The 286,876-nt window shown below is 44.2% G+C and overlaps 1 protein-coding gene across 5 annotated transcripts; it reads right to left on the reverse strand.

Moving 5' to 3' along the window:
* Positions 1-101,700: 101,700 nt before the first annotated feature.
* On the reverse strand, positions 101,701-230,217 carry LOC141153860 (NACHT, LRR and PYD domains-containing protein 3-like). 5 transcript variants are annotated; one of them, XM_073639096.1, is made up of 7 exons: positions 214,334-214,480; positions 199,434-199,702; positions 190,463-192,158; positions 186,395-186,481; positions 131,181-131,264; positions 118,385-118,468; positions 101,701-104,609 (listed from the first exon to the last, which is right to left on the reverse strand). In XM_073639096.1, the coding sequence occupies exons 1-7, from the start codon at positions 214,384-214,386 to the stop codon at positions 104,252-104,254; spliced, it is 2,631 nt and encodes an 876-aa protein (XP_073495197.1). In that variant the 5' UTR covers positions 214,387-214,480; the 3' UTR covers positions 101,701-104,251. The 5 variants fall into 5 exon arrangements, with proteins under 5 accessions (XP_073495197.1, XP_073495204.1, XP_073495213.1 ...); XM_073639103.1 differs by lacking the exon at positions 214,334-214,480 and adding an exon at positions 206,292-206,397; XM_073639087.1 differs by lacking the exon at positions 214,334-214,480 and adding an exon at positions 229,768-230,217 and having other exon boundaries at positions 101,702-104,609.
* Positions 230,218-286,876: the final 56,659 nt, after the last annotated feature.

Consider the following 286,876-nt stretch of genomic DNA (forward strand, 5'->3'; position numbering starts at 1 on the left):
TACGCCAAGTTGCCAAGAGCAGTAGTCATGACCGAATTGCTGTCTGGTTATGCTCTGGCACTTTACAGGAAAACAGTGACCCAGTCCTGGAGTGCTGTCAGGTGTGGGGTGCATCACACTCACTTGTAGGCCACAGGCCTCTGTTGTTTCCAGGCCTCCATCTTCTGGAGCCACTGCGCACAACTCAGTGGACACCAAGTTCATTGCAGCAAGCAAACGTTCACTGATCAGTTCAAGTAAGTATACTGTAACATGTGGGAGAGAGCACAACACTTTGTATTCCTTACTTCCTTAGCACAACACATCTTCAGTCCTACCATTGGTTCCTCCTGGACTTTCTCTAAGCCCACTGACTTTGTCAACCCAAGATATTTGCTGTCCAGTTCCACAGTGCTCCCTGGATCAGCCACCTGCCCTTCACACGGTTCTGCATCCATCTTCTCCGTGCACCAGAGGACACGATATGCCCATCAGCTCCCACACTGAGCTTTGGGCTCCGGACGTTGCCAGAATGTTGGCAAGGGATATCAGTATGGCCACTCACAGCCTATGACTGGTACACACTGCCCCCAGCAGACCACTGCACTTGAACTTGACCTTGTCCTGTACTTCCGTATTTGAGTCACTACCAGAAAGTGTCTGCTTTTCACTAGCATTGTGGGCTCGTCCCAAACATTAACTGTATCTTATACCTGTAACTTGAGCAAACTGCACATTCTGCACTATACACTACTCACAATGTATGTTAACTCTTCACATTTCTTAAACACTGCACATTACCATAACACAATACATGGCAATTCACATGGCACAATACATGTATGAAAACATTACACAATTGCTGTCTTCCGGGGCATGAACAGGGCAATACAGTCCACACCCTTACACTTCATCCAGGGCACTTTTCAATGTTTTATTATAATGTGACATGAAAGTCTGAACAGGAGAGGGAGGAGATTGGTGCTAAAGATGACTGTAGATTGTTAATAAGCAGCTGGATATTGATAGCATATAGATTTCAGTATGTGTGTTAAGTGGTGCGGCACTGAGCAGGACTATAGTTCTTGATAGAGAAGGAAAGAATATTGTCATCAGACAGTAGGTAAGGAGAGTTTGTAAAGTCATGGCAGTGGTGTCTGACTGCTGGATCCCAGTTTCAGTGAGCGCCAGAATGTTAAAAGAATTGGAAAGGAAGAAGTCATGGATGTAAGGGAGTTTGTTACACACTGACCTTAAATTTAAGAGAGTAAAACTGACACAGAGACAGCAGGAGGTATTCATCGAATGTTAATAAGATTAGCAACATTTCTTTGTGCAGCAGGAAGAGAGTTACGTATATTTACTAGTGGAATGAGGGCCAGGATTAGAGGAGATGTCGCCAGTGAACGAGAGAGGGATTGATGTGGAGAGAGTGCACATAATGTGTAAAAGGGCGGTAGATGTGAAAGAAAGCAACACCTAAAACATAGGTGAAGCAAAGAGCTATAGAAAATACATTACGCAGTACAATTGAATAAGAAGCATGTTTGTTTGAATATCTTGCATAGCTTACCTGTCTCCTGCCCAACTGCCTATTTAACGCCATACATTTCAACGATATTGCACTTAGAAAGATATTGCGCATGTGCTTTCCCTAAGACAGATCTCAATATATAGGAAAGTAAGATCTACGCCCAATTTACCTTGCTAAACAATTAATCAACTAGAGACCAGAGCAGGCAATACTATATAATATAAACAAACATTCATGCTGGACATCAAGTGAATGAGAAAACTTTGAACATTTAGAAACAAACAGAAGAACAATTAGCATATATCAAAAAATGAAATGTTACAATACCAAAGGGAGATGTTCACACTTGACAAGAGTTAGACAGCAGAATCAGTGAGTATATACCTGTATAAAGAGAAGAGAGATGAGATGAGTGTTAGCTTCCAGCCATGTTGAACTGCATACACTTTGTTGATATTGCAAGATATTGCACACGATTACTATCGATTACCATCCATTCCATTTCTACGGTGAGGTCACTTTGACATTACTAAGGCTGTTTTATATAGAGTTGAAAGGGAGTGGATACAGCATTAGGAGACATCAGAGTGTCACACATGTATTTTCAGGGCAATTAGAAGCTTTGCAATGTGGTCTTCATGATGCATTGATTTGCTGCGATTCAAATCTTTTTGAATAGTTTGCTGAATCTGTTAAATTCTAATTTCAAAAAATTTGATCACCTCTAGTATGAAACTTTCCCCATTTGAGGATATAAATAAAGCACATATATGTACTATGCTGTTCCCCAATATATAGCTTTCTTGAATGGTCCCAAAGATCCTACATAGGACGTAAGAGTAAGGCGCAGATGTCCTAATTTCCCTTTATTATAGAAATGAAATAGCAGCGAAGTGAAAACAGTGTAATGGAAATGTTCAATTATATTCAGCCATTATATGCTGCTATCCTAAAGAGAATTCAATAGTACTTTATAATAAGAAAGGTTTTAATGCAAAAATAAGAAAATCATAATTCTTTCACTGATGAAGAATTGAAAATCTTCAAAATGATAACAAGGATCTATAAATACAAAACACCTTTAAAGAAATGATCAGCTAGATAAGAAGAAGCTGTGGAATCACTGTATCTATATTGACAGAAACAACATATATATATATACTTGTACTAACCAAATCCCTACTCTCTATTTTCAAGCACTGAGTGTTAACATAATGGCTAACAGATTGCATATGGCTGACAATGTGTTAGTTGGTTTTAGCAACATATGGTATGAGAAAGAGGGGCCAACAAAATACTGCATGCTTCTCTACCCTTAAACAAATATATCAATCACATAACTTAAGGACATATGTATTGTGGGATCCACTAAAAAAGTTTTTTTTTTGTAAAAATCATAAGAAATCGATTATTTAGCCTGAGGGAGGCTTATTTAGGGTGCAGAATAGACTTTGTGGGGATTCTACAATGACAATAGGGGAACTGAAAAACCTGTAATTTTGTAATAAAATGTATCTGAATTGCTTACTGCAGTTATCTAAACCCAATTCAAATATGTTTTTTATCACCATTTGGTATCATGATATTTAACATATACAGCACAGACCAAAAGTTTGAACACACCTTCTCATTTAAAGATTTTTCTGTATTTTCATGACTATGAAAATTGTACATTCACACTGAAGGCATCAAAACTATGAATTAACACATGTGGAATTATATACTTAACAAAAAAGTGTGAAACAACTGAAAATATGTCTTATATTCTAGGTTCTTCAAAGTAGCCACCTTTTGCTTTGATGACTGCTTTGCACACTCTTGGCATTCTCTTGATGAGCTTCAAGAGGTAGTCACCGGAAATGGTTTTCACTTCACAGGTGTGCCCTGTCAGGTTTAATAAGTGGGATTTCTTGCTTTATAAATGGGGTTGGGACCATCAGTTGTGTTGTGCAGAAGTCTGGTGGATACACAGCTGATAGTCCTACTGAATAGACTGCTAGAATTTGTATTATGGCAAGAAAAAAGCAGCTAAGTAAAGAAAAACGAGTGGCCATCAGTACTTTAAGAAATGAAGGTCAGTCAGTGCGAAAAATTGGGAAAACTTTGAAAGTGTCCCCAAGTGCAGTTGCAAAAACCATCAAGCGCTACAAAGAAACTGGCTCACATGAGGACCACCCCAGGAAAGTAAGACCAAGAGTCACCTCTGCTTCTGAGGATAAGTTTATCCGAGTCACCAGCCTCAGAAATCGCAGGTTAACAGCAGATCAGATTAGAGACCAGGTCAATGCCACACAGAGTTCTAGCAGCAGACACATCTCTACAACAACTGTTAAGAAGAGACTTTGTGCAGCAGGCCTTCATGGTACAATAGCTGCTAGGAAACCACTGCTAAGGACAGGCAACAAGCAGAAGTGACTTGTTTGGGCTAAAGAACCCAAGGAATGGACATTAGACCAGTGGAAATCTGTGCTTTGGTCTGATGAGTCCAAATTTGAGATCTTTGGTTCCAACCACCATGTCTTTGTGCGACGCAGAAAAGGTGGACTCTACATGCCTGGTTCCCACCGTGAAGCATGGAGGAGGTGGTGTCATGGTGTAGGGGTGCTTTGCTAGTGACACTGTTGGGGATTTATTCAAAATTAAAGGCATACTGAACCAGCATGGCTACCACAGCATCTTACAGTGGCATGCTATTCCATCCGGTTTGCGTTTAGTTGGACCATCATTTATTTTTCGATAGGACAATGACCCCAAACACACCTCCAGGCTGTGTAAGGGCTATTTGACATAGAAGGAGAGTGATGGGGTGCTACGCCAGATGACCTGGCCTCCACAGTCACCAGACCTGAACCCAATCAAGATGGTTTGGGGTGAGCTGGACCGCAGAGTGAAGGCAAAACGGTCAACAAGTGCTAAGCAACTGTGGGAACTCCTTCAAGATTGTTGGAAGACCATTTCCGATGACTACCTCTTGAAGCTCATCAAGAGAATGCCAAGAGTGTGCAAAGCAGTCATCAAAGCAAAAGGTGGCTAGTTTGAAGAACCTAGAATATAAGACATATTTTCAGTTGTTTCACACTTTTTTGTTAAGTATATAATTCCACATGTGTTAATTCATAGTTTTCATGCCTTCAGTGTGAATGTACAATTTTCATAGTCATGAAAATACAGAAAAATCTTTAAATGAGAAGGTGTGTCCAAACTTTTGGTCTGTACTGTATGTCATGAAAAAAAACATAATTAGAGATGACTGAATCTTTTGAAATTCAAATTCAGCAGCTTTTTATTATGTACTCAAAAAAAAATGATTCCCCGCAAATCTTAACTGTTGAAATGTGTTATGCTCTTCAAAGAGGGACCCAAAAAGACTGGCACCAAACCAGCAAATGCGCAGTCACAGACGCACTTGGCACAAGTTGCCCAGCTAGGCGAGCCCTTGAGGGCCGGGAATACTCTACACCCAGCTCCCATTAAATGAAAGGGGGACTTGGGCAGAGCCGTTCCCAGGCCCACTGTCTCTGGACAGCTGGTCGTCTGGTGACACAGCTGGTGCCCAGTCTAGGACCAAGTCAGTACCTCTGCAGGAACCCCAGAAAGCGTAACCAAAAGAGAAAATGAGAAAACCCTGCTGTAATAGCAAAACCTAATGTTAACACCACAAACCGCCAAGCACATGGGAAACTGCAATAAACAGCAAAGGACTGAGCAGGGAGCAGGATTATATAGCCCGCCTAAAGATCAGGTGTTGACTACCTCTTAATTATTCCCAGACATCCACTCATGGCTCAAGTAGAAAATTGGTGCACAAGTAGTGTCCCAAACCATATAATATGTAGAAGAAAACTTGGCACTCAAAGATATTGCAATTTCTTGATCAATTTAATGATGATAAGTATGTACAGAGAAACAAACATTTTGGTCCAAAAAGACCTTCATCAGTGTACCTGCAGATATAGGCTGTATGGAGATAAATATCTCAGTGAAGTAATCAGTCCATCAAGAGGGAGTTTAGAAATAAGAAGATGTCAGCAAAAAGAATGTGGTGTCCACCACTGGTTCAGAGGGGGAGCGCCTACTTCACTGACATATTTATCTCCATACAACCTATATCTGTAGGTACACTGATGAAGGTCCTTTTGGACTGAAATGTTTGTTTCTCTGTACATTTTTATCATCATTAAATTGATCAAGAAATTGCAATATCTTTTATTGCTAAGTTTTCTTGTACTGGGTGGGTCATTTATATGGATACACCTAAATTAAAAGGGAATGGTTGGTGATATCAACTTCCTATTTGTGGCACATTAGTATGTGGGAGGGGGAAAACTTTTCCAAATGGGTGGTGACTAGTGTTGAGCGAGCATGCTCAACACTGATCGGCACTCGCCCGAGCATCTCGATACTCGATGTTCGGCGAGCACCGAGCATTTCCGAGTTACTCGGGCGGGAGCTCGGGTCTCCGCCCTGCATGTTTGGCGCTCTTTACAGAGCCAATGAACAAGCAGGGATTGCCAGCCAGTCACTGTAATGCCGCAGCCATGTTGTTTGTGGGCATTAAAGTGATTGGCTGGCCGCACAGCGTCACCTCGAGTATTTAAAACTGGGCGCCGCCATCTTGGACACAGTCGCCCGGGATCAGACAGTATAGGGTCAGTGCTGCTGAGTTAAGGAGAGATATATAGTGCGAAATAGGTAGTGTAGGGTCTCTAATGCCTGCCAAATCAAGCAAACAGTCCTTCTCAGGACTAATATCCATAGCAGATATCAGGCAGGCTGCATAGGAGATGCAGTGGTTATACCAACAAACAGTGCAGTACAGTCCTCTGTGCTCCTGCTGGTCAAATTGCTAGACTTATCCCCTGGTCTCAGGGGCCAGGAAAAATCCTTTTTTTTTCATCTAAATCCTGTATTTTTTTTTTCCTCAGTCAGACTGTACAAATACGCGACTTATTAACCTTTTCGTATTCCCCCCCCAAAAAAAAAATTGAGTGTGTCTGTGACTGTTCAGACACCAATATATATATATGTGGTTTTGCAGTTCCACGGTTCAAATCTCTGTATTATCCAGCTTTTGGCCTTTTTTCCATAAAAAAAAAAAGTAGTAGCGTCTCCCTGACTGTTCAGACACAAATATATCTGTTTAAAAGATTCTGGTTTAGGCCACATAACTAACTGTGGTATTGCAGTTCCACGGTTCAAATCTCAGTATTATCCAGCTTTTGGCCTTTTTCCGAAAAAAAACAAACAGTAATAGTGTCTCCCTGACTGTTCAGACACAAATTTATCTGTTTAACCGCTTCGCGACGTTCCACTGTAGATAAACGTCGGCGCTTGATGGGCTCTGTGCAGCGCCGACGTTTAAAAATGGTGGGTGGTCTCGCAGCGCTCAGGACCCCCAGGGTCCTGCAAGCGCTGCGATTCCGGTGCAGAGTGTTAGCTCTGACAGGGAACATCATCGGGACCTGATTGGATCAGGTCCCAGTGATGTTAACCCTTTGCTGTCTTCTATATGCCACGATCTATAGTGATCGCGGCATATAGAAGACAGCAGGAGGAGAGGGGGTCGTCCACTTACCTCTCCGACGGCCCCCTCATACCTTCCAGGACCTTGCGTTGCTATGGCAGCTGGAGGTCACATGACCGCCTCCAGATCTGCCATATATGGTGTCCTGCCTGGCTCAGCCTGCAGCTGAAGCCTGACAGGACACACTGACTGTGAAAGTCAGCAAAGATCTCATGTAATGTAATACATGTCTATTACATTACATGAGATCAGTGATCAGAAAAATAAAAATTAATGTCCCATACAGGGACTAAGTAAAAATGTAAAAAAAAAGTAAAAAAAATGTTTTTAAACTGTTAAAAAAAAATCATAAAATAAATAAAAATAAATAAATAAAATATTAAACCAATAAATCCGTATATTTATGCAAAACAAAAAAAAGTACACATATTTGGTATCGCCGCGTCCGAAACAACTCGATCTATAAAACTGTCACACTAATTAACTCCTTCTGTGCACACCGTAATAAAAATAAATAAAAAACGGAGCAAAAAAAGATGCTTTTTCATCATATTGCCAAACAAAAAGTGGAAAAAAATGCGATCAAAAAGCAAATTGGAAATAAAAATGGTACCGCTGAAAACGTCATCTTGTTCCGCAAAAAAAAAGCTGCCATACAGCTTCATCAGCCGAAAAATAAAAAAGTTATAGCGCTCAGAATAAAGCAATGCAAAAAAAATATTTTTCTATAAAATTGTTTTATTGTGTAAAAGCGCCAATACATAAAAAAAATATACAGTAAGTGTAGTATCGCTGTAAACGTACTGACCCGAAGAATAACGCTGCCTGATCACTTTTACCACACGCAGAACGGCATAAAAAAAACCTCAAAAAACAATTCCTGAATTGTTGGTTTTTGTTAATTTTACCTCCCAAAAAACGGAATAGAAAGCGATCAAAAAATTTCACGTACCCAAAAATGGTACCAATAAAAATGTCAACTCGTCCCGCAAAAAACAAGCTGTCACAAGACTCTGTCTGCCGAAATATGGAAAAATTATAGATCTCAAAATATGGCGATGCAAAAACTAGATTTTGCAAAAAAAAGCGTCTCTTAGTGTGTGACAGCTGTCAGTCATAAAAACCTGATATAAATCTGGTATCTCTGTAATTGCACCGACCCGAAGAATAAAGTAATCTCATCACTTATACCGCACGGGGAACGGCGTAAAAAATAAATAAAACCAATTCTTCACCTGCTACTGATTTGTTTATTATGTCTCCCAAAGATCGCAGTAAGGCTCTGCCCACATTTATCCTGCGCTCTGCGCTGAGCACTTACACCAGAGTTTCCGTGTAAATCTCTGAAATACGTGATTCAAACGGAACCCATGACGGAAGATTCCCTGTAATGAGGCAGATATAGGCCACTGTGGATGCCGTCTGGCCTGTGATCCCACGTGTCATTTGTTTTAGGCGTGCATAGAAGTGCGGTTGGCCACAGTTTTGTGCACTTCAGAAAAAAAGGACACCGCTAAACAGAGGCCAGACGGAGTCCAGAGTAACTCTGCTGCCTCATTACAGTGAATGGATCCCGCAGGGGTTTCATCTGAATTACATCACTTGGAAATTTAGATGGAAACCCCGATGTAAGTGCTCAGCCTAGAGCGCTGGATAAATGTTACGTAAAATGTTCCCAATAAAAGCTTCAACTCAGTCCTCAAAAAAAGCTAGTCCCCACTCAGGTCCGTCATCTGTTAAAAATATAAGGGACTTCCAAGTTACTGGTAGCAGAAAGGCTCTGGAAAAGCGAAATGGCCCTTGCCCCCAAAAAGAAATTCAGAAAATTTTGTGCTCCCAAATCCAAATGCCTATTATACAATAATTTGTTCTCCAATTGTCAAATAGCACTCCACCCCCCCCAGATCTCGCCGTACGGCTGAGCGGTACGATACAGCCACATATGGGGTATTGCCACTTTTAGAAGAAATTGTGTGACACATTTCGGCACCATTTTTACCCATTGCCCTGTGTGAAAATGTAAAATCTGAGGGTAAAACATTTTTTTGTGGTAAAAATATAATTATGCCTTTTTCACTGCCCAATGGTATAAATTAAAAAATTAAAAAATACTCACTACTTCCCTAGATGAATTCTTTGAAAGGTGTAGTTTACAAAATGGGGTCACTTGTGGGGGTTTCTGCTGTTTCAGCGACTCTTCAAATGTGACATGGTGTCTGCAACCTATCCCAGCCAACATAGCGCTCCTTTCTCTTCCGAACCCTGCCGTACACCAAAGCAGTGGTTTTACCCCACATATGGGGTATCGGCATACTCAGGAGAAATTGCAAACAAATTTCATGGTGCAATTTATCCTATTACCCTTATGATAATGCAAAATTAGGGAATGAAAAACATTTTTTGTGGGAAAAATTTGAAAATGTTATTTTTATGGCTCAATATTATAAACTTCTGTGAAGCAGCTGGGGTGCAAGGTGCTCACCACACATCTAGATAAGTTCCCTAAGAGGTCTAGTTTCCAAAATGGTGGCACTTGTGGGGGGTTTCCACTGTTTAGGCACATTAGGGGCTCCCCAAATGCGACAGGGCATCTGCTAATTATTCAAACAAATTTTACATTCAAAAAGTCAAATGGCGCTCCTTCCCTTTCAAACCCTGCCATGCGCCCAAACAGTGGTTTTTCTCCACATATGGGGTATCGGCGTGTTCAGGAGAAATTGCACAACAAATTTCATGGTGCAATTTATCCTATTACCCTTATGATAATGCAAAATTAAGGGATGAAAAATGTTTTTGTGGGAAAAATGTGAACATTTTATTTTTACAGCTCAATATTATAAACTTCTGTGAAGCACCTTGGGGTTCAAGGTGCTCATCACACATCTAGATAAGTTCCCTAAGGGGTCTACTTTCCAAAATGGTGTCACTTGTGGGGGGTTTCCACTGTTTAGGCACATCAGGGGCTCTCCAAACGCAACATGGCGTCTGCTAATTATTCAAACAAATTTTACATTCAAAAAGTCTAATGGCGCTCCTTCCCTTCCGAACCCTGCAGTGCGCCCAAACAGTGGTTTTCCCTCACATATGGGTTATCAGCGCGCTCAAGAGAAATTGCACAAAAAATGTGGGGGTCCATTTTTTCCTGTTACCCCTGTGAAAATAAAAAAATTGGGTCTAAAGTAACATTTTTGTGAAAAAAGTTAAATGTTAATTTTTTTCTTCCACATTCCAAAAATTCCTGTGAAGCACCTGAAGGGTTAACAAAGTTCTTGAATGTGGTTTTGAGCACCTTGAGGGGTGCAGTTTTTAGAATGGTGTCACTTTTTGGTATTTTCTGTCAAAAAGACCCCTCAACGTGACTTCAAATATGATGTGGTCACTAAAAAAATGTTTTTGTAAATTTTGTTGGAAAAATGAGAAATCACTGGTCAACTTTTAACCCTTATAGCTCCCTAACAAAAAAAAAATTTGGTTCCAAAATTGTGCTGATGTAAAGTAGACATGTGGGAAATGTAATTTATTAACTATTTAGTGTGACATATCTCTCTTATTTAAGGGCATGAAAATTTTCAAAATTTTCGCCAAATTTCCGATTTTTTCACAAATAAACGCAAGTGATATCGAAGAAATTTTACCACTATCATGAAGTACAATATGTCACAAAAAAACAATCTCAGAATCAGTGGGATCCGTTGAAGCGTTCCAGAGTAATTACTTCATATAGTGACAGTGGTCAGAATTGAAAAAATTGGCCCGGTCACGAAGGCAAAAACAGGCTCTGGTGCGAAGTGGTTAAAAGATTCTGGTGTAGGCCACATAACTATAACTGTGGTTTTGCAGTTCCACGGTTCAAATCTCTGTATTATCCAGCTTTTGGCCTTTTTTCTGTAAAAAAAAACAGTAATGTGTCTCGCTGACTGTTCAGACACAAATATATCTGTTTAAAAAATTCTGGTGTAGGCCACATAACTATAACTGTGGTTTTGCAGTTCCACAGTTCAAATTTCAGTATTATCCAGCTTTTGGCCTTTTTTCCATAAAAAAAACAGTAATGTGTCTCGCTGACTGTTCAGACACAAGTATATCTGTTTAAAAGATTCTGGTGTAGGCCACATAACTATAACTGTGGTTTTGCAGTTCCATGGTTCAAATCTCTGTATTATCCAGCTTTTGGCCTTTTTTCCATAAAAAAAACAGAAATAGTGTCTCGCTGACTGTTCAGACACAAATATATCTGTTTAAAAGATTCTGGTGTAGGCCACATAACTATAACTGTGGTTTTGCAGTTTCACGGTTCATATCTCTGTATTATCCAGCTTTCTGCCTTTTTGCCGTAAAAAAAAACAGTAATAGTGTTTCGCTGACTGTTCAGACAGAAATATATCTGTTTAAAAGATTCTGGTGTAGGCCACATAACTATAACTGTGGTTTTGCAGTTCTACGGTTCAAATCTCTGTATTATCCACCTTTTTGCCTTTTTTACATAAAAAAAAAAAGTTTGAGTGTCTCGCTCAGTGTTCAGACACAAATATATCTGTTTAAAAGATTCTGGTGTAGGCCAGAGAAATAGAACTGTGGTTTTCCTCTTCCACAGTTCTAATCTCCTTTTTATTTCCCTTTTTCCATTGATAGTGCGAGTGTAAGCTATTTTACTTCATTTACAATGGGCAAGGCGCATGGCAAGGGACGTGGAACTGGACGTTCTGGTGATGGTGCGTGTAGAGGATGGGGCCGTGGCCAAGGTGAAAATGTGCCACAACCAACAGCCACATCTTCTCGCTCCCACTTCTTGACCGAATTACTAGGGAAGCACACTACAACACCAGTATTGCGTACTGATCAGTGTGAACAGGTTATTAATTGGATAGCAGATAATACTTCCAGTTACCTGGGCACCACCACCTCCGGTCTGTCTTCCACACGGTCAAGTTTTAGTAGCCGTGAGTCTCGACCGCATACTCCTCCTCACCCTGATGCTCCTTCCTCCCACCATGCCGAGTGTCGTCAGACAGCAACTGATCCCACAGTTGTACACTCTGAAGAGCTGTTCACTGGTCATTTCCATATTTGTGCCCCTCGCCTGCTCCGCTTGAAGTGGTGGAAAAGGAGATCCCATGTAGCAATGCCCAAATATTTGAACAGCCACGGCCACAGGAAGTTGACGCTGGCAATTTGTCACAAGAGGTGGACGATGATGAGACACAATTGCCACGAAGTGAGGAGGAGCATCGTGGTGCGCAAGTGGAAGAGGAGGAGGTGGTGGATGATCTAGTAACTGACCCAACGTGGCAGAAAGACACGCATAGCGAGGCCAGTAGCACACAGGGGGAGGGAGGCAGAGTAGCCCAACAGGCAAAAAGAAGCAGTTTGGTGGCCGCACACAGAAGGCGGGCAACTGTTCCCCGTAACACCAACACGAGGGACGTTGCCAGTACAACTGGTAGGTCTTCCAGAGTCTGGAATTTTTTTAAAGACTCTGCTGATAACCCCAAAAAGGCCATTTGCACCACCTGCCATGCCAGCATCAGCAGGGGTGACAAAACTACCAGCCTGACCACCACCAGCATGATCAGGCACATGGCAGCAAAGCACCCAACTTTGTGGGGCGAACCCCAGGGTCCACGACCAGTGTCAGCGGGTGTCACCACTGCTTCTTCCGCTGTTGTGCATGTAAGAGAACCCCTGTTGTGCATGCCAGGCAATCCCCTGTCCATACTGCATGCAAAGATGCCCCCTCCTCTCAGTCTTCACTTGTTATGGCAGTTTCTCAAGAAACAGCATCAACGTCAACGTCCACGTCCCACCACAGTGTTCAATTGTCCATATCTCAGACGTTTGAACGACAGCGCAAGTTCGCAGCCAACGCCCCACAGGCCACAGTCCTAAATTCGCACATTTCACGACTGCTTGCGTTGAAAATGCTGCCTTTTAGGTTGGAGGAGAGGGAATCCTTCCACAACCTTATGGCGGTGGCCGTCCCTCGGTACTCGGTCCCCAGCCAACACTATTTTGCCCGGTGTGCCATCCCCGCACTACACAAGCATGTGTCCCAAAACATCTGCCGTGTCCTCAACAATGCAGTTACTGGGAGAGTCCACCTGACAACGGACACGTGGACAAGTGCTTGTGGCCAGGGATGGTACATCTCCCTGACGGCACACTGGGTAAACATAGTGGAAGCCGGGACCCAGTCGGATCTTGGGACGGAACACATCCTCCCCACACCGAGGATTGCGGGCCCTATGTCAGTCAGAGATGCCCCCACAGTGTACAGCTCCTGCGCATCATCCTCCTCCTCCTCCTCATGTTCAGCCTCCATCTCAGATATCACCACATCAGTTACAAGCCGGAAGCACTGCAGTACTGCCTCAGCCAAGCGGTAACAGGCTGTGCTGAAACTGATAAGCTTAGGTGATAAACCTCACACTGCTTGTGAATTGTGGACAGCTGTGAAAGAGCAGGCAGATCTGTGGCTGAGACCGCTGAACCTACATCCAGGCATGGTCATGTGTGACAATGGCCGTAACCTGGTGGCGGCTCTGAGGTGAGGCGAGATCACACACGTACCAAGCCTGGCTCATGTGCTTAACCTCATGGTTCAGCGGTTTCTTAAATCGTACCCCGAGTTGCCAGATCTGCTCGTCAAAGTACGCCGCCTGTCAGCTCATTTTCGGAAGTCGGCTACAGCTTCCGCCGCCCTTGCTGTGTTGCAGCAACGTTTGCAGCTTCCGGCACACCGACTGGTGTGTGATGTCCCCACACGTTGGAACTCTACCCTCCACATGTTGCAAAGGATTTGTGAGCAGAAGAGAGCAGTTGTGGAGTATCAGCTGCAACAAGGCCGTCGATATTCAGGTCAGACTCCACACATAAGACCTCAGGAGTGGACCTGGATGTCTGACATATGTACCATTCTGACAAACTTTCAGGAGTCCACCAAGATGGTGAGTGACGATGACGCCATCATTAGCGTCAGCATCCCACTTGTTTGTCTTTTGCAACGCTCTCTGCAGAGAACTAAAGACGAGGCAGTGAAGCCAGAGTATGATGAGATGGATCAAGAAGCTGTAACAGGCAATTACACACAGCCCAGCCTCATCTCATCCCAACGTGCATTGGGGGACAATGTGGGAGAGGAGGAGGAGGAGGAGGAGGAAGAACAAAAGTTGGTATCATGCGCTGTAGTCGGTAGTACCTGTACAACTGTCATAGCTTCGGTTCAGCGTGGGTGGCCTGAGGACAGGGGGGAGGAGGAGGAGGAGGAGAGCATGGTCAGTCGTCATCTTGGTGAGGACACGGAAGTCTTGCCCGTTACCAGTTTGGCACGAATGTCTGACTTTATGTTACGCTGCCTTAACCGTGACCCTCGCGTAGTCAAAATGTTGGGTGACAGTCATTACTGGTTGGTGACACTTTTAGACCCCCGCTACAAGGAGAACTTTCACTCTCTTACTCCTGAGGTGGAGAGGTCTACAAAAATGGGGCAGTACCAGAGGGCCCTTGCTGCATAACTGTTAAAAAAATTCCCATCTGAACACTCTAGCGGCAGAGGTCACAGTTCGTTGCCCAACCAAGGCATACAGGCGAGAGAGACGCAACTCCAATCCAGCAGAGGCAGGGAACACTGTCAACATTCTGGGACAGTTTTCTGATACCCGCCCAGCTTACAGGCCCTGAGGCACGGGGTACTCTCACAAGGAGTGGAAAGTTTCAAAAGATGGTGAGGGAGTACCTTGCCGACCGTACCAGCGTCCTCCATGATTCCTCTGTGCCTTTTAATTATTGGGTATCCAAGCTGGACACTTGGAATGAATTCGCTCTGTACGCCTTGGAGGTCCTGGCCTGTCCTGCCGCTAGCGTGTTATCGGAGTGTGTTTTTAGTGCCGCTGGGGGAATTATAACTGATAAGCGCACTCGCCTGTCAACTGACAATGCTGACAAGCTGACCCTTATCAAAATGAACAAGGGCTGGATTGGGCCAGACTTCTCATCACCACCAAATGACAGCAGAGTAACAAAGTCAAATCCACTGTGTTATTTCGGGAGGTGTATTCCCATGCACCGCTTCACACCCACACATGGGTATACGCTTCCTCATTTCGGCAGTATTTTGCTCTTCTCCTTATCCTCAGCCTCCACCACCACTATACCACCAGGGTTACCATGGTCTGTGTTGCCAGCATTGCAAGTTCCTCCTTCCTAATTTTTGGCAGCTTTTGCTTGGAAGGCATAGGCAAAGATTATGGGAGACCCACTCCCCAATAACGGGAATAATGTTTTTAATATGCTGTACTGCATGGCTCTTGTTTGCCAGCATAGCAAGTTCCTCCGTCCTAATTTTTGGCAACTTTTGCTTGGAAGGCATAGGCAAAGACTATGGGAGACCCACTCCCCAATAATGGGAATGATGTTTTTAATATGCCGTACTGCATGGCTCTTGTAAGGGGCATTGCAAGTTACTCCGTCCTAATTTTTGGCAGCTTTTGCTTGGAAGGCATAGGCAAAGACTATGGGAGACCCACTCCCCAATAATGGGAATGATGTTTTTAATATGCTGTACTGCATGGCTCTTGCAAGGGGCATTGCAAGTTCCTCTATCCTAATTTTTGGCAGCTTTTGCTTGGAAGGCATAGGCAAAGATTATGGGAGTCCCACTCCCCAATAATGGGAATAATGTTTTTAATATGCTGTACTGCATGGCTCTTGTAAGGGGCATGAAAACCATCTTGTTAAACCACTATGAACTCCACGTCTCTTCTAAGGGGAATTAAAACCGTCTTGTTAAACCACTCTGAACTCCACAACTCTTCCAAGGGGCATGAAAACCATCTTGTTAAGCTACTGTGACCTCCACGTCTCTTCCACGGGGCATTAAAACCATCTTGTTAAGCTATTGTGACCTCCACCACTCTTCCAAGGGGCATTGATATTGTCTTTTTATTCCACTGCGACCTCCACCACTCTTTCAAGGGGCATTAAAACCATCTTGTTAAGCTACTGTGACCTCCACGTCTCTTCCAAGGGGCATTAAAACGGTCTTGTTAAACCACTCTGAACTCCACAGCTCTTCCAAAGGGCATGAAAGCCGTCTTGTTAAACCACTCTGAACTCCACAGCTCTTCCAAGGGGCATTAAAACTGTCTTGTTAAGCTACAGTGACCTCCACCACTCTTCCAAGGGGCATTGATATTGTCTTTTTATTCCACTGCGACCTCCACCACTCTTCCAAGGGGCATTAAAACCGTCTTGTTAAACCACTCTGAACTCCACAGCTTTTCCAAGGGGCATTAAAACCGTCTTGTTAAGCTACTGTGACCTCCACGTCTCTTCCAAGGGGCATTAAAACCGTCTTTTTAAACCACTCTTAACTCCACAGCTCTTCCAAGGGGCATGAAAACCGTCTTGTTAAACCACTCTGAACTCCACAGCGCTTCCAAGGGGCATTAAAACCGTCTTTTTAAGCTACTGTGACCTCCACCAATCTTCCAAGGGGCATTAATATTGTCTTTTATTCCACTGCGACCTCCACCACTCTTTCAAGGGGCATTAAAACTGTCTTGTTACGCTACTGTGACCTCCACGTCTCTTCCAAGGGGCATTAAAACCGTCTTGTTAAACCACTCTGAACTCCACAGCTCTTCCAAGGGGCATGAAAACCGTCTTGTTAAACCACTCTGAACTCCACAGCTCTTACAAGGGGCATGAAAACCGTCTTGTTAAACCACTCTGAACTCCACAGCTCTTACAAGGGGCATTAAAACCGTCTTGTTAAGCTACTGTGACCTCCCCACTCTTCCAAGGGGCATTGATATTGTCTTTTTATTCCACTGCGACCTCCACCACTCTTTCAAGGGGCATTAAAACCATCTTGTTAAGCTACTGTGACCTCCACGTCTCTTCCAAGGGGCATTAAAACCTTCTTGTTAAACCACTCTGAACTCCACAGCTCTTCCAAAGGGGCATTGAAATGTTGTTTTTAATTACCTCTAACCTCCGCGACTCTTCCAACGGGCATTGCATTTCCTCCTAATTTTAGTCAGCTTTTGCTTTTCAATGCTTAGGCGAAAACTAAGGGAGACCCACTCCCCAATAATGGGTAGAAGGTTTTTAGTACGCTGTAATCCACGTCTGTTTCAAGGGGCATTGCAGTTCCTCATAATTTTTGGAAAGCCTTCCATTCACTGCTTAGGCCAAGAGTGTACAGGAGACCCACTTGCTATAAATGGAAAAAATGGTTTAGTTAAGGCCCTCTGACCTCTATGTCACTTCCAAGGGGCATTGGAGTGCCTCAAAATTTTTGGTAGGCATTGCACTCACCGTATGCCCTATAACTGTGTAGTCGAACCGCTCCTTTTGGTACAGAAACATATCCTACAAGACATGTGTGGTTGACTGGCCTGATATTGATTTAAATGGTCCCTGTTCCTCCTGCTCTTTCTCCTTTGCCACCACCTCATCCATCATTCATCACCTGAAGCTTTGTTTTAAAGGGAGTCATAGAACTGGGATAGTAGCAGGAAAACATCCAGCAATCCTCGGAGGAGGTAGGATATGCGCCAATACGCTGACCACCTCAGGCCTAGCCGCTACTACATACATGCGCTTGCATTCCAAGGAACAGAAAGCTAAGGAGATGGATGGCCTCATGATCATGAATAATTTACTCGTTGTGTAGGAGGCCGACCACTGCTGCTGTCTACCTTCTGAACTTTGTGTTGAAGCCTGATTGACCCAGGACCCGCAATCCTCTATGTCTGGAGGACGTGTTGCATCCCAGTGTCCAACTCTGTCCCGGCTTCCACAATATTAACCCAGTGTGAAGGTGTCAGTGAGATGGACCATCCCTGGCCACATTCACTTGTCCACGTGTTTGTGGTTAGGCTGTCCTTCAAATAGGGGCGGCTGGGGACCATTTATGGACACCCGGCCGCCCCAAGGCGACTGGGGACCTTGTGTGGGCACCTGGCCGAGGGGCGGCTGGGGACCGAGTATGGACACCCGGCCGCCGATGCAGTGATGACGTGGTGGCCAGATTCCGCCTCCACATGCCTAAAAGGCCCAATTTCAAGTGCAAGCAATCTAGTAGTATGTTATTGCAGCCTGGGGGTGGGTGGGTGGCAGGCTGCATACTTGCGCTTGCATTGCAAGGAATGGGGGAGGTACAATTGAACACTGCCCTGGGACAAGGACTTGCACGGGGATAGTTGCAAGTCTGCATCTTCTGATGCGGCAAGGATTACTTCTGATGGGCACACTTTTAGGCAGTGACCTGGGTGTCAGAGATGCTTCCAGGGGTCTTCCCTATGCTGTTCCCATGTCTTTTCAGCACTGTATTCATGTGTCACACAGCACATGGCCAAATAAGGTTGTAAAATGTTAAAATGACATGTCCCGGTGAATGCATTTGTCACAGTTGAAATACAAAAGTGCAAAAATGCATAAAAATGCTACTTGTGAACATAGCCCAAGGTGTGGAGGAGTATTTTTGTTTTTGGTTATTTATTTTACCTTATTTCACAGGAAAGCAGTTTCAGTTTCGTTTTTGAACGTTTTTTTGTGAGCCCGTAAAAGTGGCTTAATACCTCTGACCACGTTGTGGATAGCAGTGACTTGGGGGTCAGAAATGCTTCCTGGGGCGATCCCCATGCTGTCCCTTTGTCATTTGAACACTGTCACTATCGTTTTGGGCACTTTTTAGGCTTTCTACAGACTGCCGGGGGTGCCGCCGCAAAAATGCTTGAGTCTCCCATAGACTAACATTGGGCTCATTGCTCGGGTCGAGCACCTGAGTATCACGGTGAGCTCGGCCCTAGCTTCGAGCACCCGAGCATTTTAGTGCTCGCTCAACACTAGTGGTGACCATGGCGGCCATTTTGAAGTCGGCGATTTTGGATCCAACTTTATTTTTTTCAATGGGAAGAGGGTCATATGACACATCAAACTTATTGAGAATTTCATAAGAAAAACAATGGTGTGCTTGGTTTTAACGTAAATTTATTCTTTCATGAGTTTTTTACAAGTTTATGACCACTTATAAAATGTGTTCAAAGTGCTGCCCATTGTGTTGGATTGTCAATGCAACCCTCTTCTCCCACTCTTGACACACTGATAGCAACACCGCAGAATAAATGCTAGCACAGGCTTCCAGTATCCGTTGTTGCAGATGCTGCACATCTCTTATCTTGATGGTATGTTGTGGTATATGGGGTACCAAATAGTGGGGCCATTCTTCATCAATGGAAACCTCAATGCCACTGGATATCTGAAATTGCTACATGATGATGTGTTGCCCTCTTTATGCACTGAAGAAGGCACGTTCCCTGAGTTTTTCCAACAAGATGGTGCACCACCACATTATGGGTGTCAGGTCCGAGCATCCCTTCATGAACAGTTTCCTGGAAAGTGGATTGGTCGTAGTGGGCCAGTTGAATGGCCACCAACGTCTCCCGATCTGACCCCCTTAGACTTTTATCTTTGGGGTCGTCTGAAGGCAATTGTCTATGCTGATACGAGATGTGCAGTCCAACACAATGGACAGCACTTTGAACACATTTTATAAGTGGTAAACTTGATTCCCATTTAATTTAGGTGTGTCCATATAAATGGCCCACCCTGTATATATACACAGCCACTCCCTGCTATCATCTCCTCAGTCAGGACCGAACCCATTCCAATGAATCAAATACTGAATGGATTTCAAAGCTGTATGAGAGTCCACAATACTTCCTATCTCATATTCTTCAATATTATCAACCAGAATAGGAGGAGGAGGATACTGGGTCACAAGTGGAGTAACCACCTACTTTAATAATGTCTTGTAATAAACATTAGGGACACGCATAGAGGAAGGTAGTCCTACCCGAAAAGCCACTTTCAATCCAAATTACCAAAACATATCTGGCTGTGGGTAAACAGTTGTTAACCGTTGGTAATCAAAAGCTTATTTAATAACACACTGTACACACAGACTTTTCATGATTTGTAATGTTAAAAAACTGTTCAAAAATTATTCTTCTTCAAGTTTTGTGATCATACACACCATTCTGTCGTTGAATGTCAATTAAACAAAAATACCAAAATTTTTTGCATGAGGGCCAATTCAGAATTCTCCTGCCAAGGACTATAAATCTGATTGATTATGCATTTTATAAATAATGCATTTAGGGTCATGGATTTGATGCTGGCCAGTCAGTCTTTTGGCATCATTATGGTGTTAACTTGTCCTGTCAAGTTTGCATGTTACTTTCCATTGGTAACACAGTGCTCAGACCGCAGGAGAATCAGGGTTCTATTCCTTGAAGACCCTCTTGATTCAATTGAATTAGTGCAAACCAATTACACTGCTGAATGAAGAACCTGTATTGGAGAATTGTGATGATGTAAATGAAAAATTGACAATAGATATTTCATCTCCTGAAGAATTAGCCATTACTAATATAAATGATTCTGTTGAACCTGAATTGAACCTGAAATCCTTGATGAAGTAATGTATTTTCAAGATAACTGTTTAACATCTCTTGAAGATGTACCTGACAGAATTGAGCAGGATCCTTCTGTCCTTGAAGTTACCTGATACGTGTTTCATAGTGAATAAATGGAGTATAGTCAGGGCCAGCAATAGGGGAGGGCAGACTAGGCATCTACCTAGGGCCCCCACTCCCTTGGGGGCCCCCAGTGGCTTCAGCAGGAGCTTCACTGATAATAGCATTAACAGTGAAGCTTCCGATGTAGAGACTGGTTGAGGACCTGTAGTGACATCACGATCATGTGACCATGAAGTCACTACAGGCCTTGCAGTCTGAAGAGCTTCAAGACCTTTGGTGAAGCTGTTGCATGCATTGAAAGATGAGCTTGCAGTGAAGGACAGGAGCACCGGCCACTGAACCTCCCCCATTGAAGGGATAGAAGTGCTAATTGGCCAGTGCTCCTGTACTCCTTCACAGAGCCTGAGGGGTAAGGAGAGCCAGAGAGCCAGCACCTACTGAGCTGAGCTGCCAGATAAGTTCTCCTGTGTCCAGCTGTGTGCTGTGCTGCTCCTGTCAGCCTCCTCCTGCTCCTGTCAGCCTCCTCCTTCTCCTGTCAGCCTCCTCCTGCTCCTGTCAGCCACCTCCTGCTCCTGTCAGCCACCTCCTGCTCCTGTTAGCCTCCTCCTGCTCCTGTCAGCCACTTCCTGCTCCTGTCAGCCACCTCCTGCTCCTGTCAGCCACCTCCTGCTCCTGTTAGCCTGTTCCTGTCAGCCTCCTCCTTCTCCTGTCAGCCTCTTCCTTCTCCTGTCAGCCCCCTCCTTCTCATGTCAGCCTCCTCCTTTTCCTGTCAGGCTCCTCCTTTTACTGTCAGGCTCCTCCTCCTGTCAGCAGTCCCAGCAGATGAGAGGGCAGGGAGGTGTCTGCTGTGACAGTGCTGCTGTGAGCAGGAGATGCTGCAGCTCATATTGTGGAAGAGCTTCATTATAATAATAATAATAATTTTTATTTTTATAGCGCCAACATATTCCGCAGCACTTTACAATTTTAGGGGGGACTTATACAGACAATACAGAATAAGCATATCTCATATCGAAAGGAGTGAGGGCCCTGCTCGCAAGCTTACAGTCTATGAGGAAATGGGGGAGACACAAAAGGTAAAATGTACTTATATTGTATAATGCAGCCTTGATATACTAAATAGGATAAATAATAATACATGGACTGGTCGCCAGCCAGTATGTGTACAGTCCTGACCGAGGCTATTAAGTGCATGGATGGTATGAACCTGAAATTGAAGAAGATTTTAATATGGGGGGAAACTGGGATGGACAGATAGTGTGTTGAGGCGATACGTCAGTCTAAAGAAATGGGGTTTTAGGGTCAGCTTGAAACTGTGGGTATTGGGAATTAATCGAACTGTCTTAGGTAGTGCATTCCAAAGAATTGGCGCAGCATGCAAGAAATCTTGGAGACAGGAGTGGGAAGTTCGGATTATGGAGGATTTTAGTTTTAAGTCACTGGCAGAACAGAGGGCACGTGTAGGGTGGTAGTCTGAGACAAGGAAGGAGATGTAGGGGGTACTGAAGCATGGAGCGCTTTGTGGGTAAGCGTGATAAGTTTAAATTGAACTCTATATTGGATGGGCAACCAATGCAATGATTGGCACAAGGAAGAGGCATCGGTGTAGCGGTTGGCCAGGAATATGATCCTGGCTGCTGTGTTAAGGACGGATTGGAGAGGGGAGAGTTTAGCAAGAGGGAGACCTATTAGTAGAGAGTTGCAATAGTCGAGAGGAGAATGAATAAGAGCTACAGTAAGAGTTTTTGCCGAGTCAAAGGTGAGAAAAGTCCTGATTCTTGAGATGTTTTTGAGGTGTAGATGACATGAACGAGCGAGTGATTTGATGTGAGGAGTGAAGGAAAGATCTGAATCAAAAATGACCCCAAGACAGCGGGCTTGTTGCTGGGGAGAAATGGTTGAGCCACAAACAGAAATGGCAATATCGGGCACAGGTAGGTTAGTGGAGGGAGGAAATGCGAGTAGTTCAGATTTTGACAGATTCAGAATCTGCTGTTTGTCCAATAGGAGCGGTATATAAGGAGAAAAGAAGGGGGCCTAGGACTGATCCTTGAGGAACCCCGACAGTAAGGGGAAGGAGAGAGGAGGAGGAGCCAGCAAAAGACACAGAGAAATAGCGGTCAGAGAGATAGGAGGAGAACCAGGAGAGAACAGTGTCCTTGAGGCCAATATTGCGGAACATAGTGAGGAGGAGCTGGTGATCCACAGTGTGAAATGCTGCAGAGAGATCCAGGAGAATCAGCAGGGAGTAGTGACCATTAGATTTAGCTTTAAGTACATCCATTAGAGACTTTAGTGAGGGCAGTTTCAGTAGAATGTAAAGAGCGGAAACCAGATTGTAGAGGGTCAAGAAGAGAGTTGTCTGAGAGATAGCGGATTAGATGGGAATGGACCAGATGTTCCAGGAGTTTAGAGATAATTGGAAGATTGGAAACAGGTCTGTAGTTGGCCGTGCAGTTCTGGTCAAGGCATGGTTTTTTAAGTAATGGATGTATGCTGGCGTGTTTAAAAGAAGAGGGAAAGATACCAGATGAAAGGGAGAGGTTGAAAATTTTAGTCAGGTGAGTGGTGACAGCTGGAGAAAGGAACTGAAGGAGATGTGAGGGAATAGGGTCACTGGTGCAGGTAGTAGGACGAGAAGATGCAAGGAGCCTGATCACTTCATCTTCCGTGACTGGTTCGAAATCAGAAAGTGAGCAAGATACAATGTGGCGGGGGAGAGCATGCATAACGTTTGAGAATTGGGAGAAAATTTCCTGTCTGATATGGTCAATTTTTTCTTTGAAATAATTGGCCAGATCATAAGCACTGAGGTCGGTGGTCGGGGCCTGTGCTGTTTGATTGAGGAGTGAATGAATCGTGTCAAAGAGGCTTGTAGGATTATGGGAAAGTGAGATGATGAGGTTGTTAAAGTAGGTTTGTTTGGAGAGGTGAAGGGCAGAGTTATATGTTTTCAGCATAAATTTATAATGGAGGAAATTTTCAGGAGATTAGATTTTCTCCACAGCCATTCAGCGCACCTGGAGCACCACTGGAGAAGACGTGTTTGAGGCATGTGCCAGGGTTGTCGCCATCTATGCCGAATTGTTCTTTGTGTAGGAGGTGCGGTTTCATCCAGGGCGCATAGCAAAATATTTCATTATAATGTTTCAATGCAGAGTCAGGACATGAGAGGGAGGAGATTGGAGCCAATGATGATTGCAACTTTTTCATAAATTTCTGGGTGTTAATGGAGCGTATTTTTCTATAAGTGTGGAAAGTGGGGGTGTCTTGAGTAGAGTCACAGTTCTTGACAGAGAATGAAAGAAGATTATGGTCAGAGAGTGGAAGGGGAGAGTTAGTAAAGTCATGTACTGAGCAATGCCGGGAGAAGATCAGGTTCAATGTGTTCCCGTCTTCATGTGTAGGAGAATTAGCTAGCTGTGAAAGGCCGAAGTAGGAGGTTAGTGATAAAAGATGAGCGGCAGATGGGGAAAGAGAATCGCCAATTGGGATATTAAAATCTCCCATAATTAGAGTGGGGATATCGCAGGATAGAAAATTTGGAAGCCAGGCAGAAAAGTGATCCAAGAACTGATGGGAGGGGCCTGGAGGGCAATAGACAACCGCCACTCGCAGGGAGAAGGGCCTGTAGAGTCTGACTGTGTGGGCCTCAAAAGAAGGGAAGATAAGGGAGGGTACTGGGGGGATAACCTGAAAAGTACATTTTGTTGAAAGAAGTAGACCAACATCTCCACCTGATCTGTTGTCAGGTCTCGGGGTTTGAGAGAAGTGTAGGCCAGTATAGGAGAGAGCAGCAGCGGCGGTGGTGTCCGACTGCTGGATCCAGGTTTCGGTGAGAGCCAGAAGGTTGAGGGAATTAGAGAGGAAGAAGTCATGGATGTAAGAGAGTTTATTACATGCTGACCGCGCATTCCAAAGGGCACAGTTGAATGAGACAGAAGATATGCGGAGAATATTAATGAGATTAGCAGGGTTTCTGAATGTAACAGGGAAAGAGTTAGTGTTATTAGTACTGGAGGGTCCTTGATTAGGAGCAATATCACCTGCAACTACGAGAAGGAAGATACAGAGAGCGAGCAAATGGTTGAGTGATTTGTGAGAGCGTTTCCTGTGTTGTATGGTGGGAATGAATGGATCTGTGTGGTATAACATTGTGAAGAGAGCATGACAGCTGTACATAGGAGAAGAGAGGAGAGAGGGGTTAATATGGATGAAGTGTGCAGGATTTGTGGGAGAACGGTGAATGTGGATGATTGTAGAAACCAGAACGTAAATGGCACAAATGCAAATGGTGAATACTGTTTGCAAAACTGATGACCTGGAAGCAAGTTTGTTTAATTGTCTTGCATGTCTTACCTGTCTCCTGCCCTGTCCAACTGCCATATCTAACTGTCGTGGCACTTTGATGAACTATGGCACTTCGATAAAGTATGCATAAATGATATATGCATAAATGCCCCCGCATAAATGCTGCCCCTTGACTATGTCTCAATATATAGGGACATATCTGCTTAGATCTACACAGATTTGACTCATTAGCAATCAATCAACTAGCCAAGACAACAGGAGACAATAAAACTGCAGAAAAAAAACAGACTGGCAACTCAACATGGATCATAAACTGTTAAAGTAAGTGTGATGACCTTAAAGTATCATGGATTAAACAACGTAGATGACTGAGATATATAGACCAGTAATTAGCTGCAGAGCATTGCAAGTAACATGGAGATACAATGCAGATTTCAGAAGAGATAACACCTAGCAAAGGAGTGAGATATATATACCAGTGATTAGCTGCAGAGCATTGCAAGTAACATGGAGATACAATGCAGATTTCAGAAGAGATAACACGTAACAAAGGAGTATATATATATATACCTGTAAGAAGAGAAGAAAGATGGATATTAGAACTGCCATATCTAACTGTCGTGGCACTTTGATAAACTATGGCACTTCGATAAAGTATGCATAAATGCTATATGCATAAAAGCAGTGTGTAAATGTGAGGTGTGTGCAGTGTGTGTATGTGAGGTGTGTGTAGTGTGTGCTGGTTGTGAGAGATTTGTATGCGTTTATATGAATGTTTGTTGACCTGCTTACATGTGCTGTGTGTAGTGTGTGAATCTTCTGAGAATTTGTTATGCAGCATGTGTGTGCCGTGTATGTGTGTGTGCCGTGTACGTGTGTGTGCCGTGTACGTGTGTGTGCCATGTACGTCTGTGTACAAGTGTGTGCCGTGTACATATGTGTGATGTGTACATATTTGTACAAGTGTGTACAAGTGTGTGCTATGTGTATAAGCATGTGCATTGTACATGTGTGTGTATATTGTGTGCCATGTACATGTGTGTATAAGTGTGTATGTTTATATATTTTATTGCATTATTCTAACTTGTATATATGTTAATAGTATATGTAGATGGCCGGGTATACACACACAGTGGCAGTATGTGACACACAGTGTGCGTTTGTGTGTGTGTTTGAGATCCACATTTATAAATCCCGGGAGTGCAGACGAGAGTTCATAGGTGTAAACATGTTGGCAATCGTCCAACGAACAAACCAACTGCTGTCTGTTCATCGGGCGATTGGATTATTTATGGCAGAACAAAATCATTGTTCTCAGTAGCAAATCGACTGATGAAAACTGCAGATGTGCTGCTGATAACAGGATACTGTATGGGGACAGACTGAACTAACAGTGATCGTTTTGCCCCCATCATTCTTCCTCAACCAGTGTAAAGAGACCAGGAAACAAGCTTCAAACTACTTCAATATTGTCGATCAGGCTCATTGAATGGCCTGAACTCAGTGCATGTAAATACAACCGAAATGTTTGAGTGTGATGGTACAATATGTGAGAATTTAGGGCCACATATTAAACTTTTACCTAGGACCCCACTTTGCCTAAAACCGGCCCTGAGTGTAGTTAACTAAACCTTTCCATAGCCTTTCATTTTCAAAGCCAAAGGCAGGGACCCAATCCTGCTCAAGGCTCTACTGTGGAACTTAACCCAACTTCACAAAACATTATTTATACAAAATTGAGAATTCTGCAGTCATGGAATGCCAAGAATATTTGTTTGCTAAATTGCAACAATTTTTTACTTTGTGCCCTGCCCTTCACAGGGTCCCCAACATGAGTAGGGTTCTCCCTGCAAAAGAAAGCTCAGATGCTGCCCCCCAAAAAATAAATTTCACTAAAAATTAGACGGTAGTCCCAACAATTTTAGTTAAGGAAGCAAAAGAATTTTGCTTGAAAAATAATGTTTGCATTTTGTACCCTGACCACAACAAGGGACCAATCCTGCCCCAGGTCATTCCTAGGGAATTCACCTCAGGTTCAGTCCCTCAAAAATCCATCACATTAACATCTGATGTTGCTCATACAGATGCTGTATGCAGTGGTGAATTCCATCACATTGCAATTTGTCACAAGTCGGGCATTCTTTGCATGTAAGAACAGTTGACTTGCCCACAAAGTCTTCTGGCACTGAGCGGGGTTTATTAAAGAAAAAGAGAAGTTAAACGATGAAATTGAGGGTGTGTGCTGCGCATCAAGCTTGTGGTAATTTGATTGATTGCGTAGTAGCCACGATGTTCTGGTATTGTTGCTTACTATGTTGTCGGTTGCAGTTGACTAGGAGTCATCATGTGTCACATTTGATAAAACATTATGTAAAAAAGCTGGTGGGGATGGGAAGATGTCCATTGAGGAGGATGTAGAAAAAGTGCATAAGCAGAGCCTGATATGAAGGTATCACCAGTAAACAACGAACTAGCTTTTGTTCTTGTGTCACCGCAATACTAAACATTGATTCACATTGATTCAATGGAGAATAAAGTTCATGTAAACTACCTGGCCATAACTGCTACTGTCAATGTTAGAGTGCAACTTGTAGCACAACATCATTTCCGAGGACCATGCTGCCACATGAAAGTATAAAACAGAAATAGCTTTATTCAATAAATAATGGTGACTATGTATCTTCCATTGAAGCTTTAGGCTTCTATTGAATATTATTTTGTAAAGGGCAATACAATTCAGATAGTTTTGCATAGATTGTTGTGAACTTGAACAGTAGAATTCAGTTTCTACACAAACAGTTAAATGAATGTATGCTTCTTGAGGATGCAAAAGGCTAAATGATGCAATGGAGACAGAGGAGAAAGAGTACAGAAAGCAGTAAATAAGGGTAATGATGGGGCTGGTGACAATGACAAGGTACTATTTGCAGCTACGGAAGGGTTACCAGAAAGACAGCCATGAGAAAAAGGAACACAGCATGTGTTTTACACATCTCATTGGTTAGTTTGCTTTCCCCTCTTGAGCCGGTGATGCAGTTTCATTTTTTGATTGAGAGACATACAGTTGAAAGCTGAAGATTACACACACTGTGTAAAAAGACACATATGCATGTTTTTCTCAATATCTGACATGAAATCAGATTAAACCTTTCCCGTTTTAGATCAATTAAGATTACCATAACAATTTTTAATATTTGCCAAATAATGAGAGAGAGAGAATGTTTTAAGGCATTTTTATTACTTACTGCAAAGTCAAAACTTTACATACATTTCATTACTATTTGGTACCATTACCCTTAAACTGAATGACTTGGGTCAAACATTTGGGATATCCTTCCACAAGCTTCTCACAAAAGTTGGTGAGAATTTTGGCCCATTCCTCCTGACAAAACTGGTGTAGCTGATCCAGGTTTGTAGGTCGCTTTGCTCGCACCTACATTTTCAGGTTTGCCCATAAATTTTCAATAGGATTGAGATCAGGGATTTGCGATGACCACTCCAAAACATTGACTTTGTTATCATTAAGCCACTTTATTACCATTTTGGCAGTATGCTTCTGGTCATTGTCCATTTGGAAGACCCATTTCTGCCCAAGCTAACTTCTTAAGGCGGTGAAGGTAGAGATATACGTCCGCGCCGCTGAAAGATCCTCAAATCAGGAACATATAATAAAATCCTTCTTTATTGGTAAATGCCTACGCGTTTCTGGGTGTTCCACACCCCTTCATCAGGGCACCAACAGATATATCCTTCTATCAATATTCCATTGTAAAAGAAAAAAAAAAAAGGAATAAAAACTTATCAGGTGAAGACTTCAATGCAGCTCTCAAATAAGGACGAAAACCGTCAGCACAGGGTGCAGACCGCAAAACCACTCCTCAGTGCAGCTAGATAAAATACAAAGAGAGAGAGAGCGCAAAGCCCAATAGGGTTACACCTGTAGACATAGGGAATAATAGTAAAATGGTGGTTCTCACCTGGTTGGGTTGTGTGAGGACACAACTAGCATAACATATAAAAGGCAGCTGCAGCGGATCTCCAATAGGTGTCCCACAGGACCAGAATAAATCCAAAGGCGGTGAAGGTAGAGATGTACGTCCGCGCCGCTGAAAGATCCTCAAATCAGGAACATATAATAAAATCCTTCTTTATTGGTAAATGCCTACGTGTTTCTGGGTGTTCCACACCCCTTCATCAGGGCACCAACAGATTTACTATTATTCCCTATGTCTACAGGTGTAACCCTATTGGGCTTTGTGCTCTCTCTCTCTTTGTATTTTATCAAGCTAACTTCTTGGCTGATGTCTTGAGGTGTTGCTTCAGTATTGCCACATAATCTTCTTTTCTCATGATGTCATCTATTTTGTGAAGTGCACCAGTCCCTCCTGCAGCAAAACAACCCCACAACATCATGCTGCCACTCCCGTGTTTCACAGTTGGGATGGTGTTTTTAGGTTTCCAATCTTCTTTGCCCTCCAAATGTAACAATGGTCATTATGCCCAAAAAGTAAGATTTTAGATTCATCAGACCACAGGACATGTCTCCAAAAATTGAGGTATTTGTTCCTGTGTGCAATTGCAAACATTAATCTGGCTTTTTTATGTTTCTTTTGGAGTAATGGCTTCTTCCTGGCAGAGTGGCCTTTCAGCCCATGTTGATACAGTACTCATTTCACTGTGATTATTGACACAATCGTACCAGCTTCTGCCATCATCTTCACAAGGTCTTTTGCTTTTGTCCTTGGGTTGATATGCACATGTCAGACCAAAGCACGTTCATCTCAATGTGGAAAAGAATTCTCATGCCTTAAATGCCCACACAAAAGAATTGCTTCCACCATGACCACCGCAAGAGCTTTCAGGCACCGTTGAGCCTCTTACACCAATATGAGTCACAATATCATCCACTTTGTAAAAGAGTAATGTACCAATTCAATAAGACTGGTGCTGTGCACACCAGTTTTAATGAATGGGACCACTGGAGTAACATGCACCTAATTCATTAAGAGGCATATAAAGTACATTTCTGGCATCAGTTTTGTGGTGTAACTTTTCATGAATGTTATGGGTGGGCTTAGTTACGCTCCATTCCACCCTTATTCCTCCTATATTGGCATAGCTGGCCAGGACAGTTTTGGAAACTACAAAAGTTGCAAAACTTTGGCCCAAGTTGTGTGAAACATTTGCGTTATTTGAAGGTGTTTTACACCAGGAAACACTTTCATAAATCAGGGCCTTCATGTTTTGGTGGGGTAGAAGGAAATATTATCATGCTGTGACTGACATGAGTGATGTGCTACACATTCGACTTTTTCTTCCGCTTGTTCCCCATTAATTTGGTTTCACAAGCAAAGGCCAATTGTGATATATGTTTGTGTTATGATGCTGGTTGAACATGGCTGGAATCAAATGGCCGGAGACACTTGAGTAAAGAACAGCAAACAGTGATAGAAGTCATTGGACGCAGTAGTAGGGGTTGTAGCAACAATCCGGAGAGGAGTGCAAATAGTCTGGGTAAGACAGTTCTCAAAATAAGGAGCTGGAGACTGAACTAGACAAACAGCTAGATACAATACTCAAGCAATGAATGAATATTCTATGTGGCTAAATAAGACCTAAACAGAAACAAGAAGGCTTCCACAGGTTTAACATTGGCTATTTTACTAAAGGGTGATTGCAGAACACAATAACAGCATCCAGTGGTAAGGAGTGGAATTACAGCACAATTTAGCAAAGTGAATAATAGAAGTCACTAGTGTTCAATCCACAGAAGGACAACAGAATCCAAACAGTTTGGTATTTCTATTGCCAAGTCGGCTGGTGCAAGTAGTGTCAGTAGTGCTGCTGTGGCTCCCACAGTTTTGCAGTGTTATGTTTTTTTCTTGTACACTACAACGTCTGACATTTTTAGATTACCATAAATGTTGAACGCAACGTTTAGATAATTTTTTTTCCACACTTATCCAACCTTGGAAAAAAAATTGAATTGACCAGAAATGATAGTTAGGGTACACATGACTGCCAAAAATGTTAATGCAACAAAAGCATGCCTACATAATTAGTGTGGCAAATGTGCCAAAACAAAATTGCTTAGTTAAATGTCTCAATTTAGTATAATTTATTTTTACATTTTATGCTAAGCAAATTAAATCCCCTTGCCCAAAAATTTTAATGTAATAACACATATTTATTTTTTCTTTTTAAATTTATTATTTAAAATCGCTTCCCTTTGTCAAAAATTATGTAACATTAAAAACTTGTACTGCTAGGTACGTACACGAATGGAAAGAAATATGAAGCAAAAGTCAGTGTTATTCTTGTGGTGCGTACAATTGCTAAATTGAACAGGTATGTTTTTTTAAAAGAATAAAAAAATAAGTAAATAATCCTCAACCCCCCCCCCCCTGCCCTCCTCCATCCTCAGACCTTTGCAAAAAAATGAGCAAGAAAAGCAAAAATTTATATTGCCTATAGTTTATCTGTCTCACTATCTAGGAAGCACACTTTCTTTGACGGCAACTTTAGTTTGAGAATTTTTCTACAAAAATTAGGGAGGAGGGGGAATTAAATGCCCTCTTTTTTATAGTGCCTCAAGAATGAAAAAAAATATGGCGTTCATTTTTTGGCTGTAAAGGCATGGTGCTTTTTCATTTTTTAAAAAGTAAAAAAAAAATCAACATTCCAAAAATGTAAATTGTTTACCTTGCGAAGTATGCATGTTTTAAAAAATGTTAAATGCTTCCTGTATACTTGTACTAGTTTAATACTACATTCGTACATGCCACCCGAATACAGAGATCTGTTGTAGGTGCTTGCTTTTCTTGCTTTCTTATAGTTTAATACGCTATATCATCTTTTTTTCTGTGGCATAATGAATAGGAGCCAGATGGAGACCAAAAGGACACTCTTTTTATGTCTGTCTTATCAACGCACGCTTATGAACACGTTTGTCACTTACAGTACTTTACAAAAGCTTAAAGCAAATGTGCAAAAGTAAGAATGTCTTAAAAAATAAAAGTTTATTTTTATGAATGAATAAAATGCAGAGTGAATGAACAAAAGAGAAATCTAAATCAAATCAAAACAGAATCAATTCTTTTAGGTACACTGTGCACAATGTCTGGGATTTTGTAGGATTTTAATAAAATAAACAATAACATAATACTCAATTATACAAAGCAATGATAATGATCATTTTCGTATGTAGGTTGAAACACAATCATCAACTAAAACAGAAACACCTGTGTGGAAGGCTTAAAATTTGGTGAAGAATAGACAAATTCTCTGAGTTCAACTCATTGGCAAGCGTGGGAAACTACTCACTGCGCATGTGCTGACTAGAGATGAGCGGTGTTCGACTAGAACTGTTCGCCAATCTCAAATTCGAGCTGTTTTGGGCGGTGTTCGAGTTGTTCGACGAACCCGAACGATTTGCAAAAAATTCGGCTGTTCGAGGTTATGTTCGATAACTGTTCGTGCACCAAAAGCGTGTCCTGCATGTCTGGCGCTATTTAGAGCACCAATCATGCAGGGATTGTCTGCCACTCACTGTAATGCCACAGCCATGGTGGTTGTGGCATTACAGTGATTGCCCAAATCGATGGGAACAGTGCCAACAGTGAAACATGAAAAGCCGGCAATTCAGCAGCGGCATACACCTGTACCCGACAATTTAGAACCGAAAGAATAGAGCTTCACACATAGATTAGATAGATATAAACATGTCAGCCACATATATACGAAGTACAGTGAAAGTGCTGCTTACTGTACTTGTCATTTAGCGTAAAGGATTTATCAAAAAAAATAATAGTGTTTTCATGCACCGTCTCTTTAAAAAAGCCGGCCGGCAATTCAGCAGCGGTACCCAACAATTTATAACAGACAGAATAGAGCTTCACACATAGATTAGATAGATAGAAACATGTCAGCCACATATATGAAGTACAGTGACAGTGTTGCTTACTGTACTTGTCATTTAGCGTAAAGGATTTATCAAAAAAAATAATAGTGTTTTCATGCACCGTCTCTTTAAAAAAGCCGGCCGGCAATTCAGCAGCGGTACCCGACAATTTATAACAGACAGAATAGAGCTTCACACATAGATTAGATAGATAGAAACATGTCAGTCACATATATATGAAGTACAGTGATAGTGTTGGTTACTGTACTTGTCATTTAGTATTAAAATAAAGGATTTATTATTAAAAAAATTGGCGTGGGGTTCCCCTTAATTTTAGGCTCTAGCGGAGGTTAAGCAGATGGCTGGGGCAGATGTTTGAAGCCTGGGAAGGGGGTAATACCCACGGAGCTTCCCAGGCTACTAATATCAGCCCCCAGCTGAATACATAGCCTTTACTAGCTATTAAAATGGGGGACCCCCCAAAAAAAATGACGTGGGGTCCCCCCTAATTTAATAGCTAGCAAAGGCTAGGCAGACAGCTGGGGGCTGATATTAATAGCCCAGGAAGGGAGCCATGAATATTGGCCCCCTCCCAGGCTAGAAACACCAGCCGTCAGCCGCCCCAGAAATGGCGCATTCATAGGATGCGCCAATTCTGGCACTTAGCCTCGCTCTTCCACGCTGCCCTGGTGCGGTGGCAGGGGGTAATAGGGTTGGGGTTGATGTCAGCTTATAATGCCAGCTGACATCAAGCCCAGGTTAGTAATGGAGAGGCGTCTATAAGACACCCCCATTACTAACCCCATAGTCAAAGTTAAAAAAAACACAAACACCCAGAATAAAGTCCTTTAATTGAAATAAAGACACAATCCTTTATTGTTCTAAATTAAACCATACTTACCGTCACGCCCATTCCAGCTGAAGCCAACGATCTCCTGCAATAAAAGAAAAATAATAAAGCAACCTCATCCTTACCTTTCCATGGTTCCCACGACAGCTTAAGCTCTGCTACATCGAGATGACAGGCTGGACCGCAGCAGAACGCTGCCATCCAGCCTCTCATCCCGCAGACACTGAGAAGCGCAGGCTTGCTTGCGCTGCTCAGCGTCTCTCTGTGACGACATCCAGATGAGCCGAGTTCATGTCCAATGAACTCGGCTCACCTCATGCACGTCACTGACAGCGTGGGAAAATTCTCACGCTGAAGCGGTGAGTGCAGGAGAATTCTCCCACGCTGTCAGTGACGTGCATAAGGTGAGCTCATGTCCAATGAACTCAGCTCACCTCCTGCACGTCACTGACAGCGTGGGAGAATTCTCCTGCACTCAGCGCTTCAGCGTGAGAATTCTCCCACGCTGAAGCGCTGAGTGCAGGAGAATTTTCCCACGCTGTCAGTGACGTGCATAAGGTGAGCTCATGTCCAATGAACTCAGCTCACCTCCTGCACGTCACTGACAGCGTGGGAGAATTCTCCTGCACTCAGCGCTTCAGTGTGAGAATTCTCCCACGCTGAAGCGCTGAGTGCAGGAGAATTTTCCCACGCTGTCAGTGACGTGCATGAGGTGAGCCGAGTTCATTGGACATTAACTCGGCTCATCTGGATGCCCTCACAGAGAGACACTGTGGAGCGCAAGCAAGCCTGCGCTTCTCAGTGTCTGCGGGATGACAGGCTGGATGGCAGCGTTCTGCTGCGGTCCAGCCTGTCATCTCGATGTAGCAGAGCTGAAGCTGTCATGGGAACCATGGAAAGGTAAGGATGATGTTGCTTTATTATTTTTCTTTTATTTCAGGAGATCGTTGGCTTCAGCTGGAATGGGCGTGATGGTAAGTATGGTTTAATTTAGAACAATAAAGAATTGTGTGTTTATTTCAATTAAAGGACTTTTTTCTGGGTGTTGTGTTTTTTTTAAATACTTTACTAGAAATTCATGGTGGTCATGTCTAATATTGGCGTGACCCCATGAATTTCGGGCTTAGGGCCAGCTGATAATGCCAAGCTGGCCCTAACCCCTTTATTACCCAGTGAGCCACCGCATCAGGGCCCTGGATGAGTTGGGTACAGCGCCAGAAGATGGCGCTTCTATGAACGCGCCATTTTCCGGGGTGGCTGCGGACTGCAATTTGCAGCGGGGGTGGCCCAGAAAGCTTGGGCCTCCCTGCGCTGCGGATTCCAGCCCCCAGCTGCCTAGTTGTACCTGGCTGGACACAAAAACAGGGCGAAGCCCCACGTCAATTTTCTTTAAATTATTTCATGAAATAATTAAGAAAAAAAGGGCTTCCCTATATTGTTGTGTCCGGCCAGGTACAAATAGGCAGCTGGTGGTTGGGGGCAGCCCGTTCCTGCCTGCTGTACCTGGCTGGATACAAATATAGTGCGAAGCCCCACGTCAATTTTTTTTAAATTATTTCATGAATTTCCTGAAATAATTTAAAAAAATTGAAGTGGGGCTTCGCACTATATTTGTGTCCAGCCAGGTACAGCAGGCAGGAACGGGCTGCCCCCATCCACCAGCTGCCTATTTGTACCTGGCCGGACACAACAATATAGGGAAGCCCTTTTTTTCTTAATTATTTCATGAATTTCATGAAATAATTAAAAAAAATTGAAGTGGGGCTTCGCACTATATTTGTGTCCAGCCAGGTACAGCAGGCAGGAACGGGCTGCCCCCAACCACCAGCTGCCTATTTGTACCTGGCCGGACACAACAATATAGGGAAGGCCTTTTTTTCTTAATTATTTCATGAATTTCATGAAATAATTAAAAAAAAAGTACGTGGGGCTTCGCCCTATTTTTGTGTCCAGCCAGGTACAACTAGGCAGCTGGGGGCTGGAATCTGCAGCGCAGGGAGGCCCAAGCTTTCTGGGCCCCCCCCCCGCTACAAATTGCAGTCCGCAGCCACCCCGGAAAATGGCGCGTTCATAGAAGCGCCATCTTCTGGCGCTGTACCCAACTCATCCAGGGCCCTGGTGCGGTGGCTCACTGGGTAATAAAGGGGTTAGGGCCAGCTTGGTATTATCAGCTGGCCCCAAGCCCAAAATTCATGGGGTCACGCCAGTATTAGACATGACCGCCATGAATTTCTAGTAAAGTATTTAAAAAAAACACAACACCCAGAATAAAGTCCTTTAATTGAAATAAAGACACAATTCTTTATTGTTCTAAATTAAACCATACTTACCATCACACCCATTCCAGCTGAAGCCAACGATCTCCTGCAATAAAAGAAAAATAATAAACCAACCTCATCCTTACCTTTCCATGGTTCCCACGACAGCTTCAGCTCTGCTACATCGAGATGACTGGCTGGACCGCAGCAGAACGCTGCCATCCAGTCTGTCATCCCGCAGACACTGAGAAGCGCAGGCATGCTTGCGCTCCTCACTGTCTCGCTGTGACGGCATCCAGATGAGCCGAGGTCATGTCCAATGAACTCGGCTCACCTCATGCACGTCACTGACAGCGTGGGAAAATTCTCACGCTGAAGTGCTGAGTGCAGGAGAATTCTCCCACGCTGTCAGTGATGTGCATGAGGTGAGCTCATGTCCAATGAACTCAGCTCACCTCCTGCACGTCACTGACAGCGTGGGAAAATTCTCCTGCAATCAGCGCTTCAGCGTGAGAATTTTCCCACGCTGTCAGTGACGTGCATGAGGTGAGCCGAGTTCATTGGACATGAACTCGGCTCATCTGGATGTCGTCACAGAGAGACGCTGAGCAGCGCAAGCAAGCCTGCGCTTCTCAGTGTCTGCGGGATGACAGGCTGGATGGCAGCGTTCTGCTGCGGTCCAGCCTGTCATCTCGATGTAGCAGAGCTGAAGCTGTCGTGGGAACCATGGAAAGGTAAGGATGAGGTTGCTTTATTATTTTTCTTTTATTGCAGGAGATCGTTGGCTTCAGCTGGAATGGGCGTGATGGTAAGTATGGTTTAATTTAGAACAATAAAGGATTGTGTCTTTATTTCAATTAAAGGACTTTATTCTGGGTGTTTGTGTTTTTTTTAACTTTGACTATGGGGTTAGTAATGGGGGTGTCTTATAGACGCCTCTCCATTACTAACCTGGGCTTGATGTCAGCTGGCATTATAAGCTGACATCAACCCCAACCATATTACCCCCTGCCACCGCACCAGGGCAGCGTGGAAGAGCGAGGCTAAGTGCCAGAATTGGCGCATCCTATGAATGCGCCATTTCTGGGGCGGCTGACGGCTGGTGTTTCTAGCCTGGGAGGGGGCCAATATTCATGGCTCCCTTCCTGGGCTATTAATATCAGCCCCCAGCTGTCTGCCTAGCCTTTGCTAGCTATTAAATTAGGGGGGACCCCACGTCATTTTTTTGGGGGGGTCCCCCATTTTAATAGCTAGTAAAGGCTATGTATTCAGCTGGGGGCTGATATTAGTAGCCTGGGAAGCTCCGTGGGTATTACCCCCTTCCCAGGCTTCAAACATCTGCCCCAGCCGTCTGCTTAACCTCCGCTAGAGCCTAAAATTAAGGGGAACCCCACGCCAATTTTTTTAATAATAAATCCTTTATTTTAATACTAAATGACAAGTACAGTAACCAACACTATCACTGTACTTCATATATATGTGACTGACATGTTTCTATCTATCTAATCTATGTGTGATGCTCTATCTTTCTGTTCTAAATTGTCGGGTACCGCTGCTGAATTGCCGGCCGGCTTTTTTAAAGAGACAGTGCATGAAAACACTATTATTTTTTTAAATAAATCCTTTACACTAAATGACAAGTACAGTAAGCAACACTATCACTGTACTTATTATATATGTGACTGACATGTTTCTATCTATCTAATCTATGTGTGAAGCTCTATTCTTTCTGTTCTAAATTGTCGGGTACAGATGCTGAATTGCCGGCCGGCTTTTTTAAAGAGACGGTGCATGAAAACACTAATATTTTTTTTAATAAATCCTTTACACTAAATGACAAGTGCAGTAACCAACACTGTCACTGTGCTTCTTATATGTGTGACTGACATGTTTCTATCTATCTAATCTATGTGTGATGCTCTATTCCTTCTTGTCTAAATTGTCGGGTACCGGTGTATGCCGCTGATGAATTTGCCGGCCGGCTTTTTTAAAGAGAGTGTCTTCTGAGCAGTTTGTGAGCTTTTGGACACCTTTGCAGGTGTTTTCTATGTGTTTCTATGTGTTTTTGTTTGCCTGCCATTGGTTTTAACGGTGTTCGACGGTGTTCTAAGGTGTTCGACGAACAGTTCGACGAACAGTTCCTCGAACATCCCGGTGTTCGACGAACCGAACCGAACCCGAACACTACGGGGGTGGCTCAACACTAGTGCTGACCTCATTTGCCGGCAAAATACTGAGTCAGTGTATTGCCAGCTGCTGAACAGAGTGGTCACATTTTACAATGTGGCCGCTCTGTTCATGGGATCTTCGTGGGACCCTCACTATTTGGACTGCGGCAGAAAGGTAAGGATGAGGTTGGTTTATTATATTATTTTTATTACAGGTGATCATTGGCTTCAGCTGGAATGGGCGATACAGTAAGTATGGTTTAATTTAGAATATTAAAGTATGTCTGCTTTATTTCAAATAAAATATTTTATTCTGGGTGTGGGTGTTTTTATTTTACATTTACCTTACACTATGGGGTTAGTAATGGGAGTGTCTTATAGACGCCTCTCCATTACTAACCTGGGCTTGATGTCAGCTGGCATTATAAGCTGACATGAACTCCAACCCTATAACCCCACTGCCACCGCTAGAGGGCAGTGGGCAGAGCGAGGCTAAGTGCCAGAATTGGCGCATCCTATGGATGCGCCATTTCTGGGGCAGCTGAAGGCTCCTGTTTCTAGCCTCGGAGGGGGCCAATATTCATGGCCCCTTCCTAGGCTATTAATATCAGCCCCCAGCTATCAGCATAGCCTTTGCTAGCTGTTAAAATAGGGGGACCCCACGTCATTTTCTTTTGGGGTCCCAATTTTAAAAGCCAGTAAAAGCTAAGTATACAGCTGGGGGTTGATATTAGTAGCCTGGGAAGCTACATGGGTATTATCCCCTTCCCAGGCTAAAAACATCCACCCCAGCTGTCCGCTTTTCCTCTGCTGGTTGATAAAATTACGGGGGGCCCCACGCCATTTTTTTTTCCAGAAATGTACTCATTTATTAATAAATTACATGAACAGTAAGGTACACACGCTAAGCATGAATTATATACATCGCATATTTCAAGCTATCTGTATATCTATCTATTATCTATATATCTAGCTATCCATATATTTATATATCTATCGATCTATTATCTATTTATCTATCTTTCCATATATCAATCTAAGAAAGATAATAGATCTATGGATAGATAGAGAGATGGATAGATAGATACATAATTTTTTATATTTTATATAAAGTGACAAGTGACTGAATTGATAATAAATAGCATCAGGTGTGAATCCTAAATATGGGGATACGACTCACCTATCAACAATCATGCATCATATATATTATGTTACTATCACGCTGTTCTCGGCGTCCTGTATCTCACATTGTGCATGTCTCCCGCAATCCACCTTGAATTCCATCAGGTGACCGGAACACCAATGACCCGCCCATATTGTGATGTCATTGGGCATGCGCTTTGCACTCGTGACGCTGCAGTCGCCATCTTTGAAGTGTCCGCTCCCACAGACCAAGACACCAGCTATCCGCCCATATCTTGACGTCATTAGGCATGCGCTTTATACTTGTGACTCTGCGGTCACCATCTTTAAAGTGTCCATTCACACAATAGGATTCCCATTCAAACGTGAAGTCATCTGGGCATACATATTACAAATGTGACCCGGCAGTCATCTTTATTCATATAACAAATCATGTTACTATGTTCTGTTCTATGCCACTGACGTCTTGGATATCATTTTAACTCAGGGAATCGCCCCTATTCATATGCTATGCATTAGACTGGTATCCATAGTTATGTCCCATCAATTCAAATCAATGAACATTTTGAGAGGCATTTTTCATATATTCCTGACCCAATCACCCTTCCAGGATTTTCCTATTACTAGGTCCATCCATAGAGAAAGATTAAAGGTCAGAAGTGAGATCTTCTTCAGATCCCAACCTCTTTCCCAATCTTAAGGTGATATAAAGGGTCTATTATCGTTAGCTCCTCTCTACATATAGAGACATTATTCTACCAAATGAAGAAATAATTTTATCCTTATTTAGTGAGCAGTTTGATCACTTCTACTGTTTTAATTCTCAATAAAATAATTATTACAATTAATTTCCAGGGGAAATCATACCCCAAATACATGAGTCACCTCCTTCATATTCCATTATATTATAAGTGATTTGCAAGAAGACAAAAATTAAAATTTAAATTACAAATATTAGAACCTATATTTCTAACATATTTATATAAAATACTCCATATTTCATACGCTGCTAAATTATCGGAACATGACCCTCAAGTTATCCCCGCTACATTGAATTCCACATTTAGTCCATTAGGTCTTGGTGTATATAATTTATGAATCCATTCAAGTTCCTTTTTTATGGGGACAGTGTCTATAATTCTAAATTTTAATTGATTGACCATGTGGCCCGTTTCCACAAAGTGCTTTGATACAGGTAGGTCCATCCTTGTTTTTCTGATTGAATGCCTATGGTTATTTATGCCGGTTTTAAAACCCATATAGTTTCACCAATATACCAAAGCCGACATGGACATTCTAGCAAATATACAACATGATCAGAATCACACGTTAAATGATGTCTAATATAATATTTTTTCTGAGATCTTGGATGAACAAATTGATCTCCTTTCAACGTAAGTGAGCAGTTAACACACGAGAGGCATGGATAACATCCCTTCCTTTCTCTTCCCATTATATATGTTTGAGTCATAGTTTTGAGGAACCAATATCCAAATGTTTTAGTATATCTCTAACATTTTTATTTCTTTTATACGAAAATAGAGGAGGATTTTTAAACTCCGGTACATTCGTTAAGCATCTCCCTAACATTTTCCAATAGTTTCTAATTATATCTGCCACTTGATCACTTTCTTCTCCAAACATTGACCCCATAGGTATTCTTTCTTCATTATTCTTCCTACTAATTACATTTAATAGGGTATCTCTTCTTAATTCACAGACTCTTTTTTCCAAAATTTATGGGGATAACCTCTTTTCTCAAACTTCTTTGTCAATTCTCCCAAAGCATCACATAAGCCCTCCTCATTACTTTCTATTCTTTTAACGCTCAAATATTGGCTGTATGGTAATGATTTTATCGTTCTTTTATGGATGATGACTATTATATCTTAGAATATCATTCCAATCTGTCGGTTTAATAAAGAGGGAAATCATTTGTTTTTTATTTTCCTGAGTGACAAGGACATCCAAAAATTGGATTGTTTTACAAGAACTAACTAGTGTAAACTTAATCGTCCTATCCATCTGGCTCAGATATAAATGAAATTCCTGCTAGACAGCCCAGGAATTTACAGGAACTGGAGGCTTTTTGCCAAGAAGAATGGGCAGCTTTACCCTCTGAGAAATTAAAGAACCTCATCCACAACTACCACAAAAGGCTTCAAGTAGTCATTGATGTTAGAGGGGGCAATACACAGTATTAAGAAATGGGGTATGTGAACTTTTGATCAGGGTCATTTGGATGTTTTTGGTTGTCATTAAGATTTAAAATGAGAAAACAGTAGTTTGACAATAAATGGCTTCACCCAACCAATATCCATTTGTGTTATCATTCATATTCTCTGTAACAAGGCAAAGAAAGTAAAAATTCTGCCTTGGTATGTAAAATTTTGAGCACAACTGTATATGGATAGATAAATAGATTTATAGATAGATAGATAAATAGATTTATAGATAAATAGATACGTTTATAGATAGATAGATAGATATATACATATATAGATAGATATATGGATAGATATATGGCTAAATAGATTTATAGATAGATAATAGATATACTGATATATTGATAGATATATGGATAGATATATGGCTAAATAGATTTATAGATAAATAATAGATATACTGATAGATCGATAGATATATGGATAGATAATAGATAGATAAATAGATAATAGATAGATATATGGATCGATAAATAGATTTATAGATAGATAAATAGTTATATGGATATATAGATATATTGATAGATAAGAGATATATGGATAGATAGAAAGATAGATAGATATATGGGACCCATAAAACAAATGACGTGGGGTCCCCCTATTTTAACAGCTAGCCAAGGCTATGCAGACTGCTGGGGGCTGATATTAATAGCCTAGGAAGGGGCCATAAATATTGGCCCCCTCCGAGGCTAGAAACAGGAGCCCTCAGCCGTCCCAGAAATTACGCATCCATAAGATGCGCCAATTCTGGCACTTACCCTCACTCTGCCCATTGCCCTGTAGCGGTGGCAGTGGGGTTATAGTGTTGGGGTTGATGTTAGCTTATAATGCCAGCTGACATCAAGCCCAGATTAGTAATGGAGAGGCGTCTATAAGACGCCCCATTACTAACCCCATAGTGTAAGGCAAATGTAAAATAAAAACACCCACACCCAGAATAAAATATTTTATTTGAAATAAAACAGACATCTTTTAATATCCTAAATTAAACCATACTTACCGTCACGCCCATTCCAGCTGAAGCCAATGTCCCCTGTAATAAAAATAAAATAATAAACAAACCTCATCCTTACCTTTCCGCCTCAGTCCAAATAGCGAGGGGTCCCACGAAGATCCCATGAATAGAGCGGCCACATTGTAAAATGTGACCACTCTGTTCAGCAGCTGGCAATACACTGACGCTCAGTGTATTGCCGGCAAATGACGTCAGCACATGGGCAGTGAGTATTTTCCTACGCTTACCACTGAGTTGAACTGATGAAGTTGCTTTATTATTTAACTTTTATTACAGGTGATCATAGGTTTCGGGAATTAGATGTAAGGTGAGTATACGTTTTTGTTTTTTTTGTTTTTTTTGCAGGTGCAGAGAACATTGGGGACAAGGTGTTAGAACCTTGCTGTTAGGTTTTTTTTCCTTTGCTGGTCACATGACCTTGTTGGCCTATTTAATCCTGCTCCGCCCTTCTGGCTTTGCTGGACTTCATTGTATATCTATTTTCTAGCTAGCCTGTGCTCTGTATCTAACTCTGTTAGTTTGCTTGGTCTACGGACCTCTAGGTTCTATCTATTTTGTTTGTTCGTCTGTCTGCTGCTATTTCTGTTAGGAGGTGTCCCATATTCCTCCCAGTCCTTAGTACTTGTAGGGATTCCCTCCCCAAATCTATAGGTCTCCGTACAGACTAGATTAGGACTTTAGCAGGTCTGATCGCAGGATCAGGTTCCCTGTTACATCGTAGGGATTCAGCTGAGTCTTATAGTAGGGACAGATCTCCTCTCTTTCCTTAGCTTTGGTAGCAGAACATAACAGTAAGTCCAGCCTGTAAATTCTCTAAGGAAAGATTTTTTTTTGTTCCATCATGGTGTCGGTTCAGGATTTGGCTAAACACCTGCAGGGACTCTCTCTGGAAGTGGCCGAGCTCCGTCAGCACGTGAGTAACTGTCCTGGAGCATATTTCTTGGAGCCTAAGGTATGTTTGCCGGATTTATTTTTTGGTGAACATCGAGAATTTTTTTCATTTAAAAATGCTTGCTTATTGTATTTTCGTTTGAGACCCAAGTCCTCTGGGGATGAATCCCAGCGCGTAGGGTTCATAATGTCACTTTTGCGCAAAGAGCCTCAGGAGTGGGCCTTTTCTTTGCAACCTAGTGATACATGCTTCAGATCAGTGGATAGTTTTTTTTCTGCTTTAGGACTATTATATGATGATCCTGACCGTGTGGCATCAGCTGAGACTGAGTTGAGACGTTTAAAACAAGGATCAGGTAATATGGAAAAATATTGTACACATTTTCGTCGTTGGTCCACTCAAACAGGGTGGAACGATTCTGCTCTGAAAAGTCTATTTCTTGCTGGGCTCAGTGAAAAGGTTAAAGACCTGCTAATTGCTTATCCTACACCTGAGGATTTGCAACAGGCTATGCAATTAGCTATACGGGTGGACAGAAGACTGCGTGCTAGGGTTAATGAGAGCAAATCCTCTGCTATGTCAGTTTCTGGTTATGATAATGTGTGTACTAACAGTGGTGAACCGATGGAGATTGGATCGGTGGCACCTCGCTCTCAAGAAAAACACCGTCGTTTTTCAGAAGGCTTGTGTTTCTATTGTGGAAAATCTGGTCATTTGATTAAAGGCTGTGAGCTTCGTATGAAGAAAGAAAAAAAAATGGTCAGTCACGCCCGTATTGCCTGTTTAAATTCCAAGGGTATATTTTTAGCTGCTTCCACGATTGCTCAGGAAAAATTAATGGAATTTCGGGTGTTTGTTGATTGCGGGTCTACACTGAATGTTATTGATGGGGGATTCGTGGAAAAACTCAATTTAAAACCTGAACCTTTATCATCCCCCATTGCTGTGGTTTCTGTGGATGGCTCCCCTTTGAAGAATATTACTCTCAAGGTCAGTGAATTTCCTCTCACTATTAATGGTGTTCACCATGAGAAATTGGATTTGGTAGTGTTGAATAACTTGCCTTCTCCAGTAATATTGGGTTTGCCCTGGTTAAAATTTCACAATCCTGTACTGGATTGGTCTACCAGTGAAATTAAATCCTGGAGCCATAAATGTTATGACAAGTGTTGTAACGGGCATATTGCAGCTTTGGATAGGGGAGAATTGCCTGTTCCTATTCAGGATTTTTGGAGAGTTTTTTCTGAGAAAGAATCGCAGGTTTTGCCTCCCCATAGAGACTATGATTGTTCTATTGAATTTGTCCCTGGAGCGACTCTTCCTAAAAGTCGTTTATTTAACCTTACTATTCCTGAGAGGAAGGCTTTGGAGGAATACATACAGACAAGTTTGGCCGCCGGTCACATTAGGCCCTCTAAGTCTCCTGTGGCGGTTGGATTTTTTTTTGTAAAAAAAAAGGACGGCGGTTTACGTCCTTGTCTGGATTTTCGTGAGATTAACAAAATTACGGTACGCAATCCTTACCCACTGCCATTGATTCCTGATCTGTTTAACCAGTTATTGGGGGCCAAGTGGTTCTCTAAAATTGACCTTAAGGGGGCATACAATCTGTTGCGCATGAAGGAGGGTGATGAATGGAAGACTGCTTTTAACACTCCTGTGGGTCATTTTGAGAATCTGGTTATGCCTTTTGGTCTTACTAATGCTCCTGCATTTTTTCAGAATCTGATTAATGACATCCTTAGACCTTTGATCGGTAAAAATGTGGTTGTGTATTTGGATGACATTTTGATTTATTCGCCAGATCTGGAGTCTCATTGGCGGAGCGTGCGTGAGGTATTACAGTTATTAATGGACAATTCGCTTTTTGCTAAGCTGGAGAAATGTGAGTTCGCTGTACAGAGAATTAGTTTTTTGGGCTACATTATCTCCAGCAAAGGTTTTGAGATGGATCCGGTTAAGGTTCAGGCTGTGCAGGAATGGCCTAGGCCTATTGGTTTGAAATCAATACAGAGGTTTTTGGGTTTCGCCAATTACTATAGAAAATTCATAAAAAATTTTTCTAGTATTGTCAAACCTCTGACTGATCTCACCAGGAAAGGTGCTGATGCGGTTCAGTGGTCTTCTGAGGCCATTGAAGCTTTTGTGTATCTCAAGGAGAGGTTCACCTCTGCTCCCATCCTTATGCAGCCTGATGTTACTAGGCCGTTTTTGGTTGAGGTTGATGCTTCCTCTGTGGGGGTTGGCGCAGTATTGTCTCAGGATAACGGGGATGGATTACATCCCTGTGCATTTTTTTCAAAAAAATTTTCGGAGACTGAATTGAATTACGATATTGGTAATCGGGAATTATTGGCTATTAAACTCGCATTTGAACACTGGCGCCACTTCTTGGAAGGTGCGGAATTTCCCGTTCAGGTTCTTACGGATCATAAAAATCTGATATATCTTGACGCTGCCAAGCGCCTGAATGCCCGTCAGGCTAGGTGGGCACTGTTTTTCTCGCGGTTTAATTTCTCCGTTACTTACATCCCTGGTACTAAGAATGTTAAGGCGGATGCCTTGTCTCGCAGTTTTTCTCCCATAGTCTGTGCTGAGAAAGAGGAAAACATTTTACAAGAAGGTGTTGTGATAGCTGCTTTAGACTCCGTTTTGGAAGATGAGATTCTTAAAGCTCAGGAGAATGCCCCATCTAACACTCCTCATGGGAGGTTGTTTGTGCCTGGGACCTTTAGGAGAGATTTGTTTGTTGAGTGTCACGAATCTCGGTTGGCAGGTCATCCCGGAATCTCTGAGACCAAGAGACTGGTGGGTCGCAGTTTTTGGTGGCCTGGATGGCAGAAGGAAGTCATTAAGTGGGTGCGCCAATGTACTATATGTGCTAGATCTAAGTCCTCACATACTCCTGCTGCGGGGTTGCTTTGTCCTTTGGAGGTCCCCAGTGCTCCTTGGACACATTTGGCTATGGACTTTATAACTGACCTTCCCCCCTCTGAGGGTTTTACTGTCATCTGGGTGGTCGTGGACCGTTTTAGCAAGATGTGTCACTTGGTTCCCTTCGTCAAACTGCCCTGCGCTAAAACTCTCGCTAAGGCCTTTGTCAAGGAAATTGTCAGACTTCATGGCGTTCCTACTGACATTGTTTCTGATAGGGGTCCTCAGTTCGTGGCTCGTTTTTGGCGTGCCTTTTGTGACAGGTTGGGAATTCATTTGTCGTTTTCGTCCGGATATCATCCTGAATCTAATGGCCAGACAGAAAGGAAAAACCAGGATGTTGAGCAGTTCTTGCGTTGTTTTGTGGCAGACAATCAAGAGGGGTGGTCTGAGTTTCTGCCACTTGCCGAATTTGCTCTGAACAATCATACATCTTCTTCTGCTGGTTGTTCGCCTTTTTTTTGTTGTTCTGGGAGACATCCGTCGTTTGGGTCGTTCTCCAAGTTGGGATCTGCCGTGCCTGAGGAGGAGAATTTTTCCGGTGATTTGGAAAGAGTTTGGACGGATGTGCGTGGTAATCTTCAGGAGGCCAACAGAAAATCTAAAGACTACTTTGATAGGAAACGACAGGAGGTTTTGTTCGCTGTTGGTGACATGGTTTGGTTGTCCTCTAGGAATCTGCGGTTGAGGATTCCTTCTAAGAAATTGGGTCCCAAGTTTGTAGGGCCCTTTAAGGTGCTTCAGGTTGTCAACCAATCTGCTGTTAGGTTGGAGGTTCCTACCTCCTGGAGAATTAATCCGGTCTTTCATGTCTCTCTGTTAAAAAAAGCTGTTGTGTCGGATGGTGACGCCTCTGCCTCTGTTCCTCCGGTGGTGGAGGACGGGGAATATGAAATTTCTCGCATCCTTGACTCTAGACGGTATAGAGGTAGTTTGCAGTATCTTGTGGCCTGGAAAGGTTTCGGACCCGAGGATAACTCTTGGGTGAGGTCAGATGATGTTTCCGCGTCCAGACTTATCAGAGCGTTTCACAGGAGATTTCCTGATAAGCCTGGTCCTAGGGGATCCGGAGGATCCTCTTAGAAGGGGGGGTACTGTTAGAACCTTGCTGTTAGGTTTTTTTTCCTTTGCTGGTCACATGACCTTGTTGGCCTATTTAATCCTGCTCCGCCCTTCTGGCTTTGCTGGACTTCATTGTATATCTATTTTCTAGCTAGCCTGTGCTCTGTATCTAACTCTGTTAGTTTGCTTGGTCTACGGACCTCTAGGTTCTATCTATTTTGTTTGTTCGTCTGTCTGCTGCTATTTCTGTTAGGAGGTGTCCCATATTCCTCCCAGTCCTTAGTACTTGTAGGGATTCCCTCCCCAAATCTATAGGTCTCCGTACAGACTAGATTAGGACTTTAGCAGGTCTGATCGCAGGATCAGGTTCCCTGTTACATCGTAGGGATTCAGCTGAGTCTTATAGTAGGGACAGATCTCCTCTCTTTCCTTAGCTTTGGTAGCAGAACATAACACAAGGTGTAGGTGAGTATAATATGTTTTATTTTTATTTGAACATTTTTTTATTAATTTGAACATTTATTTTTTACTTTCAGCAGAGCACAGGCGCCGGCGGATGGGAGACTACTGCTACCATCCAGTGGTGCCTGCGCTCGCTGATTCCTATAGCAGGAGGAGCCGGCTGATGGTGGTAGAAGTAACATCAGCCAGCACCTATGACCCACGGTAAGCTTTTTACTGCGGGTCATTGCCATAGCGCTCTGACCACGGTAACAATATTACCGCTGATCAGAGCATGTTTCCTGCGCTGTCACGCAAGTGGCAGCACGGGAAACCAGGAGTATTCGGCTCCCCCATTCACATGGGTACTGTTCTGGTACCCAAACCCAAACTTTTAAAAAAACTGTTCGACGTTGGGCTCAATTAGCCGAACCCAAACAGTCACGGGTTCGCCCATCACTAGAAATGTTCACTAAAAGGCCTGAAGTTAAAGATGACACATTTCCTATTTTAGGCAAAAAAATATATATTTCATCTTTTACATTTTAAAAATTACAAAAAGGAAAATGCACCAATGCAAAAGTTTGGGCACCCTGCATAGCTATTACCTTGTAGAACCCCCTTTTGAAAGTATCACAGCTTGTAAACGCTTTGAGTAGCCAGCCAAAGTCTTTCAATTCTTGTTTGAGGGATTTTCATCAATTCTTCCTTGAAAAATTCTTCTAGTTCTGCGAGATTCCTGGGTCGGTCATCTTGCATACACTGCTATTTTGAGGTCTAGCCACAGACATTGAATGATGTTCAGATCAGGGGACTGTGAGGACCATTATAAAACCTTCGGCTTGCACTTTTTGTGGTAGTCTATTGTAGATTTTGACGTGTGTTTCGGAACATTATCCATTTGTAGAAGCCATCTTCTTTTCAACTTCAGCTTTTTTACAGATGGTGTTATGTTTACATTAAGAATTTGTTGAAATTTCATTGAATCCATTGTTCCCTCTACCCGTGAAATGTTCCCCGTGCCATTTTCTGCAACCCCAAAGCATGATTGATCCACCCCCATGCTTAATGGTTGGCAAGATGTTATTTTCCTGAAATTCTGTGCCCTTTTTTCTCCACACACCTTTGATCATTGTGGCCAAAGAATTTTATTTTAACCTCATTGGTCCACAGGACCTGTTTCCAAAATACATTAGGCTTGAATAGATGTTATTTTGCATATTTCTGACTGGTTTTCTTCTGATGACTCTTCCATGAAGGCCATATTTGTGCAGGTGTCTCTGAACAGTAGAACAATGTAGCACAACTCCAGAGTCTGCTAAATCTTTCTGAAGGTCTTTTGCAGTCAAGCGGGGGGTTCTGATTTGCCTCTCTAGCAATCTTATGAGCAGCTCTCACTGAAATTTTGCTTGGTATTCCAGACCATATCTTGACCTCCACTGTTCCTGTTAAATGCCAGCTCTTAATTACATTTCAAACTGAGTAAAAGGCAACTTAAAAACACTTTGCTATCTTCTTATAACTTTCTCCTGCTTTGTGGGCCTCCATCTTTTTTATTTTGAGAGTGCTAGGAAGCTACTTAGAAGAACTCCTGGCTGCTATTTGTTGGCACAAGGTTAGAGGAGGCTGGGTTTTTATAAAGTAGGGAATTTTGCATCTCGTGGCCACTCCGAACGATGATAGTGAACAAGCCATAACCCTAACAGGCTTATTAAGGTCTGAAACCTTTGTCAAAGTTATATTATCACAAGAATCTTCAAGGGTGCCCAAACTTTTGCATCAACCCATTTTCCTTTTTGTAATTTTTAAAGTGTAAAGGACTTAAGTATTGTGCACTCCTGGAAATCTCCAAACCAATGTTACTGGAGCTTATAATTTCTAATTGACTTGTAGAGCACATTTGCAACATAATTCGGTGTTCTCTTATGTTTACTTATTTAGTTTTTACTATTTAAAAAACTAGTTTCTGAAACATATTATTTCTAATCTGTTTTAATTTTTTTGTAGATTTATTTTATGATTTTATAAGCAGCTATCTTACCTGAGTTACTGCTCTTTATAGAATATGCAGAACAGGATGTGTCAGCCTAATATGAAGTTCAGTGGCCAGAGTAATCAGAATTATTTTCAACATGGATTGTGACAAGGAAAATAACTGAAAACACCACCAATTTTTAAACTACTTTTAAACAATATTATAGGCAATTCCCATTAAGTCAAAGAAGCTAAACTTCAGAGTCCCTTCTCTGTAGTGGTGCATTTTGAGAAGAAGAAGCTCATTATCTCACAGAATGGTATTCAGAGGATATGCACCATTTTACTCCCCTTCGTGATAGCAACGCTGGTGTAGTGAGCTGGCAGGCTCTGGCTATTCTGTGATAATTGAGATAGAGCCTGTGACAGAAATGATTACGCAGGATGGTGTTGCCACCTTGTGGCCAGAGGTTGCACCTGCGCAGGGTGTGATGACAGAGAAAAAGACTGAGTCTCCTGTGTCCCGCCCTAGAGAGTCACGTGACCAGAGTGAGAAAAAGGAAAAAGCGTGCGGAGAGTCTGAGAGAGTCTGTGAAAGGAACCAGGACGGTGTGCAGGTCCTCGTGTGTGCCTTAGAGGATACTCTCAACGTGGCTGCTGTTATCTGACATCTTTTCCTCAGAGCTTTCCCCAGCTTCCGCACTGCTGAAGGATTCAGCTGTTACACTCCCCGCAACTGGAGTGTGGACTACACAAGGGAATCTACAAGAGCTGCTATCCGGATCAGAGAGACTGTAAGCGGGACCTCTGGCGAGAGGCCGAAGTATTCCTTCCTTTCAGCGAAATTTGTTGTTCCTGTTTTTTTTCTTCTTCGGCTGGGACGCCTTCCTGCAAAGACAGACCGGCCTGCGACGGGGGACACATCCTTCTGGAGTAAAGGACTGGTAACGTGTGAGTAGGGACAGTGAGGGTCAGCTTATAAGTACACGTTATTGCTGTGAACATTTACGGTTGTAATTTATTGTGTTCTGCTATGTTAAAAATGTATACAAGTAAAGATACGGTTATCAAGATAGAGTCTGTGTGTGGGGATCTTGCTGGGCCAGATCATAGATACCAACGCGCGGCCTTGCCCGCGGTCACTTCATCTGGCGTAGTCGGCAGGATCTGTGACCAACAAGATTCCCACCCAGACCACGTGTACAGTCAGAAAGCCCCGCCGGTGTCTATTGTGAATCAGGTCAGGAAATTAGGCGGACGAAACTACCCTGTACCAGAGTGGGCGGAACAAGTCCGGATACTGGGGGAAATGTATAATATTGACCCTAAGACCTTGGCAGAAATGGCGGTACTGACGCTAGAGGGGGAGGCATGGACGACAGTCAGACTGGAGACGGTCAGGGGCCAGCGTACAGTGGATGATTTGGTGCGGGTGCTGGAGAACACCTATGGGCCAACCACATACCAGGGAACACTGCGACACATGTTCTTTAGACGGACGCAGCTTGAATGGGAGGATATTCCCCAATATGCGAACGCCCTTCAGGTACTCCTTGAACAAGCCTGTGGAAAAGGGGAACAACTAGCTGGTATGGCTCCTCGTGACCTGGTACTGAGAGACCAATTTGTAATAGGACTGAGAGACCAGTATCTTAACCGCACGGTACAGGACTTGATCCGGATGATGCCGACTCTTACTTTTGCTGAAGTCAAACAGGAAGCCATAGAACGTTCAAGGGGACCCGTCATGGATGTGGGGATTCCAGGTGCTGCGTGCAGATCCATATCTGACATTAAAAATCCGAACAGTGACACGGAAGACCTGAAACAGATGGTAGCAGACTTACAGAAACAGGTATTACAGTTAACATTAGACCGACAGGGAGACCAGCGAAGACAGCCTAGTCGTCCCGTGGGACAGTGTTGGTCATGCGGTGATCCTCGCCATAGGGCAAATCGTTGTCCTCAACACTTCCCTCCGCAAAAACTTCCGTCGCACCAACAAACAAACCCTCAGTCACCCCAGTGAAGGGAATTTCGATCAGACCAGCGAATGGAACCCCAGCCATATCCACAAGCAGAGCTACCACGCCGGGCCTCACCACAATGGCCGCCGTTAAACTAGACACCCCTGCAGCTGAGGCTCGCGCAGCAGGGGAGGCCAAAGAGAGGGGTGTGGAAAAACAGAGCCGACGACGGAGTGCTCTTGCCTCGAATAGCCCGACACTTGAAGTTGTCCAGGAAGGAATTTCCGTACAGGGACTAATGGACACCGGGTCACAAGTGACCACGATCTCTGAACAGTTTTACGAAAATTACCTCAAACCAAGAACTGCTGTGGGCCTATAATAATCAAGTCCATTCCGTCACCGGATACACCCTATACACCCTTCTCTTTGGCCGTCCAGGCAAAGACATCCATGAGTTGCAACTGTCTAGCTCCGAAGAAGATACCTGTGGTACCTATCCTTCCTGGCTACAAACACACCGCCAGAGAATGGAGACTGTCTACCGGCTAGTAGGCCGACAAATCCAGGATCAAGTGCACGCTGACCCACTTCCGGTACAAGAGGACTCACTGAATGTAGGTCAACTGGTCCTAGTCCGTATAAAGAAACCGCAAGGGAAACTCCAGCCCAAGTGGGAGACCAAAGTCTATCGAGTAATTGGACAGCCGTACCCCGGTGGCCCCGTCTATCGAGTGCAGGGTGAAGACAGCGGCAGCATCCGAACTTTGCACCGTGATATGTTGCGCCCCTGCCGTTCCCAGCCTGACTCCCCTACTGTGATACCTAGAGAGATGGATATCACTAATACTGTCGGAGACACTGACCCCAGGGATGTAGAGATTGAATGCATGCCTACCCCTGTCCGTCCAACTGACGCACTTGAACCGATTACCTCCTCTACTGACATGTTGACTGGGAAAGAGAGTGGGGTGACTGATCGGAGAGAGGGGATCCAACCTGTTAGGCGGACAACGAGGACCACTGCAGGGGTACCTCCAGGACAGTCCTACAGAGACCAATATTTGTGGCCCTCTTCCCAGCCGCCCCCTGTCACATCCACAGCCATCGCCGCCCTGGAGCCGGTCGTTGACAGGGACTGCCAACCTTTGAGTGGGGGGGCGTGTAGTGAGCTGGCAGGCTCTGGCTATTCTGTGATAATTGAGATAGAGCCTGTGACAGAAATGATTACGCAGGATGGTGTTGCCACCTTGTGGCCAGAGGTTGCACCTGCGCAGGGTGTGATGACAGAGAGAAAGACTGAGTCTCCTGTGTCCCGCCCTAGAGAGTCACGTGACCAGAGTGAGAAGCAGGAAAATGCGTGCGGAGAGTCTGAGAGAGTCTGTGAAAAGAACCAGGACGGTGTGCAGGTCCTCGTGTGTGCCTTAGAGGATACTCTCAACGTGGCTGCTGTTATCTGACTTCTTTTCCTCAGAGCTTTCCCCAGCTTCCGCACTGCTGAAGGATTCAGCTGTTACACTCCCCGCTACTAGAGTGTGGACTACACAAGGGAATCCACAAGAGCTGCTATCCGGATCAGAGAGACTTAAGCGGGACCTCTGGCGAGAGGCCGAAGTATTCCTTCCTTTCAGCGAAATTTGTTGTTCCTGTTTTTTTTTTCTTCGGCTGGGACGCCTTCCTGCAAAGACAGAGAGGCCTGCGACGGGGGACACATCCTTCTGGAGTAAAGGACTGGTAACGTGTGAGTAGGGACAGTGAGGGTCAGCTTATAAGTACACGTTATTGCTGTGAACATTTACGGTTGTCATTTATTGTGTTCTGCTATGTTAAAAATGTATACAAGTAAAGATAAGGTTATCAAGATAGAGTCTGTGTGTGGGGATCTTGCTGGGCCAGATCATAGATACCAACGCGCGGCCTTGCCCGCGGTCACTTCACTGGTAAAGAGGATTATGTGGTACTTGTTTGCAGCCACCTGATACCTAAGACTTTCACCCCTGCATTAGTCAGTTGCATTTTTTAGACTGAATATCAGGCTGGTTTAACACATGTTGTTTACAAACTGTTCAGCTATTTGCCTCATGTATTTCTATGTTACCTGTATTCGTGTACTGATATCTTGTTATTTCATTGCTCCTAGTTTCACCAAATGTATTTAATAATCTTATATAAATAAAAATGTAAATGTTCATTTGTTCAAAATGTTAAATCTCCAAAAGTTCTTCACCGATTGCTTTGAAATTTTGACACAACGCTGCATTCGAATACACGCATGTTTTTATATACCTACTATGATTTTATATACCAGCTGTTGGACGTAAAAGCAACAGCGAGAGGGGGGGTTTACGAGCTTAGTCCCATGCTGACTCTCTCTAGCCGCCTAGCATTCTCCACCCCTTAGTGACATCCCATTCATAAATGCTTCTCCCTCTCCTTCATTCACCCCAGCCGCTGCCTGTGCGCTGCTCCTGTCAAGTCCTCCGTTGGGGTTGAAGGGAAGGGGAATGACATGACCGTCTGTTCGAGGCCGAAAGATGTTGCTGCTCATCACCATGACCGCCTGAGAGGCGGCCGCCTCTGCTTTTCAGCACCGCTGCTGCTGTGGCTTCTTCTTCTCCGGCAGTTGAGTTTTATTTCCGATTGTGCAACAACAAGTGGGTGAGGGAGGGAAGGGGAGAGGCAGGCTGCACAGAAAGGCACAGGCCGCGGCTTCCTCTCTGGGCGCTGAGCTAGGCCCGAGCCTCGCAGCAGTGGGCGGATAGCGTCAAGTGCAAATCCCACTGCGCCACCAGCTTGAGCCATGCTGTGATCTGCCCGGTACCACCTCAGGACATGTCAAGAGGATCACCCCCTCCTCCTCTGCCACCACCTGCCTTCATCTCTGCTCCCCCTCCTGTCACATTCCCTCTGTACTAGGGAATTGCATAACTAACAATCCCTCACATGATCGGCTCCATTGTGACACCTGATAGTAAGTACCGACCTCTTTGATATCCTCGAGCATTAGTATCCCACCCAGTTACAGGAAACGATGGATATCCTTTATACAGAAGATGATCAACAGAAGGTGCCGGTGAATTAGTAACCATACAAATGCGAAACGGTGAGATCAAAGTAGATAACCGGTGGGTTGTTCCATATTCGCCTTTGCAATCAAAAACATACAAAGCGCACATTAAAGTGGAATACTGTAACTCCATTAAATCGATCAAATACATTTGTAAGTACGTGAATAAAGGCAGCGACATGGCAGTTTTTGGTGTGCAACCAGAAAGAAGTGATAGGAATGCGGTCATACATATCGATGAAATTGCACAGTATCAGGCTGGAAGATACATAAGCAGCAATGAAGCTGTATGAAGAATTCTTTCATTTCCCATACATGAACGAAGTCCAGCTGTTGTTCACTTAGCAGTACATCTAGAAAAGGACGAGTGTATTTCACAGCTGCAAATGTGCAACAAATAGCCCTGAATCCACCGACTACAATGTTAACTGCTTTCTTCACGTTAAGTCAAACTGACACGTTTGCGAAAAAACTACTGTATTCGGAAGTGCCTACATTTTACACATGGAATCAGAGTACAAACTCATTTTAATGACGCAAACTAGGAGAGTGAGTCGACAGACAACCCAATCAAGATGAATGCTTCTTTCTTCGCATGCTATTGGTAAATGTGGCCGGTCCAATGTCTTTCCAGCAATTGAGGATTATCAATGGCATTACACATGAAACTTTCCACAGTGCATGTCAACCTCTGAATTTATTGGAGAACATCCAACACTGGGATGTATGCATTAATGAGTCATTAATAGTGATGAGCGAGAATGTTTTGTTAACCTTTTCACCGAGTATGCTTGGGCGAGCACCGAGTAGTTACAACTGCTCGGTGTTATGTTTGAATCACCCCCGTGTGCATGATTTGCGACTGTTTGACAGCTTTAATATATGTGAGGAATGTCTATTTCTTACACATTCCTCACATGTATTAAAGCTGTCAAACAGTTGCAAATCATGCACACAGGAGTGATTCAAACATAACACCGAGTAGCTGTAACTACTCGGAGCTCGCCCGAGCATACTCAGCGAAAGGGTTAACAAAACATACTCGCTCATCACTAGTCATTAATAATAAATAAATTAATAATGACGCGTGCAACACATCACATTTAGTGATGAGTGAGCATGTTCGCCACTGCTCGGTGCTCGCCCGAGCATCTCACTGCTTGATATACTCGGCGCTCACCGAGTATTTCTGGGGTTGCTCGGCGGGAGCTCGGGTCTCCTCCCTGCATGTTTGGCGCTCTTTAGCGTGCCAATGTACAAGCAGGGATTACCTGCCACTCACTAATGCCGTAGCCATGTTGGTTGTGGCATTACAGTGATTGGCTGGCCGCACAGCGTCATCAGGTCTATATCAGACCTGGCGCTGCCATGCTTGCCACAGTCACTCTGGAATCAAACAGTGTAGGGAGAGGTGCTGCTGAGCTAGGGAGAGATTTGCTTGTTTCTAGTTAGTGTAGGTGTACCAAACTATATTAGAGACACATATCCATCTCAACAAACAGTCCTTCTGAGGACTAATCCATCTGCAGAGATATGAGGCAGGCAGTGTATATAGGCAGGCAGGGTATATAGCAGACTGCAGTGTATATAGCACAAGAGGCTCCAATCCAGTTCTGTCTGCTGCTGCTGTTAGATATTTCTAGAAATAGGCCCAGGTCTCAGGGGCCAGGAATAATTTTTTTGGGATCTTAATTAGTGTTGAGCCACCCCCGTAGTGTTCGAGTTCGGTTTGGTTCGTCGAACACCCTTGTGTTCGCCGAACTGCTCGTCAAACTGTTCGTCGAACACCTTCGAACACCGTTAAAACCAATGGCAGGCAAACAAAAACACATAGAAACACATAGAAAACACCTTCAAAGGTGTCCAAAAGCTGACAAACTGCTCAGAAGACATAACTAACACATGGAAAAGTGACAAGTACATATAGTCATGCGAAAAGAAAAGAGGTGGAGGAGTAAAAGGAGGGGGAGACACAGATATAGGCATGTCATGCCTTTCTAAAATCCAAAAAGTGAGAAGCCGACACTGCCAGTCCGTTCCTGCCCGTGCCACCTCCGTGTCGCCGGGTTTGTGCCAGAGCCGCGGTGGACCCTGACGGCCAGCCCCCCTCTCCCAATACTGGTGCCTGCCCGCTGGTGGGTCGAGTTCCCCCGCGGTGGGGGGGGGGAGTAACATCTGCAGAAGAAAGGCCATCTTCCAGCCAAACTAACATGTCGACTTCTTTTCGTTGACAATGTGATACGATCACTTTGTTACGGACACGCCCATCGCTACAAATTCCAGATGAGGCACAAAAACAGCAGGTGCTTCAGTGGATATCAAGTGCTCCTTCCAGTGGGCTCTCCTCCACCTCAATTTCAACATTACAAATACTCCAGTCCTCAGAGGTGTCACCCCAATCGCACTTGCTTCCTCACAGCTCCCAAGTCTCCAGCTGCCCGTCTGAGTATGGGGTAACACAGATGGTTGAGTCTGCAGAGCTGTTTACTCATACTATAGCCTGGGAAACCGAGGTCTGCTCCAGAGCTTCTGTTAATCCAGATGAGGAAATGATCTGCACTGATGCCCAGAATCTTCATAAGTCGGATCCAGGACCAGATGAAGAAGGTTCTGAGCATAATGTAGACCCTCGTTCCCAAACTGTAACTCCTGTTGGTGGAGACAATGATGAAGACGATGATGAGACTCAAATACCTGATTGGAGCGACAACTTGACTTTTCGGTCAGGGCAGGAAGAGGTTGACTTTGAGGACGACGGGTGTGATAACACACAGGGTGATGATGACAAGGTTGGAGATCCCACTTACTGTCAACCCACAGTCAGCCAGTCGATGAGGTCACCCGGGCCTTTGCCTGGCCATGGGGATGTCGCGGTGGTCGGCTCCCTGGCCCGTACCCTGGGGTCACTCTTTAAAAGGGTAGATAATTGTTAATTTTATAAGAGTTCGTGACGCCACCTGTGGTATCCGGTGAGAAGCACCAGCGCTGCAGCAGTCCACTGAGGCCCGTGATAAGGCAGCTCGATGGTATAGCTCCCCACAGGTGGAGCTAGGTCTCAGGGCAGCGTATGCAGGGGGAATGCAGGACAGGCGAGACCCAGCTGGGTCAGAGCAAGAACGGGAACGGACACGGTAGTCACTTCAGTACCTTTTACTGGAGGAAATTCAGGCACATCCCGGAGCACTGTAGGGTGAAGGGTGCATATCAGGATCCTCCCCAAAGAGCGGGTGTAGGGCCTCCTGTTTCTTGCCTCTGCATAGTAAGTTTATGACCTGCCTGGAGCTAGGCCTAACTTTGTCTCTGTCCTGCGCTGGCTGACCTTGTGGTAGGGCCTTCTCTTGGAGTTCACGCTCCCAGTATGCGGGGCCTAAGCGTATCCTTGCTCTGTTACGTATCAGCACCTTAGCGATCCTGGGACTTGTAGTTCTCCAGGGATTCCGGTTATGCCTTACTGGGTCATAGAGATCCCGGTAAGCACGGATTCAGTGTCCGGTAAATGCTTCGGGGTGAGCTGGTTAAGCTCCTCTGCCCCTTATGTACTAACTCGCCACTCGCCTTTGGCCTACTCGGGCCCTCACTAGGCTATACACACTAACGGCAGCTTGCCGCGCTTCACCGATCTTATGGCGCCGGCACACCTTAAGCTCTATCTGGGCTCCCTGAATCTAGCTAGCAGGAGCCTCGTGCTCCACTGCTGAACTATTAACTGAGTTCTCTAGACTAGACTGAGCTCCACTGCAGACTGACCTCTCTTAGGCTTCTCTACTGCAGGAACTCTTCAGAGGAACTGAACTGCCTAGCTCCACCTTCCCTATTTATATCCCTAACAGGCTCCCTCTGCTGGTCTGAGGTGGAAGGTGGAGATGTGTGAATGTTTATGGGGGCCTCTTGTGGAGGATTCCATCAATACACTCTTCTAGGATCTGTGATACCAAGCGCAGCGGGGCATCACAGATGCTATTGACGACGAGGTTAGGTTGCGCCTTCCTGGACAGAGACGGAGTACTGGAAGCACGTCAACAACTGCATCCTCAACCACAACTCTGCCTCTGACCACAAGTCATAGTGGCTCTTCAGGTCGCATGAGCTCTAAGCCTTGCATAGCCTGGGCATTTATTCAGATCGATAAGGATGACCCAACTCGTGTTATCTGCAATATTTGTCACCATAAGCTAAGTAGAGGCCAAAAAATCCATAGTTTGAGTACTTCATGCATGTACCGTCACATGGATATGAAGCATAAGTTGCAGTGGGAAGCTCACTGTGCTACAATGCGGCCTAGCAGGCTGGGCCAACCACAGTCTGCCCCATCTTGTGCATCCGCGGCCTCTTCATCCTCTGTGACTGGGGGGACAGCAGTCACACATGTTTTTGGACGCAGACCTGCCACCTCTTTACCTGCAACAGCCAGTGTGATTGGCAGGTCGTCAGTTCATTGGGAAGTGGAAACACCTGCTGGTGTTGAGCGCTCTCTGACATCGAGAGCACCACCTTTGGATCAAGGCAACCTAACATGTCCACCTGCATCTTCCTCACAGACCGGCAGTTTGCCGGGGACACCCTACTCAACCCCGTCAAAGCACAACAGCCAGCCCTCGGTCCCTCAGATGTGGAAAAGTAAAAGACCATTTCCTCCTAGCCATGAGAAAGCTAAGAGGTTGAATTTCACCATCTGCAAGCTGTTGGCTACAGAAATGCTGCCTTTCCGCCTGGAGGATACAGTGGATTTTCGAGATCTTATGTCCGTCACAGTGCCCCAGTACCAGATGCCCAGTCGGCACTACTTCTCAAAGAAAGGTGTGCCTGCGCTCCACCAGCATGTCGCACACAACATCACCACTTCTTTGAGAAACTCTGTGTGTGACAGGGTGCATTTCACCACAGACACTTGGACGAGTAGGCATGGACAGGGGTGTTACATGTCGCTGACTGGGCACTGGGTAACTTTGGTGACAGCAGGACAAGGGGCTGCTGTCCAAGTCTTACCGTCCCCACGAGTTTTGCGTCAATCCTCTTTATCTCGAAGTTCCTCCACTGCTTCTGCCTCCTCAACCTCCTCTCGGTCCTCCACCTGCACCCAAAGCCTGTCTGGTAATGCCACCTGCTTTCTAACTGCGCAGAAGGAATCCTGCACACCTCCTTACTATGCTGGCAGCAGGGCTCAACGGCATCAGTGTTTACTTTGAAATGTCTGGGAAATGTGAGTCACACAGCTGAGGACTTGTGGTCAGCTCTGGAGACCCAGTTTCATGAATGGTTGTCTCCACTGGACCTGCAACCAGGGAAGGCCGTGTGCGACAATGCTCCAAACCTGGGTGCGGCCCTTCGCCGGGGCAATGTCACACACGTGCCTTGTATGGCTCACGTGTTGAACCTGGTTGTCCATAAATTTTTAGCCCACTATCCCGGACTAGATGGCCTTCTGCAGAGGGCACGGTCGCTGTGTGCTCACTTCCGCCGTTCGCATCCCGCAGCTCAACGACTTACATCTCTACAGAAGTCGTTGGGCCTGCCAGTTCACCGGCTGAAATGCGATGTGCCGACACGGTGGAATTCAACTCTGCACATGTTGCAGCGACTGTGGCAGCACCGACAAGCAATGGTGCAATACAACATATAGCCTCGGCCAATGAGATCCAGAGGTGGGGCAAATCACGCTGCAGGAGTGGTCTCAGATCAGGGACCTATGAAGTTGACGCGGCCCCTGGGCCGTGGGGTACCCTGAGCCGGGCCGGTAGACGCTGGGGGTTGTAGTCACTGTGGCAGTGAACCGGTCCGTGACCCAGGGCGGTCAATCCAACGGTAATTTGTATATATGAATTTTATAATGTCCGACTACGCCACCTGTGGAGTGAGGCCAAAGGGGCCGCCGCTGCGGAACAGTCCTCTGAAGCTGGTGGTTTTGCAGCAATGGTATTATTACTCACCACAGGAAGAGTGTAGCTTCAGGGCATTGTGGGTGGATGATGGTGGTTGTAGTGTAGGGAGTCAGTAATGAACACAGAGTCCGTGTGATGCAGGCCCAAGATCTTTACTCACAGTTGTTGCAGTCCAGATTACAGGTACCAGAGCAATCTCACCCGTCGTGCTGTGCGTACTCAGTGAGGGGCTCAGTCCACCCCCAGATAGCTCCGGAGTACTTAGCAGGACCCCCTTCTGTATGTCCTTTCTCTGGCCTTCTCCCTGCACCTCACACCCAGTGACACTTCTATCTGGTATCCTCGGGCCTTGGCGGGCGACTTGTGTTCCGTCCCCTGGGTCCTATGTGGCTACCTTCTTAGTGAGACTGGTGTGGACTTTTGCCTGCAGTACATGAAATGCTGCAGCCTCCGGTTTCTAGTTGAGCCTTGCTGTTTCTCCTCTAGTTGAGGGACCGGTTCCCCTTATCTGGCCTGACCCCTCTACCTCCTGGTAGCAGCGGGAGTACGGGTGGCCTTCTGCACGGCCCGTAGCCCTAGGGTCCCTTCGGTTCCTGGAGCCTTCCTGCTCCCACTCCTCTCTTCTCTCCTTCAGTCCTGGGCCTCCCAGGCTAGGCCCGCCTCCGGAGCAGAGCTCATGCCGAGCCTCTGCTCCAATGACTTCTCCTCCTCTGACTGGCTTGCTCTTTCTAAGATGGCTTCCTATTTATACTCTCCCTGTCATGTGCTCCCCTAAGCTGCTCCCCTAAGCACCCACTACATAGGACCCTCCCACCAGCTAGGGACCTGGGACTGTGCTCTCCCTTAGGAGCAATCTCGCCCTACCCCCACTGCGGGTATGTGTTGGATGCAGGTGTTAGGGTCCCGAGCCATACGCCTTCCTTACCTGAGGGTGAGATACCACACCTCTGGTTGAGATGCAGTAACTCTGTGGCGACTGAACCCTCAGGGGCGCCACACACCCTTCTGCACAGTTTTGAAATGGCGACGAAGATGTTTAGTGCTGACGACGATGCCATTATCAGCATGACTATTCCGGTGATTTACATGCTGGAGCACACATTAAACAGAATTCAGAGTCAGGTGGTGGGACAAGAGGAGGTGGAGGAAGTAGAGGAGGAGTCATATGCGGAAGGGATAACATCTCCAAGGTCCAGACGGTTGGCAGCACCAAGGCGGCAGGCATGGGAGGGTGGGGGAGAGGGATTAACCAGGGCGCATGGTAGCAGCCAAACTGTTGAGGAAGGTGCAGGAGCCGAGGAAGAAGTGGAGGATGAACTGGCGATGGGCATGGAAGACTCATCAGATGAGGAAGACCTTGATCACATTTCTGTTGTGCGAGGTTGGGAGGAGAGGGCAGAGGAAGGAAGCATGATTCTTACCTCGCTACCAACACAACAAGGACTTGGTCCTCCTGGATGCGCAAGACACATGAGTGCCTTCTTGCTGCACTACCTGCAACATGACCCTCAGATTGCAGAATTCGAAGTAATCCCAACTACTGGGTTGCCACACTCTTAGATCCCCGGTACAAAAGTAAATTTGCCGAAATAATTCCTGCCATAAAAAGGGATTGACGCATGCAGGAGTATCTGCAGACGCTGTTGCAGAATCTTACATGTGCTTTTCCACAAAACACCAGTGGTGCACGAAGTGAATCTCACAGTTCTAACTTGCCAACCATGGGACTGTCGAGTCTTCATCACTCAAACCATAACAGTAACACAGTATCTGCTAGTAACAGCAATTTTGTGGAATCGTTTCACCACTTTTTTAGACCATTCTTTGCAAGGCCACAGGAGACAAGAAGTCTGACATATAGTTAATGCCTAGAGAGGATGGTGCAGGAGTATCTCCAAGTGAACATCGAAGCCATGACTGTGTCACTGGACCCTTGCTCATTTTGGTATTCCAATCTGGAAAAATGGCCGGAGCTCGCCACTCACGCCTTGGAGATCTTGTCATGCCCTGCAGCCAGTGTTCTCTCCAAACGTGTGTTCAGCGCTGCTGATGGTGTGCTGACAGATAAGCGCACGCGGCTGTCCACTGAGAATGTAGACAGACTCACGTTCATAAAGATGAACAAATCATGGATTCGCAAGGACTTTTCCAACCCTGTGTTATCCTTGGGAGACTAAAAGCTTGAGGATTTTGTAATATCACCTCACCAACCGTTTTAAGCAACTGTGGGGCAATTGATGCCACTTAACCCTAGAACGCATGATCATAAAAATCTACACTTTCATATACCTGGGGCCTTTTAGGCCCGTGTGCAAATAACATGGAATAACTCAAACTCAAATGACAAACATCTATGTACAGTGCTGGCCAAAAGTATTGGCACCCCTGCAATTCTGTCAGATAATACTCAGTTTCTTCCTGAAAATGATTGCAATCACAAATTCTTTGGTATTATTCTCTTCATTTAATTTGTCTGCAATGAAAAAAACACAAAAAGAAATGTCCTAAAGCCAAATTGGATATAATTCCACACCAGACCTAAAAAAGGGGGTGGACAAAAGTATTGGCACCCTTTGAAAAATCATGTGATGCTTCTCTAATTCGTGTAATTAACACCACCTGAAACTTACCTGTGGCACCTAACATGTGTTGGCAATAACTAATGATGTTTTGGGGTTGCTTTGCTGCCTTTGGCACTGGACTGCTTGACCGTGTGCATGGCATTATGATGTCTGGAGACTACCAACAAATTTTGCAGCATAATGTAGGGCCCAGTGTGAGAAAGCTGGGACTCTCTCAGAGGTCATGGGTCTTCCAGCAGGACAATGACCCAAAACACACTTCCAAAAGCACTTTAAAATGGTTTTAGAGAAAGCACTGGAGACTTCTAAGGTGGCCAGCAATGAGTCCAGACCTAAATCCCATAGAACACCTGTGGAGAGATCTCAAAATGGCAGTATGGAGAAGGCACCCTTCGAATATCAGGGACCTGGAGCAGTTTGCCAAAGAAGAATGGTCTACAATTCCAGCAGAGCATTGTAAGAAACTCATTGATGGTTACCGGAAGCAGTTGTTCGCAGTTATTTTGGCTAAAGGTTGTGCAACCAAGTATTAGGCTGAGTGTGCCAATACTTTTGTCCGGCCCTTTTTTGGAGTTTTGTGTGAAATGATCAATGATTTGATTTTTGCTTCATTCTCTTTTGTGTTTTTTCCTTGCAAGAAAATTAAATGAAGAGAAAAATACCAAAGAATTTGTGATTGCAATCATTTTCAGGAAGAAACTGAGTATTATCTGACAGAATTGCAGGGGTGCCAATACTTTTGGCAAGCACTGTACATGAAGAATACCTAGAGTTTCAAAATTCTAACTAAAGTAATCTTGCAGAAAATAGAAAACAATTAACAGGGCGGGACTGCGAGGCCCCAGGTATGCGTTCTAGGGTTAAGTGGTGTCTGTGCCACAATTTTGGGAAAAAATGGAAACTCTTTTTGGAGTCCCCTTGCTGCATCTTACGTGACGTTGGCATCGTCAATTCCAGGTGGGTTGGGTCGCTCCCCCCCCCTTTTAACTGTAAGAAACTACATACACTATGGCTTGGGGTAACACAGATGGTTGAGTCTGAAGAGCTGTTTACTCAGAGGTCTGCTCCAATTCTTCAGTGTCTGCTAGTCAGCGTAGAATTTTTAACTGCATCTAGCCTAGGCAATACTTTGGGCGTAGTAGCCCAGCTGCGAAGCAAGCTGCACCGCCTGTGTATCTAATAAGAATTTTTAAATGCATCTAGCCTAGGCAGACTGTGGGGACCCCCAACCAAACCCAGACGCTCAGCCCCCCTACCGCCCCCCTTTCCTTGACAATACAATAATGTAACTCTTACAACTAGTGTTGAGCCACCCCCGTAGTGTTCGAGTTCGGTTCGGTTCGTCGAACACCCGTGTGTTCGCCGAACTGTTCGTCAAACTGTTCGTCGAACACCTTCGAACACCGTTAAAACCAATGGCAGGCAAACAAAAACACATAGAAACACATAGAAAACACCTTCAAAGGTGTCCAAAAGCTGACAAACTGCTCAGAAGACACAACTAACACATGGAAAAGTGACAAGTACATATAGTCATGCGAAAAGAAAAGAGGTGGAGGAGTAAAAGGAGGGGGAGACACAGATATAGGCATGTCATGCCCTTCTAAAATCCAAAAAGTGAGAAGCCGAGACGGCCAGTCCGCTCCTGCCCGTGCCACCTCCGTGTCGCCGGGTTTGTGCCAGAGCCGCGGTGAACCCTGACGGCCAGCCCCCCTCTCCCAATACTGGTGCCTGTCCGCTGGTGGGTCGAGAGAGCCCCCCTGTGGTGGAGGCAGCTCTAAGCTTTTTAATTTAAATTGTCCCTCTAATTTGAATGAATACACTTTAAATCCATTTACAAGGATCTATTGGAGGGCAAGTCTCATGCCAGCAGCCGCGTAATTCCAGCTCCAGTAGCGTCCACTAAAGCTGCTGCAGTTAAAAAGCTTTTATAAGGATCGAGCTCGGCTGTCCACCGCAAGGCATCCTAGTGCCAGTCCCAGCCCCTATGCCTTGGGGTGCCTCCTGATGCTCTTCACTAAGTATCCCGTGGTCCCGAAGCATTTCCTTTGAAAAAATTAAGTGTCCAAACTACAGGTGGTGTAGCTTGCTTAACAGCCGGGATAATCCGCTGACTAGCAGACACTGCTACTAGGCACAAAGTATTTCCTGGGCTAGATGCAGTTAAAAATTTGTAAGTAGATACTCTCGTTGGATGCTGAGAAAGCATTCCATAGAGTCTCCTGGCACGCCATATATGATTCTCTTAAAAAGCTTGGGGTAGGGGTCTAGGGGACCCTTTTATAGCCAAAATCACAGCCCTGTATCACAATACGTCACCTAGGCTGAAGATAAATGGAACTGTAGCACCGAGGGCTCGGTTGCTACAGACGTATTGCACCTCACCCAGAGGTGTGATATCTCACTCTCAGATAAGGATGGAGTGTGGATCAGGACCCGACACCTGCATGCATTACACCACATTGCCGTGGGGCAGGGCGACCAATATGCCCCTGAGATGGGCACGACAGTCCCTGTCCCTGGCTGGAGTGGGGGGAGGGAACACTGAGGAAGGGGAACCCTGCAGTGCAGGAGCAGGGAGGAAGCAGTTCCTGGGTGCATTGAGAAGGGAGTATAAAAGGTGGGCACCATCTTAGTTCAGTGCAGAGAAGTCTGAGCAGAAGTGGCAGGGAGCAGGGGCTCTGCATGAGCTCTGCTCCGGAGGCGGGCCTAGTAACAGAGGCCCAGGCCTGCAAGAGGGAGAAGGAAGGAAGAGGAGCGGAGAAGGCTCCAGGAACGAGGAATGAAGGGATCCCAGGGGTGCGGACGGGCGAGTCGCCACCGCACGCCCGAATCCACCTGCGTGGAGGGGTCAGGCCAAAGGGGGAGACCGGTCCCCGAACTAGTGGAGGCAGGAAACGACCCTCAGCTAGAAACCGGAGGCTCTGACATTTTATGTGGCGCAGCCCCTTGCTCCACCCGCTAGGAAGGCACCACATAGGGTCAGGGAAACTGGCGCCAAGTTTACCAAGAGGAGGCCCGAGGCAGCCGGACAGAAGTGTTGGTAAGAAAGGCCAGACAAAGGACACACAAAGGGGGTCCTGTGAAGCGCTCCAAAGTTATCTGGGAGTTGTCTGAGCCCCTCACCTGGTGAGCACAGTACGACGTGGGCAGCCGTTACCTGCAGACGTGGTCTGGATAATAAGAACTGTGAGTAAAGGCCCTGAACTGCATCACTGACTCCGTGTCGTTACTGCTGCTGCCCTGCACCATCACCCCCATCCTCCACATACACTGCCCTGAGGCTATACTCCTCCCGTGGGGAGTTATGCTACGCTCTGCTGCACCCACAACACCAGCCTTAGCGGTCTGCCCTGTAGCGGCGGTTCACTCTGACCGCAATCCACGGGTGGCGTAGTCGGACATTTAAACATCAAAACCACATAAATAGTTCCGCCACTGGTTTGACCGCCCTGAGCCACGGAACCGGATCGCCGCCACGAAGACTACAACCACCAGCATCCACCAAAAAGGGTCCGGCTCCGGGTGTCCCAAGGCCCAGGGGGTGCGTCAGAACATTTTCATCACCTTTCACAATCACCAATGGGACAAGGCAGGGATGTCCTCTGTCCCCTCTCTTATACATCCTAGTGACGGAGCACCTGCTCTCATCAATTCGCCATAACCCCAATATTAGGTGGATTGAGGTGGGAGGCACCGAGTACAAGTGCTCTCTATTTGCTGATGATGTCCTAGTATATATCACTCAATCACATATATCCATCCCTGCTGTTATGGCTGAAATAGATCACTTTGTTACATGGTAAAATTTTAAAATCAATGCAGCGAAGTCTGAGGCCCTCGATGTCTCCCTCCCTAAATCCATATAGGATTCCATCCAGTCCAACTTTCCCTTTGCCTGGCCCTCACAGGGTATCAAATACTTAGGAATTCCTATTCATAGAGACCTCTCCCATCTATGTTATCTTAATTTTGGGCCCTTTATTGAACAATTCCATACAGACCACGGTTGGCAAGTTAGAACTGTAATATTCACTACGTGAACCACTGGTGTTTTGTGGAAAAGCACGTGTACACCGCGTTCCAAATTATTATGCAAAAAGTGTTTAGGAGTGATAAGGGAAGAATTTGTTTGTTTGTCAGTTAAACTCATTGATGGTGATGTGTGTCAAGGCTCTTTATATCACTGTAAGCAATTGCAGACACCTGTGCTAATTAGTTTGGCAGGTGTGTCCAATGAAAGGCAAGACTACTTAAGAAGGCTCTCTCACATTATTAAGCAGCCTACATTTTCTGCCAAAATGGGAAAGAAAAAGGATGTGTCGGCTGCTGAGAAGCAACAAATTGTGGAGTGTTTAGGTCAAGGCATGACTACAATCAACATTGTGCGATGATCAGGATGAAGTGTCTTGGCAATCAAGAAGTATGTAGCTGATTCACAGTACACACGTGTGCGTGCTGATAAGGGCAAATTGAGGACTCTTTCCCACAGGCAATTACGTCAGGTTGAAAGAGCAGCGGCAAAAAAGCCTTGTCATAGCAGCAGACAAGTTTTTGAAGCTGCTTGTGCCTCCAACGTCCCCCGAACAACAAGATGCAGGGTCCTTCAGAGGTTTGCAGCTGTGCATACGCCATCCTGTCGACCTCCTCTATCCACTTCACACAAGCAGAAACGGCTCCAGTGGGCCAAACATTACATGAAGACTGATTTCAAAACTGTTTTGTTCACGGATGAGTGCCGTGCAGCGCTCGATGGTCCAGATGAATGGAGTGGAGGATGGCTGGTTGATGGACACCCCACGCAAACACGGCTACAGCGCCAACAAGGAGGAGGTGGAGTAATGTTTTGGGCTGGAATCATGGGGAGAGAGATTGTCGGCCCCTTTAGGATCCCTGAAGGCGCTAAAGATGAACTCCATAATGTATGTGGATTTTCTCAAACAGCACTTCCTGCCATGGTTCAAGAAGAAGAACCGTGTATTTCACAGCAAGATCATTTTTCTGCATGATAATGCACCATCTCATGCTGCACATAAAACATCTGCATCTCTGGCTGATATGGGCATAAAAGGGGACAAACTTATGGTGTGACCCCCATGCTCCCCTGACCTCTACCCCATTCAGAACCTTTGGAGCATCATTAAAAGGAGTGTCTATGATGGCGGGAGGCAGTTCACATCTAAGCAACAGCTCTGGGAGGGTATTCTGTCCTCATGCAAAACAATTGAAGCAGAAACCATCCAAAACCTGACAAATTCAATGGACGAGAGAGTTCAGAAGCTCCTTTCGAACAAGGGGTCCTATGTGAAAATGTAACATCACCTAGAATAAAGTTTTGAGTTGAAAACTGTTTGATTTCAGTTTCTAACAACCTGCTAATGCTTATAATTTCAAAAATGACCATTTTTTTGGTCTTTATTAAAATGAAAAGGTTGATCGAAAAGTTTGGGGGATCTAAGAGTGTGGCAACCCAATAGTCATGATTACTTCGAATTCTGACAATATGAGGGTCATGCTGCAGGTAGTGCAGCAAGAAGGCACTTATGTGTCTTGCGCATCTCGGAGCCCCAAAATTATTTTCCGGGCTAGATGCAGCTAAAAATTATTTTTAATTTTAAATCTGGTGAAGCTTATTATAGATGGCCTAATAGGATCAGTGCTGCACACTGCTACAAAGCCCAAATTATTTTCCAGTCAAGATACAGATAAACATGATTAGTAATTTGAAAGCTTAAAACGGTTGGTAGGGTGATTTTAACCAATCATCAAGCTTTTACTCTCCCCAGGATGACACAGGGGTAGAAAAGTCGTTTCGGATCCATGATTTGTTCATCTTTATGAACGTGAGTCTGTCTACATTATCAGTGGAGAGCCGCGTGCGCTTATCTGTCAGCACACCACCAGCAGCGCTGAACACACGTTCAGACAGAACGCTGGCTGCGGGGCATGACAAGATCTCCAAGGCGTAAGTGGCTAGCTCCGGCCATTTATCCAGATTGGAAGCCCAAAAAGAGCAAGGGTCCAGTGACACAGTCGTGGCTTCAATGTTTACTTGGAGATACTCCTGTACCATCGTCTCTAGGCGTTGACTATGTGTCAGACTTCTTGTCTCCTGTGGCCTTGCAAAGGATGGGCTAAAAAAGTGGTGAAATGATTCCGCAAAATTGATGTTACCAGCAGATACTGTGGTTCTGTTACGGTTTGAGTGCTGAACACTTGACGGTCCCATGGTTGGCAAGTTGGAACTGTGAGATTCACTACGTGCACCACTGGTATTTTGTGGAAAAGCACATGTAAGATTCTGCAACAGTCTCTGCTGATACTCCTGCATGCGTGCATCCCTTTCTATGGCAGGAATAATTTCTGCAAATTTACTTTTGTACCGGGGATCTAACAGTGTGGTAACCCAGTAGTCAGGATTATTTCTAATTCTTACAATTCGAGGGTCATGTTGCAGATAGTGCAGCAAGAAGGCACTCATGTGTGTTGCGCATCCAGGAGCACCAAGTCCCTGTTGTGTTGGTGGCGAGGTAACAATCATGCTTCCTTCCTCTGTCCTCTCCCCCCAACCTCGCACAACAGAAATGTGATCAAGGTCTCCCTCATCTGATGAGTCTTCCATCAGTTCGTCCTCCACTTCTTCCTGGGCTCCTGCACCTTCCTCACTAGTTTGGCTGCTACCATGCGCCCTGGTAAAATCATCTCCCCCACCCTCACATGCCTGCCGCCCTGGTGCTGCCGACCGTCTGGACCTTACAGATGTTAGCCCTTCCGCATACAACTCCTCCTCCTCTACTTCCTCCACCTCCTCTTGTGCCACCACCTGACTCCGAATTCTGTTTAACATGTGCTCCAGCATGTAAATCACCGGAATAGTCATGCTGATAATGGCATCGTCAGCACTAAACATCTTCGTCGCCATTTAAAAACTGTGCAGAAGGGTGCATAGGTCCCTGATCTGAGACCACTCCTCCAGCGTGATTTGCCCCACCTCTGAATCTCGTTGGCCCAGGCTATACGTCAGAACGTATTGCACCAGGGCTTGTCGGTGCTGCCACAGTCGCTGCAACATGTGCAGAGTTGAATTCCACCGGGTAGGCACATCGCATTTTAGCCGGTGAAGTGGCAGGCCCAACGACTTCTGTAGAGATGTAAGTCGCTGAGCTGCGGGATGCGAACGGCGGAAGTGAGCACACAGCGACCGTGCCCTCTGCAGAAGGCCATCTAGTCTGGGATAGTGGGCTAAAAATTGCTGGACAACCAGGTTCAACACGTGAGCCATACAAGGCACGTGTGTGGCATTGCCCCGGCGAAGGGCCGCACCCAGGTTTGCAGCATTGTCGCACACGGCCTTCCCTGGTTTCAGGTCCAGTGGAGACAACCATTCATGAAATTGGTTCTCCAGAGCTGACCACAACTCCTCAGCTGTGTGACTCACATTTCCCAGACATTTCAAAGTAAAAACCGCCTGATGACGTTGAGCCCTACTGCCAGCATAGTAAGGAGGTGTGCAGGATCCCTTCTGCGCAGTTAGAAAGCTTGTGGCATGACCAGACAGGCTTTGGGTGCAGGTGGAAGACCGAGAGGAGGTTGAGGAGGCAGAAGCAGTGGAGGAAAAATGACATAAAGAGGATTGACGCACAACTCGTGGGGACGGCAAGACTTGGACAGCAGCCCCTTGTCCTGCTGTCACCATAGTTACCCAGTGCCCAGTCAGCGACATGTAACGCCCCTGTCCATGCCTACTCGTCCAAGTGTCTGTGGTGAAATGCACCCTGTCACACACAGAGTTTCTCAAAGAAGCGGTGATGTTGTGTGCGACATGCTGGTGGAGCGCAGGCACACCTTTCTTTGAGAAGTAGTGCCGACTGGGCATCTGGTACTGGGGCACTGCGACGGACATAAGGTCTCGAAAATCCTCTGTGTCCACCAGGCGGAAAGGCAGCATTTCTGTAGCCAAGAGCTTGCAGATGGTGAAATTCAACCTCTTAGCTTTCTCATGGCTAGGAGGAAATGGTCTTTTACTTGTCCACATCTGAGGGACCGAGGGCTGGCTATTGTGCTTAGACGGGGTTGATAAGGGTGTCCCCGGCAAACTGCCGGTCTGTGAGGAAGATGCAGGCGGACATGTTAGGTTGCCTTGATCCAAAGGTGGTGCTATCGATGTCGGACAGCGCTCAAGACCAGCTGGTGTTACCACCTCCAAAGAAAATGATGACCTGCCAATCACGCTGGCTGTTGCGGGTAAAGAGGTGGCAGGTCTGCGCCCCAAAACAGGTGTGACTGCTGTCCCCCCAGTCACAGAGGATGAAGAGGCCGCGGATGCACAAGATATGGCAGACGGTGGTTGGCCCGGCCGGCTAGACCGCATTGTAGCACACTGAGCTTCCCACTGCAACTTATGCTTCATGTCCATGTGCCGGTTCATGCATGAAGTACTCAAACGATGTATTTTTTGGCCTCTACTTAGCTTTTGCTGACAAATGTTACAGATAACACGAGTTGGGTCATCTTTATCGATCTGAAAAAATGCCCAGGCTATGCAAGGCTTAGCACCCATGCGACCTGAAGAGCCACCACGACTTGTGGTGAGAGGCAGAGTTGTGTTTGAGGATGCAGTTGTTGACGTGCTTCCAGTACTACGTCTCTGTCCAGGAAGGCGCAACCTGACCTCGTCGTCACTAGCATCTTCCTCCACCTCCTCTGCTGACCTCATCTCTTGGCTGACTGTGGGTTGACAGTAAGTGGGATCTCCGACCTCATCATCATCACCCTGTGCGTTATCACACCCGTCGTCCTCAGAGCCAACCTGTTCCTGCCCTGACAAAAAACTAAAGTTGTCGCTCCAATCAGGTATTTGAGTCTTATCATCGTCTTCCTCATTGTCTCCACCAACAGGAGTTACAGTTTGGGAATGAGGGTCTACATTATGGTCAGAACCTTCTGCGTCTGGTCCTGGATCCGACTCATAAAGATTCTGGGCATCAGTGCAGATCATTTCCTCGTCTGGATTCACAGAAGCGCTGGAGTCGACCTCTGATTCCCAGGCTATAGTATGAGTAAACAGCTCTGCAGACTCAACCATCTGTTCTACCTCATACTCAGACGGGCAGCTGGAGATTTGGGAGCTGTGAGGAAGCAAGTGCGATTTGGGTGACACCTTTGAGGACTGGAGTATTTGTGATGTTGAAGTTGATGTGGAGGAGAGCCCACTTAAAGGAGCACTTGATATCCGTTGAAGCACCTGCTGTTTTTGTGCCTCATCTGGAATTTGTAGCGATTGGCGTGGTCGTAAGAAAGGGATCTTATCACATTGTCCGCTAAAAGAAGTAGACATTTTAGTTTGGCTGGAAGATGGTCTTTCTTCTGCACCTACCCCACGGACACAACCTTTTTTCCCCTTCCCAACACGCCTATTCCCCTTTCCACCAGCAGCAGGCCTTTTTCCACTCATTTTGGTGGTTAACTAATTCACAACTCTGGAGTTGTTTGCACAAAAAAACAATGGATGGTAACCGAGCAGAGCTGAGTGGCCAAACTGTGGTATTAGGCCAAAACTATTGGCTGGGTTAGATGCAGAAAAAAATTATTTTTAATTTGCAACCTGATGGAGGTCAGTATAGATGGACTAATAGACCAAGTCCCACACACCGCTAGAAGCCCAAATATTTTTTCAGAGCTAGATGCAGAAAATTTTTTTATTCAATTTGCAACCTGATGGAGGTCAGTATAGATGGACTAATAGACCAAGTCCCACACACTGCTAGAAGCCCAAATATTTTTTCAGAGCTAGATGCAGAAAAAAATTATTTTTAATTTGCAACCTGATGGAGGTCAGTATAGATGGACTAATAGACCAAGTCCCACACACCGCTAGAAGCCCAAATATTTTTTCAGAGCTAGATGCAGAAAAAAATTATTTTTAATTTGCAACCTGATGGAGGTCAGTATAGATGGACTAATAGACCAAGTCCCACACACCGCTAGAAGCCCAAATATTTTTTCAGAGCTAGATGCAGAAAAAAATTATATTCAATTTGCAACCTGCTGGAGGTCAGTATAGAAGGACTAATAGAACAAGTCCCACACACTGCTAGAAGCCCAAATATTTTTTCAGAGCTAAATGAAGAAAAAAATTATTTTTAATTTGCAACCTGATGGAGGTCAGTATAGATGGACTAATAGACCAAGTCCCACACACTGCTAGAAGCCCAAATATTTTTTCAGAGCTAGATGCAGAAAAAAATTATTTTTAATTTGCAACCTGATGGAGGTCAGTATAGATGGACTAATAGAACAAGTCCCACACGCTGCTAGAAGCCCAAATATTTTTTCAGAGATAAATGAAGAAAAAAATTATTTTTAATTTGCAACCTGATGGAGGTCAGTATAGATGGACTAATAGACCAAGTCCCACACACTGCTAGAAGCCCAAATATTTTTTCAGAGCTAGATGCAGAAAAAAATTATTTTTAATTTGCAACCTGATGGAGGTCAGTATAGATGGACTAATAGAACAAGTCCCACACGCTGCTAGAAGCCCAAATATTTTTTCAGAGATAAATGAAGAAAAAAATTATTTTTAATTTGCAACCTGATGGAGGTCAGTATAGATGGACTAATAGACCAAGTCCCACACACTGCTAGAAGCCCAAATATTTTTTCAGAGCTAGATGCAGAAAAAAATTATTTTTAATTTGCAACCTGATGGAGGTCAGTATAGATGGACTAATAGACCAAGTCCCACACACCGCTAGAAGCCCAAATATTTTTTCAGAGCTAGATGCAGAAAATTTTTTTATTCAATTTGCAACCTGATGGAGGTCAGTATAGATGGACTAATAGACCAAGTCCCACACACTGCTAGAAGCCCAAATATTTTTTCAGAGCTAGATGCAGAAAAAAATTATTTTTAATTTGCAACCTGATGGAGGTCAGTATAGATGGACTAATAGACCAAGTCCCACACACCGCTAGAAGCCCAAATATTTTTTCAGAGCTAGATGCAGAAAAAAATTATTTTTAATTTGCAACCTGATGGAGGTCAGTATAGATGGACTAATAGACCAAGTCCCACACACCGCTAGAAGCCCAAATATTTTTTCAGAGCTAGATGCAGAAAAAAATTATATTCAATTTGCAACCTGCTGGAGGTCAGTATAGAAGGACTAATAGAACAAGTCCCACACACTGCTAGAAGCCCAAATATTTTTTCAGAGCTAAATGAAGAAAAAAATTATTTTTAATTTGCAACCTGATGGAGGTCAGTATAGATGGACTAATAGACCAAGTCCCACACACTGCTAGAAGCCCAAATATTTTTTCAGAGCTAGATGCAGAAAAAAATTATTTTTAATTTGCAACCTGATGGAGGTCAGTATAGATGGACTAATAGACCAAGTCCCACACACTGCTAGAAGCCCAAATATTTTTTCAGAGCTAGATGCAGAAAAAAATTATTTTTAATTTGCAACCTGATGGAGGTCAGTATAGATGGACTAATAGAACAAGTCCCACACGCTGCTAGAAGCCCAAATATTTTTTCAGAGATAAATGAAGAAAAAAATTATTTTTAATTTGCAACCTGATGGAGGTCAGTATAGATGGACTAATAGACCAAGTCCCACACACTGCTAGAAGCCCAAATATTTTTTCAGAGCTAGATGCAGAAAAAAATTATTTTTAATTTGCAACCTGATGGAGGTCAGTATAGATGGACTAATAGAACAAGTCCCACACGCTGCTAGAAGCCCAAATATTTTTTCAGAGATAAATGAAGAAAAAAATTATTTTTAATTTGCAACCTGATGGAGGTCAGTATAGATGGACTAATAGACCAAGTCCCACACACTGCTAGAAGCCCAAATATTTTTTCAGAGCTAGATGCAGAAAAAAATTATTTTTAATTTGCAACCTGATGGAGGTCAGTATAGATGGACTAATAGACCAAGTCCCACACACCGCTAGAAGCCCAAATATTTTTTCAGAGCTAGATGCAGAAAAAAATTATATTCAATTTGCAACCTGCTGGAGGTCAGTATAGAAGGACTAATAGAACAAGTCCCACACACTGCTAGAAGCCCAAATATTTTTTCAGAGCTAAATGAAGAAAAAAATTATTTTTAATTTGCAACCTGATGGAGGTCAGTATAGATGGACTAATAGACCAAGTCCCACACACTGCTAGAAGCCCAAATATTTTTTCAGAGCTAGATGCAGAAAAAAATTATATTCAGTTTGCAACCTGATGGAGGTCAGTATAGATGGACTAATAGAATGATGCTATGCCCAAAAGATTTTACTTCACTAGGTGCAGTAAAAAAATTGGTATTCTATACACAGGTGGTATATCTTGCAACACAGATAGGCTACTCCACTGACTAACACACTCTGCAATAGGCCAAAAAGGATTAGCTTTGCTAGATTCAGCCAAATGCTGTGAAAAAAACTTGCACAGCACTGGCACAGACCTGCCTGGCAAAAACTGATAGGAACTGATGTAACCTAGTCCTGAAAAGGACTCCAATTACAATTAGTCTTTACTCCCAGAATCTATCTATTTAAGAGCACAGACCTGCCTGATAAAAGTCGTAGGAAATGCTGTAACCTAGTCCTTAAAAGGACTGCAATCACAACTATTCCCTACTCCCAAGCTATCTGTATATTTGTGCGAAAATTGGCTTGAAATTAACAAGGTATAGCGCACACAGCAACAGCGGTGCCGTCTAACACGCAGCTGCAGCAGTGAGAAAATGGTGGCGACGGGGAAAATGGCTTGGTCTTATAGGGCAAGGACATGTGACATACACTGCCAATCACACATGCCCTTGCTTGTGTGAAAAAAAGCACTTCGCTCCGTGTGTGCGCTGCTGATAGGCTGACAGATTGCACCTCCCCACTGCAAATGCGGGAAAGAGAAAAAAAAATGGAGATCTTCATTGTTCCTGCAGAGATCCATCCCCTGCCCCTCCCCCCACCCCGCTGTACACTCAAACTGCGTATTAACATTAATTTTCATCATTACTGAGAAAAAATCCAGTTATGATTTTGGTGCACGAACAGTTATCGAACATAACCTCGAACAGCCGAATTTTTCTCAAATTGTTCGTGTTCGCCGACCGGCTCGAACACCGCCCAAAACAGCTCGAATTTGAGATTGGCGAACAGTTCGAGTAGAACAACGCTCATCTCTAATCATTATCTAGACAGTCCAACCTGAGCTTGTAAACCTAGGACTTGTTTTGCTATTATTTAGAAGTGGTATTCAACCTTTATAATTTATGGGTATTTTTGTTAATTATCATAATATACAGTATGTATTTTTTTTTTCCGACATGGCAGTATAAAGTCTTTGTGTAAGTACACAGAGAAATCACTTTTTAAAGTTCAAAAACATCTATAATTTATTTCTTCCTTTCATATAGCACAAATAATTTAAACCATTATAAAGTGCTGTGGAGAACTTACTAAATATCACAATAACAAATGTAAACTAAGAGAGCCATCAAAGTGAACATAGGCCCAAATTCATCAAAACTTTTACACCAGAATTCTACTGTAAAAAGCATTGAAAAGTTGTAAAACTTTTTGTGCAAAGCGGAGGTGCGCAATAATTTTGTGGCTTTTGGCATTTTCATCCCTGTTTCGCCAACTTCACCAAAATGAGTGGGGTCACCCCACAGCATGTCTAATTCATGATGAGCTGTGGTGTTCCTTACAGAAATCTTACTCCAGTTAATGACTGGAGTAATATTTGTGACGAGGCACACAGAGACCCAAGCCAATATTCAGATGCTACTGATTTATTAAGAGGTGTGTGTTTATTAATGAATCAGAAGCATGTTACTCCAGCACGTGGCTCATCAAGAACGTCTGAAACAATGCTGGTCTTGTTTAATTGGGGCCATACAATTTTAACAAATATATATAATTATCCCATTATCTATGTAGGAGACAGTCCCAAATATATTTTCTATGTAGAGCGCAGGTTAATAGTCATCAATTAGTGCCAATTAGCTGTTTCCTGAATCGAAACCTGATCTAAACCCAATGTGTCGGTTACAAGCTGGTTCCCGTCTGTTAAAAGGGAGACCCTTCACTGCCGCTGGAACTTACCCCTGAGGCAGATGTAAATATACTGTATGTATGAATGTCTCCTACAAAGATAATGTGGTAACTACCGTATTTTTCGGACTATAAGACGCCCCGGACCATAAGACACACCTTGGTTTTAGAGGAGGAAAATAGAAAAAAAAATTTAGGCAAAAAATGTGTTCATGATGAACTGTAATGGGGAGGGGATCTGCTGCTGACACTGGTATTGGGGTAATGTCCCCCAATTCTGTTAATATCCTCCATCCTGGTATGTATGGCCCTCATCCCCATCCTGGTATGCATGGCACCCCAATCCCCCATCCTGGTATGCATGGCACCCCTTGATCCCCCATCCTGGCATGCATGGCACCCCTTGATCCCCCATCCTGGCATGCATGGCACCCCTTGATCCCCCATCCTAGTATGCATGCCACCCCTTGATACCCCATCCTGGTATGCATGGCACCCCTTGATCCTGGTATGCATGGCACCCCTTGATCCTGGTATGCTTGCCACCCCTTGATCCTGGTATGCATGGCACCCCTTGATCCTGGTATGCATGGCACCCTTTGATCCTGGCATGCATGGCACCCCTTGATCCGCCATCCTGGTATGCATGACACCCCTTGATTCCCCCATACTGGTATGCATGGCACCCCTTGATTCCCCCATCCTGGTTTGCATGGCACCCCTTGATCCCCCATCCTGGTATGCATGGCACCCTCTGATCCCCATCACGCTGCCCACAAAAAATATAAAAAGTCATACCTCCTCTCTCCTCCAGCACTGCGTCCCGCTCTGCTGCTGACACTCTTACTGTGGGAGCTGCGGATGGCGTATCTGCCATGCGCTCTCACACAGTGAAGTGCTTTGCCGGAATAGTCACTGCTCCCCATGCTGGGACCGTGTGTGTGGGGAGCAGTGGCCATTCACTCTCTTCAATAGCGTGCACACTGTAGCCGCAGCGCGGCTCCTGCTGCGGCCGGCGGTCAGTGTGCCCGCTATTAAAGACCATGAATATTCACTACAACCCATGGCCTATTAAGGAAAATTAATATTTATTGTTCTCCATGCCCATGGGCGTGGGGAGCAGTGAATTTTCATTTTCTTTAGTAGCGAGCACAGCGTAGGCTGCAGCAGGCTCCCTTCCAGCCCCCCCCCCCCACCACCCACAGCCACAGTACATATGTTCGGACTAAAAGACGCAACCCCCAATTTCCTCCAATATTCTGGAGGAAAAAAGGGGGTCTTATAGTCCAAAAAATAAAGGTATGTGTATTAAAACTGTATGTTCACATTCATGGCTCTCATGGTTTACTTTCATTATGGAGATCAGTGGTGTACCGCCAATGGCGGCAGGCTACGCAGCCACTATGGGGCCTGTGAGTTGGGGGAGCCTGATGTCCGCGTCGACACCTGACCCCCCCATTCCTCATTGCACATTCAACTGTATCGCCATCGCCATCCTTGTTGCTGATACAGTTGAAAGCAACAATTAAAGATTTCAACTGCATTATTATGGGACTGCATTATACTATATAAATGACTATGGGGAGTTCATTACACTTTATGGAGGACTATAGGAATGCATTCAACTATATGGATAACTACAGTACAGAGCAAAAGTTTGGACACACCTTCTCATTTAAAGATTTTTCTGTATTTTCACGACTATGAAAATTGTACATTCACACTGAAGGCATCAAAACTGTGAATTAACACATGTGGAATTATATACTTAACAAAAAAGTGTGAAACAACTGAAAATATGTCTTATATTCTAGGTTCTTCAAAGTAGCCACCTTTTGCTTTGATGACTGATTTGCACACTCTTGGCATTCTCTTGATGAGCTTCAAGAGGTAGTCACCGGAAATGGTCTTCCAACAATCTTGAAGGAGTTCCCAGAGATGCTTAGCACTTGTTGGCCCTTTTGCCTTCACTCTGCGGTCCAGCTCATTCCAAACCATCTCGATTGGGTTCAGGTCTGGTGACTGTGGTGGCCAGGTCATCTGGCATAGCACCCCATCACTCTCCTTCTTGGTCAAATAGCCCTTACACAGCTTGGAGGTGTGTTTGGGGTCATTGTCCTGTTGAAAAATAAATGATGGTCCAACTAAACGCAAACCGGATGGAATAGCATGCCGCTGCAAGATGCTGTGGTAGCCATGCTGGTTCAGTATGCCTTCAATTTTGAATAAATCCCCAACAGTGTCACCAGCAAAGCACCCCCACACCATCACACCTCCTCCTCCATGCTTCACGGTGGGAACCAGGCATGTAGAGTCCATTCGTTCACCTTTTCTGCGTCGCACAAAGACACAGTGGTTGGAACCAAAGATCTCAAATTTCAACTCATCAGACCAAAGCACAGATTTCCACTGGTCTAATGTCCATTCCTTGTGTTCTTTAGCCCAAGTCTCTTCTGCTTGTTGCCTGTCCTTAGCAGTGGTTTCCTAGTAGCTATTTTACCATGAAGGCCTGCTGCACAAAGTCTCCTCTTAACAGTTGTTGAAGAGATGTGTCTGCTGCTAGAACTCTGTGTGGCATTGACCTGGTCTCTAATCTGAGCTGCTGATAACCTGTGATTTCTGAGGCTGGTGACTCGGATAAACTTATCCTCAGAAGCAGAGGTGAGCCAGTTTCTTGGTAGCGCTTGATGGTTTTTGCAACTGCACTTGGGGACACTTTCAAAGTTTTCCCAATTTTTCGTACTGACTGACGTTCATTTCTTAAAGTAATGATGGTCACTCATTTTTCTTTACTTAGCTGCTTTTTTCTTGCCATAATACAAATTCTAAGAGTCTATTCAGTAGGACTATCAGCTGTGTATCCACCAGACTTCTGCACAGCTCCACTGATGGTCCCAACCCCATTTATAAGGCAAGAAATCACACTTATTGAACCTGACAGGGCACACCTGTGAAGTGAAAACCATTTCCAGTGACTACCTCTTGAAGCTCATCAAGAGAATGCCAAGAGTGTGCAAAGCAGTTATCAAAGCAAAAGGTGGCTACTTTGAAGAACCTAGAATATAAGACATATTTTCAGTTGTTTCACACTTTTTTGTTAAGTATATAATTCCACATGTGTTAATTCATAGTTTTGATGCCTTCAGTGTGAATGTACAATTTTCATAGTCATGAAAATACAGAAAAATCTAAAAATGAGAAGGTGTGTCCAAACTTTTGGTCTGTACTGTATATACAGGGCTATGTGTGGCCCACTATACCATATGGAAGGCTATTTAGAGGCTATTATAATATTTGGAGGGCTATGTGTTTGCTTGTTCTTATAACTGATGCGGTACTCCACACTCGTAGTCAGTAGCTCCGTGCTTCAGGCAGCATCCCGGCCGTTGGTGCGCATCTGAGGTCATGTCAGGTGGGGATCTACGTCCGGATTCTGGGATGATTCCCGGATGCTTGGTGAACTCCCGCAGCCTTGTGTGTGATGTCACAGTGATGATAATAAGAACTAGTGATGAGCGAGCACTAAAATGCTCGGGTACTCGTTGCTCTGGTCGAGTAAATTGGAATACTCGGGTGCTCGACCCGAGCAACGAGCCCAATGGAAGTCTATGGGAAATTCGAACATTTTTCAGGCGGCTCCACCCGGCGGTCTGCAGAGGGCCTAAAAACTACCCAAATTGACGGGAACAGTGCTCAAATGACATGGGAACAGCATGGGGAAGACCCCTGGAAGCATTTCTGACTCCCAGGTCACTGCTCTCAAGAACGTGGTCAGAGTATTACGCCACTTTTACGGACTCACAATAAAAAATACAAAAACGAAACCAAAATGGATTTTCCTGGGAAATATGTTAAGGAACATCCTTTCCAGGGTAATGACTTGTATACAAGGCAAAATAAATAACTAAAAACAAAAATACTCCTCCACACCTGCGTTTTTGCACTTTTGCATTGCTTTCAACCAAGACAAATGCATTCACTTGGAAATGTAATTTTAACATTTTACAACCTTATCTGGCCATGTGGTGTGTGACACATCATCAGACACATGCATACAGTGCTGAAAAGACATGGGAGCAGAGAGGGGAAGACCTCTGGAAACATCTCTGACTCCCAGGTCACTGCCTAAAATTGTGCAACAATCATCGTCCACGTCCTTGTCCCAGTGCAGCCTTCAGTTGTTACTACCCCATTCCTTGAAATGCAAGCGCAAGTATGCAGCCAGCCACCAACCCACAGGGTGCAATGCTATACTGCCAAATTTTTGACAGCTGCTTGCACTTGAAATGTGGCCTTTTAGGCTCGTGGAGGCGGAAACTGTCTTATGGCAGCGGCGACCGGGTATCCATACTCGGTCCACAGCCACCACTATTTGTCCCGGTGTCGTCTCCGCCTTCCACAAGCACGGGTCCCACAACATTACCCGTGCCCTCCCCAGTGCACTTACTGGGAAGGACCGCCTAACCACAAACACGTGGACGGGTGAATGTGGCCAGGGACGGTACGGAGCCAGTCCACAGATTTTTTTGCTGAGTTGTATTTCACCACAGCCATATTCTTTAGCTTGGTGAAAGGACTTTGGAAACCATACCTACCCAGTTGTCATTTCTCCCAGGAAGTCCTCTAAAGTTGCTTTCACTTGAAATGTGGCCTTTTAGGCTCGTGGAGGCGGAAGCTTTTCATAACCTCATGCCGGCGGCGGCCGGGTGTCCATACTTGGTCCCCAGCCGCCACTATTTCTCCTGTTATCGTCTCCGCCTTCCACAAGCAAGGGTCCCACAACATTACCCATGCCCTCCCCAGTGTACTTACTGGGAAGGGCCACCTAACCACAAACACGTGGACAGGGACGGTACGGAGCCAGTCCACAGCTATTTTTGCTGAGTTGTATTTCACCACAGCTATATTCTTTAGCTTGGTGAAAGGACTTGGGAAACCATATCTACCCAGCTGTCATTTCTCCCCGGAAGTCCTCTAAAGCTGCTTTCATTTGAAATTTAGGCTCATGGAGGTGGAAACTTTTCATAACCTTATGCCGGCGGTGGCCGGGTGTCCATACTCGGTCCCCTGCCGCCACTATTTCTCCTGGTATTTTCTCCGCCTTCCACAAGCACGGGTCCCACAACATTATCCGTGCCCTCCCCAGTGCACTTACTGGGAAGGACCACCTAACCACCTAACCACAAACACGTGGACAGGTGAATGTGGCCAGTCCACAGCTCTTTTTGCTGAGAGTTGCATTTCACCACAGCCATATTCTTTATGTTATTTATATTCTATTCTATTCGGTGAAAGGACTAGCATAGAGGGAAACCGTATCTACTCTGGGTGTCATTTCTCCCAGCAAGTCCTCTAATGCAGCTTGTTGCAGAAGCAATAGCAGCCCGTCCAACATCAACTCGCACTTGTCGGTGGTGCTTTGACACACAAACATCTTTCTTTGCGCATTTAATTTCATGACTACAGAGTTTGGCAATGGCCTGATCTGCAATGCGGTTTGAGAAATAACATGCATAAGCACGTCTGATTCACATTAAAAAAGCAGCCATAGAGTGTCCGGGAACCTTTCCCAACACTTTTCTTAGCCAGGGCTGCTTCTCGGCAGGGATGGAAGGACTCACAAGAAAATCGGAGACTCCTCCGGTAGGCCCTGGCTTCTCCTTCAGGAGAATTCGTAGTGCCGAGGTGAGGCCATGATGATGATAGAGACCACCATCTGCTTACTTTTCTGTTACTTGGAATGCAAGCGCAAGTATGCAGCCAGCCAGCCACCCACCCACCAACAGGCCGCAATACTAAACTGCCAGATTTCTGGGGAGCTGCTTGCACTTGAAATGTGGCCTTTTAGGCTTGTGGAGGCGGAAGCTTTTCACAAAATCATGCCTCATGCCTCGTGTTCATACTCGGTCCCCAGCCGTCACTATTTCCCCCGATGTTGTCTCCGCCTTCTACAAGCGTGGGTCCCTGATGTTTACTGCTGGTACTTTTCTGTGGGAATTTGCTTGCCTCCTACCAGCCTGGAATATTTCCAGTAAACTATGGTACGACGCCATGGTATTTGCACTGCCCCCAGGACCAGCAGTGAAGCCATCCCCAATTTCCTTCTCAGGAATTTTATTTGGTAGACTGAGTGGCTGCCCAAATACATTAGTTTCTCACAAAGGAGTTGAAGATAGCGTGGCAGTAGGAGCAAGTTTCTCCAGCCTGTTAGATATTAGAGGGTGAACGGCAGCACATTGGTTCAGTGGTTAGCACTGAAGCCTTGCAGCTCTGGGATCCTGGGTTCAAATCCCAGCAAGGACAACATCTACAAGAACTTTGTATGTTCTCCCCATGTTTGCGTGTGTTTCCCCCTCAGTAAAAAAGCAGCCATAGAGTGTCTGTGAACATTCCCACACACTTTTCTTAGCCAGGACTGCTTCTCGGCAGGGTTGGACAGTCCCACCAGAGAATCCTCTTGTGTACCCTGGCTTCTACCTCAGGAGAGTTCATGATAGCGCTAACTTTGCAGCTGCTATGGGGCTCTTGAGCGGGGGAGAAAGGTGAGCCCTCAGAATCAAATCCTCTGGTGGGCACAATGTTTTTCAATCTGAAACAGCTTCTCAGTGGTAGTTGTATTTCACCACAGCCATATTCTTTAGCTCGGTGAAAGGACTGTCAAAGAGGGCAACTGTATCTACTCGGGCTGTCATTTCTCCGTCACCAGGTTCCGCCCATTGTCACACACGACCATGCCTGGCTGTATGTTCAGCGGGGAGACCCACAGATCAGGCTGCTGTGTTACAGTTTCAACAATTCTGCAGTGTTGGGCGGTTTGTCACCTAAGCATTAAACATGCTATCTTCAGCACAGCCTGTTGCCGCTTGGCCAAGGCAGTGCTGCAGTGCTTTCAGCTTGTGCCTGATGTGGTCATTTCGGAGATGGAGGAGGAGGTGCAGGAGCTGAACAATGGGATTACATTAAGGTTACATTGGTGACTCTGTTTTTTATACTAAAGAAAGATCCTATTGTTTTGGGGGTTTTTTTATGTTATTTTTTTAAGACAAATGTATTCACTTGGAAATGTCGTTTTAACATTTTACAACCTTATCTGGCAATGTGGTGTGTGACACATTATCAGACACATCCTGTTTCTTTTATGATGGAGGGACTCTGAAAGTCACAAAGAGTATTTTTATAGGGCCATCAGGCGGCCCTTACTATTCTTAAAAGACCAGTAGTTGGCCCTCGCTATTGTTAGAGAGCCATCAGCCGGATATGCTTTGTTGTTCCCATTATTAACAAGTGGGTCTCCTATACTGTTATTGCGCAGTGACTGCAGGGGCTGCCAAAAATTTGGACGCAACCCAATATCCCTTTGAAGAGACATAGAGGAGGGTCTCAGTAAAAAAAATGTTCCTATTATAAAAGAGCGGGTCTCCTATAGTGGTAATGCCCATGCTGTGACTGCAAGGGCTGCCAAAATTTGGGAAAAACACCACTAAGAATTTAAAGACACATAGAGCAGGGCCACAGTAACGAGTACGACATGTTCCTATTAGAAAGGAGAGGGTCTCCTATTCAGTTATAGAGTATACAGTGAGTCCAACGGCTGACCAATTTTAGGAAAAACCTCACTCAGAATTTAAAGACACATAGAGCAGGGCCACAGTAACAAGCACGATATGTTCCCATTAGAAAGGAGAGGGTCTGCTATATAGTTATTGGGTATGCAGTGAGTCCAACGGCTGACCAATTTTAGGAAAAACACCACTAAGAATTTAAAGACACATAGAGCAGGGCCACAGTAACAAGTACGACATGTTCCCATTAGAAAGGAGAGGGTCTGCTTACAGTTATAGGGTATGCATTGAGTCCAACGGCTCACCAAATTTAGGAAAAACCCCACTAAGAATTTAAAGACACGTAGAGCAGGGCAACAGTAACGACAAATTCCCATTAGAAAGGAGAGGGTCTCCCATAGTGTTGGCCTATGCAGTGAATGCAAGGGCTGCCAAAAATTGGGAGGCACTCCAATGCCCCTTGGAAGAGACTTAGAGGGCCTCATAAAAAAATGTTCCCATTAGAAAGGAGCGGGTCTCCTATACTTGTAATGCCCATGCACTAAGTGTACGGGCTGACAAACATGTACCCCTGGGGGGTATACATTAACATACTGTATATATTTTTTTTTTTAAAGGCATCATAAACACCCTTTAAAAAAATTACGTTGGTGTTGCATCACGGACCAGAGTCATCCTGGTGATATGATGGTGGAGGATGAAGATGAGGAGAAGGAGGAGGACAAGAGCAAATAGCCAAAATTAGGAAGAGTATACCCATGTGTGGATGTGAAGAGGTGCATGGGAATACACCTCCCAAAAAAAGACACTGGATTTGAGTTTATGTTACGCTGCTATCATTCGGTGGTGTTGAGAAGTCTGGCCCAATCCAGCCCTTGTTCATTTTTATAAGAGTCAGCCTGTCAGCATTTTCAGTTGATAGACGGATGCGCTTATTAGTTATAAATCCACCAGCGGCACTAAAAACCCGCTCTGATTAAACGCTAGCGGCAGGGCAGCCCAGGACCTCCAAGGCATAAAGAGCACAGAGGAATCACGGAGGACGTTGGTACGGTCGGCAAGGTACTCTCTCATAATCTTCCCAAACTTTGCACTCCTTGTGAGAGTACCCCTCACCTCAGGGCTTGTGCGATGGGAGGGTCTGAGAAAACAGTCCCAGAACTTTGACAGTGTTCCCCTGCCTCTGCTGGATTGCATTTGTGTCTCTCTCACCTCTACTTCTTGGTTGTCCAACGAACTGTGACCTCTGCCACCAGCGTTTTCAGATGGGAATTTTTTTAATAGTTCCGCAACAAGGGCCTTCTGGTACTGCCCCAATTTTGTAGACCTGTCCGCCTCAGGAATAAGAGATAAAAATTTCTCCTTGTAGCGTTGGTCTAGAAGTGTCACCAACCAGTAATGACTGTCACCCAAAATTTTGAGAACTCGAGGGTCATGGGAAAGGCAGCGTAACATAAACTCAGCCATGCGTGCCAGACTGCTAACAGGCAAGACTTCCGTGTCCTCACCAAGAGGATGACTGACCATGCTCTCCTCCTCCTCCTCCTCTCTGTCCTCTGGCCATCCACGCTGAACAGACGATATGACAGTTGTGCAGGTAGTACCATCTATAGCGCATGAAACTAGCTCCTGTTCTTACTCCTCCTTCTCCTCTTCCTCAATGTCACCTAATCCACGTTGGGATGAGATGAGACTGGGCTGTGTGTAATCACCCTGTATGGTTCCTTGCTCCATCTCATCATGTTCTGCCTGCAATGCATCCTCTTTGATTGTGAGCAGAGAGCGTTTCAGAAGACAGAGAAGCGGGATGGTGATGTTAATTATGGCATCATCGCCGCTCACCATCTTGGTGGAGTCCTCAAAGTTTTGGAGGATGGTACATATGTCTGACATCCATGTCCACTCCTGAGGTCTTATGTGTGGAGTCTGAACTGAATACCGACGACCTTGTTGATGCTGGTAATCACAAACTGCCCTCTTCTGCTCACAAATCCTTTCCAACATCTGCAGTGTAGAGTTCCAACGCGTGGGGACATCACATACCAGTCCGTGAGCCGGAAGCTGCAAATGCTGCTGAAACGCGGCAAGGGCGGCGGAAGCTGTAGGTGACTTTCTAAAATGGGCACACAGGCGGCGTACTTTAACAAGCAGATCCGGCAGCTCCGGGTAGGATTTGAGAAATACGCTGAACCACAAGGTTAAGCACATGGGCCAGGCATGGTACGTGTGTGAGCTCGCCTCGCATCAGAGCCACCACCAAGTTCCGGCCATTGTCACACACGAACATGCCTGGCTGTAGGTTCAGCGGTGTGAGCCACAGATCTGCCTGCTCTTTCAGAGCTGTCCACAACTCCTCAGCATTGTGTGGTTTTTCACCTAAGCATATTAGCTTCAGCACAGCCTATTGCTGCTTGGCTGAGGCAGTGCTGCAGCGCTTCCAGCTTGTGACTGATGTGATCATTTCGGAGATGGAGGCTAAAGAGTAGGGGGAGGCTGAGGAGGATGAGGTGCAGGAGCTGTAGACTGTGGGGGCAACCCTGATTGACCTAAGGTCCACAATCCTTGGCATCAGGAGGACGTGTTCCGTCCCAAGGTCCGACTGGGTCCCGGCTTCCACTATGTTAACCCAGTGCGCCGTCAGCAAGATGTACCGTCCCTGCCCACAAGCACTTGTCCACATGTCCGTGGTTAGGTGAACTTTCCCAGTAACTGCATTGTTGAGGGCACGGCTAATGTTTTGGGACATGTGCTTGTGTAATGTGGGGACGGCACACTGGGAGAAATAGTGGCGACTGGGGACCAAGTACCGATGGATGGCCGCCGCCATCAGGTTTCGAAATATTTCTGTCTCCACGAGCCTAAAAGGCAACATTTCGAGCACAAGCAGTCGTGAAATGTGGGAATTTAGTAGTGTGGCCTGTGGGGCGTTGGCTGCGTATTTGCACTTGTGTTTCAAGGACTGGGGTATGGACAACTGAATGCTGTGCTGGGACAAGGAAGTGAACGTGCTTCCTGATGCTGCCACTTGAAAGTGTGCAACAACAGGTGCAGGGCAGGAGGCATCTTTGCATGCACCATGGACAGTGGATTGGCTTGCATGCACAACAGCAGAAAAAGCAATGGTGCCACCCGCAGACACTGTTCCTGGATCCTGAGGTTCGGCCCACAAAGTCGGGTGGTTTGCTGCCATGTGCCTGATCATGCTGGTGGTGGTCAGGCTGGTCGTTTTGCCACCCCTGCTGATGCTGGCCTGGCAGGTGGTGCAAATGGTCTTTTTGGGGTTATCGGCAGAGTCTTTAAAAAACAATCAGACTTGGGAAGACCTAACAGTTGTACTGGCAACTTCCTTCATGTTGGTGTTACGGGACATGGTTGCCTGCCTTCTTTCTGCGGCCACCACACTGCTTCTTCCTGCCTGTTGGGGTGCTCTGCCTCCCTCCCCCTGTGTGCTGCTCTCCTCACTCTGCATGTCCACCTGTCAGGTTGGGTCAGTTACTATATCATCCACCAACTCGTCTTCCACTTCCGCACTCTGGTCCTCCTCCTGACTTTCCGGAAATTGTGTCTCATCATCGTCCACCTCTTGTGACACTTTCCCACCGTCGCCTTCATGTGACCGTGGCTGCTCAAATATTTGGGCATTTCTACATGCGATCTCCTCTTGCCACCCTTCAAGTTGATCGGGCGAGAGGCCCGAATCTATAAATGGAAAAGTGAAAAGCTCTTCAGAGTGTCCAAGTGTGGGATCAGTTGTCTCTGGGCACTCGGCATGGTGGGAGGAAGGAGGTTCAGGGTGAGGAATATGCGGTCCAGACTCACAGCTACTGAGACTTGACCGTGTGGAAGACAAGGTGGTGGTGGTGGCAAAGTGACTGGAAGCATTATCTGCTATCAAACCAATAACTTTTTCGCACTGCTCTGTGTTCAATAGTGGTGTTCTGCGGTCCCCTATTAATTGGGACAGGAATGTCGAGCGAGAAGATGTTGATGTTTATTGTGTCACAATTTCAGCTTGCCCACGGCCTCGGCCTCTGCATGCACCATCATCACCATCACGTCCAGTTCCCCGTCCCTTGCCATGTGCCTTGCCCATTTTAAATGGAGGACAATATCTTCCACGCTCACAACAAATGACTGAATTTGGAGCGAACTTATATGTGATCGGTGTGACAGACAAACCACAGTTTTAAATACCTGGCCTGTAGGTAACTATTTTGAACAGCAAACTGGTGTCAATTGCTTCACTGCCACACTGAAACAAATTTTTAATGGAGGTCAGAAATGGCAGTATTTTCTGAAAACGTATATGTGATCCGTGTGGCGGAGAAAACACAGTTTTAAATACCTGGACTGTAGGTAACTATTTTGAACAGCAATCCGGTGTAAAAAACTTTGCTGACACACTGAAAAAAAAATTTAATGGAGGCCAGAAATGGCAGTATTATTTGAAAACGTATATGTGATCCGTGTGATGAAGAAAACACAGTTTTAAATACCTTTCCGGTAGGTAACTGTTTTGAACAGCAAACTTGTGACAATTGCTTAACTTAAACACTGAAAAAAAATTTAATGGAGGCCAGAAATGGCAGCATTTTCAGCGCAATTATATGTGATTCGTGTGACGAACAAACCACAGTTTTAAATAGCTGCATTTTTTGCGCTGTAATATGGAAAGGACCTGGCTGTATTCTGCAGCACCAACAAGCAAATGGCGCAGAAAAATTGTGTTTTCTGGATTGCTTTTTAAGCAAATAATGAGGATTAAGATAAAAAAAAAATATTCCTGGCCCCTGAGACCTGGGCCTATTTCTAGAAATATCTAACAGTAGTAGCAGACAGAACTGGAAAGGAGCCTCTTGTCCTATATGTACTGCAGTCTGCTATATACCCTGCCTGCCTATATACACTGCCTGATATCTCTGCAGATGGATTAGTCCTCAGAAGGACTGTTTGTTGAGATGCATATGTGTCTGTAATATAGTTTGGTACACCTACACTAACTAGAAACAAGAAAATCTCTCCCTAGCTCAGCAGCACCTCTCCCTACACTGTCTGATTCCGAAGTGACTGTGACGAGCATGGCGGCGCCAGGTCTGATATAGACCTGATGACGCTGTGCGGCCAGCCAATCACTGTAATGCCACAACCAACATGGCTACGGCATTACAGTGAGAGGCAGGCAATCCCTGCATGTTCATTGGCGCTTTAATGAGCACCAAACATGCAGGGAGGAGACCCGAGCTCCCGCCGTGTAACCCTGGAAACACTCGGCGAGCGCCGAGCATCTCGAGCAGTGAGATGCTTGGGCGAGCACCGAGCAGTAGCGAACATGCTCGCTCATCACTAGTAAGAACTAGCAAGAACTATAGGACCAATTCTGATGCGTTTCAAAAGCAGAAATGGCTTTCTTTCTCAGGATCCCCACCTGACCTGACCTCAGATGCATACCACCGGCCAGTGCAAACACCTAGTGGAAGAAAGAATAATTGAATTCTCGCCATCCCCACCACAGGTCAGTTATTATACTCACCTAGTCAGAGTGAGCCATCATTTCAATTAACTGCAAGGTCCACGTTGTACGGGAATCAGGAAGAGGAGACTGGAGACACACTCCTCTCAGCGTACTGACTTATACGCAAAGTGCCGACATATTAAGAAAGGAAATTTTTGTACTAATAGGCGCATTTAGTATCGGGATACACTATTAATGACTCTTTTACTTATATTTGCACCATTTATTCTTGAATAACGGTTGGACTATACCACTGTCCTTTTGTATAGGAATATTAGTATCCCAGTAAAATAAGACAGTAATGCGGGGACATATTGTACTTCTCTTTCTTATGTATTACTCTCTGCCAATGCCACCTGGTCATTAAGTTTGCTAATGAAACCTTTTACCATCAGCATCATGTGAAAGGTTCTAATCCATTAAATATATAAAAGTGATTCCTGCAAAAGAGTTCCGGTATCCTAGCTAAGTGAGATAGCAATACAGGGCTATATCGTACTCCTATTTTTTTTAACCCTTATGTGCCATTAAGCTCCAGCGCTATTTGGCTACATCAAAATTCTTCCATAATACATATTCTGCTAAAAAACCATACCAACAGTGAAGTTTGGAGGTGGGAATACTATGGTGAGCACTAATAAACTTCATATAATTGAAGGAAAGGGAGAGCTTAGATTAAAGCAGGCATATAGGCAGTAGTGATAAGTGAGTATGTTTTGTTAACCCTTTCGCCGAGTATACTCGCGCGAGCACCGAGTATTTACAGTGTGCTCGGTGATATGTTTGAATCACTCCCGTGTGCATGATTTGCGACTGTTTGACAGCTTTAATACATGTGAGGAATGTCTGCTTCTTACACATCCCTCACATGTATTAAAGCTGTCAAACCATCGCAAATCATGCACACGGGAGTGATTCAAACATAACACCAAGCACGCTGTAAATACTCAGTGCTCGCCCGAGTATACTCGGCGAAAGGGTTAACAGAACATGCTCGCTCTTCACTAATAGGCAGTCATAAATTGCTATTGCAGTACCTGTATACTGCTGCTGCACTATTAAAACAAAAGTCCTTTTCAGGGCTACATACTGTCTTTTCTCTAGTAAAACCACTGTTACTTGCAATCAGTGTAGGGATAGCTGGTGGAGGAGGGATAGTTTTTGATTAGAGGCATATAGGGATGTTGCCTTACAGACCTAGGTATACTGCAGCTGCTATCTAAAAACAAAATCCTTTTCAGGGCTAAATATTTTCTTTTCCCTATTAATATCAAAAAGTTTGCAGGCATATATTATATACTTAAACGTGCAAGGCATGCGGTAAGTGACGGGGAAGTGAACGTGTTGCTGATTGTGCGCACAGAGGCCAAGGCTGTGGGCCAGGGGAAACTGTGCCTGCTGTGGGAGCACAACAAACACTTTCATCCACGAGACCTAGCTTCCTGACCCACTTTACAGGGGGAAGAGGGACACCACTCTTGAAGCTGGAACAATGCAAACAGGTGGTCAGTTGGATGGCAGCTTATGATTCCAGTGTGTTTTCCAGCACCACTGTGTCTTCCACATGGTCTAGTCTCACTAGCCAAGAGCAAGTCCTAGGAGACAAGTGATCCCACACTCGGATGCTCCAAGGTGCTCTTTCCATTTACATTTATTGATTCTGGCCTCTCTTCCTGCACGTTTCAAGAGGGACATGAGGAGATCGTGTGTAGTGATGCCCAAATATTTGAGCAGCTACAGCCAGAAAAACGATAGTGGGGAATGGCATTTAGTGACTCAAGCAGTAGATGATGATGAGACACAGTGTATGAGGCCCTCCTTTATGTCTATGTAATGCAGGTGCCAGAATGCAACGCACAGAGACAAAAGGCGAGAACAGTCAGAGATGATTGTAAACAGTTTTATACATGTATATTGAAACAAGGGATTAGCAACAAGGGTAATGAACAGTGGTTTGAAATATCAGAAAAATACGAAATTTCTCAAAGTAAGGCGCGGTCTCTCAAAGTAAGGCGCAGTCTCTCAAAGTAAGGCGCAGTCTCTCAAAGTAAGGTGATGCCCTCAATCATGGGAGACACCACGCAAGTTCTTTAACTGTGCATTTGGCCCTAGCGGGGGTCACCGGTTATTCCCGCTAGGCCGTGAGTCTCTTCTGGATAAATTCAATTAAATCACGTTGTGCTACTTTAGCCCCAACCGTTCCCCTCCCAACCTGAGTACCTAAACCCAATTGTCCCCGATACCGTGGGTGAACAGTGGAAGTGACGGCCCTGCTCACGTATGCAGCTCCTCTGCCTCCGCTGGCGTGACTTTCCTGGGGCAACCGTCTCTCAACTCCACTCTGCTTGGCTGTTGGAGGCAGTCTCTAGAGCCTTGGATAGGGGGGTCCAGGCCTCGTCTGTCAGCGGGCGACGTCGGGTTCCGCGAACTCACTCAGCACCGCGATCAGGTTCCTAGTCTCCTCAGCAGGCACAGCACTCGGGTCACAACTGTGAGGGATCCGGAGCTCTTTTACCGATGCCCGGCTGGAGCACCTCTCAGGCCTCTGGATTTGGCCTGTCACACGGGGTTTCTCAGGACGCAGGGAGCACGTCTGCTCCTTTCTGCTGCTTGGCGCCAAAGACCCCTCAGGTTTAGCGCGCTGGCCTCTTATCTCCCGGAAATCCTTCCTGGAAGTCACCTGATCGGGTCCAGCGTCTGAACCTGCTCTCCCTGCAACTTCCCTTGCATATTTTGGTTCTGCTTGACTGTATCTGGCCAGTAGATGGCAGTCTCGCTCCATCCTTGAAACGTCATGTTGAAGTTCTTTTACAAGCTTTCTTGCCTGTTCTACATTCCTCCCTCCTTTTTGCTCGCCAGTGCTCGGGCAAGTGGACTTCTCGCAGAATTGATGTCAACTTCCAGGCAGTGCAAGCTCAGACAGGAGTTGGGCACACTCCTGCGTTTTCTGTTGGATTCGAGACCAGATGAACTCTTCCTGAGCATACCGGTTAGGAGGAATTCCGGCATTAGCCGGTCAGTTCTGCGGGGCTCTTCTTGCGGAGGAGACTCCGGGAGATCCGAGGAATCAACTACTGGGGATTGCAAATCATTTCCCGACTCATTCTGAGTTCCACTCGGGAGTGGCACCAACGGTTCTGACGGGCCCAACTGCATTGTGGCCTATCCTTCTTCATCCCCCAAGGTTCCTGTATGTGGCACTTCAGCCAACACATCTGAGGGCCCAACCCCATTACAGACTTCTGCTTCAGAGGAGCAAGGTCGCAACATATTACGGTGCAACACCCTGGATGTCGCGGCGTCATCCCCTTCGGGCCTAACCTCATAGACGGGGTTGTCTGGGTGAACCTTCTTCACCACCCAATATGGTATTGCCTCCCAACGATGGTCCAGCTTACTCCCAAATCGTTTAGCCCTCACCAGCACTCGGTCTCCTGGCTGAAGCGATCCACCTGTGTTCGCGGGCCGAACTGCATGCTCTACTTCCTGAAACTTCTGAGCAACCAGTCTTCTCACGGTATGGAGTCAACGCTGGTGTTCTCGAATCCAGGTACTTGGGCTACTGCCCGGGCCGGGGTCTTCTGAGTCTAGCTCCAGTTCGGTGATTTCTCGGCCACTTCTTCCAAACAGCAACATGTAGGGGGTGTAGCCGGTGGTTGCATGAACTCGATTATTATACACCCACACCAGCTCGGACACAAATTTGGGCCACTTCATCTTTTTGTCCGCTTCCAGTGTTCGCAACATTTGCAACAGGGTTCGGTTAAAGCGCTCGCATGCACCGTTCCCTTGCGGTTGGTAGGGCGTTGTCCGGGAATGGTCAATCCCATAGATGCGGTATAGCTCATCCATCACTCGTCCTTGGAAGCAGGCTCTCTGGTCAGAATGTATTCGCTTCGGGCACCCATAAATCCGGATGAAATCTTGACAGATGGCCTTGGCTGCGGCTTCTGCCGTCTGATCTTTAGTGGGCGTCACTACTGCGAACTTGGTGAAGTGATCAGTCATGACTAAACAGTGTCCATAACCGTTGTATGAAGTTCCTACCATCAGGTAGTCAATCATCAAGACTTCCAAGGGGGCAGAAGTTCGGATGGTCTGAATGGGAGCTCTTTGCTCCGGGGGCTTGTTCAACTCACACTGGCGACATGTTTGGCAGACCCCCTCGACTTCTTGCCGCAGTTGAGGCCAATACACCAGCCGTTGCAACCACCGGAAGGTCTTTTCTACTCTTCTATGAGCTTCTTGGGCTAGCTGTGTTACTAGTGCTCCTGGAACTACCACTTGCCAGGTAAGATCAAACTCTCGAGGCAGCTGGATTCTTCGGCATAGCAAGACGTCCTTCAGGAGGAGCCTCTCCCACTGGCCTAGGATTTGTAGGGTAGTTGGAAGTGAAGCGGCTCTGGTTTCCAGGTCGGGTCTCTGATTAAGGGCGACCCATTCTCTCAACTTTGCTAGATCCGGGTCGGATTGCTGCAGATGTATCCATTCGTCTCTTGAACGGCCCAGAATCTGAGTGGGCCTCGGCTCCTCTCTGGTCTCTTGGGCGTCGACCACAGCAGCGGCGAACTGGCTGAAATCCGGGATCTCGTCGCCTTCGAGCTCCTCATCTCTGTCCTTCTTCGGCTCCGCCTGAGTGACCCGGGACAGGGCATCTGCATGTGTGTTCAGGGCCTTGAACCGATAGGCGATTTTATACTGGAATTTGGACATCCTTGCGACCCACCGCTGTTCTATCGCGCCCAGTTTGGCGTTCTCCAAGTGGGCCAAAGGGTTGTTATCTGTCCGCACTTGCACTTCTGACCCTGACAAGTACTCAGCAAATTTCTCGGTCATGGCCCACACCAGTGCCAGTAGCTCCAGCTTAAACGAACTGTAGTTGTCTGGATTCTTCTCCGTATCTCGGAGTGACCTGCTGGCATACGCGATCACTCGCTCTTTCCCTCCTTGTACTTGAGCCAGCACTGCTCCCAGCCCATGCAAGCTTCCATCAGTGTACAACATGAAAGGCTGCGAAAAGTCAGCATAGGCCAGAATTGGGGCATCTGTTAGCGCCATTTTCAATACTCGGAATGCCTCTTCTTGTAGTGGGCCCCACTGAATGGGCTGCCGCTTGGCTCCCCCCGCCGTTCCTCTCAGCAATTCATTGAGCGGGATCACAATCTTAGCGAAGTCTTTAATGAATCTGCGGTAGTATCCAGCAAGCCCCAGGAACGCCCTTAGTTCCCTTAGATTGGCAGGCGTGGGCAACTTCTGCACGGCAGCTACTTTCTCAGCAGTGGGGTGCACCCCTGCACTGGACACAGTGTGCCCCAGATATTCAATTTCTCGTTTGAAGAGACGACACTTACGAGGCTAAATTTTCAGGTCGTGCCTTTGTAGCCGTTCTAACACTTGTTCCAATCGGCGGAGATGATCCTCAAACGTAGCGGAATAGATAATTATATCGTCCAGATATATTAAAGTGTCTTCAAAGTTGAGGTCCCCCAAGCATCTCTCCATCAGCCGTTGGAAGGTTCGTGGCGCATTTGTTAGTCCGAATGGCATTCAATGGAACTCAAACAGGCCCATAGGGAGAACAAAAGCTGTCTTTGGACGATCCTTCTCAGCTACTGGGACCTGCCAATAGCCACTGGCCAGGTCAAGGGAGGAGAAGAATTTGGCACTCCCTAGTGCAGATAGAGACTCTTCGATTTGGGGGAGTGGATAGGAGTCCCGTACTGTACAGGCATTCAGCTTTCGATAGTCTACGCAGAATCTCAGGGTACCATCCTTCTTTCGGACCAGCACGATCGGTGCCGCCCAGGGGCTCTGGCTTTCACGGATCACACCGTTCCGCAACATGTGAGCCAACAGCTCTTTCACCTCCTGGTACATTTGAGGCGGGATCTGCCGATATCTCTCTCGGATGGGAGCAGTATTTCCGAAGGGTATTTCTTGCTGAATGTCCCGAGTGCACCCGAAGTCATCTTCATGCTGTGCAAACACTCCCTGATATCGCTGCAGAAGTTGTTCGATCTGCCTTACTTGTCCGGCAGAAAACTCAGTCAGGTTAGCCTCCATTTCTTCCAGGAGGTGGCGTCCAGCCAACGGTTCTCTTCCACTTTCCTGGCTATTGAGGGACACCTCTAGGGTCCATGGCTTTCCTTCCACAGGTGCCAGCCCTATAGCGTCAGCTCTAGTAAGGGCCTCTGGCATTATGCACACTCGCGCCACCTCTTGTCGGGGCAACAACTGTAAACTGGTGCCACTTAAATTGATGCAGCGCACGGGTACTCGACCGTGCCGCATGGTGGCCAGAGTTCGAGCAATCAGGAGTCCAGAGGGCGCTTCTTCTCCCTCCATTGGTTCAATTTGAATGTCCACGCCCTCTAAGGACACATGTGCCAGCACCGGCAAAGTGAGTACAGTCTGTCCCACCGGCAGTGTTATTGTGGCTTCGGGCGGTATCGATACCTTACCAAGGTACTGATAGGTAGTGGGCAACTTTTGAATCTGACTGACCCGCACGAGGTGCTGGAACACTCTCTTGTTAGCTGGGTCTCGAGTGGCGCGGGTCCAGTTGTTTTTGCTACAGCCCTCAGCCAGGAACTGTCCGACTTCTTTCAGCACATTCATGCCCAGGGTTACAATGGGCCCATCGCCTCCGGGCCCTGTGGTCAGTACGATCCCTTTTCGACCGAGGTCCTTTCCACATGCCCGCATGGACATCCATACTACTCCCGCTACTGGGATAGGTAGTTGATTAGCCGCCACCAGTTTGACAGTGGATTCCCGGCAGGAACAACTTTGGAAGTACGTCTCAGGCATAGTGGTCACTTGGGACCCGGTGTCCATCAAACAGCGGATCCGCTGCCCATTGAATTCAGGCAAGATAATGGGCCTCTCGGAGACAATGTCTTCAGAGCTCCCTCTTCTACTCTCCGAAGCTCGAGACCCCACGGTATGCTCCACAACCGTGGGGCATTTTAGTTTAACGACTGTCCCCTCCTCCTCCTTTCTCGGTTGGCACAGTCTTTGGAGATATGCCCCCTACCTCCGCAGGTCCAGCTCTCCGGTCCTCATTCTGCCGATTGGTCGGGTACATGTCGTGCTGGGGCCGGATAGGAACGTCTTTCTCGTTCTGGTCTCCATCCGCGTTGAGCAGTACGGTCTGTCGGCAAGGGGGCAGTAGGAGTCTTCCTAATAGCATTCAGCTCACCCCGAATGTCTCGAATTTCCTGACATATTTCCTGTACCCAATCAGGCTCTTGGTTGGTGAATCCAGGAGCAATTGCCTCATGACTTCTAACTGTGGCTTTGAGAACAGGAACTTCTCTCTCCAGGACTCTAGCTTCAGCCCCTACCTCCAGGAAGCCCATATCAGGGCTCAATTGCAGCCGCTCCTTCAGGATCTGCCTCAGGGAAGGGTCTTTCAAGCCAGCAATCAGTTGGTCATGCAACACCTCATCCAATGGTCCCAGTCCTCAGTTCCCATCTCGAGTTTTCTTAGTGATATGGGCCGTCATTTCCTGTAATGCATTAACATACTGATTTACTGTCTCATTTTCCCCTTGGACCCACTGAAACAACCGTAAGCGCAAGGGTCCCAAATCTGTAGTGTCACCGTGCATGTCCTCTAGAATTCTTATCACTTTATCCTTGGTGTCACGGTCCCCAGGTGGGCGGTACATCACAGTCTGTCGGGCCTCTCCATCAAGGGTTAGGAGGGCCAGCTCCGCCTGGGCTAGAGGGTCAAGGGGATACATATGTAGCATACTTCTCAGTCTTTCTGCCCAGTCCCACAGTGACATGCCATCCCCTGTAAACTTGGGAAGATGGCTGAGCATAGCCCCCAGGGGTATATGGCTCCGGCCGGACCCAGCCACAGACTGATCTCCCATCTCTGCATCTGAATGTTGCATCCTGCCGACTACGCCAAATGTAATGCAGGTGCCGGAATGCAACGCACAGAGACACAAGGCGAGAACAGTCAGAGATGATTGCAAACAGTTTTATACAACAGGTATACTGAAACAAGGGATTAGCAACAAGGGTAATGAACAGTGGTTTGAAATATCAGAAAAATACGAAATTTCTCAAAGTAAGGTGCGGTCTCTCAAAGTAAGGCGCAGTCTCTCAAAGTAAGGCGTAGTCTCTCAAAGTAAGGTGATGCCCTCAATCATGAGAGACACCACGCAAGTTCTTTAACTGTGCATTTGGCCCTAGCAGGGGTCACCGGTTATTCCCGCTAGGCCGTGAGTCTCTTCCGGATAAATTCAATTAAATCACGTTGTGCTACTTTAGCCCCAACCGTTCCCCTCCCAACCTGAGTACCTAAACCCAATTGTCCTGGGTACCGTGGGTGAACAGTGGAAGTGACGGCCCTGCTCACGTATGCAGCTCCTCTGCCTCCGCTGGCGTGACTTTCCTGGGGCAACCGTCTCTCAACTCCTCTCTGCTTGGCCGTTGGAGGCAGTCTCTCGAGCCTTGGATAGGGGGGTCCAGGCCTCGTCTGTCGGCGGGCGACGTCGGGTTCCGCGAACTCACTCAGCACCGCGATCAGGTTCCTAGTCTCCTCAGCAGGCACAGCACTCGGGTCACAACTGTGAGGGATCCGGAGCTCTTTTACCGGTGCCCGGCTGGAGCACCTCTCAGGCCTCTGGATTTGGCCTGTCACACGGGGTTTCTCAGGACACAGGGAGCACGTCTGCTCCTTTCTGCTGCTTGGCGCCAAAGACCCCTCAGGTTTGAGGCGCTGGCCTCTTATCTCCCAGAACTCCTTCCTGGAAGTCACCTGATCGGGTCCAGCATCTGAACCTGCTCTCCCTGCAACTTCCCTTGCATATTTTGGTTCCGCTTGACTGTATCTGGCCAGTAGATGGCAGTCTTGCTCCATCATTGAAACGTCATGTTGAAGTTCTTTTACAAGCTTTCTTTCCTTATTCTACATCTAATACAGGGCTCCTTCTAATTTTGGCAGCCCTTGCACTTAGGCTTGATAAGTCTAGGAGTCACACTACCTAAGACTTTTAACAGAATGTGTATGAGGCCCTCCTTTATGTCTAATACATGGTGTATCGGAGTCCCTCTTCGTTCTAACTTTTGGCGGTTCTTGCATTGTCCACATAGGCTTTGTGGGTTTCAGAGTCCCTTCTTCATAAATTAAGCAGGAGGTGTCTGACCATGTCACACACACCACATGCCCAGATAAGGTAGTAAAATATTAAAATTACATTTAACGGTGACTACCAGTGAGTGTAATTTTTATTTCTCCCCTACTATGTCATCTACTGTAGTCACAGGCGCCGGGGAACTACGGTGAGAGAAGGAGGCGAGGTTTATTTTTAATCTCTTCTTAATTTTGCCTTATATACAAGTCATTATACAGGAAAGATTGTTTTGTAATATTTTTCCTGTAAAATCCATTTTATCTTCGGCTTTGTATGTTTTATTGTCATTCCATAAAAGTGGAGTAATACTCTTACAACATTGTTCCCAACAGTGACCTGAGAGTCAGAGATGCATCCATGCGTCTTCCCTACCCTGTTACCATTCCATTTGACTGCTGCTTCCATTTATTTCAGAGAATTTCCTGCCACCCCCCCCCCCTCCAGTTAGGGTCCTCTGGAAAAATGCTCAAGTTTCCCATTGACTTCCATTATACTTGGTACTTGAGTCGAACCAGTCCGAGCGTCCAACCTGCTCGATTCGAGTACCGAACACTCAAGCATTTTAGTGCTCAATCATCTGATGAGAATTTCATGTCAAGAGTACCTTTAGAAATATATTTACATCGAAAATTGGTTTAATCTATATTTCACCCAATGTATTTCCAGCGGTTCCATTGAGAATAAAAGAAGCAGTAGTGCACGTGATGTTCATTTCACACGGGGAACTCCAGGTCTCTGCCTCGGTGGGGGTCCCAGCAGTCGGAAACCCAAAGATTGAGACATTATCAGGTATCTCATGCTGTCTTGAGAGTACCCCTTTAAGAAGTGCTCATGGATATATATACATGCTATAAACACTTATTATAAGACCTATAAAAGTAAGGCAATACTACAGCAACCATTTAACACCAATGAAAAGATGCATATAGGTGTGGGTAACAATAAAAGTGTCAATCTTTATTAATTTATCCAATATACATATATTGGAAACATATATCAAACATAAACCACAAAAGCTAAACTTGAATCGGTGCAGTGGGAAGCAGAGGTAAAAACTTAAAGTAAACCTAAAGTGCACAGGGAAATATTCCCATTAGTAAAATGCAGCAATGTAAGTCAATGATACTAAACCAGATACTGCAGCATAATGGAGGACATTATCTGAAGAACTAAACTAAATTACTAAATCATGCAGTATCCCAGGAAAGTAAAGGGATAGGATAGTCAGTTCAGCTAAAATGCTGTAAAATACTTTAGGAGCACTTCTTCACTTGAAGCGCATTTCTCTAGAGTGCTTCATTGGGTGATGGAGCTATCCCCTTGTGTATTAGTATTGATCTGATCTGTAATACTTTCTGATCTGAAAGGGATTGTCTGAAATTCCTATTTGGTTAAAATTGAAAAGGGCTTGGAAAAACAAACAATTTTACAATTTGCTTGTTATTAGAAATACTCTCTCTTTTCAAAAACAAAGATTTTTAATATTATAATGTACGACTTGTAGTTAGCGGCCACCTTGCAGTATAGGTAAGGTTCTCTCAGCCTGGGAGAGTGTCTTTTCGGACCGAGCAAAACTGATAATCTTCAGGAGTGCACAGCCCCCTGTACAGTGTCCATTTTAGGACATGATCAGATATCAAAATGAAACATCAGAATGATGTCAGTTTGAGCCTAAATACCCTGTCTGACAAGTGATTCTGACAAGTGATCCTGACAAGTGATCCTGACAAGTGATTCTGACATGTGATTTTGACAAGTGACTTTTAAAACTGTAATAACAATAAAAAAAAGTGACTGTTCGCTGATGGGACTTGAACCCAAGATTCTATGTCCAGAAGCCAGTGCACTAACCACTGAGCTATAAACTCAGCTGTGAAAACCTGACAGTTCTATTTGGGTATATGATTTTCATGGTTGATCTCATGAGACAAGTAAAGCTCCCAGTTAGTATCACTTGACTGGATAGCTCAATGGTAAGCCATCAACTTTAGAAACTACAGTGTCAGAGTTTGAATCCTAATAGGCATTAGAATTTATTTATTTTTTTAATTATGCCTATTTAGCACACAAACTACAGGGGTGTTTTACTTTTAATATCTGCCATTCTGATTGTCATCCTGATGTGTTAAGAGTTTCAGACACGCCATTTATTTGCATGGTAAATTACATAGCCAAAGTAAATTGGGAGGCACTAATTTACTACATATCTATTTCCAAGTGACTTTATATTTGCAAAATTTCTTAAATGGGTCTAATGATAAAATTTCTTTATTGTAAATTTTTTTCTTTCCATCCACCCAAGTACTGGCTGCAAACTTCCAATTTACTTTGGCTATGTAATTTACCATGCAAATAGACAGCGTGTCTGAAACTCTTAACACATCAGGATGACAATCAGAGTGTCAGATATTAAAAGTAAAACACCCCTGCAGTTTGTGTGCTAAATAGGCATAATTAAAAAATTCTAACTACTATCAGGATTTGAACTTTCACACAGTAGTTTCAGAGGCTGATGCATTACCATTGTGCTAGCCATTCAACTGATAGCAACTAGCAGCTTTTCTTGTCTTATGAGATCAACCATGAAAATACTCGGAGACTAAAAGTCATTGTGATTCTGATTCTGATGTTTGAAGAAAGTCACACATCAGACTCACATCAAAATCAAACATCATTTGAATTTGGCTTGCTTGCAGTCTGTGCATAAGTCCCAATGAGTTTCAATCAGGTTTGCACTGAAAATCATATAACCAAATAGAACTGTCAGGTGGTTAGTTCACTGGCTTTGGGGCACAAAATTTTGGGTTCAAGTCCCATAAACAAACAGTTACTTTTTTTTTATTATTATTACAGTTGTAAAAGTCACTTGTCAAGTCACTTGTCAGAATCAGCTCTCAGACAGGGTATTTAGGCTCAAACTGACTTCATTCTGATGTTTGATTTTGATATCTGATCATGTAGCACTGTAGCTAACTTCTTTGCTCTTCCAATTGGTCGAGCCCCTTGCCTGGTGGACGCAGCACGGCTTGGGCAGTCACCGCCGGTACCGAGGTGACTAGGACCAGTAAAGAACTGTGAGTAAAGCATTGGAAACTGCAACCACACGTCTCTGTGTTTCATCGCCGCATCAGCACCATTAGTACTGGGACGCTCACACCATCACTACCATCATCTGCTCCAGCTGCCCTGAGGCAATACTTCTCCCGTGGGGAGTTATCCCATTCTTGGCTGCGCATATAACATCAGCCTCAGCGGTCTGCAGCGCAGCGGCGGTCCCCACTGACCGCAATCCACGGGTGGCGTAGTCGAACACTTATTCCAACCCAAATAGACTGCCACTGGTTTGACCACCCTGGGCACGGACCGGGTCAGCGCCACGGAGACTACAACCCCCAGCGATCCGGCTCCGGGTATCCCCCTGCACAGCACAGGCCCAGGAGGCGCGTCACATGCACCACACACACCCCATTTCCGAGGGGCAGCTCAACGGTGCTCCCACTAGACAGAAGTGCAGGCATGACAGCATCTGTCCCTGGCTGGAGTGGGGAGGGGGAGGAAAACCCAGTGGTGTAGGAACAGATAGGGGTGGGTCTCTGGGCAAAGGTAGGAGCCCATTGGTTGCTAGTCACCTGGGCTCACACATAAAGGGAGGTATATAAGGTGGGCACCATCTTAGAACCGTGTTCAGTCCGGGGAGTCTGTTCAGAGAGGAGTTCAGCCAGAGAGGGCTGACAGGGAGCTGTGGCTCAGTCTGGGCCCAGCTCCACGAGGCAGGCCTGGAGTGGAGGCCAGAAACAGCAGAGGGAACAGGAACAGAAGAGAAAGGAAACAAGGAACAGCACATTAAGAGAGGCCCAGAGACACGAGAGAAGACGGAACCCCATAGGCCCAGTAGATTGCGGGTGACGGGTTGGCAGAGCAGGGTACCGGATCCCAAATTGGTGGAGGCGACTAATCCTCAGCCAAAGACCGGCGGTCGTGACTATATCTCGGTGCGACCCCTCACTACACCTACCAGGAAGGCACACCACATAGGGTCAGGGACGCAGAGATCAGCGTACCAAGAGAAGGCCCGAGGCAGCCGGACAAACGTAGAGTCACTGGTGGGGCACGGCCAGAGAAGGGAAGAGAAGGGAGCCCTGTGCCACGCTCTGGAATTGCCTGGGAGTTGGTCGAGCCCCTTGCCTGGTGGACACAGCATGGCTTGGGCAGTCGCCGCCGGTACCGAGGTGACTAGGACCAGTAAAGAACTGTGAGTAAAGCATTGGAAACCGCAACCACACGTCTCTGTGCTTCTTCGCCGCACCAGCACTACCAGTGCTGGGACGCTCGTGCACCATCACTCCCATCATCCACACTAACTGCCCTGAGGCTATACTTCTCCCGTGGGGAGTCATCCCATTCTTAGCTGCACACATAACACCGGCCTCAGCGGTCTGCTTTGCAGCGGCGGCCCCCCACTGACCGCAATCCACGGGTGGCGTAGTCGGACTATTATCTCACTAATAAGACTGCCACTGAATTGACCACCCTGGGCACGGACCGGGTCAGCGCCACGGAGACTACAACCCCCAGCGATCCGGCTCCGGGTATTCCCTGCACAACACAGGCCCAGGGGGCGCGTCAGAGACACTTCCTCAAATTGAGATCATATAAAATACATTCAATCCAATTGCTGACACAGATGTAACGATCATGAGAATAATACCACTTTAGTGATTTTCTGATTGTTGATGAAACATGTGTCTCAGAGCCTCCATCTTTTTAGCGATGTTCTTAATGGAGCACTGTTGTATTCGTTCCTGCAGGAACTCATCCATCTGCATATACCAGTCCTTCATCCACTCAGTGTTCTTCCCATCGCAAAGTCCTAGTCCTCTGTACACCTTTGTTAAGAAAGACACAATCTTCTCATCATTGCATATTTTGCATCGTTGAAATATCCAGTCCCACCAGCCTTGCCAAAAATCTTTGCCATATTTTTCATCAATGTGGGCAACAATGATGCTTTTGTGCGATTTGGCTTTGAGCGCTGTAATATTTTCAGGGTGTAGATTATTTCCCAGTAAGCTGCAATTAAAGTATATAATGATTATTAGACATACCCATAAAAAGGCTGCGTTCACACGTTGCAGTCACATTGCGTTTTTATGGCACAATCGCGGCAAAAGCACATAAAGAAAGGTTGTGGTTCTACAATGATCATGGCAAAAATGTAACATGTGAAGACTGTAGTACATAAACGATGAATTAACATATGGCTCTGCAAATCCAAAATTGGCTTGACATAAAATAAAAATGTAGTGACAATATGCAACTTCCTGCTGCAGGATGTTGTGATGTTTTATTCATTAAATGAATTGAAAAAGGGCCTGGACGCCATTCTAATCAGAAATAATATTAGAAAATATTTTACTGGAGATTGCTAGTCCTATACATAATATTTTTTAGCTTGCTATACTGTGTATTTGAAATAAACCTGTCACTCAAATCATACTGCCTTTTCTATGGACAGCATTAGCTACTGATGATGCCATTTACCCCAGGCTCTGGTATATTTTGATTTTGCAGACAGTATATCCTATTTTATAGCCCTATTTTAAAACACTAGTATGGGTTTTAGATTTATATAAAGGGTTGATTCTACCTTCCATTAACCTGCTCCCTGGTATTGACAGATCTCTACGTTTTAGAATTTTGTACAATGTTCATCATTCATGTGACCACTGCAGCTAATCACTAGCTTCAGCAGTCATGTGCCGTATATGCAAATATCACTTGATTGTGATTGGCTGCAGCTGTAATGTGAATGATACAATCATGGCCGAAAGTGTTGGCGCCCTTGAAATTGTTTTAGAATTGTTTTAATTGTATTGGAACAACACAACACAAAAAAACTGAGAAAAAAAGGCAACTTGGACACAATTTCACACAGGACCTCAAATATGGGTTGGACAAAATTGTTGGCACCTTTTCTAAAATTGTGGGTAAACAACTTTGTTTCAATCATGTGGTGCTTGCTTAAACTCATCTGTGGCAAGTAACAAGTGTGGGCAATATGAAAATCACACCTGAAACCAGATAAAAAGGGCAGGAGTTGATTCAATCTTTTAATTGTGTGTCCGTGTGTGCCACACTAAGCATGGAGAGCAAAGAAGAGAACTGGTGGAGGTACAAAAATGTTTTGGGTTAATTTTGCTGTCTCTGGCACTGGGTGCCTTGACTGTGTGCAAAGCATCATTAAATCTGAAGATTATGAAATGATTTTGGGTCGCAATGTAGTGCCCAGTGTCAGAAAGCTGGTTTACGTCCTAGGTCATGGGTCTTCCAGCAGGACAATGACCCCAAAGATAATTCAAGAAGCCCCCAGAAATGGATGAAAACAAAGCACTGGAGAGTTTTGAAGTGGCGAGCAATGAGTCCAGAGTAGTGTTGAGCCACCCCCTAGTGTTCGAGTTCGGTTCGGTTCGTCGAACACCCGTGTGTTCGTCGAACTGTTCGTCGAACACCTTCGAACACCATTAAAACCAATGGCAGGCAAACAAAAACACATAGAAACACATAGAAAACACCTTCAAAGGTGTCCAAAAGCTGACAAACTGCTCAGAAGACATAACTAACACATGGAAAAGTGACAAGTACATATAGTCATGCGAAAATAAAAGAGGTGGAGGAGTAAAAGGAGGGGGAGACACAGATATAGGCATGTCATGCCCTTCTAAAATCCAAAAAGTGAGAAGCCGACACGGCCAGTCCGCTCCTGCCCGTGCCACCTCCGTGTCGCCGGGTTTGTGCCAGAGCCGCGGTGAACCCTGACGGCCAGCCCCCCTCTCCCAATACTGGTGCCTGTCCGCTGGTGGGTCGAGCGAGCCCCCCTGTGGTGGAGGCAGCTCTAAGCTTTTTAATTTAAATTGTCTCTCTAATTTGAATGAATACACTTTAAATCCATTTACAAGGATCTATTGGAGGGCAAGTCTCATGCCAGCAGCCGCGGTAATTCCAGCTCCAGTAGCGTCCACTAAAGCTGCTGCAGTTAAAAAGCTTTTATAAGGATCGAGCTCGGCTGTCCACCGCAAGGCATCCTACTGCCAGTCCCAGCCCCTATGCCTTGGGGTGCCTCCTGATGCTCTTCACTAAGTATCCCATGGTCCCGAAGCATTTCCTTTGAAAAAATTAAGTGTCTAAACTACAGGTGGTGTAGCTTGCTTAACAGCCGAGATAATCCGCTGACTAGCAGACACTGCTACTAGGCACAAAGTATTTCCTGGGCTAGATGCAGTTAAAAATTTGTAATTAGATACTCTCGTTGGATGCTGAGAAAGCATTCCATAGAGTCTCCTGGCACGCCATATATGATTCTCTTAAAAAGCTTGGGGTAGGGGTCTAGGGGACCCTTTTATAGCCAAAATCAGGGCCCTGTATCGCAATACGTCACCTAGGCTGAAGATAAATGGAACTGTAGCACCCTGAGGGCTCGGTTGCTACAGACGTATTGCACCTCACCCAGAGGTGTGATATCTCACTCTCAGGTAAGGATGGAGAGTGGATCAGGACCCGACACCTGCATGCATTACACCACATTGCCGTGGGGCAGGGCGACCAATATGCCCCTGAGATGGGCACGACAGTCCCTGTCCCTGGCTGGAGTGGGGGGAGGGAACACTGAGGAAGGGGAACCCTGTAGTGCAGGAGCAGGGAGGAAGCAGTTCCTGGGTGCATTGAGAAGGGAGTATAAAAGGTGGGCACCATCTTAGTTCAGTGCAGAGAAGTCTGAGCAGAAGTGGCAGGGAGCAGGGGCTCTGCATGAGCTCTGCTCCGGAGGCGGGCCTAGTAACAGAGGCCCAGGCCTGGAAGAGGGAGAAGGAAGGAAGAGGAGCGGAGAAGGCTCCAGGAACGAGGAATGAAGGGATCCCAGGGGTGCGGACGGGCGAGTCGCCACCGCACGCCCGAATCCACCTGCGTGGAGGGGTGAGGCCAAAGGGGGAGACCGGTCCCCGAACTAGTGGAGGCAGGAAACGACCCTCAGCTAGAAACCGGAGGCTCTGACATTTTATGTGGCGCAGCCCCTCGCTACACCCGCTAGGAAGGCACCACATAGGGTCAGGGAAACTGGCGCCAAGTTTACCAAGAGGAGGCCCGAGGCAGCCGGACAGAAGTGTTGGTAAGAAAGGCCAGACAAAGGACACACAAAGGGGGTCCTGTGAAGTGCTCCAAAGTTATCTGGGAGTTGTCTGAGCCCCTCACCTGGTGAGCACAGTACGACGTGGGCAGCCATTACCTGCAGACGTGGTCTGGATAATAAGAACTGTGAGTAAAGGCCCTGGACTGCATCACTGACTCCGTGTCGTTACTGCTGCTGCCCTGCACCATCACCCCCATCCTCCGCATACACTGCCCTGAGGCTATACTCCTCCCGTGGGGAGTTATGCTACGCTCTGCTGCACCCACAACACCAGCCTCAGCGGTCTGCCCTGTAGCGGCGGTTCACTCTGACCGCAATCCACGGGTGGCGTAGTCGGACATTTAAACATCAAAACTACATAAATAGTTCCGCCACTGGTTTGACCGCCCTGAGCCACGGAACCGGGTCGCCGCCACGAAGACTACAACCACCAGCATCCACCAAAAAGGGTCCGGCTCCGGGTGTCCCAAGGCCCAGGGGGTGCATCAGAACATTTTCATCACCTTTCACAATCACCAATGGGACAAGGCAGGGATGTCCTCTGTCCCCTCTCTTATACATCCTAGTGACGGAGCACCTGCTCTCATCAATTCGCCATAACCCCAATATTAGGTGGATTGAGGTGGGAGGCACCGAGTACAAGTGCTCTCTATTTGCTGATGATGTCCTAGTATATATCACTCAATCACATATATCCATCCCTGCTGTTATGGCTGAAATAGATCACTTTGTTACATGGTAAAATTTTAAAATCAATGCAGCGAAGTCTGAGGCCCTCGATGTCTCCCTCCCCAAATCCATATAGGATTCCATCCAGTCCAACTTTCCCTTTGCCTGGCCCTCACAGGGTATCAAATACTTAGGAATTCCTATTCATAGAGACCTCTCCCATCTATGTTATCTTAATTTTGGGCCCTTTATTGAACAATTCCATACAGACCACGGTTGGCAAGTTAGAACTGTAAGATTCACTACGTGAACCAGAGGTTTGCAGCTGTGCATACGCCATCCTGTCGACCTCCTCTATCCACTTCACAAAAGCAGAAACGGCTCCAGTGGGCCAAACATTACATGAAGACTGATTTCAAAACTGTTTTGTTCACGGATGAGTGCCGTGCAGCGCTCGATGGTCCAGATGGATGGAGTGGAGGATGGCTGGTTGATGGACACCCCACGCAAACACGGCTACAGCGCCAACAAGGAGGAGGTGGAGTAATGTTTTGGGCTGGAATCATGGGGAGAGAGATTGTCGGCCCCTTTAGGATCCCTGAAGGCGCTAAAGATGAACTCCATAATGTATGTGGATTTTCTCAAACAGCACTTCCTGCCATGGTTCAAGAAGAAGAACCGTGTATTTCACAGCAAGATCATTTTTCTGCATGATAATGCACCATCTCATGCTGCACATAAAACATCTGCATCTCTGGCTGATATGGGCATAAAAGGGGACAAACTTATGGTGTGACCCCCATGCTCCCCTGACCTCTTCCCCATTCAGAACCTTTGGAGCATCATTAAAAGGAGTGTCTATGATGGCGGGAGGCAGTTCACATCTAAGCAACAGCTCTGGGAGGGTATTCTGTCCTCATGCAAAACAATTGAAGCAGAAACCATCCAAAACCTGACAAATTCAATGGACGAGAGAGTTCAGAAGCTCCTTTCGAACAAGGGGTCCTATGTGAAAATGTAACATCACCTAGAATAAAGTTTTGAGTTGAAAACTGTTTGATTTCAGTTTCTAACAACCTGCTAATGCTTATAATTTCAAAAATGACCATTTTTTTGGTCTTTATTAAAATGAAAAGGTTGATCGAAAAGTTTGGGGGATCTAAGAGTGTGGCAACCCAGTAGTCATGATTACTTCGAATTCTGACAATATGAGGGTGATGCTGCAGGTAGTGCAGCAAGAAGGCACTTATGTGTCTTGCGCATCTCGGAGCCCCAAAATTATTTTCCGGGCTAGATGCAGCTAAAAATTATTTTTAATTTTAAATCTGGTGGAGCTTATTATAGATGGCCTAATAGGATCAGTGCTGCACACTGCTACAAAGCCCAAATTATTTTCCAGTCAAGATACAGATAAACATGATTAGTAATTTGAAAGCTTAAAACGGTTGGTAGGGTGATTTTAACCAATCATCAAGCTTTTACTCTCCCCAGGATGACACAGGGGTAGAAAAGTCGTTTCGGATCCATGATTTGTTCATCTTTATGAACGTGAGTCTGTCTACATTATCAGTGGAGAGCCGCGTGCGCTTATCTGTCAGCACACCACCAGCAGCGCTGAACACACGTTCAGACAGAACGCTGGCTGCGGGGCATGACAAGATCTCCAAGGCGTAAGTGGCTAGCTCCGGCCATTTATCCAGATTGGAAGCCCAAAAAGAGCAAGGGTCCAGTGACACAGTCGTGGCTTCAATGTTTACTTGGAGATACTCCTGTACCATCGTCTCTAGGCGTTGACTATGTGTCAGACTTCTTGTCTCCTGTGGCCTTGCAAAGGATGGGCTAAAAAAGTGGTGAAATGATTCCGAAAAATTGATGTTACCAGCAGATACTGTGGTTCTGTTACGGTTTGAGTGCTGAACACTTGACGGTCCCACGGTTGGCAAGTTGGAACTGTGAGATTCACTACGTGCACCACTGGTGTTTTGTGGAAAAGCACATGTAAGATTCTGCAACAGTCTCTGCTGATACTCCTGCATGCGTGCATCCCTTTCTATGGCAGGAATAATTTCGGCAAATTTACTTTTGTACCGGGGATCTAACAGTGTGGCAACCCAGTAGTCAGGATTATTTCTAATTCTCACAATTCGAGGGTCATGTTGCAGGTAGTGCAGCAAGAAGGCACTCATGTGTGTTGCGCATCCAGGAGCACCAAGTTCCTGTTGTGTTGGTGGCGAGGTAACAATCATGCTTCCTTCCTCTGTCCTCTCCCCCCAACCTCGCACAACAGAAATGTGATCAAGGTCTCCCTCATCTGATGAGTCTTCCATCAGTTCGTCCTCCACTTCTTCCTGGGCTCCTGCACCTTCCTCACTAGTTTGGCTGCTACCATGCGCCCTGGTAAAACCATCTCCCCCACCCTCACATGCCTGCCGCCTTGGTGCTGCCGACCGTCTGGACCTTGCAGATGTTAGCCCTTCCGCATACAACTCCTCCTCCTCTACTTCCTCCACCTCCTCTTGTGCCACCACCTGACTCCGAATTCTGTTTAACATGTGCTCCAGCATGTAAATCACCGGAATAGTCATGCTGATAATGGCATCATCAGCACTAAACATGTTCGTCGCCATTTCAAAACTGTGCAGAAGGGTGCATAGGTCCCTGATCTGAGACCACTCCTCCAGCGTGATTTGCCCCACCTCTGGATCTCGTTGGCCCAGGCTATACGTCAGAACGTATTGCACCAGGGCTTGTCGGTGCAGCCACAGTCGCTGCAACATGTGCAGAGTTGAATTCCACTGGGTAGGCACATCGCATTTTAGCCGGTGAAGTGGCAGGCCCAACGACTTCTGTAGAGATGTAAGTCGCTGAGCTGCGGGATGCGAACGGCGGAAGTGAGCACACAGCGACCGTGCCCTCTGCAGAAGGCCATCTTGTCTGGGATAGTGGGCTAAAAATTGCTGGACAACCAGGTTCAACACGTGAGCCATACAAGGCACGTGTGTGACATTGCCCCGGCGAAGGGCCGCACCCAGGTTTGCAGCATTGTCGCACACGGCCTTCCCTGGTTTCAGGTCCAGTGGAGACAGCCATTCATGAAATTGGTTCTCCAGAGCTGACCACAACTCCTCAGCTGTGTGACTCACATTTCCCAGACATTTCAAAGTAAAAACCGCCTGATGACGTTGAGCCCTACTGCCAGCATAGTAAGGAGGTGTGCAGGATCCCTTCTGCGCAGTTAGAAAGCTTGTGGCATGACCAGACAGGCTTTGGGTGCAGGTGGAAGACCGAGAGGAGGTTGAGGAGGCAGAAGCAGTGGAGGAACTTTGACATAAAGAGGATTGACGCACAACTCGTGGGGACGGCAAGACTTGGACAGCAGCCCCTTGTCCTGCTGTCACCATAGTTACCCAGTGCCCAGTCAGCGACATGTAACGCCCCTGTCCATGCCTACTCGTCCAAGTGTCTGTGGTGAAATGCACCCTGTCACACACAGAGTTTCTCAAAGAAGCGGTGATGTTGTGTGCGACATGCTGGTGGAGCGCAGGCACACCTTTCTTTGAGAAGTAGTGCCGACTGGGCATCTGGTACTGGGGCACTGCGATGGACATAAGGTCTCGAAAATCCTCTGTGTCCACCAGGCGGAAAGGCAGCATTTCTGTAGCCAAGAGCTTGCAGATGGTGAAATTCAACCTCTTAGCTTTCTCATGGCTAGGAGGAAATGGTCTTTTACTTGTCCACATCTGAGGGACCGAGGGTTGGCTATTGTGCTTAGACGGGGTTGATAAGGGTGTCCCCGGCAAACTGCCGGTCTGTGAGGAAGATGCAGGCGGACATGTTAGGTTGCCTTGATCCAAAGGTGGTGCTATCGATGTCGGACAGCGCTCAACACCAGCTGGTGTTACCACCTCCAAAGAAAATGATGACCTGCCAATCACGCTGGCTGTTGCGGGTAAAGAGGTGGCAGGTCTGCGCCCCAAAACAGGTGTGACTGCTGTCCCCCCAGTCACAGAGGATGAAGAGGCCGCGGATGCACAAGATATGGCAGACGGTGGTTGGCCCGGCCGGCTAGGCCGCATTGTAGCACACTGAGCTTCCCACTGCAACTTATGCTTCATGTCCATGTGCCGGTTCATGCATGAAGTACTCAAACTATGTATTTTTTGGCCTCTACTTAGCTTTTGCTGACAAATGTTACAGATAACACGAGTTGGGTCATCTTTATCGATCTGAAAAAATGCCCAGGCTATGCAAGGCTTAGCACCCATGCGACCTGAAGAGCCACCACGACTTGTGGTGAGAGGCAGAGTTGTGTTTGAGGATGCAGTTGTTGACGTGCTTCCAGTACTACGTCTCTGTCCAGGAAGGCGCAACCTGACCTCGTCAGCACTAGCATCTTCCTCCACCTCCTCTGCTGACCTCATCTCTTGGCTGACTGTGGGTTGACAGTAAGTGGGATCTCCAACCTCATCATCATCACCCTGTGTGTTATCACACCCGTCGTCCTCAGAGCCAACCTGTTCCTGCCCTGACAAAAAACTAAAGTTGTCGCTCCACTCAGGTATTTGAGTCTTATCATCGTCTTCCTCATTGTCTCCACCAACAGGAGTTACAGTTTGGGAATGAGGGTCTACATTATGGTCAGAACCTTCTGCGTCTGGTCCTGGATCCGACTCATAAAGATTCTGGGCATCAGTGCAGATCATTTCCTTGTCTGGATTCACAGAAGCGCTGGAGTCGACCTCTGATTCCCAGGCTATAGTATGAGTAAACAGCTCTGCAGACTCAACCATCTGTTCTACCTCATACTCAGACGGGCAGCTGGAGATTTGGGAGCTGTGAGGAAGCAAGTGCGATTTGGGTGACACCTTTGAGGACTGGAGTATTTGTGATGTTGAAGTTGATGTGGAGGAGAGCCCACTTAAAGGAGCACTTGATATCCGTTGAAGCACCTGCTGTTTTTGTGCCTCATCTGGAATTTGTAGCGATTGGCGTGGCCGTAAGAAAGGGATCTTATCACATTGTCCGCTAAAAGAAGTAGACATTTTAGTTTGGCTGGAAGATGGTCTTTCTTCTGCAGATGTTACTGTTGCTTTAACACCTACCCCACGGACACAACCTTTTTTCCCCTTCCCAACACGCCTATTCCCCTTTCCACCAGCAGCAGGCCTTTTTCCACTCATTTTCGTGGTTAACTAATTCACAACTCTGGAGTTGTTTGCACAAAAAAACAATGGATGGTAACCGAGCAGAGCTGAGTGGCCAAACTGTGGTATTAGGCCAAAACTATTGGCTGGGTTAGATGGAGAAAAAAATTATATTCAATTTGCAACCTGATGGAGGTCAGTATAGATGGACTAATACAACAAGTCCCACACACAGCTAGAAGCCCAATATTTTTTCAGAGGTAGATGCAGAAAAAAATATATTCAGTTTGCAACCTGATGGAGGTCAGTATAGATGGACGAATACAACAAGTCCCACACACAGCTAGAAGCCCAATATTTTTTCAGAGGTAGATGCAGAAAAAAATATATTCAGTTTGCAACCTGATGGAGGTCTGTATAGATGGATTAATAGAACAAGTCCCACACACAGCTAGAAGCCCAATATTTTTTCAGAGGTAGATGCAGAAAAAAATATATTCAGTTTGCAACCTGATGGAGGTCAGTATAGATGGACTAATACAACAAGTCCCACACACAGCTAGAAGCCCAAATATTTTTTCAGAGGTACTGTAGATGCGGATAAAAATTATTTTTAATTTGCAACCTGATGGAGGTCAGTATAGATGGACTAATAGAGAAAGTCCGACACACTGCTAAAAGGCCAAATATTTTTTCAGAGCTAGATGCAGAAAAAAATTAGATTCAGTTTGCAACCTGATGGAGGTCAGTATAGATGGACTAACAGAGAAAGTCCCACACACTGCTAGAAGGCCAAATATTTTTTCAGAGCTAGATGCATACAAAAAATTATTTTGAATTTGCAACCTGATGGAGGTCAGTATAGGTGGACTAATAGAACAAGTCCCACACACTGCTAGAAGGCCAAATATTTTTTCAGAGCTAGATGCAGAAAAAAATTATATTCAGTTTGCAACCTGATGGAGGTCTGTATAGATGGATTAATAGAACAAGACCCACACACAGCTAGAAGCCCAATATTTTTTCAGAGGTAGATGCAGAAAAAAATATATTCAGTTTGCAACCTGATGGAGGTCAGTATAGATGGACTAATACAACAAGTCCCACACACAGCTAGAAGCCCAATATTTTTTCAGAGGTAGATGCAGAAAAAAATATATTCAGTTTGCAACCTGATGGAGGTCAGTATAGATGGACTAATACAACAAGTCCCACACACAGCTAGAAGCCCAAATATTTTTTCAGAGGTACTGTAGATGCAGATAAAAATTATTTTTAATTTGCAACCTGATGGAGGTCAGTACAGATGGACTAATAGAGAAAGTCCGACACACTACTAGAAGGAAAAATATTTTTTCAGAGGTAGATGCAGAAAAAAATATATTCAGTTTGCAACCTGATTGAGGTCAGTATAGATGGACTAACAGAGAAAGTCCCACACACTACTAGAAGGCCAAATATTTTTTCAGAGCTAGATGCAGAAAAAAATTATATTCAGTTTGCAACCTGATGGAGGTCAGTATAGATGGACTAATACAACAAGTCCCACACACAGCTAGAAGCCCAAATATTTTTTCAGAGGTACTGTAGATGCAGATAAAAATTATTTTTAATTTGCAACCTGATGGAGGTCAGTATAGATGGACTAATAGAGAAAGTCCGACACACTACTAGAAGGCCAAATATTTTTTCAGAGCTAGATGCAGAAAAAAATTATATTCAGTTTGCAACCTGATGGAGGTCAGTATAGATGGATTAATAGAACAAGACCCACACACAGCTAGAAGCCCAATATTTTTTCAGAGGTAGATGCAGAAAAAAATATATTCAGTTTGCAACCTGATGGAGGTCAGTATAGATGGACTAACAGAGAAAGTCCCACACACTACTAGAAGGCCAAATATTTTTTCAGAGCTAGATGCAGAAAATAATTATATTCAGTTTGCAACCTGATAGAGGTCTGTATAGATGGATTAATAGAACAAGACCCACACACAGCTAGAAGCCCAATATTTTTTCAGAGGTAGATGCAGAAAAAAATATATTCAGTTTGCAACCTGATGGAGGTCAGTATAGATGGACTAATACAACAAGTCCCACACACAGCTAGAAGCCCAATATTTTTTCAGAGGTAGATGCAGAAAAAAATATATTCAGTTTGCAACCTGATGGAGGTCAGTATAGGTGGACTAATAGAACAAATCCCACACACTGCTAGAAGGCCAAATATTTTTTCAGAGCTAGATGCAGAAAAAAATTAGATTCAGTTTGCAACCTGATGGAGGTCAGTATAGATGGACTAATAGAATGATGCTATGCCCAAAAGATTTTACTTCACTAGGTGCAGTAAAAAATTGGTATTCTATACACAGGTGGTATATCTTGCAACACAGATAGGCTACTCCACTGACTAACACACTCTGCAATAGGCCAAAAAGGATTAGCTTTGCTAGATTCAGCCAAATGCTGTGAAAAAAACTTGCACAGCACTGGCACAGACCTGCCTGGCAAAAACTGATAGGAACTGATGTAACCTAGTCCTGAAAAGGACTCCAATTACAATTAGTCTTTACTCCCACAACCTATCTATTTAAGAGCACAGACCTGCCTGATAAAAGTCGTAGGAAATGCTGTAACCTAGTCCTTAAAAGGACTGCAATCACAACTATTCCCTACTCCCAAGCTATCTGTATATTTGTGCGAAAATTGGCTTGAAATTAACAAGGTATAGCGCACACAGCAACAGCGGTGCCGTCTAACACTCAGCTGCAGCAGTGAGAAAATGGTGGCGACGGGGAAAATGGCTTGGTCTTATAGGGCAAGGACATGTGACATACACTGCCAATGACACATGCCCTTGCTTGTGTGAAAAAAAGCACTTCGCTCCGTGTGTGCGCTGCTGATAGGCTGACAGATTGCACCTCCCCACTGTAAATGCGGGAAAGAGAAAAAAAAATGGAGATCTTCATTGTTCCTGCAGAGATCCATCCCCTGCCCCTCCCCCCACCCCGCTGTACACTCAAACTGCGTATTAACATTAATTTTCATCATTACTGAGAAAAAATCCAGTTATGATTTTGGTGCACGAACAGTTATCGAACATAACCTCGAACAGCCGAATTTTTCTCAAATTGTTCGTGTTCGCCGAACGGCTCGAACACCGCCCAAAACAGCTCGAATTTGAGATTGGCGAACAGTTCGAGTAGAACAACGCTCATCTCTAGTCCAGAGCAGCTTACAAAAGAAGAATGTCCAAAACACCAGTTGAGAGGTGTAAGAAGCTTGTTGTTGGTTATAGGAAGCAATTGGTTGCAATTATTTATTCCAAAGGGTGTGCAATCAAATATTAAGTTGAGGTTGGCAACAATTTTTTCTGGTCCATTTTTGGTGTTTTGTGTGAAATTGTGTCCAATTTTGCCTTACTTCTCTTTTTTTGTGCTGTTCCAATACACACAAAGGAAATAATCATGTGTATAACAAAACATGTGCAATTGTAATAATTTTCTGGGAGAAATATTTCATTTTCTGGAACAATTTCACGGGTGCCATCACTTCCGGCCTTGGCTTGTGATTATTGGAAGGACAGTGGGGACCACTGAAAAGGCAGTGCCGAGGAACTCGTTAGCCAAGTAATGGTTATTCCTTTATTTTACAGCACCTCCTACTTTTGCTCAAGTTTCTTAAAACTTGGGAATGTGGATAACTGATTAAATTCTGTATGAATGGTGCTCACACATAATCAAGGGTCCTACAGATATCCTGAGACCTCAGCCACAGAGAAACTGAGTACTCTCTTATAATTCTGCAGCAGATGGAAATATTTTAGAAAATATTTTAGACATAAATATTATTTAAAGAAGTTCAGAAAAAGCTTTTATATAGCAGTACTTAGTACTTAAAGATAAAGTCATGTAAAAAACTGATTTAAGCCTGTGCTTGCAGCCTCCATCTCAGACCAGGACAAAGATGTCAAAATAAGACAGCATGATGTGTTATTTTGGCCAATAAAATTATTAAATTCATGATGGAAACCAGACAGTCACGATAATGGGCAATGTGGTTCACATATCAATGATCTAGGTCTCCGGGTTATTAGTAAAAACTAATTAACTAGGCAGTGCAGAGTTGAGCTGTGTGTGTTGCCTGCTGCTGTCAGATCAGTGTTGTCAAACTGTAAATACTGCTCTGTTAATGATGCATATGGCAGAGGATTATCTTCTGCTACATGCATCAACAAAACAGCATTTCAAGTTTCACATCACTGCAGCAGAGAACACAAACAGCAGCTCAAATCTGCACTACCTACAAGCTCTATTGTGGAGGAAATTTGAGTTCTGCTAGAAATCAGCTAACAATGATGAAAAACACACAGATAGCTATATTGATGTAGATGGCAGAGTTCTGTACAGGAGGAGACATTACTTTTTTTTCACTAAATCTGTGTATACTGTATTTGTATGTAGTATACTGTCAGTGTGTCAATATACTCACCGGTATCCAGCACTATTCCAGTCCTCTTGACATCACTGCTCTTCAGACACCTCCGGGTCACACTGCGTTCTATGTGACCCAGAAGCTGCTTTTACAATGTAAGCCTCTGGAGTATTAGACTGAGGCTCCATAGACTTACAGTTTAAAAGAAACTTCCAGCTCACACATAGAGCATAGAGTGAGCCAGATAGTCTGAAGTGGGGTAAAGTCATTCAGAAGAGGAGTGGAACTGCGCTGGATACCGGAGAACAGAGATGGCGGCGATAGATGAGTGTGTGAAATGAGCCCTAGGAGAAAGAAATCCTGCCAAAAATATATTGATGCTGTCATAAGGAGACTGACAATGACATCATACTTACACCACATGACGTAAGGTTGAATTGAATGAAGATATGTCAGAGAACTGTTCAATGGCAGTGTAATTGATGTTGTTTCCTTCAATCCTGAAAAATAATTGATATTTTTAGATGCACCAAGCTGACATTATTATTGTTACCATTTTGCAATACATACAACATTGTGACCACTTTTTGCTGAATTCTTTGTGCAAGTACAACAACCAAAAACAGTAATTCTGGTCTTTCAACGGTTTCTTGGGCATTTTTATGTACAGTTTCAATAATTTTATAGATTAGAGTTTTAGAAACAAAGCAAATATGTTTTTTTTGCTTCGTTTTTAATTTTTGAACAGGATTTTTAAAATATATACAGGAGGGAAAATGTATCTACGATAAAAAATACAGACCGCTCCATTCTTTGAAGGTGGGAAAACTTGCAAAATTGGTAGTGTATCAAATACTTATTTTCTCCACTGTATATATTTTTTCCCCTATAGGGACTGAGATCATGCATAATATATTGTGTAATACAAAAGTTTTGTAGCATATAATAGAAATTACATTTTCTTATGAAATCCAGCCTAAAACGGGCTTCACAGGAGAGCTATGATGGCAGCCATGGAGGCCTTCAGCAGGTCCTTGGCTGCCATGATAATTCATCAGCTCTTAGCTCCATGTCGTAAACAAGCGATTTAAAGCCATTTCGATTGTTTCACAAACGTGTCATTTGAATGCTGTTGCCAGTGATTGAGAGTGGCAATCAGATGTAGCACTATTAGAGGAAGATGCTGGCTGTGTAACGCAGACAGCATCCGCCTGGTGTAGAAAGGGCTATGATCTTGAGCCCACTGTCTACACGCACTGTGATAAAAAATATGCACAATCACAGGTCGTTAACGGATTAAAGCATGCTTGTAATATGAAGTAACTTTTCAGAATATGTTGTTATGTTTGTATACATGAAAAATAATTCTATTTCTGGCCACTATATGACTTGTATCCTGCATTTTTCACCAGATTTCCCCCTTCAGTTTCTATCTTTAACTTTCAGTTACCTCTGAGCTACTGGGTGGAGACTTGCTGCTATTATGTTTCCCATATACTGTACACATAGACAGAGATTTAGTAGCAACAGCTTAAAAAAAACATTATACAACAGTACTGAGCTGAGTTACTGTGAATCTAGTGGTTAAATGAGGTAAAGGAGATGATAAAAATCTGCAGCACAATCTTCCGGCTCTCACTGTGATGAGTGCTCTTTACTTCCCCTCCCATCTCCCCTCTCTATAGAGAATAGTTTGTGTATCCAAACACCTCATCATGAATCAGGAACGTCTGACTTAAGCACGCCCCCTCATCAAGAGCGGCATGAATAACGCGGATCTTGATGAATCGGGTCTGTTGCTTTTGATACCTATGTCTGTTCTATTTTCTGTGGACTATTTCATAAAGCCAAAAATTAATTTTAATGGATTGTGGGAGCTGGATGTTTTTCTTTTCTTCATTACTACACATAGAGCATGTTGTCCGCACACTTTGTGGTCAGTTAACTGGACTTTCTTTGCTTATTTGTCATGTGCAATAGTTTCCAAAACACAGTAAGCCACCTATAATAATGTGACTCATGTAGAATAAAAGAATTAATTATAATTTGATAAAATTGTCTAGTGTGAGACAATGAGTTAAGAAGCTCATGTTTTACGTAAATTAATTGTCTCTGGCAGGCTAGACAATGTGAAAAAACCTACATTGTGAGCTAAATTAAAAGCTCCCAGTAGAAGTCTTCATGTTCTCAATTAAGGATTTTCTGAAATTGGCACAACCCAATTATATTTTTAAAGGTTTCTTCTGAAAATAAAACAGTCATTTAAGTGTGTGGCATCATTTGTTTAGCAATGTTCTACTGTCAGAAATGCAGCAATTGTCCTATTGTATATTCTGACTTTCCTTCTTCTCAACACATTTCTTCTGCTTTCTGAATACAGATGCAAGAAATAATATCAATTCTGCTAGTATTTCAGACATATGAGGCAGAGCTGAATCTTTATAGCAGTCACAGTGCCACACTGGTAGTTTCACAGTGATCTGATCATTTATAATAAATGCTTTATTTCAGTACTTAATTTCTCAGGGCTGGACACCTCTTCATTAACTCTTCCATTGTTCTTATTATTGTGATCCCACTCCATACCTTGTGTTTGTGTGTATATTGTATGTATATATACACGGCTCAAAAAAATAAAGGGAACACTTAAACAACAGAATATAACTCCAAGTACATCAAGCTTCTGTAAAATCAAACTGTCCACTTAGGAAGCAACACTGATTGACAATTTCACATGCTGTTGTGCAAATGGAATAGACAATAGATGGACATTATTGCCAATTATCAAGACACATTCAATAAAGAAGTGGTTCTGCAGGTGGGGACCACAGACCACATCTCAGTACCAATGCTTTCTGGCTGATGTTTTGGTCACTTTTGAATGTTGGTTGTGCTTTCACACTCATGGTAGCATGAGATGGACTCTACAACCCACAGAAGTTGATCAGGTAGTGCAGCTCATCCAGGATGGCACATCAATGCGAGCTGTGGCAAGAAGGTTTGCTGTGTCTGTCAGCATAGTGTCCAGAAGCTGGAGGCTCTACCGGGAGACAGGCCAGTACACCAGGAAACGTGGAGGGGGCCGTAGGAGGGCAACAACGCAGCAGCAGGACAGCTACCTCTGCCTTTGTGCAAGGAGGAACAGGAGGAGCACTGCCAGAGCCCTGCAAAATGACCTCCAGCAGGCCACAAATGTGCATGTGTCTACACAAACGGTTAGAAACCGACTCCATGAGGGTGGTATGAGGGTCCGACATCCACAGATGGGGGTTGTGCTCACAGCCCAACACCGTGCAGGACGCTTGGCATTTGCCACAGAATACCAGGATTGGCAAAGTCGCCACTGGCGCCCTGTGCTCTTCACAGATGAAAGCAGGTTTACACTGAGCACATGTGACAGATGTGACAGAGTCTGAAGATGCCGTGGAGAGAGATCTGCTGCCTGCAACATCCTTCAGCATGACCGGTTTGGCAGTGGGTCAGTAATGGTGTGGGGTGGCTTTTTTTTGGAGGGGCGCACAGCCCTCCATGTGCTCGCCAGAGGTAGCCTGACTGCCATTAGGTACTGAGATGAGATCCTCAGACCCCTTGTGACTCCCAGGTCACTGCCTAAAATTGTGCAACAATTACCGTCCACGTCCTTGTCCCATCATAAGTGATCCTTGGCGCATGCGAAGATGCCTTCCGCCATGAACCTGTCGTTGCAGACTTGCAACAATCACCGTCCACGTCCTTGTCCCACTGCAGCATTCAGTTGTCCCTACCCTATTCCTTGGAATGCAAGCGCAAGTATGCAGGCAGCCAGCCACCCACCCACCCACAGGCTGCAATACTATACTGCCAAATTTTTGACTGCTACTTGCACTTGAAATGTGGCCTTTTAGGCTCGTGGAGGTAGAAGCTTTTCACAACCTCATGCCAGCGGCAGCCGGGTGTCCATACTCGGTCCCCAGCCGCCACTATATTTCCCGGTATCGCCTCCGCCTTCCACAAGCACGGGTCCCACAACATTACCCGTGCCCTCCCCAGTGCACTTACTGGGAAGGACCGCCTAACCACAAACACGTGGACAGGTGAATGTGGCCAGGGAAGGTACGGAGCCAGTCCACAACTTTTTTTGCTGACAGTTGTATTCAGCTCGGTGAAAGGACTGGCATAGAGGGAAACCCTATCTACCCTGCATATCATTTCTCACAGGAAGTAAGAAGGTGTGTCCAAACTTTTGGTCTGTACTGTATATGTAATCCGTGTGATGGAGAAAACACAGTTTTAAATACCTGGCCAGTAGGTAACAGTTTTGAACAGCAAACCAGTGTCAAAAAGTTTGCTGACACACTGAAAATTTTTTTTAATGGAGGCCAGAAATGGCAGTATTTTCTGAAAATGTATATGTAATTCGTGTGACGGAGAAAACACAGTTTTAAATAGATGGATTTTTAGTGCTGTTATATGGAAAGGACCTGGCTGTATTCTGCAGTGCCAACAAGCAAATGGCGCAGAAAAACGGTGTTATCTGGATTGCTTTTTAAGCAAATAATGAGGATTTAGATGCAAAAAAATTTTTTCCTGGCCCCTGAGACTTGGGCCTATTTCCAGAAATATCTAACAGCAGCAGCCGACAGAACTGTAATGGAGCCTCTTGTGCTATGTGCACTGTAGTCTGCTATATACACTGCCTGCCTGCCTATATACGTACACTGCCTGCCTGATATCTCTGCAGATGGATTAGTTAGTCCTCAAAAGGACTGTTTGTTAAGATGGATATGTGTAATGTACGGTTTTTCTTCCTACACTACCTAATACACAAGCAAATCTCTCCCTGACACAGCAGCACCTCTCCCTACACTGTCTGATCCGGAGTGACTGTGACGAGCATGGTGGCGCCAGGTCTGATATACACCTGATGACGCTGTGCGGCCAGCCAATCACTATAATGCCCACAACCAACATGGCTACAGCATTACAGTGCATGGCAGGCAATCTCTGCATGTTCATTGGCTCTCTAAAGAGCACCAAACATGCAGGGAGGGGACCTCAGTTCCCGCCAAAGCAACCCGGAAATACTCGCCGAGCTTGTCGAGCACCATGATGCTCGGGCGAGTACCGAGTAGTGGCGAGCACGTTCGCTCATCACTTGTCATTGTCTTATTGGAAGGTGAACTTTCTGCCAAGTCTGAGGACCAGAGCACTCAGGAATAGGTTTTCATCCAGGATATCTCTGTACTTGGCCGCATTCATGTTTCCTTCAATTGCAACCAGTCGTCCTGTCCCTGCAGCTGAAAAACACCCCCATAGCATGATGCTGCCACCACCATGTTTCACTGTTGGGATTGTATTGGTCAGGTGATGAGCAGTGCCTGGTTTTCTCCACACATACCACTTACAATTATCACCAAAAAGTTCTATCTTTGTCTCATCAGACCAGAGAATCTTAGTTCTCATAGTCTGGGAGTCCTTCATGTGTTTTTGAGCAAGCTCTATGCGGTCTTTCATATGTCTTGCACTGAGGAGAGGCTTCCGTTGGGCCACTCTGCCATACAGGCCCGACTGGTGGAGGGCTGCAGTGATAGTTGACTTTGTGGAACTTTCTCCCATCTCCCTACTGCATCTCTGGAGCTCAGCCACCATGATCTTGGGGTTCTTTTTTACCTCTCTCATGAAGGCTTTTCTCCCATGATTGCTCAGTTTGGCTGGACGGCCAGGTCTAGGACTTCTGGTGGTCCAAAACTTCTTCCATTTAAGGATTATGGAGGCCATTGTGCTATTTGGAACCTTAAGTAATGCAGAAATTCTTTTGTAACCTTGGCCAGATCTGTGCCTTATCACAATTCTGTCTCTGAGCTCCTTGAGCAGTTCCTTTGAGCTCATGATTCTCATTTGGTCTGACATGCACTGTGAGCTGTGAGGTCTTATATAGACAGGTGTGTGCCTTTCCAAATCAAGTCCTATCAGCTTAATTAAACACAGCTGGACTCCAATGAAGGAGTAGAACCATCTCAAGGAGGATCACAAGGAAATGGTCAGGATGTGACTTAAATATGAGTGTCTGAGCAAAGTGTCTGAATACTTATGACCATGTGATATTTGAGTTTTTCTTTTTCAATAAATTTGCAAAAATGTCTACATTTCTGTTTTTTTTCAGCCAAAATGGGGTGCAGAGTGCACTTTAATGAGAAAAATGAGTGAAAAATTTAAAGGGATCTGAATACTTTCCATACCCACTGTATCTATATATACATTATATATATATATATATATATATATATATATATATATATATATATATATATATACAGTATATAGATATACACATTATGTATATACATATATATACATTCATGGCCGAAATTGTTCTAGAAAATGTTTTGTTATACATGTTTATTTCCTTTGTGTGTATTGGAGCAACACAAAAAAACAGGAGTAAAAAAGGCAAATTGGTCATATTTCACACAAAACCCCAAAAATGGGCCAGACAAAAATATTGGCAACTCTGGAAAATTATGGGTAAACAACTTTGTTTCAAGCATGTGATGCACTCACCTGTGACAAGTAACAGGTGTGTGCAATATGAAAATTACACCTGCAACCAGATAAAAAGGGGACTAGTTGACTCAATCTTTGCATTGCGTGTCTGTGCGTGCCACACTAAGCATGGAGAACAGAGAAAGAAGAGAAATGTCTGAGGACTTGAGAACTTAAATTGTTGAAAAATATCAACAATCTCAAGGTTATAAGTCCATCTCTAGAGAGCTTGATGTTCCATTGTCCACGGTGTGCAACATAATCAAGAAAATTACAACCCATGGCACTGTAGCTAATCTCCCTGGATGTGGACGGCAGAGAAAAATTGATGAAAGGTTGCAACGCAGGATTGTCTGGATGATTGATAAGCATACTCAATCAAGTTCCAAAGAAATTCAAGCTGTCCTGCAGGCTCAGTGTGCATCAGTGTCTGCGCAAACTATCTGTCAATATTTGAATGAAATGAAACGCTATGGTAGGAGACCCAGGAGGACCACACTGCTGACACAGAGACATAAAAAAAGCTAGACTGTAGTTTGCCAAAATGTATGTGAGTAAGCCAAAGTCCTTCAGTGAAAGTGTCTTATGGACAGATGAGACCAAGATATAGCTTTTTGGTAGAGCACATCATTCTACTGTTTACCGAAAATGGAATTAGGCCTACAATGAAAAGAAAACATTACCTACAGTCAAATATAGTGGAGGTCCATAGATGTCATGGGATTGTTTTGCTGCCTCTGGCACTGAGTGCCTTCACAATGTACAATGCATCATGAAATCTGAAGATTACCAAAGTATTTTGGGTCACAGCGTCAGAAAGCAGGGATGGTGTCCTAGGTCATGATGATCCAGCAGGACAATGACGCCAAACATACTTCAAGAAACCCCCAGAAATCGATGGAAACAAAGCACTGGAGAGTTCTGAAGTGGCCAGAAATGGGTCCGGATCTAAATCTCATTGAACACCTGTGGAGAGATCTTAAAATTGCTGTTGGGAGAAGGCACCCTTCAAATATGAGACACCAGGAGCAGTTTGCAAAAGAGTGGTTCAAAATTCCAGTTGAGAGGTGAAAGAAGCTTGTTGATGGTTATAGGAAGCGATTGATTTTAGTTATTTATTCCAAAGGGTGTGCAACCAAATATTAAGCTGAGGGTGCCAACAATTTTGTCCGGCCCTATTGTGGGGATTTGTGTGAAATTATGTCCAATTCTCCTTTTTAACTCTATGTTTTTGTGTTGGTACAATACACATAAAGGAAATAAACAATTGCATAACAAAACATGAGTAGATGAAAATTTTCTGGTGGAAATACTTCATTTTCTAGAACAATTTCAAGCGTGCCAACACTTTCGGCCATGACTGTATATCCGACATGGAGCACTAAGTTACAGTTGCTCTTGACAGATATATCTGTCATATGCTGTGATAGGGTGAAGGGGCTAACGAGACCGCATAGATATAGAGAACCATTTAGCCCCATGCACACACACAAATACAAGGATTTAGTATCATATCCAATGAAAAATTAAGTTTATATTGCAAATCCTTATTGACAGATGGAGGCTAAGACCTGTGCTAACACATATTGCTCCCAACAGAGGAAGAATTACATATGCAGGAGACAAATACTGCTCTGCTCTAAAACAAAAACAAAGTCTGCAGCTTGGACAGACCAAGTGGACCAATTGATCTTTATCTCTATCAATATTCTAGGTTTCCTCTTAGAAGTAATAATTTATGAGGTGATAAAAAATTCACAGCTGCCCAACCATTTGCGAAGGACATTAACATTCATTATTCTGACCATTCCATGGCATCTATTGGTATATTGACTAGCATGTGAAAAATAAAATGTACTACTATGTCTATGAATGATCGTAATTGCACATTACCACCTTTGAAATATAAGTACAATAACTAAAACTCTATGTTTCCTCACACTAAACTCTATTTTATGATTTTCCCTTGAGAAATTGCATGTTTGATTAATTTACCTGACAGGTGCTATCTAAAGAATTTACTATATTCTTTCAATTATCATTATTTTTTAACAGTGTTATTACAATAAATGTTTAATATAATACACTATATGTTATTCTGTACGTATTGCTGTGTGTTTCTTCTTTTTAGAAAAACAAATAAAGATTTATACATTTAATAAAAAAAGCATTCAAATAAGGTATTCAAAGCGGCACTCCACCAAATCTTAAGGCTTTATAGTGCAGCATTGCTTGTATATAAAGAATAACATAAAGACTTTTAAATATGCTTTGTGTACACCTGTTTAAGGTGATCTGCCATTTATGGATTGTCTGCCATATTTTCTAATTTCTCATTCTGATATAGTTCCTCTAATGCAAACTAAATTTCCCTCTGGCTTTGTAAAGGTAGTGGGGTGTTCTTTCTCCTCTATGAGTTCTATCTATTGGCAGAAAGCGATAGATTAGTGATTCAAAACCGCTGTCCTACTGCCGAGTCTCGGTGTATTCAATATATTTGTTTCACTTGCATATATAGCGCTGTTGATTTCCACAGAACTTTACAGACATCATTATCACTGTCCCCAGTATGTATCTGGATGTCTGGGAGGAAACCAAAGAACACCCATGCAAATACAGGGAGAACATACAAACTCCTTGCAGATGTTCTTCGTTGGGTTTGAGCCCAGGACCTCAGCAAGGCCACTGTGCTGCCCTGTACATTTGGACACTAAGTTACAAGTGTCCCACATAGATAAATCTGTCATACAGCATGAAGGGTATCCTATGTGATGAAGTTGCAGGATTTCCCCTCTGCCTCCTGCTTGTGATAAGTTTCTATTTTTAGCAATCAAGGGTATGGTCCTAATCAGTGATTAATCACTATCTCTGAATGCTTACTTATGCAGGAAATGTTATAAGTCACTTATGAGGACCACCCCGTGACTGCTAAACTGACAAAAGGCATTGCAATAGATAAAGTTAAGTTGTGTATATACAGTGCATTGTGAAAGTATTGGCCCCCTTGAACTTTTCTACCTTTCGCCACATTTCTGGCTTCAAACATAAAGATATAAAATTCTAATTTTTGGAGGAAGAATCAACAACAAGTGGGACACAATCGTGAAGTGGAACGAAATTTATTGGATATTTTAAACTTTTTTAACAAATTAAAAACTGAAAAGTGGGGCGTGCAATATTATTCTGCCCCCTTGAGTTAATACTTTGTAGCTCCACCTTTTGCTGCGATTACAGCTGCAAGTCGCTTGGGGTATGTATCGATCATTTTTGCACATCGAGAGGCTGAAATTCTTGCCCATTCTTCCTTGCAAAACAGCTCGAGCTCATTGAGGTTGGATGGAGGGTGTTTGTGAACAGCAGTTTTCAGCTCTTTCCACAGATTCTCGATTGGATTCAGGTCTGGACTTTGACTTGGCCATTCCAACACCTGGATACGTTTATTTTTGAACCATTCCATTGTAGATTTTGCTTTATGTTTGAGATCATTGTCTTGTTGGAAGATAAATCTCCGTCCCAGTCTCACGTCTTTTGCAGACTCCAACAGGTTTTCTTCCAGAATGGTCCTGTATTTGGCTCCGTCCATCTTCCCATTAATTTTAACCATCTTCCCTGTCCCTGCTGAAGAAAAGCAGGCCCAAACCATGATGCTGCCACCACCATGTTTGACAGTGAGGATGGTGTTTTGAGGGTGATGAGCTGTGTTGCTTTTACGCCAAACATATCGTTTTGCATTGTGGGCAAAAAGTTTGATTTTGTTTTCATCTGACCCGAGCACCTTATTCCACATGTTTGGTGTGTCTCCCAGGTGGCTTGTGGCAAACTTCAACCGAGACTTTTTATGGATATCTTTGAGAAATGGTTTTCTTCTTGCCACTCTTCCATAAAGGCCAGATTTGTGCAGTGTACGACTGATTGTTGTCCTATGGACAGACTTTCCCACCTCAGCTGTAGATCTCTGCAGTTCATCCAAAGTGATAATGGGCCTTTTGACTGCATCTCTGATCAGTCTTCTCCTTGTTCGAGATGAAAGTTTAGAGGGACGGCCGGGTCTTGGTAGATTTGCAGTGGTCTGATACTCCTTCCATTTCAATATGATCGCTTGCACAGTGCTCCTTGAGATGTTTAAAACTTGGGAAATCTTTTTGTATCCAAATCCGGCTTTAAACTTCGCCACAACAGTATCTGGGACCTGCCTGGTGTGTTCCTTGGTCTTCATGATGCTCTCTGCACTTGAAACAGAACCCTGAGACTATCACAGAGCAGGTGCATTAATACGAAGACTTGATTGCACACAGGTAGATTCTATTTATCATTACCAGTCATTTAGGACAACATTGGATCATTCAGATATCCTCACTGAACTTCTGGAGTGAGTTTGCTGCACTGAAAGTAAAGGGGCCGAATAATATTGCACACCCCACTTTTTAGTTTTTAATTTGTTAAAAAAGTTTAAAATATCCAATAAATTTTGTTCCACTTCACGATTGTGTCCCACTTGTTGTTGATTCTTCCCCAAAAAATTAGAATTTTATATCTTTATGTTTGAATCCAGAAATGTAGCAAAAGGTAGAAAAGTTCAAGGGGGCCAAATACTTTCACAATGCACTGTATCTACAGGGTTGGCCATTTACATGGATACACCTAAATGAAATTGGAATGGTTGGTGATATCAACTTCCTGTTTGTGGCACATTATTATATGGGAGATGGAAAACTTTTCTAGATGGGTGGTGACCATGGTGGCCATTTTGAAGTCAGCCATTTTGGATCCAACTTTATTTTTTCAATGGAAAGAGGGTCATGTGACACATTAAACTTATTGAGAATGTGACACACTGATAGCAACACTGAAGAAGAAATGCTAGCACAGGCTTCCAGTATCCGTTGTTTCAGATGCTGCCCATCTTGTATCTTTATGGTATGGTGTGGTGTATGGGGTACAAAGATAGTGGGGCCATTCTTCATCAATGGAAACCTCAATGCCACATGATGATGTGTTGCCCTCTTTATGCACTGAAGATGGTACGTTCCCTGAGTTTTTCCAACAAGATGGTGCACCACCACATTATGGGTGTCAGGTTCGAGCATTCCTACATGAACAGTTTCCTGGAAAGTGGACTGGTCATCGTGCGCCAGTTGAATGGCCACCAAGGTCTCCCGATCTGACTCCCTTAGACTTTTATCTTTGGGGTCATCTGAAGGCAATTGCCTATGCTGTGAAGATACGAGATGTGCAGCATCTGAAACAAAGAAGCCTGTTCTAGCATTTCTTCTGCGGTGTTGCTATCAGTGTGTCAAGAGTGGGAGAAGAGGGTTGCATTGACAATCCAACAGAATGGGCAGCACTTTGAACACATTTTATAAGTGGTCATAAACTTGTAAAAAACTCATGAAAGAATAAAGTTACATTAAAACCAAGCACACCATTGTTTTTCTTATGAAATTCTCAATAAGTTTGATGTGTCACATGACCCTCTTCCCATTGAAAAAATAAAGTTGGATCCAAGATGGCCGACTTCAAAATGGCCGCCATGGTCACCACCCATCTGGAAAAGTTTTCCCCCTCCCATATACTAATGTGCCACAAACAGGAAGTTGATATCACTAACTATTCCCATTTAATTTAGGTGTATCCATATAAATGGCCCACCCTGTATATTGCACACACATTATAGGTTAATTGTCTTCCTGTACAATTTTCTAACAGTATGTTTTTAGAAAAAGCCAAAGATCCAAAGGAAACCAGCCCAAACACCGACAAAGCTGTCTGTACTGTGTATCTGCTGTCTGGTACCTTAGAATCCCGGCTGGGTGTCCCTTTCTGACTCTTATTGCTCTGTCAGTTCCTAATAACACTTAATTTAGAATTTATTAATTCATAAATTCATGTTCTTTCTAGAAGACACCATTGCACAAGGGTTGCCTACAGGCAGAGGAATACTGTGCCTGTATGTACATCAAGCTTTGTGTTCGGTGTCACATGAAGCCACTAGAGATCTGTATTACAGAGCTCCAGGCACACTAGATGGTCATGTATTGATGCTTCTTGCTCACTTCTTTGGGTCCTGTATTTGTATTTGGTCTACATAGAACTCGGAGTTTGTACGGGTCCATTATATTATTGTGAGTATGAGACCTAAAACTATGAAAGTGTTATGCAACTTAGGTTGATCTATAATATAAAAAAAGTCATGTTTGTAGCTGGATTCATAAATCAGCATCCATATCTGTATCTTCTATTTGAGAAAACACATTATAATTTTTCCGAAAACATAGTGTAAAATCCAGTGACTGGTTTACAACAGGGTCTCCATACAAAGCAGACAGGCTAATAAATCTTATTATTCAGGAAGCACTCTGCAGAATGGATTTTTATAAAGGAGGATGTTGCAAGTGTCTTTCATCAATAATGTATGTATACGTTTCACAGCAATATCTCTATTGTACTGCATGAATGATCTGCATAAAGTCCGCATAAGGTGTGAAAGGAAAGGGGGAACTTTCTGAAACGGCCTGTTTGACATGCAGAACCACGTTATAAACACAGGCTTGCGTTATACAGAATACAGGATGTTTTATTCATCATACATCTTCAAAGGTGGCCAGGATCTTATTTAATACTTCAGACAACAGCTAGTGGCTTGCGTGGAAATTTTCCAGGTAATCTCAGTAAAAGACCATGTTCTCTTACCATAATCCTGTCAGAGAGCGATTGTGTGGAAGGCATTTGTAAAGTTCAAGAAATTCTTTATCTTCTAATTGTGTCCAGCCAAGACTAAAAAAATACAAAAAAAGGTTCCTGGTTATTAGTCACTCTAATATGCTAATATTGGGTCTGATGAAGGACTATATTCCTTTACATTCCTCAACAATGAAATGGAAACACCAAGAAGGAAAAGTTGTGTAAAAGTTATAGAACTCAGAAGATCGAAAGAAATGTTAATGATCTGCAAATGATGAAAAAATGGAAACAAATTTTTCAAAAATATCTCGGTTCATTCAGTTTCAAGAAGGAGTGCCACATGCACATACATAGATGCCTTGGTATGCTATGAATGAGATTCTTAATGTTTTTCTGAAGAATGTTCTTCCACGCTGAATACACAAATCATCAAGATCTGTTGCTGGCAGCTCCTTTTGTAATTGCCAACTAATGATGTTCAAGATGGGCTCTTTGGGAGACAAGTCTGGAGAAGCTGCAGGTCATGGTAGCACGTCTGGGTCATGCAGGATGCTTACAGTAGCACAAGCAACATGCAGTCAGAGGTAATATGGAAAAATGGCTGTACCACTGGTTCTGGTCTCATAACCAAATACAGTTATATGAAAAAGTTTGGGCACCCCTATTAATCTTAAGCTTAATGTTTTATAAAAATTGGTGTTTTTGCAACATCTATTTCAGTTTGATATATGTAATATATGTTGGACACAGTAATGTTTCTGCCTTGAAATGAGGTTTATTGTACTAACAGAAAATGTGCAATCTGCATTCAAACAAAATTTGACAGGTGCAAAAGTATGGGCACCCTTATCATTTTCTTGTTTTAAATACTCCTACCTACTTTTTACTGACTTACTAAAGCACTTTATTTGGTTTTGTAACCTCATTGAGCTTTGAACTTCATAGCCAGGTGTATGCAATCATGAGAAAAGCTACTTAAAGTGGCCACTTGCAAGTTGTTCTCCTGTTTGAATCTCCTCTGAAGAGTTGCATCATGGGCTCCTCAAAACAACTGTCAAATGATCTGAAAACAAAGATTATTCAACATAGTTGTTCAGGGGAAGGATACAAAAAGCTGTCTCAGAGATTTAACCTGTCAGTTTCCACTGTGAGGAACATAGTAAGGAACTGGAAGAACACAGGGACAGTTCTTGTTAAGGCCAGAAGTGGCAGGCCAAGAAAAACATCAGAAAGGAAGAGAAGAAGAATGGTGAGATCAGTCAAGGACAATCCTCAGACCACTTCCAGAGAGCTGCAGCATCAACTTGCTGCAGATGGTGTCACTGTGCATCGGTCAACTATACAACGCACTTTGCACAAGGAGAAGCTGTATGGGAGAGTGATGCGAAAGAAGCCGTTTCTGCAAGCACGCCACAAACAGAGTCGGCTGAGGTATGCAAAAGCACATTTGGAGAAGCCAATTTCTTTTTGGAAGAAGGTCCTGTGGACTGATGAAACCAAGATTGAGTTGTTTGGTCATACAAAAAGGCGTTATGCATGGCGGCAAAAAAACACAGCATTCCAAGAAAAACACTTGCTATCCACAGTAAAATTTGGTGGAGGTTCCATCATGCTTTGGGGCTGTGTGGCCAATGCCGGCACCGGGAATCTTGTTAAAGTTGAGGGACGCATGGATTCCACTCAGTATCAGCAGATTCTTGACAATAATGTTCAAGAATCAGTGACAAAGTTGAAGTTACGCAGGGGATGGATCTTTCAGCAAGACAATGATCCAAAACACCGCTCCAAACCTACTCAGGCATTCATGCAGAGGAACAATTACAATGTTTTGGAATGGCCATCCCAGTCCCCAGACCTGAATATCATTGAACATCTGTGGGATCATTTGAAGAGGGCTGTCCATGCTCGGCGACCATCAAACTTAACTGAACTGGAATTGTTTTGTAAAGAGGAATGGTCAAAAATACCTTCATCCAGGATCCAGGAAATCATTAAAAGCTACAGGAAGCGACTAGAGGCTGTTATTTTTGCAAAAGGAGGATCTACTAAATATTAATGTCACTTTTCTGGTGAGGTGCCCATACTTATGCACCTGTCAAATTTTGTTTGAATGCAGATTGCACATTTTCTGTTAGTACAATAAACCTCATTTCAAGGCAGAAACATTACTGTGTCCAACAGTTATTACATATATCAAACTGAAATAGCTGTTGCAAAAACACCAATTTTTATAAAACATTAAGCTTAAGATTAATAGGGGTGCCCAAACTTTTTCATATAACTGTAAATATAAAGCCGAGCTGTTAGTGTACCTGGAAAGAAGATTATAGGGGACAAGTTACCATACATTATGCCACCCCACATCATAATCCTGGGTGTAGAACCAGTGTGAGGTTCCCTTGTAAAAGTCTCTTCATGGCATTGCTGACATGGTCTCCAGATGCACACCAGAGGCTGGAATGGAGCAATTGAGGCAAAAATTGAGGTTTATCCTCTTCATCCATGACTCCCACAATTGTCTTGGATGCAATGATATCAGTAGCTTAGTCTGGTGACCTCATGGGCAATGCTGTGAAGAGGCCTTCATAAAGGAATGTCACACGAATCCTACTCCCAAGATTATAGAGTGGGGTGGCATAATATACAGTAGCCAGACTTCTCTAAAATTCATTTCAGGTACGCTAACAGCTTGACGTTACATTAATTTGGAATGAAGACTAGAAGGTCAACAGCTACCATACATCATGCCACTCTAAGACATAATTCTAGGAGTAGAACTGGTGTGATATTCCCTCATGAAGGACTTTTCCCATTCAGACCACTCTTCAGTTATCATTGTGTCCAAGACAACAGCGGGACTCATCGCTGAAGAGGATGGGAGGTTCCTTTGTGAATGGCCTCTTCATGGCGTTGCTCATATGACTATTATCCTTATGCCATGATAAAGCCTGAAATGGAAGACTATCCTCTCCTGCAACGAGTCTTGCTTTTGTCATAATTATAGCTGGAGATTGGTCTGCAAACCATGTGGACAACAACATGAAGAGGCCTTGATGAGGGAAGCACCTGTCAAGGAACTGTAATTTATTCATGATTTGAGGAAGCTTTGTAAATGTTCAGTGTAAATATTTTTAAGGCTGTGTTCACACGATGCGTATTTCATGCGTTTCCGCGGCGTTTTTGCAGTTGCGTAAACGCCGCGGAAACGCATGAAAAACGCATGGCAGAAGGGAAGCAATGTTCCCCAATGGAAATCCGCATGTGCTGTGCCCATGATGCGCAGCATGTCAATTAATTTTGCGGAAACGCGGCGATTTCGCCGCCATTGACTTGCATTAGAACGCGCCAATTCCGCAAGACAGCATTTGTACTTGCGTAATTGGTGCTTTCTAATGTGCGGATGGTACCCGGGTGTGGAGGAGAGGAGAGTCTCATCCACACCCAGGTACCATTAAAAAAGCTGTAAAAGAAGAATAAAATAAAAAATAAATGTATTCTTACCATCTGTCGGCCCGCACAGCGCTCCCGCTTGGTTCCCGGCACTTGCAGTGAGTTGTAGGACCTGCGGTGACGTCAGAGTCATGTGACGGGTCACGTGACGCTGACGTCGGCAGGTCTTTCAATTCAAAGTTGCCGGCGAGGGAGAACAGATTGAGCAGGACAGCGCGGGCCATCGGAGGTAAGTATATACACTCTCTCGGTTCACACTGTATAAATCCATGCTGTTTGCATGGATTTATATAGTGTGACCTAGTTATCAAGCACTTTCCAGGTGATGCTAACATCGCCTGGAAAGCGCTTGTCAATCTGCATGCGGAAACGCATGTGAATCTGCATGTGGATCCGCATGTATTCTGCAGGAAAAACGCATGCACAATCTGCATGCGTTTTTTCTGCCAGGGAGATGCAGAAATGATGCAGAAATTTTCTGCTTCATTTCTGCATCGTGTGCACATACCCTTAGTGTAGAATTTTGCGTTAGTAAAGGGATTGTTTTGCAACATGGGTCAGATAATCCACAGAAGAAAATTATAAATGTCTAATTGCTGGTGGTCAGGACCGAGTTTCTAGTAATCAGTAAGGGTCTCATTCATGAAAACAATATATTTAATTTCAGAATATACCGTTAAATAGATTTTTAAGTTTATTCAGATAAGTATTAACTGGTTTCTTAAAAGGGTTTTGGCAACGTTTTTTTCTACTAATATTTTTACATAAAGAAAAAACGTTGGGTCACTATTCAGTAAACGCAATCCCACAATGTATGGCACATTAATCATGTGTCGTCCATTGGGGAAAATCAAACAACCCCCACACACCTTCATGTTGGCAGAATATTCAACTTTGATTTGTCTTTCATAGACTTTAGTTGTTTTGACCATACATGTGGTAGTTGCTATATATAACTGTAGGTTGAGGTTACTGGATACTTTTCTATGGTGATGGATGTTTTAAATATTGAGACTATTGGAGCATCTGACTTTTCAACAAAATTCTGAAGCACTATTTTAGGATAACTGTTTAGATGCAGCTTCAATGAAGAGGTCCTACAATGAGCAAAGAAGTGGGAAGGAGATATCATGGGAAATGTAGCTTACAGTGTATCACTTACATTCTTGGGTTCTTGCCTGGCCCTTTCCCTATGACTCAGCTGGTGTGATGACAGCATTGGGACAGGTGTGCCATTTAGCATGTATGCGCTGTCCACAAGAGGATGAAAGCAGAGCTGCAGGAGATCCCCAGGAGAGGTAGGAAATTATTTTTACTTTTGTAATGTGAATGAATTGGGGGTGGGGCGTGAGGAGAGGACATTACATTATAATGTATTGGGAGGACATGTAATTATAATGAATTGCGATAGGACATGTACTCATAATGAATTGGGAGTGCATGTAATTTAAAATGAATTGGGGACGTAAATATAATAAATTGGTGGCATGTAATTATAATGAATTGGGATAGGACATGAAATTATAATAAATTGGGGAGGGCATGTAATTATAATGAATGGAGGAGGCCATATAATTTTAATGAACTGAGGGACAGAACATGTAATTATAATGAACTGGGGGATGTACAATGTAAATATAATGAATTGGGGGAGGACATGTAATTATAAGGAATTGGAGGGAAGGACATGTTACTATAGTGAAATGGGGGAAAGACCTGTAATTATAATGAACTGGTGCAGCAAACTCCTTAGTGACTGAGTGACGGCATCAAGACGTCAAAATGAACATTGACAAGATGGAGAAGGAGAAGGAAAATGGCTATAATCATATGAGACATCCATGGCAAGTTACTCGATGTAAATATTTATTCTATATCTACACTATAGAAGGGTCTGTTTACATGGACCAACCAGTGGCACTAAACGACTGCTGATCGGTAAACCATTATCTAACATTGGTTAGTTAGTTATCGTTAGTTGTTTAGTAGCCTGTTAACACTAACAGACCACAGTAAATGATGTGCACTAAAATACAGTATTTGATCGCTCAGTCCGCATATGTTACCATGGTTTTCAGCAGTGCGAATACTGTTTACACAGGACAATGCACTGTCAAGAACAATGATCTTTCGCACACGCAAAATACCATTTAAATCTGATGAAGAAGTGTTTTTACTCATTCATCAGCTGATCGGCCCTCTAGCACATCCGGCCCTTTAGCTGTTCCAGTCCAGCCTGAGGGCTGAGACATTCAAAGGGCTAAAACAGTGGCCCATGGGCCGCAACATGCCCTCACCACAGTCCGTTCACCGCCACCCGCTGTCACCGCTATTCAGACCCTTGGGATGTAGACAGCGAGGAATTGGGTTTTTTTTTCATGTGTGTATGGGATGTTTGCATGTATATAGGAAACTATGTGGGGGCTCATACTGTATTTAGGAGGCTATATGGGGGCTCATTCTGTGTTTAGGAGGCTATGTGAGGGCTCATACTGGATACAGAAGGCTATGTGGGGGCTCAGACTGTATATAGGAGGCTGTGTGGGGGCTTCATACTGTGTATAGGAGGCTATGTGGGGGCTCATACTGTATTTAGGGAGCTATTTGAAGGCTCATATTGTATATAGAAGGGTTATGTGGGGGCTCACACTGTATATAGAGGGCTACGTGAGGGCTCATACTGTATAGAGGGGGCTATGCGATCGCTCATACTATATATAGAGAGGCTATATGAGGCTCATACTGTATATAGGAGGCTATGTGGAGGCCTATACTGTAATTAGAGAGGCTATGTGGGGCCTTATACTGTATACATGGGGCTATGGAGGACTCATATTGGATATAGAGATGCTATGTGGAGGCTCATACTGCAAACAGGGGGCTATGTAGGGCCTCATACTGCATATAGAGGGGTTATGTGGGGGCTCATACTGTAAGAAGGGGGCTGTGTGTGGGATCTTACAGCATACAGGGGCTGTGTGGGCTCATACGACACATAGGGTACTGTGTGGGGGCTCATATGGTATATAGAGGGGAGTCAGCATACTTAATTCTGCTCCATATTAAGTGATACAATTAATATAAAACAATTATAAATAATATATTACTATTGAGAAGAATCAATTTTAGCCAATTGATTCATCCCTCCACAACAGTCACAGTCTCTCATGTGGCCACTTGGAAAAATTAATTGCCCAAACCTGCTTTAGTACAATAACATTTTAAAAGGCACAACTGCTTTAATTTTTCCCTCACAGGGATCATCAAAGACACAGCACTGTACCTAGAGAGGGTAATAGGTCTGTTTGTTATTTCAGTGCAATAACATTTTAAACGGGACAATCCCCTTAATTATTTTTCCACACCCATTTGGATCCTTTTACCTTTTTGCATTTTCATAGCAAAAAAAACAATCATTTATAAACTAATTTATGAACACAAGGAGAAACGTTACCCCTTAGACCTCAGTCCAGAACCTCTCACCTAGCCAAATCAATTCTCATACTTTGTACTGACGAGGGGCAATACCCCGAAACACTGTTTGCAAATTGAGATTCTGATTTGGCTTTTATCCTAAGTCATACTGCAAGGCTCGTTAAAGGGTCGATAGTGACTTGTAGGATTGCTGCTTCCAATTTTTCTCTGAAGAAACAATTTGCATATGAACTAATTTATGAACTAATAATTTATGAACTAATTTAAGAACTAATCATTTACCCAGTCAACATGCCACACCAGTAGGAAAAGCCCTTTAAATTAGTTATCCCAGTGCACAGATAAGCCAGTTATATTACAAATCTAGCCCTGCTACTACAGAAGAAAAACATAAGTCACAGTCCCTTTAGGTTACAATAGAACAGAAATGCACTGATCATCTCAGCGTTGGTTGCAGAACACAAGTCCTTCTGTAGTCTGTGTGATATGCGCCTGAGGGTTTACACTTGGTACCATAGCAATGCACCTGAGGTGACGACCAACGGAAGCTCATTGCTATTAATGAATTCCTGCACAAAGCAAGAACTGGATCCCGGCCATGATGGATATTTACATACGAGTCAGGGAATGAGCGCATACTTATGTCTGTCTAATAAATAATATATCATATATGATGATTTCCGTTGTTTATTTTTAGACGTGAGAAAAATAATATGTGAGATTAAAACATGAGGGAAATTGTTTGCTGAGACATTTGTACAGAGGCAATGTCACCATAGAAACACAGTGGCTGAAAAGTAGGATAAAAATGCACATAAAATATATTTATTGTATGTCTTGCACAGATGTACACATGCTGTATGCAAAACATACCGGTATACTGTAACTGTAATTTTAAAATTATGCAGCATAATTAGCATATCCATTTTCTTTTAAAGCCCTTGTTCTCTAGGGTTGATACTAATCATTTACTGTATGTAGAAAACTATTCTACCGTATCATTTTCTTCAGCTCACATATCAACTCACCTAAATTTGATAAAAATGGCTTCTTAGGGCAGGAGCAGAGGATAAAATCAGATCAATTATGTTAGTCAGTATCTGATCAGACTCTCACCAGAGTGTTCTCTCCATCTTCTCCATTCCGTCAGTCCATGGAAATCGGACTGCACTCAGATGTCATCCGAGTTCAGTCCATTGGTTTCCATAAACTCATTGACTTGTATAGCCAAGTACGATCCAAATATTAGGTCAAACTATGCAGCAATGCAGCAATTTTTTTCCTTTCACTGACTGTACGAGGAAAAATTGGACATGTTCATAGCCCCATAGCATAACATTGTTCCAAGTACAATCCGATGTTATGTCGGATCGCACTCGAAACCAATAATACAGTCATCTGCACGAGCCCTTAGGAAAATTCATAGAGGCTCCACCCCATTTCAACTCGTTAATGAGTTGAATTAAAGTCTATGTTATGGTACTGATTAGGTCCGTCTCACATGAGCATGATATAGGTGCATTTTTGTTCCCAAATTACTTTTGAGTGTCCAGACCTAACTGCTAGCCTAGCCTTGCTTTACACTAATGAGGGGCAAGAACTGTGAAACAGCTGTCAGAAGATGGGTAGCACTTGCAAGGTAGTTTCCTTCTCTTCGAAAAAGATAATTTGCATACTGTCACAAATTAACAGCATTCAAGATCCCTATTATGCTGTCAATTTGGGTCACTGAGCCAAAACCAGGAGAGGATCATAAACAAAGAAAAAGTAAGGTTGAACTTGATGGACCTAGGTCTTTATTCAACTTATGTTACTATGTACAGTAGATTAATATCTCTGCCATGTTTTTGACTAACTCCTGCCTTTGGATTCCAAATTCTCATGCAAAATACTGACCAAAATATTGTTATGTGGCCTAAGGATTTACCTGTCTGTAAATGAGTTTATTGGCAAGAGCTTCAATAATGGGCTTTTACCAATCACATAAGTTGTTGGCAGTGGATGTGAGGTGACATGTAATGCAAAATTTAGCAACACAACCATTCCATCAATATCATTAATACAACAAATATATAAGTCCCCTGTCAATTTAGATTTTCAATTAGTCAAGGGGCACAAAAAATGTTTCTGTGTTTGTACCTTTTGGCTGGAACCGTAATATTTGCCCTTACATAGGCAGACAGACCTAATTAAAGTACATGGGGTAAATAATTCCCACGTAGTAGAGTTACTGTAGTGTTTAAAGTGATTGATTCAAAAATATACAGTAATATGGATTTATAAGAGGAAATGTGGCAGCAGAATGTGGTTATCAATATCTACGGGTAGCATGAAATAGTGACAGGCCACCTCATTACCAAGAACTATGTTTTATGCTGAAATTCTGCAGTGAGAAGTGACCGCTGGGCGAAGCCCCGGGGGGGCTCCACTTTGGCCTGGCATAATTCACAGGTTTTTTTACCTAATCAGCGGTTTAAAGTAGAACATAGCTCATTGTAATGTGGGATCCTGTCGCTAGATTTCATGATGCCCATGATTAGGGTGCGGGCATCTGCTGACAGCGTGCCTTTAAAAGTCATAGCAGCTAGTACGCATTTTGGATAATTTTCTAAAGTGCACTAAAATGACAAATTCATACCCATTGCTATGTAAAACAGCTTGTTTTTTTCCCTCCTCAGTGGATTGGTAAAGTATTTATTCACATACAGCACAAGCACAAAAGGTGTCACCTCACCAGCAAGTACAGTATATGGACAAAAGTATTGGGACAGACCTCTCCGTGAATTCAGGATTTTCATTCATTCCATTCGCCACAGTGTATAAAATCAAGCACTGAGAAAAAGCAGTCTCCCTTAAAGGGGTTGTCCACCACTAGGACAACCCCTTCTTCAACTAATTGTTTAGCCCCGATAAAATAAAGAAACCTATACTCACCTTCAGTGTCGGTGCCGTTCCAGTGGTGTCAGCACTCGCCGTCCCAGGGTGCTGGTGCGGTGGAATGACACGTGGTGCCAAGCGCCCAATCACCACTGGCATCACTGTCTCCACTTTCGGACAAATCGAACATGAAGAGTAAGTCCGGACTGCAGCTGATCCCGGACTTCCTCTTCATGTTTAATTCGACAGGAGGCGGGGACAGTGACGCCAGCGCTGATTGGGGGCCGGGCACCACGTGTCATTCCACTGCACCAGAACCCCGGGACTGCTAGTGATGACACCACTGGAATGGCACCAGCGGGCACCACGTGTCATTCCACCAAGCATCAGTGGCCACATGACAGTTTGTGAGTGTGCACGCTATGCGCGCCTGTCTTCCCGCTCACCACGCTGACACTCAGCTTCTCCGGAGCAGGCGCACATAGTATATGAAGCTGGGATGTACACCCAGATTCAGTGCGCATGCCCGGAAATCTGAGAGTCATTGCGCAAGCACGGGAAATCCTGGGAGATTGCGGTGACGTAAGGACCAATGACTGGGAGGAATGCTAATACAATGGGCGGGGAGAATTTCAAAACACATTTGATTGACCATGACTGAAAAATTAGAGCTGCCCACCATTGTGACTGAATCTGAAGGTACTCATCAAAGTGTAAAAAGTGATTTGTGAGCTAAATACTGGGACATTCTGCTTGAGACAAAAATGTTAGTGATGCATTGTGCATCACTAACAGGACACTGGGGGCAGTTTAACAGCCATAAAGATGTTACAGGTTCCCTTTAAGATTCTGTCTCTCGCAGTTAAAGCATATCTACTGTACTATAAAAATTACAGACTTCTCCATTCTTTCTAGGTGGGAAAACTTGCAAAACCGTCAGTGTATCAAATACTTATTTTCCCCCACTGTATATACACAGTCATGGCGGAAAGTGTTGGCCCCCTTAAAATTCTTCCAGAAAATGTATTTTTCCCAGAAAATTAGTGCAATTACACGTTTAGTTATACACATGTTTATTTCTTTTGTGTGTATTGGAACAACACAAAACAGAGAAAAAAAGGCAAATTGGACATAGTTTCACACAAAATCCCAAAAATGGGCCATGCAAAACTGTTGGCACCCTCAATTCAATATTTGGCTGTACATCCTTTGAAATAAATAACTGCAATAAATCGCTTCCTATAACCATCAACAAGCTTCTTATACCCTCAACTGCAATTTTGGACCACTCTTCTTTTGCAAACTGCTCCAGGTCTCTCATGCTTGAAGGGTGCCTTCTCCCAACAACAGTTTTAAGAACTCTCCACAGGTGTTGAACGAGATTTAGATCCGGTCTCATTGCTGTCCACTTCAAAACTCTCCAGAGCTTTATTTCCATCCATTACTGGGTGCTTTTTGAAGTATATTTGGAGTCATTTTCCTGCTGGAAAACCTAGAACCTAGGATGCAACCCAGCTTTCTGACATTGGGTACTACACTGCGACCCAAAAACCTTTGGTAATCTTCAGTTTTCATGATGCCTTGTACATAGTCAAGGCACCCAATGCCAGAGGCAGCAAAACAGTCCCAAAACATCTTTGAACCTCCACCATGTTTTACTGTAGGTATTGTGTTTTTTTCTTTGTAGACCTCATTTTATTTCAAAAAGCTCTATCTTGGACTCATCTGTCCACAAGACTCTTTCTCAGAAGAATTTTGTCTTACTCACATACATTTTGGCAAACTGCAGCCTAGCTTTTTTTATACCTCTGTGTCAGCAAAGACCCTCCTGGGTCTCGTACCATCAAATGTCGATGGATAGTTCGCACTAACACTCATGCAATCTGAGCCTGCAGGACAGCTTGAATTTCTTTGGAATTTGATTAGGGCTGCTTAAGCTTTTCCACCATTCAGACTATCCTGCGTTGCAAACTTTCATCAACAAGTACCAAGGAAAGATAGGGGAAAGCTGTCCCTACAGTATGACTAAACTGAATCCCTACGATGTAGCGGGCTGACTGTTCCTAGCAAACAGACCCTCCTTAGTCCTCGGCTAGTCTGAACACAGACCTATAGCATAAGGGGAGGGGTCCCTAAAGAACTAAGGACTGGGACAAAAAATGGGACACCTCCTAAACAGAGAAGTTGTTGCAGAACACAAAAAGACAAACTAACAAAAAGGTACTAGAGGTCCCAAAATGACCAAGCGAACTGACAGAGAAAGGCACCGAAGCACTTGGCTAGAGAAACAGTCAAACATTGAAGTCCAGCACAGCCAGAAGGGCGGAGCTGGAATATAAAGGCAGATGGTCACGTGACCGCAAAACACAAGATAGCAAAAACAAACAGGAGGGTTCTAACAAGCAAAAATATGGTGTTCTCTGGATTGCTTTTTAAGCAAATTATCAGGATTAAGCTAAAAAAAATAATTGTCCTTGGCCCCTGATACCTGGGGCTATTTCTAGAAATATCTGTACCAGGAGGAGCAGACAAAACTGGAAAAAACAAACAGGAGGGTTCTAACAGTACCCACTCTTTTATGAGGATCCTCCGGATCCTCCAGGCCCAGGCCTATCCGGAAACCTCTTGTGGAAAGCTTTAACAAGCCTAGGAGCAGAGATATCATCCATCCTTACCCAGGAGTTGTCTTCGAGGCTGAAACCCTTCCAGGAGACAAGATACTGTAATCTCCCTCTAAGCCATCTAGAATTTAAGATACGAGAAATTTCATATTCGCCGTCTTCCACCACAGGAGGTACTGTGACAGTGGCATCCCTATCTGATACATCAGCCTTTTTCAGCAAGGAAACATGAAACACAGGATTAATCTTCCAGGAAGTAGGGACATCCAACCTAACAGCAGATGGGTTAACAACCTGAAGCACTTTAAATGGACCCACAAACTTAGGACTCAGTTTTTTAGAGGGAATCCTCAACCGCAGATTCTATGAGGACAACCAAACCATGTCACCCACAGTAAACAAAACCTCCTTACGTTTCCTGTCAAAATACTTCTTGGACTTCTTGTTAGCCTCTTGAAGGTTTCAACGTACACTAGTCCAAACTCTCTCCAAATCACCGGAAAAATTCTCCTCCTCCGGCACAGCCGACCCCAATTTGGAGAAAGAACCAAAAGACGGATGTCTCCCAGTACAACAAAAAAAGGAGAACACCCCGTAGGAGGATGTATGATTGTTAAGAGCAAATTTTGCGAGAGGCAGAAACTCAGACCACACCTCTTGATTGTCCGCCACAAAACAACACAAAAACTGTTCAACATCCTGGTTCTTTCTTTCAGTCTGTCCATTAGACTCAGGATGATAACCAGATGAAAATGACAAATGGACTCCCAACCTGTCACAAAAAGCACGCCAGAAGCGAGCCACAAACTGAGGTCCTCTATCAGAAACAATATCTGTGGGAACGCCATGAAGCTTGACAATCTCCTTAACAAACTCCTTAGCGAGTGTCTTGGCGCAGGGCAACTTAATGAATGGAACCAAATGACACATCTTACTAAAATGGTCCACGACCACCCAGATGACAGTAAAACCCTCGGACACAGGAAGATCAGTAATAAAATCCATTGTGAGATGCGTCCAAGGCGCACTAGGAACCTCCAGAGGGCAAAGCAACCCCGTAGCAGGAGTATGTGAAGCCTTTGACCTAGCACACACAGTACATTGATGCACCCACTTGATGACTTTCTTCTGCCATCCAGGCCACCAAACACTGTGACTGATAAGTCTTTAAGTCTCCGAAATTCCTGGATGACCTGCCAACCGAGACTGATGACGCTCCACAAACAAATGTCTCCTAAAGCTCTAGGCACGAACAACCTCCCATGGGGAGTGTTAGATGGAGCATAATCTTGAGCTTTCAGAATCCCATTCTCCAAAACGGAGTCCAATGCCACCACCACAACTCCTTTCTGTAAAATGCTCTCCTCCTCCTCGGCACCGACCGTAGAAGAGAAGCTGCGAGATAAAGCATTGGCTTTAACATTCTTAGTACCAGGGATATAGGTAACAGAAAAATTAAACCGAGAAAAAAAAAGTGCCCACCTAGCTTGACGGGCATTCAAGCGCTTGGCAGCATCCAGATAGATCAAATTCTTATGATCTGTGAAAACCTGAATAGGAAATCTAGCGCCCTCCAAAAAATGACGCCAATGTTCAAACGCGAGTTTAATAGCCAGCAACTCCTGATTTACAACATCATAATTCAGTTCAGTTTCCGAAAAAATTTTCGAAAAGAAAGCACAAGGATGTACTCCATCCTTGTTCTCCTGAGACAAAACTGCTCCGACCTCCACCGATGAAGCATCGACCTCGACCAAAAAAGGCTTGTTCTCATCAGGCTGCATAAGGATAGGGGCAGAACTTAACCTCTCTTTGAGATACTCAAACGCTTCAATGGCCTCAGTAGTCCACTGGACCGTATTCGCACCTTTCCTGGTTAGATCGGTCAGAGGTTTAACAATTACAGGAAATTCTTAATGAAATTCCTGTAATAATTGGCAAAACCCAAAAATCTCTGTATAGATTTCAAACCAATAGGCCTAGGCCATTCCTGCACAGCCTGAACGTTCTCCGGGTCCATCTCAAAGCCCTCGCTGGAGACAATGTAGCCCAAAAAACGAATTTTCTGCACAGCGAATTCACATTTCTCCAGCTTAGCAAAGAGTGAATTATCACTCAATAACTGCAAAACTTCACGTACACTCTGCCAACGGGACTCTAAATCTGGTGAATAAATCAAAATGTCATCCAAATAAACAACCACATTCTTACCAATCAAAGGTCTCAGGATGTCATTAATATGGTTCTGAAAAAATGCAGGTGCATTGGTAAGACCAAAAGGCATCACCAGATTCTCAAAATTACCTACCGGAGTGTTTAAAGCAGTTTTCCATTCATCACCCTCCTTCACTCGTAATAAATTGTATGCCCCCCGGAGATCAATTTTAGAGAACCACTTGGCCTTCACCAACTGGTTAAACAAGTCAGGAATTAACGGCAATGGGTAGGAATTGCATACGGTAATCTTATTAATTTCACGAAAATCTAGACATGGACGTAAACCCCCGTCCTTTTTTAACAAAGAAAAATCAAACTGCCACAGGCGACTTAGAAGGTCTAATGTGACCGGCAGCCAGGCTAGTCTGTATGTACTCCTCCAAGGCCTTTCTTTCAGGAATAGTCAGATTAAACAAGCGACTCTTGGGAGGAGTAGCTCCAGGAACAAACTCAATGGCGCAATCATAATCCCTATGAGGAGGTAAAACTTGCAACTCCTCCTCTGAAAAAAACCCTCCAAAAATCTTGAATAGGTACAGGTAATTCCCCTTTTTCCACAGCCGCAATGCGACTATTACAACATTTATCATAGCAATTCGGACTCCAAGACTTAATCACATTAGTAGACCAGTCCAGCAAAGGATTGTGCAGTTTTAACCAAGGCAAACCTAAAACGACCGAAGAGGGTAAATTATCTAATACAACCAAGTCCAAAATTTCTTGGTGAACTCCATTGATAGTGAGGGGAAATGCAGCAACCTGTTATCAATTGCAATCACAGAAATAGGTGATGACAAAGGTTTGGATTTCAATTTAAGGTTTTCCAAAAACCCTTTATCAATCACATTAAGTGTTGAACCACAATCCACAAATACCTGAAATTCAATCAAATTTTCCTGCAAAGTAGTACTCCCAGAAAGAAATACTCCTGCAGAGCATAAACAAGCTATACGGGCGTAACTGACTTTTTTTTTTCTTTACTTAAACGAATCTCACAATACTTAATCAAATGGTCAGCTTTACCACAATAAAGACACAATCCCTCGGCGAACCTCCGGTCTCTTTCCTGAGAGAGGAGTGACATCGCCCCGACCTCCATCGGTTCTCCGCCGTCAGAGCAGATTTTCTGGGGACTAGGACCTGACATTACAGGAGTCTTTACCTCATTCACCCTGGACCTCAGTCTCCTGTCCACACGAACAGCTAATTGCATGGCATCCTGCAGAGTCTCAGGTGCGGGGAATGCAATTAGCAGATCCTTAACCCTTTCACTCAGAATAGCAAGAAATAAACATTTCAGCGCAGGATCATTCCATTTAACTTCTGAAGCCCATCTCCTGAAGTGTGTGCTATAATTTTCAACATCACCTGACTCTTGATTCAAACGCCTGAGTTTTACCTCAGCAGATGAGATTCTATCAGGATCATCATATAATAGCCCCATAGCAGAAAAAAATTCTTCTACATACCTTACACACGGATCATTAGGTTGGAGAGAAAAAGCCCACCCCTGTGGTTCATTGCGCAAAAGTGACATAATAAAACCAATGCGCTGTGATTCATTCCCAGGGGACCTTGGTCGCAAAGGAAAATATAACAAACAAGCATTTTTAAAGAAAAAAAAATCTTGCTGTTTACCATAAAAAACATCAGACAGTCTTACCTTGGATTCCACAAAATGCGCTCCAAAACAGCTACTCACGTGTTGCTGTAGCTCGGCGACCTCCAGAAACAATCCCTGCAAGCATTTAGCCAAATCCTGGATGGAAACCATACTGATCCCCGAATTTCTTTCCTTTTAGTTTTTTGGGCTGGACTTACTGTTATGATCTGCAACAAGTATTAAGGAAAGAAAGGGGAAAGCTGTCCCTACAGTAAGACTAAGCTGAATCCCTACGATGTAGCGGGCTGACTATTCCTAGCAAACAGACCCGCCTTAGTCCTCGGCAAGTCTGAACGAAGACCTATAGCATAAGGGGAGGGGTCCCTAAAAGAACTAAGGACTGGGACAAAAAATGGGACACCTCCTAAACAGAGAAGTTGTTGCAGAACACAAAAAGACAAACTGACAAAAAGGTACTAGAGGTCCCAGAAGTACCAAGCGAACTGACAGAGAAAGGCACCGAAGCACCTGGCTAGAGAAACAGTCAAGCACTGAAGTCCAGCACAGCCAAAAGGGCGGAGCTGGAATATAAAGGCAGATGGTCACATGACAGCAAAACACAAGATGGAAAAAACAAACAGGAGGGTTCTAACACGTATTGATTATGTTGCTCACTGTAGACATAGGAATATCAAAATCTATGGAGATGGACTTGTAACTTTGAGATTGTTTCTATTTTTCAATAATTTTGGTTCTCAGACAGTTCTCTTCTCTTTCTGTTCTCCATGCTTAGTATGCCACACACAGAAATACAATGCAAAGATTGAGTCAACTTTTTCATTTTTATCTGATTTCAGGTGTACTTTTCATATTACCCACACCTGTTACTTGCCACAATTTTGGAAAGGTGCCAACAATTTTTTCTGGCCCATTTTGGGGGTTTTGTGTGAAATAAACGTGTATACAGTGGCATGTACTGTAAAAGTTTGGTCACTGCTGGTCAAAATTACTGTTATTGTGAACAGTTAATCAAGTAGGACATGCTTTTCAGTCCGCTCGCCATTCTGGTAGCTCTTCTCTGAACTTGCTCCAGTTTTTTTATATCTTTTTTAAAATGTGGTGCCCAGAACTGGACACAGTATTCCAGATGAGATATGACCAAGGAGGAGTAGAGGGGGATAATTACCTCGCGTGATCTAGACTTTATGCTTCTCTTAAGACATCTCAGAACTGTGTTTGTCTTTTTTTGCTGCTGCATCACACTGTTGACTCATCTGCAGTCTGTGATCTATTAGTATGCCCAAGTCTTTTTCTCACGTGCTTTGCTTAGATCAATTCCTCCCATTCTGTAGATGTCATTTTCATTTTTCTTGCCCAGAAGTAAAATGTTGCGTTTCTCCCTGTTAAATATCATTCTATTAGTCGCTGCCCATTTTTCAACCATATATAGATTCTTCTATCTCGTGGTACCCCACTTGAAACACTCTTACAATTGGATGTGCAACCATTTATTACCACTCATTGAGTATGATCACTGAGCCAGTTAAGAATCCACCTAACCATAGCCTTGTCAATTCCATACTTGGTCATTTTTTCAATAAGAATAATATGAGATACTTTATCAAATGCTTTGCTGCTGAAGTCGAGATACAGTATATCTATCGCATTTCCCTGATCCACAAAGTCAGTGATTCCATCATAGAAGGAAATTAGATTAGCCTGGGATGACTTGTTTGCTACAAACCCATGTTGGCTCTGGTTAATTACTGTATTCTTATCCAAGTACTTAGATACATGCTGTTTAATAATTTGTTCAAAGATTTTTCCTGCTATAGAAATAAGGCTCACTGACCTGTAATATCCTGGCTCCATCTTCTTTCCTTTTTTGAAGATAGGGACAAGATTTGCCCTTCTCCAATCTTCTGGGACTTCTCCTGTTCTCCCAGAATTTTCAAAGATTCTGGCTAATGGTTCTGCAATTTCCTCTGCTATCTCTTTTAGTACTCTAAGATGTAATTCATCTGGGCCAGGAGATTTAAATTCATTTAAATTAGCTAAGTGTTACCTCACGCTGCCTCCTAACTTCCCAGCCACCTTTCCTTCCTCAACCATTTACTCCTTTTTGGTAAGAATTAGGTCTAAGATGGCAGATCCTTTTGTTCTCTATTCTATCTTTTGAAAAATAAAGTTATCAGCAAGATAAGATAAGAATTTTCTGGACCCCTTACTTTTGACTGAGAGAGATTCTCAACAATTATCTGGATAGTTAAAATATCCCATGATCACTATGTTGTACTTTTTTGAGAACAAAACATCTGATGTAAAAATAGTTTATCCATATCTTCAATCTGTCCAGGTGGCCTATAGTAAACACCTACAATAGTGTCCTTTCTGTTCTTATTTCCTTGTATTCTTACCCAAACCTTTTCTACAGAGCTACCATTATCTGAAGCTTGGATCTCTATGGAAATATACACTTTCCCAACATACAATGCAACACTCCCTCCCACCCTTGTTAAGCCTTTTTTTATAAATAAGTTGTAGTCTTCAAGGTTTGTATTACAATAATGTGTATATTTCCTCCAAGTTTCAGTGATACCTATGATATCATATCTCTCTTCCTGTATTAGCAGCTCAAATTCTACTTGTTTGTTTCCAATGCTCCCATGCTCTGTGCATTTGTATAGACACAGTTTACTTTTGAAGTCAATTTCTCTTGCTCCTCTATTTTCATTCAGAATTTGTTTTCTTTGTTCTTTCCACTTCTAATAGCAGGGTTCTCAAAAGAATTAATCAGCTGCAATTTTTTTTCCTGACCATATATTTCCCATGTTTAGCAAGGAGACCATCATACAAGTAATCCCCTCCATGGTCAAGAAACTCGAAACATTGCTGACGACACCATCGACGTAACCAGGTGTTCACCTGTAGAATCCTGTTCAATCTCCTTGTTCCATGTCCATTCTCTGGGAGGATGGAAGAGAAGACAACCTGCGCTCCCAGTTACTTCATTTTCCGGCCTCGGTCTTCAAGGTCTCTGCATATAGTTTTCAGATTCTTTTTTACCGTGTCATTTTTTCCTATATGTATTAGTCGATGTGGGTAGTCGTCTGTAGGACTGAAGAGTCTTGATACCCTATCAGACACGTCTTTGATTTGGGCACCTGGAAGACAGCAAACTTCTTATGAGGTGATGTCCGGTTGGCAGATAGCAGCTACTGTTCCTCTCAGTGGAGAATCCCCCATGACCATCACTTGCCTTTTATTTTTCACCACTGCGCTTCTTTTACTCCCTTAAAGAGGCTTCTGATTGCTTATTGGAATGTTCTTTGTGAGCAAAGCACTTTTTTGATGTACATCGTCATAGTTGTCTCCACTGCAGTAATTTTCTGGGAGAAATAATTCATTTTCTGGAGCAATTTCAAGGGTGCCAACACTTTTGGCCATGATGATTGTATATACATATAAACATACTATATATATATATATATATATATATATATATATATACATGTATATATATATATATATATATATATATATATATAGTACAGACCAAAAGTTTGGACACACCTTCTCATTTAAAGATTTTTCTGTATTTTCATGACTATGAAAATTGTACATTCACACTGAAGGCATCAAAACTATGAATTAACACATGTGGAATTATATACTTAACAAAAAAGTGTGAAACAACCGAAAATATGTCTTATATTCTAGGTTCTTCAAAGTTGCCACCTTTTGCTTTGATGACTGCTTTGCTCACTCCTGGCATTCTCTTGATGAGCTTCAAGAGGTAGTCACCGGAAATGGTTTTCACTTCACAGGTGTGCCCTGTCAGGTTTATTAAGTGGGATTTCTTGCCTTATAAATGGGGTTGGGACCATCAGTTGTGTTGTGCAGAAGTCTGGTGGATACACAGCTGATAGTCCTACTGAATAGACTGTTAGAATTTGTATTATGGCAAGAAAAAAGCAGGTACATAAAGAAAAACAAGTGGCCATCATTACTTTAAGAAATGAAGGTCAGTCAGTGCGAAAAATTGGGAAAACTTTGAAAGTGTCCCCAAGTTCAGTTGCAAAAACCATCAAGCGTTACAAAGAAACTGGCTCACATGAGGACCGCCCCAGGAAAGTAAGACCAAGAGTCACCTCTGTTTCTGAGGATAAGTTTATCCGAGTCACCAGCCTCGGAAATCGCAGGTTAACAGCAGCTCAGATTAGAGACCAGATCAATGCCACATAGAGTTCTAGCAGCAGACACATCTCTTCAACAAATGTTAAGAGGAGACTTTGTGCAGCAGGCCTTCATGGTAAAATAGCTGCTAGGAAACCACTGCTAAGGACAGGCAACAAGCAGAAGAGACTTGTTTGGGATAAAGAACACAAGGAATGGACATTAGACCAGTGGAAATCTGTGCTTTGGTCTGATGAGTCCAAATTTGAGATGTTTGGTTCCAACCACCGTGTCTTTGTGTGACGCAGAAAAGGTGAACGGATGGACTCTACATGCCTGGTTCCCACCGTGAATAATGGAGGAGGAGGTGTGATGGTGTGTGGGTGCTTTGCTGGTGACACTGTTGGGGATTTATTCAAAATTGAAGGCATACTGAACCAGCATGGCTACCACAGCATCTTGCAGCGGCATGCTATTCCATCCGGTTTGCGTTTAGTTGGACCATCATTTATTTTTCAACAGGACAATGACCCCAAGCACACCTCCAGGCTGTGTAAGGGCTATTTGACCAAGAAGGAGAGTGATGGAGTGCTACGCCAGATGGCCTGGCCTCCAAAGTCACCAGACCTGAACCCAATCGAGATGGTTTGGGGTGAGCTGGACCGCAGAGTGAAGGCAAAAGGGCCAACAAGTGCTAAACATCTCTGGGAACTCCTTCAAGATTGTTGGAAGACCATTTCCGGTGACTACCTCTTGAAGCTCATCAAGAGAATGCCAAGAGTATGCAAAGCAGTCATCAAAGCAAAAGGTGGCTACTTTGAAGAATCTAGAATATAAGACATATTTTCAGTTGTTTCACACTTTTTTGTTAAGTATATAATTTCACATGTGTTAATTCATAGTTTTGATGCCTTCAGTGTGAATGTACAATTTTCATAGTCAAGAAAATACAGAAAAATCTTTAAAGGAGAAGGTGTGTCCAAACTTTTGGTCTGTACTGTATATATATATATATATATATATATATATATATATATATATATATACACTACCGTTCAAAAGTTTGGGGTCACCAAGACAATTTTGTGTTTTCCATAAAAACTCATATTTTTATTTAGCAAATGAGTTGCAAAATGATGATAAAATATAGTCCAGACATTGATAAGGTTAGAAATAATGATTTTTATTAGAAAGAATAATTTTCTCCTTCAAACTTTGCTTTCGCCAAAGAATGCTCCCTTTGCAGCAAATACAGCATTGCAGACCTTAGGAATTCTAGCTGTTAATTTGCCAAGGTAATCTTGAGAAATTTCACCCTATACTTCCTGAAGCCCCTCCCACAAGTTGGATTGGCTTGATGGGCACTTTTTGCATGCCATACGGTCAAGCTGCTCCCACAACAGCTCAATGGGGTTTAGATCTGGTGACTGCGCTGGCCACTCCATTACAGATAGAATACCAGCTTCCTGCTTCTTCCCTAAATAGTTCATGCATAATTTGGAGGTGTGCTTTGGGTCATTGTCCTGTTGTTGGATGAAATTGGCTCCAATCAAGCACTGCCCACAGGGTATGGCATGGCGTTGCAAAATGGAGTGATAGCCTTCCTTATTCAAAATCCCATTTACCTTGTACAAATCTCCCACTTTACCGGTACCAAAGCAAACCCAGACCATCACATTACCTCCACCATGCTTGACTGATGGTGTCAGGCACTCTTCCAGCATCTTTTCAGTTGTTCTGCGTCTCACAAATGTTCTTCTGTGTAATCCAAACACCTCAAACTTTGATTCGTCTGTCCATAAAACTTTTTTCCAATCTTCCTCTGTCCAATGTCTGTGTTCTTTTGCCCATATTAATCTTTTCCTTTTATTAGCCAGTTTCAGATATGGCTTTTTCTTTGCCACTTTACCCTGAAGGCCAGCATCCCGGAGTCACCTCTTCACTGTAGACGTTGACACTAGCTTTCTGCGTGTACTTTTTAATGAAGCTGCCAGTTGAGGAGCTGTGAGGCATTGATTTCTCAAACTAGAGACTCTAATGTACTTGTCTTGTTGCTCAGTTGTGCAGCGGGGCCTCCCACTTCTCTTTCTACTCTGGTTAGAGCCTGTTTGTGCTCTCCACTGAAGGGAGTAGTACACACCGTTGTAGGAAATCTTCAATTTCTTGGCAACTTCTCGCATGGAATAGCCTTCATTTCTAAGAATTAGAATAGACTGTCGAGTTTCACATGAAAGTTCCTTTTTTTCTGGCCATTTTGAGAGTTTCATAGAACAAACAAATGTAATGCTCCAGATTCTCAACTGGCTCTAAGGAAGGTCAATTTTATAGCTTCTCAAATCAGCCAAACCATTTTCAGCTGGGCTAACACACTTGTGCAAGGGTTTTCCATGGTTTTCTAAACATTCATTAGCCTTCTTACACAGTTAGCAAACACAATGTACCATTAAAACACTGGAGTGGTGGTTGTTGGAAATGGGCCTCTATACACCTATGTTGATATTGCAATAGAAACAAGACATTTGCAGCTAGAATAGTCATTTACCACATTAATGTATAGAGTGTATTTCTGATTCATTTGATGTTAGCTTCATTGAAAAAAAATGTGCTTTTCTTTCAAAAATAATGAAATTTCGAAATGACCCCAAACTTTTGAATGGTAGTGTATATATACACCACGTGCAGAATTATTAGACAAATGCGTATTTTGATCACTTTGATACTTTTTATACATGTTGTCCTACTCCAAGCTGCATAGGCTTGAGAGCCAACTACCAATTAAGTAAATCTGGTGATGTGCATCTCTGTAATGAGGAGGGGTGTTGACTAATGACATCAACACCCTATATAAGGTGTGCTTAATTATTAGGCAACTTCCTTTCCTTTGGCAAAATGGGTCAGAAGAGAGATTTGACGGGCTCTGAAAAGTCCAAAATTGTGAGATGTCTTGCAGAGGGATGCAGCAGTCTTGAAATTTCCAAACTTTTGAAGCGTGATCACCGAACAATCAAGCATTTCATGGCAAATAGCAAACAGGGTCGCAAGAAGCGTGTTGGCCAAAAAAGGCGCAAAATAACTGTCCATGAATTGAGGAAAATCAAGCGTGAAGCTGCCAAGATGCCATTCGCCACCAGTTTTGCCATATTTTAGAGCTGCAACGTTACTGGAGTATCAAAAAGCACAAGGTGTGTGATACTCAGGGACATGGCCCAGGTAAGGAAGGCTGAAAAACAACCACCTTTGAACAAGAAACATAAGATAAAACGTCAAGAATGGGTCAAGAAATATCTTAAGACTGATTTTTCAAAGGTTTTATGGACTGATGAAATGAGAGTGACTCTTGATGGGCCAGATGGATGGGCCAGAGCCTGGATCAATTTAGGGCAGAGAGCTCCACTTCGACTCAGACGCCAGCAAGGTGGAGGTGGGGTACTGGTATGGGCTGGTATCATCAAAGATGAACTTGTGGGACCTTTTAGGGTTGAGGATGGAGTGAAGCTCAACTCCCAGACCTACTGCCAGTTTCTGGAAGACAACTTCTTCAAGCAGTGGTAAGGAAGAAGTCAGTATCGTTAAAAAAAACATGATTTTCATGTAGGACAATGCTCCATCACATGCATCCAACTACTTCACAGCGTGGCTGGCCAGTAAAGGTCTAAAAGAAGAAAAAATAATGACATGGCCCCCTTGTTCACCTGATCTGAACCCCATAGAGAACCTGTGGTCCATCATAAAATGTGAGATCTACAGGGAGGGAAAACAGTACACCTCTCGGAACAGTGTCTGGGAGGCTGTGGTGGCTGCTGCATGCAATGTTGATCGAAAACAGATCAAGCAACTGACAGAATCTATGGATGGAAGTCTGTTGAGTGTCATCATAAAGAAAGGTGGCTATATTGATCACTAATTTTTTTGTATTTTGTTTTTGCATGTCAGAAATGTTTATTTCTAAATTTTGTGCACTGATATTGGTTTACCTGGTGAAAATAAACAAGTGAGATGGGATTATATTTGGTTTTTATTAAGTTGCCTAATAATTCTGCACAGTAATAGTTACCTGCACAAACAGATATCCTCCTAAGATAGCCAAATCTAAAAAAAAAACACTTCAACTTTCAAAAATATTAAGCTTGGATATTTATGAGACTTTTCAGTTGATTGAGAACATAGTTGTTGATCAATAATAAAAATAATCCTCTAAAATACAACTTGCCTAATAATTCTGCACACAGTGTATATATATATATATATATATATATATATATATATATATATATATATATATACAGTACAGACCAAAAGTTTGGACACACCTTCTCATTTAAAGATTTTTGTGTATTTTCATGACTATGAATATTGTACATTCACACTGAAGGCATCAAAACTATGAATTAACACATGTGGAATTATATACTTAACAAAAAAGTGTGAAACAACTGAAAATATGTCTCATATTCTAGGTTATTCAAAGTAGCCACCTTTTGCTTTGATGACTGCTTTGCACACTCTTGGCATTCTCTTGATGAGCTTCAAGAGGTAGTCACCAGAAATGGTTTTCACTTCACAGGTGTGCCCTGTCAGGTTTAATAAGTGGGATTTCTTGCCTTATAAATGGGGCTGGGACCATCAGTTGTGTTGTGCAGAAGTCTGGTGGATACACAGCTGATAGTCCTACTGAATTGACTGTTAGAATTTGTATTGTGGCAAGAAAAAAGCAGCTAAGTAAAGAAAAACGAGTGGCCATCATTACTTTAAGAAATGAAGGTCAGTCTGTCCGAAAAATTGGGCAAACTTTGAAAGTGTCCCCAAGTGCAGTTGCAAAAACCATCAAGCGCTACAAAGAAACTGGCTCATATGAGGACCGCCCCAGGAAAGGAAGACCAAGAGTCACCTCTGCTTCTGAGGATAAGTTTATCCGAGTCACCAGCCTCAGAAATCGCAGGTTAACAGCAGCTCAGATTAGAGACCAGGTCAATGCCACACAGAGTTCTAGCAGCAGACACATCTCTACAACAACTATTAAGAGGAGACTTTGTGCAGCAGGCCTTAATGGTAAAATAGCTGCTAGGAAACCACTGCTAAGGACAGGCAACAAGCAGAAGAGACTTGTTTGGGCTAAAGAACACAAGGAATGGACATTAGACCAGTGGAAATCTGTGCTTTGGTCTGATGAGTCCAAATTTGAGATCTTTGGTTCCAACCACCGTGTCTTTGTGCGAAGCAGAAAAGGTGAACGGATGGACTCTGCATGCCTGGTTCCCACCGTGAAGCATGTAGGAGGAGGTGTGATGGTGTGTGGGTGCTTTGCTTGTGACGCTGTTTGGGATTTATTCAAAATTGAAGGCATACTGAACCAGCATGGCTACCACAGCATCTTGCAGCGGCATGCTATTCCATCCGGTTTGCGTTTAGTTGGACCATAATTTATTTTTCAACAGGACAATGACCCCAATCACACCTCCAGGTTGTGTAAGGGCTATTTGACCAAGAAGGAGAGTGATGGGGTGCTACGCCAGATGACCTGGCCTCCACAGTCACCAGACCTGAACCCAATCGAGATGGTTTGGGGTGAGCTAGACCGCAGAGTGAAGGCAAAAGGGCCAATAAGTGCTAAGAATCTCTGGGAACTCCTTCAAGATTGTTGGAAGACCATTTCCGGTGACTACCTCTTGAAGCTCATCAAGAGAATGCCAAGAGTGTGCAAAGCTGTCATCAAAGCAAAATGTGTCTACTTTGAAGAACCTAGAATATAAGACATATTTTCAGTTGTTTAACACTTTTTTGTTAAGTATATAATTCCATATGTGTTAATACATAGTTTTGATGCCTTCAGTGTGAATGTACAATTTTCATAGTCATGAAAATACAGAAAAATCTTTAAATGAGAAGGTGTGTCCAAACTTTTGGTCTGTACTGTATATATATATATATAAACACACTGTATATATGTATGTATTTATGTATTAGAAAATGAAATATTTCTCCCAAGAAACTATTGCTTCTTCAAACGTTTTGTTATACACAGGTTTATTTCCCTTGTGGGTATTGGAACAACACAAAAAAACAAAGGAAAAAAAGGCAAATTTGATATAATTTCACAAAAAAAAAATGAGCTGTACAAAATTGTTGGCATCTTTCCAAAATAGTGGGCAAACAACTTTGTTTCAAGCATGTGATGCTCGTTCAAATTCACCTGTGGCAAGTATCAGGTGTAGTCAATATGAAAATCACACCTGAAACCAGATAAAAATGGGAGAATTGACTCAATCTTTGCATTGTGTGTCTGTGTGTGCCATACTAAGCGAAGAAAAGAAAGAGAAGAATAGAACTGTCTGAGGACTTGAGAACGAAAATTGTTGAACAATATCAACAATCTCAAGGTTACAAGTCCATCTCCAGAGATCTTAATGTTCCTATGTCCACGGTGCACAATATAATAAACCCATGGCACTGTAGTCAATCTCCTTGGATGTGGACAGCAGGGCAAATTTGATGAGGATAGTCCAGGTGGTGGATAAACAGCCCCAATCAAACTTGAAAAAAATTCAATCTTTTCTGCAGGCTCAGGGTGCATCAGTGTCAGAGCGAAGTTTCCGTCGACATTTGAATTAAATGAATCGCTATGGCAGGAGATGCAGGAAGGTCTCTGCTGACACAGTGACATAAAAAAGGGAAACTACAGTTTGCCAAAAGGTATGTGAGTAAGCCAAAATCGTTCTGGGAAAACATCTTGTGGACATAGGAGACCAAGATAGAGCTTTTTGTTAAAGTATATCATTCTACTGTTTACTAAAAATGGAATGAAAAAGGAACACAGTACCTACAGTCAAATATGGTGGAGGTTCAAAGATGTTTTGGTGTTGTTTTGCTGCCTCTGGCACTGGGTGCTTTGACTGTGTGCAAGGCATCATGAAATCTGAAGATTACCAAAGGATTTTGGGTCGCAATGTAGTGCCCAGTGTCAGACAGCTGAGTTTGCGTCCTAGGTCATGGGTCTTCAAGCAGGACAATGACGCTAAATATACTTCAAGAAGCACCCAGAAGTGGATGGAAACAAAGCACTGGAGAGTTCTGAAGTGGCCAGCAATGAGTCCGGATCTAAATCTCATTGAACACCTGCAGAGAGATCTTAAAATTGCTGTTGGGAGAAGGTGCCTTTACATATGAGAAACCTGGGGCAGTTTGTAAGAAGAGTGGTCCAAAATTCCAGTTGAGGGTGTAAGAAGCTTGTTGATGGTTATAGGAAGCAACTGATGGCAGTTATTTATTCCAAAAGGGCGTGCAACCAAATATTAAGTTGATGGTGCCAACAATTTTATCTGGCCCATTTTTCGGGTTTTGTGTGAAATTATGTCCAATTTGCCCTTTTTTATCAGTTTTTTTGTGTTGTTCCAATGCACAAAAAGGAAATAAACATGTGTATAACAAAACGTTTATAATTGCACTAATTTTCTGGGAGAAATACTTCATTTTCTGGAACAATTTCAAGAGTGCCAACACTTTTGGCCATGACTGTACACGGCTTAGGAGGGTTCATCTTACTGATAGATTCCCTTACCTGTTGTAACTGTTGTTTCTATTGCACCAAGATTTATGCAAACATTGAAAACATGGAAGTTAAACTGCATAACTGCAATATAAAATATACTTCTAATAATGAAGGTTTTTGGCACACAAATTGGCCGATTCATGTGAACCCACCAGCCATAGCAAGGCAATCACCGCCCCTGTATGTTTAAATACTTTTGAGGTGGCATCATCAATAAATCAATGTTATTTTCCTCTGCATTTAATGTTATGGTTGATCGGTATATATATGTATTGATTCCATTATATTCATGGTTATAATATGATAATATGAGATTGCTATTTGTGACATAGACTATGACTGTGATCTGATGCAAAGTTATTTTCATCCATTACATTGCTATTTGCCTGTATCTGGAATAGTTGTTAGAATTCATAAACTGGAAGCGGATATGGGCTGGCTGGGTGCCTATAACTGGAGGCAGAATAACAGTGACAGCACCGGCAATGTAATGCATCTCAGGAAAGCAGCCATAGATAACGAAGCACCAAGGTAAGCATCAGTCACTGGCAGTGGATGAGCCTCGTCAGGCTATTCCCAATACAAAGCATGGCATACGATGGGACATGACTTTACCATTTATGAAGCTGCTCCATTCTATGCAAACGCAGTTCACTGATTCGAGGCATAGCATTCCCATCTAATAATGGTATGTTATATGACAAGGGTTTGCAAAAACAATTCTCTAATAAGAGTCTAACCCCAACTAATCCCACAAGCGAAAGTCAAAATATTATAAACAGAATACAAAGATTTTATATACTGTAGCAAATAACTCCAAATCATGTACGTAGTGACCCAGCATTTCAGTAGACATACATAGATATCACTATCAGGACAATGGGAACACTTTCCCATGCATAGGTTACCAAATATCTGCACCTAATGACTAGATTTCGACTGCCGAGTTTACTGGGCAATAAAACGTAAATTATGTATAGAGAACAGGCGCCACCAAGTGGTGAATAAACATAATGCATCTTACTATAGGAAATATTAATGTTTTAGAATAAAAAGGAAAATATGATAATTTCTCATGAGCAGGCAGTTATCGTATATTATTATGTAAATCCATTATACGTGTATATTACAAATGCATTTTTGTGTGCACCAGAGGTCTATTCCTAATTTCATGCCAGAAAATTAAGTTTCTTAGCTTTCACATACAGTACAGACCAAAAGTTTGGACACACCTTCTCATTTAAAGATTTTTCTGTATTTTCATGACTATGAAAATTGTACATTCACACTGAAGGCATCAAAACTATGAATTAACACATGTGGAATTATATACTTAACAAAAAAGTGTGAAACAACTGTAAATATGTCTTATATTCTAGGTTATTCAAAGTAGCCACCTTTTGCTTTGATGACTGCTTTGCACACTCTTGGCATTCTCTTGATGAGCTTCAAGAGGTAGTCACCGGAAATGGTTTTCACTTCACAGGTGTGCCCTGTCAGGTCTAATAAGTGGGATTTCTTGCCTTATAAATGGGGTTGGGACCATCAGTTGTGTTGTGCAGAAGTCTGGTGGATACACAGCTGATAGTACTACTGAATAGACTGTTAGAATTTGTATTATGGCAAGAAAACAGCAGCTAAGTAAAGAAAAACGAGTGGCCATCATTACTTTAAGAAATGAAGGTCAGTCAGTCCGAAAAATTGGGAAAACTTTGAAAGTGTCCCCAAGTGCAGTTGCAAAAACCATCAAGCGCTACAAAGAAACTGGCTCACATGAGGACCGCCCAAGGAAAGGAAGACCAAGAGTCACCTCTGCTTCTGAGGATAAGTTTATCCGAGTCACCAGCCTCAGAAATCGCAGGTTAACAGCAGCTCAGATTAGAGACCAGGTCAATGCCACGCAGAGTTCTAGCAGCAGACACATCTCTACAACAACTGTTAAGAGGAGACTTTGTGCAGCAGGCCTTCATGGTAAAATGGCTGCTAGGAAACCACTGCTAAGGACAGGCAGAAGCAGAAGAGACTTGTTTGGGCTAAAGAACACAAGGAATGGACATTAGACCAGTGGAAATCTGTGCTTTGGTCTGATGAGTCCAAATTTGAGATCTTTGGTTCCAACCACCGTGTCTTTGTGCGAAGCAGAAAAGGTGAATGGATGGACTCTACATGCCTGGTTCCCACCGTGAAGCATGGAGGAGGAGGTGTGATGGTGTGGGGGTGCTTTGCTGGTGACACTGTTGGGGATTTATTCAAAATTGAAGGCATACTGAACCAGCATGGCTACCACAGCATCTTGCAGCGGCATGCTATTCCATCCGGTTTGCGTTTAGTTGGACCATCATTTATTTTTCAACAGAACTATGACCCCAAACACACCTCCAGGCTGTGTAAGGGCTATTTGACCAAGAAGTAGAGTGATGGGGTGCTACGCCAGATGACCTGGCCTCCACAGTCACCACCTGAACCCAATCGAGATGGTTTGGGGTGAGCTGGACCGCAGAGTGAAGGCAAAAGGGCCAACAAGTGCTAAGCATCTCTGGGAACTCCTTCAAGATTGTTGGAAGACCATTTCCGGTGACTACCTCTTGAAGCTCATCAAGAGAATGCCAAGAGTGTGCAAAGCAGTCATCAAAGCAAAAGGTGGCTACTTTGAAGAACCTAGAATATAAGACATATTTCCAGTTGTTTCACACTTTTTTTGTTAAGTATATAATTCCACATGTGTTAATTCATAGTTTTGATGCCTTCAGTGTGAATGTACAATTTTCATAGTCATGAAAATACAGAAAAATCTTTAAATGAGAAGGTGTGTCCAAACTTTCGCTCTGTACTCTATAACATTTCGAAAAAAAAAATTCTATGCAGTTTTTGAAGACCGGAAGGGGGGGGGGGGTTAGAAAAAGAATGGGAAATGGGAAATATCCTACTTTTTATGATCCACTTCTAGAATATCTATAAAACTGCATTGAAACACTGCATTAAAATAACATGTTTAACTGCAGTTCTGATAATAATTATAGTAGCCCAATTGCCAGCCCACAATAAGATAGGCTACTAATATTAGATCAGTGGGGGTCCAGCCAAGAGCATCCCAGCTGTTACCAGCTCAAACGATATAGGAGCTGATCTGCAGTACCCTGAAGTGTCCACTAAACTGTGTGATGGTGCTGTGGTGTTCTGCAGTGTACACTGTTTACATCTGACCATAGGAGCTGGTAACGACTGATCAGTGGGGGTGCAGTGGGTCTGGCCACCAATCTGTTATTGATGATCTATCCCGAGCTCAATAGTATCCTAGTACTGGAAAACCTCTTCCTTAAAGAGGTTGTCCAGGTTTATCATGGAAGTCTGCAGTCATTCTATGTGCTTGCAGACTTGTGAACCCTCAATATCAAATATGTTTGACGATACTAACTATATGTTTGTTATTTCATGTGTAGACACTTGTAGTTACTAAAGTATAGTTATTGAAATAAAATGTGTTTGTGGGGGGGTTCATATTTTTTATTACATTACTTTTTTTTTTTACTATCAACAGTGAATATAGGTCAGACAGCCCTGGGGTCCATTAATTGAGGCCCGTACAAGGTATGGGGCATGAATACCATCCTCAGTTTGTCTCTTTGAAAGACACAATCAGTGTTGATAACAGCATTCAAAGAGTTAAATCGGGGCGTTCAAATGATATCTGCTGGGTAATACTGCCAGGGCACTGCTTTGATCACACTGGCACACTAGCGGTGTCTGCACAGTCATCATGATTAATATGTTCTTCATGATGGAGCAACGTCTTCCTGCTCGTGACAAGAATATACATCATAAATCCATGAAATAAACCTGACCGAAACTCATAATAGGATGTTACAAGGATGCAAACAATATCCTAGGCAATATGGGATTTTTACAGTCCTAGGCCCCTGTCTGTGTTTCTGGCACGTGTGGAGTCCGTTTTCACATGTAGCGGAGACACGTACACACTCGCATAGCCATTATAATCTATAGGGCTGCACAAATGTTCGTGTTTTCACATGAACCGTGTGTCCATGTGACTCTTATATACATGTCCATTTTTTCCAACAGCACAGATGACAATACATACCGTACACGTGCACACAAATGATATAAGGTGTGACACATACAGGAATAGAAATCAGAATAGAAATTACAGATGTTTAGGGTTAAAGATGTGCAAATATAGTTAGATTTGAGGTAGATAGATAGATATCCATGAGATATATAATTAGTGCCTTGAGTGTATCTTACTGTACATGTATTAACTTATTAATGTGTGTGTTTTTTATTACTGGGTTAGTAATGGATGTGTCGGATAAACACCTCTCCATTACTAACCCCAGGGCTTGATACCAGCTATTTTTGTGGACAATTCACAGCTGACATCAACCCCAAGCCCCATTACTCCGCTTGCCCATGCACCAGGGTAATCGGGAAGAGTGAAGGCAAAGTGCCAGAATTGGAGCATCTCAGAATTGGGGCGGCTGCTTGCTGGTATTTTTAGGCTGGGGAGGACCCAATAACCATGGACTTTCCCAGGCTGATAATATCAGCTCACAGCGGTCTGCTTTACCTTAATAATAATCTTTATTTTTATATAGCACCAACATATTTTGCAGCACTTTACATACATTATGGGCACTGTCTCCATTGGGGCTCACAATCTAAATTCCCTATCAGTAAGTCTTTGGAGTGTGGGAGGAAACCAGAGAACCCAGAGGAAACCCACACAAACATGGGGAGAACATACAAACTCCTTGCAGATGTTGTCCTGGGTGGGATTTGAACCCAGGACCCCAGCGCTGCAAGGCTGGTTACCAATCATGGGGGGCCCCCACATAATTTTTTTTCATTCATTTATTTGGTTAATACATTTAGAGTAACCAACACCCACAATGTACTAATTATATACTGTATCTCATGGATATCTATCTACAGTGGGTACGGAAAGTATTCAGACCCCTTTAAATTTTTCACTCTTTGTTTCATTGCAGCCATTTGGTAAATTCTAAAAAGCATTTTTTTTCTCTTTAAAGTACACTCTGCACCCCATCTTGACTGAAAAAAAAAAAGAAATGTAGAAATTTTTGCAAATTTATTAAAAAAGAAAAACTGAAATATCACATGGTCATAAGTATTCAGACCCTTTGCTCAGTATTGAGTAGAAGCACCCTTTTGAGCTATTACAGCCATGAGTCTTCTTGGGAATGATGCAACAAGTTTTTCACACCTGGATTTGGGGATACTATGCCATTCTTCCTTGCAGATCCTCTCCAGTTCCATCAGGTTGAATGGTACATGTTGGTCGACAGCCATTTTCAGGTCTCTCCAGAGATGCTCAATTGGGTTTAGGTCAGGGCTCTGGCTGAGCAAGTCAAGAATGGTCACAGAGTTGTTCTGAAGCCACTCCTTTGTTATTTTAGCTGTGTGATTAGGGTCATTGTCTTGTTTGAAGGTGAGCCTTCGGCTAAAGGCCCCGTCACACTTAGCGACGCTGCAGCGATCCCGACAACGATACGACCTGTCAGGGATCGTTGCTGCGTCGCTATGTGGTCGCTAGTGAGCTGTCAAACAGGCAGGCTCACCAACGATCAGGGAAGCAGCGACATCGTGGAAAGAATCTTTCCACGATGTCCTGCTCCTGGTTACCAGCCTGCTGAAGCAGGAGCAGGCTGGTAACCATGGTAAACATCGGGTTACTAGGGGCACACACGCACCTTGTAACCCGCTGTTTATCATGGTTACGAGCCTGCTACGGTGAGCGGGAGGTTACCGCTCACTTTAGCAGGCTCGTAACCATGATAAACAGCGGGTTACTAGGTGCGCGTGTGCCCCTAGTAACCCGATGTTTATCATGGTTACCAGCCTGATCGCTGCTCCCGCTGGTCACACACAGCGATGTGTGCTGACCAGCGGGAGGGCAACGACCCAAAAATGGTCCCGGACATTCTGCAGCGATCAGCGACCTCACAGCAGGGGCCTGATCGCTGCAAAGTGTCACACATAGCGACATCGCTGGTGAGGTCGCTGTTGCATCACCAAAACCGTGACACAGCAGCGATCTCGCTAGCGATCTCGCTATGTGAGACGGGGGCTTTAGTCTGAGGTCCAGAGCACTCTGAAAGAGGTTTTCATCCAGGATATCTCTGTACTTGGCCGCGTTCATGTTTCCTTCAATTGCAACCAGTCATCCTGTCCCTGCAGCTGAAAAAAAAAAACCATAGCATGATGCTGCCAACACCATGTTTCACTGTTGGGATTGTATTGGGCAGGTGATGAGCAGTGCCTGGTTTTCTCCACTCATACCGCTTAGAATTATCACCAAAAAGTTCTATCTTCGTCTCATCAGACCAGAGAATCTTATTTCTTATAGTCTGGGAGTCCTTCATGTGTTTTTGAGCAAACTCTATGCGGGCTTTCATATGTCTTGCACTGAGGAGAGGCTTCCGTCTGGCCACTCTGCCATAAAGGCCCGACTGGTGGAGGGCTGCAGTGATAGTTGACTTTGTGGAGCTTTCTCCCATCTCCCTACTGCATCTCTGCAGCTCAGCCACAGTGATCTTGGGGTTCTTCTTTACCTCTCTCATCAAGGCTCTTTTCCCACGATTGCTCAGTTTGGCTTGACAGCCAGGTCTAGGAACACTTCTGCTGGTCCCAAACTTCTTCCATTTACGGATTATGGAGGCCACTATGTTCTTAGGAACCTTGAGTAATGCAGAAATTCTTTTGTAACCTTGACCAGATCTGTGCCTTGCCACAATTCTGTCTCTGAGCACCTTGGGCAGTTCCTTTGAGCTCATGATTCTCATTTGGTCTGACAAGCACTGTGAGCTGTGAGGTCTTATATAGACAGGTGTGTACCTTTCCAAATCAAGTCCTATCAGTTTAATTAAACACAGCTGGACTCCAATGAAGGAGTAGAACCATCTCAAGGAGGATCACAAGGAAATGGACAGCATGTGACTTAAATATGAGTGTGAGCAAAGGGTCTGAATACTTATGACCGTGTGATATTTCAGGTTTTCTTTTTTAATAAATTTGCAAAAAAATCTACATTTCTGGTTTTTTTTCAGTCAAAATGGGGTGCAGAGTGTACTTTAATGAGAAAAAAAATGAACTTTTTAGAATTTACTAAATGGCTGCAATGAAACAAAGAGTGAAAAATTTAAAGGGGTCTGAATACTTTCCGTACCCACTGTATGTATGTATCTATCTATCTATCTATCTATCTATCTATCTATCTATCATCTATTGACCCCATATATTTCTATGTATAGCTTTACACATCTTTAAAACCTAAAAATTTGTAATTTCTAATCTGCATTTTATTCCAGTACATGTCACACAGACGGCACATGGATATCACATGGATGGCGCACAGATGACACGCAGATGGTACACACTTACACACGGACTGCCCACAGAAAACCACATGGATTGCAAAAACGGTCCATATCACACGTACATTTTTTAAAGTGAATGTGTGAAGGGGGCCTTAGGCTTATTTCACACTGACTTTCATGGTTTGAATAGAGACTGTGATGTACGGACCGGCAGCAGGTCTCCTGACCCAAATTCAACAGCTTCATATATGTTTATAAGGCTGTTGAGTTTGGGTCAGGGGATCCGCAACCAGTCTGAACATTGCAGTCCTTACTCAAACTGTGTATGTCTGACATATGAAACTGAGGAACAGCTCATATGAGTATAATTTTGTGCTCTCCATGTGAACTATGGACTGCACATGTACCAGTGTAAGCATAAATACCAATTAACCCCTTTATGACCTATGACGTATAGGTACATAATAGGTCGCCTCCCCCTCTTTGATGCAGGGTCCAGAGCTGAGCCTGCATCTTTTCATGTACATGACAGCTGATCTGATCAGCTGTCATGTGCCCCTAACAGCCATGGGTACAATCGCGATTCACCCGTGGCTGTTACAATGTTAAATGCAGCTGTCAATCGTGCAGCTGCCATCTCCAGAAGCACTTCACTATCTCCACCCATCAGCGCCCGTCACATGATCGTGGGGTGCCGATGGGTGGGCATAACAACCTGGGGTCTGCAGGAAACCCCTGTTCTTGTCATTGCCAATCTGCTATGAGCGTTGCCCAGTGGCCAGCGTTCATAGCAGATGAGCATTTCTGTGACATGCAGATGTAGTGCTGTTGCTTCAAAAGCATCCAGCAACTATAAGAGTTAACACAGTCACAAGAGACAGGAAGTGTTGTGCTTGAGAAGCATCCAGCAAGTAGAGGGGTTAACACAGTCACAGGAGACAGGGAGTGTTTAGCAGAGCACCAGGTGGATAGTGGGGAACTTGTTTATTAGTCTGGCTGGAGTCGAAGAGAAATGTGGTGTGTGATCTGTATCTCACAGAAGGCAAGTGAACAGAATTCAGTTCAGGAGGGAAGCTAAACACAGGTCAGATAGACTCCCTGAAAAAACAGTGCAGAGTATTATCGGGTAGAAAGATAAGGACTGGAAGGAATCGTGTCACAGGGATCAGCTCCCTCATCAAACCCTCCCCCCCTCCATCTCCATGCAGGATAAAGAATGCTGCGCACTATTGTGTCCTTGTGAAAGAAAAACCTGTGGTTGTGTATGTATGGAAGTGTGCTGCAAAGAGATCTAATCTGTGCTGAATTATGGTACTGAAGAGACTGACGTTACTGTGCCTGCTTTAATAGACTGTACTGTGGTGAAGCCTCTTGCTTCAAAGAGTTAAATGGTACTGGCCATACTTGATTAAATTCCACTGTACAACTGTTTATGAAGACTCTTGTCAGATGTGTCTGGTAAGCAATTGAATCTATCGTGTGCCTGAGAGAAGCTGTAGCATATGGTCGCCCTGAGTAGTGGTTTCCCCCAGAATTCCAAAGAATTCATGAAACCCATCTCGCCCTATCTGAACCTAGCGGTGTGGGTGTAACATTGGTGGCTCGTAAGGGGAGTCCTGAGTGTGTAGAGGGAGAAGAGGAAAAGTGTCTGGAAACACACAGCAGCACATTACTTCAATTCAAGTCTGCTACACCAGTTAAAGGGGACCAGCCCTAAAGAAAACTCACTAGCAGCAATGGATGTGGAAACACAAATAGACAAAATTAGTGAGCTGCTTCTTCAGTTAACCTGTGAAGAATTGAGAACAGTAGCAGAACATATAAAGATGTCAGAAGAACATATTTTAAAGCACACAACCGCATGCAACTGTTAGCTGCCATTAATGCAAAAATGGATGAGCTGGGGGAGAAAGAAGCTGAAGATGTCATGGGGACGTTCCTCCGGGAGCTAACACAGTTTTTAACTGAGTTGAAGTTGGAGGATGGAGGGGCGGCACCAATTATCAAAAGCGGGAATCTCCGTCCGCAGACAGAACTACAGGAATTGAAAGAACTCAAAGCCCTAACAACAGCCCTGCAGGAAATGACCAAAACCTCTGAACGGGTGACAGACTCAGACAGAACCTTTAACCTGCTGGGGTTAGATAAATCAGAAAGACAGTCCTCTCTAATACCACAAATCACCATAAGGAAATAATTCAAGATCCTGGGACAGAAAGGAGACTGTGAACAGAAAGAGAAACTGTCTTATATGAACTTGTTGCACCAGATTGATGCAGGATTACAGAAAGGCTACCAGCCACATATGATCATTGAGGGGGTGATGAAAGCTATCAGCCCAGGACTGAACCTCCGTAGTATGCTAGAAATGAAGAGTCAATTGACCTTGCCACACCTGAAGATGATTTTAAAAGGGCACTATAAAGAAGAGAGTACTTCAGAATTGTTCCACCGACTCATTAACATCTCACAGGAAAATAATGAATCACCCCAAAGTTTCTTGTTCAGAGCAATTTAACTGAAGGATAGACTGTTGTTTGCATCCAGAGATGTAGAAGCGGAGAAGTTTGATGCTGGACTAGTCCAGAAGAAGTTCTTGAGATCATTGGGAACGGGGATAATCAGCAAAGACATCAAGTTGCAGATGAAACAGTATCTAGAAGATCCTGGCATTCTGGACGAAGTGCTAATTAAAAAAATGAATGAGGCAGCTAGTTTGGAGTCAGAGAGAGAACAGAAATTAAAGAAAGGCTCTGCTCCTAAAATCACCAAAATGAATCAGCTGGCCAGTCCGAAGATCATCATGGAGACGCTCCAGTGCCACCTCCGAGAGCGAACTTTAAATCACCAACAAAAGAGAAGACCGCCAGCGCTGACTGGGAGGAAGTAATAGGAGAACTGTGAGCCAAATTGATTGAGGTGAAAAAGTTGATTAGTTCCAGGCCAGAACCTGTATCCCTTAGACCCAGGAGTGAGTTCCAAAACAGAAGATACCTGGCTTGTGAAGCGTGCCATTCATCAAATCAGAGTACAGTATGTGTCCACTGTCTAAGATGTGGTGAGGAAGGACATTATGCCAAAGAGTGCCAATGTTCGCGGTCGTTTTGGTTAAAAGACAGGAGGTTGCCAGTGCAGGGCGACTGGTAACCACAACACGGAGGAGGCCCCAGAAGCAAATCCAAACCTCACCAGACCACAAAATGGTGCATGAGGTAAAATGGCTGCGTCAGTACTATCCCCGAGTGTGTTCCCATCTACAACAGCTGCAAGAGAGACAGGGGCATCAGTTACTTAATGCCTAGTGCGGAGGTCAAATGATGTACTCCTCAGAGGAGGATTCCTCGGTCAGTAAAGATAGCCTCATCAGCCTAATCTGTGAAAGGTGCTTTATACAGTGCCAGCTAGATGGATTCCTGGTAAAAGTACTGTGGGATACAGGAGCCCAAGCGAGCCTTTTAAATGAAGAATGGAAAAAGTGCTACCTGCCACAAACCTGTCTTCGGTCGCTAAAAGAACTCTTAGGACCAGTGGAACTCCACAGCAAAGCTGTCAACCAGACCGAAATCCCTTTCATAGGCTGCGTGGAAGTGACTTTCCAACTGAGGGTCATGAAGAACAGCAACACCATTGAGTTTTTGGTACCTTTTCTCGTGACCAGTGATCAGAATGTGGCAGAGGATCCTATCCTGGGTTATAATGTAATCAGTGAGGTCATCACGAAACACAAGTCAGGGACGCTGGTGGTGGATGCAATTGCCACATCGCTTGCCATACCCAACGCCGTGGCAGAAAATGTGAGTCGTAGAGTAAAGAAAGCACAGAATACAATGGACCTAAAAGAAGTCAAAGTAGGCTGGCGCCTAAACATCATCCCTGCAGACCAAATGGTGGGGGTGAGGTGTGGAGTCCGGGTAGAACCGAGAAGAAAAGTCCAGAAAAGACTGTTCATGCCAAAAGACTTCTCAGAACTTCCGGAAGGTCTAGCTTAAGGTGAGACTGTGCTTACGATTCCTACTGGTGGGTTTGCTCGAGTGACAGTACCGATGATGAATACTACAAACACAAAATTAGACTGTATCCAAAGACTGTGTTAGGTCACATCAAAACCGTTAAAATGGTATATCCAGCCAGTGTGAGACCAGCCCAGGGGTCTCCCCACCAATGAACAGGAGTTGCCCAGGGGAGGAAATTGCACGACCCACCTCGGGGTCTTGGGATCCCACAGTACCCCTGGAACACTTGTGTGCTGAAGATAGAGTGGTAGCAAAACAGCTGCTGAGAGAAGAGTGTCATGTATTCTCCCAAGATGACACTGATAAAGGCTGTATCCCGTCGTTGCAATTGAAAACAGAGGTTGGGTCCAAAAGTCGAAGTTTCTTATTCCTCTCTCATGGTCTGTGTTAGGAAGAAGGACGGTACGTTGAGACTCTGCTGTGATTACCAGGAACTAAACCAAAAGTCAGTACCTGATCGGCACCCGATACCAAAGATCCAAGATATGCTGGATAGCCTATCAGGAAGTACCTAGTTCTCTGTCCTCGATCAGGGTAAAGCATACCATCAAGGGTTTGTTGAAGAGTCTAGTAGACCTTTTACAGCATTCATCACACCGTGGAGGTTATATGAGTTGATCCGTATACTATTTGGGCTCAGTTCAGCTCCAGCAGAATTTCAGAGGAGCATGGAGACCAGTTTAGAAGGATTGAGGGACAAAATCTGCCAGCCGCACTTGGATGACAATGTGGTACACAGCAAAACCTTCCGTGAGCATGTTGAACACGTGACGACTGTCTTACAGCGGTCTCAACCACACGGAGTTAAGTTGAGCCCAAAGAAGTGTGAACTGTTCAAAAGGCAAGTCCGATTTCTAGGGAAAATTGTGTCCGGAGAAGGATATACCATGGACCCAGCAGAAATCGTTACTGGTCTTAAAAGATAAGCGGCCCTCTAGTGTCGGGGAGTTGAGGCGGATCTTAGGATTCCTCTCCTACTATCGTACTTAAGTTCGAAACTTCTCCAGGATTTCCACCCCACTATACCTCCTCTTGGGGGACGACGACAGAGTCTACAACACCCACGGAGAAAAAGAAGAACGCAGGTAGGACAGGGCTTAAAAGGAACAACGTTGTTTCATCCGAACAGCCCATTTCCTTGAGAGCAGACCACCAGGAGGTATTGGAAGAACTAGTAGACAACCTGGTAAAAGCACCCATCTTGGGATATCCTGATTTCAACTTATCATTTGTTCTTCATTGTGACGCTTCTCAGGTTGCTGAGCTGCCCTGTATCAGCATCAAGATGGAAAATTGAGAGTTATCGGTTACGGTTCTAGGACGTTGACAGATGCCGAGAAGAATTACCATCTACATTCCGGAAAATTGGAGTTCCTGGCATTGAAATGGGCTATCTGTGAACGATTTAGAGATTATCTCTACTACAGCAAAGAGTTTGAGGTATACACTGACAACAACCATTTGACCTATGTCCTCACTACAGCCAAACTGAATGCAACAGGTCAGAGATGGGTTGCTAAACTAGCTGACTTCAATTTCAACATCAAGTACAGGCCAGGAAAATGCAATGCGGATGCTGACGGATTGTTGACAATGCCACTAGAGCCTGAGGAGTTCATGCAAGAGTGCTCGGAGGAAGTCAGTCTGGAAGCAATTGAGAGCAATACCCAAGCAGAACAAGCTTATCAAGAGGAACACACACCTTTGTGGTGTCCGTTGAAGATGGAAACTACCATAAAAGTGAGAGAACAAGATCACCCTCTGTTCATTCAACAACTACCAAAAGGAAAAATTCGTAGAGCACAACGGGAAGATCAGATAATTGGTAGAATACTATTTTATGTGGACCAAAATCAGCTTCCAAGTAAATGGGAGAGAGATAATGAGTCACCAGCAGTATCTGTTTTAGTTAAAGAATGGACGAAGCTTTACCTCAGTGAAGATGGTATCCTGTAGGAGGACAAAACCAGCAGTTGGTACTATCCAGAGTATTCCGTAGGTTGGTCTTCAAAGAATTCCATAAAAACATGGGACACCTTGGAGGGGAAAGGACAACCAACTTGATCCGTGAACGTTTCTTCTGGCCGTACATGCAGAGAGATATTGAGAGGTATGCAACCAGGAAGTGTGGGTGTCTGAAAGATAAACGTCCCAAAACATCAACCCATGCACCTATGGGCAACATCCAAACTATGCATCCATTTGAGATGGTCTCAATAGACTTTCTACATCTCGAGACGTGCAAGGATGGTTACGAATAGATATTGGTGGTGATGGACCATTTTATTAGATTTGCTCAAGCATATGCCAACACCAATAAAGAGGGTCGAACAGCGGCAGAGAATATCTTCAATGATTTTGCTTTGAGGTTTGGGTTCCCTACAAGGTTACACCATGACCAAGGAAGAGAATTTGAGAACCAGCTCTTTGCCAAGCTCGGAAAGTACTGTAGAATTCAGAGATCCCACACAATGCCCTATCACCCAGAGGGTAATGGACAAGTGGGACATTTTTACCGGACTTTATTGTCGATGTTGCGCACTTTAACAGCTGACGAGAAGACAGACTGGAAGAGTTCCCTGTCTAAAGTGACACATGTCTATAACTGTGCAAAGAGCGATGCAACGGGTTACTCACCCCTCTTCCTATTGTATGGACGATCGCCAAGACTGCCAATCGACATCATGTTCGATACTCCAGTGTTAGAAACTTACAGAACATATCCAGAGTATGTTCGGAAATGGATGGAACGGATGGCAGAGGCATACAACATAGCGTTCAATGTGGTTACGCAAGGACAGCGCAAGAGTAAGGAGTACTATGATCAAAAATATTATGGAGCAGAATTGCCACCGGGAAGCTGGGTGCTAGTTAAGAACGTACGTGAGAAAGGTGGTCCAGGAAAACTTCGTTCGTACTACGAAGACAAGGTGAATGTGGTCGTAAGGAGAAAAGCCGATGACAGTCCAGTGTATGAAATCCGATTGGAAATGGGAGACAAGAAAACCAGAATAGTCCATCGGAATTTACTACTACCCTGTGATTATCTCTCACCACAACAAGACTTCCCAGAAGTAGACCGACATCGTCTGAGATCGACTAAGGGACCACCACTAACTGAAGCTCCGGAGGTGGATAGTGACATTGAAAATTCCGATGAAGAAGAGCACACTGTTATATTTCTCAGACCGGTGAGGAGAGGGATGTACCATCCTCAGGAGAGTGAACTAAGCCCCAAAGCTCCAGAGTTTGTACCAAGGAGTACAGGTGAAGTCCAATTCAGATCTGATGATTGAACACCGGTCCCTGAAGTGACCGATCGACACTCCGGAGGAGCGGAATTACCAGACCTTGTGGAAGCAGGCGATTCAGGAGAAGTACAGGAACTTACTGAGGCAGCTCCAAGAGCATCTGAGGAAGCACAGGAAATGAGTGCGGCGGCATAAACTCCTGTGACCGAAGAACCCGTGGTATCTGAGGAACAACCCACTAGGAGGATGTCGACTCGAGAAGTGAGGAGGTCCATGATGCTGACGTACGAGACACTTGGTGAACCGAGTCAAGTGCCAAGGACTGTTGACTGGAAACAGGTATCTCTGCCTGTGGACCAGGTAAGCCCACTTGAGTAGTATTCACCACCTAGAGGCAGTATGGAAGATGTTGCCTGGTGGAAAGACTTGTTTTCATGCTTTGAATTTCCTTAAAAGACTTTGTAGAAACAAAGAACTGTTAATGCCTAGTGAGAGAGAGAGCTGGTTGAAGATGTACGAAAAGCTCCAGCTGAAGAGACCCTGATTGAGTTAATTGTGTTAATTGTTTATTTCTTACAGGAGTACCACAAGAAAAAGGTCATAGAATAGGTTGTTATCAATGTTTATAAATATTATGCCAATTTGACAATGCCCATTTGTATATAAAGTTACTCAACATTCACCACTGTCTCAGAATTGGTCAGATTGATGCTTCAAAAGCATCCAGCAACTATAAGAGTTAACAGTCACAGGAGACAGGGAGTGTTTAGCAGAGCCCCAGGTGGATTGTGGGGAACTTGATTTTTAGTCTGGCTGGAGCTGAAGAGAAAGGTGGTGTATGATCTGTATCTCACAGAAGGCAAGTGAACAGAATTCAGGTCAGGAGGGAAGCTAAAGACAGGTCAGATAGACTCCCTGAACTAACAGTGCAGAGTATTATCGGGCAGAAAGATAAGGACTGGAAGGAATCGTGTCACAGGGATCATCTACCTCATCAAACTCTCTACCTCCCCCCTCCAACTCCATGCAGGATAAAGAATGCTGTGCACTATTGTGTCCTTGTGAAGAAAAAACCTGTGGTTGTGTATGCATAGAAGTGTGCTGCAAAGAGATCTAATCTGTGCTGAATTATGCTACTAGACAGACTGATGTTACTGTGCCTGCTTTAATAGACTGTACTGTGGAGAAGCCTGTTGCTTCGAAGAGTTAAATGGTACTGGCCGTTCTTGATTAAACTCCACTGTTTAACTGTTTATGAAGACTCTTGTCAGATGTGTCTGGTCAGCAATTGAATCTATCATGTGCCTGAGAGAAGCTGCAGAATATGGTTGCCCTGAGTAACGGTTCCCCCAGGATTCCAAAGAATTCATGAAACCCGTCTCACCCTATCTGAACCTAGCGGCGTGCGTGTAACAGTAGCACAAACGATCCGATGACTGCAGCTTCAAATCTCCTAAGGAGACTATTGAAGCGTATAAAAAGTAAAAGAAAAATGTTTGTAAAAAAATATAAAAGTTCAAATCACCCCCTTTGCCCCATTCAAAATAAAACAATAAAAAGTCAAAAATACACATATTTGGTATCGTCACGTTCATAAACGCCCGATCTATCAAAATATAAAAAGAATTAATTTGATTGGTAAAAACGGGGTAACGAGAAAAAAAATCAAAACGCCAGAATTATGTTTTTTTGGTCACTGCAACACTGCAATAAAATGCAATAATAGGCGATCAAAACACTGTATCTACCGCAAAATGGTATCAATAAAAACATAAGATTGGCACGTAAATAATAAGCCCTCACCCAACCCCAGATCCTGAACAATGTAGACGCTACGGGTCTCGGAAAATGGCGCCATTTTTTTTTCTTTTTACAAATTTGGGATTTTTTTTCACCACTTAAATGAAAAAGAACCTATACATGTTTGGTGTCTACGTACTCGTAATGACCTAGAGAATCATATTAGCAGGTCAGTTTTATCATTTAGTGAACATGGTAGAAAAAAAAAAAAAACAATTGTGGAATTGCACTTTTTTTTGCAATTTCACCACACTTGGAATTTTTTTCCTGTTTTCCAGTACACTATATGGTAAAATCAATGGTGGTGTTCAAAAGAACATATCATCCCACAAAAAACAAGCCCTCACACAGCAATATTGACGGAAAAATAAAAAGTTATGGCTCTGGCAAGAAGGGGAGCAAAAAATTAAAACGCAAAAACAGAAAATCCCAAGGCGATGAAGGGGTTAATATTAGTAATATATACTAGTATCGTTAAACGCGGAATATAGTGGGATTGTTTCAATTTTGCCGAATGGCACGTAGCATGTTTGCCCATCCATGAAACGGAAAAGTATATGAATCTATACATGGATGCAATTATCTCTGCAACATACGGACGTGACTGATAAGAGATTTTCCGACACTCATTTGATATCATATATAAATTAAGCCTAATTGTCCAAGAAAGTCTCTAACATATTTTTGTATTTCATTTTTAGAATTACCTTGAACTAACCATGCCTGTTTTGTCATTTTCTTCTGAGCTATAAAATTAACACGTTTTTGCCCACAACTAACCATTTTATGAACCATTCACTATAAATACTATATACAGTGCTTTTCCAGTAAGAGCTCCACAATACGGGTTAAAGATAGGCTAAAATACTAGTATCTGCTATCAGGATTTCCTTACTACTCTCCAAACCTATTAACTGGAAACAAACAGACTTTAGTAAAGGGAGATGGGGCCGAGCTAATGCTTTTAAGATCACCCAAAGTCATTCATAATGTCACCAAAGAGAAAACTTTATTGATTCTTCTCATCATAGATGACCGAGAAGGCATTTGACACGGTAGACTGGAAATTCATGAAGCATTATTTATTTATTTTAGCTCGCCTTCGGCTCAATCTTGAGCCATGGCAACTAGATGTATGAATGCTCTGTAGGAAGATCTATCTTGTGCAAACCTAGAAAGGTCCACCGGAGTCTTCTCTGTCATTATCTTTTTCCTCTTCACCTTTTCCTCTTATTCCTCTTCACCTTTTTCCTTCTATACCTCCGACCATAATGCCCTTCTCCACTGATTACACTCTTCGCCTGAAGTGTTCAAAGTAGGCAAGTCGTAGCTTGGTGATTCTTGCTGTGAGTGATATGTCTGGCTTGATTTGTTCCAAAATTTGTTTGTTCTTCTTGCCATCCATGGTATTGATAACATTTTTCTCCAGCACCACATTTCGAAGTTGTCGATTCTTCTTCTGTCTTCTTTTTTTATCGCCCAGGTTTTGCATCCATATGTTTCCACAGAAAAGACCAAACCATGTACGAGCCTTGTTTTTGTCACCAGTGAAATGTTTCTCGATTTGAAGAACTTGTCCAGTGACTTTATTGCTGATTTTCACCCTCGTAGTCTCATATTGACTTCCGGTGTCATCGCTGCATCTTTAGTTATCATTGATCCGAGTAGGTTGAAACCCTTTACAATTTCCAGTTTGTCATTGTCCATCTCAAATGTGTCCTGGTCATACTTGGCAGTAGTCAATATCTTTGTATGCTTTGTGTTGTGTAGCAATTCCATGTTCACGGGTTCCTTCATGAAACAAGCTCTTTTGAAATTTGGATTCAAGCCCAAATTTATCAGTGGCACTTTCAGATTCCATAGATCCGTGTGCACTAGGGTCTGTGTCAACAGTACTCTCTCTCTCCTCCTTTCCAGATTCCTATGGTGTTCCTTTTCTCCTGTCCTATCTATTCTAATCCTTGAAATGCTAATTCAAGGGATTTGTCACCACCCAGAAAGAGTGGTGTTAACATGGGAGTTGTGGAGCACCAGATGGCACCATTTGCGGAATATTTGCCTTATTATCAATGCAATAAACTTTCCCTTTTTAATTTCAAGGTCAACTTCTCTAAATGGAAATGCAAAATGTCTGCTCTCTTAATTATCTCCAGCTTCAGAATAAAGTTACCAAGCAGATTAAGGAACTGGGCATCCCATTGGTCACATGGATAAGACATAAAAATATTGTAAAATCGTACATCATGCCAAAGTTTCACTTCCTCCAAACAAATCCTATATTTTTACTTTCATCCTATTGCAAATCAGACAGTTATTATTATTATTTATTATTATTTATTATTATAGCGCCATTTATTCCATGGCGCTTTACATGTGATAGGGATATACATAACAAAAGCATTTACATAATCTTAACAAAACGAGTCAGCGACTGGTACAGGAGGAGCGAGGACCCTGCCCGCGAGGGCTCACAGTCTACAAGGGATGGGTGAGGATACAGTAGGTGAGGGTAGAGCTGGTCGTGCAGTGGTGTTTACTGCAGGTTGTAGGCTTGTCGGAAGAGGTGGGTCTTCAGGTTCCTTTTGAAGGTTTCCACGGTCGGCGAGAGTCTGATATGTTGGGGTAGAGAGTTCCAGAGTAGGGGGGAAGCACGGGAGAAATCTTGTATACGATTGTGGGAGGAGGAGATAAGAGGGGAGTAGAGCAGGAGATCTTGTGAGGATCGGAGGTTGCGTGCAGGTAAGTACCGGGAGACTAGGTCACAGATGTATGGGGGAGACAGGTTGTGGATGGCTTTGTATGCCATGGTTAGAGTTTTGAACTGAATTCTCTGGGCAATGGGGAGCCAGTGAAGGGATTGACAGAGAGGAGAGGCCGGGGAATAGCGGGGGGACAGGTGGATTAGTCGAGCAGCAGAGTTTAGGATAGATTGGAGAGGTGCAAGAGTGTTGGAAGGGATGCCACGGAGCAGGAGGTTGCAGTAGTCGAGGCGGGATATGATGAGGGCATGCACTAGTGTTTTTGCAGAGTCTTTGCTGAGGAATGCACGGATCCGGGAGATGTTTTTGAGTTGGAGTCGGCAGGAGGTGGAAAGGGCTTGGATATGTGGCTTGAAGGAGAGATCAGAGTCCAGGGTTACCCCAAGGCAGCGAGCTTGTGGGACTGGGGAGAGTGAACAGCCATTGACGTTGATGGATAGGTCGGATGGGGGATGTGAATGAGAGGGTGGAAAGATGATGAACTCTGTTTTATCCATGTTGAGTTTTAGAAACCTGTCGGAGAAGAAGGATGAGATGGCGGACAGACATTGTGGGATTCTGGTTAGTAGGGAGGAGATATCGGGTCCAGAGAGGTAGATCTGTGTGTCGTCAGCATAGAGGTGATACTGAAAGCCGTGAGACTCTATGAGCTGTCCCAGGCCGAAGGTGTAGATGGAGAAGAGCAGAGGTCCTAGAACTGAACCTTGGGGGACACCGACAGATAGGGGGCGAGATGAGGAGGTGGTGCGTGAGTGGGAGACGCTGAATGTCCTGTCTGTTAAGTATGAGGAGATCCAAGATAGAGCCAAGTCCGTGATGCCAAGAGATGAGAGAATCTGGAGTAAGAGGGAATGGTCCACTGTGTCAAAGGCAGATGACAGGTCCAGAAGGAGGAGGATGGAGTAGTGTTGCTTGGATTTGGCATTTAGTAGGTCATTGGTGACTTTGGTCAGGGCAGTTTCAGTCGAGTGATGCGGTCGGAAGCCAGATTGTAGACGGTCGAAGAGGGAGCAGGAGGAGAGGTGGGAGGACAGTTCAAGGTGGACATGTTGTTCTAGAAGTTTTGAGGCAAAGGGGAGGAGTGATATGGGGCGGTAGCTGGTCAGAGAGGAAGGGTCAAGGGAGGGCTTTTTGAGGATGGGTGTGATTGCGGCATGTTTGAAACATGAGGGGAAGACTCCGGTTGTTAGTGATAGATTGAAGAGGTGGGTTAGGGTTGGGATGAAGACTGTGGTGAGGTTAGTGATGAGGTGGGATGGGATTGGGTCAAGTTCGCAGGTGGTGAGGTGTGATTTGGAGAGTAAAGAGGAGACTTGACCTTCTGTAATGGTGGAGAAGTGGGGTTTGGAGGAGGAGGGTTGAGTAGATATGAGGAGGGGTTGCGTGGACTTTAGGCCAAAGTTTTGTCTGATGGTGTCAATCTTCTGTTTGAAGAATGAGGCAAAGTCGTCGGCTGAGATGAGAGAAGAGGGAGGAGGTGCTGGGGGACGAAGGAGAGAGTTGAAAGTGTTAAATAGCTGTTTAGGGTTGTGAGATAGGGAGGATATGAGAGATGAGAAGTAGGTTTGTTTTGCTGTAGTGAGTGCGGACTTGAAATTAGTGAGGGATTGCTTGAATGCGATGAAGTGCTCGATGGAGTGAGACCTTTTCCATCTCCGCTCCGCAACCCTGGAGGCCCGGCGCAGTTCTTTGGTAAGTTTAGTGTGCCAGGGTTGCCTGTTGAATGTGCGAGGTGTGGTGTGTGTGAGAGGGGCGATCGAGTCTAGAGCTGAAGCTATTGTGGTGTTATATGAAGCAGCAGCAACGTCTGCATCGTGTAAGGAATTTATGTCTGTGAGAGGAAGGAGGGATTCAGAGAGAGAGTGTAGGTCAAGGTGTTTGAGATTTCTGCGAGGGTGTGTGAGTTTGTGGAGTGGGGATTGTGCACCCGGAGAGGAGAGGGTAGAGAATGTGAGGAGGTTATGGTCAGAGAGAGGGAGTGGTGAGTTAGAGAGGTTAGATAGGGAACAGAGGCGGGTGAAGATGAGGTCCAGTGTGTGGCCATCTTTGTGGGTGGGTGTGGAAGACCATTGAGTGAGTCCAAAGGAGGAAGTGAGGGATAGGAGCTTAGAGACAGACGAGTGGGGAGTGTCAATGGGGATGTTGAAGTCACCCATTATGATAGTGGGGATGTCAGTGGAAAGGAAGTGAAGCAGCCAGGTAGCCAGTTATTCTCAAACTCAAAGACAAAAAAAGTTATCCTATGTATAAACAGCTTACTCTTACAAAAGAACTTGGGGTTTTGGCCTTCCAGACATAACCATTTATTACATAACAATACACCTATGACTTTACTGAGAAATGTTCTAACAAAATCAAAATATGGTAAGAATATTGGCACAAAAAATCTTGTCGACAGAAAGGGCAGCGCTACGGGGTGGTGACATCCCTAAAAAGTATACAGTGCTATGTGCTACTCTAACACCTGGCACAGTTAACTCCACTCACCACTTCATGCCATTACTATCTCTACTCATGACAGCAAATTTACTACCCCATCTATGTATGACATGAGATTCGATGACCCCTTGGGAACTTGGACTTCACTATAACATTTACTTATATGACCTCTTAAAAGATCAGTAGGTTCCTCATATGTACACTTAAGGGTTCATTCAGTTGTCAGTGAATTTTTTTCTTAAGCAAAAAATGGTCCAAGTTTCATTAGAATTTTTTATCAGATTTTCATCAGTCTGCTCAGAGTCAGTTTTTACCATCAAAGTTTGATCAGAGTTTTTCTCAGTTTTTTCAAGGTATGAAGGTTTCTCAATTTCCTCCTATCAAACAGTCTGTGAAAGAACAGATAGCATACAGCATGAATGTGCTGTCTGAAGGCTGTCCGATTTTTTTTCGCAGACCCCTAGACTTGCACAGGTTAGATTGATCCGAGACTCAGGCCAAAATCGGACAAGTCTCAATGATAATGTGCGAACTACTCAGTCTACAAAAATACACAAAAATGTGAACAGCCCCATTGACTATACTGGGCACAAGTTCAAACTGTGAAGATTCTGGGAAGCAATTGTAAAGTAAAGGAATTGAAACACTGCTGGGTTCCAGAATTCTGTTGCCTTTCACTTCTTTTTCTTCTTTAAATAGTATTTTTGGAGTAGGATGCAAATTCAAAGAAAGAGCTTTACTTTGTATTTCTGCAAAATTTATTACTTAGAATTTATAAAAGGTTTCACAAAGATACTGTACAATGAAGAAATAGGAAACCACAATGTTAAATAGGGAACCACCTAAAACCTCCAGAGACAGCAATGTTATTTTCACATGATTCATCCCGTACAGCTTTACTGCTGAACTAAAATAGATGTTTAGACATGAGGAAACTGTATACTGGAGAGTTCTATCGCTATATTTCACGGATAGAACTCATATACATTATAGTCTATGGGGCTGTTCACATGTCAGTATATATTTGCGGACCGAGCAGTGTGCTCAAAATCACGGAGACATGTCTGACTTTAAGCTGAGCCATGGATTAAATTCGCCGATGCAAGTCTATGATTCACTGAAAAAAAAATGTTTTTTATGGCCTGTTTGATAGGAGAAGTTTGAGCAGCAGTTTCTTTGTTTTTTTTTTCAGATGAGAAAATCTGAGGAAATTCTCATGGCAAAAACTGATCAGACATTGTGGAAAATCTGACATCAATGAAACCGAAATTCGGACCATTTTTTCCATATGAGAAAAACCACTGAGGTGTGAAAAAACCCCAAGAACAAGCCTTGCCTGATTGATCATTCACACTGCTAAGTTCACACTAGAGCATAAAAAAATCATCCTAGTTTCATCCGGAAAAAAAAACAGGCAATTTTTATCTCAATGGTCCTCTATATGTCCTCCAATTGTACTGGTTTTTATATATCAGCAGTTATTAAAATTGACAAAACTAAATACAGTTTCCGATGCTAAAGAATTGCAATATATTCGTAAAAATCGGATGTTACATGATTGAACTGTATGGGATCTGATTTTTTTGCCCACCTATAGACTAGAATAGTTGAGTCTCATCCGAAATATACTGGAACCTAGTGCATGCCGCAATTATTTTTCAAGCACCGATTTGGTCCATGAAAAAAAAACCTCTCATCTGAATAGTGCAATTGAATAACATTGGTCTGAATGTCACTCGGACCGAAAATATGGTTGTGTGAACTTGGCCTAACAATAAAATACAAATACTTTTAAAGGAGTTGTCAGGTTTTATGAAAAGAAATGCCTGGTTGTAGCAGACAAGCGTTTTAGACCTTAGATTCCTATTGAAGCTCTATAAACATAACCATTGAGGAGCAATGAAAGAGGTAGCACTTGAGTGGTAGGGCCTTTAGCAGGTAAGCAGCACTTATTTCAAAGCATAGGTAGCAAACCGGACAACCTTTTTAACCCCTGTACCCCCAAAGGTGGTTTGCACGTTGACCAGGCCAAGTTTTACAATTCTGACCAGTGTCACTTTATGAGGTAATAACTCTGGAGCGCTTCAGCGGATCCCAGTGATTCTGAGATTAATTTTTGCTGACATATTGTACGTCATGGTAAAATTTGATATGTCTTGCATTTATTTGTGAAAAAAATGGAAATTTGGCAAAAATTTTGAAAATTTTGCAATTTTCAAAATTTTAATTTTCATGCCCTTAAATCACAGAGATATGTCACACAAAATAGTTAATAAATAACATTTCCCACATGTCTACTTTACATCAGCACAATTTTGGAACCAAAATTTTTTTTACAAAACCATTTTTTTTAGGGACCACATCACATCTGAAGTCACTTCGAGGGGTTTTTATGACAGAAAAAAACCAAAAGTGACATCATTCTAAAAACTGCACCCCTCAAGGTGCTCAAAACCACATTCTAGAAGTTTATAAACCCTTCAGGTGCTTCACAGGAATTTTTGGAATGTGGAAGAAAACAACCCTAGCACAACCCTAACCTTAGCACAACCCTAAGCCTAGCACATCGCTGGCATTACCCTAACCCTAGCACAAGCCTAACCTTAGCACAACCCTAACCCTAGCACAACCCTAGCAAAACCCTAAGACAACCGTAACCGTAACTCTAATCCTAGTACAACCCTAACCATAACCCTAGCACAACCCTAACCCTAGCACAACGCTAGCACAACCCTAACCCTAGCACAAGCCTAACCTTAGCACAACCCTAACCCTAGTACAACCCTAACCCTAACACAACCCTAACTGTAACCCTAATTCTAGCACAACCCTAACCGTAACCCTAACCCTAGCACAACCCTAACCCTAGCACAACCCTAGCACATCCCTAACCCTAGCACATCCCTAACCCTAGCACAATCCTAACCCTAGCACAACCCTAACCCTAGCACAACCCCAACCCTAGAGTTTATTTTTTACGCCATTCCTCATGCAGTATAAGTGATTAAGCGACTTTATTCTTCGGCTCGGTGTGATTACAGCAATACCGGATTTATATTGGGTTTTTATGATTGACAGCTGTCACACACTAAAAAAAAACTTTTTTTTTTCAAAGACTAGTTTTTGCATCACCATATTTTGAGAGCTATAATTTTTCCATATTTCGGCCGACAGAGTCATGTGACAGCTTGTTTTGTGTGGAAGAAGTTGACGTTTTCTTGGTACCATTTTCGGGCAGGTGACATTTTTTGATCGCTTTCTATTCCGATTTTTAGGAGGCAGAATAAACAAAAAACAACAATTCAGAAATTGCTTGGGGGGGGGTTTATGCCGTTCCACGTGTGGTAAAATTGATACGGTAGCTTTATTCTTCAGGTCAGTACATTTATAGCGGTACCACATTTGTATCGTTCTTATGTTTTAGTGCTTTTACACAATAATAACTATTTTATAGAAAAAAAAAATTTTTTTGCATCACTTTATTCTGAGAGCTATAACTTTTTATTTTTTGGCTGATGGAGCTGTATGGCAGCTTGTTTGTTGTGGGACAAGATGACGTTTTCAGAGGTACCATTTTATTTACATTTGTATTTTTAATCGTGTTTTATTCCATTTTTTGTTTGGCGGTATGATGATAAAGCATCGTTTTTTGCTTCGCTTTTTATTTTATTTTTTACCGTGTTCACTAAAGGGGTTAACTAGTGGGACAGTTTTAAAGGTCAGGTCGCTCCGGACGTGGATACCAAATATTTGTACTTTTATTGTTTTTTGTGTTTTTTTTCATAATAATATTTATTTATGGGTACAGTATATATATTTTTTTGGATTATTATTATTATTTTTTTAAATTTTTACAATATTTTTCAAGGGGTAACATTTCTCCTTGTGGAGAGTGACATGCCATCTCTGACACGTCAAGGTAAGGAGACTTATTCGCCGTGCAATGTTCCTCTGGGAAATTTAATATGCAAATTGCCTCTTCAGAGAAAAAGAGGACTTGAACTCTATAGCGCCACCTATTGGAAGCAGCAATCCTACAAGTCACAGTTGACCTTTAATGAGCCTTGCAATATGACTTAGGATAAAAGCCAAATCAGAATCTCAATTTGTAGACACAGTGTTTCGGGCTGTTGGCCCTCGTCAGTGCAAGGTATGAGAACTGATTTGGCTAAGTGAGAGGCTTTGGACTGAGGTCTAAGGGGTAACGCTTCTCCTTGTGGAGAGTGACATACCAGCTCTAGCACGTCAAGGCAAGCATACATTTTTTTAATTTTTTTTCCTCTTTCTGACACTTTATTTAACTTACAGTTTGTCCCCCTATTGGACTTTCAATTTTTGCAGGCTTATCACTTGCATAGCAAAATCAGCTGTCACCCGGCAGCTGTGCGGGTGCAATCGCCAAGGTGTAAAAATACGTACCTGGTCAATAAGGCCTAGGGCGCAGGTACGTATTATTATGCCTGACGTCAGAAAGGGGTAAACGCAGAAAAGTTTGTTACATTGTTCTGCTACAAGCTACTATGTAAGACCGGTTGTACACATTCGATACTCTCTATATGTATTTTCTGTACGAATTCTATATGTGTTTTTCAGAAAAACTGGTGACATGACCAAACACTGATGAAAATCTGCTCTAAAACACTGCTGAAATTGGGTCTGTTTTGAAATTGGCTACATTCATACATCGGTTTCCATTTTTACATTATTGTAAAACAGAGCATTTTTTTTTATGTTTTTTTTTCTCATCCATTATGGAGGATATAAACTGATGAACTTTTTTTTTACATTGAATCAGTTAAAAACAAATTAAATACAAATGAAACACTGAGGTAAAAAGGATGTCTTCCATACTGACCCCCCATACTGACTGACTGCTAGCCCTAATGCTGAGCCACTGTCAGTCAGAGCCGGGGAGAGGTTACAGCCGCCACTGGACTCCATTCACAGAGCGGTGACTAAACCCGCGCTGGTGCCGTCCCCATGACTGAAACCCGAACACTACTGGGGGGAATAAAGTTAATTTCCTCCCGATAGCATGGGCTAAATGCTGGCGCCGGGCAGGTTTACAATGGTTTTAACCTACAGATTAGCTCTATATCTGCTGGTTAGGTTATAGGAAGTTTCGCCCCCAGCAGTTCGCCCCCAGCAATTTGCCCCCAGCAGTTCGCCCCATCTGTTCGCCCCCAGGTACATTTCGCCCCCGCACATTTTGCCCCTATCATTTCGCCCCCAGGAAGATTCGCTCCTGCACATTTCGCACCCGTACGTTTCGCCCCCAGACATTTCGAACTGGGGGTGATATGTGCGGGGGTGAGATGTGCGGGGCAAAACATCCTGGGGGCCAAATGCTGGGGACGAAATGTGTGGGGGCGAAATGTACCCGGAGGCGAATTGCTGGGGGCGAACTGCTGGGGGCGAAACATCCAATTCCCGTTTTGTCCATCCAGTTGAAGTGTCTTTTTTTTCACAAGTCAGAAAAATGTCTCCTGCCACATTGTTTGTGCATCAATTGCATTATTTTACATCATATGTAAGCCGTAAACTGCAAGAAAAAACAATTTAATAGGATGAGCAAAATGTATCGCAGAAGTTTTGTCTACAACTTAAGAAAATCCTGGAAATGTACTTTCAATAGCTCTGCAATTGTAGTTATAAAGGGAATGTAACACAATTATACCTACCCCAAAAGTTCCATTTTGCAGTCTGGAGACATTAAAATGTTGGAGAGAATTGCGATTGCTTCAATATTCAGGTTATTTTCACCGAGCCTAAGGATTCAAGTTACAAAACACAGATGTTCAAGACTTTTTTTTTTGTAATCATGCCCCTTTGTTATCATACACAAGTACATAAAAGTTAATGTTCTTCTTTTAGGACTGATATTTTGGTTGATTTGCTTTTGAACAATATTAAGTGTATTTTGAGCCAAACAGAAGTAGCGCTGCACTGTAAAGCCTGGCTAGGGACCCTTGATAACGATTGATTATAGCAGTAGTGCCCTAACAACAGGCAGCGAGAAGGGGTGCAGTTCTCTTTCCCAGGTTAATGATTAGTCAGGTGCATTCCTATTTTCTCACATTGACTGCTTTTTTCACTTTTTCACTCCTGAAAGTGTTTATCGCACAGGAGGCTAACCTTACTAAAAGTGGCCATACTCATTAAATAGTTGCTTACAGAATGTTCTAGTCACATCTACCAATCGACCCCCGATGCACATGCATGCTCGGCTCAACTTGGGATCAAAAGGATCTGGCATTGAGATTCAACGTGTCCAATCCATCTCACTCCAACATACACATTAGAATGATTGGTCTGTACTGCTGAAATTGACGGGTCCATCCAATAATATTCTAATGTATATAGCTAACTTAAACAATTGATGAATTATTTTTAGGATTAGTCATCAATATTAAATTGGTTGGGGTCCAACTACTGGTATCTCTGCCAATCAGCTGTTTAAAAAGGCTACAAGTGGGTGGCGCTAAAACAGCAGTTCAGACTGAAAATAGCTTTTTTTGTTTTCTTTTGATTTATTTTTTCTTTATTTTACACTTTGTGTACCACAAAAAGCCATAAAAGACCTTTGAGGGCAGTTCAATATTTGACCACATTTTTTTTAATATTGTTGACTTTTCCTGTAACTGCCGCTGTCATATTAGCCAGTTACTATGTCTTAGGCTACGACCCCACTATCAGTATTTGGTCAGTATTCGGTCAGTAGTTTTTCTCAGGAGTGAGAGCCAAAACCAGGTGAGGAACAATCAGAGAAAAGGTATAATAGAAACAAGTCACCAATTCTGCATTTATCACCCACTCCTGGTTTTGGCTTCCACTGCTGAGAAAACATATTAACCGAATACTGATAGTGGGACCGTAGCCTTAAACTGTTGATCGGTCTTCAAGTAGTTAACAAGGCAAGGCAAATCAATTTAAGGAAACCAGGATGGATGAACACAGAACTTAAACACATGCTAAAAAGAAAGAAAGAAATGTTTTTTAAATGGAAAGAGGGAGGCATATCTAAAGAAGATTATAATGCAGTCTGCAGATCCTGTAGGGCACGTATCAGGTTAGCTAAAGCTGACAATGAATTAAGGCTTGCAAGAGATGTCAAAAGCAATAAAAAAGGATTTTGGGGGTATGTCAAAAGTAAAAGAAAAGTCAAAGATGCTATAGGATTTTTACAGGATGAAAATGGAGAAATGGTAAGAGAGGATGTTGAGAAGGCCGAACTTTTTAACTCCTATTTTGCATCTGTTTTCTCTCAGAAAGAAAATGTAACATCAACTGATCTTCACTGTCCTTTTAAAGGAATAGAGGAATCCAAGTTATCTGTAAACAGAAAGATTGTGAGGGAATATTTAGCTAACATAAATGAGTTCAAGTCTCCAGGTCCAGATGAATTACACCCCAGAGTACTGAAGGAGATCGTAGAATAAATTTTAGAACCACTCTCCATAATCTTTGAAAATTCTTGGAGAACAGGAGAAGTCCCAGAAGACTGGAGAAGAGCAAATGTTGTTCCTATCTTCAAAAAGGGGAAGAAGGTGGACCCAGGGAATTATAGGCCGGTGAGTCTGACTTCTATACCAGGAAAGATCTTTGAACAAATTATTAAACAACATGTATGTAAGTACATGGATAAGAATGAAGTGATTAACCAGAGTCAGCATGGGTTTGTAACTAACAAGTCATGTCAGACTAACTTAATTTCCTTCTATGACAGAATCACTGACTGGGTGGATCAGGGAAATGCTGTAGATATAGTATATCTTGACTTCAGCAAAGCATTTGACAAAGTATCTCACACCATCCTTATTGAAAAAATGACCAAGTATGCAATGGACCAGGCAACTGTTAGGTGGATTCATAACTGGCTTAGTGATCGGACTCAAAGGGTGGTTGTAAATGGCTTCACATCCAGCTGGATGAATGTCTCAAGTGGGGTACCACAGGGCTCTGTCCTGGGACCTGTATTGTTCAACATCTTTATCAATGATTTAGATGAAGGAATTGAGGGTAAACTGATTAAATTTGCTGATGACACAAAGCTAGGAGGGATAGCTAATACTAGAGAAGAGAGAGAGAGGATTCAAAAAGACCTAAATAAACTGGAGCAGTGGGCAGCAACCAACAGAATGGTTTTTAACAGGGAAAAATGCAAAGTACTACATCTGGGCAATAAAAATGAAAAAAGCATATACAGAATGGGAGGAATAGAGCTAAGCAACAGTACATGTGAAAAAGACTTAGGTATACTAATAGATCATAGACTGAACATGAGTCAACAGTGTGATGCAGCAGCAAAAAAGGCAAATACAATTCTGGGATGTATTAACAGAAGCATACAGTCTAGATCACGTGAAGTCATTATCGGTCTTTACTCCTCTTTGGTCAGACCTCATCTGGAATACTGTGTACAGTTTTGGGCACCACATTTTAAAAAAGACATCGACAAACTGGAGCAAGCTCAGAGAAGAGCGACCAGAATGGTGACTGGTCTGCAAACCATGTCCTATGAGGAACGGTTGCAGGATTTGGGAATGTTTAGCTTGCAAAAAAGAAGACTGAGAGGAGACTTAATAGCTGTCTACAAATATGTCAAGGGCTGTCACATTGTAGAAGGATCATCTTTATTCTCATTTGCACAAGGAAAGACTAGAAGCAATGGGATGAAACTAAATGGGAGGAGACACAGATTAGATATTAGAAAAAACTTTTTGACAGTTAGGGTGATTAATGAGTGGAACAGGCTGACACGAGAGGTGGTGAGTTCCCCTTCAATGGACGTCTTCAAACAGAGGCTGGACAGACATCTGTCTGAGATGATTTAGTGAATCCTGCTTTGAGCAGGGGGTTGGACCAGATGACCCAGGAGGTCCCTTCCAACTCTACCATTCTATGATTCTATGATTCTATGAATAACAACAGGTAACACTATATTTATAACGTGATAATAATCTGAAACAATGGGGAAACAAATCACCAAATAACCTATATTCTAGAATTGCTAAATCACTATCATCAACCATTATTAAATACCATATGTGGCATATGTTGCGTTATGTAACATAGATTATTGAAGCAAGGCTTTCCCAAGAATACATGAAGTGTAATAAATTTTTATAAAGTAATAGGACAACTTACATCCTAGCTACCGCATTGACTTAATTAGCAGATACAAAAAGCATTCAGCTGGGAGGTATTATCAATAGAAAACTGTTCCATGACATGAAAAACTCAAGGGCTAATTAATTAGGGCCAAAAAGAGGGGCAGGTCACTGGATGCATCATATGGGGAGCAAACACATGGGTTAAAGAAACGCTCCCTTCAATTTTGCATTAAACAAGTCTTTTTGCACATTGTTTCTTCCTTGGTCACCATGAATTTGTACTGGGTTCCATGAGGTTGAAATTATGCCACTGACTCCAGAGGAGGTGATCATACAAGCATGAGGCTTTCTCCATGGAAAATCATGGGTGTTACAGTAACAGTTTAGTATTTCCCAGCTTCTATGCATAGATGGCCACCTATAACTCCTTTTTTGAGCTCCAAATAGGCATTAAAAGAACCAATTCTTCCAATATATGGGGAACCCAGAAATTCCTACATGGTGTAGTTCCCCATCCTTGCTGCTGCCACACCTAGAAAAGCATTACTGGGAGAATAACATATCAAGCTGTTTGTGGCCCCCAAGCCACAGATTGTGCACCTCTGATTTAGAGTAGTCGGAAAGTTATCAACTTACCATAATTTGTTACACCGATGAAGATAGGGCTGCAACTTTTTCAAGTAACCTGCATCCACATGTGTAGCTGTTAAATCAAGTTCATCAATTTCCATGGGAAGAAGATCCAGGAAATATGCTAATACGTCAAAGTCAATGGGTGAGAAAACATTATCACTCACATTAAGACGTACTACTGATGGGGTTATTCTACTGGCTAAGCTGCTCAACTGCTGCTCAAACAAACAGTGCAGTAGATGAAGAATGTAGCGGCCGGACTCACAGTGTTCAACAATTGCCTTCACTAACCATGACGTGTACATTTCAGACTTTTTGCTTTCAACAAGATTCAGATGTTTTGAAAGAATACCTTGATTTCGCACTGAAAGCAATCCGGAGAGAAACCTAAGAAATAAATCCAAATATCCAGATCCAAAGCCTAGATGTTCCTGTACATCTATATCCATAATGTCTTCAGTAATATTCTCTTCATGAGCATAATAGAAAGCTGCAAAAAATTCCTGTATAGTAAAATGGGTGAATGAAAGAACATTTTCCATGTAACCTAGCTCCTGTACACATGTTGTATCAAGAAAACTGTTTACAATGTCTTTCGGAAGTTTATGAAACATCTCAAGATCTTTCTCATAAAATAAAGTTTCATGTTTCAGAAGTGATTGGTAGGCAATCTGGCCTAAACCAAGAATCCCATGTAACACTGTGCCATCTTTAGTGCTGTAGACTTCACGTGAATGATGTTTCAATAAGACTAGGAGGTAATGGCAGTAAATGTCAGTCATTGTCTTTGGACGCTCAATGTGAAGAGTTGGAATTCCCTTCAAAACACTACAAACTATCCAACAAAAAGCTGGGATGTAACATAATGTAAATAGAAAGTGATTCTCTTTCACCACCACAAAATGTTCACTGCCTACTTGCTTGTTTTCAAAAAACTTCTGGAAGTATTCTTCGATTTCAGTGACAGAGAATCCAGTAATTATCACAAAACGTTCAATACACTCAACAGGTATGTGATTTATGACGGTTGGCCTACTTGTGAGCAAAACAGTGGCATCTGGAAGAAGCTCTCCTTTTATTAAGCTGCCAATTAGCTGAGGCATTTCTGCTTTTTCGTCTGGATCAAACACATACTGCTCAAAGTCTAGTTGGTTATAGGCCTTAAACTCATCGAACCCATCCAAGATCACTAAAAGGTTATGGCTGTTTTTGAAAACATCATTTAACATTTGGGACAAATGTCCATGTTTTTTACATATCACCTCCCTCAAAGTTATTGGTGCATTAATTAAATTAAGATCCCTGAAAGTGAAGTTCAGCACAAAGTCAAAGTGCTGATATTTCACTGCATTCGAGAAATCCAGCAAGAGTTTTTGAACAAAAACGGTTTTCCCAATTCCTGCTACACCACTCACAAGGATTTTCTTTGGCGTCCTTCTGTCATTTAGATTATCAAAAAGCTGGTGAATTCTTAGCTTACACTTGTCTTCCTTCTTGTTTTGAAGGTGAATTCGTTGTTGACCGAATGTCAGGAGCTCATTTTTCTTTATTTCCAAGCTGTAGTGTCCATTCACGAGTAGAAGGTTCACAAAATAATCCGAAAAGTAGAATTTTTTTCCATGCATACAGTTGTAAAAGTTAATGCAATCACTTCTACGTACCAGGACCTTTTTGTGTTTCTCTATAAATTTTGAATATTCTGTAAAAGAAAAAATATTATTAATATTTCAATTTTCTCAAGTCCAATACCAATATACCAGAGAGCATAAAATTATTTTTTGGTAGAGCAAGGTAAATATTACATGGTTATCGCTGAAATTGATGTTCTGATACTCCAGATCTTCAGGAGAGAGATATTGCTCCCTAGACTAAATAATTGATGAGATAATTGGCTTTGAATGAAAATAATCTTTTTGCTTCAAAATTCCCTAACAATATAAAATGTTTTTTGCTAAACCAATGAACCCATTGAAATATTAGACCTATTATACGCTATATTATCTACTCGTCACACTTTGCTGTATACATGACTTAAAGAAAAAAAAATGACATTCTGCTTAAATCTGTGTTGCGTGTAGTTAAAAAAAAATAAAATGGCTTTTTTTTCATATAACAATCTTTATTAAAAAACAAAGCTAGTAATCTTGCAATCTTGTCAATGGCCACTAGGGCTTTTTTTAGACTCATACTTCCATCCTTTTCATCAGAGGTAGGATTACAATGACAGGTAACACCTGTATACCCAGCTAATGATACTGGATCCACCAATCACAATACGTGATGTCACAGCTGACCCTACTCCTCTCCCTTCATAAAGACCTTTGCACATGCTCATTAGATGCTTTAATACAAAAGATAGGGTCGGAGTCTGTTCATTGTGGTTAATGTACATGTAGATTTCTCCTGAAAAAAGCCCCAATGGCCAATGTGAAAAATGCAAAATTTAAATTTTTTTTCAATAACGATTGTGATAGGAAAATATTACACAAAAACCTGATTTATACAATTACGTAATTTTCTGTCAGCTTCTCTTTAACAAATGGGCATAGAAAAACAGATGAATGATATAATGTGACACAAGTGAGTCAAATATCAATGCAGAATCATAGAATTGGGATATGCTGCATATAGATCAGTGGTACTTTACTAAGGGCTCTGAAGCTATACATTGGTTTTTGGATCCCTACTGTGTAGCTTGATATAGCAGTTATGAGTTGTTACCATATGCACTGGCAATTGACATTATAGCAAGCATATCCCAATCATGTAACAGTGATAATTTGGCTGCATAGTACTAATGTCAAATTTACCACTAAAATATAAATCAACATTTTACAAATTCATCTTTTCTCCACATGAATACATATTTCCTCCATTTTTTGGTTCAATATGGCTCTCAATCATTACTGAAAGTTGAATGTGGCTCACAAGGGAATAAGGGCTGAAGGCTGACCTAGATAATGAGCTGGTTGTATAGGTGCATGCAGTGTCAGACTGAAGAATATTGGCACCACCAGAGGATTTGATTCTGAGGGCAGCTGCAAGGTTTGCACTATGAACTCTCCTGAAGGAGAAGCCAGGGCCCACCGGAGGATTCTCCGGCTCTCTGGTGGGCCAGTCCAACCCTGGGTGCAGGTAGAAAACAAGCACATAGCAAAATGTTGCAAAAAAACTAACAAACCTGTTGAACCTTATTAATATATTGTAATGCAGCGACGTGCTTGCATTACGGTAATGGTCTAGGATGTGTTTTACCTGACCATATACCTTTCCCCTCAGGTGACTGGTCACATGACTGACATTACACAGGTCCTGTATGCACAGTAAAGGTCTGTACACATGACTGGGACAGCACACAGGACCTATACACACAGCTGACTGATCACATGACTGACATCAGCAAGGTCCTGTCAGTGAGTGTGTGTGCACGGGATGCATATATAAACCCTGCTTTATGGGAGACAGGTGTGTTCGGTGTGAGGCGTGAGGCCTGTGCTCCGTGTGTGTGGGACACCGTTTGTGAGAGGCCTAGGGAGGCCAAGAGTGAAGCCTGGCAGCCTGAAAGGCCGAGCCTGGATCCGGTGCATGGATGTCAGTGGCCTTTGAGGGAGAGCCGGCTTGGTGCAGAACCCTGAAAGGCGCAGGCTGGATGTCAAGTGTGGAAGACATACCAGTAGCCTACGAGGGGACGACGGCTGGAGACCCCCACCTGGGAAAGCCGCAAAGCCACAGTGGTGGCGGAATAAACGGACTGTAGCAGCCAAAACCTGCTAAAGGTAAAACGCTGCGTTATATGGACATTTATGTTGTTGCCTAGCCGAGGGCTATAACGGTAGCCAAGTGGACGTATCTGTCGCTGGAAAGGCTCCTGAATTGTGATGTGTGTAATATGCCAGTCTGCCACTTGAGAAGCTCCCGGAGGTGATAGGTGTAAACATGCCGGGCGTATACTAAGATGGACTGTGTGATTAGCGGTTTATGACGAAATAATAAACTGCATTGTGAATTATCGGAAGGACATTGCTTATGTGCCTTAATTGACCCGGTGCAGCGAGTATCCCCCATTATGATGACTAGCGCTGCCTTACATATGGTTCGAGAGTGTGGGCAGCTACCGCCCGGTTGCTAGCGGCAACGACAACCCGGTTGCTAGGGGCAACGGCACAGGACGAGTGTGGATTAAAGCATCTGGCTACAACTCGGTGGGGTTGCGAAGATTGGCGTCGCACTGAAACCTGGTTTGCTGTAGCTCGGCGGGGCTCACGAAGTTTAAAGCATCTGGCTGCAACTCGGCGGGGTTGCGAAGGTTGTCGTCGCACTCAAATCCGGTTTTGCTGTGGTTCGGCGGGGCCATGAAAATTTTCCGGGGAGAACGGTGAAGTTCTGGTGTGAACAGTGCACCGCGATGGCTGTGAACGGAGCAGCAAATGGGTCTGATGAGTCGGACCGCATATATGAGAAACGTCTACTGGACATGAAACTGGACATGGTGCAGGAACCACAGGAGCTGTGGGCACCAGATGGAATGGCGGCAGTGGACCATTCTATGAACTCTCCGGGGGCGCCAGTGTTGTCCCAGAGTGCCCGGGGAGGTGGTAAGAGCTGTTGTGAACTAAGTCCTAAGACTATTGCTGATTTTTTTTCTAAAAATTACCCTGCCGGTGTGGTTGTTAAAAAGGAGGCGGAGTCTAAAAAAGGGGCAGATTTTCATAACAGCGTAGAGTGCAGAAAACTGGAAATTGTTACTGGTGGTGGGTTGGTACCTCCTAAAAATGACAATGTGACAATTGATAACGGGGGAACTCCAGTAGAAGGGGGTGACGTCAAAGTGGGAGGTGATCTGTTAGTCCACAACACCATGGGGAGTGACATAGACCCCGTAGCTGACTGTGACACTATGAAAGTAAAAAGTGAGTTCAGTCAGGAGGGGCTAGACGAGGGGAGAGAGTCCCCCTCTCGTCGTCGACGGCGCAAGGGCCACAAAAAGGTTGCTCTGGTAATCCTCGCTGAAAATTAAAATAAAGAGAATGTAGTACTGTGTGCCTTTGCTTCAAGTGTGGATCCTCCATTAGAGATAGAAAAGGAGGTGACGTTGCCAGTAGCAACCTCCGGTACGGTACAGAGTCAGAAGGATCTGACAGCCCTGAAAGAGGAGGCGGCCAGTCATGACCAAGAGCTGGAGCCTATCAGGCAGCAGTATCAGAGTGACGTGCAGCAACTAAGGGAAAACCTGGGGAACGTGTCCTCAGACCAGCTGAACCTGGAATCTGAACAGCAGAAAATATACCAGGTTATGAGGAACTGGCAGCGAGACGTGGAGGGAAGCAATGCGGAAATTAACCATTGGAAGGAAATGTTCTACGGAATTAAGGAGGACCGCCGCAAAATCAAGGAGGAGGTTTTTCAATTAGAGATTGACAGAGCGGTGTGTGAAGATGAGTTATGTGAGGTGAAAGATCGCTTCTCCCTGGTACAGTTAGAGCTGTCTGCCCTCAAAGAGGCGCTGCAGCATGAAGTTGCTGGGCGTGAACAAACCCTAGAACGACTGCGCAAACAGCTCAACCAGGAGCTGTGTGACTCCAAGAAGGAGTGTGGTGAACGCAGTAGAGAACTGCAACAGAGTAAGAGAGATTATGAGGATCTCCTCAAGGTGAAGAAAAAACTAGAGGAGGATAAGGCGGGTGCAGAGAAAGTGCGCCAAGTGGTTGAGACCACTCTGCAAGACACCCGTGAGGAGAATGATGATCTCCGGGGTAAGACCCTAGATGTGGAAGCTCAGGTGAAGGAGCTACAGATGTCCTGTGATACTCTCCAGAAGGCGGAGACGTACCTTAAGGAAACAGTCAGCAAGATGGAAGCTGAGCAAGAGAGGATGGAGGAGTCCATTGGAAAAGCCACAGACCAGGGCCAGGAGTTGACCGCTGGTGATGGGAGGTATGAAGCAGATACCTCCTCTAGTGATGTGGGCTCGGAGGGTTCGGTGGATGTCGGAGCCGAGATCAAGCAGCTCAAGGAGTTGCTACAAACCCAGTGGACGCAAGAGAAGTGTGAGAGACTGGCTATTGAGAGCCGAGTGGGCGCGTTGGAGACGGAGAGATCTGAGAGAGCTCTGCTGCGGGAGGAGCAGTTGAAGCAGGAAGAGCTTCAGAGACGGGCCGCTGATAGGCGAGTGGCGGAGCTAGAGGAAGAAGTTTCCGGGCTCAAAAGTCGCCTGACAAAGTATCACTCAGTGAACGAGGCCTTCTTGGAGAAGGAAAAGGGCGAACACGTTGCACTCACTCCCTTATACCATGAGAAGGTGGACCTGAGGAGAGCTAAGAGAGTGTTAACCACAGATAAATATGAGATGGTAGTGGTCAAGACGAAAATTCGTGAATTTGTAGCTGTGAGTCAGCTCAGGGGAAGCATACAGGGTGAAGAAGCTGGAGGTCAGTTGCCCCTGAAACCTGAGCTGGTTGATCGTCTGGAAACCACTGGTGAGACCGAAACGTCTTGGTACAAGTGCCTCGTAGATGTGCCCGAGGATTTGAGGGAAGAATGCACCAGTGAGTCCGTGCATGAGGAGTTTAAGAAGGCCGTGGGAGCCTGTAAGGTGTACTTGACCTCAGAAGCTAAACAGCTGGTGGTCCTGTCCACGACCGAAGTCACAGTGAAGAGGGTGACTATCCTAAGTGACATGCACTGGCGATGTATTCGCACGAAGCGGTTTCTCCGGTTGAAGACGGAACAAGCCATTAGACAACTGGAGTTGATGAGGAAAGCTCACAGTATGCGTAAAGAGGTCATCCGGGTGCCTCATGTTCTGGTGAAGAAGCTCGTTGGGAGAAATGGTCAAGCCATGCAGATGATGGTCAAGAAGTCTGGTGTGGTGAAAGTAAGCAGTCCACGTGATCGTCAGGACTGGACACCAGACGAAGACGGCATGGTATCATTCTCCGCTGTAGGAACAGAAGAAAGCCTGGGATATATGCGCATGCTGTTAGAGTACCGAGTGATCTACCTGCAGGAGGTAGAACAATTGAATCTCGCTAGACTGCGAGTAGATAGACAGCATCATCTGAGCAGCAGAAGATGGAAGCCGTCTAGAAATAGTGAGACCCGACAGAGAAAGGGCCCCCTAAATACCAGAACAGCTACAGCTGGAGTTAGGGACCTTTCAAGATGTCCTGAGAGTAGTGGGCGTGGGTTTAGAGGTAGTGAGACCTCCAGTAACTCAGGTTTGAGCAGCCCATACAAACGACCCCATAGAGGACGGGACAGTACGGAGTCGAACCGGACCTTAGATACCAGGGCATGTGAGTCACACCGCTGTATGACTGACCGCTGGGAGCGGGGGAGACCTGACAAGGTTACAACTGACCACTGGGAACGAGGGAGCTCTGACAAGGGGTTGCGACCCGGAAAGGTGACCCGACGAAGTCAGTGACAGTGACAAATGGTAGGTCCCTAAGGAATGGGCTAATGTCATTGACTAATATTCCAGGGGCTGAACAGCGCAATTGACAAGTACATGGTCTCGGTATTAGCAGTGGGATATGAGGTGATTGTGTATATTATGTGTTCAACCCCACAAGTTTGAACAGAGGGGGGGATATGTAATGCAGCGACGTGCTTGCATTACGGTAATGGTCTAGGATGTGTTTTACCTGACCATATACCTTTCCCCTCAGGTGACTGGTCACATGACTGTGACATCACACAGGTCCTGTATGCACAGTAAAGGTCTGTACACATGACTGGGACAGCACACAGGACCTATACACACGGCTGACTGATCACATGACTGTGACATCAGCAAGGTCCTGTCAGTGAGTGTGTGTGCACGGGATGCATATATAAACCCTGCTTGATGGGAGACAGGTGTGTTCGGTGTGAGGCGTGAGGCCTGTGCTCTGTGTGTGTGGGACACCGTTTGTGAGAGGCCTAGGGAGGCCGAGAGTGAAGCCTGGCAGCCTGAAAGGCCGAGCCTGGATCCGGTGCGTGGATGTCAGTGGCCTTTGAGGGAGAGCCGGCTTGGTGCAGAACCCTAAAAGGCGCAGGCTGGATGTCAAGTGTGGAAGACATACCAGTAGCCTACGAGGGGACGATGGCTGGAGAGCCCCACCTGGGAAAGCCGCAAAGCCACAGTGGTGGCGGAATAAACGGACTGTAGCAGCCAAAACCCGCTAAAGGTAAAACGCTGCGTTATATGGACATTTATGTTGTTGCCTAGCCGAGGGCTATAACGGGAGCCAAGTGGACGTATCTGTCGCTGGAAAGGCTCCCAAATTGTGATGTGTGTAATATGCCGGTCTGCCACTTGAGAAGCTCCCAGAGGTGATAAGTGTAAACATGCCGGGCGTATACTAAGATGGACTGTGTGATTAGCGGTTTATGACGAAATAATAAACTGCATTGTGAATTATCGGAAGGACATTGCTTATGTGCCTTAATTGACCCGGTGCAGCGAGTATCCCCCATTATGATGACTAGCGCTGCCTTACAATATATACAATATTATATGCAATTATAATATAAAGTTCTACAATATTCTATGCACATTGATCACTGTAGTATTAATGCACTAGCCTTTTCACTCAGAACCACAAGGTCTTGCAATATTTAGCAAGATCTCGCCTTCTACATAGTATGGTGCCATGTTGGGTTGTTGGAGAGTTGGAGAGTGCTGGCTGAGCAACCTGGGATTGTACAACATGGAAGTCTGGACTCAACTCTTTTGGCAGTTAAATTAAGAAAAATATTTATGAATTAATTTATGTTAAATAAATCTTATAACCTGCTTCTGGTGATAGCTCCTCTATAAAAGATTGGAAAAAGAGGAAGAATGAAGTGAAGGTAGATAACAGACTTTCAGGAAATTAGTCTAAACCTTAGCCGCTCAATCTATGTTTCTGAAGTTTAGTCCTTCATATAACCCTTTTATGATTTTTTTTTATATGTGCATTAGATATTTAATTTTTACAAAAATACTTACCACTTTCACTGTTTCTTTGCTTACTAGATGATTTGACTTGCTGAAAGAGTTCACAAAATATTGAAGCACTTTCTTCTCCGAGACAATATATTATATCTAATAATTTTCTCACTTGTTTTCTGGGCCCCCCTTCATAGGCCACTTCTTCATAATCATCCCTGGAGAGTAAGTGTTGCTGCAGAGACTGATCGAGAATAGAGGCAATGTAATATTCCAGTTCATTCACCAGTTCTATTCGGTGTCTTTGCAGAAACAAAAGTGAAGGGGACCTAGAAATCCATAAAATGAGTATGCCATGAGATCATCAAATCAATTACAGTTCCTTGCATGACAAAGACTAATAATAGCTATTCTCTATCAGGGGCGGACACAGACTGTAGTGGGCCCCTGTGCAAGAAATTTTTTGGGCCCCCCCCCCCTGCGCTTCATAAGGCAACAAAGTTATCTAAACATAACCCCCCCCCATGTGCATCTCTCGCCCCCCCATGTGCAGCTCTCATCCCCCCCATGTGCAGCTCTCATCCCCCCCATGTGCAGCTCTCATCCCCCCCATGTGCAGCTCTCATCCCCCCCATGTGCAGCTCTCATCCCCCCCGTGCATCTCCCATCCCCCCCATGTGCATCTCTCATCCCCCCCATGTGCATCTCTCATCCCCCCCCCATGTGCATCTCTCATCCCCCCCACTCCTAGTTAACTACTTGTATTTAAAACAAATAAAACTTGTTATACTTACCCCCATGCGATCCCTGCAGAATCCTGGCGCTCGTCCACGTCGCTGCCACCAGACGGTGCCACATGCATAGCCATCAGCTTTTGTTTTGGCCAAAAGATTTTTAAAGCCGCCACCACGATAAGGTAGACTCTTCTGGCAGGGCCCTACTCTAACCTATTAAAATTTTCTTAAAATATCCAATACTCTTTTTAGATATATTTTTATTTAGTTTTCTTTAAGGGAATGTGTCATATACATTTTTTTTTAAAAATGACCAATAATACCACATACAGGGAATACTGCCACACCATGACCAGACCACATATTACCACAACATAGTGACCGAATAATACCACACAGAAGGGGGAAAAACTGCCACACCATGACCAGACCACATATTACCACCACATTACTAATATTACCACCACATTACTAATATTACCATAAGTGTCATTATGCACGGGAGCTCTATACATGGTATGTATAATGTAAGTGTCCAGGTAATCTAGTGATCACCAGTGACATTATACACAGGAGCTCTGTATATAGTGTCAGTGTACAGGTAATACAGTGATCATCAGTGACATTATACACAGGAGCTCTGTATATAGTGTCAGTGTACAGGTAATACAGTGATCACCAGTGACATTATACACAGGAGCCCGGTACATAGTATATAGTGTAAGTGTACATGTAATACACTGACTCACTGGTGACGTCTCTAGGTGAAGTCCTTCAGCTACGCTTTTCTCCTTCATCCAGCACAGACCGCCATTACGTCTTCCAGCCAGGACTCGTCTCTGCATAAAATAACACAGTTATCTAGAGCACATTCCCCAACTTCTACATTACGCAGCTGAATACAGACGTGTATCCACCATCAATATATGGTTAGTTATTATACAACCTACCATTCCAAATATAAATTGTAATCCACCACGGTGCCCCCATTAACTGTAAATAGGCACTTAATATATAATTTAATTAGAACCTCTACTCTTTCCGCCAATTTGTTACCAGTTACACTCCTGCATCCGCAACGCCCCCTACTCTATACTTCCTGCTCCCCGCATTCATTATTTACATGCACCCCCTGCCCCAATTCATTATATCATGTCCTGCTCTCCCCACCCCATCATCATTTACTGTCCCCCACCCCACATTCATTATGTGCAGCTCATTATCCCGCTACTCCCAATTCCCCCATGTGCAGCTCATTTTCTCCCAATTCCCCCATGTGCAGCTCTCACCCCCCCATGTGCACATCTCTCATCCCCCTCCCCCACATGTGCCCCTCTCTCATCCCCCTCCCCCACATGTGCACCTCTCTCATCCCCCTCCCCCACATGTGCACCTCTCTCATCCCCCTCCCCCACATGTGCACCTCTCTCATCCCCCTCCCCCACATGTGCACCTCTCTCATCCCCCTCCCCCACATGTGCACCTCTCTCATTCCCCCTCCCCCACATGTGCACCTCTCTCATCCCCCTCCCCCACATGTGCACCTCTCTCATCCCCCTCCCCCACATGTGCACCTCTCTCATCCCCCTCCCCCACATGTGCACCTCTCTCATCCCCCTCCCCCACATGTGCACCTCTCTCATCCCCCTCCCCCACATGTGCACCTCTCTCATCCCCCTCCCCCACATGTGCACCTCTCTCATCCCCCTCCCCCACATGTGCACCTCTCTCATTCCCCTCCCCCACATGTGCCCCTCTCTCATCCCCCCCATGTGCACATCTCTCATCCCCCTCCCCCACATGTGCACCTCTCTCATCCCCCTCCCCCACATGTGCACCTCTCTCATCCCCCTCCCCCACATGTGCACCTCTCTCATCCCCCTCCCCCACATGTGCACCTCTCTCATTCCCCTCCCCCACATGTGCACACCTCTCATCCCCCTCCCCCACATGTGCACCTCTCTCATCCCCCTCCCCCACATGTGCACCTCTCTCATTCCCCTCCCCCACATGTGCACCTCCCATTCCCCCCACTCCTAGTAAATTGTATTTAAAAAAAAAAAAAAACTTGTTATACTTACCCCCATGCGATCCCTGCAGAATCCTCGTCCAAATCGATGACACCAGGTTCTCCTGACTTCCGGTCATGTGACGGTGCCGTCACATGACCGGAAGTCAGAGAAATCATGACAGAGATGTTCCGGCCCCGGCGCTTAGCATGGGGCCGGGGGCCCCATGAGGAGAGAGACACACAAGAGGGGGGCCCCCAAGGGGGCCCCTACCGGCTGGGCCCCATACTGGAGTCAGGGCAGTCATGCCCTGATGGCGGCCCTGCTGGAGGCTGAAGGGGCCCCCTCTCCCTCGGGGCCCCCGTTCAATGAACCGGCTGCACGGGCGGTAGTTCCGCCCCTGTTCTCTATATTATATAGGAACATCATTCCAATCGTGTTTCTTTTTCCTCTGCCTTTCATAAAACCATATTAGTCTCCTCACTATAATTGAAATGTTGTCACCCAAGTACAGCACATTGACATCTTACTGGTAAATATGAGTTACTTGCGCTGGACTAATAGACGAGGAAAGATGGAGAACAAGATTGGGTTAAAATGATAGTTTATTAATATGAAGTGACAAAAGGAGGGGTAATGGGTGTCTGGATGATGGGTAAGAACTGGTGAATGGAGGTCGTCCTTCCGGATAGTTGCGTTGGTGGAACTGCTAGCACAGAGGATTCCTATTTTAGTCTTAGGTATGGTCATCCCTTAAGGGTGAAAAAGAGACAGGGTGAGCTTCTCTAATGATAGGGGAACAATAGGAACCAGTGTGGCTGGAGGCTAGGCTAGAAATATCTAGTGGGTACAAAAGTAGGAGCCGGCAATGGGTTGCAGGCTGGTCTGCTGGATGGTGGCTAGCAGGAAATGAAGCCAGATAGAGTTAGAATGAATATGAACAGGTGTCTCATCTAGGGTACCTGGATTAATAATTACTTGGTGGTACTAGGTGAGATAGATGACAGATTACCAGTATAGATGTACAAACGCTAGATCAGGAAGGGAAAACAGCAGTGTAACGTGGGTTAAAATAGTAAGGTCAAGTACAGTTAGAGTACTGCAAGCAAAAAAATGATAGGAAGTAATCAAGTCAATAGTTACCTGGTAGCAGTGGTTGTGATTCCTGGTAGGTCACCTATGGGACTGCCTAAAAGGTGGTACAGAAGCTAAATGTGGAGAGACCGTTAGGCTGGTGCTTAAGATAGAGTAATGGACCTGTGGTTGTATGGTAACGGTGTTGCAATTAACCACGTCAACCACGACCAATATGTGGCAGTGATGCCTATAGGCAACCTGGTGGTAGGGATAGCCACACCGTATGCAGCAGCAACTGGGGGAAAAGTAAAGTCCCAATGCAGCTGGAGCTGGGCCTCAGTCTCAGTGCCCACAGAAGTCCTTAGCAAGTAGGCATGCATGTTATTGTACCCATAGTACTTGCAATGAAGTAGCGGTAGGGAGCGGGGTACCCAGTCAGCTGGGATGATGCTGCGGTGGTCGAACTGGTAAGGTGACTTACAATTCAGTAGTCCGTGGATCGGGCAGCCTGCAATGGATCCTGTGGATGGAGATGAGGAGTGGAGTCCGTCCTGGACAGTGACTCACACTCCTTGCGACTGTCCTGATGGATGGCGTGCTTGCGGAGGTCCAGCTAGGACCTGCATGACATCAGAGCACGTGACGATCACGTGATAGATACCAATATGGAGGCCTGTAGGGACCAAAAACCACCGCATTTCGGAAACTAAACAGTTTCCTTCATCAGAGTTGGTACTGGGGTGGTATATGGTCCTTTTTATATGTTTCACTGGTTTCATCAGGTTGTCAATCATTGGAAGCAAACAGCTGACTGATGTCATCAGGCTGTCAAGCATTAAAGGCTAATGGTTCAATTTCACTATTTAGACCTTTCCTTTGGTCTTAATGTGTCTAGTTTAAAGATCCAGCTGCTTTCAGCGCGGGACATTTGTTTGATATAGTCCCCTTTGCGCCAATGTTTTTGTATTATTTGGATGCCCGTCATCTGTGTGCCATGACTCAAACCCCCATGTTTCTCTGTAAGAGAGGAGATGACCATCAAATTTATATTTAATATTGCTTTATATTTAATATCGCTTATTCTTTTGTTCATGGGGCTTTTCGTGCGTCCTATATAGAGTTTCTCACATGGGCATTTCAGGCCGTAAATCACCCCTTTCGTGGAACAGGTTATGAAGTCTGAGATTGCATATTCAGTTTCACTGTTTTTAATCGCTTTTTGTCTTTTGTTATGTAGGGTTTTGCAAACCATGCATTCTTGCAGGGAAAGAAGCCTACTAGATCCTTAATAAAAGGGGAAGGTGAAGTGGTCTGTCTAGGGGGGTTCCATATTGAGGGGGCAATAAGATTGTCCAAATTGCATGCCCTTTTGAAGATGAATCTAGGGTGTTGTGGTATTTTATCACCTAGAATTTTATCATCTTTTAGGATATTCCAGTGTCTGTTGACTATTTTCCTAAGAATATGTGTGTTGGAATTAAATGGTGTGATGATTCCCCTGTCATTAGAGAAGCTCACCATGTCTCTTTTTTACCCTTAGGGGATGACCATACCTGAGATTTAAAATAGGAATCCTCCGTGCTAGAAGTTCCACCACCGTACCTAACCGGAAGGATGACCTCCATCCACCAGTTCTTACCCATCATCCAGACACGCATTCCCTCCCCCTTTTTTGTCACTTCACATTAATAAACTATCATTTTAACCCAATCTTGTTCTCCATCATCTTTCGTAGTCCATTAGACCAGCACAAGTAACTCCTATTTACCGCCATAGTTACTCACTGACAACTTGTGGTAATTGTTCCACTTGCAGCAGGCCTAACAGACACACCTACTAGCGCCACTATCTTAATTACATTGACATCTTAGTCTATTGTTCATAAAAACTTTAATGTTGGTCTACTGTATTAAATAGGTTGCCCACCTTTGGGGACATTTATTTTTCTTAAATACATGTATTTTGGGCTAAAAATCATTTTGGGTTTAAAAATTGCTCACTGTTTGCCTTGCACAGGATCTTTGTTTCCCTGTACACTTTACTTTAATATGGTCTTGTGATCAAAAATAAGTGAAGAGAAGCTCAGAATAAGTAACATAAGAGTTACAAATTCCTTGTCAGACTGTCATAGCAGGCTGATTGACAGATTATCAGTTAACTCATTCTGCAACCAGCAAATAGACAATGCAACAGAGGCTATAGAAGTTACTGTAAATTGTGCAAACATTTTAAGGGAACCCAACTGGAAAAATGTTTCTGAATCACGAAATACATGCATTTAAATAAACAAGTGTCCCCAAAGGTGGACAACCCCTTTAATAAATACCATATATGTCCTAATATCAATTTCCAGTCATTTCACTGAGTTGGTTAAAGGACCCATGCAGAAATCCTGAAAATTGAGCCCCTTTCATGCCTTGACTGTTGTGTGACAGATATAGGATACGTTTATGTGTAGGGGTGCGGGTGCAATGATCTATTTAGATGACCGTGTCCATGATTTGATAGATCTTAAATGTGTCTCGTTGATTGACTGATTGACCTATTTATTTGCTCTTCTTGTAGATTTATTTACTGGGGCTATGGAAAATGTTATAGTTTAAACTTATTATTGTGGTAATAATAATAATGCCTTGAATTGGACAATTTTGATTCTACTTGGAATCTGAAAATACCATCTCTTGGATAGATCCTTTAAATGTATATTCTTTTATATGTGTATAATAAAGCTAGAATCATAAATAATGCTAAATAACATATAATTTTACAAGTGACTGATAACAAGAGATAAAAAGAGATTGATAACTGGGTAAAGAATTATTTTTCAATAATACTATATACAGCACCAGTCAAAAGTTAGGACAGCCCTGTTCATGCAACGATTTTCCTTATTCTTATTGGAATGTGCACATTGTAGATTCAGACTGAGGGCAGCAAAACCATGAAGGAACACATATGGAAACAAGGAGTAAAGAAACACATGTGAAATAAACCAGAATATGAGTTAAATCTTATACTCCTCAAAGTACCCTTTTTTACTCTAATAACAGCTTTACACACACCTGCCATTCTCTCAGACAGATTCATTAAGTAGTTACCTGGAATGGCTTTCTAACATTCTTGAATGAATTCCCAGAGGTGCTGAGCACTTATTGACTGCTTTGCCTTCACTAAGTCGTTCAACTCATCTCAAACCATCTCAATTGGGTTGAGGTCAGGTAATTGTGGAGGCTATGTGAGCTGACACAGCACTCCATCCTTCTCCTTCGTAGCCACATAGTCCTTACATAGCATTGAGGTATGTTTTGTGTCTGTGTTTTTGCAACAGAAATGATGATCACCATAAATGGAAACAAGATGAGATAGCATGTCATTTCAGAATGCAGTGGTTGTAATACTGGATACATATGCCTTGAATTTTAGATAAATCATCTACAGTGTAATCTCCAAAGCATACCCACATCACTACCCTCTTCCTCCATGCTTCACAGTAGGTATTGCATAAAAGCCACCTGCTCACCTTTTCTGCCTCTCACAAAGACATAGCGTATGGTACAAAAATTCAAATTTTTTTCTCCTTAACCCACAGTACACATTTCCACTGATATAATGTACAGTCCTTGTGTTGCTTGGCCCAAACAAGTCTCTTGCTTGTGGTCCTCAGTAGTGGCTTATTTACAGGCCTAAGGTCTGCTTTTCACAGTCTCCACTGGACAGTTGATGCTGAGATGTGACTGCTATTATTCTGATGTACTTATCCTCTGCAGCAGAGATGATTCTTCATCTTTCTTTCCTGGGGCAGTCGTTATGAAAGCCAATTACATCACAAACATTGAAAGATTGATGGTGTTCATGATTTCACTTACTTTCGAGGTTCTAGCAAGTTTCTTAATTTACTCACCTTTGTGTCATAAAATAATTATGGACAGTTATTTCTCTTTTCTTATTTGAGTGGTTCCTGCCATATTCTGGCTTAGAACATTTGTGAAATAGGGGTCAGCAATGTATAGAACACTGCTTATGCAAACACATTTGATGGTTGCAAACACTTTCTGAAGGCCAGTGATTCCACAAATGAACTGTTAACAATATGTAGCACCCTGAGGATTCGGCTGCTACAGGAGTATTGCACCTCAACCCAGAGGTGTGATATTCCACTCCCGGGTAAGGATGGAGTGTGGATCTGAGCTCGGTAGGCTGCATGCACTACATACATCCCATTTCCGAGGAACAGGCCGACGGTACTCCCACTTAGAAATGTGCAGGTACGACCGAGTCTGTTCCTGGCTGGAGTGGGAGGGGGGTGGTACATCCCATGTAGTGTAGGGGCAGATAGGGGGAGCAGCCTGGGTAAAGTTAGGAGCTCATTGGGTGCTGGTCACCTGAGCTCACACATAGAGGGTGTATATAAGGTGGGCACCAACTAAGATCAGGGTCAGACGCAGAGAGTCAGATGCAGAGAGGATCAGCTGCAGAAAACAAGTTAGGAGAGGAGAGAAGAAAGACCAAGACCCAGAGTGAGAGAGGAGAAAAGAGAAAGACCCAGAGCACAGAAGAGAAGGGACCCAAGAACCCAAATCAGAGCACCGGGTGAGGAGTGAGCATCAGGGTACCGGAACCCAAGCTGGTGGGGGTAAAAACAATCCCCAGCCAGAGACCGGAGACCGTGGGCAGTGTCTGTCACGGTCACCCACCACATTCACCCCGAAGGCACACCACATGAAGGGTCAGGGAACCCAGGGCCAAGGGTGTCCCAACAGAAGGCCCGAGGGAGCTGGACCTAGGTGGATCACTGGTGGGGACGGCTGAAGAAAGGACAGAGGGAGAGCTCAGGGCCACGCTCCGGACTTGTTTGGGGGTTGGCTGGATCCAGGACCTGGTGGACGCAGCACGGCTCGGGTGGTCACTAGCAGCTGGAGTGACCAGTACAACATCTGCAGTAAGTAAACACCCTTAACTGCACAACCCGACTCTGTCTTCACTGCCGTCTGCACTACACCACCACAACCCCCATCCTCTGCGCCTGTCCCCTCTGAGGCTATACCCCTCCCGTTGGGGGTTATCCCACCAAGCTGCGCACCCACCATCAGCCTCAGCGGACCCTGCTGCAGCGGCGGCCACAGTGACCGCATCACAACGGGTGGCGTAGTCGACACAAAAGAACTTTAGTAACATCTGTAGAACTGCCACATCACACTGAGCTTGACGCCCTGGGCACGGGACCGGGTCACAGCCGCTCGGAGACTACAACCCCCCCATCTGATCCGGTGCCGGGTATTCCCCTCAAAAAGGAATATGTCCCAGGGGGCGCGTCAACTTTGGCGTAGTCGGCAGGATTACGTGCCCGCAACACCCGGGTACTGCGTGCCTGAAGAAAAGTGCAAGTTTACCTCAGAAAGAAGTCTCCCGCCGGTTCCGGAGGGTCCACGCCATCGGACTCCATCACCAGTCGTTTCCCGCCGATTGTCCGCCATTTCCAACTTGTTCCCGCCATCTGCAGAGTTTCCCGCCACTGGGCGACGCTTCCCGCCAAAACCGCAGATTTCCCGCCTTGGAAGAGCAGCGGACGCCATTATGGGCGTGCCAAAGGAGGGCAAGAGGCCACCTCCCATCGTGGGCCGGGACAGAAAATGGCGCCAAAAGTGGAAACCGCCCCCACCAACAGAGACTGTGATGTTGGAGGTGTCTGTCAGCGTGAAAGAACTACCCCTGGAGCTGACAGTCACCGAGTTGCCCCGGGACCGCCCTCGAAGTGGGAGGAGACGAAAGAGAAGAGAAAAGATGGGTGTCGCTTGGAGCAGTCGGGAGCGAGCGCACCCGGAGGCAAGAGGTCTAACGAGGAGTAGCGGAGGAGCTCACCCGGAGATGGAGAGAAAGCAGAACAGCACCGGCCCGCTGGCCAGGAGTCTGCTAGAGACCGAGGAAGGAGGGCAGAGCAGCACCGGCCCGCTGGCCAGGAGCCTGCCGGAAGCAGAGCAGAGCAGCACCGACCCGATGGTCAGGAGCCTGCTAGAGTCCACAACCCCGCTAGGTCTAGCGGAGATCTTAGCGCAGCTCCCCCGAGACCGGGAGTGTGCACAAACTGCCCTGGAGGGCCTCGCACGGAGGATGGCCCGGGTACAGCGTGAGATACTGGCGGAGTGGAGCCGGGAGATGGCCCAGCAAGCAGAGACCAGTCAACGGAGCACGCTACCCTGGAAGAGGAAGCAGACCGCCTCTGAGGATGGCGCGGGAGGACCCAAGGCCGGAGACGGCGCCGAGAAGGGAGCCGAACGCATGGAGGCAGGTAAAGGGGACGCCTATACCCCAAGCCGAGAAACCGCCCACCTGCCCCAGCTCCCCGTCGCAGAGCCCGAAAGTCCCCCTGCTGTGCCCGTAGCCGCCATGTCACCGCTATGGACTAGGCCCCAACCGGAAGCCGCCGCGGCGACCCCTGTGACGTCACGCGCCTCGACCCGGAGCGTGACAAAGCAGGAAATACCACCAGCCTGGTCGCAAGACCTAGTACCCCCGGGCGCCGCATCACCAACAGCGCCCCCTACCTCCGCGGAGCCTCCGGCCTGGCCGCAAGGCCAGGTAGCCCAGGGTGCCGCCGTCCTAACGGTGCCCTTCACCTTCCAGGTGCCCCAGGCCTGGCCGCAAGGCCTGGGCAACCCGGGCGCCACCACCACCGCGCCCGCGCCCGTAAAACCAAGGGTGCCACACCTGGGGGAGGACTTGTTCAGCCAGCTCACATGGCCGGACGGGTCTGAAGCAACACCGTATCACTCAGGAGGGAGCCGTCGTTGAGGACGGGAATAGAGACTGTATATAGTTGCCCGTCGGGGCACAGTGAACCGTTGCTGCTAAAATAGTCCCCGTTGGGACCAGTGAACTGTTTACCCGTTAACCCCTTCATCCTACAGGCTGAGGACTGTGAGCAGCCATTCCCTTCCCTCTACCTGGCCGAGGACTGAGAGCGGCCAACTTCCCCTGTATATAGTTGCGCGTCCTAAAGCGCCCCCTACCGGTTTTATAGGAAAACCAGTTTTTCTAAGAGACTGTCGCACTTTTCCCGGACACACGGTGCACAGTGTCCGGAGGAGGAACCGGAAACAGGAGACGACGAGAAAGTTTTATCTGCTAAGATATGTTATTTATATAATGTTTTTTATATGTTTTATATGTTTATATGAAAAAATTTTGTATGTTTTGGTGTTTTTGTCTTACAGCCCGAGGACGTGCTGTGATTTACCAGGGGGGAATGTAGCACCCTGAGGATTCGGCTGCTACAGGAGTATTGCACCTCAACCCAGAGGTGTGATATTCCACTCCCGGGTAAGGATGGAGTGTGGATCTGAGCTCGGTAGGCTGCATGCACTACATACATCCCATTTCCGAGGAACAGGCCGACGGTACTCCCACTTAGAAATGTGCAGGTACGACCGAGTCTGTTCCTGGCTGGAGTGGGAGGGGGGTGGTACATCCCATGTAGTGTAGGGGCAGATAGGGGGAGCAGCCTGGGTAAAGTTAGGAGCTCATTGGGTGCTGGTCACCTGAGCTCACACATAGAGGGTGTATATAAGGTGGGCACCAACTAAGATCAGGGTCAGACGCAGAGAGTCAGATGCAGAGAGGATCAGCTGCAGAAAACAAGTTAGGAGAGGAGAGAAGAAAGACCAAGACCCAGAGTGAGAGAGGAGAAAAGAGAAAGACCCAGAGCACAGAAGAGAAGGGACCCAAGAACCCAAATCAGAGCACCGGGTGAGGAGTCAGCATCAGGGTACCGGAACCCAAGCTGGTGGGGGTAAAAACAATCCCCAGCCAGAGACCGGAGACCGTGGGCAGTGTCTGTCACGGTCACCCACCACATTCACCCCGAAGGCACACCACATGAAGGGTCAGGGAACCCAGGGCCAAGGGTGTCCCAACAGAAGGCCCGAGGGAGCTGGACCTAGGTGGATCACTGGTGGGGACGGCTGAAGAAAGGACAGAGGGAGAGCTCAGGGCCACGCTCCGGACTTGTTTGGGGGTTGGCTGGATCCAGGACCTGGTGGACGCAGCACGGCTCGGGTGGTCACTAGCAGCTGGAGTGACCAGTACAACATCTGCAGTAAGTAAACACCCTTAACTGCACAACCCGACTCTGTCTTCACTGCCGTCTGCACTACACCACCACAACCCCCATCCTCTGCGCCTGTCCCCTCTGAGGCTATACCCCTCCCGTTGGGGGTTATCCCACCAAGCTGCGCACCCACCATCAGCCTCAGCGGACCCTGCTGCAGCGGCGGCCACAGTGACCGCATCACAACGGGTGGCGTAGTCGACACAAAAGAACTTTAGTAACATCTGTAGAACTGCCACATCACACTGAGCTTGACGCCCTGGGCACGGGACCGGGTCACAGCCGCTCGGAGACTACAACCCCCCCATCTGATCCGGTGCCGGGTATTCCCCTCAAAAAGGAATATGTCCCAGGGGGCGCGTCAAATACATACCTGTTCATTAGAAGGCAATCCAGGTTACTACCTGATGAAGCTGCTTGAAAAAAAGCCAAAGGGGTTCAAAGCTGTCATCAAAGTAAAAGGGCAGTACTTTGAGGGATCTAAGATTTAACATATTCTGGTTTGTTTCACATGTGTTTCTTTACTCCTTGTTTCCGCATGTGTACCTTTGTGGTTTCAGTGTGAATCTACAATGTGCACTGTCCAATAAGAATTAGGAATACCAAACTTGTCCTAACGTTTGTCAGTTAATGTATTAAAAATATTCTTACTCTTCTGCTAAAAAGGATTGTTCGGGACTTTAACATTGGTGGCCGATCCTTAGGGTAGGTCATCAATTTCTGATCAGTTGGGGTGTGACACCCGGAACCCCCACCCATCAGCTGATCCTGTTGTCAGTGGTGGCCAGAACGGCTCAGTTATGGAGCTGCACAGCTATGTCAACTGTACAAGAGCCGGAGCTGGGTACTGCACATACACTCCCTATTCAAATCAATAGGTCATGGATGTGCAGTACCCAGCCGCGGCCACTATTCCATCAGTGGAGCTGTGCAGATCTGGCCACCGCCGACACTGGGAACAGCTGATCACGGAGGTGCTGGGTTTCGCAACCCATCAATCAGACATTGATGACCTATTTTAAGAATAGACCATCAATGTTAACGTTCCGGACAACCCCTTTAAATGTACACTTGCACTGCACATAGTACAGTCATGGCCAAAAGTTTTGAGAATGACACCAAAATTATATTTTCACATGATCTGCTGGCCTCTGGTTTTTATTAGTGTTTGTCTGATGTTTATATCACATACAGAAATATAATTGCAATGATATTATGAGTACCAATAGGTTATATTGACAGTTAGAATGAGTTAATGCAGCAAGTCAATATTTGCAGTGTTGCCCCTTCTTCTTCAAGACCTCTGTAATTCTCCCTGGCATGCTCTCAATCAACTTTTGGACCAAATCCTGACTGATAGCAGTCCATTCTTGCATAATCAATGCTTGCATTTTGCCAGAATTTGTTGGTTTTTGTTTGTCCACCCGTCTCTTGATGATTGACCACAAGTTCTCAATGGGATTAAGATCTGGGGAGTTTCCAGGCCATGGACCCAAAATCTCTATGTTTTGTTCCATGAGCCATTTAGTTATCACCTTTGCTTTATGGCAAGGTGCTCCATCATGCTGGAAAAGCATTGTTGGGCGCCAAACTGCTCTTGGACGGTTGGGAGAAGTAGCTCTTGGAGGACATTCTGGTACCATTCTTTATTCATGGCTGTGTTTTTAGGCAAGACTGTGAGTGAGCCGATTCCCTTGGCTGAGAAGCAACCCCACACATGATTGGTTTCAGGATGCTTTACAGTTGGCATGAGACAAGACGGGTGGTAGCGCTCACCTCTTCTTCTCCGAATAAGCTGTTTTCCAGATGTCCCAAACAATCGAAAAGGGGATTCATCAGAGAAAATGACTTTGCCCCAGTCCTCAGCAGTCCACTCCCTGTACCTTTTGCAGAATATCAGTCGGTCCCTGATGTTTTTTCTCAAGAGAAGTGGCTTCTTTGCTGCCCTCCTTGAAACCAGCCCTCGCTCAAAGAGTCTCCGCCTCACAGTGCGTGCAGAAGCACTCACACCAGCCTGCTGCCATTCCTGAGCAAGCTCGGCACTGCTGGTAGTCCCATCCCGCAGCTGAAACAGTTTTAAGATACGGTCCTGGCGCTTGCTGGTCTTTCTTGGGCGCCCTGGAGCCTTTTTGACAAAAATGGAAGCCCTCTCCTTGAAGTTCTTGATGATGCGATAGATTGTTGACTGAGGTGCAATCTTTGTAGCTGCGATACTCTTCCCTGTTAGGCCATTTTTGTGCAGTGCAATGATGGCTGCACGTGTTTCTTTAGAGATAAACATGGTTAACTGAAGAGAAACAATGATACCAAGAACCAGCCTCCTTTTAAAGTGTCCAGTGATGTCATTCTTACTTAATCATGACTGATTGATTGCCAGCCCTGTCCTCATCAACACCCACACCTGTGTTAATGGATCAATCACTAAAACGATGTTAGCTGCTCCTTTTAAGGCAGGACTGCAATGATGTTGAAATGTGTTTTGGGGGTTAAAGTTCATTTTCAGGGCAAATATTGACTTTGCAAGTACAGTAATTGCTGTTAAGCTGATCACTCTTTGACATTCAGGAGTATATGCAAATTGCCATTACAAAAAATGAAGCAGTAAACTTTGGAAAAATTACTATTTGTCTCATTCTCAATACTTTTGGCCATGACTGTAGTGGTTATGTTGGATATTGCACGATTGCTCCATTGATGTGAATAACAAAATGCAGTAATACCTTGCACTTATTTGACATTGATGGCCTAAACTAAGGATAGGCAATTCATATTCTAATCCTGGACAGCCTATTTACTATAAACTCTTCTTTTTATATTTAGGTTAAAATGAATGGAAATTCATAGATGACAACAAGCATTACCACTCTACAGATCTGGAATCTCTCCTTCGGAGTTCTGTATATTGAAGTCCCTTATCTTTATTTCCTCCTGGCTGTGACTGGATCTGCCAGCTGTGTCTGCAACTGTGCAAATGAAATGACATGCCCTATGTACACAAAAATGCTTCCGCTCACATAGATGTACTGCAGCTCATACCTTTTTTTTGCTTCCTCAGTGTAGCCCAAACTGATTGCATTGCTCCCAGCCATTCACTTGTTTGCTGAGGGAGTGTGTGCAGCCTGTGAAGGTATACAGACTGGCAATTCCTTTCCCATGCTTAGAGTCCAATCAAATGCCCGCCCTGACCTGAACGCCCGCCTGTCACTTATTCCTGCCTGCAGTCTGACAGATAGGAGAGCACCATTGGAAAGACAAAGACCCTCCCCCACTTCCTGCTATTCTACTCTGTCACAGCTAGTAATGTGTTACACTTGATAACAGGCAGTGGAAAGCATGTTAGAAGGAAGCAAGACCCCTACACTTTGTATATATAGAAAATGGAGGGGACACCAAGCGCAATAGGTTCTTATCCGAGAGAGAAAAACCAGGAAACAACAATATGGGTTGATGTGGTTTATTCTCTTATCCTTTTCGCGTTTTGAAGTTCGGCCAACTTCATCCTCAGGAGACCACAGTATAATACTGTGATGCCACCTAGACATCATGTGACTGCTGCAGGCAATCACCAGACTCAGGAGTGATGCTCATGTAGATATTGATTGCAGCGTTTGACTGCAGGGGTAACATGATATACTGTATATGCTAAGGAAGATAGAAAACACTATAAGTGTCTTGTATCTTTATTTTGAATAAAAAATGTGGCAGTTAGGATAGGAAGCTGGTGCATGGGGGCTACGGCCGCTTCAAGCTGCTCTGCGTTCCGCCTGGACCATGAGCTTTTTTCATGCTTAGCACCACCTATTGTCATGTTTGCAGGGTGGACGGTGCTATTTGTTGCACGTCTGGTTACATTTGTGCTGTTCAGTAGTTGCCCACCCACATAGCACATCAGTCTTATGTTTCCCTTTCTACACCCTACTATATTCCTTAGGCCACGGCCTCACTATCGGTATTCGGTCAGTATTTTTTCTCAGGAGTGGGAGCCAAAACCAGGAGTGGGTGATAAATGCAGAATTGGTGACTTGTTTCTATTATACCTTTTCTCTGATTGTTCCTCACCTGGTTTTGGCTCCCACTCCTGAGAAAAAATACTGACCGAATACTGACCAAATACTGATAGTGGGGCCATGGCCTTATAGTAGGAATCTCTGTTTCCTTTCTAGACACATGGATACTCAGTCTTGCATGTTGGGAGAAGGTGTAGGTGTATCGGGATATGGGTGGATAAAAAGTAGAATATTTTGCTGGGATTGTGAATGTATTGTGAATAATTGTATATAATATTAGTGTACTGATTTCATGTTGATTGTTATGGCATGTATTGAAATGTACTAATATACTACTGGTTTTATGCCGACATAACCTACATATTAATAAACTTCTTTAATTTACCAGCACCATGTGTTGTGAATCTTTTGCTAAACAGTATAAGAGAAATTAGATATTAATACAAAGGGAAGGGAGGGAAGAATAGGGAATCTAGGTATTTCACAACTAATTCATTTTAACTATGGATTTCCAGAACAATCCATACAATAAAGGGGACCTGTCATTAGATTCATGCTGCCCAAACCATGGATAACATGAATTAAAGCCTGGCTGTGTCTAAGGGTTTCAGGGGAAACAGTTTGAATAGCTGTCCGAGAACTGTAGGGAGAGGCCTGACTAGTTTGCATTGGTCCTCAGTGGCTTCTCACCGATCTAGTTGATTGACAAGTCTTTCCCATGTATGTGCATAGGGAGATGACTGACAATCATCTGCAGCAGAGAGGGGAGAAGCCGGCCGGGTGGCACTGCCGGACTAATAAGGTTTCACACTATAATCCCTGGCCAGCTCTTCAAACTATGTTTTTTCTTAAGTGCTTCAGCGTAGCCCGTGGTTTGGGCAGCATGGACCAAGTGTAAGGTTTCCTTTAAGTTCCACACAATCCTATGGACTGTAGTTGTCACAGTAAAATCGACCTGTAACACTACAGAAAGTCATCATCTTGTGTAGACCTAATTGACAACTAGATGTTAAAGTTCCCATTGTCCATAAAATGTGTCCCGATAGTCTAATATTGCCAGCAATGATTAGATACAGTGTATGACCACACTTCATTGACAAGGTGAAAGGTTGTCATCCTGTTAACTTAGGGTGCATTTACATAAGCTGTTTAGCGAGTACAAGTGTTCCTAGGATAATTGGCCTAGGACATTGCTCCCGATAATCAGCTAGTGTACACAGGATTCCAATCACCCGACGAACGAGCTAAACGCTTGCTTAAAAATAAGCAGCACATGATCCAATGTAAACTAGACATGTGCTGCCAAGAACAATGGTAGTCTATGTGCACAGAATGATCTATTAACGATTGTTCTGTGCACGTGGGCAGCGAAGTTGGCCTGTCTAAATAGGCTATTAAATTATCGCCAATAAGAACACATGTAGCCAGTCAGCAATCTTTTAATGCTGCAAGTCGGATAGTGTAAACCCTGCCTTAGTCAAATATTTCCATGTCCATTTTAGTATTTACCTGCAGTTTTGCCTGCAGAATCTTTACAAGCAGCATGCGGCCAGCATGGCATCCTGCAGAACTGAGCTGATCATATCTGATATAGACAAAGTGATACAGAGAACAGGAACTGGCGGCGAGTGAGTGACATTTTGACTCCATGTACTAAATGTACAATGTGATTGGTGGCTCAGCATACTGCTCCTCTACTAGCATGCCATCATTACCACCCTTGCTCCTTCCCACTCAATGAACCTTCATCAATTGGTTGGTTAGTGTCTGAAGATCAAGTTTAGCCAACAGGATGGCATACTTTGCCTCCAGTCAGCTTAACCTCTGCCTTCCATCTCCTGTTTCAGCTGTCATTTGCATGCTGGATCTCTCCCACCAAGATCCATAACATCTCCTTGGAGCATAGTCACAGACTGAGCCAGCAAGATTCACATAATCTCCTCATGCTTTGGCCGCTCCCTCACTGCCTCACATCACCTCGACTGCAGACCACAGACTTCAGCCATATTGCCATTTTCATATCCAGCCATCTGGCCCATCAGTACTGCTGCCACCGCACTTGTTGCTGCCACTGCTATACTAGACCCAGTATTCAGGCCAGAGATCAGGACCAGTCAAGTCTGGGAAGGTTTCACACTAGTTAAAAAAAATGGAAACTGGCTATTTTTGGTGTGTCACAAAGAGACTTTGAGGGGAGCCGGTAAATATGAAAATGCACCATGTGGAGCACAGATTCATTAACCGCCAGGAAAAAATCCAGCAATAGATATAATGCACATACATAATACAACCTGACAGAAGGTGGGAGAAGGATACCCCAATGCGCGTTTCGCTTCCTTTGGGGGAGTACATATTGTGGAACTCCTTGGATCTATCTTTCATGACTTTATTGCCATGTATTTTGCTCCACTAGTCAGAACTTTTTTTCTAAATGACTGCTCTGAATTGTATTATTTAAGCACTTATTTATTGACATTTGTCTTCTATTTAGTACCTTCTATTGTGCTATATACACTCTTTCAGATTAGTCATTGGGCAATCTATACTGGATATACCCTCTATACAATTTTATATACACTTTTGTTGAGTGATTTCCATAACTATAAGGAGCCCTTTTGCTATAATGCTGCATGCACCCTCTATAATGCATGCCTTGTATGTGATTTATTGAGATATATGGAAAGGACATTTGTCCCTGTACGCATTTATTAATGTTTTTTTTAATTCACTATATTTTGTCTGCATTTCTATAGATACTTACCATATGATACCTGACATGTGGGATTCCTTGCTACTTCTCTTGTCTTTTTAACAAATTCTTTTAAATATGTTGGAAATAATGATGTTATATATTTTTATAATTTTGCAGCCATACTTCTTTCTTTGATTGGATTACAATATGCTGAAGTACTGCACTATATAGGCCATATCGTTCTCTACATCTCTAAATTGGATTATACCATATAATGTACTGGAAAATGGGAAAGAAAAACTAAGTGAGGTGAAATTGCGAAAAAAAACGCAATTCCACATTTGATTTTTTTGGGTTTTGTTTTTATGACTTTCATTGTGCAGTAAAAATGACCTGGAAATATAATTCTACAGGTCAGTACGATTACATCAATATAAAATTTGCTTCTTTTTTTTTAATTTAAGTGGTGAAAAAAAATTCTGAAATTTGTAATTAAAAAAAAATTTGCATGTGATGACATTTTCCGAGACCCATAACCAATTCCATTTGTGCTTGATGGAGCTGTGTAAGGGATTGTTTTTTGCAGAAAGACTTGATGGGTTTTATAAAAATATTTTGGGTTGGGTACGATGTTTTGATTGCTTCTTACTGTATTTTTTGAGGAGCTGTGGCGACCAAAAAAGTCACAATTCTGGCATTTTCATTTTTTTTCTCTCGCAGCATCTATTATGTTAATTAATTTTATATTGTGATTGATCGGACCTGGATATGTGTCCTTGGACACACATTCAGCTGAAATGTATTGTGGAACAGAACCTTACCAGCATCCTGCACCGCAATACACGTCGCCGGCCAATCAGAGGCCAGCAGCTGACATTGGTGTGCCCATCACGGGACATGCATGGCAGTGACATCATGCATTGTGTGTCACGGGCATGCCGCAGTCAGCTACCTGCCTCTGCGCTGGCTATGGAAGAGGACTCCGCACATCGCGGGAGTGAAGGAAGGTAAGCAAAATCGTTTGTTTCTTTTTAAAAATGTATTGAAGAAGAAAGGAAGACATTTTTATTGGAAAAGGATAAAGATGGAGGACATTATAGCAGGAAGCAGCCAAGGATGGAGAACATGGTTATAGGATGCTGCTCAGGATGGGAGACACTTCTAGATTGTGAGCCCTCGTGAGCAGGGTCCTCTCTCCTCCTGTACCAGTCGGCAACTTGTTTTTGTTCAAACTATTGTACTTGTTGTTTGCTATGTATACCCCTTTATCACTTGTAAAGCACCATGGAATTAATGGCTCTATAATAATATATAATAATAATAATAATTAACCCCTTAAGCCCCGCGGGTGGTTTGCACGTTAATGACCGGGCCAATTTTTACAATTCTGACCACTGTCACTTTATGAGGTAATTACTCTGGAACGCTTCAACGGATCCCCCTGATTCTGAGACTGTTTTTTCGTGACATATTGTACTTCATGATTGTGGAAAAATTTCTTCGATATCACTTGAGTTTATTTGTGAAAAAAACGGAAATTTGGCGAAAATTTTGAAAATTTTGCAATTTTCAGAATTTGAATTTTTAAGCCCTGAAATCAGAGCGATATATCACACAAAAGAGTTAATAAATAACATTTCCCACATGTCTACTTTACATCAGCACAATTTTGGAACCAAAATTTTTTTTTGTTAGGGAGCTATAAGGGTTAAAAGTTGACCAGCGATTTCTCATTTTTCCAACAAAATTTACAAAACCATTTTTTTAGGGACCACATCACATTTGAAGTCACTTTGAGAGGTCTGTATGACAGAAAATACCCAAAAGTGACACCATTCTAAAAACTGCACCCCTCAAGGTGCTCAAAACCACATTCAAGAACTTTATTAACCCTTCAGGTGCTTCACAGGAATTTTTTGAATGTGGAAGAAAAAAATGAACATTTAACTTTTTTCACAAAAATGTTACTTTAGACCCAATTTTTTTTATTTTCACAGGGGTAACAAGAAAAAATGGACCCCAAAATTTGTTGTGCAATTTCCCCTGGGCACGCAGAAACCCAATATTTGGGGAAAAAACACTGTTTAGGCGCACGGCAGGGCTCGGAAGGGAAGGAGCGCCATTTGACTTTTTGATTGTAAAATTTGCTTGAATAATTAGCGGACGCCATGTTGTGTTTGGAGAGCCATGTGTGCCCAAACTTTGGAGCTCCCCCACAAGTGACCCCATTTTGGAAACTAGACCCCCAAAGGCACCTTTCTAGATGCATAGTGAGCACTTGGAACCCCCAGGTGCTTCACAAATTGATTCGTAACAATGAAAAAGTGAAAAAAAAACACTTTTTCATTTTTATGAATCAATTTGTGAAGCACCTGAGGGTTCCAAGTGCTCACAATGCATCTAGATAGGTGCCTTGGGGGGTCTAGTTTCCAAAATGGGGTCACTTGTGGGGGAGCTCCAATGTTTGGGCACACAGCGGCTCTCCAAACGCAACATGGTGTCACTAACAATTTGAGCCGATTTTCCGTTAAATTTGTTAGAGGACACCATGTTGCATTTAGAGAGTCCCTGTGTGCCCAAACATTGGAGCTCCCCCACAAGTGACCACATTTTGGAAACTAGACCCCCCAAGGCACCTATCTAGATGCATCGTGAGCACTTGGAACCCCCAGGTGCTTCACAAATTGATTCGTAACAATGAAAAAGTGAAAAAAAAAAACACTTTTTCATTTTTATGAATCAATTTGTGAAGCACCTGAGGGTTCCAAGTGCTCACAATGCATCTAGATAGGTGCCTTGGGGGGTCTAGTTTCCAAAATGGGGTCACTTGTGGGGGAGCTCCAATGTTTGGGCACACAGCGGCTCTCCAAACGCAACATGGTGTCACTAACAATTTGAGCCGATTTTCCGTTAAATTTGTTAGAGGACACCATGTTGCATTTAGAGAGTCCCTGTGTGCCCAAACATTGGAGCTCCCCCACAAGTGACCCCATTTTGGAAACTAGACCCCCCAAGGCACCTATCTAGATGCATAGTGAGCACTTGGAACCCCCAGGTGCTTCACAAATTGATTCGTAACAATGAAAAAGTGAAAAAAAAAACACTTTTTCATTTTTATCAATTAATTTGTGAAGCACCTGGGGGTTCCAACTGCTCACTATGCATCTAGATAGGTGCCTTGGGGGGTCTAGTTTCCAAAATGGGGTCACTTGTGGGGGAGCTCCAATGTTTGGGCACACAGGGACTCTCTAAATGCAACATGGTATCCGCTAACAAATTGAATGGAAAATCGGCTCAAATTGTTAGCGGACACCACATTGCGTTTGGAGAGCCCCTCTGTGCCCAAACTTTGGAGCTCCCCCACAAGTGACCCCATTTTGGAAACTAGACCCCCCAAGGCACCTTTCTAGATGCATAGTGAGCACTTGGAACCCCCAGGTGCTTCACAAATTGATTCGTAATAATGAAAAAGTGAAAAAAAAAACACTTTTTCATTTTTACGAATCAATTTGTGAAGCACCTAGGGGTTCCAAGTGCTCACTATGCATCTAGATAGGTGCCTTGGGGGGTCTAGTTTCCAAAATGGGGTCACTTGTGGGGGAGCTCCAATGTTTGGGCACACAGGGACTCTCTAAATGCAACATGGTATCCGCTAACAAATTGAATGGAAAATCGGCTCAAATTGTTAGCGGACGCCACATTGCGTTTGGAGAGCCCCTCTGTGCCCAAACTTTGGAGCTCCCCCACAAGTGACCCCATTTTGGAAACTAGACCCCCCAAGGTACCTTTCTAGATGCATAGTGAGCACTTGGAACCCCCAGGTGCTTCACAAATTGATTCGTAACAATGAAAAAGTGAAAAAAAAAACACTTTTTCATTTTTATGAATCAATTTGTGAAGCACCTGGGGTTCCAAGTGCTCACTATGCATCTAGATAGGTGCCTTGGGGGGTCTAGTTTCCAAAATGGGGTCACTTGTGGGGGAGCTCCAATGTTTGGGCACACAGGGACTCTCCAAATGCAACATGATATCCGCTAACAATTTGAGCCAACAATTTGTTAGCGGATATCATGTTGCATTTGGAGAGTCCCTGTGTGCCCAAACATTGGAGCTCCCCCACAAGTAACCCCATTTTGGAAACTAGACCCCCCAAGGCACCTATCTAGATTCATAGTGAGCACTTGGAACCCCAGGTGCTTCACAAATTGATTCATAAAAATGAAAAAGTGTTTTTTTTTTCACTTTTTCATTTTTACGAATCAATTTGTGAAGCACCTGGGGGTTCCAAGTGCTCACTATGCATCTAGATAGGTGCCTTGGGGGGTCTAGTTTCCAAAATGGGGTCACTTGTGGGGGAGCTCCAATGTTTGGGCACACAGGGACTCTCCAAATGCAACATGATATCCGCTAACAATTTGAGCCAACAATTCGTTAGCGGATATCATGTTGCATTTGGAGAGTCCCTGTGTGCCCAAACATTGGAGCTCCCCCACAAGTGACCCCATTTTGGAAACTAGACCCCCCAAGGCACCTATCTAGATTCATAGTGAGCACTTGGAACCCCAGGTACTTCACAAATTGATTCATAAAAATGAAAAAGTATTTTTTTTTTCACTTTTTCATTTTTACGAATCAATTTGTGAAGCACCTGGGGGTTCCAAGTGCTCACTATGCATCTAGAAAGGTGCCTTGGGGGGTCTAGTTTCCAAAATGGGGTCACTTGTGGGGGAGCTCCAAAGTTTGGGCACAGAGGGGCTCTCCAAACGCAATGTGGTGTCCGCTAACAATTTGAGCCGATTTTCCATTCAATTTGTTAGCGGATACCATGTTGCATTTAGAGAGTCCCTGTGTGCCCAAACATTGGAGCTCCCCCACAAGTGACCCCATTTTGGAAACTAGACCCCCCATGGCACCTATCTAGATTCATAGTGAGCACTTGGAACCCCAGGTGCTTCACAAATTGATTCATAAAAATGAAAAAGTGTTTTTTTTTCACTTTTTCATTTTTACGAATCAATTTGTGAAGCACCTGGGGGTTCCAAGTGCTCACTATGCATCTAGATAGGTGCCTTGGGGGGTCTAGTTTCCAAAATGGGGTCACTTGTGGGGGAGCTCCAATGTTTGGGCACACAGGGGCTCTCCAAACGCAACATGGCGTCCGCTAACAATTTGAGCCGATTTTCCATTCAATTTGTTAGCGGACACCATGTCGCGTTTGGAGAGCCCGTGATGTGCCTAAACAGTGGAGCTCCCCCACAAGTGTCCCCATTTTGGAAACTATACCCCTCAAGGATTTTATTAAGGTGTATAGTAAACATTTTGAACCCAGAGGTACGGCACATTATTTGTTTACATTAGGTCATCATATTGAATAAGTTGTCATTATTCTTGAGCGCAAGTGCTCGCTACTTGAGTTTGCATCGGGTACTCAGGTATGCACCATGTACATCGTGTGCTCGAGTGACATGCTCGAGTCCCTGCTCCGCATGTTTCACGGTTATTAGACACCCAAAAAAAAACATGCGGGGATCGCTCGTGCATGGCAGGCAATCCCCGTAAAGTTTTTTGGCCGCGAAGCATATGGGGCAGAGACTCGAGCATGTCACTCAAATACCCACGATACTCAATGCATACCAGAGCACCCGATGCAAACTCAAGTAGCGAGCACTTGCTCTCAACACTAGTCGCCATATCGTCATCTTTTTTTCTTACTTTTGAAAAAAATCCCAACCCCAGCCCTAACCCTAGCACAACCCTAGCCCCAGCACAACCCTAGCCCCAGCACAACCCTAGCCCCAGCACAACCCTAGCCCCAAACCCAGCCCTAACCCTAGCCCAATCCTAACCCAAGAGTTTATTTTTGACGCCGTTCCTTGTGCGGTATAAGTGATTAGACGACTTTATTCTTCGGGTCGGTGTGATTACAGCAATGCCAGAATCATATGGGGTTTTTATGACTGACAGCTGTCACACACTAAAAGACGCATTTTTTGTAAAATCTAATTTTTGCATCGCCATATTTTGAGAGCTATAATTTTTCAAGATTTTGGCAGACAGTCATGTGACGGCTCGTTTTTTGCGGGATGACTTGACGTTGTTATTGGTGCCATTTTTAGGCACGTGACATTTTTTGATCGCTTTCTATTCCGATTTTTGGGAGGCAGAATAAACAAAAACCAACAATTCAGGAATTTTTTTTTTTTTTTTTTTTTTTATTCTGTTCCGCGTGTGGTAAAATTGATGAGGTAGCTTTATTCTTCGGGTCAGTACGTTTACAGCGGTACCACATTTGTATCATTTTTCTATCTTTTGGCGCTTATACACAATAAAAGCTATTTTATAGAAAAAAATATTTTTTAGTATCGCTTTATTCTGAGAGCTATAACTTTTTTATTTTTCGGCTGATGGAGCTGTATGGTGGCTTGTTTTTTGCGGGACGAGATGAAGTTTTCAGCGGTATCATTTTTATTTATATGCGTCATTTTGATCGCGTGTTATTCCACTTTTTGTTTGGCGGTATGGTGATAAAGCATTGTTTTTTGCTTCGTTTTTTTTTTTTTTTTTTTACCGTGTTCACTGAAGGGGTTAACTAGTGGGACAGTTTTATAGGTCAGGTTGTTCCGGACGCGGCGATACCAAATATGTGTACTTTTATTGTTTTTTTTTAATTTTTTTTATAATAATATTTATTGATGGGTACATTATATTTTTATTTTTGGTGTATTTTTTTTTTTATTTTTTTATAATATTTTTGCACATTTTTTTTTTTTTTTTCCACTTTCACACAGTTTATACACTTTATTACTTTGTCCCATTCTGGGACTTTCACTTTTTTTTTTCTGATCGCCTGCATGGCACAGGAATTGAGCACCATCCCTATGCCATGAAGGCTGTCAGAAGTGCACAGTGTGAAGATTGCTTGGAGATGCACTGCGCATGTCCAAGCAATCTTCCTGCTCTCTGGTGACCCGGATGTTGTCATGACGACATCGGGTCGTCATGGCAACACCCGGGAAGCCTTTGCAGACTGCGCTGGAAGCCGGAAGAGGAGGTGAGTATCGCCGATCACCTCCCCTTGCCCCCGCAATGCCGCGATCGACTTCGATCGACTTCGATCGCAGCATCGCGGGGGTTAATGTGCTGGGAGCGGTGCAGGACCGCTCCCTGCACATAGTACCGGGTGTCAGCTGTGACAATCAGCTGACACCCGGCGGCGATCGCGCCCGCACAGCCTGTGTGCGCGCGCGATCGCCATGACGTACTAATACGGGTCTGGGTATTAAGTCCCAGGGCACAGACGCGTATTAGTACGTCAGATGTCAGTAAGGGGTTAAAAAAGGGGCTCAGGATGGGAGACATTATACCAGTAAGGGGCATAGGATGGAGTACATTATTACAGGAAGGTGCCCAGGATTGAGGGACATTATTGCTGGAAAGGGCCCAGAATGGGGTACATTATAACAGTAAGGGGCCAAGAATGGGGGACATTATAACAGGAAGGGGCCAGGATAGGTACATTATTACATTGGGGTGAACATGTGTATCTTTATAGGATTTAGAGCACCACAAGGGCCCATACATTTGACCAGCATACAGGTGGGGGACCAGGTGCAAATTTTGCACAAGGGCCCATCTGACTCTAGTTACGTTACTGCCTTCAAACACTATGTTGGGACGGGAATGCCAAGAGAGTGACAGAGGATGCAGTCTGTCCTCCGTCTTGGCAGTATTTGTCTTTTTCAAAAATGCACAACAATCTAGTAAGTGAATGGCTTTGTTGTGGTTCTCATAGGTATACGGGTTTTCAGGGATTTCAATGGAAGCTATAACACAAATTTCAGATTTTTTTTAATATACCATAATTTTCGGACTATAAGACCATCAGACGCACCTAGGTTTTAGAGGAGGAAAATAGAAAAAAATTGAAGCCAAAAATGTGGTCATGATGCCCTGTTAAGGGGGAGGGGGTCTGCTGCTGACATTGTTATAGGAGTAATGTCCCCCAATTCTGTTAATATCCCCCATCCTGGTATATATGACCCCCTCCTTCCTGTTATACGTGGCCCTCATCCCCATCCTGATATGCATGGCACCCCAATCCCCCATCTTGGTATGCATGGCCCCCTCATCCCTTTTCCTGGTATGTATGGCACCGTTCATCCTGGTATGTATGGCACCTCTCATACCCATCCTGGTATGTATGGTACCTTCATTCCTTTTCCTGGTATGTATGGCACTCTGCATCCCTGTATGTATGCCCCCCTCATCCTGGTATGTATGGCCCCCTTCATCCCTATATGTATAGCCCCCCTGATCCTTCATCCCTGTATGTATGGCCCCCCTCATCTTGGTATGTATGGCCCCCTTCATCCCTGTATGTATGGCCCCCTTCATACCTCATCCCTGTATGTATGGCCCCCCTCATGCCTCATCCCTGTATATATGGCCCCCCTCATCCTTGTATACATGGCCCCCCTCATCCCTGTATGTATGGCCCCCTCATCCACTGCACAGAAAAAAAATAAGCAATCATACTCACCTCCTCTCTCCTCCAACGCTGTGTTCCATTCTGTGACGGAATAGTCACTGCTCCCCACCCCGCGACTGTGTGCGTGGGGAGCAGTGAACATTCATTCTCTCTAATAGCGCGCACACTTTAGCTGCGGTGCGGCTCCTGCTGCGCTCAGCGCCAGCGTGCCCGCTATTAAAGGCCATGAATATTCACCACACCGATGAGAGTGGTGAATATTCATGGCCTTTAATAGCGGGCACACTGACAGCCGAGCCCAGCAGGAGCCGCGCTGCGGCTGCGGCTACAGCATGTGCGCTATTAGGGAGAATGAATGGTCACTGCTCCCCACGCATGCCGTCCTGGCATGGGGAGCAGTGACTATTCCGGCACAGAGTGAGACATAGCGCTGGAGGAGAGAGGAGGTATGAAAGTTTATTTTTTTCTGTGCAGCGTGACGGGGATCAGGGGGTGCGAAGCATGCCTGGATGAGGGGGACCATACATACAGGGATGAAGGGTGCCATACATACTGGGATGAGGGATGAGGGGAGCCATACATACAGGGATGAAGGGTGCCATACAGTGCTGGCCAAAAGTATTGGCACCCCTGCAATTCTGTCAGATAATACTCAGTTTCTTCCTGAAAATGATTGCAATCACAAATTCTTTGGTATTATTCTCTTCATTTAATTTGTCTTCAATGAAAAAAACGCAAAAAGAATTGTCCTAAAGCCAAATTGGATATAATTCCACACCAAACCTAAAAAAGGGGGTGGACAAAAGTATTGGCACCCTTTGAAAAATCATGTGATGCTTCTCTAATTCATGTAATTAACAGCACCTGTAACTTACCTGTGGCACCTAACAGGTGTTGGCAATAACTAAATCACACTTGCAGCCAGTTAACATGGATTAAAGTTGACTCAACCTCTGTCCTGTGTCCTTGTGTGTACCACATTGAGCATGGAGAAAGGAAAGAAGACCAAAGAACTGTCTGAGGACTTGAGAAACCAAATTGTGAGGAAGCATGAGCAATCTCAAGGTTACAAGTCCATCTCCAAAGACCTGAATGTTCCTGTGTCTTCCGTGTGCAGTGTCATCAAGAAGTTTAAAGCCCATGGCACTGTGGCTAACCTCCCTAGATGTGGACGGAAAAGAAAAATTGACCAGAGATTTCAACACAAGATTGTGCGGATGGTGGATAAAGAACCTCGACTAACATCCAAACAAGTTCAAGCTGCCCTGCATTCCGAGGGTACAACAGTGTCAACCCGTACTATCCGTCGGCGTCTGAATGAAAAGGGACTATATGGTAGGATACCCAGGAAGACCCCACTTCTTACCCCGAGACATAAAAAAGCCAGGCTGGAGTTTGCCAAAACTTACCTGAGAAAGCCTAAAATGTTTTGGAAGAATGTTTTCTGGTCAGATGAGACAAAAGTAGAGCTTTTTGGGAAAAGCAACAACATAGAGTGTACAGGAAAAAAAAAGAGGCATTCAAAGAAAAGAACACAGTCCCTACAGTCAAACATGGTGGAGGTTCCCTGATGTTTTGGGGTTGCTTTGCTGCCTCTGGCACTGGACTGCTTGACCGTGTGCATGGCATTATGAAGTCTGAAGACTACCAACAAATTTTGCAGCATAATGTAGGGCCCAGTGTGAGAAAGCTGGGTCTCCCTCAGAGGTCATGGGTCTTCCAGCAGGACAATGACCAAAAACACACTACCAAAAGCACTATAAAATGGTTTTAGAGAAAGCACTGGAGACTTCTAAGGTGGCCAGCAATGAGTCCAGACCTGAATCCCATAGAACACCTGTGGAGAGATCTCAAAATGGCAGTTTGGAGAAGGCACCCTTCAAATATCAGGGACCTGGAGCAGTTTGCCAAAGAAGAATGGTCTACAATTCCAGCAGAGCATTGTAAGAAACTCATTGATGGTTACCGGAAGCGGTTGTTCGCAGTTATTTTGGCTAAAGGTTGTGCAACCAAGTATTAGGCTGAGGGTGCCAATACTTTTGTCCGGTCCTTTTTTGGAGTTTTGTGTGAAATGATCAATGATTTGATTTTTGCTTCATTCTCTTTTGTGTTTTTTCCTTGCAAGCAAATTAAATGAAGAGAAAAATACCAAAGAATTTGTGATTGCAATCATTTTCAGGAAGAAACTGAGTATTATCTGACAGAATTGCAGGGGTGCCAATACTGTTGGCCAGCACTGTACATACCAGGAGCCGTGCTGCGGGCACAGTGTGCCGGTGCCGGTTATTAAGGAAAATTAATATTCACTGCTCCCCACGCATTTTCTTTAGCAGCGGGCACAGTGTACAGTAGGCTGCAGCAGGCGGCTGCTGCCTCCTGTGCCCCGCTACTCCGCCACTGTCGCGTCCCCCACAGCCACAGTATTTATGTATATCGGACTATAAGACGCACCCCCCACTTTCCTCCGAAATTTTTGAGGAAAAAAGTGTGTCTTATAGTCCGAAAAATACGGTATATGGTCATATGACAAATTAAAGAAAAAACACATGTATCAAGATTTTAATTTAAAGATTAACTGTTGTGTTAATTTTTCTTTCATGAATCAATGAGAATAAGAAACTTTCCAATATATTTTTTTATTAAAGAAATACACTTCTTTCTCTATAAGGACTGATCTTTCGTTCTCAAAGTTCTCAATCTGTTTTCAGTGAATACAGAGTTTCCCGTTGCTAAGATGACAGTTGGTGCTCATAAAATTCTAAGAACTGTAACTGTTATTTTAGGAGAACTTGTAGCTGAATGCCTGCGTCAACCTCAACATCCTCCCTCCTGCCCTTTCCACTTTCCATAGAATTTTAACATTTATAAAATTTATCATCTAAATACAGATTTTACCCATGAATTGAAACTGAAAGATCAATCCACGAAGAGAAAGAAGCAGATTTATCTGATGATGCGATATATTGCAAAATTGCTTATTTTTAGGTGAGCTGTTCAATTATGAAATAAAAATTAAAACAACAGTTAATCTTTAAACAATGGTTCATTTTCTGATGAGACATTTCCTTTAAAGTCCTTCAGCTTATGTTACACTGTTTTAACTGCTGCTTTCACTACATGTTTAAGATTTTAGTAGAAATGTTTCATACAATAAAACATCGCCCCTATTTCTGTCTTTTAAGCTAAGCCACACAATCGATTCACAGTTACATTGTTAATAACCCTTTAATTATATCTATTTTTCTTATTATATTTTTCCGTTCGATGACAATTGTCACATTACCTTTTATTCTGCCAGATGTCACCCTCTTCAGTGGTCACCAACTCCTCACCCATGTATGGTCTTGGATAGGAGCTAATTATTTGTCACCTGTCTTCTGCGGCTGCCATACAATTGCAATTTCAGAATTGATCAACATGAGAAATCCATGTTCCTGTAGTGCGGATCAGGAAATCCAAGATTGTAAAAACTGGAATTATTGCTTTGTTGGCATTACCTATCTTCAAGTGTGGGACTCCTAGTCTCATGGGCACACAGACACACCCATAGCTGGCAGATATACAATTACAGTGAAATATCTGCTTAAACCAGTTTCCTGCACAATGTCTCTGGTTTCAGCTATAAAAGTTCTCCTTGTCCCATACTCCCATGTGGACACTTCCGTATGTACACACTGACACACACAGGCTGGTCGCAAGAAAGCAAAACAGGAGCAAGTGACTACCAGCCGGTATTGTGAAACAGCAGAAATAAAACTTGGAAGTATGTGAGTCATGGCAAGAAGAATGTGTTATTATTACATTCAGCAGATGTGGAAAAAAACTGTAACTTTAGTCTGTGTAACTAAATACCTTGAACGTTGTTGGACTTTCTATGAAAGAGAAAATAGAAATAATGCAAAAAAATAAAACAGGGTATTCCCATCTCCAAGATCCTATCCCAATATGTAGTAGGTGTAATAATAATAATAATATTAGCAAATACCTCCAATTAGAAATTTAGTGTAGTTCTTCTGATTTGCTATGTCACTTACCCCATGTGCAGGACATTGCAGTAGCTTAGGTATCCATGGTTACAAATACTCCTATAGTGACAGTTGTTTGTTAGTGGTTGTAACCATGGATACCTAAGCTACTGCAATGCCCTGCATATGGGGTAAGCGACATAGCGAATCAGAAGAACAATACTACATTTTTAATTAGAGGTATTTGCTAATATTATTATTGCACCTACTATATATTGGGATAGGATCTTGAAGATGGGAATACCCCTTTAAATCTAGATCCTGGTACTAAAAACTTTTAATGAGCAAACTCTACTGTTATCAGGTGATTGCAGACAGCCAAGGCCAGTTCAGCAGATGAAAGTCTAAAATACCAAAATTATTATTATAATGGTAGTTGAAAGAAAAGGAGTCTCGCTCACTCCCCCTTCCTGTCTATATTGCTTCTTTCTAAATCAATAAAGCAGAGAGAATCGCATAAAGTTAGTGCCGTCTATTCTTTCTACAAGTGTTATATGGACTCTAATATTAGAAGAAGAGCACCATCGATGCAGAAAAAAAGCACAGAGAAGTAATCTATGAGCTTGGTTGGAAGCCACAATAGTGCCAAGTACTGCTTTATTGTTTGAATGGAAGCTAAAATGATTAATACTGCCCAAGGCCAAATATTAATTTGATCAGTTTGCGGCATCAGTCTACAGTAAACGTGTAGTGTTTGTACCTGCAATGAAAGAATAAGCAGATAAATCAAAAAGCGCCCTCTTCTCATAGCTCTAGAATCAATACAAAATTATAGTGATTGGTTTATTGGTTAGAAAGGGGTACAAATATATTTTTGAGGATTAAAAAAAAAAAAAAACCTGAGAGTCAGAACAGCGTTAAAGCGGTTATCCAGGAATTTATTAATTTTTTGCTATGGGCGTAAAAACTAACAGGCAGGTACGTAGATGCTAAGTACCTGCCTGTTCAACGCAGCACTGTTCTCTGCCGGGACAGAGCAGTCACAGACCGCTCCTGCCAGCAATTCTGCGACTTCCCCTGACTTCAAGTTAACAGAGTAGCGGCTTCTCTTCCGCTCTGCTCTGTTGACGGAGCGTGACTGCCAATGTCATGATGATTGACAGCCAGCTCCCCGCTGCCTAACTATGAGAAGCCATCTGTCAATCCACATGATGTCGTCAGTTACGCCCCGTCGACAGAGCAACCCAGAAGAGGAAGAGCTGTTCTGTTGACGTGGAACGGCTGAATCGCCGGCAGGAGCGGTCAACTACCTGCCTGTTAGTTTTTCACTAATATAGTCAGGACTAACTCATTTAACATAATAAATGAACCATTACTTACTTTTCAATCCAGGCTATTACACGACTGCCACTTTTGGGCAAATATGCTGATCAATGATCCCAGGCTGTTCCTTGTGATCATGTGAATTATGAACATGATATTTTTTTGTGCAGAACTGACGAGGACATATCGCTTGACAGTATTGGAAACTGTGTGGATTGAATATTTAATTTATATAGTTCTTTTTATATTAATACATTTCCAGCTGTTAGCGATTTTTTAAAATCCTAAATAATTGAGAAAATATATTGGGAAAATCCTTGGTGTTCTATGGAAACGAATGTGTTAATGTGAACCTGTCATTGGATTCATGATGCCCAAAACATGTTTTAGTCTGAAAAACGGTGGCATTTCAAATAAAATATAGTTTAAAAAGTCAACAGGGAATAAAAGGTAGAGACCTGACTCATCCGATGGGGCTGCCAGCTGGCTTTTCACCCATGCTCCATTGGACTGATACGTCTCTCCCTATGTACACAAATGGAAGAAACCTGACAATCAACTGAGTGGAGGTGGAGAAAACCAGCCTGCCAGTTATACCTTGTCAGGTCTCTCCCTATGGTACCTGGTCGACTTTTGAAACTGTTTTCCCCGAAATGCCGTAGTATTTGATTAAAATATGCCAGGTTGCAATCGCGTATGATGCGCCCCCTGGGCCTTGGGGTACTCGGTAGCCGGGCCAGTCGATGCTGGGGGATGTCACAGTGGTGGTAACCCGGTCTGTGTCCCAGGGCGGTCAATAAAAGGGGTTTTAAAGAAAAGGATTATAGTTTTTATGTTTATTGTTCGTGACGCCACCTGTGGTATGCGGCTAAAGGGAGCCGCCGCTGTGGAGCAAGTCTTCTGGAGCTGTTGGTAATGCAGCAGAGTTGGTTCAGCTCTCCACAGGTAGAGCTAAGCTCCAGGGCATTGCTGTGGTGATTATAGATGAGGTAGATGTTGTTGTGTAGTGTGGTGCAGGGGATGATGGCACAGCAATAATTCACAGAGACAGTGGGGTGCAATCTTCAGGGTTTACTCACCATTATCACGTCACTCCTGGTTACAATTGCAGATTATAACCACCCGTGCTGTCCTGCGTTCACCCCAGGAGGGGTTCAGCAATCCCTCAGGTAATTAAAGAGCACTTAACTGGATCCCCTTTCTGTGTGCCTTTCTCAGTCGTCTTCCTGCGCTGACTCTCACCCTCCTACCCTACGCCTCGCAAGCAGTGTTCCAAGCCAGTAACCTCAGATCTTAGCGGGCAACCTGGAGTTCCCTGGATCCTGTGCTACTACCTTTTTGGCGATTAATTGCGGCTGTGGCAACTACACCCTGAAAATGTAGAAGCCTCCGGTTTCTAGCCGAATATTGCAATTCTCACTACTTAGGGGCCGGTCCCCTCTGCGGCTTGATCCCTCCACGTCCTGGTTTATTCGGGCGTACGGGTGGCCTCCAGCACTTCCCGTACCCCTAGGATCCCCTCTTTCCTTCTGGAGCCTTCCTTCCTGCTCCTCTCCTCTCTTCAGTCAGTCTCACCTCCTGGGCCTCTCTCCCTCAGGCCCGCTCCTCTTGAGCAGAGCTCCTGCAGAGCTCCTGCTCCTTTCACTGTCCACACTCTCTGTTCTGAACTGCACTGAACTGAACTGAACTACCAAGATGGCTTCCCTTTCTATACTACTCCTGAAGTGCTCCCCTAAACTACTTCCTCCACCCACACCCACTACATGGTTCCCCCTCTCTTGGTTCCCCCCATTCCAGCCAGGGGCAGGGCTCAGCAGTGAGCAAGGTGCGTCTCGCCCTGTCTGCTGGTCTGGAGTGGTGTAGTGTTGGATGCAGGTGTTTGGGTCCCGGGCAGTACTCCATCCTTACCTGAGAGTGGGGTACCACACCTCTGGGTGAGATGCAGTACCTCTGTGGCGACTGAACCCGCAGGGGCGCCACACGTACCTGACGCGCCCCCTGGGCCGTGGGGTACTCAGTGCCGGGTCGGTCGGTGCAGGGGATGTCACAGTGGTAGTGACCCGGTCCGTGACCCAGGGCGGTCAATAAAAGGGGATTCTATAGTTTTTATAGTTTAATGTTCGTGACGCCACCTGTGGTATGCGGCTATATGGAGCCGCCGCTGCTGTGCAGATCCTCTGGAGCTGATGGTGATGCAGCAGAGTTGGGATAGCTCTCCACAGGTAGAGCTAAGCTCCAGGGCGGTGCAGTGATGTTATAGATGAGGTAGATGTTGCTGTGTAGTGCCGGGCGAGTGATGGCGCAGCAATTATTCACAGACACAGTGGGGTGCAGTCTTCAAGCTTTACTCACGGTTTTCAGACTCCAAGTTACCAGCACCAGGGTAACTGCCCACGCCGTTCTGTGTTCACCAAGGGAGGGGTTCAGCAAACTCCCAGGTATCTCAAGAGTAACAGGACCCCAGTCTGTGTGCCTTCTTCGGTCGTCTTCCTGCGCTGGCTCTCACCCTCCTGCCCTGCGCCTCGCAACCAGTGTCCCAAGCCGGTAACCTCGGATCTTGGCGGGCAACCTGCAGTCCCCTGAATCCTGTCTGGCTACCTTTTCGGCGATTTAGTTGCGGCAATTAGCAACTACACCTTGAAAGTGCAGAAGCCTCCTGTTTCTAGCTGAGCCTTGTAGTTATCCACTAGTTTAGGGGTCGGTCCCCTCTGTGGCCTGATCCCTCCACGTCCTGGTAGATTCGGGGGGATGGGTGGCATCCGCACTTCCTGTGCCCCTGGGATCCCCTCACTTCTGGAGCCTTCCTCGTCAGCCTTCCCTCCTGGGCCTCTCAACTCAGGCCCGCTCCTCCTGCTCCTCTCACTGTCCTCCTCTGACTGAACACACTCTCTCAAGATGGCTCCCCTTTTTATACTACTGCTGAAGTGCTCCCCTGTGTTTCTTCCTCCACCCACACCCACTACATGGTTCTACCCTCCAGCTAGGGACCAGGGACTGTGCTCTCCCTTAGGAGCAATCTCGCCCTTCCCTCCTGAAGTGTAATGGATGCAAGTGTGTGGGTCCGGGTAGCACTCCATCCTTACCTGAGAGTGGGATACCACACCTCTGGGTGAGATAAAGTACCTCTGTGGCCACTGAACCCGCAGGGGCGCCACATACCCGGACCCTGGTTCCTGCTGATTATGGATCAGACAGCATCAACCTAATGACACGTTCCCTATAATGATCATACCTCTGAGTTATTGACCCCGTGGTCACCTCCTTGGAACCCAGCACTATCTGAGGCCCAAATCACATGTCTATAACAAGGCAGTTCGAAGGTTAAAGTAAAGGAATAAAGTGATATAAGAATGGATGCAAGGAGAAGCAGTATGGTATGCTCTTTTACATATAATTAGGATGTAATGGCTATTGGTGGAATATGGGTTCCTTAATCAGGGATGGCTGAAGAATGCTAGTGTAAACAAGTGTCACTTGGAAAAGATTTACACACAGGAAAGCAATAAACTTGTTAGTTTCAACAGTCTAACACGAGGCAACAAGTTGACTTGGACAGAGGCAAAACAGTTGGATCTTGCCCCAATTTGCTGATAAAAAAATGGAAAGGAAAAACACAAATGCCCCGAAATACCAACACATATTTGGTCTCACCACATTCGCGATAAACTGCGTATAAAACAATTTCATGACATATCCTGCATGATTAACGCCATAAGAAAAACTGAAAAAAGAGTGCCAAAATTGCTGCTTTTGTTCATCCAACCTCTCTAAAAATAATGTACAAAGCAAAAAAAATCACCAAAAAGTTATCAATTAAAACTACAGCTGGTTCAACAAAAAGCAAGCCTTCACACTGCTCCATTGATGGAAAAATAAAAATTTCATGTCTCAGAATATGACAAATATCTAAATTAAAAAAATAAATATTTTTTTTCTGTAAAAGTAGTAAGACACTAAAAAAACAATGTATTGGAATTTTGTATAATCATAGTGACCCACAAAATAAAGTTTACATGTTAATTATATTGTATTGTATAAAGAGCACCATAAAAAAAAAAAAAACAATTCCAGATAGCATGTGTGGCATGTGCGGTCCACCTCTCGATGTAGCGCACAGTAAATTGGGAGCATGTGCCATAAGCTTAGGCTATGACACAATATATGGACACATGATGGGGACAAGCCTATGGGGTAACTCGTAACATGGTCAACTGATCGGAAATGAAACCTTTGACCCAGCCTAAACGGATGTATTTAAAGAAGCTAGGATTATGAATACCAGTACCGACAGGAGGCTGCTAGTGCTATTTTCAGCACAGCAAGAGCCATTGAACATGGATGCCATACCCCTAATGATTCCCTCACAGGATGAAACACGTCAGGAGGCGGTATAATGGTCAGAAGAACCATCTGATCCACTTCATCTTGTAGGAGTGAATATAGGTGACGCGCCCCTGGGCCTTCGTCGCGCGGCATCGCGCGCACGGGGGCTTACCCGGAGCCGGATCCGATGGGAGTAGTAGTCTCGTGGCGGTGACCCGGTCCGTGCCCAGGGAGTCAAGCTGGACGGCAGTGTTTAGCAGTAGATGTTAGAAATGTTCGACTACGCCACCCGTTGATTGCGGCTATGAGGCCGCCGCTGCAGGGCAGACCGCTGAGGCCGGTGATATGGTTATGCAGCATAGATGGTATAACCCCCAACGGGAGGGGTATGGCCTCAGGGCAGCAGATGAGGATGATAGTGGTAGTGATGGTGCGGCAAGGAAGCTCAGAGACGTGTGATGCAGTTTCAGGGTTTTTACTCACAGGTGTTGCTCCGGTCACTTCGGCCAAGGGTGACCACCCGGGCCGTGCTGCGTCCACCAGGTGCGGGACTCGGTCAACTCCCGGGCAGTTCCAGAGCGTGGTCCTGAGCTCCCCTCTCTCTTTCTTCCTACTGGCCGTCCCCACCAGGGACCCACCTTTGTCCGGCTCCCTCGGGCCTCTTGGTGGCAAAACCTTTCCTGGCTTTCCTGACCCTATTCGTGGTATGCCTTCCTGGTGGATGTGGTGAGGGTCGTGCCCAAAACTTGACCACGACCTCCGGTTCCTGGCTAAGGATATTTTGCCTCTGCCAGTTTGGGATCCGGTACCCTTTTCTGCCAACCCTTCACCCTTCTGGTTTACTTCTGGGATCTCAGGGTTCCCTCTTGTCTTATGTCTCTGGGCCTCTCTTCCTCCTTCTCTCTGCTTCAGGCCTGGCCCTGGAGCTGGGCCCAGCCGGAGCCACAGCTCCCTGTCAGCCCTCCTGGCTGAGCTCCTCTCTGAACTCACTCCCTGAACTCACCCTGTTCCTAGATGGTGCCCACCTTATATACTCCCTCTATGTGTGAGCCCAGGTGACTAGCACCCAATGGGCTCCTACCTCTATGCCCAGAGTCCCTCCCCTATCTGCCCCTACACTACTGGGATGTTCCTCCCCCCCTCCCACTCCAGCCAGGGACAGACGCTGTCGTACCTGCACATCTAACTGGTGGGAGTACCGTAGTTCTGTCCCCCGGAAATGGGATGAGTGTAGTGCATGCAGCTATCTGAGCTCAGTCCCACACTCCATCCTTACCCGGGAGTGGAATACCACACCTCTGGTTCGAGGTGCAATACCCCTGTAGCAGCCGAGTCCTCGGGGTGCTACATTCCCCCCTGGTAAACCACAGCACGTCCTCGGGCTAGAATAGAGTAAAACATACCAAAACATACAAACTTTTTAAAACATACACTAACAGGTAAGACATCATAAACATTATCAGCAGATATAACATGACAGGTAACTTCTTATATATTATTCTAGCAGTATAAATTTTTTGATATAAAACTTTTTCATATAAAATGTTCTTGATCTTCTGGCCACGGTGCAACTTGTGACCAGGTAAAGTGCCACAGTCACTAGAAGAAAAACAGTTCCTTATAAAACCGGTAGGGGGCGCCTTAGGAAGCGCAACTATTTTACAGGATATGGCCGCTCTCAGTCCTCGGCCAGTGGGGATTAGGAATGGCTGCTCACAGTCCTCAGCCTGGTTAGGGATAAGGACACACAGGGAACAATTCACACTAGTCCCAACGGGGAACACACTTAAATTGGCAGCATGTCAAGTACCCCTACGGGTAACTATATACAGTTTCAGTTTATGCTACTTCCCTTCAGCAGCGGTGTCCTCTCCTTGTCTCCTCCTGAGGGTAATCTTCAGACCCGTCCGGGTCCTCTTGTTCCTCCTCATACCGCAGCTCTTCCTCCGTCAGCCGGTGCACATGAAGGGCGTATGGTCCTTTTGCACACTGATGCCGGGTGAAGGTGACCTCGTCACCCAGGTAAAGGTCACGTCCACGGTGTCCCTCTGGCAGGTGGGACTCGACATCCCTGCGGGTAACAAAGACGTCGCCGGGGGTTCTGTGATCCCTGATAAAGCCCCAGCCGTGCTCCATTTGAAATTTTATTACAGTCCCGGTGGCGCGGGGACCGTGGGCCGCACGGCGGTTTCGTCGGGTCCGGCTTTTCTGCTCCGCACTTTGGACCTGCAGCCGCTCCTCGCGGACCCGCCTCTCTCGCCGTTCTTTGTTGAAGACCTCTAGTTGTTGTCGGCAGCACTCCGCACGCTGGGCTGCGGCCGCCCGGGTCTCTTGGGTGAACCCCATGAGGTTTTCACCGGTGGGGTCCCATGCGAACTGCGCCTCCTCCAGCGGGAGTGGGGTGATCTTGGCGGGCGCCGGAGCCGGGATCAGGGGCTCACACAGGGGCCTTTCCTTCCGGAGTCGGGGACTGAGGTACTCCGGTGGCCACTCAAAGGGCTGCCCATCCGGGCAAGTATGCTGTGCGAACAGGTCTTCACCTAAGGGCAGCACGGTGGAGGTTGAGGGCGCGGTGGTGATAGCTGCGCCCGGATTCACCAAGCCTTGCGACCAGGCCGGTGGCACTTTGAAGGTGAAGGGCACTGTGGAAACGGCGGCGCCCGGGGGTACTCGGCCTTGCGACCAGGCCGGTGGCGTTTTCTGCTTGGCCGCGCTCAGGGTTGAGGCGCGTGACGTCACAGGGGGCGCGGCCGCGGCTCCTGCCGCTTGAGGCCTAGTTTGGAGCGGTGGCGGTGCAGCATCGGGCACGGTAAGGGGGATTTTGGGCTCTGCGACGGGGAGCTGGGGCAGGCTCACGGCTTCTAGGCCTGGGGTGGTGACGTCCCCTTTACCTGCTTCCATCTCTTCAGCTCCTTCCACGGCGTCGTCTCCGGCCTTCGTCCCTCCTGCACCATCCTCAGAGGCAGACAGACTCCTCGTCCCGGGTGGCGTCCTTTGCTGGCGGGTTCCAGCCTGCAGGGCCATTTCTCTGCTCCACTCGGCCAGCACTTCTTGCTGCACTCGGGCCATCTTCCGAGCCAAGCCCTCCAGCGCGGTCTGTGCATGCTCCCGATCTTTGGGGAGCTGTGCCAGGATCTCCACCAGGTCTTCTGGGGTGGCGGCCTGCAACAGGCTCCTGACCAGAGGGTCGGTGCTGCCTGACTCTCCCTCCATCTCCGGGTGCGATCTTTCCAGACTCCCCCAGGCTGCACCCATCCTCTCTCTTTTGTTCTTGATCCGCCCATACTGAGGGTGGTCCCGGGGCAACTTGGTGATTGTGAGTTCCAGGGGCAGTCCCCCCACGCTGATGGACATCTCTATCATTGCAGTCCCTGCTGGTGGGGGCGGTCTTTGCTTTTGGCGCTCTTCTGGGACCAGGCCCACGATGGGAGGTCGTCTCTTGCCACCCTCTGGCACGCCCATAATGGCGTCCGCTCTGCCAGGGCGGGAAATCGTCCCAGATGGCAGGAATCGTCTCCCAATGGCGGGAAACTCTGCGGATGGCGGGAAAAGGCTGCAGATGGCGGGCAAACGGCGGGAAACGACCCGAGATGGCGTCCGATGATGGGGACCCTCTGGAATTGGCGGGAGACTTCTTCTTACGGTACATATAAACTTTTCTTCAGGCACGCAGTACCCGGTAGTTGCGGGCACGTAATCCTGCCGACTACGCCAATGTTGATGCGCCCCTGGGCCTTCGTCGCGCGGCATCGCGCGCACGGGGGCTTACCCGGAGCCGGATCCGATGGGAGTAGTAGTCTCGTGGCGGTGACCCGGTCCGTGCCCAGGGAGTCAAGCTGGACGGCAGTGTTTAGCAGTAGATGTTAGAAATGTTCGACTACGCCACCCGTTGATTGCGGCTATGAGGCCGCCGCTGCAGGGCAGACCGCTGAGGCCGGTGATATGGTTATGCAGCGTAGATGGTATAACCCCCAACGGGAGGGGTATGGCCTCAGGGCAGCAGATGAGGATGATAGTGGTAGTGATGGTGCGGCAAGGAAGCTCAGAGACGTGTGATGCAGTTTCAGGGTTTTTACTCACAGGTGTTGCTCCGGTCACTTCGGCCAAGGGTGACCACCCGGGCCGTGCTGCGTCCACCAGGTGCGGGACTCGGTCAACTCCCGGGCAGTTCCAGAGCGTGGTCCTGAGCTCCCCTCTCTCTTTCTTCCTACTGGCCGTCCCCACCAGGGACCCACCTTTGTCCGGCTCCCTCGGGCCTCTTGGTGGCAAAACCTTTCCTGGCTTTCCTGACCCTATTCGTGGTATGCCTTCCTGGTGGATGTGGTGAGGGTCGTGCCCAAAACTTGACCACGACCTCCGGTTCCTGGCTAAGGATATTTTGCCTCTGCCAGTTTGGGATCCGGTACCCTTTTCTGCCAACCCTTCACCCTTCTGGTTTACTTCTGGGATCTCAGGGTTCCCTCTTGTCTTATGTCTCTGGGCCTCTCTTCCTCCTTCTCTCTGCTTCAGGCCTGGTCCTGGAGCTGGGCCCAGCCGGAGCCACAGCTCCCTGTCAGCCCTCCTGGCTGAGCTCCTCTCTGAACTCACTCCCTGAACTCACCCTGTTCCTAGATGGTGCCCACCTTATATACTCCCTCTATGTGTGAGCCCAGGTGACTAGCACCCAATGGGCTCCTACCTCTATGCCCAGAGTCCCTCCCCTATCTGCCCCTACACTACTGGGATGTTCCTCCCCCCCTCCCACTCCAGCCAGGGACAGACGCTGTCGTACCTGCACATCTAACTGGTGGGAGTACCGTAGTTCTGTCCCCCGGAAATGGGATGAGTGTAGTGCATGCAGCTATCTGAGCTCAGTCCCACACTCCATCCTTACCCGGGAGTGGAATACCACACCTCTGGTTCGAGGTGCAATACCCCTGTAGCAGCCGAGTCCTCGGGGTGCTACATAGGCATCGTGGGTGCAGAGACTCCAGATGCTTTTTGGAGGACAGATGTGGATCTTCTTTACATATTGGGTGAGTCTTTTCCAATATATGTTTCCCTTTAAAAAAAAAAAGGAAAGCTCACTATTCTTGTCATATAAGGTATCTTGTTATGTCTGCCTACATGGTCTGACTATATGGCTGTTTTTGTATGCTAATCACTTTTAAGTCATCTGATTAATTTGGCATTTTATTATGCCTGTGTGAGCTGATTGTGTGTGCCAATAAGTTTATGCAACAAGCACTTTAGTGACAGACATTATCGTATCTTAGATATCTGGCAGGCCTGCTGATCGTCAGGTCTTTCTATATGTGTTGTATGTGTCTTACATGATTTTATCTTTTAATATATTTAACATTAAACGTTAAGTTTTAATTGCTACTGCTGATGCTCATTTATAACAGTTACCTTATTGAACGCCTCTTTTAGAGTTAGGTTCCTATGTTGGGTGAACCCCAAATTTTCTCTGGTCACCACTGTCTCAGGAATGTCTGCCTCAGGGAGTACTACCTTCTGCTCTTCACCCAGAACACAGAAGGGAAACCCCTCAGACTCTGGGGTTGGTGAGTTTTTTTAGGGTCAAGCCGTTTCTTACGTGAGCAATCAAGGTCTCCGCCCCTCTCCCACAAGTGTCAAAACAACAAAAAGTCCCAGCCTATGATAATTGGGTGCAATAAATCCTGGCCATGCCGTCCCCTTGGGATTCAGTACCTCGGGACATCTCAATGACCACTCTAGCCACCGGATAGTCTTTAGCATCCCCATGAATGCAGCAGACAGCCATCTTCTTCCCAGGGATCAATTGGAGGGGGAGTGTGGCCCTCACAAGGGTCACCAAATTCCCTGAGTCTAGTAGTCCAGTCATTTGCAGACCATTCATCTTTTCAGGACAAGTTTGGGGCCCCTCACAGGGTGGACAGTCCACACTGCAAGCTGGATACACATAGAATGAACACTGGCGTCCCATGCTACAGTCCATTTGCTTGGTGGTCAGGGGACAATGGGCAACTATGTGAACTTGGCCGTGACATCTCCAGCAAATTACATCCCCTGATGAGGCCCTCAGCATTTTCTCCCCCGCCCCCTTGGACTTCGGACCCACCACCCCACTTTTAACCTCAGCTCCACAGTTTGGAGTGGGTTGCCTCCCCTAGGTCCCGTTGAGCCCCTGATAACTTTCTACCAGTCCGACCAAGTCATCGGCGTTCCAGGGATCTCCCTGGGCAACCCAAGTCTGCATCGGGCTTGGAAGGGAGTGTACGAACCATTCCATTATGACTCACTCCACCATCTGCGCTGTTGTAGAGAACTCTGGCTGTAACCACTTTTGGTGACGTGCAGCAGATCAAACATTTGTGAGCGAGGGGGTTTGTCACGGTGATATGCCCAGCGGTGGACCCGTTGTGTCCTAACAGACACTGTCACTCCCAAGAGCGCCTAAATTTCTATTTTCAATTTGTCATATTCTTTAGCATTCTGCAAGGCCAAATCATAATAGGTATTTTGTGGCTTCCCCGTTAAGTATGGCTCAAGCACTTCCATCCACTGCTCTGGAGGGAATTTCTCCCTATCGGCGACCCTTTCAAAAACTATTAAAAAGGCCTCTATTTCGTCACCCGGGCTCATTTTCTGCAAGGCTCTCCTTACTGTCTTCCGGACAGAGAAATCATTAGCTGACATTGGAGTCAGAGCTGCTGCCATGCCACGAACCACCTCTGTGAGTAAATCAATCTGCTGCTGCTATTGTCGGAGCTATTGCTGGTGCTATTGCTGGTGCTTCTGCTCCCAGTGCTGCTGGAGCTGCTGCTGGTGCTGCTGCTGGCTTTGGACCAGATGCTTGATCAGCTCCTCCATTTTGTCTGACCGCTGTTCCATCCTTAAAGCCGACTTCACCCAAGACATGTAAATTGTCCCCAGCCATCACACTTGCTTCCTGGGGATCACTTCTAACACCAACTGTGGTAGATCAGTTCACTTGGCTGCACATAAAGGTGCACACAGGAACATTGTCTCTTTAAATCTTCCCCTGGTTTATTAAGAGTACTACATAAACCACGGCAACGTTAGCAAAACAAACACGGCCTTCGCGGTCCAACAGGAAAAACAAAAAATAACGTATTATTATTATTATAGCGCCATTAATTCCATGGTGTTTTACATGTGAAAAAAGGGTGTACATAGCAAACAAGTACAATAATTTGAACAAAAACGAGTCACTGACTGGTACAGAAGGAGAGAGGACTCTGCCCGCAAGGGCTCACAATCTACAAGAGATGGGGGAGGATACAGTAGGAGAGGGCAGAGCTGGTCATGCAGCTGTATGGTGTAGCAACGGTTACTGCAGGTTGTAGGCTTGTTGGAAGAGGTAGATCTTCAGGTTCCTTTTGAAGGTTTCCACGGTAGGCGAGAATCTGATATGTTGGGGTAGAGAGTTCCAGAGTAGGGGGGATGCACCAAAGAAATCTTGTATGCAATTGTGGGAAGAGGAGATAAGAGTACAGAAGGAAGAGTACAGAATCTTGTGAGAATCGGAGGCTGCATTCCGGCAAGTACGGGGAGATTTCGTCTGTGGATGGCTTTGTATGCCAAGGTTAGGGTCTTGAATTTGAATCTCTGGGCAATGGGGAGCCAGTGCAGGGATTGACAGAGGGGAGAGGCTGGGACAGATGGGTTAGTCGGGCAGCACAGTTTAGGATAGATTGGAGGAGTGCGAGAATGTTAGAAGGGAGGCCACAGAGCAGGAGGTTGCAGTAGTCGAGGAGATGATGATGGCATGCACTAGTGTTTTTGCAGATTCATGGTTGAGGAATGTGCAGATCTGGGAAATATTTTTGAGTTGGAGTTGGCAGGAAGTGGAAAGGGCTTGGATATGAGGTTTGAAGGAGAGATCAGAGTCAAGGGTTACCTCGAGGCAGCGAGCTTGCGGGACTGGGGAGAGTGGGAAGCCATTGACTTTGATGAATAGGTCAGTTGGGGGGGTTGAGTGAGATGGTGGAAAGATGCTAAATTTAGTTTTATCCAAGGTAAGTTTTAGAAATCTAGCAGAGAAATAGCGGACAGACATTGTGAGATTCTGGTTAGTAAGGAGGTGATATCAGGTAGATCTGTGTGTCATCAGCATAGAGGTGATATTGAAAGCCGTGAGACCCTATGAGATGTCCGAGGCCAAAGGTGTAGATGGAGAAGAGCAGGAGGCCTAGAACTGAGACTTGGGGGACACCAACAAATGAGGAGGTGGTGTGTGAATTGGAGACGCTGAATGTCCAGTCTGTTAGGTATCAGGAGATCCAAGATAGGGCCAAGTCTGTGATTCCAAGAGATGAGAGAGTCTGTAGTAAGAGGGAATGGTCCACTGTGTCGAAGGCAGATTACAGGTCCAGGAGGAGGAGGACAGAGTAGTGTTGCTTGGATTTGGCAGTTGGTAGGTCATTGGTGACTTTAGTCAGGGAACTTTCAGTGGAATGGTGCAGTTGGAAGCCAGGCTGTAAGCGGTCGAAGAGGGAGCAGGAGGAGAAGTGGGAGGACAGTTCAAGATTCACGTGTTGTTCCAGTAGTTTTGAGGCATAGGGGAGAAGTGATATGGGGCGATAGCTAGACAGAGAGGATGGGTCAAGGGAGGGTGTTTTGAGGATGGGTGTGATCGAGGCATGTTGGAAAGATGAGGGGAAGACATCAGTTTTTAGTGACAGGTTGAAGAGGTTGGTTAGGGTTGGGATGAAGACTGCAGTAAGGTTTGGGATGAGGTGGGACGAGATTGGGTCAAGTTCACAGGTGGTGAGATGTGACTTGGAGAGTAAAGAGGAAAGTTGAACTTCCGCGATGGTGGAGAAGCTGGTTTTGGAGGAGGAGAGTTGAGTAGTTATGAGAAGGGGCTGTGGAGACTTAAGGCAAAAGCTTTGCCTTATGTTGGCAATTTTCTGCTTGAAGAATGAGGCAAAGTCTTCAGCTGAGATGAGAAGAGAGGGAGGGGGAGCTGGGGGACAGAGGAGAGAATTGAAAGTACTGAATAGCTGTTTAGGGTTGTGAGACAGGGATGATATGAGAGATGAGAATTATGTTTGTTTTGCTGCAGTGAGTGTGGACTTTAAAGTAGAGAGGGACTGTTTGAATGTGATGAAGTGCTCGTTGGAGTGGGACCTTTTTCATCTGCGTTCAGCAACCATGGAAGCCCGTCTCAGTTCTTGTTGCTATGGGAAACCTCCGCTTCAGGAACAAACAACACAAGGTTTTGCTTTCCTTCACATGACAATTCAGCTACAGAGCTTTCACCTCCAGGCCCACCCCACACCAAATGCTCTGGAAGGCTTAGTATTTATCCTCTGGACTCCTATGTTTATATTACTGTAGCTAACAATCTAAGTACTACATATCTCCCCTCCAATAATTTGCCAGTGACTTTGTCACATCACCTTTAAAACTGCAAAAACTCTTAATATCGCTCTTATTCACTGTTGTCTGGATGACTGTAACTCTCTTCTGATCGGTCTCCCTCTAACCAAACTTTTTTTCTCTCCAATCCGTCCTGAATGCAGCAGCCAGGTTTATATTTTTGTCCAGCCGCTTCACCGATGCCACCACACTGTGCTAGTCATTGCACTGGTTACCCATTCACTACAGAGTCCAATATAAACTCATCTCTCTCACCCACACAGCTCTCCACAGTTCTACACTGCCCTATATCTCATACCTTATTTCTGTCTATCATCATACTCGTGCCCACCACTATTCTGCAACTGATATAAGACTAACATCCTCCATAATCCGAACCTCGCACATCAGTCTCCAAGACTACTCTCATGCTGCGCCAGTCTACTGGAATGCACTACCCCAAACAATCCGACTAATATCTAGCCCCCATGTTTTTAAGCATGCATCTGTTTATACAAGCCTATCACCTCAACTAACTAACCTAACTCTCCTCTGTTCCCTCCTTCTAAATGTTAAACATAATCTGCTCCTTCTTATTCATCTGTCTACACACCCTCTATGCACCCAATAGCACACGGTAACTGTGTGCCAGCTATGGGACCCATGGGAGTGGGTTGTAAAGAATATTCATGGACTTCAATAGCAGGCACACAGACCGCAGAGCCGCAGCAGGAGCTGTGCTGCAGTGCAGTGTGAGCACTATTAGAGAGAATCAATGGTCACTGCTCCCTACGCACACAGTCCAGGCGTGAGGAGCAGTGACTCTTCCAGCACAGCATCTCACAGTGTGAGGCCGCTTGGCGTCATCGCCATGTGTGACTCACACTGAGATCAGTGCTGGCTGGAGAGGACACAGCACTGGAACACAGGGAAAAAAGGTGAGTAGAACTAGTGTTTATTTTTTAGTGTGCGGCATGGGATGGGGGTGCCAAGCATACCAGGAAGAAGGATGAGGGGGACCATACATACCAGGAAGAAGAATGAGGAGGATCATACATACCAGGAAGAGGGATGATGGGACCATACATACCAGGAAGAAGGATGAGGGGGACCATACATACCAGGAAGAAGAATGAGGGTGATCATACATACCAGGAAGAAGGATGAGGGGGACCATACATACCAGGAAAAAGGATGAGGGGGACCATACATACCAGGAAGAAGGATGAGGGGAACCACACATACCAGGAAGAAGGATGAGGGGGTCCATACATATCAGGAAGAGGGATGAGGGGGGCCATGCATTCCAGGGGGCACTGAGATCAGTGCTGGCTGCAGAGGAGGACACAACGCTGGAACACAGGGAAGAAAGGTGAGTAGAACAAGTGTTTATTTTTTGTGTGCAGCATGGGATGGGGGTGCCAAGCATACCAGGAAAAAGGTTGAGGGGGGCATACATACCAGGAAGAACAATGAGGGAGACCATACATACCAGGAAGAGTGATGAGGGGGACCACACATACCAGAATGAAGGATAAAGGGTGGCCATACATACCAGGTTGAGGGATGAGGGTGGCCATTCATACCAGGAAGAGGGATAAGGGGTGCCATACATACCAGGAAGAGGGATGAGAGATGAAGGCTGCCATGCATACCAGGATGAGGGTGGCCATGCATACCAGGATGAGGGGTGCCATGCATTCCAGGATAAGGGATGATAGGTGCCAGGCATACCAGGAAGAGGGACGAGGGGTGACATACATACCAGGATGAGGGGTGCCATGCAACCAGGATGAGGGGGGCCATGCATACCAGGATGAGGGGTGCCATGCATACCAAGAAGAGGGGTGCCATGCATACCAGGATGAGGGGTGCCATGCATACCAGGATGAGGGGTGCCATGCATACCAGGATGGGGATCTGGGCGTGCCATGCATGCCAGGATGGGGGTGAGGGGTGCCATGCATACCAGGATGGTGATGAGGGGTGCCATGCATACCATGATGGGGATGAGGGGGGCCATGCATACCAGGACGGTGGATTGGGGTTCCATGCATATCAGGACGGGGATGAGTGGTGCCATGCATACCAGGATGGGGATGGGGGCCACGTATAACAGGAAGGAAGGGCCATATGTACTAGGATGGAGGATATTAACAGAATTGGGGAACATTACCCCTATACCAGTGTCAGCAGCAGACCCCCTCCCCCATAACAGTGCATCATGACCACATTTTTTGCTTACATTTTTTTTCTATTTTCCTCCTCCAAAACCTAGGTGCTTCTTATGGTCCGGTGCGTCTTATAGTTCAAAAAATACGGTAACTGTACAGGTGCCCGTTGCTTTGACAGCAATGCTATAGCTTACAAACATACAAATATGACCACCCTGCGGTATGGCTGAATAATGAATACATGCATTTTGAATGGCACTACTGCTATAGAGACAATTCTTAAAAAAATAGTGTTGGTCAAATGCAGATCACAAGGTGATCTCTGTAGGTGTAAACCTATGATATCCGGCGTACCTCTCCTGGTGATCTGTCTATAAATTTAACCCCATAACGACCGCTGTAACTCATTTTATGGTGGCAGTTAAGGATACTTATACCTCAGCGCCGCTTTTTCACGGTGCTGAGGCATATGTGTATTCCCGCGGTTGTCAGCTGTATATGACAGTTGACACCCTGCAGTATCAGCCCCGGCCGATTTCGATGCCGATCGGGGCCGATTAACCACTTAAATACTGCTGTCAATCGTGACAGCGCTATTTAAGCGGTTACAAGGAAATCGCGGGTCCCGATGGTTACCATGGTACCCTGATATTATGTGATGATCCCAGGGTACGGTGGACTGTGAGTAGTGTTGAGCCACCCCCGTAGTGTTTGATTTCGGTTCGGTTCTTCGAACACCCATATGTTCGCCGAACTGTTCGTCGAACTGTTCGTCGAACACCGTCGAACACCGTTAAAACCAATGGCAGGCAAACAAAAACACATAGAAACACATAGAAGACACCTTCAAAGGTGTCCAAAAGCTGACAAACTGCTCAGAAGACACAATTAACACATGGAAAAGTGACAAGTACATATAGTCATGCGAAAAGAAAAGAGGTGGAGGAGTAAAAGGAGGGGGAGACACAGATATAGGCATGTCATGCCTTCTAAAACCAAAAAAGTGCGAAGCCGACACGGCCAGTCCGTTCCTGCCTGTGCGACCTCCGTGTCGCCGGGTTTGTGCCAGAGCCACGGTGGACACTGACGGCCAGCCCCCCTCTCCCAATACTGGTGCCTGTCCGCTGGTGGGTCGAGCGAGCCCCCCTGCGGTGGAGGCAGGTCTAATCTTTTTAATTTAAATTGTCTCTCTAATTTGAATGAGTACACTTTAAATCCTTTTACAAGGATCTATTGGAGGGCAAGTCTCATGCCAGCAGCCAAGTAATTCTAGCTCCAGTAGCGTCCACTAAAGCTGCTGCAGTTAAAAAGCTTTTATAAGGATCGAGCTTGGCGCTCCACCGCAAGGCGTCCTACCGCCAGTCCCAGCCCCTGTGCCTTGGGGTGCCTCCCCGATGTTCTTCACTGAGTGTCCTGGGGGCCCAAAGCATTTCCTTTGAAAAAATTAAGTGTCCAAACTACAGGTGGTGTAGCTTGCTTAACAGCTGGGATAATTCGCTGACTAGCAGACACTGCTACTAGGCACAAAGTATTTCCTGGGCTAGATGCAGTTAAAAATTTGTAATTAGATACTCTCGTTGGATGCTGAGAAAGCATTCCATAGAGTCTCCTGGCACGCCATATATTATTCTCTTAAAAAGCTTGGGGTAGGGGTCTAGGGGACCCTTTTATAGGCAAAATCACGGCCCTGTATCGCAATACGTCACCTAGGCTGAAGATAAATGGAACATTTTCATCACCTTTCATAATCACCAATGGGACAAGGCAGGGATGTCCTCTGTCCCCTCTCTTATACATCCTAGTGATGGAGCACCTGCTCTCATCAATTCGCCATAACCCCAATATTAGGTGGATTGAGGTGGGAGGCACCGAGTACAAGTGCTCTGCATTTGCTGATGATGTCCTAGTATATATCACTCAATCACATATATCCATCCCCGCTGTTATGGCTGAAATAGATCACTTTGTTATATGGTCAAATTTTAAAATCAATGCAGCGAAGTCTGAGGCCCTCGATGTCTCCCTCCCAAATCCATACAGGATTCCATCCAGTCCAACTTTCTCTTTGCCTGGCCCTCACAGGGTATCAAATACTTAGGAATTCGTATTCATAGAGACCTCTCCCGTCTATGTTATCTTAATTTTGGGCCCTTTATTGAACAACTCCATACAGACCACGGTTGGCAAGTTAGAACTGTAAGATTCACTACGTGAACCACTGGTGTTTTGTGGAAAAGCACATGTACACTGTGTTCCAAATTATTATGCAAAAAGTGTTTAGGAGTGATAAGGTAAGAATTTTTTTGTTTGTCAGTTAAACTCATTGATGGTGATGTGTGTCAGGGCTCTTTATATCACTGTAAGCAATTGCAGACACCTGTGCTAATTAGTTTGGCAGGTGTGTCCAATGAAAGGCAAGACTACTTAAGAAGGCTGTCCCACATTATTAAGCAGCCTACATTTTCTGCCAAAATGGGAAAGAAAAAGCATGTGTCGGCTGCTGAGAAGCAACAAATTGTGGAGTGTTTAGGTCAAGGCATGACTGCAATCAACATTGCCAAGACACTTCATCCTGATCATCGCACAAAGAAGAAGTATGTAGTTGATTCACAGTACACACGTGTGCGTGCTGATAAGGGAAAATTGAGGACTCTTTCCTACAGGCAATTACGTCAGGTTAAAAGAGCAGCGGCAAAAAAGCCTTGTCATAGCAGCAGACAAGTTTTTGAAGCTGCTGGTGCCTCCAACGTCCCCCGAACAACAAGATGCAGGGTCCTTCAGAGGTTTGCAGCTGTGCGTAAGCCATCCTGTCGACCTCCTCTATCCACTGTACACAAGCAGAAACGGCTCCAGTGGGCCAAACAATACATGAAGACTGACTTCAAAACTGTTTTGTTCACCGATGAGTGCCGTGCAACGCTCGATGGTCCAGATGGATGGAGTGGAGGATGGCTGGTTTGATGGACACCCCATGCAAACACGGCTACAGCGCCAACAAGGAGGAGGTGGAGTAATGTTTTGGGCTGGAATCATGGGGAGAGAGATTGTCGGCCCCTTTAGGATCCCTGAAGGGGTAAAGATGAACTCCATAATGTATGTGGAGTTTCTCAAACAGCACTTCCTGCAATGGTTCAAGAAGAAGAACCGTGTATTCCGCAGCAAGATCATTTTCATGCATGATAATGCACCATCTCATGCTGCACATAACACATCTGCATCTCTGGCTGATATGGGCATAAAAGGGGACAAACTTATGGTGTGACCCCCATGCTTCCCTGACCTCAACCCCATTGAGAACCTCTGGAGCATCATCAAAAGGAGTGTCTATGATGGCGGGAGGCAGTTCACATCTAAGCAACAGCTCTGGGAAGGTATTCTGTCCTCATGCAAAACAATTGAAGCAGAAACCATCCAAAACCTGACAAATTCAATGGATGAGAGAGTTCAGAAGCTCTTTTTGAACAAGGGGTCCTATGTGCAAATGTAACATCACCTAGAATAAAGTTTTGAGTTGAAAACTGTTTGATTTCAGTTTCTAATAACCTGCTCATGCTTATAATTTCAAAAATGACCATTATTTTGTTCTTTATTAAAATGAAAAGGTTGATCAAAGAGTGTGGGGGATCTAAGAGTGTGGCAACCCAGCAGTCAGGATTATTTCGAATTCTGACAATCTGAGGGTCATGTTGCAGGTAGTGCAGCAAGAAGGCACTCATGTGTCTTGCGCATCTAGGAGACCCAAAATTATTTTCCGGGCTAGATGCAGCTAAAAATTATTATTAATTTGAAAGCTGGTGGAGCTTAGTATAGATGGCCTAATATAATCAGTACTGCAAACTGCTACAAGGCCCAAATTATTTTCCAGCCAATATACAGATAAACATGATTAGTAATTTTAAATCTGGTGGAGTTTAGTATAGATGGCCTAATAGAATCAGTACTGCACACTGCTACAAGGCCCAAATTATTTTCCAGCCAAGATACAGATAAACATGATTAGTAATTTTAAATCTGGTAGAGTTTAGTATAGATGGCCTAATAGAATCAGTACTGCACACTGCTACAAGGCCCAAATTATTTTCCAGCCAAGATACAGATAAACATGATTAGTAATTTTAAATCTGGTGGAGTTTAGTATAGATGGCCTAATAGAATCAGTACTGCACACTGCTACAAGGCCCAAATTATTTTCCAGCGAAGATACAGATAAACATGATTAGTAATTTGAAAGCTTAAAACGGTTGGTGAGGTGATTTTAACAAATCATCAAGCTTTTACTCTCCCCAGGATGACACAGGGGTAGAAAAGTCGTTTCGGATCCATCATTTGTTCATCTTTATGAACGTGAGTCTGTCTACATTATCAGTGGAGAGTTGCGTGTGCTTATCTGTCAGCACACCACCAGCAGCGCTGAACACACGTTCAGACAGAACGCTGGCTGCGGGGCATGACAAGATCTCCAAGGCGTAAGTGGCGAGCTCCGGCCATTTATCCAGATTGGAAGCCCAAAAAGAGCAAGGGTCCAGTGACACAGTCATGGCTTCAATGTTTACTTGGAGATACTCCTGTACCATCGTCTGTAGGCGTTGACTATGTGTCAGACTTCTTGTCTCCTGTGGCCTTGCAAAGGATGGGATAAAAAAGTGGTGAAATGATTCCGCAAAATTGATGTTACCAGCAGATACTGTGTTTCTGTTACTTTTGAGTGCTGAACACTCGACGGTCCCACGGTTGGCAAGTTGGAACTGTGAGATTCACTACGTGCACCACTAGTGTTTTGGGGAAAAGCACATGTAAGATTCTGCAACAGTCTCTGCTGATACTCCTGCATGCGTGCATCTCTTTCTATGGCAGGAATAATTTCTGCAAATTTACTTTTCTACCGGGGATCTAACAGTGTGGCAACCCAGTAGTCAGGATTATTTCTAATTCTCACAATTCGAGGGTCATGTTGCAGGTAGTGCAGCAAGAAGGCACTCATGTGTCTTGCGCATCCAGGAGCACCAAGTCCCTGTTGTGTTGGTGGCGAGGTAACAATCATGCTGATAATGGCATCGCCAGCACTAAACATCTTCGTCGCCATTTCAAAACTGTGCAGAAGGGTGCATAGGTCCCTAATCTAAGACCACTCCTCCAGAGTGATTTGACCCACCTCTGGATCTCGTTGGCCCAGGCTATACGTCAGAACGTATTGCACCAGAGCTTGTCGGTGCTGCCACAGTCGCTGCAACATGTGCAGAGTTGAATTCCACCAGGTAGGCACATCGCATTTTAGCCGGTGAAGTGGCAGGCCCAACGACTTCTGTAGAGATGTAAGTCGCTGAGCTGCGGGATGCGAATGGAGGAAGTGAGCACACAGCAACCGTGCCCTATGCAGAAGGCCATCTAGTCCGGGATACTGGGCTAAAAATTGCTGGACAACCAGGTTCAACACGTGAGCCATACAAGGCACGTGTGTGACATTGCCCCGGCGAAGGGCCGCACCCAGGTTTGCAGCATTGTCGCACGCGGCCTTCCCTGGTTTCAGGTCCAATGGAGACAACCATTCATGAAACTGGTTCTTCAGAGCTGACCACAACTCCTCAGCTGTGTGACTCACATTTCCCAGACATTTCAAAGTAAAAACCGCCTGATGACATTGAGCCCTGCTGCCAGCATAGTAAGGAGGTGTGCAGGATCCCTTCTGCGCAGTTAAAAAGCTTGTGGCATGACCAGACAGGCTTTGGGTGCAGGTGGAGGACCGAGAGGAGGTTGAGGAGGCAGAAGCAGTGGGGGAACTTCGAAATAAAGAGGATTGACGCACAACTCGTGGGGACAGCAAGACTTGGACAGCAGCCCCTTGTCCTGCTGTCACCATAGTTACCCAGTGCCCAGTCAGCAACATGTAAAGCCCCTGTCCATGCCTACTCGTCCAAGTGTCTGTGGTGAAATGCACCCTGTCACACACAGAGTTTCTCAAAGAAGCGGTGATGTTGTGTGCGACATGCTGGTGGAGCGCAGGCACACCTTTCTTTAAGAAGTAGTGCCGACTGGGCGTCTTGTACTGGGGCACTGCGACGGACATAAGGTCTCGAAAATCCTCTGTGTCCACCAGGCGGAAAGGCAGCATTTCTGTAGCCAAGAGCTTGCAGATGGTGAAATTCAACCTCTTAGCTTTCTCATGGCTAGGAGGAAATAGTCTTTTACTTGTCCACATCTGAGGGACCAAGGGCTGGCTGTTGTGCTTAGACGGGGTTGAGAAGCGTGTGCCCGGCAAACTGCCGGTCTGTGAGAAAGATGCAGGCGGACATGTTAGGTTGCCTTGATCCAAAGGTGGTGCTATCGATGTCGGACAGCGCTGAACACCAGCTGGTGTTTCCACCTCCAAAGAAAATGATGACCTGCAATTACGCTGGCTGTTGCGGGTAAAGAGGTGGCAGGTCTGCGTCCCAAAACAGGTGTGACTGCTGTCCCCCCAGTCACAGAGGACGAAGAGGCCACGGATGCACAAGATGTGGCAGACGGTGGTTGGCCCGGCTGGCTAGGCCGCATTGTAGTACAGTGAGCTTCCCACTGCAACTTATGCTTCATATCCATGTGCCGGTTCATGCATGAAGTACTCAAACTATATATTTTTTGGCCTCTACTTAGCTTTTGCTGACAAATGTTACAGATAACACGAGTTGGGTCATCTTTATCGAACTGAAAAAATGCTTAGCACCCATGCGACCTGAAGAGCCACCACGACTTGTGGTCAGAGGCTGAGTTGTGTTTGAGGATGCAGTTGTTGACCTGCTTCCAGTACTACATCTCTGTCCAGGGAGGCGCAACCTGACCTCGTCATCACTAGCATCCTCCTCCACCTCCTCTGCTGTCCTCATCGACTGGCTGACTGTGGGTTGACAGTAACTGGGATCTCCAACCTCGTCATCATCACCCTGTGTGTTATCACACCCGTCGTCCTCAGAGCCAACCTCTTCCTGCCCGGACAAAAAACTAAAGTTGTCGCTCCAATCAGGTATTTGAGTCTCATCATCATCTTCCTCATTGTCTCCACCAACAGGAGTTACACTTTGTGAACGAGGGTCTACATTATGGTCAGAACCTTCTGCGTCTGGTCCTGGATCCGACTCATAAAGATTCTGGGCATCAGTGCAGATCATTTCCTCGTCTGGATTCACAAAAGCTCAGGAGCCGACCTCTGATTCCCAGGCTATAGTATGAGTAAACAGCTCTGCAGACTCAAACATCTGTTCTACCCCATACTCAGACGGGCATCTGGAGACTTGGGAGCTGTGAGGAAGCAAGTGCGATTGGGGTGACACCTCTGAGGACTGGAGTATTAGTAATGTTGAAGTTGAGGTGAAGGAGAGCCCACTTAAAAGAGCACTTGATATCCGTTGAAGCACCTGCTGTTTTTGTGCCTTATCTGAAATTTGTAGCGATTAGCGTGGCCGTAAGAAAGGGATCTTATCACATTGTCCGCTATAACTGTTGCTTTAACACCTACCCCACGGACACAAACTTTTTTTCCCTTCCCAACACGCCTATTCCCCTTTCCACAAGCAGCAGGCCTTTTTCCACTCATTTTGGTGGTTAACTGATTCACAACTCTGGAGTTGTTTGCACAAAAAACAATGGATGGGAACCGAGCAGAGCTGAGTGGCCAAACTGTGGTATTAGCCCAAAAGTATTGGCTGGGTTAGATGCAGATAAAAATTACATTGAATTTGCAACCTGGTGGAGGTTAGTATAGATGGACTAATATAACAAGTCCCACACACTGCTACAAGCCGAAATATTTTTTCAGAGCTAGATGCAGAAAAAAATTATATTGAATTTGCAACCTGGTGGAGGTTAGTATAGATGGACTAATAGAACAAGTCCCACACACTGCTACAAGCCGAAATATTTTTTCAGAGCTAGATGCAGAATAAAATTATATTGAATTTGCAACCTGGTGGAGGTTAGTATAGATGGACTAATAGAACAAGTCCCACACACTGCTAGAAGCCGAAATATTTTCTCAGAGCTAGATGCAGAAAAAAATTATATTGAATTTGCAACCTGGTGGAGGTTAGTATAGATGGACTAATAGAACAAGTCCCACACACTGCTACAAGCCGAAATATTTTTTCAGAGCTAGATGCAGATAAAAATTATATTGAATTTGCAACCTAGTGGAGGTTAGTATAGATGGACTAATAGAACAAGTCCCACACACTGCTACAAGCCGAAATATTTTTTCAGAGCTACATGCAGAAAAAAATTATATTGAATTTGCAACCTGGTGGAGGTTAGCATAGATGGACTAATAGAATAAGTCCAACACACTGCTACAAGCCAAAATATTTTTTCAGAGCTAGATGCAGAAAAAAAATTATATTGAAATTGCAACTTAGTGGAGGTTAGTATAGATGGACTAATAGAACAAGTCCCACACACTGCTACAAGCCGAAATATTTTTTCAGAGCTAGATGAAGATAAAAAATATTTTGAATTTGCAACCTGGTGGAGGTTAGTATAGATGGACTAATAGAATGATGCTATGCCCAAAATGTTTTACTACACTAGGTGCAGTAAAAAAAATTGTATTCTATACACAGGTGGTGTAGCTCGCAACACAGATAGGCTACTCCACTGACTAACACACACTGCAAGAGGCCAAAAAGGATTTGCTTTGCTAGATTTAGCCAAATGCTGTGAAAAAAACTTGCACAGCACTAAAACAGACCTGCCTGGCAAAGAGTGATAGGAACTGATGTAACCTAGCCCTCAAAAGGACTGCAATTGCAATTAGTCTTTACTCCCAACCTATCTATTTAAGAGCACAGACCTGCCTGATAAAAGTGATAGGAAATTATGTAACCTAGTCCTTAAAAGGACTGCAATCACAACTATTCCCTACTCCCAAGCTATCTGTAGACTTGTGCGAAAATTGGCTTGAAATTAACAAAGTATAGCGCACACAGCAACAGCGGTGCCGTCTAACACGCAGCTGCAGCAGTGAGAAAATGGTGGCGATGGGGAAAATGGCTGGGTCTTATAGGGCAAGGACATGTGACATACACTGCCAATGACACATGCCCTTGATTGTGTGAAAAAAAGCACTTCGCTCCTTGTGTGCGCTGCTGATAGGCTGACAGATTGCACCTCCCCACTGTAAATGCGGGAAAGAGAAAAAAAATGGAGATCTTCATTATTTCTGCAGAGATCCATCCCCTGCCCCTCCCCCCGCCCCGCTGTACACTCAAACTGCGTAGTAACATTAATTTTCAGCATTACTGAGAAAAAATCCAGTTATGATTTTGGTGCACGAACAGTTATCGAACATAACCTCGAACAGCCGAATTTTTTTTCAAATTGTTCGTGTTCGCCGAACGGCTCGAACACCGCCCAAAACAGCTCGAATTTGAGATTGGCGAACAGTTCGAGTTGAACAACGCTCATCTCTACCTGTGAGATCCAGCAATGACTCACTGACAGGTCTCATGCACTTCGGTACAAGAGTACTTCAGTGTATGAGATCAGCAATCAAACTGAAAATTACACATGTCCCACAGTGGTACATATTGAAAAAGTAAAAAAAAGTGAAATAAAATATGTTACAAAGTAAAAAAAACACATAAAAAGTGCATACAAATCACCAAAATCTGTTTTGCCGCTCAGAATGCAGTGTTTGTGTTAAAACAAAATTAAGCTAAACAAAAAACACATAATTGGTATCGCCGTGTCCGGAACAACCCGCTCTATAAAACTGTCTCTTTATCTATTCCGTTTTGTGAACACCGTAAAAAAAACAAATAAAAAACACGCCAAAAATGAATCATTATACCTTTAAAAGTAGAAATGAAAATAGATGCACTTTACACAAGTCGCCACAATGACACCACTTCCACTGCATGTACACTGCACATAGTACTGGTAACACTGAGAGACCTATACAGTTCAGTATCATGTTCCGTACTGCGTATCTATTTTGTTTTTTCTTTCTGAAATCTTATTGCTTTTTCTGGTACTGTAAAATGTAGCTTTTTTCCACCCGACAAAAATGGACCAAAAAAAAAAAACCACTGCCAAAACATTCCCTTTCAGTTCTCCATAGAACTGTATGAGCAGCAACTGTCAAATCCTCAATCTCAGTAATGGGAAAGTCTGTATTCACTGAAGACAGATTTTACCAGAGAATTGAGAATTTTGAGAATGACTGATCAATCCTGGCTGAGATTAAAATTTAAACGATAATTACTCTTTAAGGATAGCAAAATCTTATGCAAAGCTGAATAAAATCTTCAGTGTAAATTGACTGGCGTTGTGGATTTGAAACTTGCAACAATGTTGACCTGTCTACAACGCCAATTTTATAGAAGAGCTTTCTGTGGATATTAAATAAAATATTTGCTTAGAAATGTATTCTGCTATGCTACTTATGATATTGATCATTATATGTGAATAGTTTGCATATATTAAAAAATAGCATACTTGATAATATTTGAATAGATTGTGCATTTTTATAAATACAGTATATCATTAGAGCCTTTGAAAGCATGCAGCTGTTAGAAACATGCATTACAAGAAAGTACCACTAGATGTCCTACACGTCAAAGGTAAACCTCCACTCTCACATTAGTTTATTGGAACTAATCTAGGTCAGGGACAAGAGGCAGATAAAAGCAGGAGAAGACCATAATATCAATATATACAGTACAGACCAAAAGTTTGGACACATCTTCTCATTTAAAGATTTTTCTGTATTTTCATGACTTTGAAAATTGTACATTCACACTGAAGGCATCAAAACTATGAATTAACACATGTGGAATTATATACTTTCCAAAAAAGTGTGAAACAACTGAAAATATGTCTTATATTCTAGGTTCTTCAATGTAGCCACCTTTTGCTTTGATGACTGCTTTGCACACTCTTGGCATTCTCTTGATGAGCTTCAAGAGGTAGTCACCAGAAATGGTCTTCCAACAATCTTGAAGGAGTTCCCAGAGATGCTTAGCACTTGGTGGCCCTTTTGCCTTCACTCTGCGGTCCAGCTCACCCCAAACCATCTCGATTGGGTTCAGGTCTGGTGACTGTGGAGGCCAGGTCATCTGGCGTAGCACCACATCACTCTCCCTCTTGGTCAAATAGCCCTTACACAGCCTGGAGGTGTGTTTTGGGTCATTGTCCTGTTGAAAAATAAATGATGGTCCAACTAAACGCAAACCGGATGGAATAGCATGCCGCTGCAAGATGCTGTGGTAGCCATGCTGGTTCAGTATGCCTTCAATTTTGAATAAATCCCCAACAGTATCACCAGCAAAGCACCCCCACACCATCACACCTCCTCCTCCATGCTTCACGGTGGGAACCAGGTATGTAGAGTCCATCCGTTCACCTTTTCTGCGTTGCACAAAGACATGGTGGTTGGAACCAAAGATTTCAAATTTGGACTCATCAGACCAAAGCACAGATTTCTACTGGTCTAATATCCATTCCTTGTGTTCTTTAGCCCAAACAAGTCTCTTCTGCTTGTTGCCTGTCCTTAGCAGTGGTTTCCTAGCAGCTATTTTACCATGAAGGCCTGCTGCACAAAGTCTCCTCTTAACAGTTGTTGCAGAGATGTGTCTGCTGCTAGAACTCTGTGTGGCATTGACCTGGTCTCTAATCTAAGCTGCTGTTAACCTGCGATTTCTGAGGCTGGTGACTCGGATAAACTTATCCTCAGAAGCAGAGGTGACTCTTGGTCTTCCTTTCCTGGGGCGATCCTCATGTGAGCCAGGTTATTTGTAGCGCTTGATTGTTTTTGCATCTGCACTTGGGGACACTTTCAAAGTTTGCCCAATTTTTCGGAATGACTGACCTTCATTTCTTAAAGTAATGATGGTCACTCATTTTTCTTTACTTAGCTGCTTTTTTATTGCCCTAATACAAATTCTAACAGTCTATTCAGTAGCACTATCAGCTGTGTAACCACCTGACTTCTGCACAACACAACTGATGGTCCCAACTCCATTTATAAGGCAAGAAATCCCACTTATTAAACCTGACAGGGCACACCTGTGAAGTGAAAACCATTTCCGATGACTACCTCTTGAAGCTCATCAAGAGAATGCCAAGAGTGTGCAAAGCAGTCATCAAAGCAAAAGGTGGCTACTTTGAAGAACCTAGAATATAAGACATATTTTCAGTTGTTTCACACTTTTTTGTTAAGTATATAATTCCACATGTGTTAATTCATAGTTTTGATGCCTTCAGTGTGAATGTACAATTTTCATAGTCATGAAAATACAGAAAAATCTTTAAATGAGAAGGTGTGTCCAAACTTTTGGTGTGTACTGTATGTGTATATAAAATTAGCATTTCTATTAACCCTGTAATTTCCATAATTCCATATACATATATACTGCACAGATGGATGGAAGACAAAATAATGGAATTATGGAAATCACAGGATTAATAGAAATGGTAATTATATGCAAATTGTGAAAAATAGAAACTAAATTGTCAAAACATCTCAATTTTTTCAATATCAAGTGTGATCGCCACATACAGAAAAACAAGCACTTACACGCTTTAGTTGCTATCAATTAGGTTATTAATGTTTTTGAGGAATACTCTGCCATGCTGAATGCACATGGGCACACAAATCATCAAGGTTTACTGCTGGCAGCTACTTTTGCAACCGATGCCACAAAAGAGTGATCTTGAAAAATTATATTTATTTACTACGCATTTCAAGGCTGTTCTAGCCTCTTCATCAGGCAAAAATATATATATAGAGTGGTTGTCAGTACCTGGACTATCAGAGATTAGTAGTTCCAAGACTTATGATCAGTCAGATCCTCTCTTTCCCTCTTCTGTAGAGTGTATGCTCTTATGATCAGTGAGATCCTCTCTTTCCCTCTTCTGTAGAGTGTATGCTCTTATGATCAGTGAGATCCTCTCTTTCCCTCTTCTGTAGAGTGTATGCTCTTATGATCAGTGAGATCCTCTCTTTCCCTCTTCTGTAGAGTGTATGCTCTTATGATCAGTGGAGTTCTCTCTCTCTCTCTCTATCTCTCTTCTGTAGAGTGTACGCTCTTATGATCAGTGAGATCCTCTCTTTCCCTCTTCTGTAGAGTGTACGCTCTTATGATCAGTGAGATCCTCTCTTTCCCTCTTCTGTAGAGTGTATGCTCTTATGATCAGTGAGATCCTCTCTTTCCCTCTTCTGTAGAGTGTATGCTCTTATGATCAGTGAGATCCTCTCTTTCCCTCTTCTGTAGAGTGTAAGCTCTTATATTCAGAGGGATCATCTCACTTGTGTAGAATGTAAGCTCTTATGGTCAGCAGGGTCCTCTTTCTCTCACCTGCAGAGTGTAAGCTCTTATGGTCAGTGGAATTCTCTCTCTCTCTTTCTCTAACGTGTAGAGTGTAAGCTCTTATGGTCAGCAGAGTTCTCTCTCTTCTGTAGAGTGTAAGCTCTTATGATCAGTGGGATTCTCTCTCTCTCTTCTGTAGAGTGTAAGCTCTTAAATTCAGTGGGATCATCTCACTTGTGTAGAGTATAAGCTCTTATGGACAGCGGCCTCCTCTTTCTCTCACCTGTAAAGTGTAAGCTCTTATGGTCTGGGAGTTTCTATCTCTCTCCTCTCCCCTTCATGCATTTTCCAGGCAATTACTAACTTTCCAGTATTAAGATTCTCACAAATTTTATCTTTGAGATGCAAATTTTGGGGACGAATTCTGCAAACTCGCCGAATTTGAATTTCAAAAGATTCACTCATCTATAGAGTTAACTCCTCTCTTGGAATGTACCTACTGTGCACCTTCTGCTAGGCACTAGTGGCCAAGTTCAATATAAACAAGCTGTATACTACAGTATATCAGATAAAAGCTCTCATATCAGGAGAGTGACACCAGATAGAAAAAGCAAGTTTCTTATTTTCATGCTGTCTAACTGACTACAGCAGAATAATAACATGGGATTGTCCCTTTGTGGATTACTTGCTGACCTCTAGTCCCATACCACCAACCTTCCTATCAAAATTAGAAATTTACAAGGAACCTTATTCATAACAAAAACCTTTTTATTAAAAGAAGATTTTATAAGGGATTAAGTGAGAGAATATATTAGTTGCTGCAAACATTGTTCAAGAAATGCAGTGCTATTTTATAGATGGTAATCATTTTAACCAATGAAGGTTATAGATCGGCAACAAAGTTGGCTTGCCTGTATTGTCTCTTGAAATCTTTTTTTATTAGCAAGTCATAGTAGTGGTCTCAGGTGCAAAATTACAAATTGATTTTCCTAAAGGTAAAATGTTCTATATACAAAATCAAAATGTATATGATTTGCTAAGCAAGCTATGTGTTTTATTTAATTCATTGTGAAAAATTTTATATATAATATGTGGACTGTATCACACAAATTGATTGGGGATGCAAGAAATGTATAGTGTGACCTCCAAGTGGAAAAGGGTTAGGGTGCTTTCACATAGCGTTCTGTGTCCCCATCGGGGCATACGTCCTAAAATTCCCTGCAAAATGGGGTCTGGACGTATGCTGTGACAGGGCCATATACCACAATGGTGACGGCAGAGTGAACACAGAGCGATTGTGAGCTCTGCCGTGCACTTTTTTCGGGAGTGTATGCCGACAGGAGGTGGGAGCTGCTGCATCTGAGTGTCCGCCTCCTGTGGGCATACACTCCTGAAAAAAGTGCAAGGCAGAGCTCAAAATCGCTCTGTGTTCACTCTGCCGTCACCATTGCGGTATATGGCCCTGTCACAGCATACGCCCAGACCCCGTTTTGCAGGGAATTTTAGGACGTATGCCCCGACGGTGACACAGAGCGCAGTGTGAAAGCATCCTTACACTAATGGAACAATAAACATTAGTTTGCTGCTTGATACATCTGTAGATAGTGTTAAAGGGAATCAGTCACCAGGTTTAGCTACTCCCTATGAGGGCTGCATAATGTAGGGGCAGGGACCATCATTATACTGATGTGTCACTTACTGAGCTGCTTATATTTCGATTAAATCACAGTTTTATCTGCTGTAGATCTTGTGGTTCTTTAAATGCTTAGCTGTGTCTAACCAACCCACCCACTCCACTGCCCATGTACAGTGTACACAGAAGACTGCCAATCCGGGTGGGGGCTGGGTTATACAAAGCTCATGAATATGCTTGACTACCTTGCAACAGCTTTACTACTCCTATGATAAAACAATGATTTTATGTAAACTACTCTTTGCAGTCCAGTCAGTGATGTATCAAGGGAATAAGGGTCTCTGCCACTACCTTATACTGCTCTCAGATTAGGTAGCAAAAGTTTGATGACAGATTCCCTTTAAATAAACTGCAATCACTTACTTGAAAGACTATGTTGTTTTACCCCTCAAAATAAATCACTTCAAAGTGCCATCCACTAGATGTCTCTTTTCTCTCTAACTAGCTATCTTTTGCCAGTTGCAATATACAGGTGCTTCTCACTAAATTAGAATATTTTCAAAAAGTTAATTTATTTCAGTTCTTCAATACAAGAAGTGAAACTCATATATTTTATAGAGTCATTACAAACAGAGTGATCTATTTCAAGTCTTTATTTCTGTTAATGTTGATGATTATGGCTTACAGCCAATGAAAACACAAAAGTCATTGTCTCAGTAAATTAGAATACTTTATAGCAACAGCTTGAAAAATGTTTTTCAAATCCGAAATGATGGCCTACTGAAATGTATGTTCAGTAAATACACTCAATACTTGGCCAGGGCTCCTTTTGCATCAATTACTGCATCGATGTTGTGTGGCATGGAGGCGATCAGCCTGTGGCACTGCTGAGGTGTTATGGAAGCCCAGGTTGCTTTGATAGCAGCCTTCAGCTCATCTGCATTGTTGGGTCTGGTGTCTCTCATCTTCCTCTTGACAATACCCCATAGATTCTCTATGGGGTTAAGGTCAGGCGAGTTTGCTGACCAATTTAAGCACAATGATACTGTTGTTTATAATATATGAGTTTCACTTTTGTATTGAAGATGTGAAATAAATAATGTTTGAGCGAGCACTAAAATGCTCAGGTGCTCAAAGCTCGGGCCGAGCTCACCGTGATACTCGGGTGCTCGACCCGAGCAACGAGCCCAATGTTAGTCTATGGGAGACCCGAGCATTTTTGCGGCGGCACCCCCGGCAGTCTGTAGAAAGCCTAAAAAGTGCCAAAAACGATAGTGACAGTGCTCAAATGACATGGGGACAGCATGGCCCCAGGAAGCATTTCTGACCCCCAGGTCACTGCTGTCAACAACGTGGTCAGAGGTATTAAGCCACTTTTACGGGCTCACAACAAAACATTCAAAAAAGAAACAAACTGCTTTCCTGTTAAATATGTTAAGGAACATCCTTTCCAGGGTAAAGACTTGTGTATAAGTTAAAATAAATAACCAAAAACAAAAATACTCCTCCACACCTTGGGCTATGTCTACAAGTAGCATTTTTATGCATTTTTACACTTTTGTATTGCTTTCAGCCGTGACAAATACATTCACCGGGAAATGTCATTTTAACATTTTACAATCTTATCTGGCCATGTGCTGTGTGACAGATGCATACAGTGCTGAAAAGACATGGGAACAGCATGGGAAAACCCCTGGAAGCATCTCTGACACCCAGGTCACTGCCTAAAAGTCTGCCCATCAGAAGTGATCCTTGCCGCATCAGAAGATGCAGACTTGCAACTATCCCCGTGCAAGTCCTTGTCCCAGGGCAGTGTTCAATTGTACCTCCCCCAACCTTGCAATGCAAGCGCAAGTATGCAGCCTGTCACCCACCCACCCCCAGGCTGCAATACCATACTGCTTGCTTGCTTGCACTTGAAATTGGGCCTTTTAGGCATGTGGAGGCGGAATCTGGCCACCACGTCATGGCTGCGTCGGCAGCCTGGTATCCATACTCAGTCCCCAGCCGCCCGGCGGCCGGGTGTCCACGCTTGGTCCCCAGCCTCCAGGGGGCGGCCGGGTATCCATACTTGGTCCCGAGCCGCCCCGCAGCCGGGTGCCCACACACGGTCCCCAGCCGCCTGGGGGCGGCTGGGTGTCCATAAACGGTCCCCAGCCGCCCCAATTTATCCCGGTGTGCCTTATACACAAGCGCGCATACCAAAACATTACCTGTGCCCTCCCCAGTGCATTTATTGGGAAGAACAGGCTAACCACAAACACGTGGACAAGTGAATGTGGCCAGGGATGGTCAGTCTCACTGACGCCTTCACACTGGGTTAATATTGTGGAAGCCGGGACACAGTTGGACATTGGGATGTAACACGTCCTCCATCCTGGGTCAATCAGGCTTCAACACAAAGTTCAGAAGGTAGACAGCAGCAGTGGTCGGCCTCCTACACAACGAGTAAATTATTCATGATCATGAGGCCATCCATCTCCTTAGCTTTCTGTTCCTTGGAATGCATGCATGTAGTAGCGGCTAGGCCTGAGGTGGTCAGCGTTTTGGTGCATATCCTACCTCCTCCGAGGATTGCTGGATGTTTTCCTGCTACTATCCCAGTTCTATGACTTCCCTTAAAACAAAGCTTCAGATGATGAATGATGGATGAGGTGGTGGTAAAGGAGAAAGAGCAGGAGGAACAGGGACCATTCACATCAATATCAGACCAGTCAACCACACATGTCTTGTAGGATATGTTTCTGTACCAAAAGGAGCGGTTCGGCTACACAGTTATAGGGCACACAGTGAGTGCAATGCCTACCAAAAATTTCGAGGCACTCCAATGCCCCTTGGAAGTGACATGGTGGTCAGAGGGCCTTAACTAAACCGTTTATTCCATTTATAGCAACTGGGTCTCCTGTACACTGTTGGCCTAAGCAGTGAATGGAAGGCTTTCCAAAAATTATGAGGAACTGCAATGCCCTTTGAAACAGACGTGGATTACAGCGTACTAAAAACCTTCTACCCATTACTGGGGAGAGGGTCTCCCTTAGTGTTCGCCTATGCATTGAAAAGCAAAAGCTGACTAAAATTAGGAGGAAATGCAATTCCCGTTGGAAGAGTCGTGGAGGTTAGAGGTAATTAAAAACAACATTTCAATGCCCCTTGGAAGAGCTATGGAGTTCAGAGTGGTTTAAGAAGACGGTTTTAATGCCCCTTGGAAGAGACGTGGAGGTCACAGTAGCTTAACAAGATGATTTTAATGCCCCTTGGAAGAGACGTGGAGTTCAGAGTGGTTTAACAAGACTGTTTTAATGCCCCTTGGAAGAGACGTGGAGGTCCCAGTGGAATAAAAAGACAATATCACTGCCCCTTAGAAGAGTGGTGGAGGTTCGAGTGGAATAAAAAGACAATATCAATGCCCCTTGGAAGAGTGGTGGTGGTCGCAGTGGAATAAAAAGACAATATCAATGCCCCTTGGAAGAGACGTGGAGGTCACAGTAGCTTAACAAGATGATTTTAATGCCCCTTGGAAGAGACGTGGATTTCAGAGTTTTTTAACAAGACGGTTTTAATGCCCCTTGGAAGAGACCTGGAGTTCAGAGTGGTTTAACAAGACAGTTTTAATGCCCCTTGGAAGAGACGTGGAGGTCACAGTAGCTTAACAAGACGATTTTAATGCACCTTGGAAGAGACGTGGAGTTCAGAGTGGTTTAACAAGACGGTTTTAATGCACTTTGGAAGAGACGTGGAGTTCAGAGTGGTGTAACAAAACGGTTTTAATGCCCCTTGGAAGAGACGTGGAGGTCACAGTAGATTAAGAAGACGATTTTAATGCCCCTTGGAAGAGTGGTGGAGGTCACAGTGGAATAAAAAGACAATATCAATGCCCCTTGGAAGAGACGTGGAGGTGACAGTAGCTTAACAAGACGATTTTAATGCCCCTTGGAAGAGACGTGGAGTTCAGAGTGGTTTAACAAGACGGTTTTTAATGCCCCTTGGAAGAGACGTGGAGTTTAGAGTGGTTTAACAAGAAGGTTTTAATGCCCCTTGGAAGAGACGTGGATATCCCAGTGGAATAAAAAGACAACATCAATGCCCCTTGGAAGAGACGTGGAGGTCACAGTAGCTTAACAAGACGATTTTAATGCCCCTTGGAAGAGACGTGGAGGTCACAGTAGCTTAACAAGACGATTTTAATGCCCCTTGGAAGAGACGTGAAGTTCAGAGTGGTTTAACAAGATGGTTTTAATGACCCTTGGAATAGACGTGGAGTTCACAGTGGTTTAACAAGAAGGTTTTAATGCCCCTTGGAAGAGACGTGGATGTCCCAGTGGAATAAAAAGACAATATCAATGCCCCTTGGAAGAGACGTGGAGGTCACAGTAGCTTAACAAGACGATTTTAATGCCCCTTAGAAGAGACGTGGAGTTCAGAGTGGTTTAACAAGACAGTTTTAATGCCCCTTGAAAGAAACATGGAATTCAGAAGTCTTCATTTTCCTTGATGAGTTTTAATGTCGCAATTCTTTCTTCCAGTCCCCGCACCTTTTCTTCTAAAAGAGCCAGTAGTCTACACTTCTGGCAGGTGAAGTTGGTTTCAGCTTCTGGTCGATCTGTGAACATGTAGCACATGTTGCAGCTCACCATGTAGGTTGTCACATCTGCCATGCTGCTCCTTGTCCCTGCTGACTTGATGTCTGTCTTCTTTCTTGTGACACCCTAGGATAAACAAATGAAACAAATTCGCGCACCATCAGGCGCGCGGTTTGGCGATGCTGTACCCAACGATCTTCTAGCTGAAGGAGACTCTTCGCTTTTCCCAGAAGGCACCGGGAATATGCAAATTGCCCTCTTCAAGCTTCAATCCCTGGTTTGGCGATGCTTTCCAAGCGGCTGGTCCCGGCTGTACCCAACGATCTTCTAGCTGAAGGAGACTCTTCGCTTCTCCCAGAAGGCACCTGGAATATGCAAATTGCCCTCTTCAAGCTTCAATCCCTGGTTTGGCGATGCTTTCCAAGCAGCTGGTCCCGGATGTACCCAAAGATTTTCTAGCTGAAGGAGACTCTTCGCTTTTCCCAGAAGGCACCTGGAATATGTAAATTGCCCTCTTCAAGCTTCAATCCCTGGTTTGGCGATGCTTTCCAAGCAGCTGGTCCCGGCTGTACCCAACGATCTTCTAGCTGAAGGAGACTCTTCGCTTTTCCCAGAAGGCACCTGGAATATGCAAATTGCCCTCTTCAAGCTTCAATCCCTGGTTTGGCGATGCTTTCCAAGCAGCTGGTCCCGGCTGTACCCAACGATCTTCTAGCTGAAGGAGACTCTTCACTTCTCCCAGAAGGCACCTGGAATATGCAAATTGCCCTCTTCAAGCTTCAATCCCTGTTTTTTTCTATGGAAGAAAGGCAAAAAGGCGAATAACACCCAGATTTGAACCGTGGAAGAGGTAAACCACAGTTATATTTCTCTGGCCTACGCCAGAATCTTTTAAACCGATATATTTGTGTCTGAACAGTCAGCGAGACACTGAAACTGTTTTTTTTATGCAAAAAGGTGGATTACACTCAGATTTGAACCGTGGAAAAGGAAAACCACAGTTCTAGTTCTCTAGCCTACACCAGAATCTTTTAAACAGATATATTTGTGTCTGAACAGTCAGCGAGACACTCAAACTGTTTTTTTTATGCAAAAAGGTGGATTACACCCAGATTTGAACCATCCAAGAGGAAACCACAGTTCTAGTTCTCTGGCCTATACCAGAATCTTTTAAACAGATATATTTGTGTCTGAACAGTCAGCGAGAAACTCAAACTGTTTTTTTTTATATAAAAAAGGCAAAAAGGTGGATTACACCCAGATTTGAACCGTGGAAGAGGAAAACCACAGTTGTAGTTCTCTGGCCTACACCAGAATCTTTTAAACAGATATATTTGTGTCTGAACAGTCAGCGAGACACTGAAACTGTTTTTTTTATGCAAAAAGGTGGATTACACTCAGATTTGAACCGTGGAAAAGAAAAACCACAGTTCTAGTTCTCTAGCCTACACCAGAATCTTTTAAACAGACATATTTGTGTCTGAACGGTCAGCGAGACACTCAAGCTGTTTTTTTTTTATGGAAGAAAGGCAAAAAGGCGGATGACAACCAGATTTGAACCGTGGAAGAGGAAAACCACAGTTCTAGTTCTCTGGCCTACACCAGAATCTTTTAAACAGATATATTTGTGTCTGAACAGTCAGCGAGACACTCAAACTGTTTTTTTATGCAAAAAGGTGGATTACACCCAGATTTGAACCGAGGAAGAGGAAAACCACAGTTCTAGTTCTCTGGCCTACACCAGACTCTTTTAAACAGATATATTTGTGTCTGAACAGTCAGCGAGACACTCAAACTGTTTTTTTTATGTAAAAAAGGCAAAAAGGTGGATTACTCCCAGATTTGAACCGTGGAAGAGGAAAACCACAGTTAGTTATCTGGCCTACACCAGATCTTTTAAACAGATATATTTGTGTCTGAACAGTCAGCGAGACACTCAAACTGTTTTTTTCTATGGAAGAAAGGCAAAAAGGCGAATAACACCCAGATTTGAACCGTGGAAGAGGAAAACCACAGTTATATTTCTCTGGCCTACGCCAGAATCTTTTAAACAGATATATTTGTGCCTGAACAGTCAGCGAGACACTGAAACAGTTTTTTTTTATGCAAAAAAGGTGGATTGCACCCAGATTTGAACCGTGGAAGAGGAAAACCACAGTTCTAGTTCTCTGGCCTACACAAGAATCTTTTAAACAGATTTATTTGTGTCTGAACAGTCAGTGAGACACTCAAACTGTTCTTTTTTATGGAAGAAAGGCAAAAAGGCTAATAAGACCCAGATTTGAACCGTGGAAGAGGAAAACCACAGTTCTAGTTCTCTGGCCTAAACCAGAATCTTTTAAACAGATATATTTGTGTCTGAACAGTCAGCGAGACACTCAAACTGTTTTTTTTTTATGCAAAAAGGTGGATTACACGCAGATTTGAACCATGGAAGAGGAAAATCACAGTTCTAGTTCTCTGGCCTACACCAGATTCTTTTAAACAGATATATTTGTGTCTGAACAGTCAGCGAGAAACTCAAACTGTTTTTTTTTTTTGTAAAAAAGGCAAAAAGGTGGATTACACCCAAATTTGAACCGTGGAAGAGGAAAACCACAGTTCTAGTTCTCTGACCTACACCAGAATCTTTTAAACAGATATATTTGTGTCTGAACAGTCAGCGAGACACTGAAACTGTTTTTTTTTATGCAAAAAGGTGGATTACACTCAGATTTGAACCGTGGAAAAGGAAAACCACAGTTCTAATTCTCTAGCCTACACCAGAATCTTTTAAACAGATATATTTGTGTCTGAACAGTCAGCAAGAAACTCAAACTGTTATTTTTTTATGGAAGAAAGGCAAAAAGGCGGATAACACCCAGATTTGAACCGTGGAAGAGGAAAACCACAGTTCTAGTTCTCTGGCCTACACCACAATCTTTTAAACAGATATATTTGTGTCTGAACAGTCAGCGAGACACTGAGACTGTTTTTTTATGCAAAAAGGTGGATTACACCCAGATTTCAGTCGTGGAAGAGGAAAACCACAGTTCTAGTTCTCTGGCCTACACCAGAATCTTTTAAACAGATATATTTGTGTCTGAACAGTCGGCGAGACACTCATAATGGTTTTTTTTATGCAAAAAGGTGGATTACACCCAGATTTGAACCGTGGAAGAGGAGAACCACAGTTCTAGTTCTCTGGCCTACACCAGAATCTTTTAAACAGATATATTTGTGTCTGAACAGTAAGCGAGACACTGAAACTGTTTTTTTTATGCAAAAAGGTGGATTACACTCAGATTTGAACCGTGGAAAAGGAAAACCACAGTTCTAGTTCTCTAGCCTACACCAGAATCTTTTAAACAGATATATTTTGTGTCTTAACAGTCAGCGAGACACTCAAACTGTTCTTTTTTATGGAAGAAGGGCAAAAAGGCGGATAACACCCAGATTTGAACCGTGGAAGTGGAAAACCACAGTTCTAGTTCTCTGGCCTACACCACAATCTTTTAAACAGATATATTTGTGTCTGAATAGTCAGCGAGACACTGAAACTGTTTTTTTTTATGCAAAAAGGTGGATTACACCCAGATTTCAGTCGTGGAAGAGGAAAACCACAGTTCTAGTTCTCTGGCCTACACCAGAATCTTTTAAACAGAAATATTTGTGTCTGAGCAGTCAGCGAGACACTCAAACTGTTTTTTTTATGCAAAAAGGTGGATTACACCCAGATTTGAACCGTGGAAGAGGAAAACCACAGTTCTAGTTCTCTGGCCTACACCAGAATCTTTTAAACAGATATATTTGTGTCTGAACAGTCCGCGGGACACTCAAACTGTTTTTTTATGCAAAAAGGTGGATTACACTCAGATTTGAACCGTGGAAAAGGAAAACCACAATTCCAGTTCTCTAGCCTACACCAGAATCTTTTAAACAGATATATTTGTGTGTGAACAGTCAGCGAGACACTCAAACTGTTATTTTTTTATGGAAGAAAGGCAAAAAAGCGGATAACACCCATATTTGAACCGTGGAAGAGGAAGACCACAGTTCTAGTTCTCTGGCCTACACCACAATCTTTTAAACAGATATATTTGTGTCTGAACAGTTAGCGAGAAACTCAAACTGTTTTTTTTATGCAATAAGGTGGATTACACCCAGATTTGAGTCGTGGAAGAGGAAAACCACAGTTATAGTTCTCTGGCCTACACCAGAATCTTTTAAACAGATATATTTGTGTCTGAACAGTCAGCGAGACACTCAAACTGTTTTTTTTTATGGAAGAAAGGCAAAAAGGTGGATAACACCCAGATTTGAACCATGGAAGAGGAAAACCACAGTACTCTTTCTCTTTTCTACACCAGAATCTTTTAAACAGATATATTTGTGTCTGAACAGTCAGCGAGACACTCAAACTGTTTTTTTTATGTAAAAAAGGCAAAAAGGTGGATTACACCCAGATTTGAACCGTGGAAGAGGAAAACCACAGTTCTAGTTCTCTGACCTACACCAGAATCTTTTAAACAGATATATTTGTGTCTGAACAGTCAGCGAGACACTGAAACTGTTTTTTTTTATGCAAAAAGGTGGATTACACTCAGATTTGAACCGTGGAAAAGGAAAACCACAGTTCTAATTCTCTAGCCTACACCAGAATCTTTTAAACAGATATATTTGTGTCTGAACAGTCAGCGAGACACTCAAACTGTTTTTTTTATGTAAAAAAGGCAAAAAGGTGGATTACACCCAGATTTGAACCGTGGAAGAGGAAAACCACAGTTCTAGTTCTCTGACCTACACCAGAATCTTTTAAACAGATATATTTGTGTCTGAACAGTCAGCGAGACACTGAAACTGTTTTTTTTTATGCAAAAAGGTGGATTACACTCAGATTTGAACCGTGGAAAAGGAAAACCACAGTTCTAATTCTCTAGCCTACACCAGAATCTTTTAAACAGATATATTTGTGTCTGAACAGTCAGCAAGAAACTCAAACTGTTATTTTTTTATGGAAGAAAGGCAAAAAGGCGGATGACACCCAGATTTGAACCGTGGAAGAGGAAAACCACAGTTCTAGTTCTCTGGCCTACACCACAATCTTTTAAACAGATATATTTGTGTCTGAACAGTCAGCGAGACACTGAGACTGTTTTTTTATGCAAAAAGGTGGATTACACCCAGATTTCAGTCGTGGAAGAGGTAAACAACCGTTCTAGTTCTCTGGCCTACACAAGAATCTTTTAAACAGATATATTTGTGTCTGAACAGTCGGCGAGACACTCATAATGTTTTTTTTTATGCAAAAAGGTGGATTACACCCAGATTTGAACCGTGGAAGAGGAAAACCACAGTTCTAGTTCTCTGGCCTACACCAGAATCTTTTAAAGAGATATATTTGTGTCTGAACATTCAGCGAGACACTGAAACTGTTTTTTTTATGCAAAAAGGTGGATTACACTCAGATTTGAACCGTGGAAAAGGAAAACCACAGTTCTAGTTCTCTAGCCTACACCAGAATCTTTTAAACAGATATATTTTGTGTCTTAACAGTCAGCGAGACACTCAAACTGTTATTTTTTTATGGAAGAAGGGCAAAAAGGCAGATAACACCCAGATTTGAACCGTGGAAGAGGAAAACCACAGTTCTAGTTCTCTGGCCTACACCACAATCTTTTAAACAGATATATTTGTGTCTGAACAGTCAGCGAGACACTGAAACTGTTTTTTTTTATGCAAAAAGGTGGATTACACCCAGATTTCAGTCGTGGAAGAGGAAAACCACAGTTCTAGTTCTCTGGCCTACACCAGAATCTTTTAAACAGATATATTTGTGTCTGAGCAGTCAGCGAGACACTCAAACTGTTTTTTTTATGCAAAAAGGTGGATTACACCCAGATTTGAACCGTGGAAGAGGAAAACCACAGTTCTAGTTCTCTGGCCTACACCAGAATCTTTTAAACAGAAATATTTGTGTCTGAGCAGTCAGCGAGACACTCAAACTGTTTTTTTTATGCAAAAAGGTGGATTACACCCAGATTTGAACCGTGGAAGAGGAAAACCACAGTTCTAGTTCTCTGGCCTACACCAGAATCTTTTAAACAGATATATTTGTGTCTGAACAGTCCGCGGGACACTCAAACTGTTTTTTTATGCAAAAAGGTGGATTACACTCAGATTTGAACCGTGGAAAAGGAAAACCACAATTCCAGTTCTCTAGCCTACACCAGAATCTTTTAAACAGATATATTTGTGTGTGAACAGTCAGCGAGACACTCAAACTGTTATTTTTTTATGGAAGAAAGGCAAAAAAGCGGATAACACCCATATTTGAACCGTGGAAGAGGAAGACCACAGTTCTAGTTCTCTGGCCTACACCACAATCTTTTAAACAGATATATTTGTGTCTGAACAGTTAGCGAGAAACTCAAACTGTTTTTTTTATGCAATAAGGTGGATTACACCCAGATTTGAGTCGTGGAAGAGGAAAACCACAGTTATAGTTCTCTGGCCTACACCAGAATCTTTTAAACAGATATATTTGTGTCTGAACAGTCAGCGAGACACTCAAACTGTTTTTTTTTATGGAAGAAAGGCAAAAAGGTGGATAACACCCAGATTTGAACCATGGAAGAGGAAAACCACAGTACTCTTTCTCTTTTCTACACCAGAATCTTTTAAACAGATATATTTGTGTCTGAACAGTCAGCGAGACACTCAAACTGTTTTTTTTATGTAAAAAAGGCAAAAAGGTGGATTACACCCAGATTTGAACCGTGGAAGAGGAAAACCACAGTTCTAGTTCTCTGACCTACACCAGAATCTTTTAAACAGATATATTTGTGTCTGAACAGTCAGCGAGACACTGAAACTGTTTTTTTTTATGCAAAAAGGTGGATTACACTCAGATTTGAACCGTGGAAAAGGAAAACCACAGTTCTAATTCTCTAGCCTACACCAGAATCTTTTAAACAGATATATTTGTGTCTGAACAGTCAGCGAGACACTCAAACTGTTTTTTTTATGTAAAAAAGGCAAAAAGGTGGATTACACCCAGATTTGAACCGTGGAAGAGGAAAACCACAGTTCTAGTTCTCTGACCTACACCAGAATCTTTTAAACAGATATATTTGTGTCTGAACAGTCAGCGAGACACTGAAACTGTTTTTTTTTATGCAAAAAGGTGGATTACACTCAGATTTGAACCGTGGAAAAGGAAAACCACAGTTCTAATTCTCTAGCCTACACCAGAATCTTTTAAACAGATATATTTGTGTCTGAACAGTCAGCAAGAAACTCAAACTGTTATTTTTTTATGGAAGAAAGGCAAAAAGGCGGATGACACCCAGATTTGAACCGTGGAAGAGGAAAACCACAGTTCTAGTTCTCTGGCCTACACCACAATCTTTTAAACAGATATATTTGTGTCTGAACAGTCAGCGAGACACTGAGACTGTTTTTTTATGCAAAAAGGTGGATTACACCAAGATTTCAGTCGTGGAAGAGGTAAACAACCGTTCTAGTTCTCTGGCCTACACAAGAATCTTTTAAACAGATATATTTGTGTCTGAACAGTCGGCGAGACACTCATAATGTTTTTTTTTATGCAAAAAGGTGGATTACACCCAGATTTGAACCGTGGAAGAGGAAAACCACAGTTCTAGTTCTCTGGCCTACACCAGAATCTTTTAAAGAGATATATTTGTGTCTGAACATTCAGCGAGACACTGAAACTGTTTTTTTTATGCAAAAAGGTGGATTACACTCAGATTTGAACCGTGGAAAAGGAAAACCACAGTTCTAGTTCTCTAGCCTACACCAGAATCTTTTAAACAGATATATTTTGTGTCTTAACAGTCAGCGAGACACTCAAACTGTTATTTTTTTATGGAAGAAGGGCAAAAAGGCAGATAACACCCAGATTTGAACCGTGGAAGAGGAAAACCACAGTTCTAGTTCTCTGGCCTACACCACAATCTTTTAAACAGATATATTTGTGTCTGAACAGTCAGCGAGACACTGAAACTGTTTTTTTTTATGCAAAAAGGTGGATTACACCCAGATTTCAGTCGTGGAAGAGGAAAACCACAGTTCTAGTTCTCTGGCCTACACCAGAATCTTTTAAACAGATATATTTGTGTCTGAGCAGTCAGCGAGACACTCAAACTGTTTTTTTTATGCAAAAAGGTGGATTACACCCAGATTTGAACCGTGGAAGAGGAAAACCACAGTTCTAGTTCTCTGGCCTACACCAGAATCTTTTAAACAGATATATTTGTGTCTGAACAGTCCGCGGGACACTCAAACTGTTTTTTTATGCAAAAAGGTGGATTACACTCAGATTTGAACCGTGGAAAAGGAAAACCACAGTTCTAGTTCTCTAGCCTACACCAGAATCTTTTAAACAGATATATTTGTGTCTGAACAGTCAGCGAGACACTCAAACTGTTATTTTTTTATGGAAGAAAGGCAAAAAAGCGGATAACACCCATATTTGAACCGTGGAAGAAGAAGACCACAGTTCAAGTTCTCTGGCCTACACCACAATCTTTTAAACAGATATATTTGTGTCTGAACAGTCAGCGAGAAACTCAAACTGTTTTTTTTATGCAATAAGGTGGATTACACCCAGATTTGAGTCGTGGAAGAGGAAAACCACAGTTATAGTTCTCTGGCCTACACCAGAATCTTTTAAACAGATATATTTGTGTCTGAACAGTCAGCGAGACACTCAAACTGTTTTTTTTTATGGAAGAAAGGCAAAAAGGCGGATAACACCCAGATTTGAACCATGGAAGAGGAAAACCACAGTACTCTTTCTCTTTCCTACACCAGAATCTTTTAAACAGATATATTTGTGTCTGAACAGTCAGCGAGACACTCAAACTGTTTTTTTTTATGTAAAAAAGGCAAAGAGGTGGATTACACCCAGATTTGAACCATGGAAGAGGAAAACCACAGTTCTTGTTCTCTGGCCTACACCAGAATCTTTTAAACTGATATATTTGTGTCTGAACAGTCAGCGAGACACTCAAACTGTTTTTTTTTATGTAAAAAAGGCAAAAAGGTGGATTACACCCAGATTTGAACCGTGGAAGAGGAAAACCACAGTTCTAGTTCTCTGGCCTACACCAGAATCGTTTAAACAGATATATTTGTGTCTGAACAGTCAGTGAGACACTGAAACGTTTTTTTTTTATTCAAAAAGGTGGATTACACCCAGATTTGAACCGTGGAAGAGGAAAACCACAGTTCTAGTTCTATGGCCTACTCCAGAATCTTTTAAACAGATATATTTGTGTCTGAACAGTCAGCGAGACACTCAAACTGTTTTTTTTATGCAAAAAGTTGGATTACACCAAGATTTGAACCATGGAAGAGGAAAACCACAGTTCCAGTTCTATGGCCTACACCAGAATCTTTTCAACAGAAATATTTGTGTCTGAACAGTCAGCGAGACACTCAAATTGTTTTTTTTTATGCAAAAAGATGGATTACACCCAGATTTGAACCATGGAAGAGGAAAATCACAGTTCTCATTCTCTGTCCTACACCGCAATCTTTTAAACAGATATATTTGTGTCTGAACAGTCAGCGAGACACTCAAACTGTTTTTTTTTATGGAAAAAAGGCAAAAAAGTGGATAATACAGAGATTTGAACCATGGAACTGCAAAACCACAGTTCTAGTTATCTGGCCTACACCAGACTCTTTTAAACAGATATATTTGTGTCTGAAAACTCACAGACACACTAAATTTTTTTGGGGGGGGGAAATACCAAATGGTTAATAAGACGGGTATTTGTACAGTCTGACTGAGGAAAAAAAAGAAAAGAGGATTTAGATGAAAAAACAGAATTTTTCCTGGTCCCTGAGACCTTGGGCTAAGTCTAGCAATTTGAAAAGCAGCACACAGTACTGTAAGGCAGTGTTTGTTGGTATAACCACTGCGTCTCCTATACAGCCTGCCCATCTGCCTGCTCTCTGGGATGGATATTAGTCCTCAGTAGGACTGTTTGTTTGATTTTGCAGGCTTTAGAGACCCTACACTACCTATTTCACAATTTAAATCTCTCCCTAGCTCAGCAGCACTCTCCCTTCCTTGTCTGATCTGGAGTGACTGTGTCCAAGATGGCGGCGCCCGGTGTTAAATACTCGAGGTGACGCTGTGCAGCCAGCCAATCACTGTAATGCCCACAACCAACATGGCTGCGGCATTACAGTGACTGGCTGGAAATCCCTGCATGTTCATTGGCTCTGTAAAGAGAGCCAAACATGCAGGGCGGAGACCTGAGCTCCCGCCCGAGTAACCCGGAAATGCTTGGTGCTCGCCGAACATCCTGAGTAGTGAGATGCTCGCTCAACACTAGAAATAAATTAACTTTTTGATGACATTCTAATTTAATGAGAGGCACCTGTAGTTGTAGCAGCAGAGATGGAGAGTGGGGAAATCTTTGTCTTTATGCTAAGATTGGATAATGCTGCTTTGAAAAGGATGTTCCAACCATTAGTGCAGATTCTAGCAATAAAAAATTCATCCACAGATACCTACAAAAGGCCAATAAACAAACTGCTGTCATAAATCCAATTAAAAATATGTATTGTATATGTATTAGAAAAATTTGTTTGCTGAAATAGTATACACAGAAATACCATAATATAGTATACTGGATATCTCTAGTGATGGGCGAACGTACTCTGCACCCGGTACTCGTACGTCATGCTCGAGTCCCCGCCCCGCATGTTTGGCGCCTGATTTTAAGCCACTAAACATGGGAGGATTGCCTGCAAATCACGGTAATGCCATAGCCATATTGACTACTGGCATTACTGTGACTGGCCGATCGCATGGTGTCATCGGGTCTATATAAGACCCAGTGACACCATGTTCGGCGCATTGTACCCAGAAATAGTGCAGGGAGAGTTTCTACTGCAGAAGGGACAGTGTGTTATATAGCATTCAAATACCTGCTGGTGCAACATTAAACCAGCAGTCTTTTTCAGGGCTAATTCAAATAGGTTCTATTCTATAATACCGTTCTTAGCAACAATTAGGGTAGGATTAGCTGCTGGAGTAGGAATAGTATATTAGAGGAACTTAGAGCAGGGTTGATTCCATTACAGTCCTTGGTGCTGCGACGTCAAACCAACAATCCTTTTCAGGGCTAATTCAAATAGATTCTATTCTCTAATAATACCACTCTTATCTTCAATTTGTTTAGGGTTAGCTGACAGGCATCTAGTCAGGGCTGATTGTGTTACAGTCCTTGGTGCTGCCACGTACAAGCAAAACTCCTTTTAAAGACAATTTAAACAGATTTTATTCTCTAATAATACAGCTTTTATCTTCAATTCATTTAGGGTTAGATGGCAGAGTAGGGAGAGAGTATTATAGGCATCTAGTCAGAGTTGATTGTGTTGTAGTCCTTGGTGCTGCCACGTAAAAGTAAAACTTCTTTCAGGGACAATTAAAAAATAGATTCTATGCTCTAATAATACCTCTTTAGCTGTGTATCATTTAAAATGCGAAAGGTGTGTGGTAAGGGACGGGGAAGTGGACATGCTGCTGATGGTGCACGCAGAGGCCGTAGCCGTGATCCAGGAGAAACTGTGCCTGCTGCGGGAGCACAACAAACACGCTCAAACACGAGACCCAGCTTCCTGTCGCACTTTTCAGGAGAGTGCGGGACACCACTGTTGAAGCCAGAACAGTGCAAACAGGTTGTGGGTTGGATGGCAGATAATGCTGCCAGTCTGTTTCACAGCACCACCCTGCGTTCCACATGGTCCAGTCTCACTAGCCAAGAGTCTGGACCCAATTCTCACCCTGATCCTCCTTCCTAACCACCATGGTGAGTCCCAGGAGACAAGTAACCCCATCCTTGGATACTCAGAGGAGCTCTTTATCTTTCCATTTATGACTTCTTCTGGCCTCTCACTGTGCACATTTGAAGAGGGACATGAGGGGATTGTGTGCGGGGATGCCCAAATATTTGAGCCACGTTCAGAAGAAGCCCACGGGGGTGAATGGCAATTACTGTCTCAAGAGGTGGAGGATGATGAGGTACAATTGCCAACAAGTCATGTTAAGACAACAAGTCATGAGGAGGACTAGAGTGAACAAGTGTAAGATGAGGTGGTGGATGATGAAGTCACTGACCCAATATAGTATCAGTAAAAACGTCAGCTCAGTGCACAAAAAATAAGCCCTCACACAGCCCAATATCCCAAAAAATGAAATCGGTTCAGATCTCAGAATATTGCGACATAAACAATTATTTTTTTATACATTTCCAAATTTGTTTTCACAATTTAAATAAAAATAAAACTATGGATGTTTGGTATCTGCATACTGGTACTGACCTGGAGAATCATATTGCCAGGACAGTTTTACTGTACAAACATGGCAAATAAAAAAAACAAAAAGCAATTGTAAAATTGCACTTTTTTTGCAATTTCAACTCACTTTTAATTTGTTTCTTTTTTTCCAGGACACTATGTGGTAACATGAATAACGTCATTCAAAAGTACAACTCGTCCCGTTACATCTCGTTACGGTTTTAACAGCTTGCAGATTAAATGTAATCCTCCCAACTAGATTAGGTTCAAAGATGGGACTCCCTTTTTATCGTACTGTAAAGCCATGTGCACACATTGAGTTTTTGCTGCGTTTTTTCCATGCGGATTTGTCATAAAAACCAAAAGGGTTTCCTGATGCCAGCAAAGTGGCTGAGAATCCTGAAGTGTCATGCAGTGAATGCTATAGAGATAGTTAATAATAACCTATTTAGTCTCAGTGTCAATATGAGAGTCAAATGCCCCCTGGGCATCGGTGGGGCACATTCATATGGTAACTATTCTCCTGCCTTGTTTACAGGTATATTAAACATATTATGGATCATGATAGTTATTTGATTTTGCACCTTGGTCTGCTCATTTGTTTGCGCTGGCTTAGGTCTCCCTTTGTGAGACTCCCATACTGTCACACCTTGGACCATCATTTGCACAAACCCTGTTTACTTTCTTTTGTTTTTATATACAGTCCTGCTCATTGTTATTGGCAGCTATGAAGTTTAAGAACCTAATGTGTAATATCTCCTGAAAAAAAAATGAATCAAGTGAAACAGCTTTTTTGTAGAGACTTGTGTTAAATACAAAAGAGCAAATAATAAACAATAATTTAAATAAAAAAACAATGGGAGGGTAAAATAGAACAACCTAAAGCTTGCTGTGACACTGGTATTGACACCCTTTACATTAATTTAGTATGGAAAAACATTTAGACTCACTTGTGGTAGATCACAAAAGAGATTCTCCTCTGATTAATTGTTGGTGCCAATGTGACATGAATTAGCCAATGAATGATGACTTCAGTGTTTTAAAAAGCCACATGTTAGGCCCTGTTCCTTTGTCACAATGGTGAAGACAAAGGAGCTGTCTGAGGACATCAGAACTGCTATTATTAGCAAACACAAGACTTCCAAAGGATTTAAGGCCATCTCCAAAGATCTTGGTATCCCAGTTTTAACAGAGTGCAATGTTATTAAGAAGTTTGCCAAGCATAGAACTGTCAAGAAACTCCCTGGACGTGGGGGAAAGAGAAAAAAACACCACATCAAACATCTAAAGACCTGAAGGCCAACCTGGAACACTCTGGGGTCAAGGTTTCAACAAGTACGCATGCTTTAAATAATAATTGTCCTACTCTGCAATACAAGTTACGGCACCCCGGGGTGCCATCTAATGGAATTGTATAAGTGGCAACTTATAAGTGAATGATAAAAGCAGATTAGGGACAATATTTTAATACCCTCTCTGAATTTTAAATGTAAATAATAAAAGCTAAGTTTTATGACCTGATAGAGAGGGATTTCTGTATGGGGTTCTCCCCATTTTGTTAATAATTGGTAATACATCCCTCCAGGGACATTTTTTGTCCTCATCTTGATTGGGTACCAGAAAGGTACCTGAACTTGATCCCAAACCCGAAACCCATTCAAGTGAAACAGCGGCTCTGACCAACGGTAACCTTACTGAAGTCGCTGGGTATTGCAGACCGCTGCAGGTTACCATGCTGTCACACAGTGGACGGCGTGTGAACCAGCGGCTGTGACAAGGTTGTCATTATCGTGCGCCTGATCTCACTGATACCAGCGAGAGTATGCGATGCTAATGAGCGAAGTCATCAGCCAGCGACTGTGCATAGCGGTAGATTTACTGCTATGAACAGGCGCCGGAGATGAAGAAGTTGAACTTTGTAGGATCATTTGATTAATAAAGTGCTGAATGAGGGCTTGTGTGGGGGAGTCTTTATTCAAATAAAGTTTTTTTTCTGTGTGTGTTTGTGTTTATTTATTTTTACTACTGGGTTAGTAATGGGGGTGTCTGACTGGCACCTCTCCATTACTAACCCCAAAAACAATTACCCAGATCGCCACCGCACCAGTGCAATCGGGAAGAGCTTAGGCTAAGTGCCAGAATTGGCGCATAAAATATGAATATTACTTCTGGGGTGGCTGCAGGCTGATATTTGTAGGTTGGGAATGGCCCAATAATTATGGACCTTCCCAGCCTGATATTATCAGCTCACAGCTTTCTGCTTTACCTTTTCTGGTAATCAAAAATGTGTGGGGGGGGCCCACATAGTTTTTTTCATTTATTTATTTATTAGCTTAACCCCTTAACGACCATGGGTCTTTCTGCTTTTGTGTTTTCATTTTTTGCTCCCCTTCTTCCCAGAGCCAGAACTTTTTTAATTTTCGTTCAATATGGCCGTGTGAGGGCTTATTTTTTGCGGGACGAGTTGTACTTTTAAATGCCATCACTGGTTGTACCATATCATGTGCTGGAAAACGGGAAAAAAATTCCAAGTGCGTTGAAATTGCAAAAAAAATGCAATTCCACAGTTGTTTTTGGGGTCCTTTTTTACCACGTTCACTTAATGCTAAAACTGACCTGCTATCGTTATTCTCCAGGTCATTATGAGTTCGTAGACACCAAACATGTACAGGTTCTTTTTTATTTAAGCGGTGAAAAAAAAATCCAAAGTTTGCTAAAAAAAAATTATGCCATTTTCCAAGATCGGTAGCGTCTCCGTTTTTTGGGATCTGGGGCCGGGTGAGGGCTTATTTTTTGCGCGCTGGCTGACATTTTTATTAATACTATTTTGGGGTAGATCCGATGTTTTGATCGCCCGTTATTGCATTTTATTGCAATGTTGCAGCGACCAAAAAAAGTAAATCTGGCGTTTAGAATTTTTTTCTGGTTACGCCGTTTAGTTATCGGATTAATTCTTCTTTTATATTGATAGATCGGGCGATTCTGAACGCGGCAATACCAAATATGTGTATGTAGTTTTTTTTTTAATTATTTTATTTTGAATGGGCGAAAGGGGGGTGATTTAAACTTTTATATTTTTTTAATTTTTTTAATATTTTTAAAAACATTTTTTTTACACTTACTGCATGCTTCAATAGTCTCCATAGGATACTAGAAGCTGCAGTTGTCTGATTGCTTCTACTGCATACAGGCGATGAGCAGATCGCTTGTATGCAGCAGAAATTCTCACTTGCTATGAGCGCCGACCACTAGGTGGCGCTCATAGCAATTGAGACATGACAACAACAGGCGTCTGCTGCAGACCCTGGGTTGTCATGCCCACCCATCGATGACCCGCGATCACGTGACGGGGTTACCGATGGGCAGGGCTTAGGACGCGCTTCCCGGAAGCGCGAGTTAAATGCCGCTGTCAGAGATTGACAGCGGCATTTAACATGTTAACAGCCACGGGTGGATCGCGGTTCCACCCGTGGCTGTTGCGGGCACATGTCAACTGTAAGAATCAGCTGACACGTGCCCGGTTCAGTGCGGGCTCAGCGCCGGAGCCCCCGCTGAACCGGCCTTTCCGACCAGGTGCGTACTATTACTGACCTGGTCGGAAAGGACAGTTACCAACATCTATCAATATCTTTGCACATCTTTAACACTTAAACATCTGTAATTTCTATTCTGCATTCTATTCTGGTACATGTCACACAAACGGCACAGGGATTCCACACTTTATGTCATCCCACGTGCAGTACGTATTGTCATCCGTGCTTCCGGAAAAAAATGGTCATGTCTACGTGTGGGTCATACGGGGGGGGGCCTTAAGGAGGGTTGTCTTGGTGAGACAATGCTACAACCTTTGTGCAATTTACTTTCTCATCTATATCTTGGTGAGACAATCCTACAACCTTTGTGCAATTTACTTTCTCATCTATATCTTGGTGAGACAATCCTACAACCTTTGTGCAATTTACTTTCTCATCTATACACTGTGTTCCAAATTATTATGCAAATAATATTTTCTCAGATTTTCCCAAATTACCTACATGAATTGCAGTCATTTTAATTTTCCAGTCAAATAACTATTAGAGTACAATTGAAAGGTTTTTGTACAAACTGCCTATGATAACAGTATATTTTTTAAAAAATAAAACACTCAAACTGCACTCAAAATGCATGTTCCAAATTATTATGCACAGCAGAGTTTTCAACCTTTTCATTTTAATAAAGAACAAAAAAATTGTCATTTTTGAAATTATAAGCATTAGCAGGTTATTACAAACTGAAATCAAACAGTTTTCAACTCAAAACTTTATTCTAGGTGATGTAACATTTGCACATAGGACCCCTTGTTCAAAAGGAGCTTCTGAACTCTCTCATTCATTGAATTTGTCAGGTTTTGGATGGTTTCTGCTTCAATTGTTTTGCATGAAGACAGAATACCCTCCCAGAGCTGTTGCTTAGATGTTAACTGCCTCCCGCCATCATAGACACTCCTTTTGATGATGCTCCAGAGGTTCTCAATGGGGTTGAGGTCAGGGGAGCATGGGGGCCACACCATAAGTTTGTCGCCGTTTATGCCTACAGCAGCCAGAGATGCATATGTGTTATGTGCAGCATGAGACGGGGCATTATCATGCATGAAATGATCTCAATGGTCCAGATGGATGGAGTGGAGGATGGCTGGTTGATGGACACCCCATGCAAACACGGCTACGGCGCCAACAAGGAGGAGGTGGAGTAATGTTTTGGGCTGGAATCATGGGGAGAGAGATTGTCGGCCCTTTTAGGATCCCTGAAGGGGTAAAGATGAACTCCATAATGTATGTTGAGTTTCTGAATTATTTAACCTCTTCATGACAAGCGTCCTTAGTACTTAGTAGAGCTCCTTTGGCTATCATGATCTGCTGAAAACATGATGCATGGCCAGACAACAGTGTTTGGCAGGGTTCCTAAGGAATTTAAATTCATTCTTTAAGGGCAATAGCATCCAGTTCTCAATATTATTGTGTATTTTTGCTGCAAATAACTTATTCAAAATCACCAAAGATTTTCTATGGGAGGTCAAGTCAGGCGATTGTGATGGTCACTCCAGATTCTTTTAAGACTTCTTCTGAAACCAAGCCATGATGGACCTTTAGTTATGCTTGTAATCCCTGTCTTGTTGGAAGGTCCAATGACATCCAAACTTCAGATTCCTCTCAGAATGCATGGCGCTTTCTTCTCGAATTTACTGATACTTGATTGAAGCTATCTTACCATCCACAAGCTGTAGGTTTCCAATGCAAGAGAAAGTAATGCAGCCCAAGAGCATCACCGAGCCACTGTGATGTTTTACTGTGGACAGGGTGTTCTTTTCTATGCATAGGTTTCATTCTTCCTGCTCCAGAAATACAACTAGTCCATAGGTCTGAAAAGTTCCAGTTTTGTTTCATTGCTCCACAAACCAGCTCTAAGTTTTATGGGTTACATCACAATAAAGCTGACTTTTCTTGAGCTTGTGATTCAGTAGAGGTGTACGTTCTGGAGTTTAGGCATGGAAATCGCAGTAGCGTAGCTATTGGGGGGCAGAGGGTGTGGTTGCCCCAGGCCCAGCGCTCAGAAGGCCCCACCTGGAGCTGCTGCTACCTCTATCGGTATCGGCAGGGCTGCCACCGGGAATTTCAGGGCCCCATACTGGCAAAATTTTCAGGCCCCCTTGAGATTCCGTCCAGGCTCCACCTCTATCCCTCGAACCTTCTACAGTCCCACTGGTCACTCGAGGAAAAACTCCACTACTGCACCCTGTCCTCACCAGTCACACATTACCATTTCCCAGTGAACACCATATCACACATATAGCCAGCAGCTTTTGTTTAGGCCAAAAGATTTTTAAAGCCGCCACCAGGACAAGGTAGACTCTTCTGGCCGGGCCCTACTCTAACCTATTAAAATTTTCTTAAAATATCCAATACTCTTTTTAGGTATTTTTGTATTTATTTTTATTTAAGGGAATGTGTCATATACATTTTTTAAAATGACCAATAATACCACATACAAGGAATTCCGCCACACCATGACCAGACCACATATTACCACCACATACTGACCGAATAATACCACACAGAAGGGACAAAAACCTGCACACCATGACCAGACCACATATTACCACCGCATTGTAATACTACAATACTGATGATGAATAAAAGAACACAATACTAATATTAGCATAAGTGCCATTATACACAGGAGCTCTGTACATGGTATACAGTGTATAATGTAAGTGTACAGGTAATCTAGTGATCACCAGTGACATTATACACAGGTGCTCTGTATATAGTGTACAGGTAATACAGTGATCACCAGTGACATTATACACAGGAGCTCTGTATATAGTGTACAGGTAATACAGTGATCACCAGTGACATTATACACAGGAGCCCTGTACATAGTATATAGCGTATAGTGTTAGTGTGCATATAATACACTGACTCACCGTTGACATCTCTAGGTGAAGTCCTTCATCTTCGCTTTTATCCTTCATCCAATGCAGACCGCCATCACCTCTTCAAGCCAGGACTTGTCTCTGCATAAAATAACACAGTTATCTAGAGCACATTCCCACAACTTCTACATTACACAGCTGAATACAGACGTGCACCCACCATTAATATATAGTTAGTTATTATGCAACCCACCATTCCAAATATAAATTGTAATCCACCACTGTGCCCCCACTAACTGTTAATAGTCACTTTCCCCACGTAATAAAAATATAAATTAATTAGAACCTGTACTCTTTCCCCCAATTTATTGCCAGTCACACTTCTGCACCCGCAATGCCCCCACTTTGTACCTCCTGCTCCCCCGAATCATTACATTTACATGCACCCTCTGTCCCAATTCATTATGTCATGTCCGTGCTCTCCCCACCCCCACCCTCTATTCATCATCATTTACTCTCCCTCACCCCCATTCACCATTTGCTCTCCCCACCCCCCCACTCCTAATTCATCAAGTTCTCTCCCCACTCCCATCTCCCAGTTAACCATGAGGTTATCCTCCCCCACTCACAATTCTCCATATGCAGCTCATTCTCCCCCTACTCCCAATTCCCCATGTGCAGCTCATTCCCCCCTCTCCCAATTCCCCATGTGCAGCTCATTCCCCCCACTCCCAATTCCCTATGTGCAGCTCATTCTCCCCTCTCACTCATTCTCCCTCCCACTTCCTATTCCCCACGTGCAGCTCACCTCCTCACTCCCAATTCCCCATGTACAGCTCATTCTCCTCCCCACTTCCAATTCCCCATGTGCAGCTCATACTCCCCCCACTCCCAATTCCCCACATGTAGCTCACCCCCCCACTTTCAATTCCCCACGTGCAGCTCATTCTCCCCCCCACTTCCAATTCCCCATGTGCAGCTCATCCTCCCCCATCTCCCAACTCCCCATGTGCAGCTCACCCCCCCACACTCCCAA

Source organism: Phyllobates terribilis, unplaced genomic scaffold (assembly GCF_046119375.1).
Source record: "Phyllobates terribilis strain yellow unplaced genomic scaffold, ASM4611937v1 Scaffold_1__5_contigs__length_1240528914, whole genome shotgun sequence".
NCBI classification, from domain to species: domain Eukaryota; kingdom Metazoa; phylum Chordata; class Amphibia; order Anura; family Dendrobatidae; genus Phyllobates; species Phyllobates terribilis.

Coding starts and splice junctions, on each gene's coding strand:
- LOC141153860 (XM_073639096.1), bottom strand. CDS start 214,386: ATGGCTGGGAGCAATGCAATCAGTTTGGGCTACACTGAGGAAGCAAAA. Junction 131,265..186,394: donor TGCAAAATGGAACTTTTGGG/GTAGGTATAATT, acceptor GTATTTTTTTAG/TCTTGGCTGGACACAATTAG. Junction 104,610..118,384: donor TCAACCTTACGTCATGTGGT/GTAAGTATGATG, acceptor CTTTAATTGCAG/CTTACTGGGAAATAATCTAC.